The sequence below is a fragment of the Cynocephalus volans genome, chromosome 6 (genome assembly GCF_027409185.1).
Source record: "Cynocephalus volans isolate mCynVol1 chromosome 6, mCynVol1.pri, whole genome shotgun sequence".
Classification (NCBI taxonomy): Eukaryota; Metazoa; Chordata; class Mammalia; order Dermoptera; family Cynocephalidae; genus Cynocephalus; species Cynocephalus volans.
In genome coordinates, this window is record NC_084465.1 from 26,518,581 (window position 1) to 26,767,954 (window position 249,374).

At 41.9% G+C, this 249,374-nt stretch overlaps 2 protein-coding genes and 2 pseudogenes across 3 annotated transcripts; all 4 read right to left on the reverse strand.

Annotated features, from left to right (window-relative positions):
* Positions 1–23,617: 23,617 nt before the first annotated feature.
* Positions 23,618–168,963, reverse strand: NRF1 (nuclear respiratory factor 1). 2 transcript variants are annotated; one of them, XM_063099337.1, is made up of 12 exons: positions 168,873–168,963; positions 115,231–115,459; positions 107,973–108,087; positions 105,179–105,305; positions 92,531–92,671; positions 78,821–78,979; positions 77,807–78,004; positions 77,089–77,190; positions 60,510–60,667; positions 52,246–52,370; positions 37,334–37,393; positions 23,618–24,716 (listed from the first exon to the last, which is right to left on the reverse strand). In XM_063099337.1, the coding sequence occupies exons 2-12, from the start codon at positions 115,451–115,453 to the stop codon at positions 24,553–24,555; spliced, it is 1,572 nt and encodes a 523-aa protein (XP_062955407.1). In that variant the 5' UTR covers positions 115,454–115,459; positions 168,873–168,963; the 3' UTR covers positions 23,618–24,552. The 2 variants fall into 2 exon arrangements, with proteins under 2 accessions (XP_062955407.1, XP_062955408.1); XM_063099338.1 differs by lacking the exon at positions 37,334–37,393.
* On the reverse strand, positions 109,637–110,034 carry LOC134380052 (protein yippee-like 5; annotated as a pseudogene).
* Positions 168,964–229,828: 60,865 nt separating the features above from the next.
* On the reverse strand, positions 229,829–237,090 carry SMKR1 (small lysine rich protein 1). The gene is made up of 3 exons (XM_063101018.1): positions 236,954–237,090; positions 234,901–235,079; positions 229,829–230,494 (listed from the first exon to the last, which is right to left on the reverse strand). The coding sequence occupies exons 1-3, from the start codon at positions 237,088–237,090 to the stop codon at positions 230,301–230,303; spliced, it is 510 nt and encodes a 169-aa protein (XP_062957088.1). The 3' UTR covers positions 229,829–230,300.
* Positions 237,091–244,497: 7,407 nt separating this feature from the next.
* Positions 244,498–245,052, reverse strand: LOC134381283 (chromobox protein homolog 5-like; annotated as a pseudogene).
* Between the last annotated feature and the right edge of the window lie 4,322 nt (positions 245,053–249,374).

Sequence of the window (249,374 nt, forward strand, 5' to 3'; positions counted from 1 at the left end):
GGTTGGGCGAGCAGGCGGGGCTCCCAGCGACTCTGCAGTCCGGATCGGGCGTGCCCTGCGCAGCGCACCAACCGGAGCCACATTCAAGGTGAATCATCCCGGGCCCGCCCCCTGCCCCTCCCCCGCCTCACGGCACCTGAGCCAATGGCGCGGCGCGGAGGGCGGGCGGGGCGCGGGGGGCGGTAAAACCCTCCGCGAGTCATTATCCCCGCAATCCGTCGAACCACTGCGCCTCCGAGCCGCAGCTCGCGGGCCTCCCGCCTGCCGCCCGCTCCGGGGCAGCTCGCGCACCCAGTTCTTCGGGCTCTTCGGCTCCGGAGCCCCGGGGCCCCTCCAGCCCTACCCCGCCCGCCGCGCGGAGGCGGCTCCTCCTCAGGTGGCCGGGCCGGGCCTTCCCCAGCAGACCTGTCACCCGACACCCAGGAAGCGCGCGGCCCCATCCCGGCTCCTCTTTGTTCCCCCGCGGGGCTCCGCGCTCGGGGGCCGCCTCCTCCCGCGCCGGGCAGCGGAGGTTCGGGGCCCCGCCCTCGGCCCGGCCCAGGCGGGCCTCAAGTTCCGTCCATCCTGCCCGCTCCAAACGAGGGTCCTTTTTGCCTCGTTTCTCCCGTGTGGACTCCGCGCGGAGCAGGGAGGCGGCGGTGCGCCCGGCCCAGAGCCGGCGCAGGTGAGTGCCTGGGGCGGGGCCGGGCGGAGCCGGCGCCGGGCGAGGAAGACGCCCCGGGGCCAGCCGCGCTAGAACCCGGGTGGCGGGCGGGCGGACGGCGGGCGGCGGCTGGTCGGCGTCGCCGGCCTTCTGGGATGACGCGGCAGTGCGGGCTCCTGGTCTCCCGGGCCTTCCGGCGGAGGCGTCCACGGGCTGTCGGGGTCCCCAGGCCCCCCGCGGAGTCCCCCCGCGCCCTGCGCTGTGTCCCGGGCGGGGCGGCCGCGCCGTCTGAGTGCGGATTGTGCTTGGCAAGGTGCGTGCCGGCGCGGGCGCCAGAGCCTCCCCCTGCGGGCTCCGGCTGGGGTCGCGCGGCTGTTCCGCCGCCCTGGTGGGCCCGGCTGGAAGCGCAGGGCTGGGAGGCGGGAGCGACCCGGCCCCGAGAGCTAGTTTCTCCAGCCCCTTCTCAGCGCTTCGGGGCAGGTTCGTTACCGCTTCCGTGGCCCCGGGCGGGCGCCGCCCAGTCCCTGGGGAAAAGCAGGTCTCAGCCTCTTGCTCCATTTCGCGGCCACCCATCCTAAGAGTCTCGGAGCACGCGGCCGCGACACACCTCCCCCGTCCCCGCGCCTGCCCCCGTTCCTGTTAGCGACCACCCGGGGCCCCTGAGCCTTGGTCGAGGATCGGTGGCTGCAGGGCGCGCCCCGGGCGCGTCACCGGTCGGGACATCCTAGCGGCACGAGCAGTGAGAGTGGCGCCCCGGAGTCGGGAATGGCCCGGTTCCTGGAGCCCTCCAGGCTGAGCCATTCGCTTTCCCTTCCTCCAGCCCTGGCCTCCCCACACTGTGACCGCCCGGGGCTGGGGGCGCTAATGCCGGCTCAGAGAGATTAGGGGCCGAGAGCGGGCGATGCCCTAATTAGGCGCGTCGGTCGCGTGCGGACGGAGCCCCCCAGCGTTCCGCTCGGCTTCGCGAAGCTCCTGAGGATCGAAAGCCCGATCTCCCTCCTGCGGGCCAGGTGGCGGATGTTTCTGCTGTGCCCCTGCTCCTCCGGCCGAGTCACTCAGCGCCACCGGGTGTGGGCATCGCCCTCTGCCTGTGCCGCAGTAAGCCAGACGGGCACGGAGTCGGCCGGTCTCTGATCTGAGGCTGAGCCTCGGATCACGAAACCTGTCTGGTGGTCTCACCGTGGACCGAGTACACCCAGTGGAACGTGGCCCTGCGGCCAGCTCTCAGCCTCGACCGCCGGCGCGTTCCCCGCGAGGCTCTTGGTTTAGACCTGGGTCGCCGTCTTTTCTTCGCCAGTCGTTTCTTTACCGCTCACAGCCGTCCTTTCATGCTGGGGGACTGGGGGGGACGCGGGGGAGGAACCTCTGGAGTAGGCCTTATGCAAAGAAGAAAAAGTTCCGGGTGCGAGCCTCTCTTGGGAGGATTTCGTTTATTCCTTAATTACGACGTTAGTTAACGGGACCCAGTGGCTCCTGGAGTGTGGCCGCGCAGCTCTGGACACCAGGTTACTCGTGGGTGCGCTGGCGGCCTGGGCTGCACAGAAAGTGGCTTCGGACCCCTCCCCTGGGACCTCATGGGGAGATAGGGCAGCAGGCGCTGCACCCTGGGCATGTCCGAGGGCCCCTGCCGCCCCCAGCCCCTGGGGCCTCAGGGGCATTCAATGGAGACACAAGGGACTAGGACTGGGCCGGTCGCGCATGGCGAGACTCCGACCTGGGACTTCAGATTCGTTGTGTATAGAGATCGAACGGAGCACTGGGCAGCGTGATGGCAAAAGACCCCGCGACACTCACCTCTGGGGAGCCGCTAGCACTGAATGGGAATATGGAGCCTTGACAGGGAGAGGAACTCCTAGGGGAAGGGTGGGGCTAAGCCCAGACAAAGGTGGGGGGCAGGTAGCGGAGCCCTTGTAGGGTGCACACACCGCTGGCGAGACCCCCACCTCCCCACCTGACCTACAGGTCAGGTCTCCTTTAGACGCACACCAGCTCCCACGCTCTTTGCATTGCCAAGAGCTCACGCCCAGCAGTGGTGAGAGACTATCAGTATCTTCTTCTTCCTCCCAGGAGTGAATTTCTGTGCCTTTGATCTCAAAGTCAGGGCTGTGGCCCACGGGGAGGGCAGAAGAGGCTGCTCTGAGGACTCGCCCCAAACCATAGGCCTGAGCTTCTGAGTTTTTCCTTTTGAGATTTCTTTCTTCTCCTTTTTTTCATTTTGAGATTTCGAGTGGGGCTTTTGCAGTTTACGTCCTCAGAGCTTGGCCCCCCCAACCCCCCATTTCAGGAGAACCGAGATACCCTGCTTCCCTAGGGCCCGGGCTGAGCTTGCACCGTTCTGAGTCGACCCTGGCCTGGGTGGTGGGTGTGGCGCAGCCAGGGCACTGCGGCACTGCGCCTCTTGCGGCATTTGGGTTAGGAGGGGCGAGGCAGGCGCAGGGGCGGAGCCTTGCCCAGCTGACTAGAACTGGAGGCTGGCAAGGGTTTGGCTTTGTAAGATATTCTCTGTACTCCATCCCATGTCAGTTGCAAAGGTGAGGAAAACAGAGACCAAGGGGCTCCACAGAGATGCCACCATTAGAAGGAGCATGCACCGGCCGGACCACTTTCCGTCACAGGGCCCTCTTCTCCACCTATGGCCCTTCCCTAACTCCAGTCCTGGGTTCTCAGGCTTCCACCTGCTTCTTCGTTGCAAGGCCAAGCAGGTTCCCTCTTCCCTAACACCTGCCTTCCCCATCCCTGGCTTTTGTCAGAAAAAAAAAAAAAGAGAGAGAAACCTGGAATTCAGGATTCTTTTTCTTTAAGTACCCTGGAGTGAAGCTTCTTGGGAAAGACTTCCCAGCCTTTTCTCAAAGTGGATCCTCATCCCCCACATCAGAATTGTCTGGGTACCTATTAAAATGCAGATTTCTGGGTGGGCCCATGAAACTCCATTTCAGTGGGCTTCTTGGGTGACTGATGGTTACACCCTAACCAATATTGACACCTACTAACCTCCCAGGCTGATAGGTCCTTTGCCTTCTTCCCTAGAGTGGATTCAGAGAATTATAGTGGGGGACACAGAGGCAGAAGGCCAGGGAGTGACTTCCCTAGATCACCACCTTATCAAGCTGGATTGGCCTCTGGGGAGATGAACCAGCTGGAGGACTGGAGCCCAGCAGGGAGCATGTGTTGAAGTAGGGCGAGGAGTCCCTGGGGGTGGGAAGGGTGGAGTATTGAGCAGTGATATGGGGGCAGAGAGTGAAGATGTGGCCCAGGTGCCCAGGGGCAGCAAGGTTCCTAGCAGTCCTGAGGTCACTGGGAGAGTGCACCTGCGGATAGCATCACCAAGAGGTTTACATAGTCTCTGGACCCAGGAATTTACTGTTTGACCCTTCCAGGGTGTTTTTCTAGCCATCCTGCCCCTGGGCTCCAGGCTGGCCTGCAGTAGGCTGAGGCTGTAGTGGGGTGCCAGTTCCCCAGAGACTATCCCTCTCTCTCTCCCCGTCTCTCACTCCCTCCCCCTCCCTCCCTCCCTCTCCCTCTCTCTCCCTCTCCCTCTCCCTCTCTCTCCCTCTCCCTCTCTCTCCCTCTCCCTCTCTCTCTCTCTCTCTCTCTCTCTCTCCCCCCCTCCCTCTCCCCCTCTCCCCCTTCCCCCTCTTCCTCCTCCTCCTCCACCCTCTCTCCCTCCCTCTCTCCCTCCCTCTCTCCCTCTCTCCCTCTCTCCCTCTCTCCCTCTCTCCCTCTCTCCCTTCCTCCTCTCTCTTCCCCAGAGATCCTGGCACCAGAGGCAGGAGCCTCCGCAGCAACTTCTCTCCAGGCAGCTACTCTGGCAACCACTGATGCAACTTTTCCCTCCCTCAGCTCCCTGGCCTCTGCTTTCCTCTGCTGTCCCCTTGGAACCAGCCAGAAGTCTCTCCCCTTGCTAGAGGGCAGCGGTGCCTCCAGCTCCCTTCAATCTGCCTCCTGGGTGGAAAGGACTTTCTGCCATCATGTCCTGGCCTCTTCTGGCCTTGGTCCTGGCCCCGTGCTGGCAGCAGAGATGTCCAGCCTGGGCATTTCACGGTCTGGTCTGGTTTGGGGTGGGAGTTGTGGTGAGCAGGCTTGGTTCATCCCCTGGGGCTCTGTTTCTGCCATGGGGCAGGCTGGGGTATGGAGGACGATGGAGACCAAGGTGACTGGGAGCCGGGTCTCTCCTGGGCTCAGAGGCCAGGAGAGGCATCCTGGATGTCCTACTGGTCACTGCCCCTTTCGGGCCAGGCAGAGCCCAGCATGATATACCAGAGAGGAGGATCTGGCCAGCTGCTTGTTCCTCTGAGCTGGATTTACTCTAGCAAGAGATGGACTGTCCTGTTCCACCTCTGTCCCCACCCCTAGCCTGGGTAGGGGTGGTCTAGTTGAGGGTAGGGGGATGTGGTCCTTCAGGGTGAGACAGGAAATACACCTTCTTGTGGCCTTCTCTCCCCACCCTCTGCAAAGCCAGAGATGAGCCTTCTCCGCATTGTCTCTGTCTCCTTGAAGGTCATCTCGAGCTGATGAGGCATGTGGGGCTGGTGAGGAAGTGGGTGGGGTGAAGAGGGCCGCTGAGTGGTGGGCAGCGGTGGGTGGGAGGCGGCAGCAGCCTCTGAGAGCCTGCTGGGGACCCTGAGTGGGTGGGCTGCAGGGAGCTGTGGGCAGCTGATCTCTCTGCAGGGTCGGCAGGCTGGAGAGCGTGACTCCTGTTCTGTGTATGGCACTGGTAGAATTCACTGTGAACAGTCTCGGTCAGTGAATTACCGAAGGGCCATAAACAGAGCAGAGACAGATCCACGAGTGCCTCAGGAGTGCTTCACCCCTTCTGTCCCCAAGTGGGCCTGGACGTCGGAAATGAGCTGCTTGCAGGGGTGCAGGGATGCCAAGCCCCCGTCCAGTGTGTCCACAGAGGGCGAGCGCCGGTACTGTCTGCTTGGCCGATTTTGGCACTAGCACATTTTTGCTTGTGTCTCTCCGCTCTGAGCAATCATGTGCAGTGCCAATATGGGAAAAGCGGGCTGCTGCAGCCACGTTCACCTCCCCCTGCATCATTTGTCCCATGTCCGGGCCCCAGCCTGCTCCTCCTGCTGCCTCCTGGCCCATCTGGCTTGGCTGCTGTGAGGGCCCAGCATCGGTGGGCAGCCGGATCGCCTTACACTGCCTGGGGCCACCATGGAGCTGGGAGCCTGGCAATCTGAGCTGGGCCAGCAGATGGGGCCGCCCAGGGCGGGGGTGGGGAAGCCACCATCTGTAGGCTGGCCTGAGTGATGCCACAGGTCGGCAAGGCCCAGCTTAGCTCCCAGCACACCCTTGGGGTGAGACCTTGGCTGGCAGCATGGGGCCTGGCCTTCTGCCACAGCCTCTGAGAGAGGCAGCTGCAGGCAGTGGGGTGGCCCTGAGGTCAGCTCGGTGCTTCTTGGGGACCACTGTACGTGGAGCTCAAGCCTGCCATGGAGTGAGTTGGTCATCTCAAGACACAATGAGAGGAAGAGGGCTTGGAGTTGGAGTGTGTGGTTCAGGCCCTATCCCCCAGGCTCTGGACAGGAATCAGTGTTTCCCTTCACATACCATACACTGGTATGCAGTTTCTTGGATTCCTGGATCCAGGCTATGACTTATTGAACCTGGGCTGCCCATTGGTGTATCAGGTGGTGTTATATAGGTAATCTCATTAATCCCTGCTACAGCCCTGTGGGATGGGCAATTAAAAAAAAATTATAGATGGGGAAACTGAGGCTCTGAGAGGAGAGGCCTGGCTGAAGAGGTCAGTGAGATCTGGGCCAATGTGGCTCTTTGGTCACCAGCCACAACTCGTGTGGCCTCACTGATGGATTTTGTGCTGTGGGTGCCTCCCACAACCGTAGGGCCTGGAGGCATCTGATCTCTGAACCTACAGGCCTGGGCTCCCAAGGGTGCCCCAGACAGCAGAGACATGGGAGGCCTGGACTGGTCCATCAAAGCTGGGGAGGTCCCAGTCAGCCGGGCTGTCCACATGTGAAGCCCTGGTGACTGGCAGTCAGCCAGAGGCCCCCTGGATGACCTGGGACACCAACCAGCTGGGAGCTGTCATGCTTCAAGTGACTGGGCCTGCCCCTGATAGAGCTGCTTCTCCCTAGGGAGCCTCAGGCGAGGGTGGTGACTTAGTCCAGATCAGTAAGAGTCATTTTAGGTTTGGGGGAGGGGGGAATGGAGGTGGTTCAGGCTGTCAGTTGGAGGATGACAGGATCCAATTGGCTGCTCAGCAGGAACATGGCTGGGCTACCAACACTGCCTGTCTGGGTGCCCTAGGGACTGCTTTGGACGGGTCAGGACATTTCTTCCTGCCAGTTTGCTGTTGCCAGAGAGGAAGAAGCCCCCCATCAATTCTCTTTTGGGTGTGGCACTGGTGTCCCTGTGCAGAAGTCCTTCCAAGCCCCTTACAAGAAAAAAGGAGCTGTTTGCTTATTTCAGGATAGGAAAGAAAGGGGACTCTGCCCTTGTGGCTGCCCCATCTGTCTTCTGATGGCCCCAGTCCCCCTACCCCCTGAGGCCTGGCTGGCCTGCCTAGGAACTTCCTCAGGGCTCCCTGCTATAGGTCTGGGGCAGAGAAGGAGGGAGTCCACGGCCTGCAGTAGAATGCCCTTGGGGTGGGGTTGGTGCAGAGACCCAGCAAGGGGGCTTGGAAGGCCCTGGCAGCAGCAGTTTCTAGAGCATCTCTGGAACTGTCCAGCCACATTTCTGCCCTTTCCTGCCTAGCATAGCCCAGGGACAGCAACTGCCCTCAGCCCGGGGGTCTGCAGTTGGACCCCAGTTCTTCCTGTGGCTTGCTTCTGCCCCTAACACCTGCCCAGGTGAGTGCCTCTGTTGAGCCCTGAGTGGCAGGTGTTGGCGTACAGGAGCCAGTTCTGTGCCTCCTGCCTGCCTCCAGACCCCGCTGTCTTGGGGGCCCTCTCCAGCACTCCTGGGGGACGACCTCCTCCTAGGCCAGGTCTGGGTGATGAGCTCACCCACAGGAGTGACTGTCCCAGTGAGGCCGTGCAGCTGGCTCTCCTCCCAGGGAGGCAATTTCCCTGAAGAGGGCCCTTTCACCACCCTACCCTGTAAGACAGGGCCTGAATCCTCCCTTGCATGGGTCCCAGGGGCTCTGTGCTGTGGGCAAACGGTTTTACCCAGTCAACGGGCACAGCTCCCACCAAGTTAGGTTTAATCTGTCCCAGACCCAGTGCCACACGGGAATTCTTACAGCCTGATGTCTCTTTCCTAGCCAGAGTGGGACTGTCTCTGGGAAGCACTTTGTGGTCTGTTTTGGGGTGTTTTCAACAGCAGCCACTCCCAGTTGTTGTGGCCTCCCCTAAGCAGGGTTTCTTGCTTGTGGAGGGTGTTTGGAGCTTCTGGGGACAGCAGACTCCCGCCCCTCCCCCACCACTCCATTTGCTTATTCAATCCAGGCCATTATCCCAGTCCCTGGGTCCCTGCCCCACCTTGGCTGGCCTCAGGCTTGTTGAAATGAGATCCGGCTCCATTGATTGCTGGAGGGCAGGGGCCGCTGGTGCTGCCAGTGAAGTCCGACTGGGGTGGGCCAAGATGGAGTGGCCACAGCCGGGTGGGGACTAGGGCAGGACCACCCCCTCCCACACACACTTGCACACTCTGAGGGGGTGGGGTTAGCTTCCTGACCAAATCCCAGGGCTTTAGGGATACTGTGGGACCAACAAAAGTGTCCCCAAACAGGCCTACCCACCTTCAGGAGAGCCTTCAGGGGTCTTGCCCTTGCTGAGTCCTATAACCTTCCCCATCAAGCAGATTTCTTTCTGGGCAGAGGAGCCTCCCCCAACACCCAAGCCCATGCCGCTGGTCCTGCCTGGGGACTATGGCCTCCCAGCTCCTGAAATCAGCTGAGGATGCCTGGATCTGATGTGCCTCTGCTCTTCCCGAGATGTCTTCCCATCAGTCTTGCTCCTCCCCAAAGGGCAGGGAGGACGGCGGGGTGGCACCGCTGTCCCAGGGGCCATGCAGAGTCAGCTGCTCCCCAGCTTGGGCTTCTGTTTTGGAAATGAGCCCACTTAGGGTTTGGTCATATTGCCCAAGAGGGTCTGGGACAAGCAGTCCCTTCCAGGCCTGGAGGGGTGGGGGGCAGAACCTGCACCTTTGCTGAAGACTTAAGATGACCTCAAGGGGCTTCAGCATCCCTTGGGAAAGGACCTGACCTCATCTGTGAATTGTGGGAACACAGAAGTGTGCTGTCCTTGGGGTAAGTTACTGCAGGCCTGGGAGGCACCACGCTGGGGAATCGGACTGCAGCCGCCCTCCCTAGGGTGCACGTTTGCATGGTGCTAGTGGGCATGTGCGGTGGGCAATGTGGTGTGGATGGGATTCGGCTGGTTTTAGCTTGGCCCGTTCCTGCCATTGATGGATGGGCCCCAGAGGCTGCCTGCACCCCTTCCTGGTATAAGGCCAGGCGTTGGCCCGTTGTCCTTGGGAAGAGGCCACAGCAGGTGCGGTGGGCATCTCTTTGGGGCTTGATAGGGAAGAGGATGCTGTGTGCAGAGGCTCCCATCTCCTCCCATGGGGTGGGGCAGCTGGTGAGCTGTAGGCTCTGGGGAATGACATGGTAGGGGTGTCCCTGGATTAAATGGGATAGTGACATGGGCTACTAGTTAAATAACAATGTGTGGCCCAAGTTAGATGTCTCTTCCTAGCACATGGGCAGAGGACTCCCTGGCCTGGGGTGTGTGCATTCCAGAACCCCTGCTGTCAGGTGCCCTGTAGGGTTCCTCTGGGAGCAGTGGCCATGGCCTGGGGCGGGTCCTGGTAGTGCCCCCTGTGTATCTTCTCCATCTCTGCCCAGTGGGACAGCACAGGGACAGTGGGTTATGGATATGAGGGGGAGGGAGGAGAGGAAGAGGCTCGGAGGGGCCAGTGGGGGAAGGATTGTGGGGAGGAACTTCTATACCAGGGCAACCTGGCAGGAAGGACCATATGCAGGACCTCATCCCAGCTGTGGGATGGCACCTCCTCCCTGGTCCTGCCTGTCCTAACTGTCCCTGTCTCTTCCTCAGCACAGGCTGCGGCCTCCCCAGCTCCCAGGTCCAGCTGCCGCTTGCCTCCCACCGTTTTTGGCAATGGTAGAACTCACACTGGTGAGGTAATGGGATCCGGTGGTTCTAGACTTGCCAACTATGGTGTGACTATGGCAACTCCGCAAACAGACGCCGAGGGAGGGTCCACGTCACGCTGGGTCCTGCTGCTCCACCAGGAAGGAGAAGACTCTGGTCCCCAGACCACCAGGCAGTGGCAGAGGGTGGTGCAGCTGGAAGTGACACTCAGTGTTTCCCTGCATCCCCCTGAGGTCACAGGTCTCTGAGTCAGCTGGGGAGCCAACCTCTGGCCCTTAGGGGCTGCTACCAAGAGGGGTTGGGGTCCAGTCCCACTCCAGGATATGGCCCTTGAATCTGAAGGCCGGGCGGGGTGAAGGGAGCCTGGCTGGGGAGGAGGGAACGTTTGGAGTTCAAGTGCCCTTGCCCAGCTCTTCTGGGTGGCGAGCCTTCTCACTGCCTGCCCCTGAAGGCCCTGTTCAGGGTGGGCTTTGAGGCCCAGAGGGAGAGTCTCCTTCCCCTCCACATGTCACTGAGAGCGGGCCCTCCTCTGGGCTGTTGAGAGGATGAGGGCAGAAAGGGGGCACACTACACATCCACAGACATCCAGTCATCTTGCTGAGGCCGACGAGGCTCTAGAGATGTCATGGGTATGTGTTAAAGTCACCTGCATAAACACAGGACTAGCCCCAGGGTGTTCCAGCTCTGCTGTGTGCATAGACCGCTGACGCCTCAGAGCCTGGTGATGAAGCCTCTTCCCTGCGTCCCAGAGCCCGGGCGGCAGCGGGAGCTGCGGGAGACAGTCCAGAGCACCACGGGACTCGGCCTTGGGTTGGGATAGGTTGGCAATTCCCAGGGAGTGGTGGGCAGACCTGCTGGTCTCTTTCCTGGGCCTACAGATGGCTCAGGGCAGCACAACTGGGAGCTACAGGCATGGGTGAGCATGTGCCATCTGACCCACGTGGAATGGTACAGGCTCAAGGGCAAAGCTGTTTCCCTGCTCCCCAGCCCCAGGTCTGACCAGCCCCAGGTCTGTCTCTGGGAAGACCCCCATCCCCCTAACTCCAGCTTTCTGCCCCCACCACCTCTTCTTCCCCCACCTGCCCTCAGAGGGTCACTAGTGGACCCAGCCCCGGGGCCGGTGGGTGGGCAGGCGGGCAGGCCCCCCTCAGCCGGCTCCAGGCTGGCCTGGCTCCACACAGCTCAGCAACCTTTCAGGAGGGGGTAGGCTGAGTGGGGGCAGGCAGATGAGGGGGCATCCTCAGAAGAGGGCATCTGAGCCTGTAGCTCTTGAGACAGAAAGAGAAGGGGACTGTCCTCCCTCCTCTAGGCTGCACTGGGTGCTGGGGGAGGTAGCCGGGCACACGCAGTGAAGAAGCCCCCAAGGGCTGAGCCAAGGGCACGCAGGCACCTGCTGGACACGGGAGGGGTGAGGAGCCCTGGAGGGTGGCTGATCCTTAGGAAGAGGAGGAGGACAGGAGCCTGGTGGGGAAAGCACAGGTTTGCCTGGAGACCATGCCAGGCCAAAAGGCCATTTTTTAGGCCATATTTGTTCTTGAACTTGAGGGCTGGGGGAACCACCCAGGCAGAGGGGAGTGTGATCAGATGTGTGTTTTGGCAAGATCACTCTTGAAGTTATAGGGGCCAGACCAGGAGCATTAGGTCCACAGTGGGGGCATGCCTGTCAATCCGAGAGGGAGGGGCGGAGGCAGTAGGGATGGGCAGGGATGGGGCTGGAGAAGGTCCTCAGACACTGCTCTGCGAGGTGAGCGCGTCCCCACTGGAGTCCAGTGCTCTATTCTTAAGCTTGCCAGCGTGAAACCAGGAGGCGAGGGCGGCAATGAACAGCAGCAGACTTGACTGAGGGGCTGTTAATATCTGCACAGTCACAGTGCCCAAGTACTTCTGCTAAATGGTACGCTTTGGAGTAAACAACAATAATCAGAAAGCACTTTACAGTCCAAGCTGGAGGCATGGAGGCGGCCAGCGGTGCCCCCTTCAGTGTCTCCGCTACCCCCATCACTTGCTGGGACTGTTACTGGTGCTGCAGGCTGGCCAGTTTGGGGCTTGGAGGGGCAGACAGGAATGGGATTATCCTGGGGCCTTGGCAGGGTGGGCGATAAGAAATCAGGGGGCTTTGGACAGATTTAGTCATAGTAAAAGCTACTGATCTTGAGAGTACTTGCTGTGTGCTGTATTTTCATGGCTTCAGTTAATCTTCACCAGCACGGGCAGGGTGCAGATGAGCAAACAGGGTCAAGAGCCTTGGCCAAGGTGAGTGTTGCAGCAAGGAGCCTGAGCTTGGCAGCTGGCGCCAGCCCCCTTCCCCCCAGCCTGCGAGCCCTGTCCTGCAGAGCCAGAAGGGCGCTGGCTGGGGGATGGGGGACACTGTGGCCAGTAGACACTGGCTTTCTCCTTGGTGGCCCCTTTAGCCCCAACAGGGACTTCTGCCCTCCCCTGGGAGCAATGTTTGCTGGGGGTCGCAGAGCCAGAAGCAGGGCAGTGGGAAGACAGGATGGACAGGTGGCCCTCACAGGGAGAAATGCCCCAGGCACTGTCACCCCTGCCACCTCCCCGCTGGGCTCCCTGTCCTGCCCCACTGACTGTCCTCCAGACTAATCTAACCATGGCACCCCCCTCACTCCCCCACGATAAGCCCAAGCGCCTTACCTGGTTTACGAGGCCCAGCATGACCTGGTCCCGCCATGCGGTCGCTGCCCCCCTCCGATACACACACACCTGTCTTCCCTTCATGCTGGCTGTGAGGAACTTACACGTGGCGTTTTGCTCCTCACCTTTCTTCTGTGGCCTGCCCTCCCTGCCTCTGCCCACTTGCTCTACTCATCCTTCGAATCTATAATCAGACAGCATCTCAAATGCCCTGTGTGCACCTTCTCTGACCACCTCTGCTGAAATCACCAGTTAGTGGGTCTGCTTTAGCTCCCGACTTCAGGCTCTTTGGGGCCAGGCCATGTCTTATACTTCCATGCCCAGGGCCAGCCTGGTACTGTGTCTGGAAAACCCTTCAGTCCCTGGGTATTGTGTTCCAGCTTCCCATAGTCTGCATGACCTTGGACTTCAGGCATCTCCAGATCCTGGTGACCCCTGGTGCCTCAGTTCCCAAAATGGAAGGAACCCTCATGCATGAGTCAGCCCATAGGCCCCTTGAGGTCACAGGAAGGTCTGCCTGGCTGGCTCTGACCTCCAAAAGGGTGGTGTTGGCCCAGGGTCAGGGCGCAGGGTAGGCAGATGGCCCTAGCCTGAGGGCTGAGGAAGCAGGGCCCCTCAAAGCAGCTCTTCCAAGGCAAGACAGCTGGAGCTGGGCACATTTTGGAGCACAGAGTATCCTCAGGCAAAGGGCCATTGAAGCCACCTGTGAGAGACTCCTCGCAAAGCCAAGCCTCCATGCAGAAAGATGTTACCCACAGTGAGTCCACAGATATTGTTGAAGACAGCAAAGGGCCGGCTTGCTGAAGGAGGCATGGCGCCTGATAGAGATGGGGCCTGTCCTCCTGGAGAGGTGGGCTGGGCACGGTGACACCCTCTGGGCAGTGTGGACGGAGGGCAGGTGAGCGTGATACAGACAGAGGTGCTGGGGCCAGAGAAAGGAATGGGCCCCAGGGCTGGGCTGGTCCAGCGGGCACTGAGTGATGGTAGCACTGAATAGAGCCTTACAGGAGAGAGAGAAGCGGAAGCAGCAGCCTCCAGGAGGAGGAACGAGGGCGGCAAAGGGTTGCACTTCTAAGAAACAAGATGTAGCCAGGTAATGGCAGCAGATTCATGGAAGAGAATAATGAGAGATGAAGGTTGTGAGGCCCTGGACGCTGCCCCTTGGAGTCTGGGCTCAGTGTGGAGGGTGTCTGTGCCATGGTGTGATCTTGTTTTTGCCTCAGCCATTTGTGGTTGACAGCAACATGACAGTATGGAACAGTGGACATTTGTCCATGTCTGAAGATGTTTTTGATGGGCACAACCAGGGGGGGGAGGTGCAACTGGCATCTAGTGGGTAGAGGCCGGGGATGCTGCTCAATTCCCTACAGTCTGCGGGACAGCCCTTCACAACAGAACATTATCTGGTCCAAAGTGTCATCAGAGCTGAGGTTGAGAAACCTGGGCATAGAATGATTGATTAGGATCGGCAAGTTGACACCTGAGTAGAGCAAGTGAAAAGTCCTATGTTTAGGTTAGAAAAAAATCAGTCGTGCAAAGGGCGAGAACAGAAGAGGCCTGACTGTACTAAAATGAAGGTGGAAGGAAAGATCTGGTGGCTTTGGCTGACCACATATTCACCTGGGTGGCACTGAAGGATGAGAGCACACCTGTGCCTGGTCAGCTTCTGGTGCCATCTTCAGAGGCTCTGCCAGTGACAGGCTGGCACTCAGGGACCCTTTGACATTTAGAGATATTTAAAAATACATATTTTGATCCAGCTTTTTTGGTTTTCATTGGGAGGGTCTTTCAGGAAACCTTGTCCACTCCACCACTGGAAATAACTCACCTAGAGATTGTCTAGGAAAATATGAAACTGGAGATTTTAGATAGAAAAGATTTGGGTGGGAATGTAAAGGCTATTTTCAAGTTCGGTCTTGCGCCATGTAATGATGTTTTGGTCAACGATTGACTGCATATATGACTGTGGTCAATGGAGCTGAAAAATTCCTATCTCTGAGTGATGTCATGACCATGGTAATCACAGTGCAACGCATCCCTCACTAGGAGCAACAGGCGATCCCAGGTGGCTCCAGCACGAAGTGGGCTGTACCATCTAGGTTTGTGTAAGTGCACTCTATGATCTTCACCCAAGGACATAATCACCTAAGGCGGCATTTCTCAGAACGGATCCCTGTTCTTAAGTGGTGAGTGACTGTATTTGAAGGAACTGAGACCTGTACAGTGCTCTGCGACTCTAGACAGTGGAAGCAGAAGCAATGTGCAGATTTTACAGAGAGGCCCATTCTGCATCGCACAGAACTTCCTAACTGGGGGATGGAGGCTTATTTAGTAACTTAGGAAGGGTAAGCTCTCCATCTCTAAGATGGTCAAGTAAAGGTGCTGGGATGTCCACTATGGTGGGGTGTCAGCCTTAGGTGGGGCTAGATCAGATGTCTTGTCATTGTGACAGTTGTAAGTTTATATGTAGGCAAATTCCTCATCCAAGTGTGTCCCTAACAACTTCCTAAACTCCCCAGCCATGAACTAAGCATTATTCAGCTGACACTTACATAAATATGTAAATGCCATGATGAAAAAACTACCGATGAAGAGTTTTGCATTCATAGTGGATGTCTTTTCTCAAACAGCAGATGCTGAAAAGCCTATCCCTGTGGTAGAAGGGAAAGTCCAGTGTAAGGGTTCTCGAAGCTCTGCTGCAGGTGTTGGCCCAGGCATGAACCTGGAATGCACGTCTTCACCTGCACTGGCTCCACTGGGGTTTCTTGGGGTGAGAGGCCGGCTGGAAAAGAAGGCAGCAGGCCTTGGGGATGGCGGTAGAGCCTGCAAGGAAGGCTTTCTCTTTCCAGCCAGGGTTCCTCGCTCAGCTTCATCAACAGATACTTCTGGAGAGTCTCCTGTGTGTGCTGTCCCACCCCCAATGACATCCTCCCTGACTGTCCTGGAGGTCCCTTCCTCCGGGAGCCAGCCTTCTGCCTCAGCTCTCCTGGGAAGGTGGCACGGGGTCGGGATGGTGGCGGGGCTGGATGCCTTTAGGACCAGAAGAGGAAGCACAACTTCCAGTGAGGTCGTCAGGAGAGGCAAGCTGCAGGCAGAGGTTCACATCTCCGCATACTCTCAGGGTACTGAGGGGTGGGGCACTTACCCTTTTATAAGAACAGATTTGTGTCTCTTAGAGTTGTGTGCAAGTGGAACCCTTCCTTGCCACCGACTAACCCGCAAGACTGAGGTGTCTTCTGTTTAAGGAACCAAAGGCATCTCAACTTGGTAAGTTTGGACACAAAATGGTTTTATTTTCTACTGTCACTGCCTTTACCATGTTCCATGTTCCCTTCTAGTTTGTTAATGACATTTTGGGTGAATTCCCTAACTTTGTAAACACGTTCCATCATTAAGTCCATCCACGTTGAAGCTTCAGTCTCAAACTTGAGTTCAACTTCTTCATTCGCTTCTCGACAGGGAAGGCAGGACCCTGGGTGTTGGGGGCGGGGGTGTGGTCTACAAAGACATTTCCCTTCTGTCCTTGAGGTCTCAATCCTCCAGGATTGTGGAGTAGAGGGTGGTGCCAGCAGGGAGGATGGGAAACCAAGATTAATGACTCAGTAGCCCCTCCCATTTCCCTGCAGGTCTTCTCAGATGGACTGGGAAGGAGCCAGCTGAAGTGGTGGCCAAGGACAGCAAGGCTGGTTTTGCAGCCTCACGCTCCTATGGTTGGCAGTTTGCTTGAGAATGTAGGGGTTAGAATGTGGGGGAGACCTTTTTGTCTTCAGTTGTACCTCTCATTGTTAATCCCAGGGAATGGGAAAAATCCTGTGCAATTTCTTGCTAGAGCCATTTCAAGCGGCCCAGTTGGCTTGCTCAATGTACTTGCCTCTCCTCTGCCCTTTCCTAGATTAATGATCTGTAAATACACCTAAATGCCACATTAGTTTAGCCCCTCCCTCCCAGAATGCCTTTGAAATTGAGGGCTTTTTAATAATTTATTATGAAAGATGACCGGTAAGGGGATCTTAACCCTTGACTTGGTGTTGTCAGCATCACGCTCCTCCAAGTGAGCCACGGGCCGGCCCAGAAACTGAGGTGTTTTAAAGTAATGTCCAAGCTTTAAAAGCCTAAGGGAATAATCAGTTATTTCTTTGGCTATAAAAATGTTGTGGCAGATGCTGAATATAAAATAACCTGGAGTTCCCTTAAACTTTCTAAAAAAAAAAAAAAATTCAGTGCTTTGTTTCTTTGAGTAACTGGTGTCTTGTTCCCTTTCTAGTAACACGAACCACTTTGCCAGGACCAGAGCTAAACGGGAACATTCATCTTACCACCAGTGTTGACCCCAAGTTGGTAAATGTGTGACCTTTGGGTCTTTCTCATCCCCTCCCCCTGTCTTTTTTAACTTCATTGTATGCATCTTTTATGTGACCTGCTTCAAGTTTTTCTTTTTGATTTTTTTGAAAAAGTGTTAAAAACAACTTCTTTGGGGGATAATAAAAATGTTCTAAAATTAGATTATGGTGATGGTTGTACAGCTTTGTAAATACACTAAAGACCATTGAATGGTACACTTTAAACTGATGAACCTAATGGTATGTAAATTATATCCTAATAAATCTGTTTTTAAAAATCCTTGAGGTTACTGGCGAGTGTGGGGACAGGGGCACAGTGTTAGTTACCCTAAGGACCCACAGTTTACCAGTTCAGACCTTCACAGACCCAGGAGGGACATGCGGGCCGGGGGGGAAGCCGCTGGGCTCCTGCTCCGCCGTTCCCTGGCTGCAGCTCCTTGGGCGGTAACGGCGGCACCACCCGGTGGCCACACGCCCCGGCCTCTTCTCCGGGAGTGGCCCCACCGGTGCTCGGACCCGCCGGCTCGGATCCCCCGGCCGTCGCTGATTGGGCCGTGGGCGGGCACGTGGCCTCAGCGGGCCAATCGGACGCGCTGCCCCGAGACATGGGCTCTGGGAGCCGCGCTGCGGCTTCGGGACTCCCGCTTGGGCACCGAGGGTCCCCGGTTCCCGGCTCGCCGCGTCCCTGGCCCCCGGAGAGGGGGCCCATCTTTGCCAGCCTATCTCCAGGTTCCTGTTGTTCATGACCGGGAGTGTTTTGAGCCCTATCGGGTTCCAGGCGCTTCCCTGCACCGTCTGGGCAGGCGGACAGAGGCAGAGTCCCAGTGGCACACACAGGCCGGGCCCTGCGGGAGGTGTCGGGCCCGCTGTGGGCAGGAGGAAACTGAGGCCAGGGACCACCCCAGCTCGGCCTGGCCCAGCTGTCCCCGCGCTCACAGGCTCTTGCACCCAGAAGCACAATGCGAGAGCAAAGGACCTAACCGGGGCCACCGCACTTTGTTGGTGATAGAGGCCCCAATTGTTCATTGTCCTTGCAGGTTAACAGCTGTTCTGTTAAGTACCCCGAGGCCCAGAGTACAGAGTCCTACCGTGTGGTTAGTTTCCTTTTCGCCTGTGAATTTTAAAAATATTTTCTTTACCAAAAAAAAAAAAAAAAAAAAAAAGGTCTCCCTTAATACCTGTTTTCTGCAAGGATTTTGGTAAATTCCAGAAGTACAGATTAATTTCTTTGGCTTAAACATTGATCTCTATAAAAATAGCTCTGGTAGGGGGAAGACGTAATGTGTAAATTAAAATTTTCAGGTTTTGAGAATCTGGACAGTAAAGCCATGGCAGGAGCAGCTCAGTAGGAGAGAGATCAGAGGGGTTGGCAGAGTCACCAGCCATGTGGTCCTGGGCCTCTCTATTCCTCTAGACTTCATAGCCTAAATGAGAGATGGTGGCTAACCTCCCTCTCAAGAGAACTGAAAGACTGGGGCTTAAGCCCAAGTGACGATTCAACAATTCAAGTACTTTGCCAAGATTTGGCTTGACCTCCTTGCCCAGTGGTTCTTGAGTTTTATCACTAACTGATCTCTTGTATTTGGGCTCTGGGGCTTTTAAAGACAACATAATGTAATTGTTCATGCCCCCGAATGTAGTCGGGCATCAACGTTTTCACTACCCTTCATCCCTGGCAGGATATCACATGGCCAGATTTTTCTTAGGAATAAAATCAACACTTTTACATCAAATTATTTAACAATGTTAACATTGGATTTTGCAGAAAATATTTGAGTAATGAAAATGTATGGAAATAGATGATTTGGGGTTCTTGAACTTTCTAAGGAACCACTGGAAAACTAGGTTCACTCATCTGATGAGATGTATTGAGCCCCTGTTGCAAATTCCGTGGTGGTGGTGGTGGTGGTGGTGGTGGTGGTGGTGGTGGGTGGGTGGTGGTGGGTGGGTGGTGGTGGTGGGTGGGTGGTGGTGGGTGTGTGTGTGTGTGTGTGTGTGTGCGTGTGTGTGATGAAAAGCCCCTTGGGAGACTGCTCCGGGTGTGGCAAGCCCTGAGCAAGGGCCATGGCACAATTCTGGTTCAGAAAACACAGACCATATGAGGGGCTGTGCCTGGGCTGGGCTCAAGATACATCTGGAGGTTACTTCAAAAGTAGAACCCTGAGGTGGTTTGTTTCCTGTCGCTTGTCTAAGGGCTTGGCACAAAGAGCAGAGGTGCTGGAGACATACACATCAGGGTGGACCCCAGCCCTCCATTTACTAGTTCCACATCTCCCTTGGGAAAGATGAGTGTCTCAGTTCCCACACCTGCAAAATGGAATCCCTCCCTCCTTACGGGATGCAGGGGATTAGATATACGGGTGTAAAGTGCTTTGCATGGTAAGACACAGAGCAATTTAATAATTGGTAGCTATTACTATTAGGTTTTTTTTCTTTATTCTTTTCTTTTTTGGCAGTTGGCTAGTACAGGGATCAAACCCTGGAGCTTGGTCTTACCAGCACCATGCTCTAACCAACTGAGTTAACTAGCCAGCCCCTACTATTAGTTTCCTAAAGGGTAGAAAAATTCAGAAGAAATTTGAGTTTAAGACCCAGTTAAACAATTTTCACTAACAATTTTACTTGTAAGTGCATTAAATTTGGGGAGACAGTTTCTAGCTTTAGCTCCCAAATATTTTTTAAGTAGTTAAGCTACTTTAAAAAAATAACAGTGCTCTCATCCATTTCAAGCCACAAGAAAACATGTCAAGTAGTGTTTCTGGGTACAGATTCTGGGGCCAACCTGCCCAAGTTTGAATCTTGGCTCTGCCTCTTACTAGCAGTGTGAACTTGGCCAAGTTATTTAACTTAATCTGTTTGTACCTGAGTTTGCTTATCTGTGAAATGGGGATAATAACAGTACTTTGTAAAGATTAAATAAGTTAATATGCAGGTAAATCTCTTAGTATAATACAAGGCATATTGAAAAGGCTGTGTAAGTGTTAACTATTATTACTACCATATAAGTACAGTTGGCCCTCCATATCTGAGGGTTCGGCATCTGCAGATTCTACCAACTGTAGATCAAAAATATTAAAAAAAAAAAAAAAGAAAAAAAAAGAAAAGAAACAAAGAGACTGCCTGGGAAGACCAGGTGTTGCAGGCTTTAAAAAACCAAACAAAAAATATTAACAATACAACAATACAAAATAATACAAATAAAAAAGCAATACAGTATAACCATTTACATAGCGTTTATATTGTATTTGGTATTATAAGTAATGCAGGGATTATTTAAAGTTTAGGGGAGGATGTGCATAGGTTATATGCAAATACTACATACACCATTTTACATCAGGGACTTAAATATCAATGGATTTTGGTATCTGTAGTGGGTCCTGGAACCAATTCCTCTCAAATATGAGGGGGAATAATACCAAGTAATGCAACTGTAGACAAGCCATAGCTCTCATCAACAAAAGCCAGCAAAGCCTCTGGACAGGGCTCAGGGGCAAGGCATGTCCCCACCTCCCAAGGTGGCTGGCTTTAGGTAAATCCCAGGTACTTAGGGGACCTTGGTTACCCCTCTGCAGATGATTGTTACCCCTGCTCCTTCCTTTCCCCACTCTGCAGGACACCAGTACTCAATAAATGTTTGCTAACAGTCCAGCGGTGCTTAGGAGGGAGAAACAAATTCAGAGTGGGATGGCAACTCATCCAGGGGCTCAGCAGCACTGGGAGTGGGATGGCAGGTGGAGAAAACCTTCACTCTCCAGCTATTTCAGTCCAAGCTCCGTCCTGAAGTCCCATCTCCCCTCTCAATTGTACCTCCTTCCTCTGCTCTGCCTCCACCGTACTACATGGGTCTTCTCCAAGAACAGCCCTCCTGGAGTAAACAGCAGAGGCCAGGTGGGAACACAATGACAGGGACCTTGGACTTTGGCACCTGAGCATCAGCTGTACTGAGGCCACAGGCTGGCTTGGGTTGATGATCTGGGTGGCCAACAGCCCACTGAGATGGAGGTGAGGGGAAACACGGGCTCTACTCCCACACCCCACATAGCTTCTGCTTCAAATAATTAAGCTCCAGTTTCCTCTCTGATGAGGTTTGGTGCTGACACCAAAGGAGTCTTCAGGGGCATTACTGAGGGAGGGAGAGTCTTGCTGGAGTCTGAGGGAGTGCTGGCAGCCTGAGCTCTTCTTAGTGGGTGTGGAGTCCCTCCTCTCCCCTGCTCTTTGGTGCTCCTCAGCTCATTCATTTCACTTTGGGTAACTCCAGTAATCACCAGCATCGCCAATGGATCTCAGACATAGGACTTAAAGCCAAGAATTCTTTGACCAGTGTCTTGGTTTCTGTGGTCCCCAGAAACCTTGTCTGTGCCTGGATTATAAACTACTGAACACAGAGGATCCTTATGGAGATGAAATGAGGTAACAGAACTTGTTCTGCTGTAGTACTCCGTCCAGATGGCACCTCATCATGCTGGGCAGCAGCACTCTTGCTTACGTGAATGCCACGCCACCTCCTCTCTTCTTGCTTCTCAGGGGCATCTGCTAGGCTTATTCACCTGACACATGGTAGGCACCCACGAAGTTAAAACCAACTCCCAGGCCAGATCTGGTCTACAGACTGGTTTTATTTTTGCCTATAGAATATGTAAAAATATCTTTGATTTGTTGTTGAAATCAGGAGATTTCATACAAAAATCTGGATTTCTCCAGATTCTCTGGAAAATGTTAAAGATGGGACACCAGGGCCCATATTCCTGCACAGTAACAATCTACTAGCATCTAGGAGAGGCTGCTACTTTGAGATAAATGCTCTCCCCTCCACCTGTTTCCATCACTCCCTCTCTCGCACCTGAATCGCTCCCACTTCACTCACTGATATGACCTACCTGGTTCCTGGAGGCAGCTGAATTAATAGCTCCTGTCAGTGACTTTGGTGTAAAAGAAGCAAAGGTCTTCATCAGCCCCAACAAAGACTGCTGACAATACATGTCTGTGGCAAAGGCAGCATGCTTGTGGCAAAGGTCTTGCCCCGCAAACAGCATGAACTAGATAGTAGGCACCTCTGGAGAGATTCACATGGGGGGCCAACGGCAGAGAGGTTAGGTTGATTTGGCTGCAATCAGTCCTTTTTCCGGACCACCCTCTCTGGTGAGAATAGGTGACAGTATGCCACTGTGCAAGAAGAAAGGATAGAGGCGGGCACTTGGCTTTACTGAACCACTGTCAGGCATCAAGGAAAACACTTCTTGGCCTCCCCCATTCAATTATTCTAAGCCTCACCAGGAAACTAACCAAAACACCCAACAAAAAAAAAAGGAAAGGGGAGGTGGAGGTGGCAAGGAGAGCACGTCATTCCAGGCTGAAGCGCAGAGTGTGCACAAGCATGAAGGTGCAAAGCCACTGGGGGTTTAGGAAGGGCCTGAGCTGGGGGTGTGGCAGGAGATACAGCTGGAAAGATGGCAGTTGCCATGTTAAGACAGGGAGCTGTGTCTGAAACCAAGGGGTGAGGATGTAAGGAAACAATTCATGGCTTGGGGCTTCTGCTTTGAGAAGGATAATTAACTCCAATATTAAACAACATTTGTGTTGGGAGAACTTCCCAAGATGGCGAGGCACCATTACCCACCCTGATTTTTAATGTGGATATGAAACTAACCCCTAAAAAAAAAACCCTCCAGAGTAGAGGCTTTCAAACCATCTTTAGGATTTTTCAAACTAGATTTTTCTCCCAGAACATCATCACATAGAAAGCTGGTCACATTTGCAATGGAGCTGATCTGGTGATGCGGGCTCAGGAGGCCCCGATGCCGTCCTCGGGGTCCTCCCTATGGAGCGCTACAGCGCCACAGGGTAGAGTTCAAACACCACTGCTGTTGAGGACAAATTCCTTTTAAAAAGCAGCACAAACCCCCTAACAGAGAGTTCCTTTTGCCTTAGAAGCCAAGTGCTCCTATAGAGATGAACAGTTCCACTTCCTGTTGCCACATTTTTAACTATTTATTGAATGAGGCTATAATAGACAGAATGGAAAACAACACAGATCCATGCTCTGCTACTGGGGTTTTGCTTTTTTTCTTCTTCTTGGCAACTTCTCAAATTATTAGGAGGTTATTTCACCACAAAGGAACACGGACTTTAAAGCCCCTGGACAGCTTCACAATGATGATAAAAAATAATAATTAAAAAAATAACAAACTGTAGAACTAGGACTGTTTATATGGAAATATCCCTTCCCTACCCCCATTATGTACAGAAAAGAACATACAAAGAACATTGGATAGTTTTATATAAAACAAGCAAATACAAGAATCTGAAACTTTTCTCAAAGGCTGAGCAAGACATGAAGAATTTTTTAATGTCGCATTAAAAAAACATTAAATACACTATCACACACGTCGGGGGACCTGGGAGGAGGGAGGAAGAGCTGTCCCTGTACTCAAGGAGCAGAGATTTGGCCTGTTGAAACGTCAGGTGAATTTAGCCACTGGATACTCAGGGCTTGCAGCTGAGAAAGCACAGAACTTAATGGTTACAAAGAATACCAAGACCAATCAACACCTGTGAGTTGCAAAGCTGTTCAGGGCTTGGGCCACCAGAATGCACCCAGGAAATTGGGCCTCACAGTGTCCCTTCTGAAGCAGGCCCGATCCAGGAAGGCAGGAAGCATCCTCAGCCCTTTTCTCTTCTAAAACACGCCTTTTGTGATGGCCAGTCTTCCATGGACCAGGTGTCCCTTTCAGTTCCAGAGTCTCCTCTGTTAAGCTACAGAAAGTTACAGCTATAGACAGCTAGAGAAAATTGCTCCCATTGGTGTACCTTGGTCTATGAAGATTTTTCTCTCCCTTCTTCCTTTCCTTTCCAACCCCTCCCACCCCTTCCCATTCTCTGCCCCACCCCCCTCCACACACTCACAAGCACACTTAACACACACACACTCCTCAGACCCTTAATACTTCTGTTACCTTTAGTTCATATACATGACCAATTCAGGACTGACCTTAAAACCAAAGCAACATTTTAATAGTCATGAGATCAAGAGGATTCCAGGGGAGGGAAGGAGATGGGAAGCTGAGAAAAACCTTCTTGTCCCTGTCTGGGAGCTTTTAGGACATTCATCTGCATGTGGCAAGGTCAGCACCTGGGCCAGCCCAAGGAGCATCTCAGCTGGCAGAACACGCGGCCCCTGGACCTTGCAAGCACGTTTTCTGGACCCCACTCTGTACTGGAACCTCCCTTCGCAGGTGAGTCCAGCAGGGAGAGTTCCAGGCGGCCACTGGGAGGCAGCTTTGGTGAAGGGCATGGTCACCTCCGCCTGAGTTTGTCAGTAGCTCAACGCATGACCCTGGTATGAACAAATACCGGGTGACTGTGTCTGGCCACGTACCCTACCACCCACTAAACTGGGTGAATTATTGTTTCCACAGCTCACCTTGACTTCATACAGATAATTCCATGCGGGTTTCATACATATATATGTATATATATACTTTATATATATGTAAATGTGTATGTCCATATGTACACATATACATATATTCACACACACATACACACACATAGTATACACACACGTTTCTGCAGAAAGAAGTCCTGCCACAATTTGGCCTTTTTGGGACAGTGAAATTGACAGCAGTTTCTTACTCCACCAATCCCAGAAAACCAAGAGTGGTGCTTTAAAAAATGCAATTCCAAAATCCTCTGCTTTTCTTCCTTTAAAAAAAAAAAAGGTTAACAAGACTTTTCTTCCAAAGTCGAGAGACTTATTAATTCCTTTTGATTGCACCTCTGCGAACGTGTAAAAAATCTTGAAGTAGACTAGAAAACGATGCCACAATACAGCTGCATGTCACTGTTCCAATGTCACCACCTCCACAGCCTGGCCATCCACGGTGACCGTGCTGTCCGATATCCTGGTGGTCACGGGGGCCATGGCCACCTGCACTGGCCCATTGCCCTGGGCGAGGCTGGTTACCACAGTCTGGTACATGCTCACAGGGATCTGGACCAGGCCTGGGGAGACAAAGGGAAGACCATTGGTGGGGCTCATGCTCAGTTCCCAGATGCTGGCTAGACAGGGGAATCCAGCTGTTGCCCTGCAGGGTATCACTGTCTGCCAGCCCCAGGTAACACTATACCCACTGTCCAGGCACAAATACATCTCTTTTCTCACCCCATTTTAATTTTTTAAAAACAGACTGTCAGAAAATAACAGTTTGGAGAAATTGTGAAAACATGCCTCAGGGCAAGGCCTCCCCAACTTGCCAAAAGAAGACCCTGTCTGCCTCCACCTTTAGGAAGCACAGGCCCATCAGGTATGTGTTCCTGCCTCCGCCCCTCCTTCCCCAGCCATCCCCTCTGACTGCCTTCTTCCTCTAGAACAGTCCACCATTACTTTCCCTTAACATTCTACTACTCTGCTTTCATCCACCCTCTTTCTGGCTATGCTCAAGTTTCCCTCAGCTTGAAAAGTAAAAACTTCTCCCTCTCCTATTCTATCTTCTGGCCACTGCCCCATCTATGTCACTACCTTCAGAGTCGAGCTCATTTAAAAAAAAAAAAGCCTAGGTCGTTGGTTTCCTGCATTTAAGATTTTATAGAGCAGTAAAATTTAAAAACATATTTTGGGGTCAACTGAAAAAAAACAAAAACTCAACTTTCTCCTAATATCACTATTATTTCAAAGTAGAAAAGATGGTTTAACATAAAGATATAATCTCAGAAAAGGGTAGTCCTTTCTAAAAAAGGAAAGTTGATAACTTTATATGATATATTTAAAAAAGGATTTCCAGTTAAATTAAAGCAGAATAAATGTACATATCAATCTTCTCTTCGTTCTGGAACTGGAATTACAGGGAGTAAGGAAAAAGGATATAAAATGAGGGATGTCAACATATTTTTGGAAGATGGAAAGCAAAGGTAAAGTGCTTCCAATTTACCAGAAGTGGAAGCCGCAACTGCTATGCCCGCAGAGAGCTCAGGTCAGGAGGGCTGGCTACTGCAGAAGGGGATGAGGCTGGAAACAGGATTAGTGGAAAGTACATATTTAACTGCTTAGACCAGTAGGTCCCCCTAACCCCAACACCCTGACACACAAACCTGTGCCAACAGGATGTCTGAGGTTTAGCCAGTGTACTGAGAAACTGACCTGGACAGGCCCAAAGAAAAGATCTATAGTGATATTTGGTGGGTGGGGAGGTGGGGAGACAATGAAAAATCTGGACTGCTGTCCTAATACTAATCCCGAGAACTACAGGTCACCTTGCTCTGCCCCTGCACACCCTGACAATCAGTGTTTCAATGTCCCACTCTTAAGGAACACAGAGGTACACAGGAGCAGCAGAGACAATGTGGGGAGCAGAAGGAACAAAAACAAATGTGCCCAAACTCTTCCATCCTCAGAGAGAGATTTGTACCGTAAAAATGGGATGCTATAAAAATGGAATATGAGAAAAAATTTTTAATGAAAATTCCAATAGATGAAATACATTCAAAAGAAGATAAGAAGTCAAGGAAATCTTCTAGAGAGTAGAAAAGATTAAAAGATGGAGAGTAGGAGAAAAAATATGACACTTAAGAGGTCCATCCTCTGATAATAGAAAAAATCAGCTACATAAGTAAATATCTAGAACTAAAAAAAAATATGAGTTTCAGATTGAAAAGGTCCACTTGATGCCCAGTAGAATAGATGATAGAAAGACCCAGACACCAAGACACACATCTTTGCGCATTTTTAGAACACCAGGGATAAAGCAAAGATCCTAAAAGTTTCCAGAAAGAAAAAAAAAGTCACATATAAAGACTAGGAATGAGAACAGTGTTGGACTTCTCAAGAGCAAAATTAATAGCTAGAAGATGATGGAGCAGTGCCTTCAAGTGTCTGGGAGAAAATGCTTTCAGCCTAGAACTCTATACTCAGCCCATGAAATGATACCATATCAATTAAGCATGAGGGCAGGATAAAGACATCTTCAGATGTGTAAGGGCTCAAAAAACTGGCCACCCACGCACGCTTTCTCAGGAAGCGCTGAAGGATGTGCTCCACAGGAGCGAGAGAGAAAACTGAGAAAGAGGCAGCCGTGGCTCTAGGGGACAGAGAGCCCATTGTGGAGTATGGGGAAGGGTACTCTGGGGGAAGAGGAGGCGCCCAGGACAAGGGCTATGCGGCAGGTCTGAGAGCAGGACGGAGCCCTCGGGGGGGAAATGGCATGACTGTGTGGGAAAGAGTACAGAGAGAGGTTTTCCAGAGAAGAATTGGATAGAACTGGTGATTACTAGTTAAAAAGTAGAAGCCCCCCTCCACCCCACCCCACCCCCAAAAAGCAAGTATTAACTTGAAAATAAAAGTTGTACAAAAAGGGAAATGGAATCATAATAACTATAATACAATCATCTTGGCAGTGAACAACTTTTATGTGTTTATAATAATATAAACACAGATACTAAGTTATCCAAAATTTATGATAATGTCTCAACTCAAAAAATAATAAGTCTATTATGTAGAGCAATAAGGATATGTACCAGAAAAAAGAGCATAAATATTGCCTGTGGGGTACAGACTTTTAAAAAAAAATCTTTTATTTCTCCTTTGGAGGGTCTGTGTGCTAATTTTAACAATAGTTTTAAGACACTGCCTTTTCCACTTACAATCCAGTGCTCATAAAGTACAATGTTGGACCTGGCCAGTTAGCACAATTGGTTAGAGCACAACCTTATAACACCAAGGTCATGGGTTCAGATCGCTGTGCCGGCCAGCCACCAAAAAAAAAAAAACAAAAAATAAGAAATAAATGAAAAACACTATTATTTCCTTTCCCTGCGCACACATTCCATAGTCAAGTACCAAGGATGCCCTGTAATCTAGCATAGCAGCTCCACTTTAAAACTGCCACAGAATTTGCTACAAATCTGAGTTCTTCGGTCTCGCTGTGTGGAACCAGCACTATTACATCCATCCTCCTGCTGGCTTCATCAGGGCTGGGCCCAGAGATGGAATCACCAGACGGAGATGCTCCATCACCAGGGAAGCCCACTTTTAGTCTTTTTGACATTTAAACCATATGCTACTTTCACAAAAATAAAAATTAATTTTAATAAGGAGTATCAAAATATTTTCCAATGAAAAAAATAAAACATAAAATGTTATTTTACAAAGTTAAATTGGATGTAGCTGTTTTCTAGGAGTAAGTTTTGCCAGTTTAGGAATAAGTATTTGGTGATGCAACATGAAATGGGACTTGATGCTTTGTTTTGATGATAGTCACTTTTAAGAAATGCTGGCTCACCCCAGGGTGTAACAGAAACGGATGGCACGGCCAGCCCCTGCACGCTTGAGATGCTGGGGCCTGAAAAGAGGAAGAGAGGGGCCAGCGCACACTCGCACGTGGGGCTGGGAGGAGAGCAGCCTGAGGGGCCAGGCACTGGCTTCAATTTCTTTCATCTAACCCATTGCAAATGGCTCTTAAATGTTTCTTTTTTTTTTTTTTAAAGGTGACTGGTAAGGAGATCTTAACCCTTGACTTGATGTTGTCAGTACCATGCTCTCCAAGTGAGCTAACCAGCCATCCCTATATAGGGATCTGAACCCATGGCCTTGGTGTTATCAGCACCACACTCTCCCGCGTGAGCCATGGGCCGGCCCCTAAATGTTTCTAATCAATCCCTCTTTCAGTTCATCCCTCCCAGCCACCCAAATTATCTTTCCATACCATGTTACTCCCCTAATTTCAGACTTCTCAAAGCCTACAATAAAGTTCAAATGCTTTAACATGGTATTCAAGGCCTTGTATGATTTTACCTGGTCTGTCTTTCCAGTCTCATTTCTCCTACTGTCTCACAGCTACCCGTGCTCTGGGCGCACACCTGGACTACTCTCAGTTCCTCAGTACGCTGGTCGCACTCCTTTGTCTGGGCCTTTGCTCAAGTTGTTCACTACACAGAATTCTCTTACTCTTCACTCCTTCCCCTTTAAAATTTGGTTCAGTTGTCCCTCCTCTTGGAAGCTGCCCAGCCCAGCCCCAGCCAATGCTCAGAGCAGCCTCCTCTGGATTCTCAGTAGGCACTGGGACAGTAGTGTATAATCTGGCTTGGGTCAATTAATGTATGTATATAGGCCTTCCCAGTTGATTGAGGATTCCTTCAAGGCCAAGCCTGGCTCTGGTTTATTTCATACTCCCCACAGTGTGAAGTACATGGTGTGCCACAGGCTAGCATCAACATAGCCTGAAGGGCAACAGGACAAAGGAGTCTACTGCTGGTCTTAACCAGTGTGCAGCTGATTCCTAGTCCCTATGGGGCCTATAGACTAATCATGGTCCTAGAGTATATGCAAAGACCGTATGACCCCGTTAGTCCCCCACCTCATCCAGTGTATCATGATCATCATCACTTCTATATTCTACTATGGTCAAAACAGTCAAAGTTAATGAAGTAACCTAAAATGTGCAGTGGCAAAGCCAGAACACCTGTGTGATATTCCAAAGAACCCACATGCTGGCAAAGAGCAACCAAAACCAGAAGCAAAGACCAGTCTCATTTCATTGCTCTTGCATCTGGGCTTGATTCAGTTACAAAAGCTTCAAACTTGGGAACAAGTCAAATATTTTACAAATGTAGTGACTACTGTGAGCAGGGAGAGCCTTTCTAACTGTGAGCAACCATCAGGTTAGGGCTGGGGTGGATAGAAACTTAAAGAATTGTCAGAATTAAATCTCTCTCACCCTGGCTTATGATGTGTTTGGGTTCCTTGTGATGTGGGTCCATGCTCAGTACTGTTGTTAAAACAGTTTTTAGTATCATGGAGGATTTGCCCCAAAATAAAATGAAAAAGTTTCAAATTCAAAAATATATTGGCTGAAACTCCTATAACCAGAAAGATTTTTGGAACATACAAACTGATCTTGTTGCTCTCCTTTATTATTCTTCAGGGGTTTCCAATGGCCAATGGGATGTTAAGTCCAAATCCCTTTGCAGGTGTTCAAACCATTTACATTAACCCCTCTTGTTCAGTTTACACAACAGTCGGGTGAACTATCTGACTGAGGTTCTCCAAACGTATGCCTACATGCCTGCATCACACACCATTACTTCTGTCTGGAATGACTGTCCTCGGCTTGTTCCTTGAATGGGCTTCCTATTCCTTCTGTAACAGTCAGCTCCAGTCTCTCCCTTCCTCAGTCTTAGGTCTTCTTCTCCTGTGGTCCCACAGCACTTTGTACATGTCTCTATGGAGGCAATGGTCTTATTCATCATCACTATTTACATGTCTTGTCTCCAAGGAGACTGTACATTCCTTAAAGGAGAGACTGAGTTTCCATCTTTCAATCTCCAGCAGTCAGCAGGTCCTCAATATATGTTTTCTCATGAATGAAACCTGCCTCCTAGGATTTAACATGTGTCCCTTCTAGGGACTGGGTGATTATGGTGGGCGAGTCTTAGGATGATGAAGCTGTTTTAGAATGGCAGCTCCCAGCTCAGAAAAAAGCCATGTAAAATATACTACATTCAGGATTCATACAAATAAAAGCATCTTTTTTTTTTTTTTTAAAGATTCCATATTAGTCAGGAAGGGGCAAATTTGGCCTTTACAAATGGGTGATGAAATGACCCCCACACAAAGCTGTCTTGGGGTGAATTACTAGTGACAGCGACTATGCATCTTAAAGCTTTTCAGAGGGAGAAATTCCATAAACAGGGGTCATTCCATAACCTCAAATCCCAATTCCACTGTTTTCTACATGCAGTTTCAGTCTACCTTCACCTTAAATAAATGCACTACCATCCCACTGTGGGGATTTTAAGATCTCTCTCTCTCTCTCATAAACACACACAGAGGCATTCTGACATGGGATTAGATTAAATCGCCTCAGTGTCTCTGACCTAGCAGCCTTTATGTCCATGGGAAGGGAAAGGGGGAGGGGACTGGAAGTCCCAGCAGGCACTAAGTCGGGCCGGCTGCCCTTGGAAGAGAGATGATTAAATGCTGAGGTACAGTAATCAGGCTGGGATTGTCCCTGCATCTGCTCAGCCTGCCCCTGATTAGCCTCAATCTAGAGGCACATGTTAATCCAAGCCTGTATTCTGGGTCATTTCAATTGATTAAGCAACAGAAGCCCTTCATGTTCTAGTTTAAGGGCTTGGAGTTCTCCTTTTCCCTTTTTAGAGAGACCCTGTACAATCCTAGCAATAAGACTCCCGTAACATTTGTATAGCACTTTTCAAAGCCCTCTCAGTCCCACTGCATATCACTGGATTTCTGCTAACTCCCTGGAGAATTAAGCAGGGCAGGTGCTCTTCCCTTTCACAAATGAGAGGCAAGCTCCTTTGGCAGAACCATGGGCTCATCATAAAGGCAAAAACTTATAACATCCTGAAGATTTTATACCCCAATGTTTCAAAGCTACAAGAAACCTTAGAGTTTACTCAGTTTAGAAAATCCAATCCTGTTTTTTTCTTTTTGCGGCTAGCCAGTATTGGGATCTGAACCCTTGACCTTTTGTTACAATACCATGCTCTAACCAACTGAGCTAACTGGCCGACCCCCACCTCCCACCTCTGTCTTTTTCTTTAAACTTAAAAGTAAACATTAAAAGTTTATCTTAAAAATATAAAAAGCAAAGCACAGACTGAAAGAGACTGAGTGATTTTTTCCCTCAAAATGACCGAGTTTATGGCCAAGCCAGGTGCCTGGGCTTTCGAGCTGGCATTCTTTTCATGCCCAGAATGCCCTTAACACCTAACAGTAGGGCCAGCAGGGACCCAGAAGGGAGAGGATTATCTTCTTCGGGCTCACTGCTGCCTCTCTTCTGGGGCTTCATGGTAAGATTTACAAAACTGGCTAAAATGGAAAAAGAGGTCAAACGTGACTCAGAAACTTCATATCCCAGCACAAGGATTTCCATGTCAAACAGCAGTCAGACCAAAATCACTGCTGGTTCCAGGACCACATTTCTCTGTAAAGGACCGGTAAGACCTGACCCTGCTCTCTCTCTCTCTCTCTGTTCATTTATTTATAACAGTTGGGTAACATTCTTGAGCCCAAATGGTGAAACATACTCCTCGCAGTCTTCCCCTGCCTCAATAAATGGCAATTACATCCTTCCAGTTGCTCAGGCCAAAAACTCTGAAGTCATCCTTGACTTCATCAGCAAATCCTAACAACTCTCCCTTCAAATATAAACCCAGAATTCAGCACTTCTGCTGCTCCCTCCCTGGACAAACACTCTTGCCTGAACTAAATTTTAGCTTCCTTTGTGATTATGCTGCTTCAGCGCTTGCCAGAGGAATCTTTTAAAACTTCCATACAAAGCAATGGATATGGGGGACATGCTCTGAAAATTCAGATTCCCAGGCTGGGCCAGTTCTGCACACAACTCACATGCTCCGCACCCAACATCCTACTTCCCTTCAAGTTCAATGTCCTTCTGCGGGGTCCACAGGGAGACTGACAGCAAGGCAGATAGGCTTCTGTTTTGTCTGTTTGAAGGAGATGTCTATGCAGAATCTATTCTTAGAGGAGCTTGCTCCTCTCTTTAGGAAAACCATTCCTCACAAGGTGTTAATCAGTCTCTTTAAGGTTTAACCTCTTTTAGGAAAATCTATATTTTAACAGGTATTTAATTTTTAAAAACTGGTAACACACAGAGGGCAAAGTAAAAAAAATACAAAAGGGTATATAGAGTGGAAAAAAGTAAATCCCCCTCCCTCCTAGTCACTCAGTAATCCTTCCTAAAGGTAACTACTCTGGCCAGCTTCTAGGGTGGGCCTGTAGTCTACCCAAGACATTCTATGCATGCGTGCGTGCGTGCGTGCGTGCGTGCGTGTGTGTGTGTGTGTACACCTTCCCCCCTCAAACAATGCATACTATTCATATTCTTTTGCACCTTGTCTTTTGGAGATCTTTCCTTAAAAGTACAAAGAGAGCTGCCCTATCATTATTATGATTATGTTGGTGGCTGCATAGTATTCCACTGTATGGAGGTAACGTGAATTTGATTAACCAGTGCTCTGAATACTTATACCTTGGGTTTCTAATCTTTTGCTATTATGCCAAAAGTATTTGTAATTTCTCACATATGCAAGTACACTGCATATCTGCAGGATAAATACTTGAGAGCACGATTTCCTGGTCAGAGGATATTTATATTTTAAAATTTGATAGGTACAGTAGTGAGGACTCTTAACTGTCCCCCAACTCCAATTCCTTTCAAGATTCAAAATAATCTATTTCTAGTAGTGGGATTTAAGATTTAAAGCATTATAAGTGATGGGGATATACATGTAGATAGGGGGTCATCTTTGAGCCTCTCAAATCATATTACATGGGTGGCAGATTATGATACCTACTCATAAGCTTGGCCTTGCCTTCTAAGATAAGTAACCATTTATTCACGTTAAGGGGTTTGGCTCTGTGCTCTGCAAAATAGGCAGCCATGAGGTCTTACAGTGGTCTCTCTCAGATGGTCATCTACAGATGGTAGCACCAAGGGAGCATTGTGGTAGACCACGGGCATCAGTGAGAGTAACTGTAAGGATTAGGGTCACAGCTTTGCACACTCTGGATTTATCACTCATGAGTTGATCTACTCTATTTCCTGACCTCTCCTGGAGTTTCATCACTTGACTGCTATATAATGAAGTTTACACACACACACACACACACACACACACACTTACACACACACACGTGTGTATGTATATATATAAATAAAATTTATTTATTTGCAGGTATCTATTTTTCCCAAGACTAACTTCTTTCAGTATTCTGAGATTTGATAAATAAGTCTATATATCACAGATAGCTAAATCTTGAAATACTGTTTGACAAAAGCCATCCCATCCCATCAAAAAAATTACTTTTGATGGCTATCAGGAAGCTAAAGCCCAAATAGCTAATAGTTGGGGAAGTTTACATCAGCTTTTCCCACAAATACCCTACATTATCCCTTCATTACAACCATATCCATCTCCTCAATGTACCCTGGACAACACACGTCACTTGGTCAGGCAGATCTCTCTGCCTAGAATTGTTCCCTGCCAATCTAAGTCCTGTTCTTTCAACGGTTTCCATGTCTTTCGTGGGGTTACCTCAGATGCAGCGGCCCATCAGATTCGCTCCCTCCTGTGATTTTATTGCCTCCACCATTCACTTGGCACCAGGTCTGTGATGACTTGTTTCCAAGTAGTTATTGCTTTTCTCTCTATAACTCTGCTTACTTAAATTGGTGGCAGGACCATGTCTTTGAATACTGAGCAACTTGAACACAGTAGGTGCTCAGTAATTAAATATAACATGATAATATAATCATATTCCTCATGATTTTCAGAAACTTGATTACAGTCCGTTTAAGCCTTTCCCTCTGCAGACTGAAGAGCTCTGAAGCCTTTTACTCTGCTTCAGAATAAAGTTGGATTTTCTAAAGAACAACATTCTTAAGGTGCTATAGCCAAATGCTGTATAGTAGTTCATTTTATATGAGGGTAAAATAGGCTGTTCCATTTCCTTTAAAGGTTTCCTAGTCAGAAAGAACTAGATGTGAATCCTGGTTCTGTGATTTAATGGCTTGTGAGCTTTAGTTTCCTCATATGTAAATGGTCATCATTAATCTCACAGGGCTGTTGGATTAGATGTGCTGACATGAGTTAAAGTCTGGTACAGCGCCTTGCACATAGCAGGTATACAATAAATGTCTGCTGCTTTTCAAAGATGACTTTGAATAAGAGGTTTGACGAAGTCTGGTTGGGGTCACAGATGTTAGACTAAAGCTCTCAGGAAACAGAAAGGAAAGCGGAGACAGCAAAGATCTCCTTTCAGCAGCGATTTGCTCCTGCCAGGAAGCACGTCATTTGCTAAAGGCCTTCAAAGATGTAAAGATTAGAGATAAAAGCCATGAAATCAGGGCAGATGGACTGGCAGGCAACTTCCCTTCTGAAACACAGTGATGGTCAGAAGTGGCAGTAGACCTGCACTGTGATGTAGACAAAATAGCTGCCAACCTTGTGTATTGATAAATAAACCAATCCAGGCCAACCCAATGATCAATATTAAGAATGTTAAAAATATGATCAGGGACAGTACAATATGATGTCATCACTCTGATAAATTTTTAAAGTCCTCCCAAAACGAAGAGAAGAGGCTTGAACCAAGCAGAGCACAGGGTTGCAGCTCTGGTCAATTACTCAGCACCACAGCCTGCCTGCCCTCCCCCACCCACGACATGATAGAGCAGGACAGACAGCCTGACGAAGAATGGGCCTTTCATTTGCCCTCACAATCTGGGAAGCCTTTGGGAATTGTTGTTTGCTGTAACTGAATCTTTCAGCCTACAGGCCTTCCAAGTTGGTCATGGAAATATCTTTAGTTGGGAGAAAAATATTTATAGTTGTGGGAGAAATAGAGAGAGCTAAACAAATAATAAACACAACTGTTGGTGGAAGAGAAATAATTCTTAACACCCAAAGGAAAATTTACAATGTAATGCCTTCTGTAATTTATGGACATGAAAGCTAACTATATATATCAAGAAAATATTGGCTTAAATTGGGAACCAGAAGACCATGACTGGAAAGGACAGGAATAAATAAGTAGGAAACAAAACCATGTATTACATCAGTTAAGAAATTTCTGAAGTTTTTAAAGAGCCATCAAGGGTTCCTACAGGTGTTTCTAGGGGTGACAGGCAAGATGGTCCTTTAAAAATCTTTTGTTTGCAGGCCTGGAAAAAAGTTTATACCAGTGGCTGACATCCAAGGAAAGCCATTATTACATGAAGAAAAATAGGCATGGTATGCACTGGTATAGAAGTAGAAGATAAAAGGAAATCAGGTAAAGAAGCTAGTCCAGTAGGCAGGCAGTAGATAGAGAGGCTGAGAATAAGAAAAAGGATCAGACGGAAAGAGTACAGATCCAAGGCAAGCAAAGGAAGGTCTTGAAAAGAACGTCAACATAACATCAAACAAAAAAGGACAGCCAGGTAACCCTCGTGATAGGAAGGCAAGGGGGAAAGAGAGAGAAATCTGTGGTTTCTCTCCCAGTGGTTCTGTTATATTAGCTGTTTCTGGGACATTTAATCACCCTTTTCCATGTTTTCTAAGGCCAAGGCTTTTGGGTGTATTTGGGGGATTTATGGATTAAAATATGCCTTACATCTGGCAAGTACTGCATATTCTCATGAGGCCAAGAGCAGCCTCACAGGTGCCTTGGTACACTGGGTGCTTCTCAGCATCCAATGTTTTCTCCCCTCTTGCTAGACAATCTCAAGACTCACTTAGAAAAATTGCTTTCTGGAATAACGTTTATAGCAGTGACAGTGACTCTGTCTGGTTGAGACAGTGTCACTCTGTCCTTTGCCTGATTTTGCAGGACACCAGGAAACTCCTCATGCTCCTCACCCCACAAGCCAAATGTTAAAGTTGAATTCATTTTTATTAATAAATGTATCTCAAAATATTTTGGAGATATCATTTCACAATTTCCTCTTGATATTATTGGAGATATCCAGGAACGTTATGAAATCAGGGTTTTGGCATGAGTATTCAGAATCACTATGATTTATTATCTTGGAGATTGAGCTCCCAATGTGGGATGAATAAGCTTATTCCAAGGCCTGCTGACCTGACTAATAAGGCTTTAAACTGAAAATGGCAGGAGAGAAAAGTGTTCCTCTAATGTTTATGCAATATGCATGTGCTCGGGACTACATCTGATGCAACTGTACAGAGAAGGGCAGGGGGTGCCCAATAAATTCCCAGAAGAAATCACTGGGAAGAAGGGTGGGAACACTCAAGGTCTCCAAGGTCTACATACCAGCAGATAACACATGGGCAATGTGTAAAGTGACCCAATATTTTAAAACAGAAAATAGAGCCAAGATGACAGCAACCTCAGAAGAAAGTCACCAAGCTGTCTAAGAGTTCACAATAGTCAGGTGAGAAATGAATAGTAGGCCCAATCAGGAGTTACCCAGAGTTAGGAATGGAGATTTACTTAGTTTTCTCTTATAATTATTTTCAAACTTTTTATTATGGACCATTTCAAATCAGCACAAAAGGAGAGAGAACAGTATGATGGACTCCCATGTGCCCATCATGCAGCCCCTGCCTCTTCTGTCTGAACAGGAATAGACCAAGATAAGGAAGCTTCCACATATGTGCTCTTGACTTTTCAACCCCTCACTCAAGCATAATCATTTAGAAAAAAACAAAACTAAACTAAAACTTCTTAAGACTACATCAAGGGCAGAATTAAATTTGCTTTAGGCAGTGAGATACCTGAAGACAGCAGATTGGAAAGAGGAAATAAACTGACAGGTATGGGATTTGATAATCAAATAGAAAGAAATCTATCCCAATAGATTGAAATAGAAAGAAATCTATCCCATCTTGATCAAGTATCTGTCCTGACTTTCCTATCTGAACTGTACTTAGCATAGCTAAATTGTTAATGGGGACAAGTGCTTTATAAAAGAATCCCAGAAAATACATGGAAAAGGAATGATAACACTAGAAAAATCAGATCATCAATGGTTACTAAAACTATTAGGTGACCGGATGAGGGGGCTGTACAGTAGAGGAATCACACCATCCACATAGAAAGCAGCACCTGGAATGGCAGGCTCTCAGAGATACTCTACCCTCAAGCTGCTTCCTTCTTTTCCCACCTGCGGCCTTCTCAGTCAGGATCCACTTGCAACCTGACAATAACAGAGAATTGTTAAAAAGCAACAGGCAAGATGGGCCACCAGAACTGCTGCAGCTCTTCAGCTTCCCACGCACACCCCAGTCCCAGCGGACACAGTATCTCTGATGTCCACCTGTGGAGGGTTTTACAAATCCTTTGATAAGCATGCCAGCACACTGAGTGCTAATGGTACTCATGTTTATAAAAGCATATCTTATAGTCAGTTCTTAGTTGAGCTGAAGGTCATTTCCCCCATACTTCCCCGTCTAAAATGGAATTTATGATGTGGTTTTTTTGTAGCAGACTTACCTTCCTAATTATGTCTTCCTTAAGCTAATATGAAAACTAATTTGTATTCCCTAAGTACCCAGCAGCTGGGTGGGGGGTGGAGGATATGGTCCAGGCTTACACTGGCTTGCTCAGAGAAACTGTGCAAGCATTTAAAATGTGTGATGAGAGGGGCCGGCCCGTGGCTCACTCGGGAAAGCGCAGTGCTGATAACACCAAGGCCGCGGGTTTGGATCCTATATAGGGATGGCCGGTTAGCTCACTGGCTGAGCGTGGTGCTGACAACACCAAGCCAAGGGTTAAGATCCCCTTACTGGTCATCTTTTGAAAAAAAAAAAATGTGTGATGAGTAATCTGCATGACAGATAATCTGTATGTGACATCTAAGAGTTGACTATATTTACCATTTATAAAACCAACAGGCCTCCTCTGTCTCTTAGGGTTGTTATGAGGATAAATAACATTACGTTTACATGATTTAAATTCTTGAGAAAAAATACACTGTCTAAATTTGAGGTAGAATTGTTATTTCACATGGGCTTTCTCCCAGGATTCAAATCACCATGAAGTAACTACTAGAGGCAGACAAAGGAAGCAAGATTAAGGGCCCTCTCCTTGGTCCTAAGAGTTGCTGAGAACAGAAGGTGCGAGCAGCCCAGTGTTCCACTCCCAGGAGTGTTGCCCACACAATGAACAACTTATATACACACTCTTGGCCACTGAGTGTTCACATGCCCTTTTGTTAGTCAGAGGCTCTGTTTAATGAGAAAAGAACTTTCCAGTCTAACAGCAGGGCCATGAAAGATTAAGGAAGAAAAAGGCCAGGGAGAAGGTCAACTGAACGTCATTCCTAAAATTAAATTCTTTTCTCACTGGCTATAATTCAATACTTTTTGTGAGGGACAGGGGTGGGGAAAGGACATGAGATTCTTGGAGGAAAAAATTTAAAAAGGTGAAAAGATAAAGAAAACAATCTAGGTAACATGGCTAGAAGAAGTTGTTCCAGAAACATTCAGGTAAATTTCTTTTTCCTCTTCCAATAAGACTGAAATAGAAGCTCCAAGGCTTCCTTAAGCAGTCAAGACATTTCAAAAGGTTCAAACCAATCTTTAAAACAGTGATGTCCATGAGAACTTCCTGTGACAATGGACATGTTCTATTTGTGTGCTGTTCAACATGGTGGCTATAGAGCACTTGAAATGTGGCCAGTGTGACTGAGGAACTGAATTTTTAATTTAATTTTAATTAATTTAAATTTAAATAGAGCACAGCTCTAAAACCTTTCCAGAGTTTCCAGTGTGCCAACTCCATATCATAAACGTTCATTGGTCAGAAACACACACACACACACACACCCACGCACACACATGCACACACTGTACAACACTATAAGAGGTGCCTTTGTTTAGACAGAAACTCAATATGAAATTGGATGCTTTGTATTCACCTAAAATATATTTTCCTGGCATCTCCCTTACTTATATCACAGGTGCTTTCCTTTACTGCCCTACACCATCAACTTATTTTAACACCCTCCAGCCCCCTAGGCCCCTAGTGAGAAACTCTATCAGCATTTGAAAACAATGCAGTGTAGATATATATTATAGTGCTCCAAGCAATAAGGAGAGGCCAGTCAGAAGAATTGCTGGACGCCTCTTTAGTGAGCCAATCTGATAGCATGGTGTCTGTAGTCTCAGAGCAGTGTCTCAGTTTCCATATTTAGACACTTGCAAAGATTCTCATATCCAATTGTTGGCTGTACAACAGGAAAGATTTTTTTTTTATCTATTTCATTTCAAAAACCCTATTTAGGCTCTGAAAATCTCTAAATTGAGGTCTTTCTAATAATGAAGATTTGGGGTAATTATAACGTCACAGGCAATTGTGCTGACAAAGCAAAACCTGTATGTCTCCTTGCTGGGCCTTTGCTCAGTCTGACCAACAGGAGGAGAAAAGAGGCTTTGTCAGGAGCAGATGTGCAGTGGGAGGCCCCAGGAAAGCAGATCTGTTGAATAAAGCAGGTGCCACTTAGACATTCACTTTATTGACTCCAACTGCAACCTCCCCTTCATTTGATATCCTGCTCTTGGCAGGAGGATGGAGAGAGAGCATCACACAAAAAGGAAGCATGTTTGTCCTGTTCAGATTACTGTTTCGGCAAGGCTTCTGCTGCTGGGTTCTGCACATTTGCTCTTTATTAAGCAAATATCAGAACTAGGCACTGGGAAGTGATTCCCTGTATTTACACAGGTAACCTGAGAGCCAGAGAGGGCCCCAAACCATCCTGGCTGCGATATGCAAGCTATTAGAGTTAATAACAGTGTGCTGACATTCCTTCAAAATCCTAATGAAAGCATAAATAAAAAGAGGAAAGTACCCTTTACCCAAGAACCTTAAAAACTTTATTCTGTAAGAATTTTTCTTGTTATGATAGTCCAGTTCCTGTGTGAACAGTGATTAATGCCTTGCTTACATGTTCAATTAAAACCGACTTTTCATCCATGTATTGAATAGAAATAATTCCAATTAAATTTGTCCAATTATGCTTCTGGATTTGGTATGCCCCACCCTGCAAAAAAAAAAAAAAAAAAAAAAAAAAAATCCCTTTGCAGAATATTGCCTGCAATGACAAGCACCAAGATTCTGTCTTGGTTACAAGGAGGTGTAAAACCAGAATCTGTCTTTTGCACACAAATCCTCAGAAAGATCTGGGGACCTAAAGGGAAGAAGAATGAGATAAAGAAAGATGTAACTTGGCCCTGAGGATACTGGGAATGGAGAAGAGACCATGGTTAGTGCTGTCCATCTGCCAAATGGCAGGAACCTTCTTAGGAATCTCTGCCCTGCAACCCTGCCATGAGTCCTCTGCCCAGAATGTCCCTGGCTCAGATTGGTGTCCTGTTCATAGAATGATGTGCCAGGCTCATCAAGCTTCCCTGCACTGAAAATACCTGACACAGTCAGACCAAAGAGCAGATGAAGGTAAGCCAGCCTGGCTTGACAACATGTGCTGATTCCCTTTGGGGCCATGAGGAGCCAACTCTGGAGGCATCCAGCCTTTAACATGGAAAGAACCTAAAAGCTCCATGTGAGGGATATGGCCACAGCTTGGAACGGACACCAACATCTAGTGGCTGAACATTTCACTGTAAAGGCCCTCTATGCCCACTTTTGTACCACTATCTTTAAGCCATCAAGTAGCAGAACCTAGATTAGCAATTCCTGGTATATAAATGCTGAATGCCTGAGGACACACCAGTTTATAACGGTAGAGGGAAATTGACACAGCCCCTCTGGACCTGCAGACTCTGCAAAGAGAAAGATGGGCCTACACCCACAATGAGGGACAGGAGACACTTTCACAAGGCAGTGCTGCTCCTTCTGAAAGTGTCGAAAGCTCAGCATTTTTGTAGGAGGCAAAGAAAAGCACCAAAGAACCCTGCCAACTAGAAACCCCTCTAGCTTTAGGGGCTATGTCTACAGACCAACAGGAAAGGCCTCATAATTCAGCGGAACTGAATCTCAGTATGCCTGAGGGATACAATGTACTTCCATCAGTAATAGAGGCTTCCTGAAGCAAGGGATTCTCAAAGGGATCCTCCTGTGAGACTCGCTACTTCCTCCCCACAAATGGAGGCTTACTGGCCCAGGTCCTAAGAAAATGTCCTGGAAGTACTAAGAATGAACCTCCTAAAGATTAAGTCCCTTCCAAGTCAGTGTGAGTGTTTAATAATGACAATGGTAAAAATAATAATAATTAACAATAATAGCAATAGTAGTAGTAGTCAACAGTTATTGCATGCTCATGATGCCCCAGACACTAAAGAAAGTAGACTAAATAGTCTCTGCTGCCTCTAAAATTAGTGCCATTAACACATCTCCCTGGATGGGGGAGATTGGGGAGTCAGGAAAACTGCCACCTCCTTCCAAGAGCTATTCTGGAAGGCATTTTAAACTTCAGGAGGTCATTATGAAGGGAGTAAGGAAGGAGAACAAGCTTCAGGAGTGAAGAATCACTACCATGCTGTCCCTTTCCTCCTTCAATGATATGAAAAGGGATGGATGGGTAGGTAACACACACACAGGGCAGAGAACTGTACACCTCTTTGTGTACTCTAAAATCAAAAGCCCCATTATACATCTCCATATTCCCATTTCTCAGCAGCGGCCATGTTTCACTGTGAAATCTAGAATTCATCCAATAGTAATGGCTCCTTTCAGCCTTGTGGCCCACCAGGCTTTGGATATATTTGATCCTTTTGGGGGCCACTATAAATCAATTAGACTACCTGGATGCAGATACCAGTAGTCAAGAAGAGAAACTTGCATGAGTTAGGAATCTAAGTGGAAATATGCAAGTGGCCTGGGTCACAATAAATAGACTAGGAAGTGAGTCTAGGTGTTGCCACTGCCTCCTGCCGCAGGTTTTCCTGCTCAGGACTCTGCAGTACATAAAAACAGGCCAGTCCTAGCAACCCTTCTGCCTTGCTGTTTACTGCAGGTAAATCTGCAGCCACATGGTTTTTTTTTGTTTTTTGTTTTTGTTGTTGTTGTTTTTAAAGCAAAGCCATGTTGTCTATGAGCTGAGAAGATTATTGGGAGAGAAGGCTCATGAAGTATTCCTGTTGTCCTCCCTTGTGCAGAGGGGGCACAACTGCCAGAAGATGGCCACAGTATTTCTGCTATAGCCTTTAGATCAGCACCATCCAATACAATTTTCTGCAATGATGGAAATGGTCTGTATCTGCACAATCTATTATAGTGGCCACTAGGTACATGTGCCTATTTAAATTTAAATGTGAATACGTTATAATTAAATTAAAAATTCAGTACCTCAAGCCACATGTGGCTACTCAGCACTTGGAATATGATTAATGTGACTGGATAACTGCCTTTTAAGTTTAATTTTAATTAACTTGTATTTAAATCCACATGGTCATATGTAGCTAATAACTACCATATTGGACAGTGAAGCTTTAGATCTTAGGTTTTGATACCACGTATTTATTTGCCTCTGGTAAAACTTATCATGACTCTTTGACTTCTAAAGTAAGTAAAATATGGCTATCATCATTCCTTAAAACACTCCTGCAAAACATTCACCAGATCAAGTACCAGTTTAATAAGACGAATAATAAAGACCATGATTTCCATTTGTTTTATACCTTCTTTTCTTCCTAGATGGGTAGGTTAGCAAGAGGCAGTGAAGAGAGAGAAGGGAGCTCACATTGGGCAGTAGAAAGAGATCTGGGTTTGATTTCTATTTGATAAAAATAGTTTCACCACTTATTAGCTGACTGACCCTGGCAAGTTCCAGCTTTAGCTGCCTCTTCAAAACAGAGCTTGTAAGATCTGTTCTACACACCTTATACCCAGTGAAGGCAGAATAATGCAGAGAATGCTTAGTCATTTGCAAAGAGATGATGGCAGTGGCGGCAGCAGTAGCAGTAAAAAAAAGAAAAGAATGGAGAAAGAAAGAAAAAAGATAAAGATCCTAAATAATTATGCTCAAAGCTTAATCAAAAGGCAAAAATAAAGCAAAACCGAAATGGTTAGTTTCCTGGTATGACATCTACCAACATGTTTCCCAGAATGAAAACTGTTCATATTAAGAGAAAAGTTAGCTGGCTTAAGTGGCAAAAACCCTGTCTGCATAGAACGCCTGTTTCCCAGAGGGGCACATGGAGGACGCTGAGAAGTATGGCTGTGCCCAGGAGCTGTACGCATCGCTGCAGCTCCCCAGCAAAGCAGCCAGTGCCCCTCTCAGCTCACACTGTTGGCCCTGCTCTTTACCCCCTCACTCCTCTTCTGAGCCACAGCTCACAGCTCTCCTCACCTTACTTACTACAGGAAGTAGCCTTTTCAGGTCTGTGAGTATGCCCTCCCCTCCCCATTTAAGAAAAAAGATCTACGATTCCAAAGGGGAAACAGTTGTGTTACAAATGAATCTTCATTTGCTTTTTCTTGCAGACAGGCAATACCTCACTAAGTCTGACAAAGACCATACTACCAGTGCCTTCTTTCGTTTCCTTTCAAATCACCCTATCAACAAAGGGGTCAGTGGGAAAGAGGGCCATTTACCTTATGGGAACGTAGCCTAAAAACCCACAGGTTCCATATGTGCTGCTCTTTGGGAACTGTCAGCATGGGAGGCTCCTATCCTGGGACTCACAACTCACAGGAAACAGTCGCTCAGTGGCTGACTGCTTCAAGTCCTGGAGGCACTAAACTTACCATCTTTGGATTAAAGGTATGAACAGTATTATAGTATCATAGAATACAACAGTGCTTTTTAAGTGATTATGCTTTACGGTGACTGTAAATGCACTCTTATAAGAAAACTTTATTACGTTTATTTTTATAAAATCTAATTAAAATGCTGAAGCAAAAGAGTGATTTAATGCACACTGGAATAGCACGTCAGCAATCTTTTTGATTAGCAACATTAACATATTTCCTAAATTAATTTAACATTTATATCTCAGCTTATTCTTTTGAGAACAAATACATATGCTGATGTGTCCAGAGAATGAGGAACTCGGAAAAAGGCAGGATGAGAGATGTATTTCATAACATATAAAGAGGAGGACTGGCATTTTACCTGTTATTTTAATAGAAGAGCTGGGACAAAAGGACATGTAATGAGTAATAACAGATGATGGTGGTTGTGACAACACGGAAAAAGTGAAAAAAGTTACCCTTCACGATGGAAGCTGAAATACAATGCGGTTGTTGAGACTGAAGAGACTGTGCCACTTTAGGAGTAAAAAAGGCCACACTAACTACTACAGACCATGTACTGGAAGAGAAGAGCACCCCTAGACCAAGGACAGTGACAGAACCAAAAGTAGAAGCCTGTTTAAAAAACACAACATGTGACTTCGTATTTTCTTTGATCAAGTTTACAGAAAGGGCAATATCTACCTCTGGAGCATAAATCCTTCAACTGCCTAAGGCAAGCATTTCGATCCGTCTTAAAGACAGGAAAGCAGGGTCTAAAAACAGTACTGTTCACTCTGTACAATTTAATGTATTTGTGAGAAATGATGGAGAAGAAATTCACACTGACAGCTAATAATTTCGTGTTGATGGTGTATCTTTGTGCCAGGCACTATGCTAAGCCCTTGACAGGACTATCTTGTTTAATGCTCACAACTACCTTATGAGTATAGAACTATCATTATGCTAATTTTAGCTAAGGCTTAGAGAGGTTAATTGGCTTGTCCAAGATCACAGAACTTGTTAGTGGTACAGCTTTTAGAGTATCCAGCTTCTGCAGGTCTTCCCATCTTTCCTGCCCCTCTTTTTCATTTATTTATTTATTTTTAAAAATTGTACATTTTTATGGGGTACAGTTTGTTGTTTCAATACATGCAAATATTGAATAATGATCCAACAGGATAGTTAGCATATCTATCACCTAATCATCTAAACATTTATCATTTCTTTGTGTTTATCACATTCAAGATCCTCTTTTCTGGCTATCTTGAAATATACAATACAATATTATTAGCTATAGTCACCCTAGAGCTCCAGAACTTATTCTTCTTATCTACCCATAACTTTGTAACTTTGTACCCTTTTCCATCCTCTCCCTATTCCCTTGTCCCTCCTTTAACTCTCAGCACTACACCAGATGCCTACAAAGTTAAATAACCCTCACCACCACTTTCTATGACAGAGGTTTTTAACTTTTTGTGTGGGGTGGAGGCGGTGAAGGGTTGGTGCTTCTGATCTAGTTATACAACTGATGAAAGCTATGGATCCCAGAAAAATGCAAATAATTTCATGTAGAATTTCTCAGTGTCCACAGACCCCAGGGTAAGGATGCCCTACGTTCTTTACACACAAATAAAGTAGCTTTTCACAGAAAATTAAAACACACACATTGCCTCCTTTCGATCCAGCTGAGCTTACTCCTTTGTAGTCAATACCGAACAGGCCTTACAGCTATCCTGTCTCACTTGGGAGGCCTTGCCAAACAGAAATGTGTGTTCCAATCTCTCATGCAAGGGTCCCATCCCAGAGTCCTGTGCTCCCTTATCTGAATCTCATCTTCTCTGTTACCCCTCTTGTTAAAAAGATCAATGTTTAAGAAGATATTCTAATGAGCATAGTGAGATTAAATTCAACTGCGGAAACACATATTTTTTCAAGTTTTTAATAAGGGCAAAGAAAAACAGGGATGTGAAAACGTGAAGATATTTAGTGTGAAGATGATAGGAGAATTTTTTTTCCTAAAGATACTTCTGAATTGACTTAATTTGGCAGCTGGAATGGGTAGTAAAACATACTTTTGTTTTACAGTATAGCAATACTGTGTGAGGTCATTCAGTTTTAGGAAATTTTATGTTTAAACGGGAGAACCTTAGAAACAAGACTTGCCAGAGCCAGGCCAGAACAAAGAGGGACATATTGCACTGAAGATAAATGAGAAGGGCTGCTTCTTCTTTAAATGTAATGTTAATGCCCTGTAATCAGCTTTAATTTTTAAACAGCCCTCCAGTCCATTTCCCTCCACTCAGGGCATGAGGAAGGAGGGTTGAAACTCCAGGTCTTAACCAGGACAACACAGGCAAGTGGGTGGTTTCTGAATGTTCACTGTCAGATGACAGAAAGATGTACTCTCCAAACTCTCCAGGGGACACTGATCAAGGACTCTAGGCAGAGCCAAGGGGAAGGCCCAATGAGGAACTGGAGAAACAAACTGGCCAGTTAACTTGCTTCTGACAGAAATTTCCCATACTCTTCAGCCCTATCACCTCAGCCTCTATTTCCCTAGGGACAGGTGAGAAGGCTGAAAGAGCTCTGGCATAAATTGAAGGGCAGCAGGGGGGCTTGGGCAGAGGCCTCTGGGAGGGGAGGAAATAACTCTTCAGCTGAGTTGACTTACACGCAGACCTGTGGCCTCCTCTAGGCTAGCAAAGGCAAGCGTGTGCGTGTGTGCACACGCACCTGCATGCAATGATGAAGGCTGCTAATGAGCCTGGGAGTACTCAGCATCAGGAACCACCAGAGCATCCCTACAGCCATCAGGAATAGCCAGGCAGGGGAGTGCAGTAGCTAAACTAGCTAAACTACAGCAAGTGGTCTCTGGAAGGGGTCACGGAAAGGCTTGAAGTTCCCAAACTTGTTTAACTTCGGGAGACAGTCATCACTCTGCATTTACGGAGTCCAGACAGGAACCCAGAGCTCACATCAACGGGAGGCAGCATAGCAGAGTGGTTTGGAAACAAATTGCCTGAATTCAAATTCCACCTCTGCCACTCTCCGGGTAAACCTGGTTATTAAACCTTTCTGTGTCTCAGTTTCCCTATATCTTAAATGGGGATAACAGTGTTTACCTCATAGGATTATTGAGTTTTAAGTAAGTTAATGCATATATAACACTTAGCAGAATGCTTGCACATAGCAAGCATTATATAAGTGTTAAATAAATAAAATTAATGGAACAATGGGATTGAGAGAGCAAATGCAAGGTCAATAGCCAAAAAAAATGTTGACTATATTAGCTCCATAAGTGGGGAGTGCCCTACTATCATCTTTAGTACAAAAAATGAAATCAAAGAAGTCAAAAAGAAAAAAGAGAGATTAAAATTTCGAAGTGCAAGAACTGAGCCTCCATAGAATTCTGCATAAACAGAATCGATAGCCATAATTTCTTAGTCTAGAAAGACATATCTGGTTTGGTCTTAGGAAAATGAGCACCATACCAGAGACAATGTCTCCTCCAGCAATAAAGTGTTTTATCATTCAGTTCATTGGCACAGTATTCAGAACACTTGCTTCCCATCCGTAGTCTGTCTATGATGATGAGCACTCCCTGTACCCGTCCCCCCACCCCCCAGCCCAGGGAAAAGCTGGGGTAGGAGAAGAAAAAACCTAAATGAGTCAGTTTTGTAACTTGTTACTGGTTTTTCTAAAAGGATAAAAAATGGCTAAAATATTGCTATATTCTTCCAAGCAAACTTTAAAATTAGTGTAAAGTTCATTCTGCCAAAATACTCAGAATTTTGAGTGAATTTTTTTTCAAATTTAAAGATCGGCCTTTCACTAACTGCTAATAATAATACCACAATGGTAAAATATTATAGTACAAAGAACAGACCAAATAGATAAATGGAAATAGAAGTGCCCCCACAGAAGACCCTAGATAGTCTACCTAAGAATTCTGCATATAATAACAATGACATTTCAAATCAGTGTAGAAAGAATGAATTTCATCCTTTTTAAAGGAATAAATGGTGCTGGAACAACTGGACTATGCAGGGGAAAAAAATAGTTTCAACTCCTACCTAATGCCTTACACCAAAATTAATTTGAGATATTTATGGCACTCAAAAATTTAGACCATATTAAAACTAGAAGAAAAATGGTTAGATATTTATCTAATTTTGAGGGTGGAAAAGACCTATTCAACATAAAAGCAAAACAGAAGTAATTAGGAAAATAAAAATAAAAGTAATAGAAGTAAAATTAAAATAAACTGGGAAAAACTATTTGCAATATGCACAATAAAGGAGTTATATCCTTAATACATGAAGAACTTCCAAATTAATAAGAAAAAAAAAATTTGGACAGAAAAATGGGCAAAATACATTAGCAAACAAATACTAAAACATACAAGTGTAGATAAACATTAAAAAAGCAAAAACTATCACTAACAAAAAATGCAAATTAAACAAGATATAATTTACTGTCTACCAAATAGGCAAAAATATTTTAATTATGCTAATATCAAGTGCTGGTGAGGAGTAAAAAACAGGATCCCAGCATCCCTGCTGGAGGTATAAGCAAGTATGAGCTAGATAGAGAGCAAATAGTCAAAGGTATGGTTAAGATTTTGTACAAACAGTATTATTTTTATTGTAAAAAATTAATAACCTAAATTATCGACAACAGGGGATTGGTTAATCATGGACAATGATGAAATATTACCAAGCTTTAAAACAATCTTTTCAAAAAGTATTTAATGACATGAAAATGATTAAGAAACTTCAAAATAAGTTACAGAATAGCATTGACATGATCCTATGTAGGTTAAAAAAAATTTTTTTTGTGACTGGGGAGAAAAAGGCCATATTAAAAAAACCCAAGACATTATTAACATTATCTTGGGTGGGATTATAGATTATTTGTATATTCACTACAAAAAAAAGCCCCCAACAAATGCTATTTATTTATGTCCCCTTTTTTCTTTTGGCAACATGAGAAAGAGTGTCAGCTATTTTAGAAAATGTTGATACTTTCTTAGCAGCTCTGGTAAGAGGTTTGATTACTAATGCACTTCAGTTATCTGTTTCCTCTTCTCCCATCTAGATTTCAGGAATGAAAGATAGATGTATGAATCTGTGATAAGATCTCAGACATAAGAGTATTTTTGAGGTGGCTAGGTGTCAACAAAATTCTTATCTTTCATTATTTTGTTGCAATAGGAAGGAAGAGACAGTCTGTTGACCTGGCTGTCAGTGGGTGTGAGGCTAAAGGCACTCAACTCCACAGAGCTTCTCAAGCCCAGTGTCAGCACCTGTATTCATTGGTCCTGGAGGCCATGAGTCCTGGAGCACAGGAGTTTCTGGGGCCCAGCAGAGAGGATGGTAGAGAAAGGGAAACAAATAGGCTAAAAATTTTTCAGATCTAAATAGGAGCACGTTGTCAGTACTATTTTGTAACTCATTCTACAGTATATTAAGTTTTGTTTTGTTTTGTTTTTTGCCTTTCCTAGCCTTGGCAATTCTACCTATGTCTCAGTGAAAAGGCACCTGTAAAAATCTTTAAATTGAACCAAACCATGAAACTCCATCCTAAGAGACCAAACAGTTGTAACTTAAAAAGACAGAGAACATGAACGAAATAATGATGGTAGTAGTTCCTTTACTGTTGGGTGGGGTAGGTATCCAGAAAAAAGGGAAGTCTTCAGGGTGCACAGGTGCAGGATGCAATGTCTTTGTCAGGTCTGCCTAGGTGACCCGGAATTTAAACTTCTGCCGTGGTCATTATCTTTAACTAGAAAACACCACCTTACAGGATATGTTGTCATATCCTTGCCCTGCCCCAGCCACCTCCCTCTGGTTACTGTACTCTGTCAAGCTCCACACGCAGTGGTCCTCCATCCTCTGCTAGTTCCATCCCACAAACTGTCTGCTTCAGGCCTGAAAAATATCCAATATCTGCTCTTAGAAGAGCCATCTGCTGGTTGGGTTTTTATTTAAACCATATACTGGAACCTGGGATGCATTTTTTCCCAGTAGCATCCATTTCCAAGTTAGTTCTACGCCAACAAATAGCACCTTGTTCTGCTATCATCTGGTTCTTCCTGATAATAAAGTCTTCTGGATTAAAAACAAGCAAATAAAAAAAAAAAAAACTTCATCTACTGGCATATCCCATAAGCCTGTCATTACAAAAGTTACAAACACTGACAATAGGGCACAATCTGAAAGAATAATACAAAGAAAACCCCTAAAAGTCTAGCCAGATACCACATTAACTAGTTAAGTGGGAAAAATCTTGTTCCAGTCCCAGAGTAAATACTATAGCATTCTGGGTAAAAACATTAGAAGAAAGAAGGAATATCAGAATTATTTGGATCATATCCAATACTAGATTGATTTTTCTGCATTCTCAAGGGTCAATAAAACGATTGACCTTTGCCTAAAATTGCTGGAATAAGGCACAATTTAATGATCAGATTTGATATAGAAAAGCTGCACTGAGAAAGGGATCGCTCCAACTCCAAAGCCTAAGTTCAGCAAGTGTTGGCAGTCACAAACTGGAGATGGCCTGCAAAGGGGAACTACTGATTTTCAGGATGAAGACCAGAATTTTCTTTTATTGCAAATGCAGCCAACAACATGAAATCAACACCAACTGATTCACACAACCCAAGGCTACTCAAAAGGCAGTTTCCAATAATCAATAGTAGTGGGTGTGGTTCAACTTTGTTATATGGCTGAACAGGTCTACTTGGCTGGAGACCTGAGGGTCTAAGACTTACTCATAAATTCATCCATCTGAAAAAGTGAGGCTGGTGTGGGGAGTCAGAACTATATAAAGCAGTCTGTTCTCTCCCAGACAAGTCAAGTTGACTAGAATGGATAATCCTACCAAACCCATATAGAGCAGTATTTTTAGCAGTTCCATAGTGAATAACAGTATCCACACCTCAGAAGAATGCCACATAGCCAGATATCCTACCTTCTGTTCAGGGTAGATTAGGACTCAGATGAGGAATAGAAAAAAGTAAGCGAATAGGGGTAGGATTCTAGCTATAGAGGGCAGTTTTCCTTAATTCCATCTATGTCTATTTTATGCTGAACATATATGGCTATAAAATGCCCTTAATCCTGCAGCATTCTGGCTAAGATCAACTCTATCTCTACGTAGGTTAGTTCATGAAAGCCCCTAGCCCTACAGAAAAAGCAGCCTGTAGTTTCAGTATTGGTGTGTTTTTTTGGCTTTTTATAGAAAATGATTCTCAGAAGCCACGATGGCTCTTTGCATTTCCTGTGTTATTCTTCTCTGGGGGGACAGAGTACTTCTTTCCTTCCACTTCCAAAACGGGACACAGCATCGTGTCTTTCTTCAAAGACTTCTCGAACTAACAGTACATTCAGTTCTTAGGGACCTACCATTAAAAAAATGCCAGGAACTTTTCTTTTAGACACTAATGTCATTAAGGAACTTTCTATGTTATTTATCTGTCCTCTTTCCAGGACTTTAAAGCAATAATTTCCCAAAACCACAGAGTACTTAATTTGTCTTGCTTACTTATGTATATATTTTAAACGTAAACAACAATCACAGGGAGTCTCACAGGACAGGGTGGGTCCTCCTCTTGCCCCAGACTTCTGAGGCACTTCCCTGGGCAGCCCAAGTCTTGGCAACTGACTTCCAGAGCCTGCTGAAGGCGATCCAAAGAGCTGGGCTGGGGTTGTAAACTTTTGCCACCATACTTCTATGAACTTTAATCCCTTTTGTTTATTTGAGATTTCACTAATATTCAGGAAGTCAAAGAGCTGAGAAAGAAGGGCAGGGTGGTAACATGTTATTGGCTAAATCCAGAGGTCCTTGGTGAGACCACAATTAACAGGAAGCAGAACATAGTACCAGCCAGAAAAGCACCTTCATCACAGTGTGCTGCTGACCCTGTGGACAGGTGAGATGGTGGTGCCTTTCTTGAGATAGTCACAACATTCCACCCTATCATGATACACCCACCCATTGGAGAGTTTCTGTTGTAGTAAAAGACACTGACCTACCCTACCCAATGGGAGAGTAAAAGACAAAATGTACACCAAAGCAAATTTTAAAATACCTCTCAAAATGTCTTGCCACAGCAAAATAATCATTTTTTGAATAAACAATTCAACTAGGTAGCCATTATCATTACTCAAGTCTCCTACAAGTGAAAGGAACCAGAGGCTCCTAGAATTTTCCTAGGCATCAGATGCTTACCAGTGAAGAAAAACTCAAACCAAGGCTCATTCTCTTTCTAAAGGGTTTGTTGCCAATCATATCAGGAAAGTTTAAGTGGAAACAGGGAAGAAATTCAATAAAATATTTATACTCTCTTACCATTAGCATCTTGGACTCCAGTAAGTGCTCCGACGGCTGCTGCGGTTTCCCCAGACAAGACAATCTGTCCCCCACCTTGTAAGGTGGCCTCAGCCAGGGTGGCAACAGCATGGGCAGCCGCTTCACTGCAGATACAGGAACAGGAGAGAGGGGGATGTGTAAGATGAATAAAGATATAGCACTGCAGCAAGACAAACCATCCTTTCAACTCCTTCCTTGCATCTCTTTACTGACTCCATGGTTGTAGGCCTACCAGCAAATATGTGATGCCAGTGCTAATGGACAGAGCCAGGAGTAATTTTAAAATGGTAATAATAAACAACTAAAGAAATTCCAAGTCTTACATATTTGTAAAGCTAATGCGAGAGTTCCTTTAAACCTAAGTAATGAGTGTTTGAGGGCAGAAGGCACTCATTATCAATCTCTTCCTTATCAATATCAATTGAGTGCTTGCAGGCCATAGTGGAAGGTCTGATCCATATTCACAATGCAAAAGCCATTTTTGGTTGTCAATCACAGGTTTTCTTTTTCTCTTTTTTCTTTACAGTAACACAAGGCAGACCATGTGAGACTGTTTTTTACTAGCCAGGGACAGATGATAATGAGGAGTCAGCAACCTGTACTTGCTATTCAATTAATGTTAAAAAATAACAATTTGGTTTATATCTGTGCTTTTCAAATACAAAGTAATTGACAGAAAAGTCTAACTCTTCCCTCACTGTATATGCAGGCAGGGCTAAAATGAAGACTTAAAATTTTAAATTATCACTATAAGCCCGAACTTCTTTGCCTCTATAAATACAATGAAATAATAAACCTTTCACTACAAAGTAAACACTCCATAGAACAGAAAGACGTTAACCATCTGTGAGCACTATTTTAGCAGTTTGTATCCTATTTTTCTTTCTTTTCCTTGCTATATACTTTTACTATGTGCATAAGTATCCATTTTTCTTAATTGTATATGCTACAAACTATAAGATGTACTATTATTTTATGTGCCAGTAAGGAAGAAACAAAATTCCTGACATTTACAATTGTAAGTTTATAATTTGCCATCCAAATTTCAGAGATGTTAAAATGTCAAAAAACAGATAAATTCAGTATTTCTCCTGGGAAAGTAACAGGTGCCAATCTGCAGTTACTGAGGGAATATCAAAAGTGGGCATGGAGTAGAGCAGGTGGTGTCATTTAGTCTAGCAGAGGTGGGCAAAGCGCTGGGTTTGATCCCCAAATAAGCCAGTTGATTCATCTTTGGTCTGAAACGGCAACTATGCCAGCCATCTTGCAATCACAAGCTGTAAGTGTGGAAGGGTGAGGGACGGAGACCAGTCAGGGTAAACACATCATGACTGGGCAAAGCAACATGTACCAAACTCAGTAGTGTCTCTTTCACCTAAGAAAGTCAGCAGACAAGGCAACAGACATAGTAATTCCCCCAGAGAAGACTTCTTGGTCATTATAAGGATTCTAGGAAGCAGTAAAAGAAACTCAATGGACAGAAAAGTCTCATCAAATAGAAAAACTCTCCTCTTCTTATTAATCTTGCCTTGCTTAAGTATAAAAGAATTTAAAATCTCATACAGAAATAAGTTATTTCCTTCTAATCTTCAACACAAGTTTAAACAGATAATCAAGATCATACTGTACATACAATTAAAAAAATTTTTTTTTTTAATTTTTAATTTTTTTATTTTTTGGTGGCTGGCCAGTACAGAGATCCAAACCATGACCCTGGCATTATAAGGCTGCACTGTAACCAACTGAGCTAACCAGCCAGCTAAAAAATTTTTATTGTGGTAAAACACACAACATAAAAATGGTTAAGATGGTAAATTTTAAGTACATAGTTCAGTGATATTAAATACATTCACAATGTCATGCAAACTTTACCAATCAACTCTGTAACTTTTTTTACCTTGTAAAACTGAAACTCTGCACCCATTAAACAATAACTTTCTATTCCCCCCCTCTCCCTGGTCCCTGGCAACCACCATTTTACTTTTTGTCTCCATGATTTTGACTACTTTAACTGCCTCAAATAAGTGGAATCATACAGTATTTGTCTTTTTATTTTTATTTAATTAGAATGTTCTCAAGGTTCATCTATGTTGAAGCATCTGTCAGAATTTCCTTCCTTTTTTAATGCTGAATAATATTCCATTGTATGTATATACCACCTTTTGCTTATCCACTCATCCAGGTGTTGATGGTCACTTGGGTTGCTTCCATGTTTTAGCTGCTGTGAATAATGCTCTATTGATACGGTTGTATAAATATTTCTTCAAGATCCTGATTTCAGTTGTTTCGGGTATGTACTCAGAAGTGGATTGGTATATCATATGGTAATTCTATTTTTAATTTTCTGAGGAACCATTATAGTGTTTTCCACAGTGGCTGTACCATTTTACATTTCCACCAACGGTGCACAAAGGTTCTAATTTCTCCACATTCTTGTCAACACTTTTTATTTTCTGGGTTTTGTTTGTTTGTTTGGGGGTTTTTTTTGCAGCTGGCCAGTATAGGAATTGAAGCCTGGATATTTTCTGTTTTTTGGATAGAAGCCATCCTAATGGGTATGAGGTGGTATCTCACTGTACTTTTTGATTTTCATTTGTCTAATGATTAGTGACATTGAGCATCCCTTCATGGGCTTATGGCCATTTGTATATCTTTGGAGAAAAATCTATTCAAGTCTTTTGCTCAATTTTTTTCTTTGCCCATTTTTGTAGGGAGTTGTTTTTTTGTTGTAGAGTTTTAGGAGTTCTCTATATATTCTGGTTATCCATATATGTTTTGCAAGTATTTTCTCCCTTTCTGTAGGTTGCTTTTTTATGCACAGATTTTCTGTTGATAGTGTCTTTTATCGCACAAATTTTCATGAAGTCCAATTTGTGTATTTTTTTGTTGTTGCTCTGCCTTTGGTGTCATATCCAAGAAATCATTACCAAATCCAATGTTGTGAAGTTTTGTCCTACATTTTCTTCTACGAGTTTTATAGTTTTAGGTCTTACATTTAGGTCTTTGCTTCATTTGAGTTAATTTTTGTATGTGGTGCTAGGTAAAGGTCTGACTTCATTATTTTGCATAAGGATATCCAGTTTTCCCAGCACCATTTGTGAAAAGACTGTCCTTTTCCAATTGAATGCTCTTGGTATCCTTGACCAAAATCATCTGACCATATATGTGAAGGTTTATTTCTGGGCTCTCAATTTTACTCTATATGTCTGTCTTTAAGCCATACTGTTTTGATTACTTGTGCCTTTACAGTAAGCTTTGAAATCAGAAGTGTGAGTCCTCCACCTTTATTCTTTTTCAAGATTGTTTCAGCTATTCAGGGATCCTTGAGATTTAATTTAAGTTTTAGGATGGACTTTTCTACTTCTGGAAAAGATGTCACTGGGATTTTAATAGGTATTGCACTGAATCTGTAGATTGCTTTGGGTAGTACTGACATCTTAATAATATTAACTATGGCGGACAAATTCAAACCATAGCAGCATCTGTAATGTGAAGTCAGAGGCAAAGGGGACCCCTGATGTGGAATTACTACTAAGACTATTCTTTACATTTTTCTAATAGATTTTAACGATGTTTCAGTCAACAATGAACTGCATATAAGATGGTGGCTGGAGTAATAGTCTATACCATACAGCCTAGGTGTGTAGGAGGCTGTACCATCTAGATTGCTGTAAATACACTCTATAATGTTTCCACAGTGATACAATCACCCAATGATGCATTTCTCAGAAAATATCCCCATCATTAAACAACATATAACTGTTATTTATTAGAGATAGTATAATGAATGATTATTTGCTGCATAGGTCCATAATTTTTAATACTTTCTAAGAAACTTGTGTCAATAAATAATACTCCAGTCAGTTTTACAGATATCACTGATTAATGATAAAAATATTTACACTCTGACATGAGACTTTATGTAAAGTGGAAAAGTATATTCTTTGGGAAAAACTGCAGCTGTGTGGTATTCTGAAGAAGGAAGCTGATATATCAGATATTTGTAGCTTACCTCAGTGACTACTCATTCCTTACAATTTTGTCACAATTTACAATAACCTTATCTCAATGACTATATCAAAGGTAACGTCCTGCCACTCTTGTACACACAGGACACATGCTTGTAGTGTGAGTTTCCTAGGCAAGAAATGACAGCTCCCTAAGCCTTGACATAGGATGTACCTGCATGATCACACCATTTTATTTTATCTGAAGTTCTAAATATCTGATGTTATTTTCTTTAATACCTTGCTAAAACATGGTATGGTAGAAGAAAAGCAGAGAATGAGCACAACCTAAAACAATCGGGGATGCCAGAGATGAGGGATCCAAAAGGGGTGACAGGCTGATAGGTCAGTGAGGTTAGTTATTCCACTCCTTGTCAGGGGCCAGAGACAAAGCAACAATGGGTAGGTCTTTTACATGGGGCATAGAGACAATGCTTATTCTCTGTGGTCAGGAGGCCTAACATTTCCAGAGCAATTCTAACCATTTACACTAGGCTTCATAGGAAATGACCAAACTAAACTACTAGAAAAGGATTACCTTTACTTAATAGGTGTACAAGAATTAAAATGTCCCTGAGCTACCACCTTACAATTTTTAGACAAAAGTCATTTCCAAATGACAGCTGTTTTCATCTTTTTATCTATGTGTCCCACCTCAATCTACAGGAAAGAAACACAGCTGCATGTTCCAGAGAGGACTTCTGATCTAAGCGGTCCACCCCATTTCATTGGGCAAATAGCAGTCTATATATTAAAGTCAAATTTTAATAACATCTCTAATTTTAAGTCAATAATATTTTCATCTTAAAAAAAGTAAATTTTTCTTTAAAAATATGGTTTTCTTTTTTAAAGCAAAGTCTTCACAGCAAAAGAATGGCAAATTCTCAATTCCTTGAGAAGAAGAACTAATCTAAGGATCCATTTTCCCCATAGCACTGAGTTACGCACACAGTAGACACAAAATAAAAACTGTCTCAGTGTTATACAGTATCAAGTAAGTTTCTATTAGGGCAAATGTAGACTCAGTCTACAAATCCATATATCATGTATCTCTATATGCAAGGACTGTACTGGACATATTCAAGAATTGACTTAGTGGAAGGATGTGTTAAAGAGGGACTATAAGTCTAGAACAGGTTAACCAAAGAAATGAAACTTCAAATAAATCACAGTACCATAACAAGTAAATGATGATATCACTTCCTTTCCTCTTGGGTTGCTCAGGCTGAATAGTTCAATTTTTATTTTTTAAGCTGTGATGCTGTTCTTCATTTGTTCACTTTGATTCCCTCCCTATATCCTTCCTAAAAGTGCTGATTTATTCCTTATTTTGAAAATTAAAATTAAATTTCTTTTTTGTTTTTTTGTTTTGGTGGCTGGCTGGTAAGGGCATCCAAACCCTTGACCTGTTGTTATCAGAACCACGTTCTAACCAAGTGAGCAAAATGGCCAGCCTAAGTTTTGTTTTCAATGACAATTTCTCCATATCCGCCCCCCCCTTGGGTTGTTATGAAGCCAGGGTATGCTAAAAGCTATGGAGCCTGAAGCCCTTGTTCTGACTTGCTGTACAAAACTCTTTTAACAGCATGGTTGAAAAACAGGTCTGTCTTGCATCTGTCCTGATCCCCTTTCCCCCTCTAACAGATGAAGGAGCCCCCTGCCTTCTTATTCCTCCACCTGCCAATACAGGCAGCTTGACTCTTTTCACCCTGCACCCACATCTGCTGTTTACAGTGCAGCATAGGTGCAAATCGTTACTAGAGAGCCATGCTCGTTCCATCTGCACCTGAAACAGGCTGAAAGGGGGCAGATTATGAAACTGCCTTGTTACCATAGAAACAAAGACAGCTTTCTCCATGTATATTTCACTAAGATGATTTCTGACAACTAATTCTGTGGAGAGGCTGAGAGTGCAGGGAATAAAGGATTTCACTTTGTCTCATCCACAGAGAAGCAAACACCAAGGGCTCATGTCTTAAATCTAACCCTCCTAAAACATGAGACTGTGGGTTACCTCTCTTAGATTCAGAAAGCCCCTGATGTCCTGATGTTCCCCTAAGAGCCAGCTTCTCTTCGCTGCCAGGCTCAGTTTCTTCACCCCCAGCAGAAGCTACAACCTCCTGCCCTGCCTCCCCGCCTCTCCGGGCAACACTCATTAGGGCATTGAATGATCTGATTGCAAACAGATTTCAACATCTCTTTACTCCTACATGCACAGTGAACCACATTCTCCTTCCTTTGAAGTAAACACTGTAGCCACCTCAGCTGCATCTGAGTTTGTTAACAAGCCCTCAGGGGATACCATTACCCTGGTTGCCTTTTAGAAATAAACACTGGTCCTTACAGCAAAGGGAGCTAGCGTGTGCCTCATATTTTCCACTATACACAGGGTTCCCAGGACACTCACACTTCGCTGGAATATCCAAGGTACTCACTGGAAGTCTCAATGTCCAATGATCTTTTTTATTTGTTTTTTTTGGCAGCTGGCTGGCATGGGGATCTGAACCCTTGACCCTGGTGTTACAAGGTAGTGCTCTAACCAGCTGAGCTAACCGGCCAGCACTGGACATCTCAATGAAATCAAGTTTTGCTGGTCTTTAATGATGGCCTGTTAGGTCTCAAGCTACAGCAAGGAGTTACTGGATTAAAGGGAGGGAGGTTTTCACTTTGGCCATGCCTTTCAGGAAGTTTATCTGGGTGTCCTCTCTCAAAGGAAGAAGTGAGATTAAAACAAAGTATATGGAAACAAATAAGACTTTCACCTTACTGAAAAGCAATATGGTCCATTTGGCTGAGAAAAATGTTTCAATCCCAGGTCACTCAGGGACTTGCTGGGTAACTCTGAGAGGATGTGTATGTGTGTATGAGTGTGTGTTTCAGTTTTCTACTCCTAATCAACCACCAAGTCATGGCCATACTTTCTTCAAAATCAGTCACTGGATTCTTACTACTCTAGTTTCAAAGCCTTTAACAAGTCACACCTGAATTGTTCTAATTTCTTCTCATTATAATCAATTCTGAATAGACAAATCTTAAAATATAATTTAAATGATAATAACTATAATTCCTGAAGTGCTTACCATGGGCTGGACACATGAGAGTTTCATATGCATCGTCTCACTGAATCTTCTTGAGTATGTATGATGAGTATTACCCTCATTATAACAATGAGGAAACCAAGGCTCAGGGGTTCAGTTTCTCAAGATCAAATGGCTAGGAAGTGGTGGAGCTAAGATTCAAACCTGAATCTATATGACCTCAGAATCCTCTTCTTAATTACCATACTATACAGCCTCATAGAATAAACTGTACACAACCCATTATGGCTCTCCAGGATCTATCACAAGCAATCTAAACTTTAGCTGATTTTATATCTGGGAGGAGGTGATCTTTCTGCTCTAGATTTCTACAATGTTCATAGTCTGTACTACACAATTCAATAGTGAATTATAATCTAAGTAATACTGTTCACTAGTATTTTATTTAAATCAGTCTCCCCAATAAGAGTATGATTTCATCGAGGGCAGAGATTATACATTAGAGCACTCTTTTCTATATTTACAACCTTACCTAGTAGAGTGCTGATGTAAGAGTTCAAAGACTATCTGAGGCTAATAGTTGCTTTGAATAATGATAACAGCAGCCCTTGCTATATACCATACACTGATCTAAGAATTGCACATGCAGTAACTTATTCAGGTCTCATAACAGCCCTACAAAGCAGGTACTGTTATCACCCCCGTTTTATAGAAGAGGAAAGCCTGAGCATTGAGAGTTCAAATAAATTATCCAAAGTCAAACAGCTAGTAAGTGACAAAACTGGGCTTCAAACCCAGGCAGTCTGGCTTCAAGGCCCACACTCTTAACTATTAATTAAAATGCCTGGGTCCACTGAAAATAAAATTGTGTCAGGAATGAAGAAGAAGAATGACATGGGGATGCTCTTTCCTGTCCACAGCCAGTAGAACATTACAATTTAGTTTTGGAAACTATGTCTTAGTGGAGTATCCCATTCTGCAGCACCCTTCCTAAACACACCTGAAGAAAAAAAAGTTCAAATTTTCTTGATGAGGGGCGATTACAAGCCAACCTACAATATCTTATAGGCTGAGAGTCTTAAGTTCCAACTGCCAAATGTCACAAACTGAGGTATAACATTTCTCTTTAAGGGGCCTCCACCCATACCTGCAGGGACAGATTTGTGATCCTCATTTATTCTCCCACCCCTGCCACCACCTGTTAAGTGCCATGGTGACTGTAGCTCCCTGTTGCATCTCCTGAGACGCTGCCACTGCAGCCTCTGCCAATGATGCTACTGCCTGGGTGGCCTCTGATGCTTGCGTTGTCTGGATGGTCATCTCACCTCCCTGTAACGTGGCCCAATTTTGTTCCACCTAAGGCAGAAAGGACAAGAGAGTAAAAGATCAAAGCCACAAAATGGTTATGATTTTAGAAAGTCATTTTTCCAATAAATTCTTATTTTTTAGCCAAATAACCATACTTTTAAATGAACATGATCTACAACATACAGAACAGGGTTTTTAGTATGCTATCTTTTGTATAAAAATGGGTTATTAGAATATATATTTGAATTTGCTTACATCTGCATAAAGAAATTCTGGAAAAAACATAAAAGAAACCACTGAAAATATTTTCCTCGTTGTGTATGGGGGTAGGGAGTTGAGAACAGGTTGGATAGGAGACAGAAAGCAAGATTTTCCGTTGTGTACTTTTAAATACTTTTTAAAAAATTTGAGCCATACCAATATATTACCTCCAAAATTAATGCAAAATTTCTGGATAGACAATAAACATAATTATAAAAAAATTCATTATTCTTGATAATTGCTGAGAGTAGATTTTAAGTGTTCTCACTACAAAAAATAAGTATGTGAAAGAATCCATGTGTTACTTATCTTAATTTAGCTATTTCACAATGTATACATATTTCAAAACAATATGTTGTACATGATAAATATACACAATTTTTATTTGTATTTATTTGTTGAAAGGAAGGGAAGAAGGAAGGGAGGGAAGAAGGAAGGGAGGGAAGGAGGGAAGGAGGGAGGGAGGGAGGGAAGGAGGGAAGGAGGGAAGGAGAGAGAAAGGGAGAGAGGGAGGGAGGGAAAAAATATGGGCTGGGTCATCAGAAACAGCCCATGGGGAAAAAAAAATTCAAACTGTACCACAGGGAATATTACCAGTACTCTAGACCCTTTGTCCAAAAGGGTCCACATCCTTTTACTCTATCCTTTTCTCCCTCTTTCTACTCCCTCCTTTTAAAAAATGAAAATGGCAGCATACTCTATATAACTTTTTCACCTTGCTTTTTTCACAAACAAGCATCTCTGAAATGATTCCATTTTGGAACACATAAAACTTCATTCATTCGTGATTTATAGTAATGGCTGCACAGCATTGTATTATACAGAAACACCATGATTTATTTAACCAGCCATCTTACAATGGGCATTTAGGTAGTCTCCAATCTTTTGCTATCACAAACAGTGCTGTGATAAATATCCTTATATATTACTTAGTATATCATATGTGAGTCTGTTTATTTATAGGGTAAACTCCAAGGGCTAGAATTACAGATGAAAGTTATTTTGCATTTTCATTTTTGATGGAAACTGCCAAACTCAGCAAATATATATATTTTTTAATGCAGCAAAAGTTGCTTTCTTTTTAGTGGAGGAGGATTTTTTTTTTTTTTTTTTGATAGAAAAGGAATTTATTGTGTCCTGTCCCTTATCCCCTTGGGCCACCTTTCAGATCACCATAAGCAGACAGCTTCATGCCTCTGGGTCTAGTTTGAGTGCAGGGCATCCCAGAAATGCCAGAGATTAACATCCTCAGGCTACCTTCATCCAGTGAGGGATAGGAGTCAGTTAACAAATACCCACACCCTGATCCCTGAGAGGGACACTTTGAATGAATGATGGCTCTTCTGAGACACCTCTGCAGGAATGAGCTCTAGTTGTCCACCAAGTTAACGTTCTCATTAAAGTACCCTTTACTGGCACGTCTCCCTTCCCCAGTACTTCCTGGGATCACTTCCTACGGAAGATGTGTCTTCCAAAACTGGTCACAACAATATTTCCCACCCCACAAGCTTTTTTAGAACCTTGCTACTCCTTCCATCAAGAGATGGCATCTATGTCCCCTTCCCTTGAGCCTGGGAGGGCTTGTGACAACTCCTGAAAATAGAATGCTGCAGAAATGATGCTGTGTGACTTCCAAAGGTAGACTAGAAAAGGCCATGAAGCTTCTGCCAGGTTCTCTTGGGACACTTGCTCTTGGAAACCAGCCGCCATGCTATGATTAAGCCCAAGCCATATGAAAAGGCCATGTGTAGTTTTTCCTAGCTGACAGCCTGAGTTGAGATTCCAGCTGACAGATATCATCCACAAGGTGTGTAAGTGAAGACACCTCTGATTCTGGCCCCTGCCATTGAGTCAATCGCCTCCCAGCAGATGGCCCAGACATTGTAGAGAAGAGACAAGCAGTCTCTGCTGTGCCCTGTCTGATTCACAGAATCCTGAGTCAGCCTGCCTGGGCGCTTCTGCTCTGCAGATGACAAGTGGCGGAGGGGAGGTGGCAAGGCACCCCCCCCCCCACAGACAGCCAGAGCCCCGCGCCAGGTGGGCCATGCCCAGGGAGCAGAGCAGGTGTCTCACTGGGGATCACAAGCCCTAGTGGAAGAGGAATTATGAAGAAAAAAACAAAACAAAACACTATCCAGTGACGGAGTAGACGAGAACCCAGCTTTGCTAGTTCTAGCACAGTGTTTCTCAACCTTGGCACTATTAATATTTTGGGCCAGACAATTCTTTGTTGTGGAGGACTGTCCTCTGCCCTCCCCACTCATGACAATCAAAAATGTCTCCAGATATTGCCAAATGTCTCCTCTGGCCCAGGGTTGAGAACCCCTGATTTTAGTACAATGCTCTTAGAGACTTCTCAGTTCTGGGTACCTGTATCTAGCTACTTTAATCCATTCTGCTGAATAAATAATTATCACCCCTCAAAAACAAAAAGCAGGAGGGGCACTGAAAGCAATTTCTATGTGGAAATATGGTAGGTGATAAATCAGCTCAGGTATAATACTTCTTTGGACTCCTGGGTCTCAGGATGTTAGCTGTGCTTTTCTGGAGCTCTTGCTGTTCATACTTCACATTGCTTGGGCCTGGTGAGTGGTTATCTTGTGCCCGCCTGTTACTGTGTCCTAAAGAAAGTGCCACAGGCTCTAGGAGAGGTAGATATTTAAAATGCCTCCAGCTGTGGTTCTATTACCATATTCAGATTATGAAAGTGCTTCTCAGAATGTTTGTCATAATCCTCACAGAGAACAAGACGCTCCTTTGAGCTACCTCAGTATGAACCTTGAGTTCTCATGGACAGTGGATTGTGCTAGCAAGCCTTCAGGCCCATCTCTACAGAGACAGACATATCCCAGAGCTGCAGGGCTGACAACTCAGGAACTCACACTGACTTCCTGAGTGGCCAACTTTGAGCAAGTTATGATCACTTTGATCTCAGCATTCCAATGAGCATCACTGCCAACAATGCCACTTTAGATGGCCAGCTACACTGTCAATTCTTAGATGACTGATGATGCCACTCAAAACATCTGCTGATGCTGGGCAGCACTGTCACCTATTGCCACGGGATAGTCTTCCTCTTCCCTGATCTGCTCCTATAATTTAGCCCATCCCACTGCTGCTGCTCTCACCTAAGGTTGGCCCAGTGTAGCTCTCCCATGTCCTCATACTCCAATGGCAGCAATTTAATACAGACACATTTAGTTACAATCATATTTGTAGTGAAAATAGTACAACAGTGAATGTTGCCATATAAAGTAAAATTTAAGGAAGTCAAATTATATGGCATGAAAGATTAATGGGGATGACAGTAAAGGGCAAAGAGAAAATAGGAAGAACAGAGGAAGAGATTTCTAATCAGAAATGTGGCAGGTGAAATAAATCAGCTTAGGTGCTAACATTTCTGGAATTTGCTATTCTTGAGTCTGAGTGCTTTAGCTGAGTTTGCCTGAGCCCTTGTTGCTCTCCCTTTCCATCTGTTGGGAGCCAGTGTGTGGTTATCTATGCCTGAATGTCACCACGTCCCAAAGAAAGGACCAAAAAGCCCTTGGAGAGGAAGATATTCAGAAGATGTCCCATCATCTTCTATGCATTTCTGAGAAAGACCTACTACAATGAGGCCCTTCAAACTGTGGTTCCTCTTATCTCTCAAGTGATAACTGCAGCTGTTGTGCGCTTTCACAACTCAATGCACTGAATGTGCCGCTCCCATCCCACCATCCTTTGCTGTACTAGTTAACTTTTTAGTCTGAGCTCAGGTGCTACTCCTCCTCTAGGAAGTGTTTCCTGAGACAACTCCACTCCCCTAAAGTCTAAGGTTTAGGGCCTATCCTCTGCATTCCCTAGAACACTGGCTTTGCTTGCTACTACATCTTTCTTGTCTCACTGTGGTTGTTCTTTATGTGCTTTTCTCTACCACATACCTGTGTGCTCCTTAAGGGCAAGGGCAGTCTTTACTATCATGTATCTATAGTATTTATAGTGCCTGGCACAGGGCTCAAAAAGTGTTTACTGAATGGATGGATGGAGAACATCTATCTACATTTTCCTACTGGTTTTTTTTTTTTTTTTTTTTTTTTTTACATTTTCCTACTTGTTATTCAAGCTACCCACATTTCAGGTAAATTGATATTCATAAAAACCCAACCTACATAAGTTATGCAGTTTCAAAACTGTTACACGTGTTTAAAATTCATGTCTTGGGCTGGTCGGTTAGCTCAGTTGGTTAAAGTGCAGCCTTATAGCACCAAGATCACGGTTCAGATACCCACACTGGCCAGCAGCCAAAAAAATAAAATGAAATAAAACTCATGTATCTAATGTCTTTGTACTTAGGAATTTTTTTGCTTCTCTAACAGAGTCAAATACACCATTATCATCAGATACCATTCTATTTCAAATTTTGACTTTTCTGACACTTAATGCAATTAATATCACCAATACCAACTGGTGGTCTTATCACACAACAGAATAAACTCTCAAACCCATTTGTATTTTTAAATATGCCATAAAAATCAAAATTGTATGTTTTAAAATCAATACAAATAGTTTATTCCATATTATTTTAAATACTTCCCTTGTTCAATTATATATATATATGTAACTTGTTCTGTGTCCCTAATTAATTTTAAACTGCTTAAGGCTAGAGAGGTTTTTTTGTTTCTTTGTAACTACTCAGATTATTGAGTATTCTCACCACACCAGGCCCCCAAATGGTCCTTCTCATAAATGTAACTAGAGGTAACTGGATGTTGAAGGCAGTGTGGTCTGATGGTAAGAGCTCTCATTGGTTAAGGCTGGGATAACAAAACAACCTTACAACTTCTAAAAGCATAGGTACTATTTGTTTTTATAAAGCACTTTCTGTTCCTTGGGAGAAAAGATGCTAAGTGTAAGGAAGTAGAATGTTTCTACTGAGTCATCTGAAGCAATGTCTTCATTGGCACTGATATGGTTTTATCTACCCCAAGTCTGTGAGATATCTGACTAATTATAGTTCCCATGGTTCAAAACTAAGATGCTAACAACCATGTTTACATCTAAAATCAGAAGACAGAAAAAAGATGAACATGGATTCTTGGGGACTGTACAAGATGGCAGTGGCTGCGGCGGTTGGCGCGGAGTAGCTGAGGTGGAAAAGGCGGCCACTCGGCCTTAGGCAGCCGGGAAACTTGCGGACCTTCCCCTTCCTCTTGCCATCTCTTAAGGGAAGACCGCTGCTGATGGCCGGTCGTGGGGGTGACCGCCACTTTGCCCTCGGCAGGAGAGGCTGCCTCATTTACAGGCAACAGCTTTGAAGTATGGAGCAGGAAAAGAACTGTTTCTTAGCTGCAAAAGCGAGTATCTAAACAGGGAACACGGCGCCAGGGCTGCTGTGGATGCAGACAGGATCCCGGAGGCCGGGGCCGCACTGAAGGCAGCCAGCGGCCCTATTCATGATTCGAGGTTTCAGGCCAGCATAAAAGAAGATTCCTGGGAGCGCCCGAGCCGCGCCGCGGGACAGAGCAAGCAGCCCGAGGCAGCGGGAACCGAGAACGGGGAAGGCGACAAACCAGAGGCAGAGAGTGAGCGCCCGACCTGGCACAGCCCTGTGAGTGACCCCCGACCCGGCCCTGCTCGGGGGGCTGACGCCCACCCAGCTTCCGCCTGCATCACCAGGCCACTCACTGCCCCGGGGCTGCCTCCATTTTCTCAGGTGCTGGCAGCTCCAGCCCAGCTCGACCAAGCCTGTCGTCCTCGCCCGGCTCAGCTCCTCACTGAGCCTTCCCACTTGCTTGCCCTGGCGCAGGGCTTCCCGGGGCCTGCGGGCTGGCCTCCCCTCCGACTCCCTCCGCGGTTCTCTGGCGGGGCTGGTGGCGTGGGGCGTCCCCGGCCAGCGTCGGGAGGGCAAGGAAGTACGGGCGGGCCGACTGTCACTCCACCACACCCTGGACTCCAGGCCCCCGGTAAACTTCCTGTTACTGGGAGGCAGATACCATTTCTGCGGCCACCAGTTTGGAAAAATGCCTAACCTATTTCTGGTTAGGAATACTGTGGTAGGAGAGTTCCCAAATTCGCTTGAACCTGCCGGAGAGCTGACTGCAGGCGGGCACCAGATTCGGTCCGTGCCGGGGAGATACAAAGGTGAACCATGTGCTGCGGGCTCCTCCCCCGAGGAGCTCACGCTCTGGTGTGGGAGATAAGACAAGTACACAAATAACCACGATGCCAGGAAGAAGATGATAAGTCCCGAGAAAGATCTATACAGTGCTACAAAGGCACCCAGAGCGACCGGTCGTCTGTGCCTAGCAGAAACCTGGTAGACTTTCTGGGCGAGGCGGTGCCGAGCAGGGTCTTGAAGGCCCAGCTGATAGACGAGGGTTGCAGAAGACACGTCCCAGCCCAGCCCAGTGCACACAGAGCGGGGAGATGTCCGGCCAGGGAGGTGGAGACTCGACAGAAACCACACACCCTGTGGGGTCGCCACTGCACGATCCAACAACCCGGGCCAGAGCACACGGAACAGGGAGAAGTCCTGCACGGGAAGTGAAAGCTCAGCAGAGATCACACACCCTGTGGTATGTGATCCAGCAGCCAAGCAGAGTCCAAGCTGACCAGAGAGGTGGCTCCCCGGAGAGGCCCAAGACCTGAGGCAACCATACACACAAGGCACTAGAGGCCAACGGAGCAGTCACAGAGGTAGCCATACAAAATTGGCAACCACAGCAACATCTTAGTTAGTCAATAGTCTCAAACCGTTGGACTGTGAAACCCCCTGCCACAATGAATAAACACCAAAAAAAAAGATACCAGAAATACAAAAAAATCAAGAAAGTACACCACCAAAAGTTAATAAATCTCAAACTCTAGATCCTATAGAACAAGAAGCCCTTGAAAAGACTGACAAGGAATTTCAAGTGATAATTCTAAGGAAACTGAATGAGATACAAGAAAACTCAGCTAGACATCATGATGAAAGGAGGAAAAGTATACAGGACCTGAAAGAGGAAATGTACAAGGAAATCAATGTCCTGAAAAAAAATGTAGCAGAACTTGCTGAACTGAAGAAGTTATTAGGCGAAATAAAAAACACAACGGAGAATTTAACCAGCAGGCTTGTTGAAGTTGAAGAGAGAACCTCTGAACTTGAAGATGGGCTGTTTGAAATAACACAAGCAGACAAAAAGAAAGAAAAAAGAATCAAAGACATTGAAGAAAATCTGAGAGAGATATCAGACAACCTTAAGCGCTCAAATATCCGAGTCATGGGTATTCCAGAAGGGGAGGAAAACGGAGATTGCATTGAAAACATATTCAACAAAATAGTGACAGAAAACGTCCCAGGTATAGGAAAAATCACAGATCTTCAGATCCAGGAAGCTCAATGATCTCCAAACGTATTCAACCCAAAAAGGCCTTCTCCAAGATATGTTATAGTCAAATTGGCAAAACTCAGAGACAAAGAGAGAATCTTAAAAGCTGCAAGAGAGAAGAGTCAAATCACCTATAAGGGAGCCCCAATCAGGCTAACATCAGACTTTTCATCACAAACCCTAAAAGCTAGAAAGGAATGGGATGATATATTCAAAATACTAAAAGACAAAGATTGCCAGCCAAGAATACTCTACCCTGCAAGGCTATCCTTCTGAAATGAAAGGCAAATAGTATATTTCTCAGACAAACAAAAACTGCGGGAGTTCACTACCACACGACCACCCTTACAAGAAATCCTCAAGGCAGTACTGGGTTTGGTTCCTGAAAAATAGCTACCACTGCCATAAAAACCCAAGAAAAATCAAAACCAACTAGTATAATAAAAATGGCATTCATGAAGAGAAAACAAACAAACAAAAACGCTATCTACAACCTAAGGAACCAACAAACACAGAAACCAAACAGTAAATCAGAAAGCAAGGAACAAAAGACACCTAAGACAACCAAACAACCAATAAAATGCTAGGAATAAATCAACACCTTTCAATAACAACTCTTAATGTAAAAGGCTTAAATTCCTCAATCAAAAGATACAGACTGGCTGACTGGATCAAAAAGGAGGACCCAACTATATGCTGCCTACAAGAGACCCACCTCACCCATAAAGATTCACATAGACTAAGAGTGAAAGGATGGAAAACGATTTACCATGCAAACAGAAAAGAAAAACGAGCTGGAGTAGCTATTCTTATATCGGACAAAATAGACTTTAAACTAAAAACCATAAAAAGAGACAATCAGGGACACTACTTAATGATAAAAGGACTGATCCATCAAGAAGACATAACAATCATAAATATGTACGCACCCAATGTTGGAGCAGCCATATTTATAAAACAAGCTCTATTAGATCTAAAGAAGGAAATAGACACTAATACCATAATAGCAGGGGACCTGAACACCCCACTGTCAATATTAGACAGATCATCTAGGCAAAGAATCAGTAGAGAAACACAAGATCTAAACAATACTCTAGACCAATTGGAATTCGCAGATATCTACAGAACATTCCATCCAACAACCTCAGCACATGGATCATTCTCCAGGATAGATCACATATTAGGTCACAAATCAAGTCTCAATAAACTCAAAAACATTGGAATTATCCCATGTATTTTCTCAGACCACAGTGGATTAAAACTAGAAATTAATAACAAACGAAACTCTGGAAACTATACAAACACATGGAAATTAAACAGCATTCTACTTAATGGCATATGGGCCCAAGAAGAAATCAAGCAGGAAATCAAAAAATTTATTGAAACTAATGAAAATAATGATACATCATACCAAAACCTGTGGGATACTGCAAAAGCAGTATTAAGAGGGATATTTATTGCATTAAATGCTCACCTCAGAAGAATGGAAAGATGGCAAGTGAACAACCTAACACTTCACCTTAAAGAACTAGAAAAACAAGAACAATCCAAACGTAAAGTTAGCAGACGGAAAGAAATCATTAAGATCAGAGCAGAACTGAATGAAATTGAAACCCAAAAAACAAAACAAAAGATCAATGAATCAAAACGTTGGTTTTTTGAAAAGATAAATAAAATAGACAAACCATTAGCATGGCTAACAAAAAAAAGAAGAGGGAAGACTCAAATAACAAAAATTAGAAATGAAAAAGGCGATATTACAACTGATTCTTCTGAAATACAAGGAATCATTCGAGACTACTATAAACAACTATACGCCAACAAATTTGAAAATCTGGAGGAAATGGATAAATTTCTGGACACACACAAGCTCCCAAAACTGAACCATGAAGATGTAGAAAATTTGAACAGACCAATAACAATAAAGGAGATTGAAGCTGTTATCAGAAGGCTCCCAACAAAGAAAAGCCCAGGACCAGATGGATTCACAGCAGAATTTTACCAAACATTCAAAGAGGAATTGACACCGATTCTTTACAAACTATTCCAAAAGACTGAAACAGACGCAAATCTCCCAAACTCATTCTATGAAGCAAACATCATCCTGATACCAAAACCAGGTAAAGATATAACCAAAAAAGAAAACTACAGGCCGATATCCTTGATGAATATAGATGCAAAAATCCTCACTAAAATACTAGCAAACAGAATACAGCAACATATACGTAAAATTATTCATCACGATCAAGTGGGATTCATCCCAGGGATGCAAGGTTGGTTCAACATACGCAAATCAATAAATGTGATACACCATATTAATAAAGTCAAACACAAGGACCATATGATCATCTCTATAGATGCTGAAAAAGCATTTGATGAAGTTCAGCACTCATTCATGACAAAGACCCTCTACAAGTTAGGTATAGAGGGAAAGTATCTCAACATAATTAAAGCCATATATGACAAACCCACTGCCAATATCATCCTGAATGGGGAAAAGCTGCAAGCTTTTCCTTTAAGAACAGGAACTAGACAAGGATGCCCACTCTCACCACTCCTATTCAACATAGTGTTGGAAGTACTAGCCAGAGCAATCAGAGAAGAGAAGGAAATAAAGGGCATCCAGATTGGAAAAGATGAAGTCAAACTATCCCTGTTTGCAGATGACGTGATCCTATATATCGAACAGCCTAAAACCTCTATAAAAAAAACTCTTGGAATTGATAAATGATTTCAGCACAGCAGCGGGATACAAAATCAACACACAAAAATCAGTAGCATTTCTTTTCTCCAATAGTGAACATGCAGAACGAGAAATCAAGAAAGCCTGCCCATTTACAATAGCCACCAAAAAAATAAAATACTTAGGAATTGAGTTAACCAAGGAGGTGAAAAATCTCTATAATGAGAACTACAAACCACTGCTGAGAGAAATTAGAGAGGATACAAGAAGATGGAAAGATATCCCATGCTCTTGGATTGGAAGAATCAACATAGTGAAAATGTCCATACTACCCAAAGTGATATACAAATTCAATGCAATCCCCATCAAAATTCCAATGACATTTTTCTCAGAAATGGAAAGAACTATCCAGACATTTATATGGAATAATAAAAGACCATGCATAGCCAAAGCAAGGCTGAGCAAAAAAAATAAAGCTGGAGGCATAACACTACCTGACCTTAAGCTATATTACAAAGCTATAATAACCAAAACAGTATGGTACTGGCACAAAAACAGACACCCTGATCAATGGAATAGAATAGAGAATCCAGAAATCAACCCACACACTTACTGCCATCTGATCTTTGACAAAGGCACCAAGCCTATTCACTGGGGAAGGGACTGCCTCTTCAGCAAATGGTGCTGGAATAACTGGATGTCCATATGCAGGAGAATGAAACTAGATCCATATCTCTCACCATATACTAAAATCAACTCAAAATGGATTAAGGATTTAAATATACACCCTGAAACAATAAAACTTCTTAAAGAAAACATAGGAGAAACACTTCAGGAAATAGGACTGGGCACAGACTTCATGAATACGACCCCAAAAGCACGGACAACCAAAGGAAAAATAAACAAATGGGATTATATCAAACTAAAAAGCTTCTGCACCGCAAAAGAAACAATTAACAGAGTTAAAAGACAACCAGCAGGGGGGGGGAAATATTTGCAAAATATACATCTGACAAAGGATTAATATCCAGAATATATAAGGAACTCAAACAACCTTACAAGAAAAAAACAAGCAACCCAATTAAAAAATGGGCAAAAGAGCTAAGTAGGCATTTCTCTAAGGAAGATATACAAATGGCCAACAGACATATGAAAAAATGCTCAACATCACTCAGCATCCGGGAAATGCAAATCAAAACCACATTGAGATACCATCTAACCCCAGTTAGGATGGCTAAAATCCAAAAGACTATGAACGATAAATGCTGGCAAGGTTGCGGAGAAAAAGGAACTCTCATACATTGTTGGTGGGACTGCAAAATGGTGCAGCCGCTATGGAAAATGGTATGGAGGTTCCTTAAACAATTGCAAATAGATCTACCATACGACCCAGCCATCCCACTGTTGGGAATATATCCAGAGGAATGGAAATCATCAAGTCGAAGGTATACCTTGTTCCCCAATGTTCATCGCAGCACTCTTTACAATAGCCAAGAGTTGGAACCAGCCCAAATGCCCATCATCAGATGAGTGGATACGGAAAATGTGGTACATCTACACAATGGAATACTACTCAGCTATAAAAATGAATGAAATACTGCCATTTGCAACAACATGGATGGACCTTGAGAGAATTATATTAAGTGAAACAAGTCAGGCACAGAAAGAGAAATACCGCATGTTCTCACTTATTGGAGGGAGCTAAAAATTAATATATAAATTCACACACACACATACACACACACACACACAAACGGGGGGGGGAAGAAGATATAACAACCACAATTATTTGAAGTTGATACAACAAGCAAACAGAAAGGACATTGTTGGGGGGGAGGGGGGGAGGGAGAAGGGAGGGAGGTTTTGGTGATGGGGAGCAATAATCAGCTACAATGTATATCGACATAATAAAATTAAAAAAAAAAAAAAAAAGACAACCAGCAGAGGGGGGGAAATATTTGCAAAATATACATCTGACAAAGGATTAATATCCAGAATATATAAGGAACTGAAACAACCTTACAAGAAAAAAACAAGCAACCCAATTAAAAAATGGGCAAAAGAGCTAAGTAGGCATTTCTCTAAGGAAGATATACAAATGGCCAACAGACATATGAAAAAATGCTCAACATCACTCAGCATCTGGGAAATGCAAATCAAAACCACACAGATACCATCTAACCCCAGTTAGGATGGCTAAAATCCAAAAGACTCTGAACGATAAATGCTGGCGAGGTTGCGGAGAAAAAGGAACTCTCATACATTGTTGTTGGGACTGCAAAATGGTGCAGCCTCTATGGAAAATGGTATGGAGGTTCCTCAAACAATTGCAGATAGATCTACCATACGACCCAGCTATCCCACTGTTGGGAATATACCCAGAGGAATGGAAATCATCAAGTCGAAGGTATACCTGTTCCCCAATGTTCATCGCAGCACTCTTTCCAATAGCCAAGAGTTGGAACCAGCCCAAATGTCCATCATCAGATGAGTGGATAAGGAAAATGTGGTACATCTACACAATGGAATACTACTCAGCTATAAAAACGAATGAAATACTGCCATTTGCAACAACATGGATGGACCTCGAGAGAATTATATTAAGTGAAACAAGTCAGGCACAGAAAGAGAAATACCACATGTTCTCACTTATTGGTGGGAGCTAAAAATTAATATATAATTCACACACACACACACACACACACACACAAAAATAAATCCGGGGGTGGGGAAGAAGATATAACAACCACAATTACTTGAAGTTGATATGACAAGCAAACAGAAAGGACATTGTTGCGGGGGAGGGGGGGAAGGGGGGAGGGAGGGAGGTTTTGGTGATGGGGAACAATAATCAGCCACAATATATATCGACAAAATAAAATTTAAAAAATAAATAAATAAATAAATAAAATAAAATCAGAAGACAAATGGAAATACACTATATAATCTAAAACATGTTATCACGTTCTGAGATAACCTTTGTTTCCTCTCTTTACATCATTTTTACTTCACTGGATGTGTGAGAATATTTTTTTAATCTGACTGAATCTGGGTCTTTACCAAAAGGCTATTACAACTTTGTATATGTCACTCACCCATCTCCACAACAGATGACTTAACAATGTTAGTGTGCTGGAAAAGCCATACATATATGACTGAGATTTTTTTTATCCTTCATATTTTCTATGAATTTTCTTTTTATACGTGAAGTTAATCAGCAAATGTGTTTCAAAGAAGTAGTCTCCAGAAAAGTGTTTAAAAAACTAAAAGTTACATTCTTTAAATAGTACCAGGAAACATTCAGTAGAGAGATATGGTTGATAACTCTGGCTAAGCCAAAATTAACAAGTCTCATAAATGTACCCACCACTGTCTTCTCTACCCCTTTTATATTTCAAGGAATGTCCTCTAGTTTTAGTGTTCTGAGAACTGACAAATTTTTTGCTCTGCTAACCTATACCCTTTTATGATGTTTATATACTTTGAAAAATTAAGTGTCCTGTTGACCTTCACCTTCCTACACTGAAAAATCAGGTGCTAGCTCCTGCCCCAAACATTCCCAGACTGCTTAGCTGGAAATATTCTCTCCTTCAGGAGGCACAGACCCCTTCGCAGCATCACTTACATGTCTCTCTTCCTGATTAGTCCGGAGTGCCATGAAAGCAGGATTGCTGTGTAAATGATCTCCGTCCCGCTAACTAATTGTCTGTACCACAGCAGGGGTTCAATACCTGCTGGCTGAGCAAGGAGCTTGGCAGTGAACTCTCCCTTCATCTCACTAGCCGTGGGACTTTTGTCACTTCTCCCCGTTTCCTGAGGTGCATGAATGAAAGTGACTTTGTAGTGTTCTAAGTAGAAATGTTCCATGGTTTTGAACAAGGATGAGATAGTAGTCTTAGCTTTATTTCCGATACTGCTCTTTGACATTTGTTGGCTATTTTTCAAACTTTAGGAGTATACCATACCAAAATTGTTAAGAGAAAAGCCCACAGTGACTTAATTATCCCTTTTGCTCACTTTTTTCTTTTTGGTGGCTGGCTACTTTGGGGATCCAAACCCTTGACCTTGGTGTTATCACACCATACTCCAACCAACTGAGCTAACCGGCCAGGCTTCATTCACTTCTTGAATCTCAGCAACTGCTCGGAGCTCAGAGCCTAGATAATGTTTTTCAAAATGCACTACTCTGTGACTTTGGGCAAATCACCTAAACTGTATATGGCAGTCCCCACTGCCCCCCACCTTATCCACAGTTTTGCTTTCCACAGTTTCAGTTACCTGCAGTCAACCAAGGTCTGAAAATATTACATGGAAAATTCCAGAAATAAACAATTCACACACACACACACACACACACACACACACACACACACACACACACACAAATGAACAAACAAAAAAAACAACTCGTACATTTTAAATTATGTGCCAGTATGGAGCCAGGGACTGGACCCCCGTCCCACAACCAGGCACACTGTGCCAGTACCTCAGGTCCTGCCCGGGAACCCGAAGTATGGAGCCAGGGACCAGACTCCACTCCCACAACCAGGCATGCTGTGCCAGCACCACAGGGCCCATCCGGGGTCCCGAGGCATGGAGAAGGGGACCGGACCCCCCCACACACACACACAACCAGGCACACAGCACCAGCACCTTGGGACCCACCCGGGGTCCTGAGGCATGGAGTCAGGGACTGGACACTCCCCACAACCAGGCACACTGACAGCACCAAGGAGCATGCCAAAACATCACCTCCATGTGGGTGGCCCACCACAGCCACCACAATAAGCATGGCTGCTGCAAAAGCGGCTAGACATTACAACCACTATACAGATGGTCCGCCAACCACTGGAGTGCACTCACACAAGGAGAGTGACCAGTAGAGATAAAGAAAAGAAGAGGATGTCTCTCTCCATAAAGCCCATTTCAGAGTGACAGAAGAAGCATCAGCTCTATAATAATATTGGGGGACCTGATCACACCTCTCAGCATTGGACAGATCATCTAGGCAGCAAATCAACAGAGTAACCATTATTCTTTCAGGAGAGAAGAAATCTAGGGCAATTAGAGGGAGGAGGGTGGAGGGAAAGGAGGGTGAGGGGAGATTGGACAAGGGGCATAAAGAATAATTATTATTTGTAACAATTTATATGCTAGTAATATTGATTTAAGATATCTCAATATTGAACCCCCAAAATATGTATAATCAATTTTGATTCAATAAAAATAATAATAATAATAATAAATAATAAATCATGTGTCATTCTGAGTAGTGTGATGAAATCTCACTCCATCTCACCTGGGACATGAATCAACCCCTTGTCCACAGACTTTGCAGTGTATATACTACCCACCCATTAGTCACCTAGTGGCCATCTTGGTTACCGGATTGGAAAAAACATAGTATATAGTGTTCAGTACTATCCACAGTTTTAGGCATCCACTGGGAGTGTTGGAACATAACCCCCTGCGAATAAGGAGGGACTACTGTATGTCTCAGTTTTCTCACCTATACAGTGAAGCTAACAGAACCTATACTTCATAGGGTTAGCCCACCAAGTGCTCAATAAAGGTTATTCGCTACCTTTAGGTTACCATCCCATAATTACCTTCATTTTGGAAGGGAAGGAGTCTCCTGTGAAATCTTTTCAAAGGCATGTTTAAAATGTAATAAATCATGTCATTGATTTATGAATATATTTATCCCTTCAAAGAATGCTTCTCTTAGCCAGCTTGTTTTAATAAACCATTTTATTTTTCATAAAGCCCAAAGATGAAATTCTTTGGGATTCACAGCATAAAAGTATTAATGGGATTATCCCTTTTTATTGCATATTATACAAAATGTTGTACTGCAAATATAAAATAGTAAATATCAGTATTATATCACCAAAGTCAAGGGGTTGGATATCTGTACTGGCCAGTTGCAAAAAAAAAAAAAAAGTTAAGTATCTGATAGTTGGGTTTTAGTCATAATGATTCATGAATTTCAATTGTTACAATTAATATACACAGCATAAAATACTTTCCAAAACTAACATGGTTTGAAGTTTGAAAAGGTTTAACTAAAAAAATGCTATAGATGTGTTGGCTACTTCTTTGTCTCATGGACCTTCACTTCTCCCTTACCTATACATTCAAGTATCTGAGAAGATGCAGACAGAATCCCTTCTTACCTCTCCATCAGCCACAGCAGAATAATTCACTTGGGCAACAGTGACTGTGGTTGGCAATTCTGAAGCATCAGCCAATGTGGCTACTGTTGCCCCTGTACCAACCTGGAGAAAAATATAGAAAGTGATAAATGTCAGTGGACAGATCCTTCTGTCTCTCCTTTACTCAGAAGCTAAGATTCATTTAATCCCAAATTTAGCACAGATAACGATTAATATGATGCCTTGTGATGTAAAATGAGTTACTAAAATCATATCTCAGAGACTAACACGAATTTCAGAATTTTCTTTCAACCAAAAATAATATTATAAGAGCTTTCATATTTCACTATCAGTGCTCAATGTCAGTCAACCAACTTTCTACTCTCACTCCAGTCTGAACTTTAGAGGTTCCCTGTCTATCAACAAATTGTGTTTTATCTCAGAAGAAGTAATTCAGAAAAAATATTCTCAGGCCACTGACAGTGAAATGGTAAAAAGTAAGCCATGTTAAAGTGCTTTGTTATGGAAATGTCCAGGAAAGCTATTCACAGCTCCGCATTTAGCAAAATGCAAACAATTTAAAATATTCTTCAGAAATAAATTTCAGGTAGGAAGATCTTAGGGAGCTATATAAAGTTCATATGAGAGTTTGCACAAAGACAACTTTCTCCAGTCTGAGGTGAGGTGCCCACTGATTCATCTCAGAACCCATAATCTGGTGACCATTAGGTTTACTCACCTGGATAAGCGAGACAGTGCCATCAGGGTTACTAAAGGTCTGGACTACAGTCTGTGATGGTACAAGATGGGCTATACTGTGTGTGGTTGTGGCCTGTGTTTGTGTTTGCTGATCTTCAAAAGCATATAAAAGATCTTCCCGCCCATGCTGTTTATAACAGTTTTTAACTATGGTCCGTAGTGCCTGGGTCCATGAAACCTGTCACAGAAAGATCAGAAAAGTACATTAAGCCACAAAGAACTTTAGTTATTTAGTCCCATTATGGAATGAGCATCTGATTATTTATCAAGCCAAACCAAATCTGTATAAAGTAAATTCTCTTATAATTATTTCCCACAGACTGATTCTGGCATTAAGAAACTAAGTATCAAGTACCAAAAGAGGCTTCCCACTGATTTCCTTATTGAACAAAGTCTGGTTTAGCTTTTGGGTTTTATACCCTATTCTAATCTGAGGTCAAACACTTAACTTCTCATAAAACAACATTACTCTGGCCAAGAATGGTATATTATGATTCTCAGTAAACTTCAAAGCTAAATGAAAAACAAACATGCAGAAAAAGTAAGGGGTGGTATCCAGTGTAGTCTTTGTTTTAAAAGTTTCATTATTGGCAGAATCACTTGGCAGACTTCATACCTCTCTAACCCCATATTTATATTTTTCAACAGTGATTCTTGCTAATCAGAAATAAGAACATTTCTAAGTCTTCAAAGTGATTAATATGTTTACTTCAAGCTTATTTGGTTTTCCCCAAGCACCTCATAAAATTAGAACTGCTACAAAAGGCAACTATAAAAAGACAGTATAAATTCACGAACCCATGCCAGTCTTAACTGCAATGGAGCAACAAATGGGAAAGGCTATAGAGAACATCAATCTTCTTTGGAGGAATAAGTTTGATTATTACACAAAAGTGTTTAGACTTTTTAGCAGAAGATGTAGAAATGACAAGAATTGAAGTGGTTGATTCAGAATAGAAAAGCAATAGGCAACTCAGACCAGAGGAACCCTTACCCTCTGCTTTTGCTCTTCTGTGCGGACATCGCTCCGAACATTTGCCCATGGGATATCTTCTGGCCACCAGATGGGCTTGCAGCTTTCTTTCCCCCAACCTGGTTTTCCCCGACCTGTGGAATACTTGAGCATCTCTGGGATAAATGCCCGGAGCTGGGCCTGGAAGAGAAAAGTGTGGCCATTAGTAGTGATGAAAGACATTTCGGATGTGTTTATGTACCCTACCAAATTCTAAGATTATAAAACAGACAGCCTTCCTGGAGGGTTCCAGAGAATTCCAAAATGTGACTGATGAGAACCTATTGTTCTCCACAGGTTACTATAGCTACATAGATGACTGAGAATTATATTGGTAAAGTGCATCTTAACTGCATTTTGTAGACCTGTTCCTATAAGAGCAAGAATATCTACCTCCAAGTTTGAGTTCTGCCTCCTAAGATACTACTGGTATTAGCTTATTCCCCTTCTATAGTTTCCATTCATTTAAGGTGTCAAAGTCAAGGTGTATTCAACATTATTCTGGAAGTAGTAATCAATGTAAGCAGATAAGAGAGACATAAGAGGTGAGGAGCAGGGAAAAGCATCATTATTTGTAGATGAAATGACTGTGTATCTGGAAAACCCCAGAGAACTAAATGAAAAACTACAAAATATATGAAAATATATGATTACAAAATGCAGGAATATAAAATATATGATTATAAAATACATGAAAATAAATAGGCTTTCAACTTAAAAAGGGGAAAATAACCCTAAAACTCTTCTAGAAAGTTTCTAGTAAGCTAGGTCACTGTCCATGAGTCTGACATATAAGTGAAGCTTGTGTTATTTTAAATATATTATGGACTTCATTCAGATTTATTTGACAAATCAAATCCAGACCAAACTGGTTTTAAACCAGAGATAACTGCCATTCTTATTTCCTGGCACAGTAACCACACTCTATGTGTGTTGGGGCGAGACGGAGGTCTACTTTGTGAATACTCTTAATTGCTAATAATGATTTCTGAAAGAAAAGCAGTTTATGAAGTTATAATCTTATAATTCTTCCTCAGACCTACTGCTTTCCTTTTAACCTGGTGCTCTATAATACTCCAGAGACAAGCAGCATCCTCCAGCTAAGGACACATCTATACATCTGCAGCTTAAAACCAAAAAGAGAGGACATTTTTAGCAATGAGTCAGATTCAAGGACATGGATTTGCAGACATAAAGTAAAAATACAAAAAAACAGAAATGAGAATACTTACATATTAATGAGAGAACGAGCATGCAACACCATAATATTGAAGATCTCTTATGGATATCAGGTATTCTTATAATTCTTATTATAGTAAATATTAAATATTTTACCAGGAGATGATATAAATTGTTACGTAATAGGGAACAATGAACTCAAATCAGTGATGTTTACGTAATAAAGAAAGCTTTGGTTGACAGTATTTACACCATAAATTCTTATGCTGAGCCTGTTTCTAAATCCTCCCCTCCCAGACAGTCTCCTGCCTACAGGATATGATATAACATATTCCATATATATTTGGCTCTGTGGCATCAAGCAGCAGGTTAATAGGAATGTATCCATTTGCAAACCCATGCTATCAACTGGCTCATGAGCTCATTCCTTCAGTTATTTTAAGAAAGTGCATCTCAAAGTCATTTTTCCCTTTATCCTGATTTCTTGGGAGTGTGTCTTTTTCTAGACTCAGACACACTGAGCAAGAAAGGGCTTAATCCTCACCTACAACATTTTACATTTCATCATATAAAAAAACCAATGGTTTTCTCAGATGCACAAACTAAATAAACTGATACAGCAGACTTTTATAAATTCCTCTTTATTTTAATCCCAGTAACAGTCTCCCGAAAGGAGAGTTCTTTATATCCCTACGTAGGAGTTTGGAGAAAATAAAACAAGAAGGTTAAGTATCTCTAAATTAACAAAATACTAAAGCGTTCAGAAGAACTCATTGTGGAGAACACTGGGCTTACAGAGTCTGCTCAAATCCAACTGGAACTCCGTACAGTCTCTATTTCTGGTGACTGCTCCTCTTCTGCTCACCCACCCTATCTGCACCAATAGTTCTCTATGCTCCTCAGTTCTGGGTCACTCTGGCACCTGGCTATGGACACCTTTCACCTCAGTCTTGCTTTGGCTCTCCCACACCTTGCTCAGGCTTTCCACTGAGTTTCAGGAACTCACTGGTTACCTGAAATGGGGCACAGACTCAGCCTTCTCACTGAAACCCCTAACCCTAGCCTTTCTCCAACTACTTGTCTTCTAACTTCTTCATTTTTGCAAGTAGAAACTCACCCCTTTTCCCCAGCCACCCAAGCTCAAAACCTGAAAGTTATCTTTACCTCTCCCCTTCAACACCTATCTGGCCACTCATCACAAGTCCAGTTCTTCTTTGAAATGCCTGTGGTGTCCATCCCTTCTTCTCCAGTCCCACCTTCACCCCCACTTCCTAGCCCAAGGATAGTACATTCTTCTAGTAGGCTTTCTTGTGGAACTCAGAGATCTCCCTCCTCTCCTTATCCCACATATCTTTGTCAGACAGGTTTTCCTAAATGCTTCATAGTTCTGATGCTCAAAAAACCTTCAAGTGGCCTTTAACTACTAGCAGCTAGACTAGACTCCATTGTCCAATTTTTCAGGCCCAACACAATCTGGCCTCACACTACATTCAGTTCCTGCTAATTCCCACCCAGCAGCCTTCATCCTCATTAGGCAAGTCTCTGCACTGTCCTTCTCTGCCTCTTGGTTTGTTACCCTTAATGGACTACTTTCTCATGCTACTATTCCAATGTTACCACTCATCTTTTAATGCCCAGAAAGTCCTACATTCTTTGTGAAATATATATTGACTACTTCTCTTGAGTCAGCTCTTTCTATCAACAGGATCACGAGCTCTAGACTCAGAGTGGCTCTGAATCCCAACTCTATCTGAATCTTAATTTTGTTTGCAAAATAGTAATGATAATGGCAAATATACAGGGTCAGTTGAGAGGATTAGAGAAAACAGGTATATACATAGTTGCACTGAATTAATAGTGGTTTTATTATTATTACTTCAGTCATCAGCTATTTTTTCTCAGCAATTCCTACAGCATTCCTAGCTGTCATAAAATTATAGCTTAATGTATACAAACGTTTATAGAAATCATTTATTTCCCATATAGGTGCATCACAGCTATCTGGCAACTGATTGATAATTCTGTCCTTGTAACGGGGAAAAAAACTGTCCTTTTTTTAAAAAGATGCTTTAACTACCTACTGTCCAAATCCTTTAATAAAATATAACTACTTCAAATGCAAAACAAATAAGGATTCAGAAACATTATAGCTTTAATCCAACACAGTTTTAATACTAAATCTGCTATTAAGTTTTTCTCAAAGGCCAAATGTGACCATTTGCTGAAAAGAAATATTTCAAATATAATGACATTTTATTTTCAAATCAGGAAAATTAAGGACTCTATTCTCCCAATTCAAAGCAATAGCTAACTTTCTGAAATGATTTCTCAATACTGAACACACTATAATATACACAAAGACATTCTCAGTTTTTCAAAATGCATAAAGTAGAACAAAGCAAAAGGTGGTAAAAGAATGAGTTTATATGTATCTGTGTAAATAGGGCTGTGGATGAGAATTAACAGATGCTAGAACCAAGAAGGAACCAAATTGATCATCTAGGCCAATTCCTTGCATTGAGGAAGCAAGCTGTTACAAACCTGGCCCCAATGTATAGCTAGTTGAGGTGACTTATTCTGCTGAATCCTTGAGCACTACAAAAAATGTACAAGCAGATTAACTAATGAAAATTGTCAGAAAGTGTGACTCAAGAGTAACCATAACTAGAGGAAGGGCAGAACTAGGAAATGTCTCAAAGACGTTTTATGTGTTAGAAATCTCTAGATGAGAAATGTTTCCAACTCTTAGGAAGAAGATCCTAGAGGCTAATATGAGAGGCAGGAGAAACAGCACAAAGGGAAGGCCACTTCCACAGGCAGAAAACCCCATCAAGTTAAAAAATGGAACCAGAGTTAAATTAGCTACTGGTATGCAAGTTCTAATTCACCGGCAGATCCAGCTTTTTAAAAGTGCTAATTATCAAGTATATGAAAATTTCCCCTATATTAAAAGAAGAGGTAAAAAGCATTTTCTACTGTAAAATTTCATTTTTCAGATCTGTATATTTTGGGGATGAAAGATATTTTTTACTTTTAAATGCACAGAGATAATCTGATTTCAATGAAAAAGGCAATTTTCCACCAGACTATTTTTATACTGTCCCAAATAAGTAGTGCTAAGGCTACAGAGGCTGTTAATGATGGAAAATTAGGGCTGGCCTCTTAACTCAGTTGGTTAGAGCGCAGTGTTGGTAACACCAAGGTCGAGGGTTCAGAAAATTAGCTGTCAGTACAGAAAGTGTTAAAGATTCCTTTCCAGAATTCAGCATTGTGCTCTCATTACCAGTTGGATTAATTACTGGTTCTGGAGAGTTTTGGAAACCAAAGGTTCTCAATGTGCTTGTTAAGGAAGGCTTGTCTTTAATCCACAGGGAGACAATCAACAGGATCAGCAAAGGTAAAGGCTAACCTCTCAGACTATCCTTTAATTGGGTTGGAGTAAGATTTCCTGGCCTCTGTCATTCTGACTTAGGGCTCTATATGAGCCAAAGTGCCCCAGCTTGATCAGTATACCCACCCCAACAAACAAAGAGCAAAAAGTACACTTCCGGGGTATAATCAGCAAAGAAAAATTTATCAAATTCATGCAAGTGGTAAAGAGTATGTGGAAACAATAGATGGTTTCAAAATAAAAGATTTTCTACAACTCTAAAAAGTCTAATCCCACCAAAATGAAACAATAATTCTTACTATGCTAGACATTTGCCACTTCTGAATTCAGTTAATCCTTCACTGTCCAACAATGCATTGTCCTTACATATTCCCAAATACCCTTTTTCTCTATCTTTGCTCTGCATGTACCTGAATGTAGGGGTTTGTTTTCAAGCTTCTAATGTATATTTTGGCTCAATTACCAAGAAAAGGTTTTTCAGACCAAAATGTCTGCCAACTCCACCTCTACTGAAGACGTCAGAGAATATATAATAAATCTAATGAGAAGGAGGCTGAAATCAAACCATGTTAAGGTTATGTTTTTCACAGCCTACAGGAAGACAGGGATGTGGCAGGGAAGGAAAACTGGAGGATTTTCAGACTGTGGTGTCATTATTTTAACTTAAAATTATAAACTCCTAGGTTGACATGCCCAATTATATTCTAATGGATATTTAAAGAGCATTAGAGAGCTGAAGCAAAATGATTTCCTTACTACTTGGAATTATTTGTACTACTGATCTCTGTTCATAGAGATGATGGTGGCTATCCTTATCAGAAACATCGCTTCCTAGTAGTACCAGTTGAAACACTGGCTTCTCAATCTCATTGTTCCAAAAAACACATTCCCACAGAAAATGTGGGAAAAGCAAGTTGGCAATGAAAGGCAGGTGTAACTTCAAAATTAGTGAATTCAAGGTCCCAACTAATAAAGACACCCATTTGATGTCTTTATACTCTTCAAGACAAAACTGCACCTCCGCACCCCATCAACCTGTCAAACTTTCTCCCTCTCATTAATCAAAACACTCTTAAAGTCCTACCTTCTCTTTCAAGGAGTCTCAGATTGATGAGTTTCTGTTAGGTTATGCTAGTTGTACTCTTTTGTACAGAAACATAACTAACAGATGAAGTCAAAGTCCTCTTTTCTGTCTACTCTCCCCTAATCCAGTCTCCTATCCAGAGGCATTAGTTTGATGAATATCTTTCTATAGGCCAAAATTCTATGCATTTACATAAATATATGCTGGAAACGGACAGTTTTGTATGATAGAAGAAAAACACAAATGATACTATATTGCACATATTTTACAATTTTCTTTTTCTGTATTTTTGGGAGCTGGATGGTATGGGGATCTGAACCATTGACCTTGGTGTTGTCAGCATCATGCCTTCCCAAGGGAGCTAACCAGCCAGCGCTCACAATTAGCCTTTTCCACTCAACATTTTGTCATAGAGATCTTCTAATGGTAGTACAACTGGAATAATCTCATTTTATTTAACAGTTGCCTAGTACCCATGGTATAGATTTTCCATTTTATTTAACCGTTCCCCTCTGTTCATAAATATTTAGGTTGTTTACACATTTTTACTCTTAAAAATAGTACTTGCACATGGTTCTTTGTACACATGTGTATTTCTTTAGGAGAATTCAGAAAAGTGGAATTGCTAGTTCAAGGGTATATGCATTTAACATTTTAATGGATACTGCCAAATTGTTCTCCAGAAAGACTTTGCCAATCCCACTTCCACCAAGACAGCAAGACAATACCCATTTTTTCACTCTTTTTGACATTTTTTTTTTTTATTATCAAGCTTTCTTATTTCGGCACATCTAAAGTGGGAGAAATGGTTTTATTTTAATTACCATTACCAGTGAGTTGAGAATCTTTTTATATGATTATGGATTATATCCTTTCTGTGAACTGTTTTATAATGCTTTGCTTATTTTGCTAATTATCTTTTCTTATTAATCTGAAGGAAATATTAATCTGTTCTGGATATTAATTGTCATATAATTGCAAATATTCAGGATATGTAATTTATATGGCTATTCCCTTCTCCTAGTATTCCTGAATATATCCTTATTCTTTTACTCTACTTATTCTTTTACTCTACTCAAAATAAGCTATGTTCTCTTTAAGACCACATCCAGTGTTTTTGTTTGTTATCTATATATTCTCTTAATCTCATCCTGCCTACCTAATGTTTTAGAAAATGTAGCATGGTGTCATATACACAAACACTTTCTGATAATTTCAGACAGTAAGAAAAGCCTATTTTGTATATACATTCTGACACTACGGCAAAGAGTAGTTTGGAATTGTTATCCACCGCAGTAGTTCTCAAAGTCAGCTGCACACTGGAATTACCTGGAGAGTTTAAATACTACAGATTCCTGGATCCCACCCCCAAAGATTCTGATTTAATTGTTCTGGAGTGTGGCCTGGGCACTAGGATTTTAAGTTTCTGTGCAGCCAACTTTCAGAACCACTAAACTAAAATACTTTTTATCCAGCCCTCCTTCTTCAAAAAAATTTTTTTGAAAAATTTTGGTAAAGTATATGTAACATACAATGTACCGTTTTAGCATCTACAATTCAGTGGCATGAAGTGCATTCCCAGTGTTGTATAAATATTACCACTATCTAGTTCCTGAACTTTTTCATTATCATCCCAAACAGAAACTCTATATCTATTAAAACAATGACTCCCATTTCTACCTGCCCCCCCAGCCCCTGGTAACTTCTATTCTACTTTCTGTCTCTATGATTTTGTCCATTCTAGGGACCTCATATAAGTGGAATCACACAATATTTTCCTCTTGTGCCTGGTTTACTTTACTTAACATAACATTTTCTACTCTTGGGGTGGAAGAGGCTAGACCTATGTTTTTTCAAAATGAAACCCTCAAAAATCTAAATTGATAACTGACTAAATGTTTTCTAAGTAAAACATTTAAAGTTTTGTGAATAACTTCTTCCTAATGAAGCAATCACTGTGCTGAATGTTTCTGAAGGTTTTCCTTAAACTGGTGAAGAATTACTATTCTGTTGCATCCTCACTCAAAAGGAATATTAAAGCAACAAAGACTGCCCCAGAGAGAGTAAGAGGAGGACAGTTAAGTTCAAGGGGGGAGAGGGAAAGAAAAAGGTAAAGACGAGTGGATTTTAACCAGTAGTACTGAGCAGGTCTTTCCAGAGATGTTTCTTCCATAATTATAATCTTCGCCTGGATCTCTTCCAGTATAGACTCCAAAAAGATTTACCATCTCCCAAGAACAAGAGAATCTTACAGGACTCAAGTGTGGTAAAGAGCAGAACTGATTTCCCACTAGCAAAATCATAATTATTGCTTAAAGACTCCTCAAGAAATGATACCATTCCTTGAATTCAAAGTGTAGTCTGAGAATCAGCAGCATTGGCATCATTTGGGAGTCACTAGAAAGGCAGACTCTCAGGTCCTCCTCCAGACCTACTGATTCACAGTCTGCAATCGAATAAGATGCTCAGGTGACTCTTATGTACACTGAAGTTTGAGGAGCATTGATTTAGCCCACCCTTTGGTCCCTGGTCTGTAGTTTCTAAAAAATTTGGTAACTTGACTTTCAAAATTTCTGAAAAAAAGGCAACTTCATTATTTAATTATAAATGAATTCTGGGGTTGCAGAACCTCCACCAACTAAAGATTTCTTCTGCTAAGCTTTATCTCAACCTCCTCCAATTCTTATAGAAGATGGGCAGACAAATATGGGATAAATTTTAGCCACTACTCTTAATGGTGCCAGAAATTCAAGTTTTCATTTTATCACTAAAAATACTACAGAGTTATGTGATGTGTTTCCCACCCCCCCCACACAAAAGAGACTATTTATCAGGATCAAGATATAATAATAATACCAGAAACTTTTCAGGTAAAATATCCTGTTTACTAATAAAGAATTATACTGTAACTTTTTTTAACCAAAAAAAAAAAAAAAAAAAAAAAAAAAAATCCCAAACAAAAGCAAAACAAAAAAGACAAAAAACAAAAACCCAATTGACCCTACAGAGCATTTAATTCACACAGAACTTCAGATACTATAATGTTTAATTTCTGTGTAGGAGACAATTTTGATAGTCTTTAGAGCAAGTCAAGAAATTAATTTAAAACAGGAAATGTTTAGTTTAGATTAGCTGAAAGACTCAACCTGAGTGATGATGACAATATACAGGGAAAAAAGAGAGAAAAAATGCACTGGCTATATGGATTCAACCCTAATTTCTATTCCTATTTGTCACTAGCTTCCTTCATAAAAATGTTTTTTCTATTTAAGCCTCAATTTTTCAACCTGCAAAATGTATTGCACCTGTATTGTTCCACTTTATTGCTGAGAAAAATGAGTAGTTCATTAACTTTCTCTCATAAAGCATGGGTGAGAGGTTATTCAAAAGTCAATACAGGCAGGCTGGCCCGTGGCTCACTTGGGAGAGTCTGGTGCTGATGACACCAAGGCCATGGGTTCGGATCCCTATATAGAGATGGCTGGTTGGCTCACTTGGGAGAGCGTGGTGCTGACAACACCAGGTCAGGGGTTAGGATCCCCTTATGGGTCATCTTTAAAAAAAAAAAAAAAAAGTTAATACAGACAACACATATTTAGTATTAATAATTAGTAATAATACCTTTGAGTGATGCCTTAGTTTTCAAAGCACTTTCCCACACAATACTCATTTTTTGTTTGTTTTTTTGGTAGCTGGCCAGTAAGGGGACCCAAATCCATGACCTTTATGTTATCAGCATAGCTCTCCCGAGTGAGATAATTGGCCAGCCCAATACTCATTTTTTCTTCCTCTGACTCCATAACATAGGAGGGTGTGTATTATTCTCACTTTCAGAAGATGAAAGTGAGAGCCAGGGCTAATATATAGTACAACTGGGACTAGGGCCTAGATCTTCTTACTCCAAGTTAGTATTCTTTCCAGTTAACTGTGTTAACTTTCTAATCTGTAAAGAATTAAAATAATAGACCACATATATTAAAACAATTTAAATGAAATTTACTCTCTTTGGATGATTCAGAACATATTGTAGGTTTGTATATAGAATTATATTTGTAAGTTAGGGTCATCAGTATAAATATCAGTCATCTCCATAGCATTAAGTGCAGATAAGATGATTAATAAAGCTGTCCAGTTAACCCAAGTCTACCTCTATTGCAGTCCAGTTTGACGATTACGGAATTTTTTCACTTCAAGGAAGTCATAAATTACCCATATGGTCTGAAAACTAGAATTAATGTCCAGTTAAAATTACTTTGTTCTTCATGGCTATAGACCATACCTGAGCTCTGCTGCCTTTAATAAAAAATAGGAATTTAATACAAACACACACATACCACATACACTGGAGGGCAGATTAAATGAAATGCCCCTGTAAAGAACTTAGTAGTGTGCCTTCCAGTACATGGTAGCTATATAACAGAAAAATAATGGGGGAAAAAAAAGAGGAGTTGACATCTTCACCATAGCAAAAAGAAAAGGAATCTTTGACAAAACAAAGCAGAAACATTATCAACTTGCACTTTAAAAAATATGTTTAATATAAAATATGAAAATGCTTTTTTGTTTCTATGATTATAAAAGCAATTCATGCTTATTAAAGAAAATAAAAATCATCCATAATGCCACCACACATACATTATCACTGTTAATATTTTGGTGTACATCCCTCCAAAGTTTTACACACACATACACAAACACACCCACACACACACACACACACACACGGGCACGTTTTGTGTACAGGTTTTAGAAAATGAGATCAATCAGCTCAATTAAAAAAAATGATAATAATGAGTAGCTCACTCAATAGTAAACTAGTTTCTTTTGGGATGTGTTGCTCCTCTTTCCATGTAAATTCTAAACACCACTATCATAATTTAACCAATTACATTATTCCCAAATTTTCCTATTGCAAACAATGCTATGGTAAACACTGAAACATCTTTGCTTAATTGGAGGACAAGACATACACATTTAAAACTTTGATATGCATTGGCACCCTGCTTTCTAGAAAAAGTGGACCAATTTACAGTCTTACTAATAGTGTATTAAAGTGCTTGTAGTCTCATACCCTTGCCTATGCAGGTTTGGTTTGAAATAAAATCCTCCTTTTACTACCATTAATAGTGAAAAGCTTTAGGATCAATTAAAAAACAACAGATATTTCACTCAGGTTAAGAAGAAAGTACGTGAGGAAAACAAAACAAACAACAACAAATGGCTGAGGGGGAAAACGCTGGGATCCAAGTCCTTAGAAATTCCCATTCAGTTGGGAGCTGGGTTTTTCATCATTCCGTTCACTCCTCCTCACCATTTGTTTGTTTTTGTTTTATTTCTCAGTCATCATCTGTGGTGAAAAGGCAAGGCAGGGAACGTATGACAACAAGGAAAACACACGCCTCCAACCAAACACCTCTGTGTCTGACAATTGAGTGCCAGCTCCCATGGATCCACCACCGCACCGTGCACTACTGAGTGAGTGTTTCACAAAAATAAAAAACAAGAGTTTCAAATGTTTCACCTCCAAAATGATGACTGAACTGTTTGCTCTGACTTCTGCAGCCATTGGCCCATTTTCATTTAAATCAGTATCAATGATGATTTAATATAATCGAAACCTCAAATTATTTCAACCAAACACACCAAATGTGGCAAAGCAGGAAAAAATACCCATCACAGAAGAAGAGTGTACCTAACATAGTATTCTAAACCAGAGGCTTAGTCAGCTTCAGATGTATTTTATATCTGAGATAGAGTAGATTCTTTACAGCAATTAGATGAAAAAAATCCACCTACGTTTACTTTAGCCTATGAAAATGGCCTTAGGGACAGAATGACAGCAACTATAAAAGGACAGTAAAAAAAAATTTCGATAACGCTTTCCTTTTTGAACCATTATTTAGAGATCCTTCAAGTTTCCACAGAAAGATCTATGACTCCAATGATCAAAAGATCACAATTTAGCTTTATATTTATAAAACGGAGTATTACTTCAGACTAAGTTGCTGATTCAGACTGAATAAGAAAGAAAAGTGCCACCTCATGAGCATCAACATCCATCCTGAGTGAACACCTGCCCATCGGACTTGCAATCCAGTTATCCACGACCATACTGAATTCATTTTCTGTAACCCTTAGGTCATTTACCAAACAGATACTGTTATTCAGATGACATGTTATTTTAGGTGCTGGGCAGCTATACTGAACAGCAGTTAAGAACAGAAACTAAGTTCCTGTTCTCAAATTGTAGCTGGAGAAACAGACCACAAACAAGTAGAAGAGTTAATAAATAAGATAATCTCAGGTAGTGATAGGTGCTACAGAGACAATCAACGCAGGGAATGTATTAGTCAGTGATTTGGTGAGGAGGAGAAAGCTGTATTAGATGGGATAATTAAAAAAGGCTTGTCTCAGGAGGTAATATTCAAGCTAGACGTTGAATAAGATAAAGTCAATCATTCAGTGATCTGGGAGAACAAGTTTCCAGCAAAGGTTTTGCAAAAGCGAAAGAATGGGCTTGGGGTGTTTGACCAAAAGAGAATCAGTGTGGCTGGAGTAGAGTCACTGATGGGGAGAACACATCTCTTGTTGAGGTTGGAAAAGGCAAGATTATATAGGGCCTCCACAGCCATGGGAGAGTCTAAATTTGATTCTAGGAATAGCGGAAAGCCTTTAAAGGGCTTAAGTAAGAAAGTGATATGACCTAATTTAAATTTTTTTAAAAATTTCTATGATAGCTGAAGGCTTGGGCTATGGTGGTGACAGTAATTGAGAAGAATGGTCACACTCAAAATACATTTTGGAGGTGAACTGACATAAGTCACAGCTGATGAATTAGATGGCAGGGGTGGGGGAGAAAGACAGGGAAATAAGGATTACTCCTATGCTGGGACTTGAGCAACCAGACGGACAGTGGTGCCATTAACTGATACGGCCAACACTAGGTGAGGAACAGATTTGGAGTAGAGAGTGGGGATAACCCCAAGGTTCTGTTTTGGGCATGTTAGGTACTGGACATCTAATAGTGATTATAAGCTACGGTATAAACGGCATATAGATGGGATGTAAAACCCACAGGACAGGATAAAATGACTTAGAGAGAAACAGGATAAGATTTCTTGGAGAGAAAGTTAGAGTGGAGGGCTAAAGCCTGAGTGTTGGGACACACCAATATAAATCAGGTGAGAAGAGGAGCCAGAAGGGCTGAGAGAGAGCACGCAGTGAGGTAGGAGGATATGCAGGTGAATGTGGGGTCACAGACACCAAGAGAAGAAAATGTTTTAAGCAGGAGTAATCAACTGTTAAATGCTGCTGGAAGACTGAATAAGATAAAAAAAGAAAAACTGACAGTTAGATTTAGCAAGATAGAAGTACTCATACATTAATAAAGAAATAAGGTGGGAAAACGCTATTTAAAAAAAAAGTTGTTAGATCTTTTAAGCTATCACTTTTTAAAGCTAAAGAAAAAAAGGAACAATCTCAGCAAAATTACTGAATTATGCTGATTTATCAGACTAAGTACATTTTGATTTCCCTTCTCAAAGGAAGAGAGAGGGAATCAATGACTCAGGAGGGAGTCATTCTGAATTTTACGTTCTTATGCCTTGGGGAGGGGAGATTTACTTGGCAATAATGTGGTGGTATTCAGAATTCACATGGAAAGAGGAGCAGCTCAGCCCAAAAGACACCAAAAGTTTACTTGCCCTGCTTGGTTATGATTCATCAAACTCCTAACATTCTCCTGTTCAAACCAACCCCAAGCTAAAAGTTCTTTATCCAACCTCAAGGCCCAAGTGGAAGGAAGAAAATGGCAAAAGGAGGAGGAGACCATATCAATGCCCTTGGTTGGGAGCCTTCTTCTGGCACTACAATGTCTTTTTCTGTTTCTGTTAGGCTGCTACTGTTTCACTACCAGACTCCAGTCTGCATCTCACTCTCTGGTCCTATCACTGAGGACAAAACTAGGAAAAGTGATCAGAGGCCCGCCCATATCAGTGCCACTTGTCTTTGCATCTCCTCCTCACTTCCCGCCCCTTACCTGGGTCATTTTGTCCACAGAGACTGGAATTCCATCGATGGTGAGAGGTGGCAGTTCTGAGTTAACCTCCTGCGGCGCAGGGGCGTGTTCTGCCAGAGCAGACTCCAGGTCTTCCAAAATCATACTCTTGTACTTACGCACCTGCAGGGAATTAAGAGCAGAAGTAAACAAGATGCCCAACAACCAGGGAGGATTGGTACCCAGCAACAAGAGAGTGGGTGGGGCTGGTCTCCCTGAGCCATTGCAGACAGAGCCCTAAAAACAAACACTTCTACAACTAGAAGGTAAAAATACCCACTGGCCCCAAAGACATCACACTGAACAGAATTAAATGAGAAGATGATGAAATTACAGGTAATAAGAGTAGAAAGGAGCCAGTGGAAAAAGCGTTACAGAAATACTGCTTCTCAGTTAAAATCAGGTTCTCTCAGTCAACACAGACACCATCACCTGTTCCAGATCTATCAGGAATGACATTCATTATTCCATATTTCCCAAGCATTTCATAAACACTTAGCTCTGGCAACTAGTTGCCAAAGTCATTTTCAAAATCCTCAATCTCAAGGACTTATATCTCTAAAACTTTAAGTAACCTATTTGAAACTGCTGCTACTTTCCTGCAAAACCAGACTACCAAACAGACAGGAGATTCAAGTGCACAAGAGGCTGGACTGAAAAGAATCAGAGAAAAAAATGAGGTATAAATTGTAGCTGAGTGTCAAAGGTGCCACTACCAGTAAGGCCCGGAACCAGAGAGAGCCTCATGGGTCAAATACTCCTCCCATCTGGTACTCCATGGTGAAAGAGGTGAACTTCAAATGCATGATGCCTCTGTAGCTCTAGCCCAGGTGTGAACCAGACATTGTTGTTCTTCGACTCCATTCCTCGCTACTGCCAATGAAACATCTCTCAAAAGACAGAGAACTTAACATGCATACATTCTTCTATCATGAGCAGAAAGAGTAGACAGACATTGGATCCTACAACCATCAATAACGGGCTCATTCATTTAGAAGAGTACACAAGGGGGATGAGTACACAAGGGGGATAACAAAGAAGCCATGGAATTATAGAAATGTGACAAGATGGGATAGGAAACTAACTTGTTTTCAGGGCTTGAGGTATCATCATAGGGAAAAAAAGGGAAGAGAAAATTAGATTTTCCCAGAGGTTCCCACAATGTTTGAGTCCTGGGTTTTGTGCTAAGTGGGCTAGACTCTCAGAAAGATTTCCATACACCACCCCAGGCATCTAGAAAAGCAAATTCTGTTGGCTATGCAGTGCAACTTGTGCAGTTAAAGAATCTTCCAAATATGCGAATAACTAAGGAGATTAAAGAAAAATAGCACAAACTCATAGACTCATTCTCACTCTAGAGATTCAGTTTTATCCTGGTTTTTAATAAAAAAAAAAAGTTTCAAAAATTACTGCCATTATATTTATTGTAACATAAGCAACTGGTGTTGCCATGGCAACTTTACAGGATTATATTTTCTGCTTTCCATGTTTATGTATTATATGGAGAGTTTTTATGCTACCAACCCAAAGGAAAAACTGAATCTTAGAGAAGCCTATTAATATATCAGGTTAAATCCTTATATTAGGTGCAGGCTTATAGTAAAAATGACATTTTTTTTTTTTTAAAGATGACCGTTAAGGGGATCTTAACCCTTGATTTGGTGTTGTTAGCACCACGCTCACCCAGTGAGCTAACCGGCCATCCCTATATGGGATCCGAACCCGGGGTCTTGGTGTTATCAGCACCACACTCTCCCGAGTGAGCCACGGGCTGGCCCGTAAAAATGACATTTTAAAACAAGTTCTGTTGTGCTGGTAACGCCTGGCATTCGAAAATGGGAAATCATTAGGTTAGTACTACAGCCAGTTTCAGACAATTTCAGCCATTTTTATTTGTCAGTAAAATTCTAGGAATTCATATCTAGGTAGTTTGCTAAACTTATCAGTGCCATTCCTTAAAAATATCTTGAATTTTTTTTTTTTAAATGCTGGTAAAGCATCCCCCCTCAGGGTAACTTGTAACAAAATAACTTCAGATGTGACCACAGCAATTCTAACTAAGCTTGCTTAGTAAAGTTACTTTCCCCAAATTTTAAAGCTAGTGTTTCAATTCTATCTGATCTATCAATTCTGAGATATTTTTTATTCCCCGCATTTATCAGTCCTTTGAAATTGGGATACATCCCCAAATTGCTGTAGACCAGGCAGCAAAGGGGCATAGCTGTCACTGCACATATGTGAACATATTTGTTATCCCTGGGGTCATGACTGCAACCCCTTGCCTTTTCAGTCAACAAATCATTTTGCACCATTTGAGAAAGGAATAGGAGTCTTGACAATTTTGGGTAAGATCAAGAAGCACCTGTATCAAATTTGTTGCAGCTTAGGGGAAAAAAATCTCAGACACAACGGCAGAGCACTTTTTAAAGAAATGCAGCAGTGTTCATGCTCTTGATGGCACACAGGTCAATATTACATGAAAAAACACAGAAAACAAAGACTGAAACAAGAATTGAAAAGAGTTGGGCTCTGAATGTGAAGAAGTTTTAAGAATATCTTAATTTATTTCATTTATATTTTCCTTTTTATGTACATACAAGTGATACATGATTAAAAGCTACATCTAAGTAAGCCTGAAAGAGCACTTTCAACAAGTATAATATAAAAAGCCTTAGTGATAAGCATTGTGTCAGAGTTTGTCAATGTTTTTTCTTTCTCTTTATTACACATATAACAGTGTGTCTTATAAATAATGGTGTCATAGATATAATAAAATAGAGGTTTGTGTTCCAACTTCTGCCTTCTAGCCCAAAAACCACAGCTCAAGCCTTTGTCACTTCACACCAATATATCAACTAACTGGTTTCACAATTAAGTCAAGAACCAATTAAAATCAAAATCAGCTACCAATTTATTTTCCTCCAATTCATTCTGTATGCCACTGCTATTTAAAATTTCTGAAGCACTTGTTAGCATCAAATATCATTTACTGAGCACTTACCATGTACCTAGCACTATATACATTGTCTCAATTAATCCTTATAATAATTCTATAAGGAAAATACTATTATACCCATTTTGCTGATAAGAAAACTGAGGCTTAATAAACTTAAGTAACTTTTCCCAAATCATATAGCTAGTAAGCAGAAAAGCTGGAAATCAAACTAATTTTTATCTAGCTCCAAAGCCCATATGTTCAGACACTTCACTGTCATTTTTCCCCCTCAAATAACTCCTCTACTTCCCCATATCTTATAGGATGAAGTCCGAGCTTCTTAGTCCAGCATTTCAATCTTTCCAATCATTCTCTACTTTTCCAATACTACTCTGCCAGGGCTACCAGATACAGTTGTGCCTGTTCAACCCTGTAGATAATGTGAATGGTACTCTCTTGAGTTCCCAGTATACAACCCATGGAGTCCTAATGGGCAAGTGAATGACTTAGAACAAGAAATCAAGACCAACTCCAGAGTCCACTTATCTAGGGGAAGGCAGAAGGACAACTTCTAAGAAGCTGGTGATAATCCCAGACCTGCTTCTTGCCTCTGTGACTGTGAATGATTTCTGTACCTGTAAAACTGGTTAATCATATCCAGTGTATCCCCATCTAAATGCTATGGATGACTGACTCTGAGGAAAGAGTTTCTTCAGAAACTCTCATGGTTCTATAAAAAAAATAGAAATTTTCTCTCTGTTCCTCAACAAAATATTTCTAGGCCAATTCCTACATAGTTCGTTAAAGTATATGGTATGGCAGTAAGCCACCAAGAGGATGCCCTCAAGACATAGCAACTTTAAAATCTACCATTTGCCAATACTTTTCATGCCAGCTCTCCCTAAATGTTATAAAGAGGGGGATGATAACCAACTTTAATTAATTTCTACTGCTCCCCAGTAAGGTAGGTATTATCATCCTTATTTTACACTTGAGGACTTTGAGTCACAGATAGGAAAAATCAATGTGGAAAACCATTTTTTAAAAAAATCAAAGCTTAAAAACAATTTCACAAAACTGATATTTTTAGTTACATATGCCCATTCTAGTTAATACCAACCCATGGGCAAGACTGAATTAGCCTGTCTAAATGTTGATAACTGTTTTACTATGGGAGCCAACCCTTCACTAAGAATGATATTCAAAAGGACTGAAACACTCAGTGGAGTTGTTCTGGAGGTCTTTTAACTTTTAAAGAACAGAGGCTTAAAAAGACAAAAGATTTAAAATGCAGAAGACATTAGACCTGAAGGTAGTGGATCCCAAGAAACTTAGAAAAACCTTGAGTTTCTGGGTAAGGGATCTTCGTTCTCCATCATATTAAAAGACTCTTTCTGAGAGTTCAGCTAATTTTGACTTATTTTCTCACTACCCATGTTACAAATATAAACATGACATGGATAGTCCATGAATCTGATAGCTCTTCCATCTAGCCATCCATTCAACAACTATTATTTACCTACTGTATTCTAGGCACTGTGCTAAGGAAGGACTGAGGACAAAATGGTGAGCAAATTTATCAGTCACAGTACCCTATTATTGTTCACATTCCAATCTTGTAGGGAAGACAAACAAAAAAATAATTACAAAGATAAATATATAATTATAAGTTGGGACAAGTAACTACAAAGGATGAAACATCCCAACTTCATAGAACTTTACTTTTCATGGTCTCAGTTTAGATCCAATGTAGGATTAGGATTTGGAAACCAACTCTGCATTTTTAAATTTCTGAGTGCTGCCAAATGTTTAAGATGCTTTATTCATTCAACAAATATTACTGAGCAACTATTCACAGCAAGCATACTGTTTGGCACTGATAGCATAATGGAGAGCAAAGCAGATACAGTTCCCACCATCTTGGAGTTTACCATCTAGCTGAGGACAGAAATCATCACACAAATAAATAACAGTGCATCTGTAATAAGTGCTCAGTGGTGCTGTGAGCCTTGGATGGAATAGGGCTTTGACCTGCTTCTGGAGGTCAGAGAAAGCTTCAAGTAGGAAGTGCTGACTGAAATGAGTTCTTAAATAGGAATAAAAGTCAATGAGGTGAAGAAGGAGATAAGAGAGAGCATACACACAAAAGCACTTGGAGGGAAGAAGCAGAGTTTGTGCAAGGGATTGAACACAGACTCTTGTGGCTTGAGAGGAGAGAGAGCAGGGGAGTACGGCAAGATGAGGCTGGAGACAGTTGAAGTAAAGGACTCTTACCTGTGAAAAGGGAACTGGATGGACACTAGACTTGTTAGCTAGGGTCGTGGCAATGGAAATGGAGAAAAGGGGCCTGACTGGAGAGATATTTAGGAAATGAACAGAGAACAAAATAATGGGTGGGTTGTAGGGGGAAGGAGAGGAGAGAGAGATGCCAAAAATGGTTCCAAGTTTCTGCCTTGCAAGACATACTGGAAACAGACCTTAACTGAGAGGTGGGAGGAGGGATTTAAGTTTAATTTTGGACATGCTGAGTTTGAGGTGCTATTAAGATATCAAAGAGAAGATTTTGCTCTTTCTTGTTCTCTTTCAGTCACAAACTTTTGAAAGTAATTTTTAAAATTTACGTTTTAATTGAAACATAATGATTGTACATATTCATAGGGTATAGAGTTATATTTTAATACATATATACAATGTGCAATGATTAAATCATGGTAGTTAGCAAATTTATCATTGTAAAAATTTGTCATTTCTTTGTGGTAAGAACATTTGAGCTCCCCTCTCCTAGCCATTTGAGAACATATGATAAATTATTGTTAGTTATAGATGCCTAGCACTACTGCACACAACTAGAACTTATTTTTCCAATCTAGCTGTAATTTTGTGTCTATTAACCAACCTCCCACTATCCCACCTCCCCCTCACCTTCCCAGCCTCTAGTTACCACAATTCTACTGTCTACTTCTAAAAGTTCAACTTTTTTAGCTCCCACATATGAGTAAATATGCAGTATTTATCTTTCTGTGTCCAACTTATTTCACTTAATATAATGTTAACATAATGTTTTCCGGGTTTATATATGTTGCTGCAAATGACAGGATTTCATTCTTTTTCATGGTTGCATAATATTCCATTGTATACCACACTTTCTTTATCCATTCATCTGTCAACAGATACCTACCTAGGTTGATTCCATATCTTAGCTATTGTGAATAGTGCTGCAATAAACATGGGGGTGCAGATATCTCTTCAGTATGGTAATTTCCTTTTCTTTGGATAAATACCCAGCAGTGGAGTTGCTAGATCATGTGGTAGTTCTATTTTTAGTTTTTTGAGGAACTGCCATACAATTTTCCATAATGGTTGTACTAGTTTACATTCTCACCAACAGTGTATAAGAGTGCCCCTTTCAGGGGCTGGCTGGTTAGCTCAGTTGGTTAAAGTGTGGTGTTTTAACACCAAGGTCAAAGGTTTGGATCACTGTACCAGTCAGCCACCAAAAAAAAAAAAAAGCATTTCCCTTTCTCCGCATCCTTGTCAGCATTTATTTTTGTCTTTCTATAACAGCCATTCTAACATTTTTTATGTCTATTTTATGTTATTCGTATCTTCAATATAGAGATACAAATTTTCTTATCCTGGCTCTTCTATTGAGAAGTTGGGGAAATCTTGGGCAAATCACTTAACCTCTCTGAGCTAGTATTCTCATTTGCAAAATGAAAATAATAATAATATACCTATCTCTCAGGGTTGTTAGAATTATTAAGAATATGTATAGTTCAAAGTTTTCAAAATCTACTATACAAAAAGATTAGTTACAACAATCCTCTGCACTCAATTCCATGTACATGTAGACCATGCAGATTTACTTTTAAAGTAGTATCAAACTCTATGTATGCTTCTATAATCTGTTTTTTTCACTTAACGATATATCACCAATGTCTGAATATGTCAATAGAAAGATTTATGTCATCATGTTTAATTGCAGTACAGTATTTCTATCTATGAATGAGGTATAAATTTATCTAACCAAGTCCTTATCTTTGAACTTTTAGGTTATTCTCAATTTTCAAAAAACACTATAAACAGCACTATGACCCATATTCCTACATATACATCTTTGCTCATTTAATGAATTATTTCTTAGGATAAAATTTCAAAAGGAAGTTGGATTAAAAAGTATACATTTTGGCAGTTTTTATGCCAATTGCCAACCTGCCCTCCAGAAAATTATACCAATTTAAACTCCTTGACATGCCAGTGCTACAGGTTATGCATCTTTTCATGTTTCCCAACATGAGCCATGCAAAATGGCTTTAGTTTTAATTCATATTTCTTTAAAATTCTTTATGGTTGTTAGTCATTTGTATTTCCTCCTGTTGTTTATGTCTTTTTCCCTTTTGACTTTGGGTTTAAAAAAATACTTTTTAAATGAAAAAATTTAAATATACAGAAAGGTGGAAAGAACAGTAAAAATAAGCGCTTCTACATCCACTACCTAAATTCAATAATTGTCAATATTTGGCATGATTATTTAATCTGCCATCTATATACACACAATTACTTTTGGCATACAATGTTCCTTTGGTTGACCACTTAAAGTATATTTTACAGATATTGCAACCCTTCTAAATACCTTAGCATGCATCTTAGAAAAACAATGACATTCTCGAACATAACTACAATGATTACATTCTACAAAAATAATAATTCCTTAATATCATCTAATATCTAATCCATATTCAAATCTGTACCTTTGGGTCTTTGTTATTCACCTGTTCATATTTTTATTGAGTTTTGAGACCTCTTTATATATTAAGAATATTAACCACTAGTTCACTAGTTATTAACTATGTGATCTTGGCCAAAATACTTAAGGTCTACCCTCAATTTCCAAATCTGTAAAGCACAGATAATAACTGATATATATACATCATGGGGTTACTCTGATAATAAACATAAACTACCTAGCAGAAAACAGGCAATAAATTATAGTTGCTATTATTATTTTGAATAAGAAAATTCCATTTTGTTGTGAGCCATTTGACTTTGTTTACAATGCCTTGCTATGTGTCCCAATTGTTGGGCAGGGAGGTAGTATAGGCAGAACACAGCATGGAGAAATTTCAACAACTATTATAAAGCCCAGTGTATTTTTCAATCCTCTTTCAACAAACTCTTAAAACAACAGACAATCTTGAATCTGAAATCCATATTCCAAAGATGAACGGGCCTAGTGCATTTTTAATTTTTCCAGACCTCTGATTAGCCTCCAGCTAGAAGAATAAAAGGAGAATTAATAATGGATTCAGGCAGGGGACAAAATGCAAATTCCAGTTTTTAAATTATCAAATGAGATAAAACTAAGTGCTTATAACTATACCTAGAATATAGTAGGCACTCAGTAATTGTTAGACATTCGTATTATAAAATTTAAATCATTTCTCTAATTTATTAATGTGAGATTATGTGCAATATGCTGCATAACTGATTATAGTAAACAGTGGGCTCTAGTCCTTCAATACCACCTCTGTATATATACCAGGGTATAAGATTAGGGGGTTAAGAGAAGTCAACCAAAATAATTAGGGCCTATTGTTCCTTTGAGGGATATAGTTCTTTAAGCATTTTTTCAATTTTATATATGTTTATTGTTCTAGTGAGGTTTGGACATGTTTTAGTCGTTTTATTTTCTTCCTAAATTATCCACTTAGCTGAGGTTTTTAATTTATAAGAAAAGAATTAATATACAGCCTTTTCTTACAATTTTCAATCTGTTCTTATCTGCAATTATAACTATCTTGTTTCTAAGGCTCTATATTTGTTTCTTCTACCCTTTTCTTCATTAACACATGAGAAGCTTTTCTATTTTATCAGACTTTTTCATAGAATCAATTCTTGAGTTTAACAATTCTACTTTTCCTGTTTGTTAACTCATCCATTTCTTCTACGTGTTTATTTATTCTAACTTTTTCTTAGGCTTATTGTTCTCTTTCTACCTTCTTTAATTAGATGAAGTTTACTTCTTTCCCATCTTTTTGGTATATACATGTGTGTATTTTTAAAAAGTAAGGCAGTGAATATTCCTTTGAGTACCAGTTTAGATCATAACTTTTAAGCTTTTGTTTTTGGTTGTCATTGTTTCTAAATAGCCTATAAATTAAGTTTTTCTTTTAAGGAGTATTTTAAAATTTCCACATGAATGAAATTTTTTTCTTTCCATTCTTTTTATATTAAGTTCTAAATTTTCTGAACTATGATCAGAAAATATGGCCCCCAAATATTCTCTGGGGCCTAATAATAATGTATGGTCAGTTCTTATAATCCATTTATGTAATTTTTCAAATACGGTATATTATCCCCTTGTAAGGTATCATTGCTATATATCTATCTTTTATATCAACTTTATTAATTGTATTATTCAGATCTCTATATTCTTATTTATATTTTGCTTCCTTGATCTGGCAAAGATATTAAAGCTTCCTACTACTATTGTGGGTTTAAACTTTTTTTTCTTACATTTCTAACTTTTTGATGTTTTGCTTTAATGTTACTTGAGGTATAAAATGTTCATTATAAATTTATACTGCTTATTAATATATCAATATTAAATGATCATTGGTTCTCAGTTAATACTTTTTTTGCCTTGAGAATTTGTCTTTGTCTGATATTAATGCTATGATCCATGATTTATTTTTGTAGGCACTTTTTTTGTCTGACATATTTTTGCCTGTTATTTTACTTTTAACATTGGTAACAGTTTTATGGAGATATAATTCACATATCATATGTATTTATTTCCTAAGGATGCCACAAATTACCACAAACTTGGTGGCTTAAAACCATACCAGTTTATTTTCTTGGGCTAAAGTCAGGGTGGTTTGCAGGTCTAGATCCTTCTGGAGGCTCCAGGGGAGAATACAATTTCTTTGCTTTGTCTAGCTTCTGTCTAGCCTGTACTTGGCTCCTGACCCCCTCCTTGCATCCATCCCTTTGCTTCCGCCAACACATCTACTTCTATGTCAATCTCCCTTTGTCCCCCTCTTATAAAGATATTTGTGACCACATTTAGGGCCTACCTGGAAAATCCAAAATAATCTCCCCAACTTGAGATCTTTAATCACATCTGCAAAGACTCTTCTGCCATATTAGGTAACATTAAGATTACAGGGATTAGGACCTGGATATCTTTGGGGGCCATTATTCAGCTTACCACATCATACAACTCACCCATTTAAAGTGTACAATTCAATATATCTGTAGGGTACTACAACCTTCATCACAATCTAATTTAGAACATTTTCATCACCCCTAAAAGAAACTCCATACCCATTGGCTATCACTCCCTATTCCTCCCTTCACGTTCCCCATCTCCTGGCAACTACTAATCCACGTTCTCTACAGATTTGCTTATTCTGGACATTGCATATAAATGGAATCATACAGGCCGAGCCCGTGGCGCACTCGGGAGAGTGCGGCGCTGGGAGCGCAGCAACGCTCCCGTCGCGGGTTTGGATCCTATATAGGAATGGCCTGTGCACTCACTGGCTGTGTGCCGGTCACGAAAACGACAAAAATAAATAAATAAATAAATAAATAAATAAATGGAATCATACAATATGTGGTCTTTTGCAACTGGGTTCTCTTGCTTAGCACAGTGTTTTCTAGGTTCATCCATGCTATAGTACATATTAGTACTTTATTCCTTTTTCTTACTCGATAATATTCCATTGTATGAATATACCACATTTTATTTATCCACTCATCAATTGATGGACATTTGGGTTGTTTTCACTTTTTGGCTATTATGAATAATGCTGGCTTGAACACTGTACGCAAGTCTGCGTGTGAACATATGTTTTCTGTTCTCTTGGGCATAACTTAGGAGTAGAATTGCTAGGTCACATGGTAACTCTATTTTTAATATTTTGAGAAATTGCCAAACTGTTTTCCACAGCACCATTTTACATTCACATCAGCAATGTATGAGTGTAGAAATTTCTCCATATCCTCACCAACACTTACTATTGTTTTGTTTTTTCTAATTATAGTCATCCTAGTGTGTGTGTGACGTGATAACTCATAGTGGTTTTGATTTTCACCTCCCTAATGACTAATAATTATTTATCATTATCTATTTACCATTAGTCATTAAGAAAATTAAAAATCATGACTTGATTATTAATGATAAATGACTATTAATAATGATTAATGATAAATAACTATCTGTCATTAATGCTCATGTGCTTTTTGGCCATTTATATCTTCTCTGGAGAAATATCTATTTAGATCCTTTGCCCATATTTAAATTAGGCTATTTGTCATTTTATTGTTGAGTTGTAAGAGTTCTTTACATATTCTAGATACAAATGTTTTTGATCAGATACAATCAACAGTAAAATATATATTTGCTTTTTATCTCACTCTAGTCTATTCTATTTAATAGAGTCTATCTCTTTTTGTATTTTATGGAGAATTCCAACAGTTTTCTAAAACTTTCTTATGGATTTTTCACTTTGTTTTTTTCTTTTTGTTTTTGGCAGCTTGCTGGAACAGGTATCAAACCTTGGACCTTGGTGTTACCAGCACCATGTTCTAACCAACTAAGCTAACCGGCTAGCCCATTTTGGATTTCAGTGAGTAATTTTCAGCAGTATTTTTCTGAGTCTTCTAGATGAGTCTTTTTCACAGATCACATTTACCATTATTATTACTAGTAGTAATATTTTAGGTTATCAATGCTGCAGAAAGGAAGACATGCCCAGATTTCGTATTTGTCAACGGTGTGACAGTAAGGGCTGCTTGTCAGGCCATTTTGAACTAGAAGCCTTCTACCATATTCTTCTAAGGAAAGCTTCTAATATGTATCCTAATTCTTGGGCCTTAGGAAACTCAAGAAAGTTAAGAGATAATAGGAACATTTAATAGGAATAGGATAAGAAGATGGTGTGAATAAAACAATACTACAAACAAAATTTCTATCAACTGATTACTAATTCTGAACTCTTGGAATGTCTACATTAATAAATGTCATTTTAAGCTAATAAATTTTATCCTAATAAAAACAAAATGCAATTTAAATCTTGATAGGTCATTATTTTATTAATGATTCAACGTCATTTTGGCCAGAGGAAGAGCAGTTCATATTAAGTATGCAAGGGCAAAATACTTTTATAAAATGAATTATGGATTACTGACAAGAAGGGCAGATTTTAAAAAGTTAACTATGAATAGTTATGCAATCAAAATATTCAAATATATCTCTAATTTGAAGGAGTGTTAAATCAATCTTTGAAGAAATGCAAATGAGACTTTAAATACGCAACTCAAATATCTGAGCAACAAAATGCTTCCAGGTTTGCCTCATAAAGCTGACATCTTAGAACTAGCTACAATTTTGTTTCTAACATAAATCAGTAACTTTCTTATAAAATATTGCATTGGTTTCTTAACAAGCAAAACTGGTGTTCTCCATTGCATCTGATGAGGTAAAATACCTTGTTATAAGGAAGTTGAAACAGTGCGATCCTTTTTGTTTTGAGCTACATAAAGTGATTAGAAAACCAATCTCTCACTCCCACCCCTGGATGAGGGGAGGATAGAAGTGCTAACTATTGTGATAGACAGAGGATCAGAAGAATGGCGACAACCCACAGAAAGCAAAGGGCATCTGAGAACACAGCTTAGTTCTGACTTACCACATTCTCCAAAGGTGCTGCGCCAAATACTTTAAAGACAGGGTTGGGTTTGGAGGGTGAGATACAGAGGACAATAGCTTGCTGTCCCACTCGAGTAGTATATTCATCTAATGTGGCTCGAAGTTTTCTGAGTCAAAGAGTGAAAAGAAAATAAAAACAGTTAAAGAAGATAGAAATTATAGTGATCAGACACAAATAAAATTTACTTTGACTTGAGACAATTTATTCTAATCAGATATGCTTTCTTTTTCCCAAAATGTAAAAAAGGGAGGGTGAGGTTAGATATCCTGTACAGCAGAAATATGTACATACCTTACTCTTTTTTTTTTTTTTTTTTTAAAGATGACCGGTAAGGGGATCTTAACCCTTGACTTGGTGTGGTCAGCACCACTCTCAGCCAGTGAGCGAACCGGCCATCCCTATATGGGATCCGAACCCGGGGCCTTGGTGTTATCAGCACCGCACTCTCCCGAGTGAGCCACGGGCCGGCCCTACATACCTTACTCTTAAAGAACAATGACCAGCCCATTTACGTAAGGGTATACTGAGAGTTCTGCCTTGAGACACAGCCATGACATAATTTTGAACACAGCAAGTACCATCCTTCCTGATCTTAGCAACACCTATTACTACTACTTACAATTACAGGTCACTGGTGAAATGTCCTCTTACAGACTTTATTATATCATCTCCATGCTTAATAAAAGGGGCTCAAATGACTTGCTGCTAATTTCTTTTATTGATGTACTCATTGTTTATATCTCACTGACATAATTTTATCCAAAAATACTACTTTAAAAATGTTGTAGCTTCAGATTTTCATTGTGATATAAACAATAATTCTCAGTCCTGCAGTATTTTACAAACGAGGATGGAATGAGAAGAGCTTTTTCAAATATAGCAACAATGGATGAAACAGAAACACTGTCCTTTTCCTCTGAAATCATGGGAGATTATTTTGACGTTCTACATTTTATAATTCTTCTGGGAATAGTCTATTCTTTCAAGGGACTGGTGAGCAAAGTATCACATGCAAGCAAGAAATTTGGCAGCACTTCTTGAAGGAATGGTTTATTTTCACTGTCTCCAATTCCTCTCTCTCCATTCTCTCTTGAAGACATTCCAATTCTTTCACCCTTACCACTCCTTTGAAAACACTCTTGTCAAGTTCAATCATGACCTTCATGGTGCTAAATCTAAAGGTTAATTCACATCTTATTCACCTGTCAGCAGCATTTGACAGAGCTGATAGCATGTCCTCCTTTTTTAAATACTTTTTGTGTTTGGTTTCCAGGATGCCACTCTCTTAGTTTTTCTCCTGACTCACTGGTTGCTTCTTAGACTCTTTTGCAGATTCCTTTCATCTCCCCAACATCTAAAGGGTGGAGTGCTTTACCATATTCACTCCGTAAGTGATCACATCCAGTCTCAAAGACTTAAATACTACCTATATGTTTATAATATCTTCAGCCACGACCTCTCCTTTGAATTCCAGACTCACATATCCAACTGCTTATTTTGTATCTCCACTTAATGGTTAAGAGGCATCACAAACTTAAAACGTCCAAAACCAAATTCCTGATTCTGTGCTACCCTTACTCCCATACCTTCTCCTCCTCCAGTAAATGTCATCTCAATCCTCCCAGCAAGCAGACCAAAAATCTTGAGGTCACCCTTCATTCCTTTTTTTCTCTCACTCCCCACACATTGAATCCATCAACAAATCAAGCTGAGTTGACTTGAAATACATCTAGAACCTGACCACTTCTTACTACCTCTGCTGCTGCCAGATTGGTTTTGGGACACTATCATTTCTGGCCTGGATTACTACAATAACCCTCTGACTGGTTTGCCTACTTCTGTTCTTGTCTATTTGCAACACAGTAGCCTGAGTGATTCTTTAAAAACCTAAGTTAAATGTAAGACATTAATAATAGTAGAAACTGTGTGTGCAGGGGTGGGAGGAGGTAATGTGAATTTTCTATACTTTCTGCTCAATTTTTCTGTAAACCAAAAACTGCTATAAAGTCTATTACTTAAAAAAAAAAAAAGTCAGATTATATTACTGCTCTAGTCAAATGCCTTCACTGATTTCCACCTCACTCAGAACAAGAGTCAAAGCCCTGGTATTGGACTATAAGACCTCTTGACATGGCTCTCTACTACTATGATCACAGCTCCTCTCACTCTCTCCCTGGCTGTCCTTCAAATGTGTTAACATGTTCCCACCTCACAGCCTTTGCTCTTGATATTCTCTCTGCCTGAAATGCACTTCCCTTAGACATCAACATCATTTCTCTTTTGGTTCCTTAAGGTCTCTGTTCAAAGGTTATCTCATCAGAAAGGATTTTTCAGACCCTCCCTATACAAGAGAGAAACTGCTATGTCTCCCCACCTCCTGACCTTTCTATTTTCATTCTTCCACTTTCTTTTTTTTCACAGCACTTATTATTATCTGATATATTACATATTTGTTTATTTTCTTTTCTTTCTACCAGAATATAAATTCTTTAAGGCAATTTGTTTTGTTCACTGTTATATTCCCAGTGCCTGGCACATAGCAGGCATACAAATTTTCTCTGAATGAATTAATATGATAGTATGCATCTGTTAAATCAAATTTCTAGGTCTTCATTTATTTAATTTTGTAAGAGTACTTTAAAGTCTGAATCTGTCAGCAAGTACTCTAACCTGGTGTCCTTGATGAACCAACCTAATAACATATGTTCTAACTCTATCATCCACACATGAAGTATCTGAAGAAAAGTAATGATATAGATAAGGGGCCCCTCACCGAAGCAAACGTGTTTGCTGTCTTTTCCGGATAGATGGATTAGACTCAAACACATGAGGCCGTTTTCGTTTCTTTCCTGTTGCCACAGCAGCAGCAGCAGCCATTCCCACAGGACCTGAAATAGTAATGTATGTGCTGAGATTAGGCAGAAGCCTTCTAACTGTACTGTACAAGACAGAAAACGAAGGTACAGAAAAGGTAGCATTTCCTTCCTGATAAGCTGTCAGTAAATACAGAATGTTCTTAACATTGTCAATATACTTCACTATGTTTAACATGAATCATATCGTGATTGACCAATAAAACTTACAATGAATCTTTTTAAAAAGTAAATAACTTATACCTCCCCACCACACACCAGCTTGAATTTTGTATAACATTGTTTTTGTTTTGCTTTGCTTTTGCCAGCATGCCCATACTGTTAAGGCAATATTCTCAGAGGTGCTAGGAAAAATTACAGCATTGAGAGGAAAAGCTGGCTAAAACTGAAAAAAAATTACAGATTTCAAATTTCATTTCCTTCTCTGTGCCCCTGTTTTCATTAATTCAAGACACTGACAAGTTAAGGAAGGTGGAGATAATCACCCACACTTGAAAGTCCAACAACACCACCATCTATAAGAGGAGTATCTGGAAAATACCACCTTAACTGGAAAACTTTTCTTGCATATCTGGCAATTGTGCCAAAATGGAGATGTTGACCACAAGGTCAAGTTAATGAAAGCATCTTGGTAGAAAAGACATGAAAACTTTCCCATTCTAAGAAGAAAATGTTAATAAAAGTTGGTCTGGCTTGCCCTGAAACTAAAGTATACTGTTTTTGTTCTTTTGTTTTTTTAAGGGTAGATGAAGGGTAGATCGTAAGGAAGTACTGAAGTTTCTGATTCCCAGGATCTCAACATGTCAAAGAGATGTTTAAAAAGGCATTCTACCTTCACCTTTGTGAATCCTGTAAAAGGCTTAAATGAAAATTGAGTTTACTTATTTTTTCCAACTATTAGTTTATTTATATTACTATGCTTAAGTTACATGGAAAAAGACAACCAAACAGTTCTGCCCCATTTCAGAAAGTTTCCAATCAATACCAATTATGTGGTGACAAATAATGAGGAATGTTGACATCTTTGGGTCAAGACTGACAAGGAAGAATGGGATCTGGTGCTATAGCTAATCTCCAACAAGAACCCAGCACACTGGCCAAGCACAAGCCATGCAAACACAGAGCCTTTAGCACTGGGCAGATTCAGATCTCTTCTCTAAAAAGTTTTAAAATGAAGCCCAAATAAGTTTAAAAACCATGCTCTTGACATATTTTCCTTTCAAAATTTACATAAAACACAATTTTTCACTAATAGCCCAGATTTTTTTCTCACATAGCCCATCATGTAGCTGCAGATAAGACTTTTCTGCCTCAAGATGTAAACATAAGGGAAAAAAATTAAGGGCATGTGCATAATATTCTCTCTACACTCTGCTGTTGGATGGAAAATTCAAAAAAGAAAGGAAGGAGGGAAGGAAGGAAGGTTAGGTCCATCTCAGATTCTCACAACCTTTTGTCCCACAGGTCATGAATCCAACTCGGATGCTAAGGTGATGGTGCATATAAATAGATTTTTGTTTTCGGTGAATAAGACCTGGGAAAAGATGGACTTATCTCTTTTTCTTCAAGAGTTATCAGTTGGTACATGCTTCTCAAAGCCCTTGCTCTCTCAAAATACAGCACGCTCTGGGATCACACGGCCTTCCTTATAATAACACTGGCTGTCTTCAGTGGCAAATCCATGGATCCATCCCAGTTTTGCTATTGCAGTTTTTGTAGCTCACATCTTGAGCTATGTGACAACCAATAAGCATGACCCGATCTTGAACTTCATTGTATTGCAGGTTAACTATCTTGTTATAAAGAAACACTCTGCCACAGGCACCTATGAACCAAGCAGATGAGTTCCGAGCGGTTCATCAGGATTGTTCCACAGTTTGCACAAGAAAACAGACAAGTACTACCAATATGATCAAGGAAAATTCTGCCTATTTTTATAGCTGAAGTTCTAAAAACTTGCATAGGAGTGTACCATACAGGGGTTGCAAGAGTGCACCCACCCTCCACCAGCAAGTGGACACTTAGGCTAGTCCCAGTTTTAGGCTATTATGAATAAAGCCACATAATTTGATTGATTTATAAATTCAGTGCAATTCTAATAAAAAATTCCAATATGGGTTTTTATGGAACTTGATAAAGTGATATTAATATTTAAACAGAAGTGCAAATGGCCAAGAATCGCCAGAATAATTTAGAAGATTTTAACAAATCAGAGAATACTCATCCTACCACATATTAATAATTACTACAAAGCTATAGTCATTAAGACAGTGTGGAACTTGCTCAGGGATAGGCAAATAAACCAACACAACTGAATTGCAGATTTCATAACCACCCTCTTGTGTCAGAAGACAGAGGTGAGAAGAGGATGGACTATTAAAAATATGGTGCTGATTGTCCATATGGAAAAATAATAAAACTAGATCCCTACATCATGTCATATACAAAAATAAATTCCAGGTGGATTAAAGACCTAAATGTAAAACAATAAGAATAAAACAACAAAACTAAAAAAAATTTATAACTTCTATAATAAACTATCGGAGACTACGTCATTAACTCAGGGTTAAAAAGAATTCCTTAAACAAGATCTCAAAGGATAAAATGTAAGGTAAAATGATAAATTTCACAATAATATAAATCAAAACCTTTATGGACAAAACAAACAAAAAAACCCATAAATGGGGGTGTGGACAACACACTGGGAAAAGACAATTGCAATGCATATTATTGAGAAAGAAATAGTAAAAAAAATACATATCAATAACTCTTACAAATCAATATTTAAAAAGACAAACAACATGGTTAGAAAATGGGCAAAGGTATAAACAGGAAATATGCAAAGGAAGAAAACTGAAGAGCCAAGAAAGATCTGAAATGATGTTATACCTTGTCTTACTGCACTGGCTGAAAACTCCCGCTCAGGAAAATGCAAAATAAACCAACATTGAGATACTATTTCATACTCACCAGATTGGAAAAAATGAAAAAAGACTGATAATACCAAATGTGAGAATGAGAAGCAACAGGCATTACAGTGACCATGGAAATGTAAATTAATATAACGATCTGAAAAGACATTTGGCAATATCTAGTAAAGTTGAAAATGTACATATCTTCTAGCTCTCCAATTTTCCTCCTGGGTATACCCTCAAGGAGTGTTTTTCAAACTGCAGGTTGTGACCTTTTGGTGGTTCACGAGTAGTATTTTTTTCTAATAAAAAGAATGAAATAGAATAGACTAGAATATATCACCGAGTATGTAGCTTATAATAGGGGTATTATTCATGAAAGTATTATTATTTATGAAAGTTATCTGGGTTATATGTACATTTGTTCATTCTTGGTCATAATGTAAAATGTATTACTGTGGGACATTGTCAAAAGAGTTTGAAAGACATTGCTCAGAGAAACTATTACATGTGCACAAGAATACATGTAAAATAATTTTCAGTTGCATCAACTATAATAGAAAAAATATAAACAACCTAAGTATCTACCAATATATGAGATATTCCCATTATGAACAGAATACCAAATAACAGTTAAAATGAAAACATATAGCAACATTATCAACATGGATAAATCTCATAAAAATAATGCTAAATGAAATAAACATAATGTTACAGAAATATAGGATCAGAGTGATATCATGAACATAAAATTTAAAACATGCAAAATAATGCTAAATATTGTTTAATGGTACATACACATACAGCAAAAATATAAAAAAATACAATACAATGATAAAGACCAAATACAGAATACTGGTTACCTCAGTGGAGAGAAGGAGGGAAAGAGAATTACAAATCTGTAATTTTTATTTCTTAAAAAAAATCTGAAGCAAACATATCAAAATGGTAATAACTGACAAAGCTAGGTAGTGGGTACATGTGTTTGTTATGTCAATCTTGACACTTTTCTGAATGATTCAAATATTCAAGTATTTTATACTAGTTGGACAACTTACCAAAACCATCACTCTCAAGGTACTAATTATGTCTATAGACAATGTGAATCTCTCCTCACTTCTTTTATTTGTTACCCTACCCCTTATCACTTCAAAGAAAATAAAAGGATAAATTTAATTTTGCTTAAAACGAAATCATCTAATATTCATATTGGTGACTGATACCAAAAAAGGTTAACTATCTTGAGATATTATTGTTCTTATTACCTTCATTTAGTTGTACTACTTCTAAACATTTTTGCCTTGAAAATCAACACTAATCAGGGGATGTCTGGGCTGCAGAAAATTAGAAGTGTTTTTGAGGGAAAACATGGCATAGTAAAGGGTCATTTACCTTTTCTGGATTATCTTACGGGTATGATGATGTTATAGATACAATCAGAAAAGTCCTCAAGCTAGTAAGTAGAGTTGGGATTCAAACACAGGAGGCCTGTCTCCAGAGTTTGGGTAGTTAACGACTGTATATACACAGTCCCTATAACCTGTGTGGTCTCACTCATGCCTGCCTCTTATATCATTTTTCTCTCCTGCTCACAAGGCTCTAATCACAGTGTCCTCCTTCCCAAATCCTACCTGCAAGTCCTTGCTTTCGATATTTTCTCAGTCTGAAATGCACTTCCCTTGGCTGACACCTAACTGGCTGTCAGTCACAACCCACCTCAGAAGCCTTCCCAGACCACTCCATCTAAAGCAGCAACCTGCTATCCTTCCCTCTCTATTACCCTACCTCATTATTTTCTTCAGAGGATTCAATGCTTTATAAAATTATTTTACTTTGCTATTTGTACCACTCCCCTACCACTGGACTGTAAGCTCTTTCAGGAGCAAGCTCTTACCTGTCTTGTTTATAGTATCTATATATAGTAATATATACAGTATAATTCTTCAATGACTGTTGAATGGTGAAATGGTAAATCATTTCTACCAGCTGGCCTCAGTTTCCACATCTGCCACATGAAAGGGTTAGACTAAAGTTCTTTTCCTGATCTTAACACTATGACAATGCAGTTTAGTAATACAGCAAAGCCATGTCTCAAAAGCATCTTCCTTCATAGGAAAAAGGTGGACCTGGATTCATTATGTTAGGATGCCCTCTTCTGGGGAAAATAAGAAGTTCACAAAATGTATTTTATAAACATTTCATGTGTTTTGCCACTTAGCCTTATTTTTAAATTCACCATTCCAGAAACACACAGTGGATAACAACTTACAGTAGCAAGGTTTTTCTTCATTGCAGCTGTCTTCCTTTGCTTAAATACAGCATATTCTTTAGCAATGTAGTATTTGGCCATTCTTGATCATTGATTTCCTGTGTAGCTTTTCCTAAATATCTTCTAAGATCAATACTAGACCCATCTAGCCATGGTTTATACACAAGATGTCTTCTCACAATGGTGATAAGTATACAGTGTAAACAGTACAGAGAATGATACAAAATATAGCCCAGCTTTAAGTCATTTAATAGCCCAGAAAATCTCAAAACCTTAAATTGGATTAAGATGATCCAGGATTGCTAGTACCTGTAGGCATCTGCCAGAAGCAAACAAAAATCCTCTCTAGAGGAAGATAACATTATCCTAGACCCCAAATTATTTTGAAAAATAATTTCCAAACACACCATCCAGCATCCATTCAAATATAACCAGTACATGATGAAAATAGCCATCATGAACAAAAAATAGCACTAACAACATGTAACAGAAACAGACCACAGGCACTTCAGAGAGTAGAATTACCAGATGGATTGTAAAATCATGTTTATTTTACTCATGGAGATTTAAAAAAAAAAATTTTTTTTTCACCACAAGTGGAAACTGTTATAGTACATGTTTGAGAAGAAAGAAAGCCACACTAGAAATTTGAAAACTGGGGTGGGGTGGGGAACCCACCAACCCAAACTATTAACAATTACCAAAATTCGTTAACTCAATGGACAGATTTAAAAGCTCCTCAGACACAGCTGAAGAGAAAAATTAATAAAATGGAAAGACAGAAGAAACTACATAAAATGAAACAAAGACAAAAGGAAGGTACATACAGAACAGAGGGTAAAAGACTTAAAGGATTCGGTGAGGAAAACTAACATATTTCATTGGAGTTTAGAAGAAAATGAGATGGACTGGAGCTGAAGCAAAATCTAGTGGCTAAGATTTCCCAGAATTGATGAAAGACATCAAACCACAGATTCTACATATCCAAAGAAACCAAACAGAATAAATGAGAAGAAATCAAAGCTAGATATACCACAAAAACTAATCATAAAAGGGGAGAGGTGGAAGAGGGGGTGCCTGTGTGGAAGATAACCTTCAAAGGAGTCACTGTTAGAATGATACAGTTAAATTCACAATAGCAGCAATGGAATCTGAAGACAGTGAAACAGTGTCTTCAAAATAAGGAAAGAAAGTAACTACCAACCTAGAATTCCATACCTGGTGAAAACATCCTTCAAGGTTGTATGTTAAATTAAAACATTCTCAGACAAGCAAAAACAGAATTTGCTACTAACAGATCCATGCTAAAGGAAATACTAAATGGTGTATTCAGGAAGAAGTAAAATTACCTCAGAAGGCAAGTTGGAGATGCAGAAAAAAGTGAACATTAATTATCAAAAACAAAAATAATGTCTTGTGGGGTTTAAAATACACAAAGAATGAATACAAAGGATGACAACAGCATACAGGTCAGGAGCAGGGGAATAAAATTCAAGTGTTCTAAGAAATTTGCATTATCCCTGTGGAGGATAAAAGTACCAAGTACATAAAACTTTGATAAGTGAAAAAAATGAAAAAATAAAAACTCTTCAGTCAGTCCAAAAGAATACATGAAGAAAGAGGAAAGTAAACACAGAACAGGTGGTACACAGAGAAAGCATAAAGGAAAGATGGTAAATTTCAATCTAAATATATCAGTCATTACATAATGTAAATGGAATAAATACTTCAGTTAAAAGTCAAAAGACTGTCATATAAATGAAAAAAACAAAACCAACACCATAATACTAATAATGATTCTAGAATGCAAGTCTCAGTATAACACAAGCTCAAGATGTAAATGAAGGGCTTGTAAAAATTGTAATGAAGTAATAAATGTAATAAATGCTAGAGTGCCTGAATCCTAAGCTTCTTCAGATATGCATGGTACCATAAGTTAAGCAAAAAAAGAAGAGCTTCCAATCCAAACAACATTACCTGCAGCAGCCAGATGAGCTGTTACCTCATCAGCTGCTGTGGAGTTGAGTATATCTGAATCATCATAAGAGGTGTCCTCAGGGGAAGAAGGCGAGTCTTCATCAGCACTCAGCATACTGTGCTCAGTGTAAGTGGCCACATGGACCTGCTGTACTTGTTGGGCCACTGCATGCGCTTCTATGGTAGCCATGTGTTCAGTTTGGGTCACTCCGTGTTCCTCCATGAAGATCTACCATCAGAAAAAAGGGAAAGGTACTGGATTCAGTGTATAACATAACACAATACTTAAAATAAAAAATATTTTCTTCAAGAGTAGAGGAAATTTGACAAGCCTCCGATTTCACTACTTACCTCACCACACAGTCATAGGAAATGGGAAGCACCATTCCAATGACATTCTTCACAGAAACAGAAAAAACAACCCTAAAATTCATACAGAATAACAAAAGACCCTGAATAGCCAAAGCAATTCTGAGCAAAAGAAATAAAACAGGAGGCATTACACTACCTGACTTCAAATTATACTACAAAAGCTATAGTAACCAAAACAGCAAGGTACTGGCATAAAAACAGACACTTGAACAGAATAGAGAATCCAAAAATCAACCCAGGTATTTATAGCCAATTGATCTTTGACAAAGGCACCAAGAACATACACTTGAGAAAAGACAGCTTCTTCAGTAAATGGTGCTGGGAAAACTGGATATCCATGTGTAGAAGGATGAAACTAGACCCATACCTCACACCATATACAAAATCAACTAAAAATGGATTATAAAGACTTAAGTATAAGACCTGAAACTATAAAACTCCTAGAAGAAAACATAGGGGAAACACTTCAGGGCAGAGGACTGGGCAAAGACTTTATGAATAAGACCCCAAAAGCACAACAACAACAAAAAATAAACAAATGGGATTATATCAAACTAAAAAGCTTCTGCACAGCAAAGGAAACAATCAACAGAGTAAAAAGACAACCTACTGAACAGGAGAAAATATCTGCAAATCATATATCTGACAAGGGATTAATATCCAGAATATACAAGGAACTCAAACAACTTCATAGTAAAAAACTAAATAATCCAATTTAAAAAATGGGCAAAGGAGCTGAATAGACGTTTTTCAAAGGAAGACACACAAATGGCCAATAGGTACACACAAAAAAATGCTCAACATCACTAATCATCAGGGAAATGCAAATCAAAACCACACTGAGATATCATTTCACCCCAGCTAGACTGGCTATTATCAAAAAGACGGAGAATAACAAATGCTGGTGAGGATGTGGAGAAAAGGGAACTCTTCTACGCTGGTGATGAGACTAAATTAGTTCAACCATTATGAAAAACAGTATGGAGGTTTCTCAAACAACTACAGATAGAACTAGTATACAATCCAGCAATCCCACTTTTGGGTATATAGCCAAAAGAATGGAAATCACATGTCGAAGGGATATCTGTACTCTCATGTTCATCACAACTCTATTTTACAATAGCCAAGATATGGAACCAATCTAAATGTCCATCAACAGATGACTAGATAAGGAAAATGTGGTATAGATAAAAAATGGAGTACTATTCAGCCGTAAAAAAGAATGAAATTCTGTCATTTGCAGCAACATGGATGAGCTTAGAGAAAATTATGTTAAGCAAAATAAGCCAGGCATAGAAAGGGAAATACTGCATGTCCCCACTCATAAGTGGGAGCTAAGAAACAAAGAAAGAAAGACCAAAATAAAACACTGAACTTTCAGAAGGAGAGAAAAGACCTGTAGTTACTAGAGGTGGGAAAGGTGGAGGGAGAGGGAGAGTAGGGAGTAACTGAGTAAGGGACACAAGAAGTACTTATGACTTGTAATGATGAATGTTCTAATAATATTGATTTGATCATCACATACTGTATACAAATCCTAATAGTCACTCTGTCCTCCATAAATGTATAAATAAAAATTAAAATTAAAAAAAATAAGATACCAAAATGGTGGAATATTTTCTTTATGTGAAACTGTTTTGATGAAAATTCATCGTGCTTATTTTATACCTCAGGTCACAAAACAATACGTACATCAATAAAAAGATGTTTAAACACAACAATAAAAAGATACTTAAAATATCCCAATGATTAGCATTTAATGTTGTATACATAAAAACATTTAGTAAATAAGTGAAATACTTAACATTTTCTTTGTATTTCAAAGACAACTGGGAGTTAACCACCCCCAACAAAAAACACAATTATTCACATTGGTTTTTCTGCTTATAAAACTGTAGTTCTTGTAAACTGTGGAATGATGCAATGATTTATAAAGCAGTAAATTAAAAGTATTCTCTCTTATCATACTTATAATCCCTCTCCCTGAAGTTCATTATTCTTAAAAAAAATTGGGGTGCATACATATACATAGATTTAAAATAAAAACAGGTTTCTATTACACATAGTTTGCCCTTTTCATATTACAATATATCTGGACATTTTGACATGTCAATACATACAGATCTACCATTATCATTTTTATGTAGCTGTAGAATACTTTCCATTGTGTGGGTGTGTCATAATTTATGTAACCAATCACCTACTGATGAAGCAAGACTGCTTCCAAATCTTTGCTTATATAAACATCAGTGTAGTAAATACCATTGCATGTAAAATTTTGCATACTGGTTCCTCAAAAAAATTAAAATAGAACTACCATATGATCCAGCAATTCCAATTCTGGGTATATATTCAGAAGTGAAAGCATTGGTCTCGAACAGGTATGTGTATACTCATGTTCATAGCAGCATTATTCACAATAGCCAAAAGGTGGAAGCAACCCAAGTGTCCATCAATGGATAAATAGGTAAACAAAATGTGGTCTATACAAGGATATTTCAAAAAATTCATGGAAAAATATTATTAAAAGATAATACTGATCTTTCCATGAACTTTTTGAAGTATCCTCACACATACCACATATTATTCAGTTTTAAAAAGAAAGGAAATGCAAATTAGGAATAGAGGAGAACTTCCACAACTTGATAAAGAAAATCTACAAAAAACCCACAGCTAACATCATACTTAATGGTGAGAAACTAGCAGCTTTCCCACTAAGATCAGGAACAAAAGCAAGGATGTCTCCTCTCACCACTTCATTTCAACATTATACAATAAGACAAAAAAAGAAATAAAGGCAACCCTGACTGGGTAGGAAGAAATAGAACTGTCTTTGTTCACAGATGGCATGATTATCTATACAGAAAATCCAAAACAACCAACAAAAAAACTGTTGGAACTAATAGAAAGGTTGTAGGATACAAGGTTAATATACAAAAGTCAACTGCTTTGCTAAATACTAGCAAGGAATTTGAAATTTTAAAAAAAGTGGAATTTGAAATTCAAAACAAAGTACCATGTATATTAGTACCCAAAAAAATGAAGTACTAAGGTACAAATCTAACAAAATATGTACAAGATCAATATGAGGAAAACTACAAAACTCTGATGAATGAAATCAAAGAACTAAATAGATATTTCATGTTCACAGATAGGAAGACTCAATAGCGTCAAAATGTCAGTTGTTCCAATTTTATCTCTAGATTCAACATAATCCCAATGAAAATCCAGCAAGTTATTTTATGGATATCAACAAACTCATGCTAAAGTTTATATGGAGGTACACAAGACCCAGAATAAACAACAGAATATTGAAGAACAATAACGTCAGAAGCCTGACACTACTTGACTTCAAGACTTAATATAAAGCTACACTAATCACGACACTGTGGTATTAATGGAATAACAAACAAATAGATCAATAGAAATAAACAGCGAGCCCAGAAATAGACTCACATAAATATAGTCAGACTATAGCAAAGATAGTCTCTTCAATGAATGGTGCTGGAACAAGTGGACCTCCACATATCAAAAAATAATCTAAACACAGACCTTATACCCTTCACAAAAATTAATTCAAAATGGCTCATAGACCTAAATATAAAATACAAAATATAAAACTCCTAGAAGATAACATAGGAGAACATCTAAATGATCTCAGTTATGGCAATGACTTTTTAGATACAATGGCAAAGGCATGATCCATAAGAGAATTATAAGCTGATCTTCATTAAAATAAAAAACTTCTACTCTGTGAAAGACAATGCCAAGAGAATGAGAAAACAAGTCACAGACTGTAAGAAAATATTTGCACTTTTGTATATCTGATAAAAGACTGTTACCCAAAATAAACAAAGAATTCTTAAAACTCAACAATAAGAAAATGAACAACCCAAGTAAAAAATGAGTGAATGACCTGAAGAGATATCCTACCAAAGATATGCAGATGGTAAATGAGCATATGAAAAGATGCTCAACATCATGTGTCATTAGGGAATTACATATTAAAATAAGTGAGATATCCCTACACACCTATGAAATTGGGTAAAATTTAAAACACTGACACCACCCTGCTGATAAGGATATGGAACAACAGGAACTCTAGTCATTGCTGGTGGGAATGCAAAATAGTGCAGCCACTTTGGAAGATAACTTGGCAATTTCTTACAAAACTAAACATACTCTTCCACAAGATCCAGCAATTGTGCTCCTTGATTTATCCAAAGGAGTTGAAAACTTACATCCACACAAAAACCTGCACATGGATGTTTACTGCACTTTGTAATTCACAATTGCAAAAACCTGGAATCAAACAAGTAGATGAGTGGATAAACAAACTACAGTTCATCCAGACAATGAAATATCATTCAGCACTAAAAAGAAATGAGCTACCAAGCCATGAAAAGCATGGAAAAAGCTTAAATGCATGTTGCTAAGTGAAAGAAGCCAATCTGAAAAGGCTACATACTGTATATTCCAACTATATGACCTTCTGGAAAACTGCGGCGACAGTAAAGGAATCAGTGGTTGCCAGGGATTAGGGGTAAGAGAGGGATGAATAAGCAGTACACAGAAGATTTTCAGGGCAGTGAAACTACTCTGTATTATACCATTATGGTGGATATGTGTCGTTACACATTTGTTCAAACCTATAGAATATACAACACCAAGAGAGAACCCTGATGTAAGCTATAACTGTGGTGATAATGAGTTAATGTAGGCTCATCAATTAGAACAAATGTACCACTCCAGTTCAGAATGTTGATGGTGGGGGAGGTTGTACATGTGTAAGGACAGGGGATATACGGGAAATCTGTGTATCTTCCACTCAACTTTGCTGTGAACCTAAAACTGCTCTAAAAAACAAAGTCTATTTAGACCCACTTAAAAAAAAAAAGGGAAATTCTGACACATGCTGCAACATAAATAAACCTGGAAGATATTCTGCTCAGTGAAATAAGCCAGTTACAAAAAGACAAATATTGCATGATTCCACCTATATGAACTATCTAGAATAGTCAAATTCACAGAGACAGAAAGGAGAATAGAAGTTGCCAGTGGCTAGGGGAGGTGGATTGGGGAGTTGTTTTCATGGGTACAGAGTTTCAGTTTTCCAAGATGAAAACAGTCTGGAGATTGGTTGCACAATGTGAATGTACTTAACACTACTGAACTGTACACCTAAAAATGGTTAAGTTGGTGAATTTTTTGTTATATATTTTTAAACACGATTAAAAAAAAATTAAATCCTCCCTTATACCTGGTAACTTCTGCGCAAATGTGATTAATCTTAGAGCAGAATAAAACTAGCCCTTATTACCTTTATTTTAAAAACTCTTAATTCTTAAAGGTGAAATTGACGAGCCAAAGGCATATGTATTTAAATTTTTGATGCACATTGAAAAGCTAAAGTGTTTAACTTGTATACTAACATTATGTCTACTTATATAAACCCACACAAACACATACACAAATTTGAAATTTGACTATTGTATAACAGTATACAGCACTGCCCATCTAGAGTTTATAAAAAGAAATGTCAACCATATAGACATAGAAACATGACCTTTACGGCTACATGTAAAAAGAACGTAATTATCTATTTATGCAAAAGTTTTCTCTGATTTTTATTCTGCTCTATTATAAATGTTTCATTTTCCACTTTTAAGGACTCTAACTAAAATCCTTTGCTCCTCTGAGTAACTGCTTTCTCAGCAAGTCTCATCCTGTCTTTCTCAGGTCAACTGTTTCTATGTTTATAACAAAATTTTTACTTTTTTGAGGTTCTTGATCCCGTTTTATATTCTTGTGCTATTTCTGGGCTTTCTTTCGCTCTAACTTTTGATTGTCTCTTTTCACTCTCACACCATTAGACATATTACAACTCATCCTTCTAATCTATTGATTTTTTACTTTGATTCAATTATCTCAAGGAATATTCTGTAGTTCAAAATAAAATTCACTTTAATTATAAAATAAAACCACCACAGGGTGCCATAAATCCAAAAAGATTAGGAACCACTCAGCTTTCCCTTGAATCCCTTTCCCACACTTGCCTTTCTGCCTGGGGCCATCCCTTCAGCCTCATATCTGTGTGTGGCATACTACCTTCTCAAACAAACTCACACCCTCATTTTTTCAAATGGAGCTTTTTAAGAGGTAGTTGGTAAAATAATGTGTGTTTAATATATAGAGAAAAGGATACAGAAAACCAGGATAATGGTAACATTTGTAAAATCTGGGTAAAGGATATATGAGAATTCTTTGTACTATTCCCGCAACTTTTCTAAAGTCCAAAATTGTGGTAAAATTTAAAAAATTGTTTTAAAGAAAGGTACTTGACAAGATGCACTAAAGTTTCTTCCATATCCTATGTTTGGTGTGAGTTTCAGAATATCCAAGGGAATATATCCTAGTCCCCAGATTTGTACTTACCTAAAATGTAATTTAACACACTAAGTCATACAATTGAACATAACATATGAGAGGAAGATACCATTAAAATGCTATCTTTCCATTTATTTCACTGTTCTTCTAGTCTAAGAGACAACCTGCTTAGGGCATTTTAGAATTCTGGGTACTTCAAAATTGTTTTTAAATGATTTGGGATTAGATGGCATCTAACTGCTTTTCAAAGGGATTTGTACGCTATGCACTTGGCATAATGGATTTCAATTCTTTGCTCCAGAATGCAGTTCACAGCATAAATCAATAGGGCTGTCTGCTTCACAGGCTTGTCACTTCTGCCCAGGGCCTCTTCTCTTTCTACCTCCCTCCCCCATCCCATCCTTCAGCCTCTCTAACCATTTTTATTCAGCACACTCTGTAAAAAGCAAAAGCAAAGGTATTTCTGACTTCTTTGAACTAGAGTGGGATACTTGTAAATGATGCTTTCAATGTTTTCATAAAATCATAATAGGAAGCAGGTTGTCTAAAGCCAGATATAACTGACATACACATATTGCTGGAGATCCCCATTTCCCCAAAGTCAATTTTAGTGAAACATTTTAGCTTTCATCCATGAGGAGTCAGAGTCTCTGGAGAGCAAAACTGATGGGAACTCCTAATAGCTGAAAACATATTAAATAATCTGCATTAAAAAAAAAAAGACTATACCCAGATATCCAGAACCCCTGAGCAAGTTACTTAACCTCTAAGCTGCAATTCTGTCCTTTTTTTTAATGAAAAAAAATTATAGTACCTACCCTCAAAAGATGATATGAGGATTAAATGAGATGATCCAGATAAAGTGAGGAACACAGTGCTCAGCACAGAGGTAGTCAACATTGATTATGATAATGATGCCAGAATTCCTTTGTCTTTATGATTCTATCCTTCCTGACTCATTACCTGACTAGTTTCATAAGCACTGGGCCTCAATTTCTTCATCTTTAAATTAGAATTCATCTCTGAAAATATGGTTTTCTTAATTGTGCAAGAGATTTTAAGTCAGGCATCTGAAAAGCCCTGTATTAACTCCAGTGACTGAAATGCTGTTGTCCTAGCCATAAAATAAGGAAACGAAAGGAAATCAACGTCCCTAGCATAATTTTGTATAGTGCATAAAAGGGAGAGGCAGCAGATGGACCTGACGGTGATTCTTCTGAACTGATGTGAAAAGGCACTGGCAACATAAAATGACCTATAACTCTAAACGCCACATCCAAATAAAAGGGTACATCTATTGAGCCAACAGTGTTCAGCAGATTAGCCAACACTCCATTTTTAAAGAAATCATTCCCCAAAACAATAACTTAAACATGGTAACAATTTTACTAAAACCTTTCTCTTAGCCTGGATCATCACCTAGGGTGCCAGTATGTGCTTCATCTAAAGGTCTTTCTTTATTATATTAACTATAAGGGTTGGGAAGGAAGCAATTTGGTACAGAGGAGTTCCTGCTTTTGCCCTTCCAGGCCAGTAAGAGTGGGACTGAAATACAGTGGAAGAGAATACAGAAAAACATTATCTTGCCCAGAGCACCCTGGTACTTGTGGTCAATAATATCTATGGAGCTACTGGAATTTGAAAGAAATGTCCAAGGGAGTTAAATTTAGTCCAATCCACACATAATGGATGTGATTCAATGTAAAGTATTTTAAAAATCAAAGTAGGAAGAAGAGCAGGCCAGAAAACATAATCGAACCATAAATGAATGTAAAGGAAAGCATTAGTCTAATCAATATCATTATCATATCAAAAGAAAAACTGTAAGAACTGCCTAAAGGAAAATCTTAGGCCGAGACTGGGTCTACAGTCCAAACCAGGGACAGGAAAACTGAGAGAGGTACAACTTACATTCTTGGGCATATCCAGAATATAAACTGCATAACCAGGATAGAAATTTCATTCAACAGAAAGCCCTTTCTCAAAAAAAGCTAAACTCAATGATAGGATTTGCTTCTTGGGGGACACTAGGGTAATGGATCAAAATCTCACTACAGCAGGAAAAATTAAAAAACAACAGCACAAAAAACGTCAGAGTGAAAACAGAAGCAAGGTAAATGTGGCTTTATTCTGAGTATAAATGGAGCTTAAGACAAGAAGAATCTATTTGACCTAGGAACATTCTCTTTCAAATAGCCTATGAGTGATGATATCAAATTTGTAGAGAAAAAAAAAAAAAAAAATATATATATATATATATATATATGTCCTCCCACACCACTGGGCTCTACAATGAAAAAAGAAGTCACAGTCATGTAATCACTTATTGTTTTCCATTTTTCGACTCCAACTATAGACCAAAATACAGAAAATTAAATATAATACAAAACAGAATGTAAAAGTTATGAACCACGACAATGTAAAAGCAAAGATAAGGCTGACAGAAATTAGGAGGTAGAAGAGGGGCAGAAGGGTGAAGGAATGGCTAGGAGTATTAATATTTTACAGTGAGAGAGTCAGGAGACACTATCAAGACTAGACAGAAGAATTTAATATTATAACGTATCTATCACAAATAAAGAGGAAAAGAATACTGTAAAGTAATCCTTATTTTTCATGAAAAGAAGTCAATAATGCCCAAGTCCAGAAATAGTGGTATAAGTCTGGCTGGGTTAGCTCGGTTGGTTAGAATGTGGTGCTGATAATACCAAGGTCCAGGGATCAATCTCTGTTCAGGACAGCTGCCAAAAGTTAATTAATTAATTAATTTAAAAAAGAAATAGTGGTATAGACATATTACTTAGAGTTCAGGAGGTTTTATTCTTTGATAATACTATAAACAAAACAGTTAAACTATAAGCAGAAACAATTAAAGTACTTGCCTCTGAAAAGTGGGACCTGGGGTAGGGGAAGATTGTGGCAAAGGGCCACTGATTTTTATAAGTCCTTCTATTTGATCTTTTAATCATATGGATGTATTGCTTTGACTTTTGACAAAATGAGCTTTAAAAACAAATAACTATAATATAGCCTCCCAAATTGATCCTTTTGAAAATTAAAATTAAATAACATGCTAGGGCAAACTGTCACTAGAAAAATCAAGCCTCCTTCTTATGCTAAGAACCAGGAGAATTGCACTATTCAAGCTCAGAAATAGCCTTGCTTTACACCACGCCAGCACCTCGGGGCCCACCCAGGGTCCCGAAGCATGGACAAGGGGACCGGACTTCTCTCCCACAACCAGGCACACTGTGCCAGTGCCTTGGGGCCCACCCAAGGACCCAGGGCATGGAGAAGGGGACCGGAATGCCCTCCCACAATCAGGTGCATCATGCCAGTGCCTCAGGGCCCACCTGGGGCATGGAGACAGGGACTGGACCCTTCTCCCACAACCAGGCATGCCACACCAGTGCCTCAGGGCCCACCCAAAGACCTGGGGCATGGAGAAGGGGACCAGACCTCCCTCCCTCAACCAGGCACACTGTGCCAGCACCTCAGGGCCTGCCCAGGGACCTGGGGCATGGAGAAAGGGACTGGACCCCCCTCTCCCAACCAGGCACACCAAGCCAGCTCCTTGGGTCTTACCTGGTGACCCAATGCATGGAGAAGGGGACTGGACACACCTCCCACAACGTGGCACATGGCACCAGCGACATGGGGCCTGCCCAGGGACCAGAGACATGGAGAAGGGGACCAGACACACCCCACAACCAGGCATACTGCCAGTGCCAAGGAGCATAGCAGAAACAGCATCTCCATGTACGTGGCTCACTGCAGCTTCCACAATAACCATGGCTGCCGTGAAAGTGACTAGACATCACAAGCACCATGCAAATGGTTCACCAACCACTGGAGTGCATTCACACAAGGAGAGTCACCAGCAGAGTCAAAGAAAAGAAGAGGATGTCTCTTTCCACAAAGCCCATTTCAGAGTGACAGAAAAAGCATCTGCTCTATGATAATATTGGGAGACCTGATCACATCTCTCAGCACTGGACAGATCATCTAGGCAACAAATCAACAGAGTAACCATTATTCTTTCAGAAGGAGAGAAGAAATCTAGGGTTATCAGAGGGGGGAGGGGGTGGGAATGGGGGAAGGGGAGAGATTGGACAAGGGGCATAAAGAATAATTACAATTTGTGGGCTGGCCCGTGGCTCACTCGGGAGAGTGTGGTGCTGATAACACCAAGGCCACGGGTTCGGATCCTATATAGGGATGGCCGGTTGGCTCACTGGCTGAGCATGGTGCTGACAACACCAAGCCAAGGGTTAAGATCCCCTTACCGGTCATCTTTAAAAAAAAAAAAAAAAAAAAAAAAAGAATAATTACAATTTGTAACAATTCATATGCTAGTAATATTGATTTGATCAACATATCTCAATGTTCAACCCCCAAAATATGTATAATCAATTTTGATTCAATAAATAAATTTAAAAATAAAAATAAATAAATAAACGAATAAATAAATAAAAATAAATAGCCTTGCCTTGAATAAAATTAACTTCCTCATCTGGAGTATCTGAAATTAACAAAATTTTATATGACTGTAATCACATAATATTTTTCATTACAATATATTGGCTAAATTTGTAAGTATTCATTAATATTGATAATAACCCAAGAATCCAGTTAATAATGATGCTTTTGTGCAATATATAAGAAAAACAAGCTTTAACACACAACTTCATAATGACTTAAGGATGACGAATGGTTTTATGAAAACAATATTGTAAGCTCACTGAAGGCAGGGCTTGGGTCCATAAAGTCTCTATAAATAATGTCTATCATAATTTGCTCTTTAGTAAATGCTTGGGGTAATTGGTTGTACATTTTAATTACTAAAGCTAAACCCAGGCAATTACAGTATCTGTAATTCCCTTATAAGGCTGTACTGGCTCTATCTTTCACTTCCAAGCCCTCTCTTCTATACTTGTTCTGTGCTGCTCTATACCGAGCTCCGGGCTGGGTCAGCCAACCATGTTTTCCAGAATTGCCTGCCAGTTTCCTGTTAGGTTTTGCCTAGGAAGACAGGAAGAAGAGAGAAGGGATTTCCTTGCTGTTTTCATTCCTATCAGTGTTGTTCTATCAACAGAGGACAGCTGCATCTCCCAACTCCAGCTGTGACCCTTCTTTCTGGTGGTTGAACACCAGCTGCGTGGCATCCCTCTCAGAGGTCAGATTACCAGCCGGGGGGTGGGGGGCCTCTGAGCCCTGAGATTGTTCTCTTCTGTTCCCCCAGCCCTAGGGGTGGTAGCTGTTTCCTGTCTGAATTATTTCAGTGTCTGCTTTCTGCACTTTCAGTCTTCCAACACCTGTGTGAGCGATTCCCAGAATTAAATTACTGATATATGTCACATGGTTTTCTAGCCTCTGACTGACATGAAGAAAACATGTACCCTCATCAGAAATTATTCATAGACTGCTGGTAAGCAGCATTCTGGACTTCTTATATCCTTAATAAAGAAGTGATTCTAAAGCCACTTTTATAAGACCACCATTAGGGTTTCTGTTTCCATACACTGATGAAGTTCAGTACAAAATCTTGACTTTAACAAATCATTAGAAGAGGCTAAGTTAGAAAGTATAAAATGTCTCACAAAGAGAGAAGTGGGACACTTAGAAGTGAGAAAGAGGTACACACAGAAAAGGAAGAAGGAGATATAAACAAACTTTCATCTGTTTGTGAGTCTATCTTACCTACTCTTTAAGTAAGTAAGGTACTCAATAAGCTTAACATCCTGCAAAACACAAAATCAACATCACAGTAACACAGTAAGTGTCTCTATATGGAAATAATAGTGACAAACAGCCACAAAATGATTTGTCATATTATTCAAAGAATAGGCTAATTTAGGTGTTTGGACAACCTAAAGAAAATGTAGCAATGGCAGCTTTGACCTTCATCTACCATTCTAACTTCTTCACAGACTATGTAGATCTATGTAAGTCTACTGAAAATCAATAGTGAGTATAGGCTATAATTTCTAGCGATTTAGAGTTGCCATTTGTTCTTATTATACAACTGGACCCAAGGTGTACAAAAGTCTGGAGAATCTCCTCTCCATACCACCTCACACCAGGCTTATGCGCCTATCCTCACTTCTATAGCAGGGTGGTTAAAAGTACAGACTATGGAGACAGAATATTGGATTCAAATCCTTGCTCTGCCACTTACTAGCACCTTAGTCAAGTTTCATTTGACTTTTATGCCCTAGTTTCATCATCTGCCAAATAGGGGGGAATGACAGTATTTACTTCATAGAATTATTGTAAGGACCAATTATGAGTTACTATTTGTAAAAGAATTTAAAATAGGACATGGTATATATATATATACAGTTAGTGCTATACAAGTGTTAACATTATTATTATTCCACATAAAAAGACAGGTAAAGCATAGACATGCCAAAGGGAAAGTTACATGATTTTTTTTATATTGAGAAAAATAATGCTTATAGATCACATTAGGGGTTTTGACCATACAAGGACCACTATCAGACAGTAGTAGTTCTTGATCTGTTTTGAATCATGGGCCCCTTTGAGGATGAGTATAAGCTATAGACTTTCTTCCTAGAAAAAATGCATGAACACCAGAATTTTCCAAAATATTTCAATTTTCTTGGACTCAAATCACAAATAGACTATTTCATGATGATACAGCTATAACAAAGCTGAAACACTAGAGGGTGCCACAACCAAAGGGGAAAAAGGGTAAAGAAAGTAAAGGGAATTTCAGGTTGCTTTAAGCTCCTCAACTGGGAAAAAATCTCCTTCTACGGAAAAGAATAGTTAGGTGAATCTACTTCACCAAATACTTTAAAATAGGTCAACTCCTGGATAGGTTCAAGATTAGTGTTGTCCAATAGAACTTTCTGCAATGATAGAAATGCTCTAAATGTTCTAATGCACTGTCCAAAACATTAGCTACTAACCAGATGTAGCTACTGACCACATGAAATGTGATGACTGTAAAAAGGAAATAAATTTTTAATTTTATTTAGTTTTAATTAATTTTAATTTAAATAGCCACATGTGGCTTGTGGCTACCATAATGAACAGTACAGTTCTACGTTCTTTTAAAGTTTAGAAATGACTTGCTTCTAACCACAGGCCATCATATATCATCATTAAAGGAATTTCTAATAGAGTGGGTTCATACAGTAATGCAGGCCAGTCTGTCCTTCATGATAATTCAACATTGAAGAGACAGAAAAAAGATTGTCAGTGTCTTTTCCCTACCCTATGGGCATTCACAATCAGAAGTAAAGCATTCTTTTACTCATTATAGAAGACGCTACCTACCCAATTTCCTGTGTTACTTTATTCGAACATATTTTTATAAGTGCATATTGAGAGACTGAATTAATGAAGTTAAATAAGTAGGCTTTTACCATTTTAAAAAAGAAAAGAATCCTATTCTAGTAATAATTGCCAAGGGCTAAGGAAGCACTGCAAAGACAAGACTGCAAGGACATGGGGGAAATATCATGAAGAGTAGACAGTTTTCAGCCAGGAGTTTATCAGACTCTGGAATGGAAGGACAGTAGTGGCAGGCAGAGGCAACACCTTGTGAAAGCACATGGCATATAGCAAGGGGCATCAATGAACACCCAGACAGCAGATTCACCAGGAGTCTGAGGACCAAAGGAACACAGCTCTCAGCTACTTCCACACCAGATTCTTTCTTTAAGCTGCAATTTAGTCACTAAAAATAAAGCTAATGCTGAACCACTTGTCAAAGAGGAAAGCAGTCTATCCACATTGGACACCACCTTACAGTTTACAATCCAGTGTCTGGCACAGTGCCCTGAATGGAGTAGATGCCTAACAAATGTTGGTGACAATGATAAAAAGGACTAGAAAATGCATTCTCAAATATTTAGATGCTTATTAGCAGCTACAAATATCAATAAAAAGCAGGTGAGTTGCTGACACTATCTCTGGTTTAGAAACATGGAGGATAGGAAGTTTGGTATGCCCAAACATTTGCAACTGGGTCAGAATACAGATGGCATGGTTCTTTGCAGAATAATCGTTTGTCCACAGCTGCTCCCAAATTACCAAAAATTAAATAAGTAGTTGTCATGTGATAGCAGGATTAAAGGTTGCCTCAATTTCCATTAAGAAGAAATAACACAAATTGCCACAAGTCCTGCCCCTTGGTCTCAGACAAGCACAAAGGACACTTTTATTCAGATCCTGCATACTGTGAGACATAGCATTGTTGTCTGACTGCTTCTGTGGCAGGCCTCAATTTTGCTGGATCTGTCATTACACAGTCAACATTCAGTTAAAGCTGTTTCCTAGCTTCTGCAGGACAGTTGAATGCATTTTTCTTTTGAGATAACTGAAGTAAGGACTTACCTCTGGATAAAATTATGAAAGTGTGTCAATAACACTGATCTAGGAATCTCTGCAATTCAATCATTCTTTCATTCATTCAACAAATATTTACTGAATTCTTATCAGGTACTCCTAGATTATTTTGGCATGAGTATTCTAGAGAAAGTAGGACTGGCAATTCTTATTTTGTGTCTTAAGTCTAAAAAATGTATTCTTATAGAAGTGACAAATGTTCTTTTTGGGTAACTGAGAAAGTATAGGTCAGAAAAAACAAAAAAGAAACACAAATCACCACCACGTAAGATAGCCACATTACCAAGTTATCAATTTCGTATATATGCTTCTAGCATTTTCTCCCCTAGTTTCTTATATGATTTTTTTTAAAACAAAAGTGAGTCTACACTGTATATACTGTTTTAAAAATACTTTTTCACTTAATATAGAACAAATTTTGCCATGTTAACATTTTTTGCATTTTTTAAAATGTTTACAGAGCACTGTTAAAATCTCCAGTAGTTATTTTACTAATCACCGAAAGTCGGTCAATCAGGTTGTTTCCAATTTTTCGCTTTTATAAAATAGCACTCCTATAATTCTGGTATTCAATAAGTTTAAGGAAGCTTGTGGGGCAATAGCAACACTGATTAATCAGCTATGATAAAAGCAGGCTGAGCAATGAGCCTACCGCTCAAAACTTCTTGGTTTACTTCCTGTGTTTTACCCTCTCTGATCCACTGTGAACCTAGGGGCTAAGAACACATATAGTTTAGTGGTGGCAGTACCAGCTGAGGCTTTTTTAAAAGTCAAATAATGGGTGAACACACCCTATAATGGCAACATGCTACAGAAACATAAGGCACTGCATTATCCTATTGTGGAGCAAGCAAGCGAGGCAGAGCAGGAAATGACTGCTGCGTCCAGTCATGAAACCATCCATGCAGCATTTGAGTGCCAGGATCTTAAGAGTAGAACCAGAAGAAACTCCTGAGGGAGGAGGGAAAGGTAGGAATTGGTAAAGGGCCATGAAAATAAACTCTGATTTTTTAAAAACTAATAATAAATAAATGAATAAATAACACTCCTGGCCTGGTCAGGGAAGTCCATGCAAAGCAAAGCAGCAAGATGGCAGCCTTCAGCCTGCATGGGCCCTCATAACTGTTTTGTTTAGTTAGCAGTGATTTTTGTTTAGTTGGTTTCTAAATTTGAATGAACTGTCAACATTTCCAAATTAGAAGATAGCATAAAAGTCCAGATTTCTGACTTCTCTTGAAAAATCAGGAAGATCTGGGAATACGAGGAAGCAGTACTATTATAAAAGCTAGTCCACTAGAGTCAGACTCCCTGGATTAGACACAAACAGTTCTGCCATTTGCACTATTTAACTCCTCTGTGTGACTCAGTTTCCCTATTTATGATAATGTATTAGTACCTTCTTCACAGTGTTGATATGAATATTAAATAAAATGAAATAATTAAGTAAAGCACTCAGCAGAGTGTCCCCACCCAATAAAGGCTAATTATTATTATCATTTCAGCTTGTCAACAACTGACTGGCTGGAGGGAACGCAATGTGCTCCCTATCAACTGGCAAGTCTTCTTCAGGATGTCCACTCCTGGGCTGGCTCACTCATTTATGATGCCCACCTACTTGGCCCAGCATCAGGTTACAAACCCTAAAAGCAACACAGACTTGGCAATGCAATATATAAATGCTGAGAGAGATAACTATGGGGATAGTGGGGCTCAAATCAAAATAGGCAACAAATATTTATTAAGGACCAGGTTCTAGGCCTCGAGACACAGTGATGTACAAGAAGGCAGAGTCTCTAGCCTCAAGGAACTGATGTTCTGATAGAGGGAGACATAACAACAAAGACATAAAGGAATTAATAAGAATTTCAGGAAGTGACATCTTTGCAGAAGATAAAATAAGGCAATGTGATAAGAAAATGGCTGGAGAGGGGAGAGTGGTCTTTAATGAGGTACATTTGATTTGCAACATGAACGGTGAGAAGAAGGCAGCCATGGAAAGAACCTGGGAGAAATGTGTTCCATGCAGAAGGAACTGCAAGAATGTGGCTGAGCAGAGTGAAAAGGAGGAAGGAAAGGAAGGAGGGAGACAAAATTGGAAAATGATATAAGGCCTTTGTAGGCCTTGGAAAGGAGTCTGGATTTTATTCTGGCCAGGAAACATCTCCCAGAGTAGCTATTTGAGAGGTGTTAGGAGATAGGAGGGGATGCAACAGAAGAATTCTGAGCAGAGAAAGCGGAGTGGCATACACAGCACGGCCAAGCATGAGCGCACCAGAAGTTCCACTGCAGGGAGGTTGGATGGTGTGGGCCTTATATGCTGTGCAAAGTGAAGTGTGCTTCATCTTATAGCTTAGTGGAACCCAGTATTATGAAGATCTCTTCATAACAACAAAAAAAGAATGAAAGAAACCTCTACCACAGGACAACTGTATTTACTCAAAAAAGGATGAAAAGAGGATACTATAAATTACTTATTTAAAAACTAGTAAACAGTACTTCTGAAAGACAGCATTATCTATTCTGCCTATAGATAACCATAGGTTACAAAAGCCCTCTGCAGTACCTCCTGGCCACCCTTACAGTTCTAGACTACAGGATAGAAGCATTGCTAAAGATGATAAGTAGCATTTTGCAAACATTCCTCTAGGAACTGTGTGAAGTGAAACTAGTCAGGTAACTTACTTGGTCATCCATAAGTAAGCCTAATGAAGGGCTGAACCAAGACAATGAGGATGGAAAGCAAGTGTGAAATTTTTAGGTAGTGAAAACTGAAAGGACTTAGTTAATAACTGAATGTAAACAGTGAGGAAAAGGAAGTCCAGGATGACTCCCACGCTTCTGGCTTGGGTTAGTGAGTGGTTCATTAACCAAGGTCAAGAAGATGGAAAGAGCAGATTTGCAGAGGAAGACTACCTAACATGAGCAGTCTGTGATGCAGGTGTAAGTTTGGGACTCATCAACACGGAGTTGGTAATGAAAGCAGAGAACATGAATAAAATTGAGTGGGAATAATATGTAAAATGAGACAATAAGAGAAGCAAGGAAACTTGGGGATATTCAAAAGGGCATAAAGAGGACGGGTGGGAGTGTGAAGACTTAGAAGTCAGAAGGGAAAATGAGAATCAGGACAGAGTAGTGCCATGGAAGCCAAATGACAGGAGAGGTCAACAATATCAAATGTACTGAAAGAAGAAAAGTTGAAATAAGGATTCACCAAGAGATTCAATACATTCATTCATTCAACACATATGATAGTCAAGCACTGATGCAGACACAGAGGAGACAGCAGGGAACAAAACGTCCCTAACTTCTTGGATTTTATATCTTCCCGGAGGGGGATAAACAATAGACAAATAAATACATAATATTTCTAGGGGCAAAAAGTGCCAAGGAGAAAATAATGAAACGGGATTAGGGAAATAGGAAGGTGGGGGCAGGGAAGGGTCCTAGTCAGAGAATGCCTTTCTGACAAGCTATCTGAACCCAGATCTGCAGGAAGTGAGAGAGATACCATGGAATTTTTGGTGGGGAAGAGTGTCACAGGCAGCAAGAACATCAAATGCCAAGATGCTGAGGCAGGTGTGTGCGTGGTGTGATTGATGAACAGCAAAATGGCCCTCGTGCCCGAAGCCATCAAGCTAGGAGAGAAGTGGCAAATGAAATCAGAGAGGTCAGTTAGCCAAGGTCAGGCTTGTAGGGCCATGAGGGCTACTTAAGTTCATTGGATTTTACTCTGAATGAGATGGGAAGTCTGAAAGGTTTTGAGCAGGAAAAAGATGTGATCTGATTCTGATTTACATTTTTAAAGGGTCACATGGCTGCTAAGTGAGAGCAGACTGGGCGGGGCGGGGTGTGTGTGTGTGCAAGAGTGGAAGCACAGAGACCAATTATAAGGTTATTGAAAGATGAGTGCAGCTTGAACTAGGCAGTGAGTAGTAGTTAGATTTTGCATATGTTTTGAAGGAAGGGCTGCCAGGATTTCCTGATGATTTGGATGCAGGGTAGAGTTGAAGAAAGGAGTCAAGAATGATTCCAAGGTTTTTTACTTGAGCAACGGAAGACCATTTACTGAGATGGTAATGGATGTCAGAGTAACAGCTGAGATGCCTTTTAGATTGCCTATTGGAAGCCTATTCCTAAAGGGAAATACAGAGCAAGATAGGAATTGGTGGTTTAAGTTTTCTTTTTGTTTACTGCTTTTAGGGATTATTTATTTTTGCTCCTCTTTTGAAGAACATAATTTAGAACTGCACTTATATTTTTAGAAATGTTCAGGTCAACATTTATTACTTAGGATCATTAAATTCTTGACAAATGAGTTACAGAAGTGCCACTGTTACCTAATTTCTAAGGTAACAATATAATACTAGGTCACAATTATCTACTGTATCTGTTTACAGATTTTTGTCAAACATTTGTTTTATGGATGTCAAGACAGTCTATGAAAACAAGGTAACTACACAAGTAAGTTAAATCTGCTCTCCAACTCTGCTGAAGAGATTCAAGAATGTGATCTGTGCATTACTATACAAATATCTTCTTTTTTTCCTTTTCCTTTCTTTCCTGCTTTTTCTTTTTAAGAGATCGCTGTACTGCAAGCAGAAAAAAGTTAGAATTTGGAGTGAGAAATACCTGGTTTTGATTTCTGGTTTCAAAAGCTCAGGAAAACTCATAAAATCTCTACGAGCTTCTGTTTCATCATCTGCAAAACAGAATGATAATGTCTGCCCCATAGGGTAGTAATAGTAACAATAACATTTATTGAGCCTTTACTATGTGCTGGGCACATTTCTAAGCACTTTCACATATATAATTTCATGTAATCCTCATAATTCCATGAGGCATTATTATTATTTCCTCACTGACATACGATGAAATGAGGCACAATGAGGTTAAGTAATTGTTCTAGGGAAAGCAGGAAGTGAGTGGCAGAAATAGAATTTAAATCTTGGCAATGTGCATTACACTTTACAGTTTATGAGACATTTTCACACTTATTTTTAAAAGTTGGTATAGCACTGTATTAGACTGAACAATATGAAATTGCTTTTTGTAGGTCCAAAACAGTCAAACATCAGCAATTCCATATGATTCAACCTTAAGTATTATGCTATAACCACTTTAAAAAATGAAATGTGAAAATGTTTTTGAACTATAAAGCACTATGGAAGGTATTATTTTATGCAACAAAAAATGGAACCACACTAAGAATTATAAACACAATTGTGCAAATGGAGGTAGTATGAAAGGGAACAGACAATAAATATGGGAATCCATTCAAATTACACATCAATCAATAACCAATAATCAATGAAAAAGTCTATTACACATGCAGCCCAGTATTTTTGAGGGTTAATCTTCTGAACAGAATGGAGACAATCTCAAGCCAACAGCATTTTGTCCATGGTACTCATCACCACCTAATGTAATATTTGTGTTTATCTTCTTTCTCCACTCCACTAGAGTTAATCAGTGCTTTAACCCCAGCACCTAGAAGTGTTCAAGACTCACAATAATCACTCAAGTTCATTTGTTGAATGAATGAGAAATTAGAACTTCCTAAATTACTTGGACAAGAAAACATAAATACATGATATACATTTTAAGACAAAAATTACTACTACCCAGATATTTTGTAATACAAACAATAACAATACGAACCTTTCTAAGTAACATAAGATAAAAATGGTTCCTACCCATAAATACTCCAAAAAGTGTCAGACATCTAAATTTGAATTGTACCCATTCAAATATTAAAATCACCATATTTATTTTGTAATTCATTCAAATAAACTGTATCTTGAACTACTTACAAAATTAAATTTAGGAGAGCATATAATCAAAGTTACAGGCACAGTAGTAAGAAGGAAAAATCGTATTAGAATCATTAGAATCCTAAATAAGGAAAGAAAGAGAAAAATAAAAAGCACACATTTCAAGATTAAAACAAATGAAATTTAGAAAACAAGGTCAAGAGATAAGATTCTCATAGTGGCCAGCCACCAAAAAAAACCCCCAACAAGCCCCACCAGAAAGTGGTTGAATATTAAACTAAAATGACTTCACCTAAAACTAGGAATAACATCTCTATTTTAGAATTGTTTTTAAAAATCCCTAAACTTAAAAGGGAGAAGGGAAAACATGTATATAAATAACATATACACTATAATTGTTTAAAAAAAAAAAAATCACCAAAAATTTTCCATGACTACCAAACATTGCATCTGTTTAGAGTAACTATTTTAAAAAGTGTAGAGCACCGTATGAGAGAGAACATAATTATTATCCTATAAGAATAAAAAATATTTTTCTCACTACCATTTTCTTAATGTGATCTTTGATAAAATTCTCAAAAACTGAGGAGGAAAAGAGGCCATCAAATGTAATTTACCATATACATTTATCAGCAGCTGCTTGGTCCTGGCCACAATGGACATCCTGCAGCTGGCTGTCAAACCACCAAAAGCTGCTCGGCACCCACCTTCCGAGTCTCTTAGAACTAAGCTCACTTGGATCAAAACAAGTTAACTGCCTTTCTCACCAACAGTAACATGCTGTAATAAAAGTTTCAAGTATAATTCTGGCTGCCAAGATTTAGTTCTTAAGAACAGACTTGTAACTATTGAAGAGAACATTAAATTAGAGCTACTGCCTAAAAGAAGAGGGCTATCTGCATCTGTAGCTTGATAGGGATAACAGTTTAGGTCTTGATCTCTAGTCAAACCAGAGGAAAGGGAAACAAACCAGAAAATGCCACATACCTCACAACTCCTCAAAAGAGTGAACTATGAAAAATAACGAATGTGCCAATAGCAATGGATGAATAAAACTAGGATTATACTTCAGAACAGTTTCCATGTGTTGTGCAACTCTGACTTAGTACAGTTACAAATCATTAGTACACAGGAATACTGCAGAAATCTTGAAGGATGAAGTAGACTTATGTGTAGACACAGAAAAATATCTACAATATATTGTTGGATTTTGGAAAAAACAGGTTATAAAACATGTTAGAATGAGTGTGGTCTCATTTAAAAAAAACTATAGGTATAGTTATGGGAAAATGAAATAATCTAGGAAGATATACCGAAACTGTTAAGAATACTTCTTTGTCTATGCAGAATGGAATTATGAAGACTTTATTTCTGTTTTATAGATTTCTTTCTCCCTTTAAAATAAGTATGTAATTGCTTATAATAGTGGTTATTTCCAGGTTTGGGAAAGAAAAGACAAACAGCATAGCCCCTTATCCCCTTCACCAAATGAAAAAGGCCTCCAAGGCCGAGCCCGTGGCGCACTCGGGAGAGTGCTGCGCTGGGAGCGCAGCGACGCTCCCGCCGCGGGTTCGGATCCCATATAGGAATGGCTGGTGCACTCACTGGCTGAGTGCCGGTCACAAAAAAGACAAAAAAAAAAAAAAGAAAAGAAAAAGGCCTCCAAACTCACAGAATAGGAGACACATATACAGACCTTCAAAGCTTCCCAGTGTCCTCTGGGAGCCACTTTCTCTTTCTTTTCTTTTCCTTTTTTTTTTTTTTTTTTAAAGCAGAGCCCTTTCTTTAAACAGAATCCTATGAGGAACCTCAAAATATAAAATCAAAGTGGAACTTCTCCTATTGAGGGAAATGGGGAATGTAGAAGCTATAACCATTCATTCATCCTCTGACCTTCTGCAGTACACTGAGAGGCTCATTAGAACTCCACAGAGCACAGATGGAAGCTCCCTGATCAATGCAAGTATTTAATTGTGCAGTTAGGAACCAGAGGCCCAAGGATTAGCCTCCTGTTAAGGCCTCTGCCTTACTCACTGGCCCCAAGGTCATTTTACCTACTAAGCATTATAGACACAGTACTTGGGGCCTGCAAGCTTTTCATATGCATACAAAAAATTTAGAGAAAACTGAAAATACACATGAATTGGCTCCAAAATACCGAAAGAAAACTGTATAATTAAAATTAGTAAATGTATAATTAAATGTCAAAAAGAAGAAAAAGAATGATTCTTGAAGTTCAACATGATTCAAGCACACCACACTCCCTCGTGGCTTTGCAAATGTATGTTTTTCTATTGTCTGAGGTTCATGTTTAGACATACATATCCTTCAAAGTACCACAGCTGGAATCAGGCTCTGAAAAACACATGTAGAAGAAAAGCAATAACAGAGGAACAGCTTTTGAAACTAAAAAGAGACAGAAAAGATATGTTGATCAAGTACTTAGATAACTAGAGATGCCAAGGATAATGAAGTCAGCCCTTATGACCTTTGGTCTAAAAAACTCATTACAGAAAGACAGGATGATGAAGACTTGTGTTATCACCACAGGGAAAAAAAAGATTCAGGGATACTGGTTCACAGTAAGCTTATGGAAATAAGCATCACATGACAAGCAATATATGCAAAATGTAGACAATGACCACTCCTGTATTTAGTGCTGGGCACTTTACATTTTAAAGGTATAGAAGAACCCCATTATATTTCATTGGGACTATGAAAAGGCCCAATATTATAAGGAATAGTTGGAAAAATAGAAATATTTACATCTACAGAAGAAAGGATATTAGGAAAGGTATCTCTCTCGTGAAATATTAAAGGACTATTATGAGGAAGAGCAATCAGACATAGTACGTTGCCCTAATAAGAAAAAATAGGTAAGTAGATCATTTTTCTAACAGGGGTGTGAAGACAGAGTGGGTCGTCAGGAAGCAGGGAGTCCTCGCATCACTAGATGTCTACATACAAAGCCTAGAGAAGCACTTCGGGTCACTGGAAAAGTGGGCCTTACATGTATCCTGGCTCAAGCTAGCATGCAGAAAGTAAGGTAGCTGATGGAGTTTGGATGTGTTGTCCCCTCCAAAACTCATGTGGAATTTTGATCCCCAATGTGGCAGTGTTGGAAAGTGATTGAGTCATGGGGGCAGATCCCTCATGAATGGATTAATGCTCTCCCTGGGGGAAGGGGGATAAATGAGTGAGTTCTCGCTCTATTAGTTCCCACGAGAGCTTGTTGTTTAAAAGACCCTGGCACCTCCTCTCTCTCTCCCTTGCTTCCTCTCTCTTGCTTCCTCTCGCCATGTGATCTGCTTGTACCCGCTGGCTGCCTGCCACTTTCCACCATGAGTAGAAGCAGCCTGAGGCCCATACCAGATGTAGCTGTACCAGAATCATAAGCCAAATAAAGCTCTTTTCCTTATAAATTACCCAGTCTCAGGTATTTCTGTTATAGCAACACAAGACATACTAAAACAAACAATTGGTACCGAGGAGTGGGGTGTTGCTATAAAGATACCTGAAAATGTGGATGCAGCTTTGGAACTGGGTAATGGGCAAAGGTTGGAGGAGTTTGGAGGACTTAGAATAAGAGAAAAAGATGAGGGAAGTTTGGAAGATTTTAGAGATTGGTTAAATGGCTGTGACCAGAATGTTGATAGAAACGTGGACAGTAAAGACCATGTGGATGATGAGGTCTCAAATAGAAATGAGGAACTTATCAAGAATTGGGGCAAAGATCACCCTTCCTACACCATACCAAGGAATCTGGCTGCATTGTGTCCATGCACTTGGACTTTGTGGAAGGTGGGACTTAAGAGCTGTGAACCAGAGTATCTGGTGGAAGAAATTTCCAAGCAGCAAAGCATTAAAGACGCTGCATGGTTATTTCTAACAGCCTATGCTGAGTTATGGCAGAAAAGGCATGATGTAAAGCCAGAATTTAAAACGGAAGCACAGCGTAAAGATTTGGAAAATTTGCAGCATGGCCATGTAGTAGAAAAGCAGAGAGCATGCAATGGTGTAGCCCAGCAACCATTAGCTAAGATTAGTACAAAGGAAAGGGATTATCAAGAGGAGAAAAAGACCCTGAAGGCATTGCAGAAGCCTCTAGGGCCAACCCTTCCATTTCAGGCCCAAAGGCCTAGGGAGACAGAATGGTCTTGGGGGACAGGCCCAAGGCAGCCTCCATGGGCTCGCTGCCCAGGGCCACCTTGGGAAGCTGCTTCCAGCACCAGCACCCCAGCTGCTTTGGCTGCTCCAGCCATGGCTAAATTGGCCCCAGGTGTGGCTGGACCCGCAGCTTTGGAAAATACAAGCCGGAAATCTTGGCGGCGTCCATGTGGTGTTAGGTCTGCAGGCTCACAAAATGCCAGAGCTGGGAAGGCTTGGGAGCATCCAGAGTGGAACACCAGCCTGGGAGAGGTGAAGAGTGGCCCGAGACCAGGAAAGCCATAGCAGCGGACCTGCCCAAGGACTTGGGGACCCAACCCCCACACCAGTGTACAGAGGCAGTCGAACATGGAATCAAGGTACCTGATTCACCAGCCTTGAGATTTAATGCCTGCCCTGCTGGGTTTTGGACTTGTTTGGGACCTGTTTTTCCTTTGCCTTCAGTGAGCACCTCAGCAGGTTGTGGTTCTTTACCCGGTGGAGTGACCCAAACCTTCATCCCTGAAGAGTCTGGGCCATTTGTAGTCTTGCCTGGATTTGATTGTTGTAATTTTCCATTGACCTTATGTAGCAAGAAAACATTCCACCCCAGGAGATTCTGGACCATGGGGTCCACAGGGGTGTATTAGGAAGACTGTCTCAGGTCACTTGGCTACATACCTCAGATAAGATTTGATACAGTCCTTGCCCTTCACCTATTGGGAAAATATAATCTATTGATACATGATTCTGCTGCAGGTAGTGGTACATACGAATGTACACACAAACATAATTACACAAATAGTATAAAACTAGCCCTAAGCAAAGGCTCGGTCTTCTTTGAGAACTGTAACAGTAGAAGCTGAAGAGCTTTCCTAGAGACATGGAGGAAGAAAACATAACTCTTGTGCTATTACAATCTTAAAACATTTTTTACTGTTTCCCTATTATTAACAAATTACAAAGGAAAGTAGGTTTTATTAATGTACTGCTCCCCTATTCTCATCTCTGAAGATAATATATAGTGAAATTGATAATTCAACAACACCTTACTTAATGTTGCAATCTCAACCATATCCATAACAGCCAAAAGACCCTAAGAAAGGACTTTAGTTTTAGCTCACTTTGCCTTTTAAATTTGTACACTGTTATAACAAGTGCAGCCCTCTGATTTCCCAGGCCAAATCAGGAGAAGACGTAAAGCACGGTAAAGAGTGTAAGAGCAATAAGGAAAAAAGGAAAAAAATAGATAAATAAAAGAGAAAGCAGACAAGAACAAGCAAAGTACAGACCTCAATTACTTGTAAGGGTGTTTGGGCCATAATTCCAAATGTTGAAATCCTGAAAGATCAAAATCTCTAAAGCCTAAAATCCTGAAAATCACAATCCTGAAAGAACAAAATCCCAAAAATTCTGGAAAAAATAATTACAAATAAGTTCTTTAAAAGACATTTATTTATGACTAGCTTTTATAAAAGACAGTTATTTACATTTTTGTAGGGGGATTTATTTGAAAAACAGAACACTTCATAGGCCACTTTACAAAATAAAATAGGCAATAACAACATACATACTTTTGCAATCATAAACACTCAGGTACACTAACGACAGTAGCACAGTTATAACAATTATGAGCAGTTCATAAAGAAATAGATAAAAAGCAAAACATATAAATGTATAACATATGGTTGGTAATTGTTTGCACCCAGCTTTATAACTAAGTTTGTTTGGGGCTTTTGATGAGATCAATCAACAACCACAAAGGGTCAGCACCACATATGTGGTCACCCAAAGAGCCAAGATCGCAGGAAATTTTCTTTCACAAGTGCAGATATACAAAAAGGACAGCTCTTCATTTATGGAGGAAGTTGCAACATTTTTATGCACACACACAATGTTTACACACAAAGTCAACATTGTGATTATGCACCTTCCTGGAGTCAAATTTGCAAGAAATGCACAAAACAAATTAGAACTTTCTAAAACTCTTTACACGATTTATACCTGCAGTATTAGAAATGATGCAAAATGAAATACATAGAATAGCAAATTATTTTTTTTTAATGGTGACAATAAAAAAAATGGTGACAATTTAAAATAATGGGAGGAAATTTTTTTAAAACAAAAAGAAAAACTGAAAAGAACATTTGACATATGCAAAAGCATATTACAGGGGTAGATTATGGTCAATTGCATGGAGGTAGTCCATAAGAGCTGTTAAACTTTCATGATTAACTATATTTTGAAGTCTTGCATTGTGATGAATAGCTGCTTTTTTCTTTTAGGGCATGGCTCTCCTCAGAGAAGACACTGACATTCATTTTCTACATGGTGCTGTTCTTTTTAAAATTCTATAATTCAATACACACCAACATGAGCATTCCCTATTAAATTTTCCCATCTTCTGTACCATATTTCTATGTTGTTTTGCGTACACAGAAATCCATTCCACATGCACTCATATACACTCATACACACTCATACACATCCCCTTAAACCATATTTACTTTCCAAATAAAGACAATAACAAGGTAATAGTTCCACATAACAAGATGCAACTAACCTGATGCAACTATCCAGCATACAACTGAAAATGCACTAATCCCTTCCCCAGAATTTGGCTTTCTGGATTTCAATATTTGGGATTTTAACCTTTTGCGATTGCAATTTTCAAAGCTTTACCCATCAAGGATTTTGCTCTTTCAGGATTTCAACATTTGGATTGTGTCTTTCAGGATTATGATCGGCATCTCTTGTAAGGACATTATCCCATCACAGGGCAAGCATTCCTTTACATATCTGAGTAATGTGTTTTTGAAATCGCATGTGGGCAGGCCAGTTCGCTCAGTTGGATAGAGTGCAGCCTTATAATCCCAAGGTCACAAGTTCAGATCCCCTTACCCACCGGCCACAAAAAAAAAAAGAAAAGAAAAAGCATAAGCAACCTAAAAATACCTATCAGCCACTTTGAAAGGCAGTTTGGTGGTTTTTTACAAAACTAAACATACAAGAAAGCTCATTCAGAAAGCTCAGGGAGCATAGAATTAAAAGATAATACAAATCTTTCCATGAACTTTTAAAAATACTCTCATACGCTTACCATATGATCCAACAATTGTACTTCTTGGTGTTTACCTAAATGAGTTGAAAACTTATTTCTAGACAAAAACCAGCACACAAATATTCACAAATTATTCATAATTGCCAAAACTTGGATGCAACCCAGATGTCCTTCAGCAGGTGAATGGATAAACTGTGGTACATTCAGACATGGGATATATTCAGCACTAAAAAGAAATGAGCTATCAAGCCATAAAAAGACATGGAGGAATCTTAAATGCATATTACTACATGAAAAAAGCCAATCTGAAAAGGGTACATATGGTATGATTCCAACTATATGACATCCTGAAAAAGGCAAAACTGGAGACAATAAAAAGATCAGTGGGTGCCAGGGGTTTGGGACAAGAAAGGCAAAGAGGCAGCACAGGAGATATTTTTAGGGCAATGAAATCATTCTGTATGATACTGTAATGGAGGATGCATCATTATACATTTGTCAAAATCCACAGACTACACAACACAAAGAGTCATCTGTAATGTAAACTATTGACTTTAGTTAATATTGGTTCATCAACTGTAAAAAATCTGCCACACTAAAGCAAGATGCTAATAAGGGAAACTGGGGGTGGGGGAGTACATGGGAACCCTCTGTACTTTCCACTCCATTTTTCTATAAACGTAACTGCTCTAAAGAATAAAGCATATTAATTTTTTAAAAATACATATGCAAAAAACCAGTGTTCCCATAAGAAATTATGGTAAAAGTGGGATACGGGATTTTTTTTAGGCACAGTCAGGAGCTCCTTCAACCTACGTCACCATAGCCTGTAGTTATATAATTCTGAATATGTTGATATTTATCTAGTGTTACAGTTTATATGTTATAGTTTACATATATTTATTCTTAAAAAACAGTTTATATATAATATATACATAGTACATAGTTAATAATTATATAGTTATAAAATGCTGAATACATTTGAATATAAAGGATGAGTGATGGTGAAAAAAGACTGAAGAAATCAGGAGGGTGTGTCAGCTTCATCCAATGACGAGACTGTGATGCTGGTGGAGCTGTCCCACTACTGCCACTGGGGAGAGAAATGCCTTAGACTTTTTCTTCTTCACTTTAAATCGCTTGGTGGAGATAGTGCTTGCCAGCAGCAGCCTATGGTGCCACTTGTCTCAAATTGTGTATCATGCTCTTCCTGTCCTCTCTCTGTAGTGGCATGCTATACTAATAAAGATCTAACTAAGCGTACAAGAGTTCAAAGGCACTTAGGCCAAAAGAAGTCCCAGTACAATTCAGTAATCAGTGCTTTCCACAGAGACATAGAGTTGCCAAGAAAAGACAAAATTATAAGCAGTACATAGTATTCTGGTTTAAACAGCACAAAAATACTTGTTGAAGGCTTCTTTTTCACCTTGTTTCCATAAAAAGTGATTAAAGCCAAAATAATACTTAATGTTTAAAGAGATAAGTATCACTTATCCAGTAAATCTGTTTACTAGGAAAATCTCTCATATGTTTAAAAATATGCCAAACAATACAACCTAGCTCTTTCCAGATGTCACTTATACAGTGTTTCCATATAAAGAAATATACCATCAGTATTTACTATAGATACTAAATTTACCAGGTATATCTGACGTATATTCTTTCTTTCCTCTTTCAAGTAAGAATTAACTAAAATGGAATTACAGCCTTTATGTGACTGTGTTGGCAATATTATGTAATCCATAAAGCTGGATTCCTTTTATAGTAAAAGGTACCAAAAAATACATAACAAAAGTGGGAAGGGGGAAGCAAAGGAAAAAACAAAATATTAACTGTAGTATCTCTGGATGGCTGCGTTACAAATTTTTATGTTGTACTTTATTTTTAAAATTCCCTACATAAAATATATATTACTTTCACAGTCCATAATATCAAATATTACACAGCATTTAAAATGAGTAAACTATAATTACATGTATCAGTAAAGTTTAACCTCTTATACAAAGTTTAAAAACATACAAAACAATATTATGGTTTTTCTACAGATATATACACATATAGGGAACATTTGTAAAAATGCAGGGGAATGATAAATACCAAATTCAGAATAATGGTCACAGCTGGGAAGGGAGGGAATAGGATGGGGAAGGGGTGCCTGGAATGTTCAATAATATCTGATTTATTTCTGAAGCTGGGTAGTAGGTGTATGGTATTTATTATATTGTTCTATGTCCTTTTTTATGACTGAAGAATTTAAAAAATGTTTAAAAGCAGCAACTATTGAAGCCATACCAAAAATAATAGGACTTAACCCTAATCTCTTTAAACTATTTAAATGGGATATGGTACTGGACAGATCCAAGATAAATGTATCTTTTAGAATGAAAAAGTTCTTTGGAAAATTTAAAGTAGAAGATCTAAAGGTAGGTATTCATGTGTATAGTTATAAGCAAACCGCAATCTGAAATCTGTATTCCACAAAATATCTGCAGCAAACACTCAAATCTGTGCCTCACACACAGAGCTCAAAATTAAATATCCAGTAAATTTTAAACATAAATTATTGTGAATGTGAACTTATTTTACATTTTTACTTACAACTCTTTTTAAAGCAGACTTTTTATTTTGGTCAGTTTTAAATGGTCTTTTAAGGATGTCATAAAAATCAGATTAATTTTTGACTGGTATTTTCCAGCCTGGTGATTTTAAATGGTTTCTAACCATTACATGGCCCCTATGACAAGAGGCACACAGAAGTGGCTCACATAGCAAAAACAACCCTGGTACTAGCTGCATCTTCTCACACTTACAAAGGTATGATAATGACTAAAGTTTAGGTAATGTCTACCCAACCCAACTTTATTCTAACACCCTTTGTAATCCAAAGAAATGGGCTGCAAGGACAAAAGTAAATTCACCAAACATTTGAAGAAACTCCTAAAAGTGGATCCAGTGATTTTCACCATGAAACAAACAAAATAAAATGTGTGTGGTTTCAATTCTTAGAAATGCCTTAACGTCTCTTACAACCTTTCTTGAGATAGGAGTAAAGTTTTTAAAAAGTAGGAATGTGGAAGGATCCTAAGATGGCGGTGGCTGCGGCGGTTGGCGCGGAGTAGCTGAGGTGGAAAAGGCGGCCACTGGGCCTTAGGCAGCCGGGAAACTTGTGGACCTTCCTCTTGCCGTCTCTTAAGGGAGGACCGCTGCTGGTGGCTGGTTGTGGGGGCTGACCGCCACTTTGCCCTGGGCAGGAGAGGCTGCCTCGTTTACAGGCAACAGCTTTGAAGTATGGAGCAGGAAAAGAACTGTTTCTTAGCTGCAAAAGCGAGTCTCTAAACAGGGAACATGGCGCTGGGGCTGCTGTTGATGCAGCCAGGATCCCGGAGGCCACGCTGAAGGCGGCCAGCTGCCCTATTCAGGATTCGAGGTTTCAGGCCAGCATAAAAGAAGATTCCTGGGAGCGCCCGAGCCGCACCGTGGGACCTAGTGAGCAGCCCGAGGCGGCGGGAGCCGAGAACGGGGACGGTGACAAAGCAGAGGCAGAGAGGGAGCCGCCCGACCCGGCACAGCCCTGTGAGTGACCCCCAGCCCGGCCCTTCTTCAGGGGGCAGATGCCCGCCCGGCTTCCGCCTGCCCCACCGGGCCACTCACCGCCCCCAGGGCTGCCTCCATTTTCTCAGGTGGTGGCAGCTCCGGCCCGGCTCGGCCAAGCCTGTCCTCCTCGCCCGGCTCGGCTCCTCACTGAGCCTTCCCACTTGCTTGCCCCGGCGTGGGGCTTCCTGGGGCCTGAGGGCCGACCTCCCCTCCCACTCCCTCCACGGTTCTCTAGCGGGGCTGGTGGCATGGGACGTCCCCGGCCAGCATCGGGAGGACAAGGAAGTACGGGCTTGGCCAACTGTCACTCCACCGCACCCTGGGCTCTGGCTGCCGGTAAACTTCCTGTTACTGGGAGGCAGATACCATCTCTGCGGCCACCAGTTCAGAAAAACGCCTAACCGATTTCTGGTTAGGAATAGTGTAGTTGGAGAGTTCCCAAGTTCACTTGGACCTGCCGGAGAGCTGACTGCAGGCGGGCACCAGACTCGGTCCGCGCCAGGGGGATTCAAAAGTGAACCGTGTGCTGTGGGCTCCTCCCCCGAGGAGCTCACATTCTGGTGTGGGAGATAGAAAAGTACACAAATAACTGTGATACCAGGAGGAAGGTGATAAGTCCCTAGAAAGATCTACACAGTGCTACAAAGGCACCCAGAGCGACCGGTCGTCTGCGCCTAGCAGAAACCTGGTAGACTTCCTGGGCGAGGCGGTGCCAAGCAGGGTCTTGAAGGCTCAGCTGATAGACGAGGGTTGCAGAAGACACGTCCCAGCCCAGCCCTGTGTGCATAGAGCGGGGAGACGTCCGGCTAGGGAGGCGGAGACTCGACAGAAACCACACACCCTGTGGTGTTGCCACTGCACAATCCAACAGCCCGGGCCAGAGCGCACGGAACAGGGAGAAGTCCTGCACAGGAGGTGGAAGCTCAGCAGAGACCACACACCCTGCGGTACCGCCCCGTGATCCAGCAGCCCAGCAGAGTCCAAGCTGACCAGAGAGGTGGCTCCCCAGAGAAGCCCAAGACCCGAGGCCACCATACACACAAGGCACTAGAGGCCAACTGAGCAGTCACGGAGGTAGCCATACCAAATTGGCAACCACAGCAACATCTCAGTTAGTCAATAGTCTCAAACCGGTGGACTGTGAAACCCCCTGCCACAATGAATAAACATAAAAAAAAAGATACCAGAAATACAAAAAATCAAGAAAGTAAACCACCAAAAATTAATAAATCTCAAACTCTAGATCCTATAGAACAAGAAGCCCTTGAAATGACTGACAAGGAATTTCGAGTGATAATTCTAGGAAACTGAATGAGATACAAGAAAACTCAGCTAGACATCATGATGAAATGAGGAAAAGTATACAGGACCTGAAAGAGGAAATGTACAAGGAAATCAATGTCCTGAAAAAAAATGTAGCAGAACTTGCTGAACTGAAGAAGTCATTCAGCGAAATAAAAAACACAACGGAGAGTTTAACCAGCAGGCTTGTCGAAGTTGAAGAGAGAACCTCTGAACTTGAAGATGGGCTGTTTGAAATAACACAAGCAGACAAAAAGAAAGAAAAAAGAATCAAAGACATTGAAGAAAATCTGAGAGAGATATCAGACAACCTTAAGCGCTCAAATATTCGAGTCATGGGTATTCCAGAAGGGGAAGAAAACGGAGATTGCATTGAAAACATATTCAACAAAATAGTGGCAGAAAACTTCCCAAGTATAGGAAAAATCACAGATCTTCAGATCCAGGAAGCTCAACGATCTCCAAACATATTCAACCCAAAAAGGCCTTCTCCAAGACATGTTATAGTCAAATTGGCAAAACTCAGAGACAAAGAGAGAATCTTAAAAGCTGCAAGAGAGAAGCATCAAATCACCTATAAGGGAGACCCAATCAGGCTAACATCAGACTTTTCATCACAAACCCTAAAAGCTAGAAAGGAATGGGATGATATATTCAAAATACTAAAAGGCAAAGATTGCCAGCCAAGAATACTCTACCCTGCAAGGCTATCCTTCCGAAATGAAAGGCAAATAGTATATTTCTCAGACAAACAAAAACTGCGGGAGTTCACTACCACACAACCACCCTTACAAGAAATCCTTAAGGCAGTACTGGGTTTGGTTCCTGAAAAATAGCTACCACTGCCATAAAAACCCAAGAAAAATCAAAACCAACTAGTATAATAAAAATGGCATTCATGAAGCGAAAACAAACAAACAAAAACGCTATCTACAACCTAAGGAACCAACAAACACAGAAAACAAACACTAAATCAGAAGGCAAGAAAAAAAAGACACCTAAGACAACCAAACAACCAATAAAATGCTAGGAATACATCAACACCTTTCAATAACAACTCTTAATGTAAAAGGCTTAAATTCCCCAATCAAAAGACACAGACTGGCTGACTGGATCAAAAAGGAGGACCCAACTATATGCTGCCTACAAGAGACCCACCTCACCCATAAAGATTCACACAGACTAAGAGTGAAAGGATGGAAAAAGATTTACCATGCAAACAGAAAAGAAAAACGAGCTGGAGTAGCTATTCTTATATCGGACAAAATAGACTTTAAACTAAAAACCATAAAAAGAGACAATGAGGGACACTACTTAATGATAAAAGGACTGATCCATCAAGAAGACATAACAATCATAAATATGAACGCACCCAATGTTGGAGCAGCCAGATTTATAAAACAAACTCTATTAGACCTAAAGAAGGAAATAGACACTAATACCATAATAGCAAGGGACCTGAACACCCCACTGTCAATATTAGACAGATCATCTAGGCAAAGAATCAGCAGAGAAACACAAGATCTAAACAACACTCTAGACCAATTGGAATTGGCAGATATCTACAGAACATTCCAGCCAACAACCTCAGAATATTCATTCTTCTCATCAGCGCATGGATCATTCTCCAGGATAGATCACATATTAGGTCACAAATCAAGTCTCAACAAATTCAAAAAAATTGGAATTATCCCATGTATTTTCTCAGACCACAGTGGATTAAAACTAGAAATTAATAAACGAAACTCTGGAAACTATACAAACACATGGAAATTAAACAGCATTCTATTTAATGACATATGGGTCCAAGAAGAAATCAAGCAGGAAATCAAAAAATTTATTGAAACTAATGAAAATAATGATACATCATACCAAAACCTGTGGGATACTGCAAAAGCAGTATTAAGGGGGAAATTTATTGCATTAAATGCTCACCTCAGAAGAATGGAAAGATGGCAAGTGAACAACCTAACACTTCACCTTAAAGAACTAGAAAAACAAGAACAATCCAAACGTAAAGTTAGCAGACGGAAAGAAATCATTAAGATCAGAGCAGAACTGAATGAAATTGAAACCCAAAAAACAAAACAAAAGATCAATGAATCAAAAAGTTGGTTTTTTGAAAAGATAAATAAAACTGACAAACCATTAGCATGGCTAACAAAAAAACAAGAGAGAAGACTCAAATAACAAAAATTAGAAATGAAAAAGGCGATATTACAACTGATTCTTCTGAAATACGAGGAATCATTCGAGACTACTATAAACAACTATACGCCAACAAATTTGAAAATCTGGAGGAAATGGATAAATTTCTGGACACACACAAGCTCCCAAAACTGAACCATGAAGATGTAGAAAATTTGAACAGACCAATAACAATAAAGGAGATTGAAGCTGTTATCAGAAGGCTCCCAACAAAGAAAAGCCCAGGACCAGATGGATTCACAGCAGAATTTTACCAAACATTCAAAGAGGAATTGACACCGATTCTTTACAAACTATTCCAAAAGACTGAAACAGACGCAAATCTCCCAAACTCATTCTATGAAGCAAACATCATCCTGATACCAAAACCAGGTAAAGATATAACCAAAAAAGAAAACTACAGGCCGATATCCTTGATGAATATAGATGCAAAAATCCTCACTAAAATACTAGCAAACAGAATACAGCAACACATACGTAAAATTATTCACCACGATCAAGTGGGATTCATCCCAGGGATGCAAGGTTGGTTCAACATACGAAATCAATAAATGTGATACACCATATTAATAAACTCAAACACAAGGACCATATGATCATCTCTATAGATGCTGAAAAAGCATTTGATAAAATTCAGCACTCATTCATGACAAAGACCCTCTATAAGTTAGGTATAGAGGGAAAGTATCTCAACATAATTAAAGCCATATATGACAAACCCACTGCCAATATCATCCTGAATGGGGAAAAGCTGAAAGCTTTTCCTTTAAGAACAGGAACTAGACAAGGATGCCCACTCTCACCACTCCTATTCAACATAGTGTTGGAAGTACTAGCCAGAGCAATCAGAGAAGAGAAGGAAATAAAGGGCATCCAGATTGGAAAAGATGAAGTCTAACTGTCCCTGTTTGCAGATGACATGATACTATATATCGAACAGCCTAAAACCTCTATAAAAAAAATCTTGGGGCCGGCCCGTGGCTCACTCGGTAGAGTGCGGTGCTGATAACACCAAGGCCCCGGGTTCGGATCCCATATACGGATGGCCGGTTCGCTCACTGGCTGAGTGTGGTGCTGACAACACCAAGTCAAGGGTTAAGATCCCCTTACCGGTCATCTTTTAAAAAAAAAAAAGAAAAAAAAATCTTGGAATTCATAAATGATTTCAGCACAGTAGCAGGATAAAAAATCAACACACAAAAATCAGTAGCATTTCTTTTCTCCAATAGTGAACATGCAGAACGAGAAATCAAGAAAGCTTGCCCATTTACAATAGCCACCAAAAAAATAAAATACTTAGGAATTGAGTTAACCAAGGATGTGAAAAATCTCTATAATGAGAACTACAAACCACTGCTGAGAGAAATTAGAGAGGATACAAGAAGATGGAAAGATATCCCATGCTCTTGGATTGGAAGAATCAACATAGTGAAAATGTCCATACTACCCAAAGTGATATACAAATTCAATGCAATCCCCATCAAAATTCCAAAGACAGTTTTCTCAGAAATGGAAAGTACTATCCAGACATTTATATGGAATAATAAAAGACCACGCATAGCCAAAGCAATGCTGAGCAAAAAAAATAAAGCTGGAGGCATAACACTACCTGACTTTAAGCTATACTACAAAGCTATAATAACCAAAACAGTATGGTACTGGCACAAAAACAGACACCCTGATCAATGGAATAGGATAGAGAATCCAGAAATCAACCCACACACTTACTGCCATCTGATCTTTGACAAAGGCACCAAGCCTATTCACTGGGGAAGGGACTGCCTCTTCAGCAAATGGTGCTGGGATAACTGGATATCCATATGCAGGAGAATGAAACTAGACCCATACCTCTCACCATATACTAAAATCAACTCAAAATGGATTAAGGATTTAAATATACACCCTGAAACAATAAAACTTCTTAAAGAAAACATAGGAGAAACACTTCAGGAAATAGGACTGGACACAGACTTCACGAATACGACCCCAAAAGCACGGGCAACCAAAGGAAAAATAAACAAATGGGATTATATCAAACTAAAAAGCTTCTGCACAGCAAAAGAAACAATTAACAGAGTTAAAAGACAACCAGCAGAGTGGGAGAAAATATTTGCAAAATATACATCTGACAAAGGATTAATATCCAGAATATAGAAGGAACTCAAACAACCTTACAAGAAAAAAACAAGCAACCCAATTAAAAAATGGGCAAAAGAGCTAAGTAGGCATTTCTCTAAGGAAGATATACAAATGGCCAACAGACATATGAAAAAATGCTCAACATCACTCAGCATCTGGGAAATGCAAATCAAAACCACACTGAGATACCATCTAACCCCAGTTAGGATGGCTAAAATCCAAAAGACTCTGAACGATAAATGCTGGCAAGGTTGCGGAGAAAAAGGAACTCTCATACATTGTTGTGGGACTGCAAAATGGTGTAGCCTCTATGGAAAATGGTATGGAGGTTCCTCAAACAATTGCAGATAGATCATACCATACGACCCAGCTATCCCACGGCTGGGAATATACCCAGAGGAATGGAAATCATCAAGTCGAAGGTATACCTGTTCCCCAATGTTCATCGCAGCACTCTTTCCAATAGCCAAGAGTTGGAACCAGCCCAAATGTCCATCATCAGATGAGTGGATATGGAAAATGTGGTACATCTACACAATGGAATACTACTCAGCTATAAAAACGAATGAAATACTGCCATTTGCAACAACATGGATGGACCTTGAGAGAATTATATTAAGTGAAACAAGTCAGGCACAGAAAGAGAAATACCATATGTTCTCACTTATTGGTGGGAGCTAAAAATTAATATATAAATTCACACACACACACACACACACACAATTAATATATAAATTCACACACACACACACACACACACAAAACAGGTGGGGGGAGAAGATACAACAACCACAATTACTTGAAGTTGATATGACAAGCAAACAGAGGGGACATTGGTGGGGGGGAGGGGGGGAGGGAGGAGGGAGGGAGGTTTTGGTGATGGGCAACAATAATCAGCCACAATGTATATCGACAAAATAAAAATTTAAAATAAATAAATAAATAAACAAAAGAAGCTTTTAAATTAAAAAAAAAAAAAGGTAGGAATGTGGGTGGGTAGACCTAGATGGTTTAGAACTAGTACTGTTCCTTCCCATTTCCACCTTCAATTCTGCTGTCCATCCCTACACCCTATCCCTAACCAGAAATATACCGTAACAAACAAATCGTCTGAAAACAAAAGGAAGAGGAGTACTATTCAGCAAACACTGAGATTACCAAAACATAATTAGGTGAATGGAGGTTCCCACCCTAAAAGAAGAGATCATTCTGCCATCTTAACACTCTGTTCCTTGCCCCCCCCAAAAAAGATAAGACAAGAACAGAAAAGAGGAAAAATATTCCATAACCACACTAGAGTATTCATAGGGCAGGCTTCCTTGAGAGGGAAAATTACTCAGTTAAAACTATCTAAGGATCTGCAGTTTATATGCATGTAGGACTGTTACTATTCTTTAAGTGCCTATACAGACAAATGACTACACTGGGGATGTGTCACAGGATTTAATTCTGCTTAGTAAGTAAGCTAATTCTACAAAATAATGCCACTCTTATTTCCCTGTCTATCAGAAGGTTTTAGCTTATTGGCTTATGGTATGCTTTGCAACAGCGATATGGAAGTCAATCCAAGGAAACATTGAAAAGGCTCCTGAGGAAGACATAGAAATACTCAAGTATGTTCCTGGGTCTCCTGCTATACAGTCCCACTCAACTTTATGAAAAACAATTAAGCAAATTAATATAAGAAAAGTCACAAAAATGTCCGACATTAAGGCAGAAACTTCAGCTCAAATACCGTATCAAGTTCACAAGTTATAACTGTATTTTTATAATATAAAAATTTTGCTCAAAATATGGGTCTTTATTGGTCCTCAGCATTTGATAATGATTTAAAATCAATTCAGGATAAAAATGACGTCAAAGTTCAATATTCCTACAAAATAATTTTTTAAAGTTGACATAAAACTGGTTTAAGAGTATTCCAAGTATTTGAAATGATCGATCTCTTCATTAATTTACTTCCTTTAAAGTAACAGACAACCAGTATTCCCTATTTTAAAGCTATGTCCTCACCCAATTTTAATTTCTGTGAGAATGAAATAATATGACAATTTACCCTGTATAGTCAGATTCTTTCTTATTCAGGAAACGGCCTCATCAAGTCCAAAGAATATCAAGATTTTATGAAAACAAAGGTTTCCTTGGACCAACTCCCCCCAACAACAAAACAAAACAAGAAGCCCAACATATTGTTTAGAAATCAGGAGAGGAACAACAAAATGTATTCCTAGCTCACTAAGGAAAATGAAAATGATTTGTTCCTAACATTCACCTCCTGTAATCCCTTTTGAAAAGACTTACTAGATCGAGCACAAGCAGTGACCTATTGAAATTTAAATTGGATGTTTGCTTCTCAGATCAGATCCACCCTGAGGATCCTCTCTCTTAGACCACTACAAATTTAAAGACACAAAAAGTAGAGGACTCTTGAATAAGAAGCCTAAAAAGGCTCAAATTGTTAGCTCTACAGGTACTATCACCTTACATTTAGTTCTTTATTTCATTATTTGCATTTACCAAGTGTATCATCTACATTCCATTTATTCACCCTTATTCTCGTCACCTAAGTCTATAGAAAAGTTGCCTGATCAAGACTGCCTAAATGGATGTGAGACTGCCTACATAATTTTACTAACTTTTTTGCCCAGTTTAAATGTCAGCGTATCACATTCATTAAACAAATATTCTTTGAGTACCTTTTCTGTGTAAAGTTGTTACCCAGGAACAGAAGGGGGACAGGATGATTATTTAAACCCTCAAACATCTTACAGCAGCAGTTCTCAAAGAACCATGGACTCTGGGGGTCCCTGAGATTTTTTCAAGGGATCAGCGAGGTCAAAACTATTTTCATAATAACTAAGATGCTATTTGCCTTTTTTCACTGTGTTTATATTTACACTTATGATGCAAAAGCAATGGTGGGATAAAACTACTGACACTTAGCTCAATTTACGGTTAGGGTGCTCAGAGCCACTAAACTGTACTCAGAGCCACTTATATTCTTTAACTTCATGTGCTCACAGTAAAAAAAAAAGGGTGGGAAAGTACATTTTATTTAAGAATGTGCTTGATGAGAGTAAAAATTATTAATTGTATAAATCTTCACCCTTGAGTTCATGTCTTTTTACTATTCTGTATAACAAATGGAAAATATGCATAAAGTACTTCTGTTGCATTTAGAAGCTGTGATGGCCATCCCAAACAGCTTTGAGTACCGTGCTTTGAGTTGCAAGCTGAATTAGTTGTTTTCACAACCAATACCATTTTTACTTGAAAGAGTGGCTGACAAACTACATGGTTACTCAGACCTTTTCTTGAAAATTAAAAGTGAGCCTGTCACTTCCAGCAAAATAACTGACAAGACTTGTTGCCAATGATGAAATCTGGTATTTCAAGTGATAATTAGAATTCTGGGAAACTTGTGACTGCCACAGTGAGCTTAATGGCTTAAAAGCCTTTTCTGATGACATCAGTGGTGATGTAAATGATTGTGATTTCTGTGTTAATATCTGGAAGATCTGCATAACGCAGGGAACTAATTTTCCATTTTCCAAATGACCGATGTATGATGTTACAAAATCATGCAAGGGTTAAAAATACACTCGAAGTGTGTGATAAACCAATAGATTTTAACATAACAGAGTACAGTTATGGTTTCAGAGTACAGTTAAGATTCCACATTGCAACTCACCTTTAAGAAACTACTGAAGCTGAATTTTGGTATAATATAAAAAACGAATATCCACAATTATCTGAAAAGGCTCTTAAATACTCTTCCCTCTTCCAACCACACATCTGGTATGAGACCAGATCTTACACTTTAACCAAAGCAATGTGCTGCAGCAGACTGAGTGCAAAAGCATATATGCAAATCCAGCTGTCTTCTCTCAAGCCAGACATTAAAGAGATTTGCAAAAAACTGTAAAACAATACCACTCTTCTCACCAAATTGTTTTTTGTTTTGGAAAATAGTTATTTTTCATAAAATATATCTTTTTAACATACTTTATTATTTTAAAATTAATAAACATTTTCAACATTTTTGTTTTAATTTCTAATAATATGGCAAATACTAAATATTATAACCCACATAAACAAAAGCTCTTTAGAGTCCTCATAATTTTTAAGAAAGTAGAAGGGTCCTGAGATCAAAGATTAAAAACCACTGGCTTAGGGGCCGGCCTGTGGCTCACTTGGGAGAGTGTGGTGCTGATAACACCAAGGCCACGGGTTCGGATCCCATATAGGGATGGCCGGTTAGCTCACTGGGTGAGCGTGGTGCTGACGACACCAAGTCAAGGGTTAAGATCCCCTTACCAGTCATCTTTCAAAAAAAAACCCCACTGGATTATAGCATAACAAGAGAGAAAAAAGACACAAGTAATAACCCAAGGTAGAATGGTGATGAGTGCCACAGGCCTTCTATTGCTGGACACTCCAGCTCTTCCTAAACTAGACATATGCTACCTACCAGGATCTTGAAATAATTTAGTTAGCCCTGCTGTCAATATAATCAAAAGGGGTAATTCATTTAGCAAGCATGAAAAGGCCCCAAACAATACCAAGATAATGTGTTAAACCAATTTGAATTGAAGGTTTTTATTATTCATTTTCTAAATAAATGAACTGGATTAAAATTGGTTTTATTTTCCTGGTATAAACTGAGTCAGCCTATAATGAGAATTCTTTCACAAAGGACAATACAGTATAATACATTATTGGAAATACATCTCATACAATCAAATTAGTAATGGAAAGCAATGGCATTTGGTTCCCTGTCTCTCAACTATATGGCAAAAAACTTGAAACCCCGTATTTGTCTTGAGGATTAGGATGTAAAGGGGATCAGGATACAAAATACGTCCTTTTTATTTTTATTTTTTTATTTATTTTTGACCAGTAAGGGGATCGCAACCCTCCGCATGGTGTTGTCTGCACCACGCTCAGCCAGTGAGCGCACCAGCCATCCCTATATAGGATCCAAACCTGCAGCCTTGGCGCTACCAGCGCCGCACTCTCCCAAGTGAGCCACGGGGCCGGCCCCAAAATATGTCATTTTTAAAAAAGCACTTTCGGGCCGGCCTGTGGCTCACTTGGGAGAGTGGCGTACTGATAACACCAAAGCCACAGGTTCAGATCCCTATATAGGGATGGCCGGTTAGCTCATTTGGGAGAGCGTGGTGCTGACAACACCAAGTCAAGGGTTAAGACCCCCTTACCGTTCATCTTTTTAAAAATAAATAAGTAAAATAAAATAAAATAAAGCACTTTCTAGAGGACCATATGCATATATGCTATTATTTTGTGTTTTTAAAAAGGAAGGGACACATGCACTTTTTGCTTAGCCTACCTGAAAAGATACACAAGAAACTGGTAGTGGTGGTAGTTTCCAGAAACAGAAACTGAGGGAGAGAAACTAAAATTTCACTGTATTCCTTTTTATATTAATTGACCTTTTAACCATGGCATGAAATACTTATTCAAAACCACACAGTTTAAAAACACAATTTCTACATCACCCATCTCTCTAGTATTTCATCTCAAACGCAAATACCAAAAAATACTAGCAGATACGAAAATCATTAGATGCATATTTATTATATCAGCAATGGACACACACCTCACACCTAACAGACGCATCAAAAGCAAGCTGTCCATCAACCTGGTAGTGATCAGCCATTGATTACCTGAGGAGTACCTGATTATCTTATTACAGAAAGAGAATCTAGAGATGCCATCTATCTGCCTAACATAATTGATATAGTTGCTACTTCAATGATAACTCTTTCCCTTTTTATATTCACTACAGCATTTATGACTTGATAATGTATCCCTTGTAACACACAATGTAATACGTGACAATGTGCACTTGAATCTAAACACCTAACTACACAACGTAGGTTTACTCACCAATAAAAAAGATTTGGGGGTTTTAGTCAATTCTAAATTTAATGAGCCAACATTATGATGTTGCTATAGATAAACCTAATTCAAACCTGGGCTACATCATCGTTAGCTAACTGGTGTCCAGAACACAGACAAAAATATCACAGCCACTGTAGTCTGTACTTATCAGACCAGTCCTACAACTCTGCTGGGTTCTAGGCCACACATTATATCCACGGACACTGACAAACTGCAGTGGGGTTAGGGTAGTTTGGTAGGTGGAAGGCAACATTTAACAAGTTAGCTACCATGTGCTAAGTACTTCACATGAATTTTCCTTATATCTTCACAAATCAATGATAAAGCCATTATTATTCCTGTCTTAAAATTAAGGAGATTCCGACTCAGAAAATTTAAGGATGTAACATGCTGAAGGTTTGCAAAGCTAGTAAGTGGCATCAGGATTTAAGCCCAGAGCCCTGTGAAGGGTTGAATGGCAGCTCCCCAAAAAATATGTCCACCTCCTAATCACTGAAACCTATGAATGTTACCATATTTGGAAAAAGGGCCTTTTGCAGATTTAAGTAAATTAAGGATCTTGAGATGAAATAGATCATTCTGAATTATCTAAGTATGTCCTAAATTCAATAACAAACGTCTTTGTAAGAGTGACACAAGAGTAGGAGACAATGCAACAATGGAGGCAGAAACTGGAGTGATATAGCCACAAGTCAAGGAATGCTACCAAAAGCTGGAAGAGTCAAAGAACATATTCTCCTGTAGAGCCTCCAAAGGAAGCACAACCCTGCAGACACGCTGATTCTGGACTTCTGGCCTCCAGAACTGTGAGAAAATAAATGTCTGTTGTTTCAAACCACTACACTTGTGGTAATTTGTTATGGCAGACCTAAGAAACTAATACAGCCCTTAAATTCTATCTTTCTGGCATTCCCTATAACCTTCCCAAGAAGGCTGAAGGATCAAGTGATATTTAAACTAAAATAGAGACAACACAGAAGACCTTATAAAGAAAAGGAAAACTATACTTGGTTGTGGAAGCCCTAGAGAACAGAAGACCAGAAAGTAAAAGTTTCAGAGAGAAATTTCAGCTGAAATTAAACTTTCTAACCTCCTAAATGTCTTAAAGATTAACCAGACTTTTGGTGGGTAGTTAAGTTTCCTATCATTGAAAGTATTCAAAGAGAGGGTGATGACTCTAATTTTGCGGAGCAGACAGAGCAGGCTTAGATGACTTAGAATCTTTTTCCACCCTGCGTTCCTAAAATTTTCTAATGTTAGATAGCACCACAAAAGCCTACTAATGAGGTAAAGTATTACAAACGGGTGTTGCAAGGCTTCTACATTCAATCAAATAAATAGACTGCTTGTTATGTGTCAGGCACTGCGCTTTGTGATGAACACAAACACAGTATCTACTGAAGCTTACAATCTGGTGGGAAAAACACATATATCAAGTAATATGCAAACAAATGTAAAATTGCATATAAGGACACATATGATGAAAGGAAAGTGCAAAAATGAGAGAAATCATGTAAAACTTCCCTGAGGAAATGAAGCTTGAGCAGAGAGAGACCTGAAGATTTGTAAGGTTTTACTTTACAAAGAGGGAGGAAAAAGCTTTCCAGGCAGAATGAACAGCAATAGGAAAAGTGTATTTTTAACTATTATACTATTGCTGCTACCTCAATGGGAATAACAATTCAGAAGTTCCCGGAGTAAAATAAAAGACCAATAATATAATGAAACAAGATTATTCCCTCTAGAAACTATCCTGCAAACAGGAATCTTAGGTCAGGAAGCATGAAGGCAGACTGGAGAAAAAGCAAGTTTTGAAAATGAGGTTAACCCAGGATTTAGCTTTCATTCTTCACTAAGTAAGCTTTCACGGGCAAGCTCTTACACCCTTACTCCAAGTTACCCTTACCTCAGCAAAACCACAGAGCATGAAATGGCCAGCATTTCCTGGACACACAGGTATTTGGAGAGAAATTTTTAAATATCTTTTCTTTATTTTGTTAAATGTATTTAGAACTGCCTCCTTAAGAATGTTCCAGGGCAAAAGTAAATTGATAATATCAAATATCCTGAGATATTTTTGATTCATGACAGTATGCACACTTTCTACATTACCATATACAGTATGCATATGTACTATGTGTATGTACATATACGCTTAGGATAACATCTAAAACCATATATATTAAAATATTAATTATCCTTGTATGATAAAATTATGATTATTTTAAATTTTCTTCTTTTGCTTTTCTACATATTACATGCCTTTTTACATTAAGAAGAAAATGTATTTATTGTTTAACATGTTGTCAGATTCAGAATTAATTTTAGAAAGACTTTTTATTTAGAAGGAACTTTAAATATCATTCCTGTCCTCCTCATTTTTCAAATGGGGAAAAAGGCCCAGTGAGATAAGTAACTTGCCTCCCCAAAATCTGACAATAAAGTCATTAGGGACATAATTATATTATCTACATTTATGTTTATTTTTTTCTGATTATAAAAGCTAATGCATTTTCATTAAAGATAATTTGAAAAATAACAGAAGGTACAAGAAAGGAAAATGAAAATCACCTATAAGCTTATAAAACAAAGATAACTTGGGGAGGTTGTTTTGTTTTGTTTCCTTTGTAGAACTTTTCACTACAAAATAATACATTTCAATGTAGAAAAACTTTTAAAATATAGAGCCAAAAATTAAAGAAGACAAAAATTTTAACAGTCACATAATTGGTGATATAACAGAATTACTTTTTTAGACTTAGAGGAAGTAAAAATTACCAATTATCTAAATTTCAGACTGAAATATTTTGGAAATCTAAGTTCTACTTTGGAACATTTAAACAGTGTTTAAATTTCTAAATTGTATTCATGCCTTTAGAAATGTGAACACTAGCAATTTTGTTAGAATTAAATCATCTTAGATCTTAAAGTATTCCATAATTGTCATATTTCAGAAAGCCCCTATAAAATAGGTCAAGAGTACGGTCATTTTATGGTCGAAAAATTAAGCAAGGAGATAATAAACGTCTTGGCCCTTATCACTATACTGAAACATTTACGCACTTCAGAAATTTTCCAAAGTATAAGCAACACCTAACTTAAAAATGATGTATTTTTAATGAGTGCAATTTATGAATCAATATTTCTTTCAAAACAAACTTTCCCTTTAAAACAATAGTAATTCGATCCCCCCACAAAGCCTGTTGTATCTACAGTGCACAAATAGTCATATACTAGTGTGAGTCCTGGAGTACAAAAACCAAAGCATCCAGAAGACTTGACAAAATTCTGAAACTGGTTAAGCTTTGCTTTGGCATTCATTCTTCCTATCTTCCTTCCTAGTGCTCAGTCCCATCTCTAGGAGATGTCTCGTATCTTCCCAAAGTTCCTCACCTGAGAAACCCACTCAAATTTTTTTCCCCTTGATTTATCCCAATAGTCAAGATAACTGATATCAGCCAACTAACACAACGCTTTATTTAATCATTGAGGTTACTGAAAAGGTCCTTGACTCTTCTGTGTGTCAACAGACCCTTGAGAATCTCATAAAAGTTATGTACCCTTTCCCCAGAAAAATCACATAGGAACTCACACAAAATTTTTCATACAATTTCAAGAGATTCAGGGTTACACACTCAAAATACAGCCATGAACACCAAAATTATAAACCCGAGGTTAAAAACCCCTGTATATAACATATTAATATCATAAAACCTCAAAACTCTTCAAGAGGAATTTGTACTTTGAATTCTCTAATTTTTAGAATTTAAGATTTTTACGAGTATAAAAAAATTAAAAAAAAAAAAAAACCATATGAAGAAGAGATTTTCAGCTAGCCCTGTCATTGGGGTCATTTTCCTAAGCTTTTGAACTACAATTCCTTAGTATGTAAAAATAACAAGAAGAATAAATTAATTAATTTTAAAAACATTTGCAGAATAAATAAAATAAACTGCAATTCCTATGAGAGAAGGGGAGGAACAGAATCTATTTCTAAGCATGGGTCATCTATTAAATTGGGTTTTTATAGGCACTATCCCTATACTTAATAATCCCCTAGGAATCTATTATGTCTAAACTATCATGATTCCTGAGAAAACAATACAGACACACAAACATACATACATACACATACATTCAGAAAATTTCTTTTAAGGGCCGGACCGTGGCTCACTTGGGAGAGTGTGGTGCTGACAATACCAAGTTAAGGGTTAAGATCCCCTTACCGGGCTGGCCCGTGGCTCACTCGGAAGAGTGCAGTGCTAATAACACCAAGGCCCCGGGTTCGGATCCCATATATGGATGGCCGGTTCGCTCACTGGGTGAGCGTGGTGCTGACCACACCAAGTCAAGGGTTAAGATCCTCTTACCGGTCATCTTTAAAAAAATAAAATAAAATAAAATAAATAAAAATAAAAATAAATAAGATCCCCTTACTGGTCATCTTTTAAAAAAAGAAAATTTCTTTTATATCATAAATGCCAAATCTAGTTTCTATCCCAAAGAGCTCTCTAGTATTTCACATTGCTAACTTCCCTGTTAAGATTCTCTTAATCCTTCTCAGCTTCTTCAATCCTACACCACTTATCTTAACTGTTTAGCCATTCTTTTTCAACTTCTCTCATAGGCCCCTCTTCCACTTGACCCTCAGATACATATCCTCCTCAAGGCTGCCCTGTTTTTTCCTCACTCCTAATATTATACTATTTTCACAGTTTCTAGATGGCATTATGCTGATGAATGCAAATCTCTTAACTGGTCCCCTCTTCCCCGTGAGCTCCAGCCCAAATATCCAAGTACTATACTTACTTGACATTTCTTGATTCCCACAGATGTCTAAACACATCTGGGGACCGGCCTGTGGCTCACTCGGGGGAGTGTGGTGCTGATAACACCAAGGCCACAGGTTCGGATCCCATATAGGGATGGCCGGTTAGCTCACTGGGTGAGCGTGGTGCTGACAACACTAAGTCAAGGGTTAAGATCCCCTTGCCAGTCATTTTGAAAAAAAAACAAAAAAAACAAAAAAAAACCACATCTGGAATCATACCCTATTACCTTCTTCCTCAAATTCTGTTCTCACTATACCATCTTACTTAAAGGGATTAACCAAACTATTATCTTTAACTCCAAGTACTCAATTGTTGCCCAAATCTGACAATTATAAAGTAAAAATAATCTCCAAAAGTTTCTCTGCTTACATCACAATTCAATAGTCTCACAGGCCTCCAATCCAATCTTCACATTTCATCTTTTTAAAAACCAGAGTAGATTTGCTGCTCAAACCTCTTATGGACCCCAAACGCCTACAGAATAAAGTTCATACTCACAAGCATGGGATTACAAACTCTTCCCAATCGAGCCACAACCTCATCAGCTTCATTTTACGCTACTATCCAAGTAGAGCAAAATCTACCTTGCTGATTCTCAAATCAAAGTATTGATGCCCTTCCTCTAGCATTCACTGCTTCATCAGTAAAACAGCTACTCACCCTTCAAAGTCCTATTCAAACCTTCCCTTCCCGAAGTCTTCCCTAACCTCACTTATTCTCCCCATGTCACTTTTCCCTCCCCAGAATGAATTTCTCCCTTCTTCTATAATCCCACATCACTCTTTTTTTAAATCCAATTTTGGTTCTTAACAAGTTGTATTATAGTTAGTTGAGCCCATATCTTCCCTACCTGCCCATGGCTTATTCGTTACTCTAGCACCTAGCACATGCCCAGAGTAATGTCTTTAAACAATGTCTGGTGAATGAATGGCAAAACTCCAAAGTGAGGACACACTTAAGGAGGTTATTTTTCAATGAAGGGTATGCCTCACCCTCTTTTGAACATAAAACAAGAATTAGGTCCTCTAGTCCTTAGCTCTCCATTTCTAGTCCCTACTTAGTTTTAAGCAATGTTTCATGGGAACATTTCCTCACTTCCTCTTGTTCTTTATAGGTTTAGTTGCCAGACTAACCACATTAGCATTCAGTAGCAGCAACAAAACAGACTCTCAAAGTTCTAAAAAGCAGACTTTACAATTACTAACAGTAAAGTACAGGCTCTTTTTAAAAATGGTCTTAATGTATATGCATACAAAGCTCATTCTTCACATAAAAAGGGCTTGGCATAGTTTATCCAACAAACAAGAGTTCTTAAACTATCAGCCAAACTTGACATTTGTAACCACAGAAATCAGCATGCATGAATTAATCTAAATACTATGCTTATATATTAAACAAGACAATTACTATACATAGTAGATAGTCTAAATCACCAAACTGATGACCCACACAAAAGTAGCTCTTGTAGCTTCTTTTAAAAATATTCCCCCCACCCCACCTGGAACCGGCCACCCTCCAAAAAATCAAAACAAACAAACAAACAAAAAATATATATATATATCCCCCAAATCCCAGTGATCATCCCAACCTATAAAAGTAGATTATTTTATCAATATCCTCCTCTTTCCTTCTTCTCCCTACCAACTCTCCCTCAATACACACACACTCCTCCCTTATTAGACATGGCTTCCTCAAGAAATTATCTGATGGTTCAGTAGCAGTTGGGAGTTTTAAACAATATTGTAGCTGGGCAAAGCAGACTACCATGTCTAGAAGATCCCTTATGGTCAGATTATTTTATAAGTGACTGCTATTAGTGTTTCAATACAGATTTGCTTCACAGGATCACAAATGTGGCAGATGTGCCCTTACTGCAATTAGTTTGTTTTGCTTTTAATATACTAGAACACTTCTACAAAGCTGTATTTCTGGCTTTTCTTCAGTTCATAGAAAGTTCCCTTGATATCATATAAATGTTCACATTTTAGGATATTTTAGGCATAAAGACCACAAAGATGAAGACTTTTTGATGTTTTGGTAACTAAATTGCATTGAGTGGTGTTGAAAACACATTAGCCTAATTCTTAACTGCACTTTAGAAAAAACATATATTGCAAGGTATTATAATCCACTTATTTTCCTTATGCAGTCAAAAATTCATTTTCCAAGTTTTGTCCATATTACATTGAGAACTACAAACAAAGCATTCTTGTTGCTCTAGGATTAAAAGTTTCCAATAACTCGATGTGGTTGTAATCTTCTAGAAACACCTGAAATTGATTTGTTTCACCTCCTTTTACTATTTCTCTTCCAGCCTATTCACCTTAGTAAAATACTGATGGATAGAAGTACTAACTGAAAACCCAAGAAAATGGATAACCCACCCCTTAGTTAATAAGGAACCATGAGATACATAACACAAAAATTAACATGTATCTGGAGGCCCAAAAAACACTGGACTTGGTCTAAATAAAATGTTCCTAAAATAAAGTTCACAAGTGGGTTTCTTTTTCATTGCTGTTTTACTAAGCATTCATGGAAAATTATATTTAGGTAAGTTCAAGCTGAAAATACCAGCTTTAGTTCTCAAGGAAAACATGAAACAACAGAAAGAAAATGTTTTTTAGTATAGAATATCTTCTGAAATGGTTTTTACAAAACCGAAGACTGGAATTTATTTGTAAGACTTATTTTTCCAAACACTATTCACATATATTAATAAGCATCACACATAATCTAATTCAAATGTCCCATTTCCTGGACTGATTACAAGGCCAGAAAGGGTGCATCTAAACTCTGGAGGTTAGAGTAGACATTTGTGAACCTCAACAGCCCAGGGTTCCCTCTCACTCTTCAACTTTTCACAGTGGCACTGAGTGGATGAATAAGCCTGCTTCAGCGTGAAGCACAGGGCTTGTCTAAAGACATCTGACAGAAGCTGAACATATACATTAACTTCCTGTTCTCTGAGAACAGGGAGAGTGTGCTTCTAAAGGCTGACAGTTCCCTGTCCCTCCAGAAACCAAAAAATCAGCACACCTTTTCAAATACTCATGAAAAAATTTTAATTTCAATAATTACTGTTCATCAATATTCCCAACAAACATGTCCTGAATGCCTTATCACAAATTTAATCCCAGACCACAAGGAGATTAAATGTCCCTTGAAATGGTCACATATTTGTGGTTATTTCACGTAAAATTTTTCTTAAAGACAACGCAGAGGTCTGATTGAACCTACAGCTTACAGGCAATGCACACTCGGGTATTTAAATTATGGGAAGTTGGCCTTCAGTACCCTAACAAAATTAGCAATGGACACATAATTATGATCTAATAAAACAACCTACAATTTTGGGTTCCATTGAAATATACATGAATTGGGAGGGAAACCTGAAATCCATTCTCCTTTAATCCCTTCTATATCTGGACAAGGACCCTCATTATCTCCCACTTCTACAGTCCCTCCTCTAAATCCAGGAGCTAAATTTCCTTAAAACATGAGTAAAAAAAAAAACCACCAAAAAACAAAAACAAAACCTTTTTTCCACGAAAATTCTTGGCTTGAAGAAGGCTATTTTTTTTTTTTTTTTTTTTTGCTAAATGAGAATATGACTGACTTCGTAGCAAAAAGTCATTTTCCCTCCTACATACTGAACTCTAGATTGTGATGAAATCAAAGGATTTCAGATAAATATGAAACAAAAGATTAAGTAAACAGTTATTCTTAATCTGATTACTGTTTTGTTTTTGAATTGGTCATGGGCCCTGCTGAAAGCCATCGTACTCCTATCAAAGGAGGAAAAAATAAAATAACGCCTCTGACACAAAAAATTCTGTACACAATTTAGGACCCAAGTTGAGAGTAAATACGCTACATTACATGTGAGAACTGCACGTTCGCTTTTGTACTCATAAAATAAGGAAATAAGGAAATTACATTCAGATACAACGATACAACAATATTAATTTCACTATCTTACGGGGCAACTTGTCAAGAACTATCAAAACACAATTCTAGGGAGTCAGAAGACTACCAAAACCGGGGGAAAAAAAAAAAAAAGCAACTCCAAGGCTCCCCTCCCCCTTCCCTTGAGTGAGGAACAACCCAATAACTTACTGTTCAAGGACTAAAGAAAAAGAATTTTTTTAAAAGGCAGGACTGAGATGGAATGGGAAAAGATCACTGTGAGCACGAATGATGCCCTGGGACAAAAGCTGTACCCATTCTGGCGAGCACTATCCGAGGTGACAGGCTCACTCATACTACCTTTCTTATGCGTTTCCCAATACATGGTCTCTAAACGCTTAAGAAAATGCGTATGTCGCTCTGACCGCAGAAAGAACTTAGCACAATTGACACCAACTCTAAAGTAAGCAACTAATATATTCTAAACTAACGTTGAAGAAGGGATGGAGAACAGAGAACAGCTCCTCCAACTGGTTGGAGCAGATATCATTTGAAGCCCTAAAAATGTTAACATTTTTAAACAACTTCTGGTGGGCAGTCAGAAGCACTGTAGAAACTTGGGACCAGCAGCGACAACACAACAGGTGGAGGCAGCGGACATCACTGCACACTGAAGTGCCTAACATGCAATGGTAAACCCGTGAGTTCCCCGAAAGGCTGGGGATATGGGATAATACCATACCCAAGCCATCCCAGACCCCCTGCCTTCCCAGTGGCAAAGGTTCGGCTCCTTCGGAGGGGCGCGCCACTCCCCCTTCTCCCTCACCCAGGGGACCACCACCCCAGGCGCAGTTAGAAACGAGGCCACTCCGTGGGCACATCTCAGCTAGGGAAGAAAACACAATGTCGCTCCTTATTTCTGCGTACAAAAGGACTTTGCGCCCTCCTCCTTCAACTGCTGCCCAGGCCGTCTCCTAACTTGCAAGAAGGTGGGCAACGCGCCATATTCCAGCGTCCCCCAGTCTACCTGGGTAACAAGCCCACGCCACCCCGGCAGGAGAGAAGCTTCGGAGGTGGCCCAAAGAGCCAGCCTCCTCTCCCGTAGGAGACAGCGGCTCCCGCGCCCCGGCCCGACCGCCCGCGGACTAGACCCGGGAAGGGCCGAAGGGGCGAGCGGGGAGCCGCGGTTCCAGTCCCGCGCAGCCCGCCCACCTCCCGCTCCCGGGCCCGGCGCGCTCTCCTGGGCCTCCCGTTCCCGAGCCCGCGGGAAGGCCGGGCCCTTGGTTCCACGGTGGGGAGGAGGCCGCGGCCCCGAGAGCCTCAGGCGGCGGGGGAGGCCAGAACCCTGGGGCTCTCGGGAGGGCAGCGCCTCCCTCCCGAGCCCGCCAGGACGCCTGGGGCCTAGTGCGGCCTGCGCATCCTCGGGGTGGCGGTTTGACTGGGCCGAGCCGGGGCCCCCCGCCCGAGGCGGGCCGAATCCGGCGGGGGCCCAGGCCCGGAGCCGGGGGCGGCAGGGTGCCGGCTGCGGGGCGGGCCGGCCGGCCGGCGGGCGGGCGGCGTGTTGCGGCTGCGCCGGGGCTGAAATAGCTGGAGATTGCGCGGTAGGGCACTCACCTCAGAGCGGCTGCGCTACCGTGGGCCTGCGCCGTGGAGACTGCGACCGCGCCGGCTCCTCGCAGCCTCCTGCCACCAGCGGCAATGGCGAGCGCTGCCGCCTCTGCCGCCGCCGCCGCCGCCGAGGAGGGGGAGGGGAGGGAGGAGGCACGCACGCGACGCACGGGCTCGGCTTCCCCGCCCGGCCGCCGCCATGATGGGGAGGTCGGCGCGGCTGTGGCGGGCCGGTCCGGGCGAGGGCTGGCGGCCGGGGTTCCTGTCGCCCCTCGCCGTCCCCCGCCGCCTCCTCGCGTTCACGAAGCGCTGCAAAGGTTCGGCTGGAGTCGGAACCATGAAAGCAACTGGATTAGCAAGCCGTGGACGCCCCGGAGAAGTGGCGCAGGCGGCCCAAAATGGTTGCTAGTCTGGAAGGAGTGACATTTCTCGGCACCCAGCCGCAGGAATTAGGACCTCCCGAATGTGCCTGGACCGTCGGCAAGGGGCTACGCGCACTTTCCTCGGCGCTGCCTGGCCACTCGCATGCTCACCCTCTCAGTATTTCAAACCCTGCCCAGATATTTAAAAGCAAGAGTTTTTGTACAAAGCATTGTATTTAATTTATTCACTCGTTCGGCGAACATTTCTAGAGGGCCCTTTCTATGCCAAATATTGTTCTGGGCGCGCTGAATACCCATGCACCTGTTGGCAAGACCAAGTCCTTACTCTCATGGATATTACACGATGCAATAGGGAACTTCGAGCACAGGCGCCTGAGAAGTAGGGAGGTGGGGAACGGTGGAAAGACACTAATGTTGGAGACACGAAGGGTAGTTTTGGTTGGTTGTTTTTTAAGTGTGATCGGGAGACCTTCCATCGGAATCACTCAGGTCGATGGCTTAAATTCTGGGCACCGATTGGTATCTCCAGAATCTTGGCTTGTTATCCCAGGAATCTGAATTTTTAACGCGCACCCTTCCCCCCAGCCCTCCGCAGTCTCCTGGTGATTCTTAAGCACACTATAGTGTAAGAACCCCTTGCATGAGAGAATCACTAAATATCCCAAAGGTGTCAGAAAACAGCTTTTAAAAAAATCAGGGGGATGGAGGGAGGGGGTTTGGGAAGTAATAGGTCTGGTAAAGGGCATAAAGAATTATCACGGTTTGTAAGAATGAATATGTTAATAATAATTTTTTTTTTTAAATCAGCAAGTTTTAATTGTCAAGAAGATTCCAAAAAGTTACCTAAAAGTTCAAAAATTGAATGCCATTTTCTCCGGCGTTTTCTAAGACAGCGTCACCACCAACCACCTAGGTGCTCAAGCCAGAAACTTGGGAGTGATCCATTATTCCTTCCTCTCTCCATCAAGTCCCCATGTCCAATTAGATCTTTAAAGCTCTGTTCACTGTCATTTCTTACCCTGGTTCAGGCTGCTATCGTCTCTCACGCAGGTACTGCAACAGACTATGTGGTCTCCCTGCCACTGGAATTGCTCTCTCTAATCCGTTCTCCACCCTGCAGCTTGAATGGTCTTTCAAACAAGTAAATCATGTTATTTCCCTGTTTAAGATGCTGAATTAGCTCCCATTACACTTAAAGTCTCAAATTCTTTCAGGTGGCTTTGGAGCCCTTGGTGACCTTATCCATGCTGGTATCCCCGACCTCGTCTGCACAGACTTCTCTGTCAGGCTACAGCCAAACTGGGAAGCTCTCAGGTCATATCAGGTCAGGAAGTTTTGCTACCTCACAGTTTTTGCTAGGGCTGCTCCCTCTCTCTAGAACTTTCTTCACCTCTCTCTACTGTCCCTATTCACCTGCTAGAAACTTCATCCAAATAATTCATACTGCTCTTTCAGGTCTCAACATTAACAGCATTTCCCTCACCCCCAGGACTGGATGCTTTAGCCCTTTTGTCATCACACCCAGTACTTACCACCAAGGTTTATCACACCCGCCTGATGTGTCAGGCCCTATTCTAAGCCCTTTGTACACATTGTCTCCTTTCTCATTTAGTTCTCAAGTGCAGCGCATGAAGTAGGTACTACTATTATCCCATTTTACAGACAGAGAAACAAGGACATGTAGAGGCTGCTTGCCCAAACCCAGACTGTAAGAGATGGAGCCAGGTCTAAACACCATCAGCCTGACCTCAAAGTTGTACTCCTAACCATTACCAGTGCTTTTCAGACTGCAGGTAAGTACCCACTGATGAAGCATAAATGTAACTTGGTGGGTCATGACCAACACTTCATGAAAGAAATAGAAAATATCAGAGAACATCAAACTTGCTAAGGCTCTTATTTTGTGAAACTTTTGTCAGATTCTCTAATAGGATAAATTCTCTAAATCTTACAAACTTTGAAAATACCAAATTACACAGAATATTACCAAGGTTAATGCAAAAGTATGATTACTATGGATTTGATTTATTTCATCGTCCTCATATTTAACTTTGAACTTTTTAAGATTAAATGACATTTACCTTCCCAAGCAAATTGAGGTTACTGTCCCAAGCCTAGTGGACTTACTTTTTCGGGGATTTCTGTCTCACTGGGCCGAGGCTGCCTTTTGGCCAGAGATTTTTGGCTAAGACGCTCATCAGAGATTCTTCTGCCACGACTGTGAACACACCAAGTCCTCTTTATATAGATGCTGTATTAACAAGGTTATCCCAGACTACCTTACAGAGTAGATTCCCAGGAAGCATATCTAGTTCTTTCTGGCACTATTGATTAGGTTATGAGGTAGATGAAATTCTGGTAACCTCCACCCTAATTCTTTCCCTCTTGATTAGATCTAACGGATCTCTTCACTGGATGATTAAATTTGGCATTTTTTCTATATATTTGCCCTGTCTGCCACCACCCTAAAGTCATTCTAATGATGAAAAAGGTAGATTGAGCCATGCTCCTTAGAAATTAACGGCCTCGTTAGGAATTCATTGCTAATGCGGTAGGCAACAAACATAGCTTTTGACAATGTTGAGCAAGACAATAAGCTAAGAAAAGTGTAGATTCACCAGGGAATCCAACTGTAAGTTGAACCATTGATCTCTAGAGGGCACTCAAGGCTCCCCTCTTCTCCACCTCCTTACTCCTCCTAAAGTGGAGGCAGGATGGTGAGCAAGAAATTTCACCCCACCCCCAACACACCCCACACTCACAAAGGAAGGAGATCTTGCTAAAATTGGAGAATATGGAATACGTTGTATTTTCTTGGAGTAGAGCCTTTACAAGATAAAATGTTCAGCAGAAATGGGTGCAGACACCCTCCCATTCTTCAACATATCCTGAGTGGTAACAAGGGTTGCCCACAGGCTCTCTTTCCCTTTCCCAAAGGTAGCCAGGCCCTAGGGCTACAGCCCACAGAGAAAGTCTTGGAACAGCCCCAGCACTGGAGCAAAGAGACTGCAGATTTGTCTTCCTCTTCAATTTCTCTGGTTAGTGTGACTTTGTCTCTCTAGGAAGTAAAGTTCTAAGACTCATTTTTGAGCGTTGATGGGGGGAGAATAAACAGAGACAACCAGAGGCCAGCTTATCTTTCCAGCCTTCTGCATTGTGGTTTGGGGCCAAATACTCAACTAATAATAAAGTGCTCCTTTGCCTGGTTGTGTCATCGTTCCCTAGACACGTATTTTCCCCAGGGGACCTCACAGGGAGTAGATATGGCTGGTCAAGGCAGGATTCAGACACTCCCAGATTCCCAACCAAATATCCTCTCCATACTGTCTTAATATCAGTCCTTGAAAGATACTTTGAACTCCCTAACAGACCAGAATTAGGCTGGAGATGGCTAAAAAAAATGAATAAGACTAACGAAGGAGACAAACAAAGGAAAATTCAACACTGGTAACTGATGAGGTATCGAGGACTAGGAGGGTAAGGATCAGAGGTAATTCCAAGGTTTTAAGGACTAAATGACGGAGAGATGGTAGTGTCGTGGACAGTCGTCTGAAGGGAAGTTAGTTTAGATAGAAAGAGGATGTGTTTCGTTTCAGACGGATTGAGTGATGGATGGCAACAGGGAAGCCCCGTGTTTGGGGAAGATTGCTCTGGGCACTGTCAGCAGCGGGGAATGGAGGTGAGGACAGAAATCAGGTCTGAGTGCAAATGGTGGTGGTGTCAGTGGGACAGGGGGAGGGAAGGGATTGAGAGACATAGGCAAGACAGTTTAATCAGGGATCTGAGACTGATTCAATGTTGACAGTGATAGTGTAAGCATGTTTTCTGATAACTCCCTAATACTTAGCTTTGGACAGTTGCTCTTTTTCAAATGAGATTCTTCTGTCATTTCATTTATTTATTCAACAAATACCTTGTAACAGTCACCTTTGGGTGTGACTCACCAGCTCAACAGAGTCTCCCTTCTCCGGAAACTGCCCCCATTCACAGACATGGCCTCCACCAGTCAGACCTACACTTCTGAGCTTCCTTTCTTCCCCACCCCCACTACCCCCCATTGCTGAGTGATCCAGGGATGGTCACCTGACCCCAGCTGTGCCAAGTGTATTCTCTGTCCTAGGAATTTAGAATGTTTGGTTAAGAGGCACAGAGACGAAGCATGCTTGAGATAAGGCCCATGAACACCACTGAGGTCCTCAAGATTGCCACATCTCTGCGATGCCTTCTGGACACAAGTGATTTGGACCAGAAGCGTACCTGACTCAAGCTGGACCAATTAGATCCTCTTATGGAGATTTTGAAATCAAAATTGAGATCTCTCTCTCTCTCTCTGTGTACTTGAGCTACAACTTACGTAACTTTGGGAGCTGTAGGGAGAGGCCATTTTCCACCAAATGCACTAGGAAACAGAGAAAGTCCATCACTAGTGAGAGAGGAGCAAGGCAGACACACACAGAGAAGCAGATGGCGGGAGAGAAAGAGAGAAGATTTTCCAGGGTCTCCACAGTTCTCTGGCTTCTGCTTTTCTTCCTGAGACTTAAAGGATCTTTGCCTTTGGGTTTCATAAGTTCTGAGAGTAGCCTCCTAATAAATTGTCTTTTTTTTGCTGAAAGCATGTTGAGTAGCATTTCTGATGGGCAGACACTCCCACCTAAAAAGTTAAAATAAATACAGATCTGCTGTGTGTGAGGCTCTGGGCAAGCCACCAGGGATCCAATATGGATCAGGCATGATGCCACACTCAAGGAACTTAGAGTAGTGGGGAGAAGACAAAGTCTGTACTTCAGTAACTACGATGGAGGCTAGTAAGAGAACATCGATGAGAGATGTGCCAAACAAGCTCTTTGAGGGTTTGGAGGAGGTCTGGTCCTGCTAACAGCAAGGCTGTGGGACTAGGGGAAGGCAAGTGAGGCACAGAGAGTGCAAAACTTAAGGAGCCACCCACTCTCAGGGTATGTGAGTGCAGGGTTGGCGTTTGCACAACCCTGAGAGTGAGTGCCTCGTTCAATTTTGCACCTTAGGTGCCTTGCTAGGCTCACTATTAGCTTGGCTAATAGTGGGGGTCAGGAGGACTTCATAGAAATAGTATCTGAGCCAAACCTAGGGACAGGGAGGACTAGGACTTAGTGGAAATGTCATATACCTCAAGTTAAAGTAACATCGTAGAAAATACTCGCATGAGAACTCACAAGATCTGCTCTAGGATCATCAGACTCTTGAGTGTGACTTTAGTATACAGGGCATGAAGAAGGAGGGAACAGTAAGAAAAAAGGAGAGAACATAGAGTCAGATTCTGCAGGCAGAGAAAACAGTGATGACTGGTAAGCAGGGAAATGATGTAATTGCAGCGGTACTTAGGAAGATGAAGTGAACAAAAGAGCATGAACTAAAGGAAGAAACTAAAGTCAGGGCAAACAGGAGGCTGTTGTGGGTATCCAGGCAGAGAGGTGAAAGTCTACATTAGTTGGTACTGGGAACAGAGACACTGTAGGAAAAATAATATGCGATGAGTATAACTTGGCAGTTGATCGGACAAGGGAATAGAGAAATCAGAAGTACTGCTGAACACCATGCAGCTATGAGAAAGAATAAGAAAGCATTCAGTGAAATCATGTCCAAGATAAATATGCGAAAAATGTAAGGGGTAGAACCGTGTATATGGGATGCTATCATTTGTATTTTTATTTATTTATTTTTAATTTTTTTTTTTTTAAAAGATGACAGGTAAGGGGATCTCAACCCTTGTTTTGGTGTTGTCAGCACCACGCTCAGCCAGTGAGCTAACCGGCCATCCCTATATAGGATCCAAACCGTGGCCTTGGTGTTATCAGCACCGCACTCTCGAGTGAGTCATGGGCCAACCCTTCATTTGTATTTTTAAAAGAGAAAAAAGAGTACTGGCTGGTTAGCTCAGTTGGTTAGAACATGGTGTGATAACACTAACATCTAGGGTTCAATGCCCGTACCAGCCAGCCATCAAAAAAAGGGGCGGGGGATATGTAAATAAATGATTTCTTACATATACAAAAATACATATATCCCTAGAGGAATATACACAAAAATGAAGACATTAATGGCCTGCTGAGAGGAGAAATGTGTGTCTAGGGGTCAGTAGTGGGAGAGAGTCTTTTCAGTGTTTATAATTTGAATGCTTTAAATCTTGAACCATTTGGATATATTACCTAATAAAAACAATTACATAAAATTACTGAACAAAAACAATTCCCAAACCCAAAGATGATACTAAAGTATGGAGCCAGGTGACAGTAGTCCCATTAACAAAAATAAGGAGCTCAGGAAGAGAAGTTCCTTGGAGAAAAAGAATGATGTGTTTGGCTTGGGACATACTGAGGCTGAGAAAACTCAGGGTCAAGGTAGAATGTATTCGGGCTGAGGGATATTTGAACATATTTATAGGCTTCTGGAAAGGAGCCAGTAGAAAGAGAGAGGTCGAAGCTAGGGCAGAAAAGAGGAGGAAATTGATGGAGCCAGCATCCAAAGGAGGTGAGACAGCACAGGAGCGGGCTGGGGCTGAAAGGAGATGGGACGCCTCACATTTGAGAGAAGTCGGAGGAGCAGAAGGAAGGATAAGAGAGGGGGTGGATGTGAGTGTTTGTGGGGGATCGGGAAGGAGACAGAATTCAAGTTGGTTCATCTCTGTTTCCTCTGTGAGGCAGGAGACGAAGTCGTCTGCTGCAAGGGGGCTCTAGCAGTCAGCAGGGAGCTCAGGTGCAATGGTGAAGACATGGGACAGGCCTTGCCGAGGGAGACAGCACCACACAAGGCAGACAGGAGGGGGTTGATCACTGTTGTGCAGGGCCCAACTGAGACTGGGAGCCACTCAGATATGTTGGCACCAATGGACATGCTTTGTGCTCTCTGTGACTTTCCACAGCAGCCCACAGACACTCAGGTGGCCAACACACAGTTTTGTTTGCTTGTTTTGGGCTTCCTCTTTTTTTAAGAGTCAACACAGGGTTTTTTTGTTTGTTTGTTGGATAGTTGGTTGGTTTATTTTCTTTAATTGTGGTAAAACACACTGTATTAGTTTGCTAGGGCTGGCGTAACAAAATACTGCAGTCTAGGTGGCTTACACAACAGAAATTTATTTTCCCATGGTTCTAGAGGCTGAAAGTCTGGGATCAAGGTGTCCACAGGTCTGGTTTCTTCTAAGGTCTCTCTCCTTGACTTGCAAACACAACCTTCTCTCTTGTGTGTTCACATAGTCGTCTCTGTGTGCATGCACCTCTCTGGTCTCTCTCTCTGTCCAAATTTTCTCCTCTTATAGGACACCAGTCATACTGGATTAGGACCCATCCTAAAAAACCCATTTTAACTTAATTACCTTTTAAAGGCCCTATCTCCAAATAGTCACCTTCTGAAGTACTGGATTAGGGTTTCAACATATGAATTTGGGAGTGGAGTGAACACAATTCAGCCTGTAACATACACATAACATAAAATTTACCATCTTAACCATTTTTAAGTGTACGGTTCAATGGTTTTTGTTTTTGTTTTGTTTTGTTTTTATGTATTCATTATAGCTCCTATGTCTTAACTTGCTTCTCTTATACCAAAAATATTAGACTGTTACCTATTTGCTTTATCATATAATGTATGTAAAATAGTTTCAAAGTAATAATACCAATGTTACTATTTACAGTAAGACTATTGAATAAGATTTAAATTTTCTTTGCATCTTTTTGTGTCCTTAAAAAATAATCCACAAAGGATGTATAGTCAAAACACTATGATCTAAAGTCACTTGAAATAATTCTTTTTCTCTTTGTTATGAGATGAATGTGGTATACGTTTAGGCTCATTCATTTCTGTTGTGTTCAAATCTGTGTATTGGCCACCTGAGTGGCTGCATATTGCTGTGGAAAGTCACGAGATTTTGTTTAGTTTTATTTTTGAAAATGCAAAACATTTACATGATTGCAAAACTAAAAATATAAAACAAGGTATATTTAGAGAAGTCTTACTCCCAGTCGAGTCCCTTCCCCTTCTCTCTTCCGCTTCTCTCTTGCAAAATATACACAAATACTTGCTACTACGCACATTCACATTTCTTGAACAAAAGATAACATTTTATAGCTCATGTTTGGGTGGAATATTATCTTCCATCCTTTTACTTTCAACCCGTCTGTGTCTTTATATTTAAAGCGTGTTTCTCATAGAAAGCAAATAGTCGAGACTCACTTTTTCATATGGTCTCTGCCTTCTAATTGGAGCATTTACACTATTTTGATTTCATGTGATTATCTGTATCAATATGGTTGGGCCTAAATTTATCATCTTATGAGTTGTTCTCTATTCTTGTGTTTCTGTTCCTTTTCCCTACTTTTCTGTCTTCTTTTGGAGTGAAGATTTATTTTTCATTTATACTTCCATTTTATCTCTACTATTGGCTCGTTAGCTAGACCTCTGTCTTTTGGGGGTTTTTTAGTGGTTGCTCTAAACTTTACAAATATGCATTATTAATTTATCACAGTCTACCTTCCTTTGATATCATATAACTTCATATTTAACAGAGGAACTTACATTAAATATAATTCAATTTTTGCCGACCTGTTCTTTCTGCTATTTTTGTCACAGTTTGTTTTTTTTATATGTATATATGTTATAAACATCACAGTAGATTATCCTATTTACTTTAATAGTGAATATGTTTATAAAGAATTTAAAAATGAGGGGAAGCATGTGAAAAGACATTCAACATCATTTGTTATTAGGGAATTTCAAATTAAAATAACACTGAGATACCACAACATACTTATTAGAATGGCTAAAGTACAGAAAACTAACAATATCAATTGCTGATAAGGATGAGGAGTAACAGGAATTCTTGTTGATTACTGGTGGGAATGTAAAATGGTAAAGCCATTTTGGAAGACAGTTTGGCAGTTTCTTACAAAGCTAAACGTAGCCCTAACATATGATCCAGCAGTCATGCTTCTGGGTGTTTACCCAACTGGTCTGAACATTCAAGTCCACACAAAAACCTGTATACAACTGTTTATAACCACTTTATTCATAATCCCCCACACTAGAAGCAACCAAGATATCCTTTAATAGGTGAATGGATAACAAACTGTGATCCATCCATACAATGAAATATTATTAGTGATAAAAATAAATAAGCTATTAAGCCCCAAGAAGGCATGGATGAATCTTAAATGCATATTGCTAAGTGAAAGAAGCCAATCTGAAAAGGCTACATACTGTATTATTTCAATTATATGACATTCTGGAAAAAGCAAAACTAAGCAACAATAAAAAGATCAATAGTTCAGGGGGAAGGGTAGAGGTTAAAGAAGTAAAGAACAGGAGGTATTTTATGGCGGTGAAGTTGTTCTGTATGATATTGGTATGGTAGATACATGACATTATGCATTTATCAAAATCCATAGAAGTTTATAGCACAAAGAGTGAACCTTAAAGTATGCAAATGTTAAAAAAAAAAATATATCTCTAGAGCTCCTTGGAGAAATAGCTAATTCTAGGACTACGGAGAAAATATACCAGATGAGCCTGGAACATCTTATAGTGCCAGAAATAAGGACGTGCTCAAGAAAACACATACACACACAGAGAGATGGGGTTATGACAAAGGAACACAGGAGCCAACCGAAAGAACTGCCTTTGGCCGAAATTGGAACAACTTGAGCAACAAAATAAATGAAGTAGTATTGGATTATAATCCAAATTATAAAATAAATACTTTGAGTTCATAGCAATATAAAGAAATGAGTCCATAATGATATAAATAAATGAATGAGCCCATAGTTATATAAATGAATGAATGGGAAAGAAGAGAAAAAGTTCCTATACAGAATTCCAAATAATTTATGTAGATATTCTGCCCTCAAGAAGGTGTAGTGTAAAAGTGTGGGCTGAGCATAGTGACTTCCTTCCAAAGAGTACAATTCCGAAAAGCAGAGGGGAAAAAGAGTAATTTTACAGACTGCCTCAGCCAGGTGATTGAGGTCAACATCAACAGTGATCATTCATGTTGATAATAAGTGCTCTTGATATGATACGATGTGAATGGTGCGGTCTTCTGTGGTCTTCCTGTCAAAAAACCCATCAACCCAACCTAATCATAATTTTCTCATGAGACAAATCCCAGTTGAGGAACATTCTACAGATACCTTACCAGGACCCTTCAAAACTGTCAAGGTCATCAAAAACAAGGGAAATCTAAGAAACTGCCACAGACAAAAGGAACCTAAGGAGACATGACAATTAAATGTATTAGATCAGATATCCAGGATACGGGGTCTTACAGTTTCAGAGGTTGGGAAGTCCAAAGTCCAGGGCACATATCTGATGAGGGCCTTGTTCTCAGTGATGACTACAGCAACACAGGATATCACATGGCAAAATGGCAGAAGCAAAAGAGAAAGCTTCTCACTCACTGTCCTTTTTATTTTTTTATTTTTTGAAAAGATGATCAGTAAGGGGATCTTAACCCTTGACTTGGTGTTGTTAGCACCATGCTCTCCCAAGTGAGCCACGGGCCAGCCCATCACCTGCTGTCCTTTTAAACCATCAGAACCATGCCCATGACCAACATTAAACCATCAATGGATTAATCCATTCACGTGGTCCTAACAATCTAATCACCTCTTCAAGGCCCCACCTTTCAATTACCATAATATATTTCCCACCCTCTTAACACTGTCACAGTGGGGATTAGGTTTCTAATACATAAACTTTGGGGGATATAATTCAATCCATAGCATGGGGTATCCTGGATGGAATCCTGGAACACAAAAAGGACATTTGGTAAAAACTAGAGAATTCTAAATAACATGTGTATTTTAGTTAATAATAATGTATCAAGACTTCTGGGTTTTAGTCTGGCATGTGGGGAGCTTGCAAATCATCTCTCCCATCCACACAACAAGAAAAAATCTGAACAAACTGAAAATTAACAACTCTTCTTAGATACATCAGAGAACTGAGGTCACAGGGCAAACCACTGCCCCCAAATTGGAGAGGCAGACTGGAAGATACAGAGAATTGGGAGCTTATGGGAGCAGAAACGAGCAAGCAGAAACCTCTGCAGACACCAGTCAGAAGGAGAAGCTAAACTGTAATTGACGAATTGCTGGAGGCTCAGTGCAGACCAGTTTGAGAGTTAAAATAGAAAGGGGACTAGCTTAGAGGAGCACCCACACTTTTGTGAGTTTAACCTCTACCAGGTTCTCACAGGGAAAACAGGAGAAAAATCCTCTCATCCTTCTGGCAGGGGGAGGGGAAAAGTAGTCATTTTGAAATACTCCCAGAGCATTTTGTTCTTCCTAACAAGGTCTGCCCTCAAGAGAAACTATTTCATTGTAGCCTAATTGACTGGGGTTTTACCACAGCCTAACTGACCTAGTAGAAGGAAACTACCCAACTCTAGCCCCTTCCAACCTTCTTGTCTCACCTAAAAGGGGTAGTGGAGGAGGCTGGTCACAGCCCAGGAGGGCACAGGCTCACTAAAAGACTGAGACTTAATCATAGGACTTTAGAATGCTTCCCCTCATCCCACAACCCAAGCACCAGAACCAGACTCAGATATGGCAGGGATGCTGGAATTATCAGTCAGGAATCTAGAACAACTATGATGAATATGTTAAGGGCTGTAGCAGCAAAAGGAGACAACAAACAGGAACGGATAGGTAATGTAAACAGAGAGATGGAAATTTTAAGAACGAATCAAAAAGAAATGCTAGAAATCAAAAACATCGTAACAAAAATGAAGACTGTCTTAGATGGGCTTAATAGTAGACTGGACACAGCTGAGGAAAGAAATCAGTGAGCTTGAAGATGTGTCTATAGAAACTTCCAAAACTGAAATGCAAAGAGAAAAAAGACTGGGGGAAAAAGGGAACAGAATATCCAAGAACTGTGGGACAATTACAGAAGGTGTAAATATGCATAATGAGAATACCAGAAGGAAAAGAAAGAGAGAATGGAGCAGAAGAAATATTTGAAGCAGTAATGACTGAGAATTTATGAGGATGAATAAGAGTGTATCGGTACTGGCTTTCTCTTAGCCCTGTTCCAGCTAAGGATAGGCCAGAAGTCCTGGGGAGCTGGACCCCCAGGAATAGTCCTCAGTCAACTAACAGACGGGAGTTGGAGGATAACTGCCCCAGCTTCCTTGCTCCTTGTTTGGGACCATGTGAGGCATGTTCTGCACTGTCCCCCAGAGTTCTTCAGCATATCCAGCCTCAGTGTCCACAACAGAACTCTGCTCTATCTCACACCCTATGCTGGCTCCCTTCCCTTCCCTGTCTCACTTTCCTATTCCCAGCAGGGATTCCTGGGACCACTTCCCAAATAAAATATTGCACTAAAATCCTTGCCCACAGGATTGCTTCTAGGGAAATCCAATCCAGTCTAACAAGGTATGTTCATTAAGATTTATTACTTCTATATTAGAGGAAAATAGAAGAAAAAAAAGTCATGACATCTATAAGGTGTTTTCAAGCATGAACCTAAAGACAATATTATAGCCGATTCTAGTGTATTTATAGTATCTAAATAACTAATCATTAATGAATTTGGAGAGCAGGGACTGTTGAGGAAGCATTATTAAGTATTTCTTAGCTGGATGAAGTAGAGTTCTTTAAGTTGGATATTTGATATTCTGGTGACCAGGCCTGCTGTGATGCAGAAGCTGGACAGAAAAACTTGCAATCTAGTTGTAGCCCCATTATCAATCAACTATGTGCCATGTTTTTCTTACCTAAAAAGAAGAGAAAATAAGTGTCCCTTTTATGTAAATAAGACTACCAAAAGCGTAAACTGCTTGGAATTAGGTGGAATTCAAGATATATTATTATGTTATTTTTTGAACAGCAAAGTGAAGTTCACTTTGTATTTTTATTTGACATGTATTCACTGTGCTAAGCATTTCAGAGATGATCTTAAAGGCTAGGTAAATATTAAATGTATTTTTAAATTATAGAGAAAGTGACTAAAATTCTGAATGAGAAAAGAAGTATTTTACTAAATGTAAGACCATCTAAATGTGAAGAAAGATTAGAAGAAAATGTATAGAAATTATAAAGCAATTTATGTTTAAATTGATGGGAGAGGGCTGGCCAGTTAGCTCAGTTGGTTAGAGCACAGTGTTGTAACACCAAGGTCAAGGGTTCAGATCCCAGTATTGGCCAGCTGCAAAAATAAATAGATAGGAGAGGTTAATGGTTTTGTTTGTTTTTTCAAAATTTTTGTTTGTACGATTATATTATTTTCATAAGGAATACAATTTTTTTTTTCTTTTTGGTAGCTGGCTGGTAAAGGGATCCAAACCCTTGACCTTGATGTTTAACACTGGGCTCTAACCAATTGAGCTAACTGGCTGTCTAATATTTTAGAAGAATGATTTGTGAAAACAAATGATATCCAATTTAATTAAAGGAATGCAACACCAATATTCTGCTGTCCTCTTGTTTACATTTGAAATTTTTACAATAGGAAAAGAAGACTCAGGAAACTACTCTGCATAATTTTGTCAGCCACTGTATTATTAAATTGGGTCCCCTTGTTGGTTTTTAAAAATATATTTTAATAAATTTCTTAAATGACACTTAATACATAATGAAAAGTGCACAAACTGGAAGTGTAGAGCTCAATGAAATTTCAAAGTCAACTCACCTGTGTAACCACCACCTAGATGGAGAACTAGAATGTCACCAGCACCCCACAATCCCCCCTCATGTCCCTTCTTCATCATTATCACCAATCCTCCCAAAAGGCAACCATCAGCCTGACTTCTAACACCATAGATGAGTTTTGCCTGTTTTTGAAATTTATATAAACAGAAATATACAGTATGAATTCTTTTTGTGTCCTGCTTCCTTCGTTCAACATAGTTTGTGAGAGTAACCATATCATGATGCAGTTGTTCATTCCTACAACTTACAAATATACCACAATTTACCTATTCTAGTGTTCTGGACATTGGAGATGTTTCCAGTTTGGTATTGTTATGAAGAATCCTTGTATATTCTCGGGCGTGTCTCTGGATGCACGCAAACATGTGCAATTCTGTTGGGTACATACCCAGCAGTAGAAGTGCTTGATCATCAGGCTTGTGTATGTTCAGTTTTAGTACGTATTTCCAGTTTTCTAAGGAGATTGTACCAGTTTCCAATCCCACAAACAGTGTGTGAAAGTTGTAGTTGGTCCACATTCTTTGCCAACACTTGGTATTGCTGGTGTCTCTAATTGTAGCCATTCTGATAGGTGGGTGTGGTTTCTCATGGTGGTTTCAATTTGCATTTCCTTGTTGACTGAAGAGGTTATGCACAGAGGTTATGCACTTTTCCACATCCTTACTGACCATTTGTACAGCTTCTTTTATGAAGTGTCTATCTAAGCTTTTTACCCACTTTTCTGAACTGATTCTTTTTCTTATTGATTTGTAGAGGTGGTTTATGTATTCTGGATGTGAGTCCTTTATGGGCTGTATGCACTGCAAGTATCTTCTACCACTCTGTGGCTTATCATTTCACTCTCTTCATGGTGAATTTTGATGAACAAAATCGATCTTTTTATTAATGGTTAGTGCTGTGCGTCTCCTATTTAAGAGATCTTTGCTTACCCTAAGATGATAAAAATAGTTTCTTATATTATCTTCTCAAAACTATATTATTTAAATTTTCACATTTAGGACTACTACCCACATGGAATATTTGTTTGTGTTATGGTATGAAGTAAAGTTCAAGCTTCTATTTTTTTTAAAACATGAGTATATCCACTGGACCCAGCATCGTTTACTGCTCACTGTCCTTTTCCCAGTGCTCTGCACTGCCAGCACATAAATCAAGTGATGCATATGTGAATCTGTTTCTGGATTTGGGCTCTCTATCCTGTGCCATTAGACTTCACTGATTTTTAACTTATAAAAAAATTTTTGGAGGGAGAAAGGTAAAGGTTAGAGGCATTAAATTATAAGCACATATAAATAGCAAAATTTATTACTATTATTTTATTTGCTTTAATTTCAACATATCTGTCTTTTTAAAAACATTCAAAACTACAACATAAATGGTGGCCACTTAATTTTTTAAAATTCTTTAAGTTTTTTTTTTTTTTAAAGATGACCGGTAAGGGGATCTTAACCCTTGACTTGGTGTTGTCAGCACCACGCTCTCCCAAGTGAGCTAACCGGCCATCCCTATATAGGGATCTGAACCCGTGGCCTTGGTGTTTCAGCACCACACTCTCCCAAGTGAGCCACAGGCCGGCCCAAAATTCTTTAAGTTTTTGAATATGTAATATATATTTGTAGTTCAATCACTAAAATGTACATAAAGCTACACAATGAAAAATCTTTCCTGCTCTATTTCCCTAATAACTACTGTAGTTTCCATCCACCTAAGAAGTAACTACTGCTATTGGTTTACTATTCTTCCAGATATTTTTTAAATGCATATACAAGCTACCATGAAAATATACTTTTTTAAAACTTTTTTATAGTAATTAGTATCTATCTCTATACACTTTTCCGCATCTTGCTTTTTTTAACAACATATCTTGAAGATTTGTACATAATTATACAAGAACAGAGTCCTCAGTTCTCATCGTTCTATACAGCTGCATAGTATTCTGTTATATAAATTCTATTCTACAAATGTATCATAGTACAGTATTCTATTACATAAATGTGTCATAATTTAGTTACCCTAGGGATGGACATTTAGTTTGTTTTTAGTCTTTTGCTATTATAAATAATGCTACAAAGAATAATCTTGTATGGATGGCATTTTACAAGTGAGAGAGTGCAGTTGTAGGTTAAATTCCTAGAAGTGGAGATGCTAAATCAAAGGGTTTCCTTGGCTGGATACTGACAAATCCCCTCAGTGGATGAAGATGCCTCTTTCTCAAGAACTTTGCTAACGTATTATGGCTACTTGTTTGTCTGTAATTATGCAGAGTATTTTTTAAAATCAAATGTATGTAATCACATTATATGTTATTTTTAAAATAAGATTTTTATTTGATCGCTTCTTATTGCAAAAAATAAAATTAAATCTTGCTCCACAAATGGAATAATGCTGCCTACCCCAAATCTTAAGCCCTTTTTAAAAAAATTTCTTTCTTTTTTCTTTACTGGATCAAGCAGTAGTAACAGTTTTTTGTTGTTGTTGTTGTTTTGCAAGTAGTAACAAATCTTAAGCTCTTTGTGTTCCATCTTTCCTCTTCATTCACATTGATTATTTTTCCTTTTTACTTCCCTCTAGCCCCAAATCAGTCTTTGACTACTATTTTGTCTATTTTAAAAATATTTCCCACTTTAGCGGCATCATAGACTTTCTTAAAAAAAAGTTTTACTATTTAATAGTCTATAATAGTCTATGCAAAGCAGAAGGAACAGCATAATGTTCCCATACACTCACCACCCAGCTTCATTAAGCCTTCATTCACAGCCAGTCTTATTTCATCCCATCTTCCTGACTCAGGATTATTTTAAAGCAAATTCCAGACATCATATTATTTCTCTATAAATGTTTCCTGATGTATCTATAAGATATAGGGACGTAACCACGATAGCATCATCATACATTTAAAAAGAAATGATGATTTTTTAATATCATCAAATGTCCTGTCAGTGTTCATTTTTCCTTGATTGTCTCTTTAAAAGTTTTTTTCAAAGTTTTTTTTCATTGTTTGTTTAAATCCTGATTCAAACAAGGTTCATATATTATGATGGTTTAAAATTATTTTTAAGTCTTTAATTTCTTTTAATCTTATTTTTTCTTGCAGTTTTTTGTTAAAGAAACTGGGTAAATTGTCTTGTAGTTTCCCACAATCTAGATTTTGCTGATTTCATTTCCACACACAGCCCTCTGTATTTTCTACAAACTGGTAATTAGATCAACAGTCTTGATTAGATTTTAGTTAAAAAAACTTGGGGGGCAAGTTTATTTCCTGGGTGGTAATGAGTGCTTCTGTCAGTAGGAACATATCATCTAGTTTTCTCTTTTTTGCCTTTTTTCTTCTTTCCTTCCTTTTGCAGCTAGCTGGTAAGGGGATCCAAACCCTTGACCTTGGTGTTATCAGCACCATGTCCTCCCAAGCCAGCTAACTGGCCAGCCCCTGTCTCTTTTTTTTGATGTTATATTAATTGATACCTAGATCCATCAAAGCTTTATGGAGCTTTAATTCTCACTGCTGTGTATTTAGTATTCATTAAATTATGTCATTTTTAATTCCCATAGTGGACATGTCCTTTTTTTTTGTCTGCCCTACATACCTTCCTTTGAAAGTATCACCGATCCCCCATACTTGGTCTTTTGGTTCAGGTGGGGTAGACCCCACCTTTAGACTCATAGTTCCGAGACTGAGTAAGTACATGACCTAAGTCCTTGCCGATCAGAGTCCTCCATCCCGGAGCACACAGATTAACTCAAGGAAGACATCATGGGCCGGCCCATGGCTCACTTGGGAGAGTGCGGTGCTGATAACACCAAGGCCCCGGGTTTGGATCCCATATAGGGATGGCCGGTTAGCTCATTTGGTGAGCATGGTGCTGACAACACCAAGTCAAGGGTTAAGATCCCCTTACCGGTCATCTTTTAAAAAAAAAAAAAAAAAAAGGAAGACATCACAAACTGGGCCAATGGAAGGCATCCATGAGCTTTTTGCTAAATAGAACTGAAAGGAAGTATTACTCTTTTTTCTCTGGGATTACAGGGTATATGAATAAAATAAGCCTAGAGCTGCCACAGTAGCCTTCTCTGCTACCAAGGGGAAGAGCTGCCTGGGAATGGACCAATCCAGGGAAAAGCAGAGGTAAGGGATGGAGCATGGTGCACGGGGTGCCTGGATCCACTTGCCTGCACCCAAGAGGTTATGTGTGTCAAGATCCACCGCATGGTCTTCTCCTTTCTCCTTTTATTTTTTCTTCCCAGCCCCCTCCCTCCCTCTCTTCCTCTTCCTTCTTTTTCATTTATGCTAAATTTAGTTTGGTTTCTACAACTTGCAACCTAAGGAGACTCAACTAATCCAACTCCCCACTTTCAAGTTCTTGAAATAATTTAACTTTTTAGTTTACTGAATAAGATGCTCCACATTCTTCCCTTCCCTTCAACGTCATTCAACTCTCCTTCGAATCTGATTTTCTAGTATCTAACTCTTGTTTAATTAGTGAGTCATCCAACCTTGAAGGTGAAACCTGCAAGGCGCCATTGCTGTGGGTGCTGTGGGGCATACAGCCCTTCCCCTTCTGCCTGGGAAGGGAGCCAGACGCGTACACAGGAACAGGTGAGCAGCAGCACCGGCAGGACCCCTGAGTGCCAAACAGTGACCGGGAGCCCAGAGGCAAGGAAAGTCTCACTCTTCCCTAAAGGAGACAGAAAAGAATTCACCGAGAAGACGAGACCATTTCATGTGTTATGCCTTATTTTGGGAGATAGTACATCGACATGGTCCAACATTCAGAAGGTATGAAAAGGCATACGGTGAAAAATCTCTCTTCCAGCCCAGTCCCCTGAGCCTCTCAGTTTAAGACTGAACTTTGGTGGATCTATAGGATCCAGGTAGGACAAAGGAAGGGACGAGGTATATAATAATAGCACCAGAGGCTGGAATCTTGGGGTGGGGGTAAGGGCTTGGTGGTGAAGGTCACTCAAGCCAGGCTTAGATCCTGATGCCCAGGGGCCAGCATGGTGCCAAGTAGGCTCAGGCCAGGAGGATGTCTGGTGAGACTGGGAGAGCTGTCAGTTTCACATACCTGCAGTCTGAGTGGGCACAGGGTCAATGAACACATGGCACAGACTTCGGGAAAACAGCACCCTCTTTGTCCAGTAAGAGTAATATCATTTTACAGAAATCTTTGTTTTTTTAATTAATTTATTTATTTACTTATTTTTAAAAATAAATATTTTATTTCATTTTAAATGTTTTATTTTTTAAAAATAAATATGAATAAAATATTTTATTTGTAAAGTTTTAGAGTTATAGAAAAATAAGAGATAGTACAGAGTTCCCAGAGCCACACCCATTTTCCTGTTATTTTACAAAAATCATAACCAGTCCACATTAATATCACAATCTCATGTGGACTTCACATTCTGCAATACTGTGGTCACACCGATCCTAGATGTTTATCTTTTTATTTATTTTTTTATTATTATTATTTTTTTGTGACCGGTAAGGGGATCGTAACCCTTGGCTTGGTGTCGTCCGCACTGTGCTCAGCCAGTGAGCGCACTGGCCATCCCTATATAGGATCTGAACTCGTGGCCTCGGCGCTCCCAGCGCCACTGCGCCCCCAGCGCCGCACTCTCCTGAGTGAGCCACAGGGTCGGCCCCAGATGTTTATCTTTTTAGCTTACATTTTCTCTGCCTGGCAAACTCCTACAGTTGTTTCATTACCGGATTGAATGTCACCTCTGCAGTAAAGTTTTTCCTGTCTTAAGTTACCTTTACTGCCCTATGTTGTCATCTTCACAGCTCCCTCTCTGTGTCCATGCAGGCCCTGGCTAACACCACGTCTCTGCCCTCCCAGCATTCGCCCAGGGCTCCAGGTCCACTTCAGTCTGGATTCAGCCAGAAGCCACAGAGGAACACAGCCTCAATTCCCTTACTTGAGAGAGAAATGAGTTGAGTCAGGGCCAGGGGAATCCCATTTCTGATACCTTCTGCTTCTTTTTTATTTTTTGGCATCTGGCCAGTACGGGGATCCGAACCCTTGACCTTGGTGTTATCAACACCATGCTCTAAGAGCTAACTGGCAGCCCTCCTCTGCTTTTTTAAAAAAAATAGAATTATAGAATTTTAGTACTCTATTGATAAGGGCTCATTTCTTTTTTAAAAAAAATCTTTATTATTTTTTTAATTGTAGTAAAATGTACATAAAATTTACCATCTCAACCATTTTTAAGTGTACAGTTCATAGGTTATATTAGTCCATTTCTGTTATTTATAACAAAATACTCAAAACTGGGTGATTTATAAAGAAAATGAAATTTATTGTTTATAGTTTCTGAGGCTGGGAAGTCCAAAGTCCATTTGGTGGTGGTGACAGTGACCCAGGGGTCTCACATTGCAAGATGGTAGAAGCAGAGAGAGAGGAGAGAGAACAAGAGACAGACTCTCCTTTCAAAGCCTCAGAACCATGCCCCGACCACCATTTTTAATCCATTCACTACTGCATGGTCCTACAATCCAATCACCTCTTCAAGGCTCCACCTTTCAACTACCATAATAGGATTTCCCACCCTCTCAACAGTCACAGTGGGGCCAAGTTTCTAATACATAAAACTTGGGGGACACAATTCAAGCTTCAATGAGTTTGGGGGGGACAATTCAATCCACTACAGGGGTATTATTAAGTACATTCACATTGTTATGCCACCATCCCCACCGTCCATCACCAGAACTCTTCTTTCTTATCTTGTAAAACCAAAGCTCTGTGCCCATTAAACAATAACTCCCTGTTCCCCTCCTCCCCCAGGCGCTGGCAACCACCACCCTATCTTCTGTGTCTGTGAATGTGACACCCTAGGTTCTTTATATAAAGTGGAATCATACAGTGTTGTCCTTTTGTGTCTGGCTTATTTTACTTTATCATAACATCTTCTAGGTTCATCCATGTTGTAACATGCATCAGAATTTCCTTCCTTTTTAATTTTCCTTCCTCTTAATGAATAATATTGCATTGTATGTATATACCACATTTTATTTATCCATTCAGTTTTTAGAGAGTTCTTCCAGATCCTGCTGTTCCACTCCTTCATGTGCCCCATCAAGCACTTTGCTAGGAGGTCAAAGGCTTATATGCCTCTTATTTACTGAGCAGAAGGACCAACGGATGTGACTGTCTTTTCCTAGGGACTGCTAGGACCTAACCTCCAGCACCTCTGGAGGCCTCTTCTCTTAGTGAACTTGGTGTCTTGAAAGAAACACTTCCTTTCAAAGCCCTTCAGGATCTCAGTCCTGTGAACTGGAAACAGGTTCCTTTGGGAACTAGACTGTCCTGTGTTGACCAGAAGCCCGTCAGCATCCTGCTAAGCAGCTTCTGTCAAAGGCCCTCTGCACAGCTTTTCTTTGCCACGTGCTGCCTTTTTCCTTTGGGCTCCTGAGGTGTGGCCTTCTCGGTGCCCACCCGCAGCTCCATCCATCAGATGTGGGTCTTCCCTGCATCTGGGGCTTTTGCTGAATCTTCGCGGAGGGTCGGAACTCTCCGTCTCCGTTCCTTTCCTCTTTTCCCGTTGCTCTTTCATCTTCTTGGAAAGACAAATAAGCAACTGTAGTGTTAGAGAGCACCCTTACTAGGAAATACACACTGAATATTTAGGGGTAAAGGAGCACTATGTCTCCAATTTACAAATGGTTCAGAAAAAGATGTATCTATATGAAGTGAATGGGGTAAAATGTAAACAGTTGGTGAATCTGGGTAACAGGTATACAGGAATTGCTTTTCTTAGTGCAACTTTTCTGTGTTTGAGTTATATCAAAATAAAAAATGACAAAAACAATCAAACTTCTCTTTTGGAAACCCCACTATTCCCCAAGAATTAAAAACAAAGTTTTTAAACCTTTTTTGTTTTGTTTTGTTTTTACATAATATCCCAAATTACAAACCAGGCATTTTCACATCTATGCTCACTTTCGATGTTCCAAATATTTGTTGGGCAGTTAAGAGATGGGGTCCTGGCCATCAAGGCCCTGACAACTTAGTGGGGAACATAGGAAAGTAAACCGGTGACCGAAATGGGAGTGCTGAGTGCATGGGCGTCCGTGCAGGGGTTGCCGTGATATTTTAGTGGGATGTAGTGGAGTGGCCCAGAAAGTCCCCTTGATTATGAGTCCAACCTCAGCTGGGTGTAGAAGGGTGAAAACGTTTGGAAGCAAAGAGGCAAGGCGGGAGGACAGAAAACAGGGAGATTTGTCAGTGAGGTGAACGAGGTCTGGGGAGGTGCGTACCATACATCAGCCACTGTACTAGCAGCTGCCTTCTGTGATCTGATTCAGACCTTGGAAGTCAAGTCTGATGAGCTCACTTTACCCGCAAGTCTAGGGGGAGACAGTAACTTTCCCATTCAGTATGTGATTATCTCAGTTCCAACCAGATGTGCTTGACTCCAAGCCATGCTGCTCCGCGTCTACACAGAGGAAACAGACATTATTTGTGCCTCTGTTTTGCAATGTGTTGCTGGACTTCCTCTGTTCCCCCAAGGATCACTCCTGCAGAGTCCATGAACAAAAAGGATATGAAAACATGTGGTGAGCCCAGCGTGGACCGGCCCTCTTTAGGGAGTCAGCCTGCTGGGTGGAAGGGGGGCAGGCGAGGACAGGTCTGCCACGGGTCACACATATCTGTCTCAAGAACAAAATATGATGGTACTTCAAAAAAATTCATGGAAAAATAGAATAGAAAGACAATACGAATCCTTCCATGAACTTTTTGAAGACCCCACATATAAACAAGATGCTTAGATCCGCACCTGGCACATGCTCAGTGCTATATTCATGGTTGCTCATGCTGTTGTTATCTTGGAAGCAGTAGCAACTGTCCCATGGACCCAGCCACCGTGGAATACTTCCTAGGTCAGAATCTGGCTTTTACCCACAGTTTTGGCCTTTAATGCACTCTGCTGTGCTCAGGGGGGTCCTGCCTGCTGAACCCCACCTTAGGAATTAACAGCCCCCCAAGGCGGGCACTAAATCCTATCGAGCTACCTTTGAGGATAAAATGTACAAATGACCTCTTACAAATGTCTAAAGCTAGACAAAGGTGGGTCTAAACATGTGTGGGTCCTTAGAAAGTATAAGAAGCCTTACCTGTGACAAGGTAGGGATAATTGTTTCCTTGAATAGATTAGGCTAAGAAAGACCAAATAACCTACTTGAGCTCACAAGGTAAGTGGTCAGCCTGGGTTCTGAAACTAGTTGTCCTTGGCTGGTGCTCATCCCACTAGATACACCACCTCCATCTGCACCCACCATGTCTCGATCTACTGCAGCAACTTCCCTCTCAATAATGACAAGGACCCACGAACCCAGCTAGGTCTCTGCTGGCAGATTCTCAGGCAAAAGATAAGATTTCTTAGAATTACTTTAGAAGGTTTTTATGCTGATTTACAGCTATTCACACCAATCAACTGGATTTTCTCACTCTCTGAGCAAAATGGAGGATGATTAAATGCAATTTTCATCGCAGCACAAAGTAGGAGGCCCAGAGAATAGTATACCCACATCTCTCTCGGAAATTTCCCCCTAAGAACAGTTACCAGAGCCACCTGGGCCTTCCCAGGACAATCCCACTTTTTTTTTAAAGGATGACCGGTAAGGGGATCCTAATCCTTGACTTGGTGTTGTCAGCACCACGCTCACCCAGTGAGCTAACCGGCCATCCCTATATAGGGATCTGAACCTGTGGCCTTGGTGTTATCAGCACCACTCTCCCGAGTGAGCCACGGGCCAGCCCACAATCCCATTTTTAAATCCTGTCTAGTTACGTTATTTATCTTGCATTTTAATTTTGAAAATGCAGTTACTATGAAGAAATAGAATTCAGGAAATATTTGTCAAGCACCTTGTAAGTACCAGGCATTTTTCTAAGTGCTGTGGGGGCCAAGTTGAAAAATACAGACCAGTGGGGAAAATAAAAATGGAAATTTCCTGGGTGTCAGACTCGAGTTCTGCCTCTCTCCTAAAATCCAACCACTATATCTTCCCCGACATCTCTCTATCCCCACTACCCGCCATTATCTCTCACTTGGGTAACTACAACTTCTGTTTCCTTTCTTGCCCCCTCCAATCCATTTTCCAAGCTACAGCTGCAGTAGCCCCCTTTTAATGCCTCCAAAGGCTCTCCTTTGCTTTATAAGATCAAGTCTCAGCTCCTTAACAAAGCCTTGTTTGCTCAAGCTCCTGTCAACCTCTCCAGCTTCATGTCTCATAACACACCTCCACTCCCTTCTATATTCCAAAGGAATTTTTAGGTCTCCAAAAGCATCCTTCTTTCTCCAGCCTCATAGTCTGCATAGATTGCTGCCTGGAATGCCATCTTGTATACCCTTAATGCCATCTCGTATACCCTTCCCATCCCCAGCCTTCCTTGACTTGTAATGCACCAAATTGTGTTTTGGTGGCTGGCTGGTCCAGGGGTCTGAACCCTTGACCTTGGTGTTACAACACTGTGCTCTAACCACCTGATCTAACTGGCCAGCCCTGTAATGCACCAAATTGTAACTGCTAGATTACTTGTTTCCTTCTCTCAACTCCAGTGTGATAGTGGAGCCCAGGGCCTAGCATGGTGCCTGGAGTACCAGAGGTGCTCAATAAATACTTGTTGGATGAACATTAATGGATGAATGAAGTTTTGCAGTTGGGCTGTTAAGGGAATACAAATACAAAAGAGGGGCCCAGGTTGAAGTCCAGAGAAGAGGAAAAGTATCCCAAAGTAGCTGTTCCTTGAAATGAGTCTTGAAGGAACCTCAGCTTTTAGCCAGGAGGAAGAATGTAGAGAAAGAAGGACATTGCAGCCAAAGGGAGTAGCAGCCACAAGGGAATGTTGGTTTTGGTTGGCATTGCAAATGCTGAGAATGGCTGGTGTACAGGGGGCTGAGAGGGGACAAGGTGGGAGGAGGGAGGCAGGAGAGGAAGGCAGAAGCTAGGTGTGTGGGGTGGGTAGTGGTGAGTAGCTAAAGGATGAGTTTGCAATGTCTGGTGGAACATCACATCAGAAGTACTGAAGGCAGATGATTAAATGAGCCCAGGGCTCATAAAAGAGATCTGGACTCGAGATACAGGTTTGGATATAGGTAGGGATGGATTTCAAGGGAATGGACTGAATTATCTAAGGAGAGTGTGCTCACTGAGAAGGATCAAGGACAGAATTCTGAACAGTACTGACATTTAAGGGACAAGGAGAGGAAGGAGTTAGGTGAGGCTGTGGGTATTGCCTATCCTGAGGCAAAATTCCTCCCATTTGTGGATGTTTGAAACTAGAAAGTAAGTTATCTGTTCCCAAAATACGATGTGGAGACAGGTACAAGATAACAGTTCAAAATGGGAGAAAATGGAGCTGCCTGGTTAGCTTAGTTGGTTAAAGTGCAGTGTTATAATACCAAGGTCAAGGTTCTGATCGCCATACCAGCCAGCTGCCAAAATGGGAGAAAAAGGAAGTAAAAAAGGAATCAGTCTCACTAACTTCAAAATCTACCCAGGCAAACAATATTAGACCTGAAATAATCCTCTCTCATTCAAGGCTTCACCCTCTGGGTTCAAGGTCCCACCCTCTGGGCTTAAGCTCAGCCATCTGAGTCATCCTTCCTTTTTTCATGAAATGTAGCTGGTGTTTGCAGCTGATGAATTTTATCAGCCCATTTCTTGCCAGGAGAATTTTGGGGATCTACTAGCCTTCTTACATTTTATTCTCTCTCTCTCCCTTTCAGCCCAAGCTGGCAGTATTTCTGCTGGAATAAAATTTTCAAGAGCCTAGTGCGTCTCCTGTGCATGTCTTCTCTCCATTGGTTAAAGGCTTGTCCACAGATCCTTCTAAGATAATCTTTTCTCTATGTTTAGCTTTTGCTGAGATGGCTGAGGTGATTTATGAATCACACACTGTTTAAAGAGTCTTCTGTGTGACTAAGGACTCTGACCTTCTGGTCTTTCTGCGGTATTAGCAAAAGGTTGTCCAGCCGCACGTTTGGGTTTTTCTCTAGAGCATGCTTTCCTGACAACGAGTCTCTTAATTTTAGCATCTGTATAGGCTGAGAAATTCCCAAATAACTCAAGTCCTCATTCCTCTTTGTTTCACAGTTCTTCCCTCAATTTTCTTGCATTTTATAAATAGCAAGAAGAAGCCAGACTGCATCTTTAACACTTTGATTGAAAATATCCTCAGCTGGGGCTGGCTGGTTAGATCAGTTGGTTAGATTGCTGCCTTGTAACCCCTAAGGTGAAGGGTTCGGATCCACCTACCAGCAAGCTGCCAAAAAAAAAATCTATCTATCTATCTATATATCTTCAGCTAAATGTCCCCTTATCATTTACAAATTCTTCTCTCCATATGACTTTGGTACATAATTCTGCCCCACTTTCTGCCACTATAGAACAAAGATTCCCTTACTTCCAGTTTCTGTTAACATGCTTCTCGTTTCTTTTCGATCAGCAATGTCTTTACCATCCATATTTCCACAGACAGTTTGCTGCTGACGATTTAGGTGTTCTCTGAGGTGATGTATGTCCCCTGCCGTGCTCATCGCTTCCTGCTGGCTCCTCACTGGCAGAGTCTTTAATACCCATATCTGTATTAACAGTCTATTCAAGGCAATCCAGGTTTTTCCTGTCATGCTCCTCAAAATTCTTCCAGCCTCTTCCCACTGCTCAATTCCACATTTTGGGGCATTTGTTACAGCAGCACCCCACTTTCAGTTATCAAAATTTGTATTAGTTTGCTTTTACTGATGTAACAAATTACCACAAAAATAGTGGCTTAAATCAACACAAAATTATTATCTTATAGTTCTGGAGGTCGGAAGTCTGCAATGGGTCTCATTGGGCTAAAATCAAGGTGTCAGCAGGACTGTTCCTGCTAGAGGCTCTGAGAGAGGAATCATTTTCTTACCTCTTACATCTTCTGGATGCTTCCCACGTTCTTTGGCTCATGGCCCCATTCCTCCCTCTTCAAAGCCAGCAGTATCAGGCTGAGTCCTTCTCACACGGCCATTTCTCTGGTTCTCGCTCTTCTGCTTCCCTCTTCCACTTATAAGGAGAGAAAGTTTCTTTCTCAGCTTCACATACATTACCTCCTTTAGGGCTGGTCAGTTAGCTCAGTATTGAGCGCATCCTTGTAACACCAAGGACAGAGGTTTGGTTCCCCATGCTGGCCAGCTGCCCAAACCAAAACAAAAAAGAATTAGTTCCTTTAATCTTTACAACGACCCTATAAGGGAGATCCTAAAAAGATCCTGTTTTACAGGTTTGGAGACTGAGGCTCAGAAGTTTTAGAAAGTTAGCTAAAAAAAAAAAAAGAAAGAAAGAAAGTTAGCTAGAGTAGATTAGAAATCCAGCCCCATCTAACTTCAGGACCCAAGCTCTTACCTGTTATCCCGCCTCTGAAGACTGGAAGACAAAAGTATTGCACAGAACTGCTGCCGACCAGGGTTGCAATCACATAAAACCTGAGGCCATGAGAAAACACCAGTCGTGACTGTCACACATGCAGCAGGTTAGAGGGTAATCTGAGTGACGTGAGTACAAGTTGTTTTAATACAATTGTCAAAGGAGGCCCAGGATGGCACTCCTTTCCTCAATCTCATGGGTGACTGTTCCCCCTTTAGCTGTCATCACACTCCATGACACTTCGGGCATCTGGGCCTTCCCTTCTATCCTGGGATCTGGAAGCGAGAGAGGCAGCAGAGGGTAGTGCTTTTCCTCCCCCAGCTTCCCCTGGGCGTGCGGACCCGCACTGACATGTTCCTCACTGAAGCCACATCTGCTGGGAGCAGATGACTGTGCCCAGGCTGTCTCTGCCTCCTGAATTTCAGTTGAGTCTCCAGCCTTCTGGGACCCCACCCATGGGGCCCCCTCCCTCTCCAGGCCTCCTGTGTCCTTATATGCACTCTCAGTTGCATGAGGTGTCACAGAGGTGACATGTGGCTCTTTGACTTTCACTCACCTGGAGCTTCCGTTTGCATAGTTAAGTGTATGGGCAATTTCAGAGGGGAGGCGAGAGGTTTCCATTGAAACCACACGACACCATCCCTTTTCTTAAAAGTTCTTTGCCCTTTCTCACCAGCCCTGGCTTCTCTCCACCCCTCTGGCTCGTCTCCATGTCTTCTGCTCCCTTCCCCTCCTCTTTTTGCTTCACTGGTTTCCTCCCTAGTCAGGAGCAAAACCAGTAACTCCTCCCCTTGCTTCCTGCAGAGCCCACAAGTCACACATTTTACCCCAAGAGACTTATCAAGGTTCTTTTCCTCAAAGACAGAACCTTTCCTAAAAGGAATTCTAGTAACAGCTGGTAACAAAAAATATTTTTAAAAAAAACTTTCATATTTGTGATCACTTAGGTCAGATTACCTAGAAAACTCTGAGACTGAGACTTGAGTGGGGAAGCATTGGGAAATGCTCTTGACAATGCCTGGAAGGGGTGAGGGCAGCAAGATAGGACAGGGTGGAAGTGGAGCTGCCATGCAGTGGCAATGACAGTCTTTACCCAATCCCACGGAAAGTTCTGGAGCTGGAAAGGCCCTTTGGAGTTATACCACTGAGGCAATAGGGACAGGCCTTTGTGCTCCCCACTCCACATACACATTAACTAGGTCACTCATTGGATGCCACACAGCCTGCTTGGCTGAGGACAATTCCAGACAGGGACATGAGCAGGCAAACTCCTGGCAGCTGGGGGGGTGAGCGCCTCAGTCCTGAAGGGGGTGCAGATGGCCCACCACAGCGTCCACCACAGTCATCGTAATGTCTACAAAGCATGAGATCACCTAGTGTCTCTCTAATGGGGGTCTGACAAATAAACCATGCCAAAGAATACCACGCAGGTGGTACAAACTCAGTTCATTGACTGGCGTGAAGTGGTTATCAAGAAAAAAAAGCAAGTTGCAGAAGAGTATTACCTCATTATTCATTTTTATGTTTTAAATATATATATACTTAGAAAAATATATATGTACAGTCTAAAAACATCTAGTCTAAACTTTTAATACTGTCTACCTCTGGGGAGAGGATTATGCTAAAAATTAACAATAAACATTGTTGTTATTATAATAATCTTGAGTAAAACTTTTCATAAAAAAAGAGACCAGGTAGCAGTTGATAAAATTTGTCAGGGAAATGACTTTTCTTGCTGCTGACTTGAATTTCTCTCCCCACGAATTTTCTGTAAGAAATGGCACTTCTCTCTACTTCCTGCCTTAAATTGTACTGCAGCCTGTGCAGCTGCTGAGCAGCTGTCACATCGCATTCCAACAGAGGTGGCTGTGAGCACCTCAGGGGCAGCCTGTGGGTTTCGAGGACGGGTGGGAGAAACAGGAAGGGATAGGCAGCCCCGATTCCACTATACGTGACAAACTCCCACGCAGCGGCCACTGCTTGGCAACCCCTGCAGCAGGAATTCCTGGCCACTCCTCTCCACTCATCATCTTTTTGTCATCCTCATCATGGAAAGAAGATTTACCATTGATTGAGGGCTTACCACTGCCAGGCGATGTGCTCATTTCTCTCTCAACCATCATATGAGGTTAGATATAATTATCCCTGTTTGACCCACAAGAAACCGAAGTCTTTGCTCAACCTTGTGAACATACTAAGAACCATTGAACTGTACACCTTAAATGGGTGAATTTTATGACATGTGAATGTGATCTCAATAAAGCTGATTAAAAAGAGAGAAAGAAGGCCGGCCCGTGGCTCACTCGGTAGAGTGCGGTGCTGATAACACCAAGGCCACGGGTTCGGATCCTATATAGGGATGGCCGGTTTGCTCACTGGCTGAGCGTGGTGCTGACAACACCAAGCCAAGGGTTGAGATCCCCTTACCGGTCATCTTTTTTTAAAAAAAAAGAGAGAGAAAGAGAGCAGGCTGGTTAGCTCAGTTGGTTAGAGCGTGGTGCTGATACCGGTCAGTGGCAGGGTTTCGTTAGTAAGGAGTGGGGGATGGATGCTGCGTTGTGTCTTTGGGCCAGAACCTCAGCATGCCACAGACCACCTCACTGACAAACTCAGACCTTGGGGATGATGGAGGCTCTGGGGTGGGCAAGCCTTTCAGGCAGGCATTTCCAGCTGTGTCAGCAGCATCTGGGCTCCCCAGAGAGTGGTCCAATCAGTGTGGGAATGGAGAGGGGGTGGTAGGAGAGGGAGTGAGAAAAATGGGTGACGTCCTTCACTGGAAGCCCCATGACAAAATGCTCCACCACATCAGTCGCTGTTGCAGATTCGCTATGCACGAGGTGGAGAAGAAGGGGCCAGGAGGAACTGCTGGGGTGCGTGTTCCACATGCCCTGGGAGCTTGGCATCCAGCTAAATGTGATGGAGAGTGGAGGCATGGGCACCCACTCTCCATCATGCACCAGGCTGCAGTCCCAAATCTCTGTCCTCACCCATGCTGGAATCTGTCCCTCCGCGGCCCATGTGCCCTTTGAGTGGTATCTGAGCCAGCTGTGGGGTGATCGCTCTAACAGTAGGTGCATGTGCTGTTGACCACAGGGCCAGCATTATCTTGAAATAGTTGGCATCAAAAGTTTGATGGGTTCGAAATCCCTTGCCTTATCACAAGAAATTTCAATAAGAGCCGTTAAATGCTTTAAAGAAAATTTCAACTGCTATAAAATTTTTTTTTTTTTTTTTTTTTTAAAAGATGAGCGGTAAGGGGATCTCAACCCTTGGCTTGGTGTTGTCAGCACCACGCTCAGCCAGTGAGCAAACCGGCCATCCCTATATAGGATCCGAACCCGTGGCCTTGGTGTTATCAGCACCGCACTCTACCGAGTGAGCCACGGGCCGGCCTTAAAATTTTGAAGGGTAGTAAAAATTCTTTAAAATTTTTCTCTCCTACTTGTGCAAAATTTCTCATTGATGGCAATTACTAGAACATGAATAGATCATCATTCAAAAATCTTCACTGGTAATTACTTATAACCATTTCAAGCATATAAAAAAGAATGTTTAAAAAAGTGATGTTCAAGCTATATTTACCGTCCTCGTTGCTGACTGGTGCTGTCCAATCGGGCAGCTGACTGGCCGCATGTGGCCACCGAACACTTGAACTGTGACTGATCCAAATTGAGATGTGCTGTAAGTGTAAAGTACATGCCAGATTTCAAAGACTTAGTAGGAAAACAAGAGTGTAAAATATCTCATTAGTAATTTTTATTTTTTTGGTGGCAGCGGACCACAGGAATCGAACCCTGGATCTTGGTGTAATACCCACTCAACTAACCAGCCAGCCTTTCATTAGTAATTTTTATATTGACGACATGTTGAAATCATAACAGTATGGCTATATTAGGTTAAATAAAATATAAAAAGTGTTTTTAATGTTATGTTCATGGAAGCAAGCTCAGGTTTCTCATTAAAAATTTGAAAATATTTTATTTGGAAAATTCATACAAATTCAGTATTTAATATGTTCCCTAATTGTTTTCATTTTTATAATTCTTTAATATAAAGAAAAGCATAATTACTTTTTCCATCAAGCTCCATGTATTAGTCCGTTTTGTGTTGTTATAACAGAATACCGGAGACCGGCTAAATTGTACAGAAAATGAAATTTATTGCTTACAGTTTCTGAGGCTGGGAAGTCCAAAGTCCATCTGGTGGTGGCGACAGTGACCCAGGGGTCTCACATTGCAAGATGGCAGAAGCAGAGAGAGACAGACAGACAGACTCTCCTCTTCTTTTAAAGCCCTCAGAATCATGCCCCTGACCACCATTTTCAATCCATTCACTACTGCACGGTCCCACAATCCAATCACCTCTTCAAGGCCCAACCTTACAATTACAATAATAGGATTTCCCACCCTCTTTCCAGTCACAGCGGGCGCTAAGTTCCTAATACATAAAACTTGGGGGACACAACTCAAGCTTCAGGGTGTTTTGGGGGAACATAATTCAATGCACTCCACTCCACATAGATGTCCCCAAGTCCCCTCCTGTTTACTTGAGTGTGCCATAAAAACATGGACATTTCCTGTGAGTGCGATGATGTGAAATAGATTCAAAGAAGGTATTTTTGAGCATCTTTAAGGTTGGACAAAAGCATTTTTGAGCATCTGTCCATGCCAGGTACCCTGCTGGATTCTAGGGATACAGAGTTGTATACATTGTATATTGTATTGCATATATACACCAGTAATCATGCAAGGGAAATCTTTGTTGTCCACTCAGGAGCTCCCAGCAACCCGCTCTGTTGGCTGCAGAATTCTTGGCATCTTAGGGAGGCCTGGACCAGCCACAGGGCAGCAGCCCAGAGGGCGTCAGTCTTCACGGAGTAACAAGAAGAGGTAGAGCCATTTGCTTTTTGAGCTTTACATCCAAGCAGAGCCCTGGCCTGGCTCCACTGTCTGAGGCTTTCTCTCTGTCCTCCTGTAAACTCCTGAAGCCCTCGCCCAGCCGCCAAGCATGTGTGTGCAGGTTTCCTATAATCCATATGCCTGAGGCTAGGCGTGTCCGAGGCAGAGGCCAGGCTACCCAGGTGCTTGTAAACTTGGTTATTTTTCACATGTGTGATTCTGGCAACCCTTTCAGTCCTCGTTACGGGCCAGCCTAATGCCAAGGCTGACTTTCTGTTTCCAGCCTCTCACCTCTGGGCTGAATCCTGCACACTCCATAAACGGCCTCTGCAATTCAGGAAGCCACCTGCATGCCTCTCTCGCTCTCGTAATTCAAGAGTTCCTGGCATTTTCTCAGCTCTTCTGAGGTCAAGAACTTAGATCAGTGGGCCCAGGAGACCGTCCATTTGGAAAATCATCAGGGAGACCTGAAGGGGACAGGTGTCAACATTAAGTCCCAGACTATTGGATCACCTTCTGGAAATGCAAAGAAACAATATGAGATCTGGTCAGATTAATATTGCTTTTTCAACTTCTGTGTGGCCTTGAGCCTGCTCTGTGATGTAATCTTGTCATAACTTTATCCGTCTTTGCCCAAAAATTCCTGTGTAATTGTGCCTGAAGCAACTGCTATACAAGGGCAGGTGGTACACATTGCTATGAAAACTACTTCTATGTGTGGAAGTTCAGTGGGAAGGGTGTGCTTAGTCATAAAAAGTGTTGCATTGAGATGACAGGGGTCATGGGTGTTAATTCACTAATAAGTTGTTTAAATATTAAATAAATATTCTGAGATGGCCAGTTAGCTCACATGGGAGAGTGTGGTGCTGATAACACCAAGGTCAAGGGTTTGATCCTCTCTGAAGAAAGCCTGTTAAAAGAATTTCTGCCACTTAAATGTGCAACAATAGGGGGATGATTAAGTAAATTAAGGTAATAAGAAGTTACCATTTATTGTACACTTAGTCTGTACCAGGTACTAGGCTAAGTGTTTTATATGCATTATTTCATTTTTTAAAAATGTTCAAAATAACCTAACAGAATAGGACTATTGTCATTATCATTTTATAAATAAGAAAACCAGGACATACAGACATTAAATAACTCACCGAAGACCTCATAGCTAGGCAGTGTAGAGTTGGGATTTGAACCCAAGACTGTCTGAGTCCTGCATCCAAGTGTTTACCATTATAGGTTAGCTAGCAACAAACTATCACACAACATGGTAGGTTTTTATAGCCAATCACATTGGTGGAGCTATAATGGTTAGAACCTTTAAAAGGAAGGCAATTTTGCAGCATCTATCACAATTTTAAGATGTTCATACCATTTGTCACACAATTCCATTGCTAGGACATTATGATGATTAATTTTATGTGTCAACTTGACTAGGCTGAGGGACGCCCAGATGGCTGGTCAAACATTATCCCTGGGTGTGTCTGTGAGGGTGTTTCTGCAAGAGATTAGCATTTGAATCAGTGGACTGAGTAAAGACTCCACCCTCACCAGTGTGGGTGGGCACCATTGAGGGCTGGCTAGAACAAAGTAGAGGAGGAGGGGCAAAATCTCTCTTCTGAAGGTGGGACATCCATCTTCTCCTGCCCTTGGACATCACAGCACCTTGTTCTTGGGCCTTTGGACTCCAGGACTTCCATCGGCAGGATCCCCGACCATCCTTTCCTCAGGACTCTCTGGCCTTGGACTGGGAGTTACACCATCTGCTTCCCCTGGTTCTCAGGTCTTTTCACTTGGAGTGAATTATATCCTCTGCTTTCCTGGGTCTCCAGCTTGCATGACGCAGATGGTGGGACTTCTTGGCCTCCATTACTGCACGAGCCAATTCTCATGATAAATCTCATATGTATATCTACATTTATATCTATATCCATATTTACATCTACATCTGTATCTCCTATTAGTTCTGTTTCTCTGGAGTACCTTGGCTAATACAGATACCATCCAAGAGAAGTGTTTGTGCATGTTCATGAGACAGATGTACAAGTGATTAGAAATATCCTAAATGTCCATTAACAGTGAAATGGCAAAAATCTATAGATATTTGAGCGTATCTATATTTGATATAGAATATTTGGCAGCTTTCTTAATGTGCATTGGGTCCCTATGTATTAATAAGGAAATGTCTCCAAGATATATTGTGACACATAAAAAACTAGTTGTAGAACCATTTTTTGAAAAGCTGTTTTGTATGGGTATGGAGAAGGGTCTGCAAAGAGAAAAACTAAACTGTTAAAAGTGGTTTCCTTTGAGGCAGGAGAGGGAACAGGAGGAGTAAAGGGAAAATTTTACTTTCTCCTTTATATATTTCTGAGTTGTTTTAATTCTTTATGGTGAGTTTGTATTACTTTTGTAATAAAAAAACTAATATGGAAAGAAATTAATGTTTTCAACCAATTTTAATAATTTGGGAAAATACTGTAACAAGTGAAAAAAAATTAGAGCATGAAATTATGTATATAGTATGATCTCAGCTACAGAAAAATGCATTTAAAATCCAGGAAGGAAATATATCAAAATGTTAATAGGGACTGCCTCTGGGTGGCAGGATTATAGGTGTTTTTTTTTTCCCCCCTGATTTTACTTTCTATACTTTCTAAATGTGTCTTATTATTTTTGTAATTAGAAAAATAACAAAAAACAACAACAAGGTGGTCTCCCAAAGGTGCATGGTGGGTTGTAAAACACAAGCAGTTGAGACTGGCAAAGAACTTCTACTCTAGGTTGTTGCCATCTACACTGGGTGGCATGACAGCCCAATAGTCTTGGAACTGTCTTAGTCCATTTTGTGTTACTATAACAGAACACCACAGACTGAGTAATTTATAAAGAAAAGAACTTTGTTCAGCTCATGGTTCTGGAGGCTGGGAAGTACAAGGACATGGCATTGGCATCGGCTCTGCATCTGGTGAGGGACTTCTTGCCATGTCATCCCATGGAGGAAGGCAGAAGGTCATGAGAACATGTCAGAAAGAGTGAGTGGAAGGGGGCCAAACTCATCCTTTTATCAAGAAAATACTCCCTCAATAAGTAACCCACACCCACGACAACAGCATTAATCCATTCACGAGGGTGGAGCCCTTCTGACCTAATCACCTCTTAAAGTTCCCACTTCTCAACACTGTTGCATTGGGGATTAAGTTTTAAACACATGAATTTGGAGGGACACATTCAAACTGTAGTAGCCACCAAAGGAAATTTTCCTAATTGCAAGGTGACAGATGAGGAGAAAAGGCAGTTTTTCTTCATTTTGCTTTTTTGATTAGATTACAAGATGAAAAAGAGAGAAAACCCAAAGGAAGGGGGTTCTCCTGCAAAGAGAGTGAGCCCCCGAAATGGGGCCAGAATCAGGTTGTGAAGGTGAGAGCAGCCGGCCCCCAAGGGAAAGTCCCCAATCCTGAAGGGTCAGTGATGAGCTTTCAGGGGAATTTAGGTGGCTTTAAAATGTCTGCATTCTATAGCTGAGTGACTGGGCCAGGAGGGTTGCCACAGGGCCTGGGCAGCACAGTTTTGTGTGGGAGGGAAGGTGGGTACCACAGCACGGTGGGGGTGGGCTGCTGTCTGAAGGGTCTTGTGTGGTTCTCCGAGACTGGCTGCAATGCTGCCATGACACAGTGCAGAGGCTGGGGTTACATTGGTGGTGATGTCGGGGAGTAGGGTCATCTCTGCTTTTTCTTGATGTAACAGCCAAAACAGTAGTCTGAGGGATAAATCATCCTGAAGCCCATTTTGCCAACAGTTTTTGAAACTTTGGAAATTTTCCTTTATTTCTTCACTCATCCATCTTTCATTTGGAGGACTCTACTCTCAATCTCCTCCTGAGCTTTCTTTGACAACAGGGCAGTCACTCTTCCCCTAATGAGGCCACTCCTGCCTTCTTTGAAGACCCAGGAATAACATCTTTGAGGAAGTTAGTTGCTGATATGGACTGAATGTTTTTGTTCCTCATAAATTCATATGTTGAAATCCTAATTCCAATGTGATGGCATTTGGAGGTGGGGCCTTTGGGAGATTATTTAGTTATAAGAGTGAATTATTCATGAATGGGATTAATGACTTTCTAAGAAGAGGCCATCAAAACTTATTACCGAGCTACAGTAATCAAAACAGTGTGGTACTGACATAAAGACAGACATATAGACTGATGGAATAGAACTGAGAGCCCAGAAATAAACCCTCACATACTGTGTATGGTCAAATGATTTTTGACAAGGGTACCGAGATCATTCAATGGGAAAAGGACAGTCTTTTCAACAAAGGGTGCTGGGAATTGGATATGCACATGCAAAAGAATTGGACCGTTTGTACTGAATTGAATTATGTCCCTCCAAAACTCATTGAAGTTTGAATTGTATCTCCCATGTTTTATGTATTAAAAACTTAGCCCCCTCTGTGACTGTTAAGAGGGTGGGAAATCCTATTAGGGCAATTGAAAAGTGAAGCTTTGAAGAGGTATTGGATTGTATGACTGTGCAGTAGTGAATGGATTAAAAATGGTGGTCAGGGGTGTGGTTCTGAGTGATTTAAAAGAAGAGGAGAGTCTGTTTTTCTCGCTTTCTGCTCTCTCTGCTTCCACCATCTTGCAATGTGAGACCCCTGGGTCACTGTCACCACCACCAGATGGACTTTGGACTTCCCAGCCTCAGAAACTGTAAGCAATAAATTTCATTTTCTTTATAAATCCCCCAGTTCAGTGTACTTTGGTATAAGCAAAAAAAAAAAAAAAAAAAAAAACAGACTAATACACCCTTACCTAACACCATATACAAAAAAATAGCTCAAAATGAATCAAAGACCCAAATGTAAGACCTAAAACCATAAAACTCTGAGAAGAAAATATAGGGCAAAATCTTCACCATGCTGGATTTGACAATGATTTCTTGGATATGACACCAAAGGCACAGGTAACAAAAGAAAAAAATAGACAAATTGGACTTCATGAAATTAAAAGACAATATCAACAGAGTAAAAAGGCAACCCACAGAATGCCAATTCTAGACCTTTCTTGCTCTTCTCCTGCTCGGCTCTGAAATTCACAAGGGCTAATCCCTGAAGCTGTATTTCTAAGCCTCCTGTGTCAGCTGAATTCTGATTGGGTTTAATCAATGAGAGACAGTGTTGGGAGATTGGAAGACAAGGGGCAAGGAGAAGTGGAAGATTTGTCCTCCCTCTCTGCCTCAGGTGGTGTCTCTGGCAACAAATGATTTTCTTCCATGGCATCAGCTTCCACTGGGTAATCTTAGGTTCCAGTGATCCCACCTCCTCTCTTTGTTTCTCCATCCTAGGGGCAGTAGTAGCTTCCTGTTACTGCTCATCTCTGGCTTGACTTTCCAACTCTTCTACCAAGACCCTGCATTTCTCTCTATCGAAAGTACTTTAAGTGGTTTCTGTTTTCCTGGTTAGATCATGAACGATACCTTCTTGGTCTAGGGTAGTCCCAGTAAATAGAACCTCAAGATGGGGATAGTGAAGGACTTACGTTGTACAATTTGCTTACTCTCTCTCTTACTATGCCCCCAGGAGTGCTCAGTGCTTCCAAGTCTTTAATTTACATACATATAACCTGATCTTATTCAAATGTCGATTTGAAGTCAGTAGGTCAGAGGTAGGGCCTGAGAGTCTGCATTTCCTTTTTCCTTCTTTTCCTTAATATTATTTTTTATTGCAGTAAAATAATATGTAACGTAAGGATTGCCATTTTAAGCTTTTAAATATACAATACTGTGAAATTATATTCACAATGCTTAGTGACTACCACCTCTATTTCCAAATTTTTTTCACCATCCTAAACATAAACTCTGTACCTATTAAGAAATAACTTCTCATTTTTTTCCTTAATATTATTTTTAATTGACAAATCATAATTGGATACATTTAAGAAGGGTACAATACAATGCTTTGACATATGTATACAATTGGAATGATTAAGTCAAGCTAATTAACATATCTATCTCCTCACATACATATTATTTTTTGTAGTGAGACATTTGAAACTTACTATCTGGGGCCGGCCCGTGGCTCACTCGGGAGAGTGCGGTGCTGATAACACCAAGGCCCCGGGTTCGGATCCCATATACGGATGGCCGGTTCGCTCACTGGGTGAGCGTGGTGATGACCACACCAAGTCAAGGGTTAAGATCCCCTTACCGGTCATCTTTAAAAAAAAAAAAAAAAGAAAAGAAACTTACTCTCTTAGTGATTTTGAGATATACAATTCATTATTATTGATAATAGCCACCCTGCTGTGCAATAGATCTCAAAACCTATTCTTCCTAACTGAAACTTTGTACCTTTTGACCAACAACTCCCCATCCCCTCCCAACCCATTCTCCCAGCTTCTGGTAACCACCATTCTACTCTCTACTTCTACGAGTTCAACTTTTTTAGATTCCACATGTAAGTCAGATATCATGTGGTGTCTGGCTTATTTCACTTAGCATAATGCCCCCCAGGTTCACCCATGTTGTTCCAAATTATAGGATTTCCTTCTTTTTTTAAGGCTGAACAGTATTCCCTTGTGTATATTTACCATGTTTCCTTTTACATTCATCCAACTCAGGTTTATTCCATACCTTGGCTACTGTGATCAATGTTGCAATAAACATGGGAGAGCAGGTATTCCTTCAACATATTGATTTCAATCCTTTGGATACATACCAGCTAGTAGGATTGCTGGATCATATTGTAGTTTCTCATAGATAGGCACAACTTGAGCTATGCAATAGAAAACAGTATGGAACCTCCACGATGGCTGTACTAAGAGAGTTTATATCTCTAACAAGCTCCTGCGTGACGGCAATACTGCTGGTGTAGACCTGCTGAGTAGCAAGGCACTAAGGCATTTTGGAAATATATTAGTGAGGGAAACACCAACATCCTTTTATGTTCCGCAGTAAGCCAGCTAGCTCACTTGGTTAGAGTGTGGTGCTGATAATGCCAAAGTCCAGGGTTTGATCTCTGTACTGGCCAGTTGCCAAAAAAAAAAAAAAAAGGTCTGTGGCAGTTCGCTGCAGCATCACCACCAAGAAAGAGGCATAACATTTGGTGAACATCTGTGGTTCTTAGAAGCAACATGATTCTACATTTACATACACCGTTTTGAAATGTTTGAGGATGATGTGGAAGCCAGCTACCTGGAGGCAGGTCAATTGTATTTGTGTAGTTGCAAGCATCTGACTCCTTTGTTATGATGTCTAGAGTTGTCATGCCTGAGAATTTATTTATTTAAGTATATTTTATCTTTATGTTTTATAAATTACTCATTTCCCCTTTATTATACAGTTAGGATATTTTACCTCTGAATTTTATTTTCAGGGTAGTAAAGAGGATGTTACTGAAAGAAAGTGAGCCAAGTAACGTTCGAGCTTTATTAAAGAAAGAAATCTGCCAGGCAGTGCTCAAAGTGGAGGACAGCCCGGGACTGCCCTGAAAATGGGGGACAGCACCAGGTGTGGGGGTGGTAGAGCTTATATAGTGCACCAAGGGCTGGCTGATACCATCAAGGAGGGGCATTATGCTAATGTGGATTGGGGTGGAGAACTGCATCCTTGTGGAAGCAAAAGCAGTTTCTATTTAAGTCAGGAGGCTTCTCATGAAGGGAATGGGAGAGAGGAGGAGGTGGGCGGTGCCATTTTGTACTTGGGTTTGTCTAAAGTGGCGCTGGTTATGTTGCAGATCTATTATTCCTGCTTTTTAAGTATAGGAAAAAGAGAAAAAGGGCAGAGGTCATGAGTGTTTGGGGATGAGAGTGGCTGGATTTTAAGGGACGGCAAGGTTTAAAGGAGAACTGGGAATTTTAAATGAAAGTAAGGTGAATAAGTTGTAGGCAGGAAGGGAGAAAATTAACTTGGCCTTATGGCTGAGAGGGTCTTGACTGTTGTTTAAAAGTTAGTTTAGAGCTTTCTTATGCTAAAAGGGTGGCTGCTTCCAAGGCCCATAAAGAGGGACCCATTCTCGAGCTGTGGCATCTAGTTGTTTAGAGAGATATGCAACTGGGGAGAAAATATCTCCTGTCTTTTGTCCCAAAACCCCAACTGCCAATCTTTGGGTTTTGGTGACATATAGGATAAAAAGATGAGATAGGTTTGAGATAGAGCTGGGGCTGCAAGGAGAGTGGCTTTTAATCACTGGAAGGGAGAATGAATAGGCTTTGTGGGATCTAAGGGAATGGCAAGATCCCCTTTGGCTGCCCCATAAAGTGGTTTTGCTAGCACGCCAAAGTTAGGAATCCATAGGCAAAGGTACCCTGCAAGCCCCAAGAAAGAAAGGATTTCACCCTTTGTGGTAGGAGTAGGGAGTTCAGAAATTAGACTCTTGAACTGAAGGAGAAGAAATTTGGACCTCACTGGGGACACTGAATATCCCCTGGAGGCCAGCAAATTAAGGAGAGCAACAGTGTGGGCCTGTGAATCCTCATAGGAGGGGCTGCAAAGGAGGAGGTCATCCACATATTGTATTAAAGTGCTAGAGGTTGGGGGAAGTTCAGATAAGTCTTGAGCTAAGGCCTGGCTGAAGAAGTGGGAGCTATCCCGAAACCCCTGAGGTAGTACTGTCCAAGTAAGTTGTTGGGAATGGTGCATGTCAGGATAGGTTCTGTACTAAATGGTATGAGCCATTAGACTTCATAACCGGAAGGATGGGTGTATTGAAAGGTGAGGGGGTAAGCCATAAGAGATGAGAAGAAAGGAGTTTGTGTAGAATGGGTTTTAAGCCTATTAGGTGTTTGTTAGCAATGGGGTATTGTGGGACATCTGGGAACAAAGAGGGGTTCTGCAATTTAACAAGGATAGGGGAATGGTGCATAGCAATGGAGGGAGAAGAAGTGTTCCATACTAGGGATTGACCTTGTCTGAGGGGGAGGGGAAGGTGGAAGCCCCAGGAGCCAGGTCTGGGTGCAGCATGTAACAGGAGTATTGTAGCTGGAGTTAAAGTGTTTAGGATAAGAGTAGCTTTGAATTTGAAAAGAAGGTCCCGTCCCAGTAAGGGGGCTGGGCATTGAGGCATTATTAAGAATTTGTGTGTGAATTGGGTGTGATTTAGGGTGCAGGAAAGGGCTTGAATGATCCATGGGCGGTATTCTGATCCTGTGACCCCTACTATTGTGACAGAAGATGGGGTTGTTTCTCCTGCATATTCAGGAAGGGTAGAGTAAATGGCCCCTGCATCAATTACAAAAGAGACCAGCTTACCTGCTAGGAGGTGAGTTACTGTGGGCTCATGCATGGTGATCTCCCTGGGGGGCCTCAGGCCCTGGGCATCATCAGTCCTCCTCCAGGGCAAAGCCGAGAAGCTCCTGAGCAAAGCTGTGAAGCTCTGGTAGGGATGGCTGTGAAGCCAAAGGCTGTAGGTTGGGGACTGGGCCACTCCCTCTCTGGCGAGTGGCACAGTCAATCACCCAGTGACCTGGCAGTTTGTAGTGAGGATGAGTTATGACAGGCCCATGCCGAGTGGCCCAGTTGACCACATTTGAAGCAGTTCTCGGGTGGCTTGCCCCTAGAGGCAGCCAGCCTTGGAGTATGTGAGCCATGGGTGGCATTAGCCAGGATCTGGTATTTGGCCTGATCTCTTTTATAGTTTTTTGAATATCAGGGGCTGATTGGGTAATGAGATGAGAGTTTAAGAGGGCCATGCCTGCAGGGGAGTTTGGGTCTATACATGTGTATTAATGTAAAGCCTGAGAGAGGCAGGTTAGGAACTTGTTGAGATTTTCAGTGGATCTCTGTGTGATTTCTCTAAGCTTGTCATAATTGACTGACTTGTGAGTAGCCTTTTGGAGGCCATGAAGTAGGTGTGTAATCATGTTATCCCAGAGATCTCGATCCCTGTGAACAGCCTGGTAGTTCTAATTTGGGTCTGTGCAAGGAACAGCAATGGCTGCCTACTATTTTGAGCATGTACCTGAGCTGCCATCCAGACCTGCTCCCTGTACATGGACTCAGACAATTCTTTCCATCCCAGCCACTTCAAGGAAGAATTATAAAAAGCTGAAGCTGAGACGGGGTTGTTACCTGACGAAGGGGGAGAAGCGGGGGAGTTGGGCTGAGGATGAGCGTCTGGAGGCCAGGTGTGGGGAAGAGAGAGAAATGTGGAGGGCTGATGGATCAGAAGATTGATCCGAGTCTGGAAGGAGAGGTCGAGCATGAGCTAGGAGAATTTGAGACATAGGACAGTTTTGACAGAGAGAAGAACATGTTCAGAGATAGGAAAAGGCCTGAACAAGGAATCTCTACAGCTTTTGCCATTTTGGTGAGTGTCTAAATCGAGTGCCATCTTGTGGCCACTGGGATTCATTGCAACGAGGCGTTTGAGCTTTAATGTCTCCCTGGAGGTCAAGAAATTGGCCAGGAGACAGTCCAAGGGCATAGAGCGTGGAGGTTTGGATCGTGAGGATCCCGTGCAGAGGGTGAGAAAGGGTAGTCAGTCCTGGTAGAAGAAGAGTGCCAGCCAAGGGCATCCCCTTTGGTGCCCACCTTCTTTTTGAGAGAAAAGCCACCGACTGGCTAGAGGAGTGTTCTCCAATAGCTGGCGGGCACAAGAAGAGTTCCCTTGGCCAGGTGCCTGGGCTTCGTAGAGACCAAAGTTGTAGAGTAGTCAGGGGAACTGTAGAAGTAGGCAGGACAGACCCACTGACTCACTCTGAATTGAGGCCAGTGTTGGATGTATTGGTCTGAAATGGCAAAAGCAGAGAGTCCCGGAGGCATCTGGTTTCTGCAGGTCTGGGAAGGGCGGCCAAGGGCCAATTGCCCCAAGAGAGAGGGGATCGTCCACAAAGTTAGCCAAGACCCTTCCCGGGTTTGGCACCATAATGAAAGAAAGTGAGCCAAGATGCCGGGTACCAGTCAAGCTTTATTAAAGAAAGAAATCTGCTGTCTGTGCTCAAAATGGAGGACAGCCCAGGGCTGCCCTGAAAATGGAGGACAGCACCAGGTGTGGGTGTGGTAGAGCTTATATAGTGCACCAAGGGCTGGCTGATACTATCAAGGAGGGGCATTATGCTAATGTGGATTGGGGTGGAGAACTGTGTCCTTGTGGAAGCAAAAGCAGTTTCTATTTAAGTCAGGAGGCTTCTTGTGAATGGAAGGGGGAGGGGAGGGGAGGAGGTGGGTGGCGCCATTGTGTACTTGGGCGTGTCTAAAATGGCACTGGTTATGTTGCAGCACCACCCAGAAATCCTGGACCAGAAGTGGATGTGAGCACTGATAAGACTCTGGGTTGTTTCTCTTTATGGGAGGATGAGCACAGTCTTGATTACAGAAGAGATGGCATCCTAGCATCAGTGACAGCATTTTCAACTTTGAAGTGTAAGAGTAAAGAGAGTTGTTTACGTTGCTGCCAAGCAGCCTGTGGTGGGCATCTGCCACTCTTCTCAGTTGCCCAGCTCCTTTCCACCCTTTCTCTGGGCTGGGGGTGCTCCTCATCCTGCGGGTCTCAGTGGCAGCCAGGGCCTGCCTTCACTGCAGAAGCTGTAAAGTCCAGATGCCTGCTTTCCCTGCCTCCCCTGCAGCTGGGCTGTGAACTCGTGTCCTAGGCACACACAGAGCAATACACCTGACCGCAACTTTGAATGAACACATGACTGCTTTCCCTGGAAAGGAGGGAAGTCCCTGCGAGGAGGTGATATTTAAGTTGAGTTTTGAAAGGTAAGTAGAATTGCACCAGCTTGGCAGCTTGGAAGAGTGAGCTGCTGGCAGACTGGGGGGTTGGATGAAGGGGTGGGCATTCCAGTGTGGCCACGGCATGTGTGAAGTTACTTTATAATGGTAAAATGCTATTAATTTTATTCATGGACATTGGGATCAAAGGACACTGAAAAGAGGTCAGAAGACCTAGGTTCCAATATGGATCCTGCTTTGTGTGACCTTGGGCAAGTCCCTAAACCTCTGGCCTTAGATTCCTTACCTGTAAAAAGAGACTATGACTAGTGATCTGCAAACCTCACATAGTTTTTGTGGGATCAAATGAAAATGAATGTAAAAATGCTTTTAAATGGAAAAGTTTAAACTTAAATTAATAATTATGAATAATGGGGGCTGGGGGAGGGAGGAACAAAACAGATGAGAGAGCAAAGTCCAGGATGAGAGAGGGTGGAAGAGAATCAAGAGCCTGGGGGATGGGGGGGATTTGTCTGATCAAAGGCCACCTCTTCCTGCAAGCGCTGGGCTCCGGGGTGGGGCAGGGTAGCTCAGGGTGGGGGTGGGCAGGAGGTTGCCAGGCAGCTTTTCACACCTAGACAGCCGGCAGGTGTCAGAAGGAGCACAGGTACCCAGCCGGAAAAGGGGGAAGGCCCCTGTTTGTCCCCTTCTGAGGCGCAGCTCATCTGCATGTCCCTCAGGTTCTTGTGGGGTCACCTCAACCGCTTTGCGGGTGTTCTCAACCTTTCAGTGGTCACACTTGCTACAAATGCCTTGTTATTTGCGTTCTCTAGTTGGTCAAAGTCTTTTATCACATTTTGATTCTTAATTTTCATCTCAGAAAGTCACTCTGACTTCATTTGGCGAGAGCTTTGCTGACTCCCCATGTTTTGTCTGTAGAGTGGAATACGTGGGGGGGAGTGGCCCGTCAGCCTTGTGCAGGGGAGCAGGGGAGCCACCGTGCCCAGGGGCTTCTTCTCAACACTGTTCACGCAATTTCTATCACGTGGGTGGCCCTCAGAACCCTCGAGGTCAACATGTCCAAACAGAATTTGTCACTTTTCTTCGCTAACCTCCTCCTCCTTTTTCTGTCTTGGCCTCCACCTTCCTTACAACAGCAATCATATTTCACACTGCCTTCCTGTTTGCATCCCGAACCATCACTAAATCCCAAAGGCAGTCACGAATTGCAGTTCCAGTTGCGCTTCTCCGTGAGCAGCTCCAGTGTCTGCGAGCTGCCCGGCTGGGAGGTGGGGTCCCCGCTGCCCTGGAGGCTTGTCGTCAGCGGTGCATGGGAAGGCGCTGCAGAGCCCTGGCAGGAGCGTGGGGCGCAGCCTGCCGGGCTGCTCAGTGCAAATGTGTCACTCAGCATGTGAGAGCGACAGCCCGCAGCGCGCCAGCCGCGTGAGCCATGCCCTGAAAGCAGGGGCTCCAGAAAGTCCACAAAAGCACCCCTGGTACACAGCAAGGATCCATCCCGCCCCTCTGCGATGTCTGCGGGGCTCTCTCTTTTTCGCTCTCCAGGCCCCAGCTCAGGTGCTCATCTTCACTTGGACTCTGGCAGTGACCCCCCATCGCGAAGGTCCTGACGGTCCTCAGACACACACGTGGCCACACTCCTCTCGGACCTTTCGGAGTGAGCCGCGCCTGCAGAACGGATCCGAGCCCTCGGCCTGGCTCTGCAGGCCCTCGCGGCCGGGCCGGAGCTCTCTCCAGCCCCTTCCACCGGCCTGCCCGCCCCTCCGCCGCTGGGCACCCCCGGATCCGTGCGCGGCTGCCTCGCCAGGCAAAGCCCAGCCCAGGTCAGCGCGGCCATCACGTTGTCACTCTAATGTCCCACGCTGTGAGTGGTCAGCTGAGAACAGCAAGACCAGAAATGCTGAAAACCGAGCAGATGATCCAAGTTCCATCACATATGCATGTATCAATCATATAGGGGAGAGAAGGACGGAGGCTGGGACGTGGTGCCCGAGTGTCCCTGGGCGGCTCACCGCAGAGGGCCTGGGGAGACGATGGCTGGTGGGGGAGCAGTGCGGCCCCTGCCACGCTCTGTGCCTCGTCCCCAGCGGGGGCCCCGCCGCACCTGCCAAGTCTACAGTGTCAGGAGGTCACACTTCACACCAAGGGGCTTCACACCCTGTGGCTGGAAAAGGTTCTCCCAGAGCTCTGGTGGATTCACGAAGGCACCGACGGGAGAGGAAAAGGGAGCGGAGGAAACGAAACAGAGCATGTCCTTGATCTGGTCCCAGGCCTGGCCTCTCCATGAAACCTGAAGTGGCCTTTGGGCTTTGGGGGGAAAGGGTGGAGGAGGCAGGAGCTAGAGGAGAAGAGGGACCTAGTGCAGGAGGAAGGCAGTGAGAGCAGAAGGCTGAGCTGAGAAGCACCAGAGAAAGTTCTGGAAAGGGGAGAGGAAAAGGAGGGAGGGAGAGAGGGGGAGGAGGAGGGGGGAGGGGAGGGGGAGGGAGAGAGGGGGAAGGGGAGGGGAGGGGGAGGGGAGGGGAAGGGGAGGGGAGGGGGAGGGGAGGGGAGGGGAGGGGGGAGGGGGAGGGGAGGGGGGAGGGGAGGGGAGGGGAGGGAGCCTCCCGCCCTGGCCCCTCCTCTTCCCTCTCCTGTGTTTTTTGTGCATTTGTGTGTTTTGGTTTGCTTTTCTTTGGTGGCTGGCCGGTTCAGGTGTCACAAGGCTCTGACCGATTTCCCGTGTTTTACAATGAACCTGGGATTTTGTTTTTTTTCAGGTACGGTGAGGGCTACAGATCAGGACACAACAGCCTTTGAAAAAGTAGTTTGTTGCTCACAGCCCCAGGAGGAGGGAGTGCCCGAGCCACGGGTGCCAGCGGGGTGGGTCAGGAGGCAGGCGGAGCCGGGGAGACGCGGGAAGAAACGACCAGGCAGGGTGGGCAAGCCGAGCCGGCTTTGGATGGAGTAGTTTAAATAATTTCGGTGGGTCTGGCTATAGGGGTGGTCCCTCGTCGTCTGGTACCTGCCCCTGGGGTGATTAAGAGAAGGCGGATAGTGTCCCAGACTTCTGGAGCCTGATGAAGGGAGGCAGGCGGGAGCTTGGGCTCAGGACGAGCTGGTTTGCATATGAAAGGCGTGCTCACAGCAAGTCGTTCGCTGTCTCTAGGAATTAGCTAACCCTGGTGTAGGGCAGTGTCCTCCCGGGTCTGCAAGGCCCCAAGATGTCAAAACATCCTAAAAGAAAACAAAAAATATACATCTGTCAGAATGACCAGAGCATCAGCAAATCTCTGCAGGGGCTGTGACCTCTCTTTAAGTGCCCCCCTCCCAGTGAGGAGGGGCACAAGAGCCAAGATGGTAAAGTGAGACTAGGGTGCTCCCAGGTTCCCTCGACAACCCCATTCTGATGCGGGCTGGTGAAAACTTACACTGTCGCTCAATCCCAGACTTGAATTTCACTTCATTGGTTACTGCTGTGTGACCTTGGGGAAGTTACTTCTCCCCTCTGGTCCTGAGAGAATTACTGGAAGAATTAAACAAGTGTACAGAAGCTTCTCTGCTGAGGCTTCTCACTTTGAGCTGTACAACTCCTGCCTCTGGGAACCCTCTGAAGCCAGCTAGGAAGGTCCAGGCTCCACCCTGAGACCTTCATATGACCTGTGCCTAGGCCACACTTAGTAAGTTGTAAATAGATAACAAGACCAAGAGAAGTGACCATCTTAAGGAGACATTTCAGGTAACAGCAGGGAGACACTGGGGCAATGTCGCATCACTCCAGACAAGCAGAAGCAAATACCACTGTTACCTGGGAAGGCTGGTGTTTTAGTCCGTTTTGTGTTCCTATAACAGAATACCCAAGACTGGGTAACTTAGAAGGAAAAGAGGTTTATTTGGCTTACAATTCTGCATCTGGCATGGGCCTCAGGCTGCTTCTACTCATGGTGGAAAGTGGCAGGCAGCCGGCGGGTACAAGCAGATCACATGGCGAGAGGAAGCATGAGAGAGAGAGAGAAGGTGCCAGGGTCTTTTTTTTTTTTTAAAGATGACCGGTAAGGGGATCTTAACCCTTGGCTTGGTGTTGTCAGCACCACGCTCACTCAGTGAGCCAACCGGCCATCCCTATATGGGATCCGAACCTGCGGCCTTGGTGTTATCAGCACCGCATTCTCCCGAGTGAGCCACAGGCCGGCCCGCCAGGGTCTTTTTAAGCAACAAGCTCTCCTCCGAACTAATTGATTGAGAACTCACTCACTACACCCCCTCACCAAGGGAGAGCATTAATCCATTCATGAGGGACCCGCCCCCATGACTCAATCAGTCTCCAACACCGCCACATTGGGGATCAAATTGCCACCTGAGTTTTGTCTTTTTTTTTTTTTTTTTTTAAAAGATGACCGGTAAGGGGATCTTAACCCTTGACTTGGTGTTGTCAGCACCACGCTCAGCCAGTGAGCGAACCGGCCATCCGTATATGGGATCCGAACCCGGGGCCTTGGTGTTATCAGCACCGCACTCTCCCCAGTGAGCCACGGGCCGGCCCCTGAGTTTTGGAGGGGACAACACATCCAAACTCCATCAGCTGGCCAGCCTCAGGGGCAGTCATCACTTAATGACTGGAACTGGGTCATGGGGCCCAGGATACAGAGCTCACCCCAGGCTGTGAGAAGTTACATCCGGGGCCACACACAGAAGGCAGGCACCCCGCCCCTGGCCCACAGACCTGCCCTGTTACTGAAGTTAAGGGTGTTCAGTAAACACCCAACCAAGACGTTATTTTCAGCTCTGTTAGGCCCAGGATGAGTGATAAATTCATAACCTCAGAGGAAAAATGGAAATAGCGTATTCTTTTCAAGTTCCTAGTAGTACCTGTACGTTCCAAACTGGAGGATGGACTGTTTATTTAAGAATGGACATTTTTAAAAGCAAGCTTGTTTTTCCCGGTCATCTTGTATCTACAAATTCCATGAAGGCTAAAAATCTAGAGCTCATCTCTAATACTCACTCCCCAGTCCTGCCTACTCCCAACACCAAGATGTCTTGTCTGATGTCTGATGAGAGAGCAACATTTCACTAAGTATTTTCATGGGAGTCTGTAGTCGACACTTTCCTGTCACCCCATCTCTCAGCCAGCGCTAGGAACACAGAGCCTGGACCTCGGACCCCAGGGGGCCCCTGTTTTCTAAAATGCCTGACTCATCCAGCCTTTTTTCCCCCCACCCAGAGCCCAGCTCCAGGCTTTCTTGAAGAAAGTGAAATTCAACCCTCCCACACTTCTTTAAAAATGTATACTCTACATTCCAGTTGTCGTAGTAACATCTTCATGCTGCCTCGGTGCCTTTTATACACTTCGGTGCTGATGGACCATCAGTTACCATGAGAACAGGACTTGGTTTTAAACAAAGCAAATTCAGGGCGCTTCTCTCAGTGTCTTGTGAAAAACAAAACCCACATCCACAGGGACGGCCTCTGCAGAGCTCAGATATTTAACCTCGGAATGACAAAAAGTCCCAGGTTAGTGGCACATGGAAACCACTAGAGTTTCATTTTATTTGTTCTTTGAATTTTATTATGAAGAAAAGGTGTTTTTTTGTGTTTTTTTTTTAAAGATTCAGTTGTTTTATAAATTATCACTCTTATTTGAGTAGATAGTATTTTATGCATATTCCTACCTTCAGCTCTGAGGACAAACTTGTCACTTGTAACACAAAACTGTAATTGTTTCCTGAGTTGTGCTTCATGATGCCACCCACCCAGACCCCACAAGCCATGTGTGACGGGGCAGTGCCAACTGACCTGGCATTCCCAGTCATTTTAGACCCAAGGTCTGTGCATTCATTCTGGCCGTCAAAGCTGAGTGTTTGAAAAATGTAAGCTCTTTGAGTTCAAGGACATAACACAGGCTTCTTCAGAACTCTCTGTGTAGGCCTATTTGTCAGTTGCTTTGACTTCAAGCTTTCCATTCTGATGTACAGAATTCCAATTGAGAATGTAAAATAGTTAACTTCACAGGATTTGTGTGTAGGAACAAACTTGAAGGTAGGAAGAAAGCAAACCCACAGTCTGGATTGCAGCCTGTGTCACCGACACAGTCTAATTAGTCTTATTGATAGAGCTAGCATGTATTGTGTGTTTACCACATGCTAGGCATTGGGCTCATTTAACTCTCACAACTAGGGGGTAAGTTCTGTTTTCAATCTTCCATTTTACCAATGAGAAAACAGAGCCACAAGTAAGGTAAACTTGCCCCAGGCTTACACATGTATCCTCTCAGTAGAGCCTGGATTTAATACAGCATAAGCATCTTGCCCTTCAACCTGTGACTCGACCCCCAAACCAAGCAAATCTACACTTTACAAAGACATCCTAAATCCAAGGCCAATGGGATGGGTTTTTTATATCTGTGCAAGCAGCAGACAGCTGCACAGGGACCCTGTTTGAGCTGGTCACTCCCTGAACTCTGTCTTCCACATGGCCACACCTGCCCAGGCAGAAGCAAAGGTCTAGGCCCAGCTGTAAGTGTAAGAATCAAGTCATGACCAGTGGTCATGTAAATCAATTCCTGGTCCTTTGGAAAACAACATACCTCATTAAAAAAAAAAAAAAAAAAAAAAAAGGTCCCACTAATACCACAGATGGGAATTTATTCTAAGAAAATAATTCAAAAAGAATAAATCTGTACACAAAAGGCATTCATTCAACATTATACATAATAGCAAAAATTGGAAGCAATATGAATTTCCCTCTATAATGGATATTCGGGTAAATTATACATCAACTGAATAGAACACCACACAGCCATGAACAGGCAGCTATGAGGACAATGAGACCACAAGTATAAATGTTTATAATCCCCATGAACACGTTCAGTTCAGTATCTGAAAATTATCCCACCTAAGACCATGACGATACTTTTTTAAAAAAGTTTGTCATATTAAGTAAAAGACAGAACATAAAAATTTTTGTGCTATTACAATACAACTATGTAAAGAATAAATTGACTATGTTTACAAATGGCCTGGAAAGACTGGGAAAAATCTGCAAAAAGAACAGGGGTCCAGTCTGATTCTTCTTGGTATCCCCAATAACTAGCCAGTGCCTAACACAGTGAGGTATTCAATCAATATTTTTGGATGAATTTTTTAAAATAAAAAATAAAATCATTTGCTATATGTTTTAGTCTGTCTTGTGTTGCTATAACAGAAATACCTGAGATTGGGTAATTTATAAGGAAAGAGGTTTCTGGGACAGCTGCATCTGGCACGGGCCTCAGGCTGCTTCTACTCATGGTGAAAAGTGGCAGCAGCCGGCAGGTACAAGCAGATCACATGGTGAGAGGAAGCAAGAGAGAGAAGGTGCCAGGGTCTGTTTAAGCAATGAGCTCTCATGGGAACTAATAGAGCGAGAACTCACTCATTAATCCCTTCTCCCCCAGGGAGAGCATTAATCCATTCATGAGGGATACGCCCCCATGACTCAATCAGTTTCCAACACTGCCACATTGGAGATCAAATTTCCACATGAGTTTTGGAGGGGACAACACGTCCAAACTCCATCACTATATTAGCATGAGAATTATTTTTTTTCCCTTAATTTATTTAATGCTATTACGATAATGATAACACAATTTTTAAAAGGTCTCAAGTGTCTTGTGGATTTGAAGTTTGGGCAGCATATTTGTCTGCTCTGCCTGCCATAACAACATATCATAGACTGGGTGGCTTAAACAACAGAAGTTTTTCAGCTTTCACAGTTCTGGAGGCTGGAGAGTCCAAGATCAAGGTGCTGGCAAGGCAGGTTTCTTTGAGGCCTCTTCTCATGGCTCACGGGTGGCCACCTTCCCACTATGTTCACATGACCTCGTCTTAGTGTGAACATGAGGAGAGAGAGCAAGCTCTTTGGTGTTTCTTCTTTGAGGACACTAGTCCCATCAAACAAAGACCCCACCCTCATGGCCTCATCTAAAGCTAGTCACCTCCCAAAGGTGTACATGATAGCAGCTGGAGACCATTCTGGGCAGGGTTGGCCCCAGCAGTGATAATGACAAGCCCCATGGTGGAGCTGGATAAGGCACTTCTAAGTTCCTTGCTTATCCATGGAGTCCACGAAGGGCTTTGCTCAACTTACAGGCACGGGAGACAGTGGGAGATTCCAGGAAGGCCAGTGAAAGGAGGGGGTCTGGGAAAAAGGCAAAGATCTGGGGCATGGGGACAGATGGACCTTCTACCATGCCCAGTGCTTGTGACTAGGCACTATGGCAAGCCAGACTTGTCATCCGAGGGAAGGAGCAGTCAGCAGGCTGCTTTGTTTAGACCAGAGGCTGGAACCAGAAGGGGAAGTTAAGCAGATCCACCAGACACTGCAAAGCTGGCCAGAAGGATTTTTCTCCTGCACCCTGTGCAGCCTTCCTTTGTTGTCTTTCAAGATCGACATTAGCCTCACCTTCAAACTCTTTCCCTGTCATGACTGGACAGTGGCTTCCATCTGTGAGCATTTGGTGGTGTTACACACACACACACACACACTCACACACTCCGAGCCTGGCTATGCTGCAGTGACAGGCTGCCATTGTCACCGTGCTGTGTACTGGGAGGCTGACTGCAGCAGTGTGCATGGAGCTCGGCCACCTTACAGAAGAAAAGAAATACGATGATGGTCAGCACAACGGTGACTGGTCACCAGAAGCCAAGGGCCAGGAGGCCCAAGAAGACAGTCTGGGGGACACCTGAGCTCAGAGCTCGCAAGCCCACATTGCCCAGCCTCCAGAGTCTACTGCCTCTCCCTGCATGGAGACTCTGCCATGTGCCTGACCTCTCATCACAGCCTCTCTGCTTCGTTTACCATCAGTGCATTTTATATCCCAGTCAGGGAGTGAAAACACACAGTTGCAACAACTGGAGAGGGCTGTGCACAGAGTGACAGGTCCAAGGTGCAAACAAGCAGGTAGGAAATGCAGACTCCAAACCGGGGGTTTCGGGAGCAGTGAGCAAGGCCAGGGGTGAACCGTGTTCTGTGGGAAGTGGGTTTGAGGCCAGCAGAGGGCAAAGGGATAGGTGGTCCTGATGGACGGTGGCACGTGGTGGGGCTCGGAGGCCCATGAGGCGAGCTGCGCAGGGCTGGAGGGAGTCCTGGCTTCTCTGCCTCACGAAGGGAAGAGGAGGAAGAAGGCTGTATGTGGCAGGAGGGGTGCTGGGTGAGCCAGCAGCACAGGCGGGGCCCTGTCCTTCTGAGAGAGTCCCCTGTCTCCCCACCCTCAAAGCCGAGAAGAAGCCTCGTGGGACATCTGGCCGCATCTACTGTCCCTCCCCTCCCTACTCTGCCGGAGACCTAGAATGAAGAGGGAAAAACTTTGATTTTATGTTTTATTTTTTTATTGCAGTAAAATCCACATAACAAAATTTACCATTTGAACTATTTTTAAGTGTGTAATTTAATGACATTAAGTACATTCTCAGTGTTGTGCAACCATCCCCACTATCCATTTAGGATTTTTTCATCATCCCAAACAGAAACTCTGTATGTATTAAACAGTAACTTCCCATTTCACCCTCCCCGCAGTTCCTGGTGACCACTCTTCTACATTCTATCTCTATAAATGTACCTACTCTAGATTATTCATATAAGAAAATCACACAATATCTGTGCTTTTGTGTCTGGCTTATTTCACTTAGCATAATGTTTTTAAGGCCCATCCATGCTGTAGTATGTATCATAATTTCGTTCCTTTTGCAGGCTGACTAGCACTCTATTGTAGGCACACACCACATTTTGTTTACCCATTCATCGGTTGATGGACACTTGGGTTGTTTCCACCTTTTGGCCACTGTGAGTAACAGTGCTCTGAACATTGGTGTTCAAAGATCTGTTTGGCTCCCTGCTTTCAATTCTCTTGGGTATATACTTAGAAGTGGAATTGTTGGATCAGATAGTACCTTAGTCCATTTGTGCTGCTAGAATACCACAGACTGGGTAATTTATAAAGAAGAGAAATTTACTTCTCACAGTCCTGAAGGCTGGGAAGTCTAAGATCAAGGCGCCAGCATCTGGTGTCTGGTGACGGCCTTTGTGCTGCATCCTCACGTGGCAGAAGGGTAAAAAGGGGCCAAACTCCATCCACCAAGCCCTTTTACAATGGCATTAATCCAGGGCTCTGCCCTCATGACATAAACACTTCCCCAAAGGCCCCACCTCCCCACACTGTTGCACTGGAGATTAAGTTTCCAACACATGAATTAGGATGGACACATTCAGACCATAGCATATGGTAATTCTATGTTTAACTTTTTGAAGAACTGCCAAACTGTTTTCCACAGTGGCTGCACCAATCTTTGATCTGTTTTAAATGAAAAATGAACCTATTCTGGAAGCCTCAAGTCAGCTTGGCCTGGAAGGATGGTCTAATGTTCAGATTTCAGGAGGCAAGAGCCTCACGGGGCTGTATGTTAATTTGTGAATCTGGGTCAGTGGTTCTCATCAGTGGGGGCAATTTAGCCTCTGTGGGGACATTTGGCAATGTTTTTGGTTGACACAGCTGAGTGGGTGCTACCAACATCTAGTGAGGAGAGGGATGTTGCCGAACAGACTATAACCCACAAGACAGCCTCACGACGTAGCACTGCCCAGCCCAAAATGTCCAGAGCGCCCACGCTGAGAACCTAGGTCTAGATAAAGGGTCTGGGTGTGCACTGTTCTTTCACCCTTTCTGTGGGTTTAAAATTTTTTTAAATGCAAAATTGGCAAAAAAAAATAGAGAGGAAAAATGTGTGACAGAAAGATGAGGAAATGAAGAAAAAAGAAAAAAAAGTGTAAGCAGATTCAAGGGAAGCATTACAGCCAGAGGGAGACACAGAGCGAGGGACGCGAGCACGCATGTCAGCTACAGTACTGCTCTCCTGCACCAGGGAAGATCCACCCTGCTGCCCGAGTTGAGTAGGATCTCACGGTACCACCCCTTAGCCACCCCTCAGGCACAGCTGGCTGGGCCAGGGGAAGGCCCCTGCCCAGACAGCTCATTCACTGGCTGCTGCAACAGAGCCTGGCCCCAAAAGACAAGGGGGGCTGTCAGACTCTCTCTCCTGTAAAACCCAGAGAACGAGACACTTAGGAGAGGAAGCAGAAGCTCAAAGCAAGTGCACACCATAAGTTAGAGCTGGAGTCACAAGAGATCACGACCAGCTGAAGTTGTGGAAAAGCAGCAACCTAGAGTAAGCAGGACTTACAAGGCAGAGAAAAGGCATGTGAACAGAGAGAGGATTAAGCATCAGCAGCTGGCAGAATCTGGAGTCTCACCACAGGGGCACAAGGGTGAGCAATCACCACCTGCTGCTGAGGTCCCTGGCACCATCTTGGATCCTGGAGCCCCGAGGCCTGGCCCCACTGGGTCCAGGTGGATTCCACAAGGGTCTCATCTCCTGCCTTCTCTTCCTCTCCACTCTGGGTCAGTTCCTTCAATCAGCCATGCTCCTTCCTGCCTTGCACGTGCTCTGCCCCTGCCTAACTTGGTCCTAGTTAATGCCTTCCAGGGGCAGGTCCAACTCTTGTGGGGCCTGAAGCTTGGGGACCCTCTTCAAGAAGAATACAGCAGCATGAATACAGAAGTGCTGGGCTTCACTAGCTTCAGGGCAAATCCGGCTCTGCTGCCCACTCCTCTGCAGGTCTCATCTCCAACATCACTTCCTAGGTAACATCTACTTGCCTCTCTCCTCATCCCCAATGAGGTCGAATCCTTCTGTATGTAGTTCTGTGCTATCCCATACACTAGCTATTTGAATTATGTTGCTTTGCCTCCCAAGAATTTGTCACCCCTTTTCCCCTGGGTGATGGAGCTGCCAAAGATTACTCAAAGCCCATCTCTTCTGAGCAGTGAGAAGCCCCCAAAAGGGGTTAATCTCCCAGAACCCTCAAGATAGAGGCATTCCTTCCATCTGGGAAATTAACCATGAATTGGGGTTTTCTTCCCACATTTATTCTCCAGACCAGGAAGTTACAGGAAGAGAACATAGGTGGGGTTTTTGGTAAGTACAGTTTAACAATAGAAGCTGGTGACCTATAATGCAATTTGCAACAAAAGCCTGATTTTAGCAAAGATTTTCTTCTTACAACAATTTCCCAGTATCGTTACATATCAATCAGTAACCTGTCTGTCACTGAGCCAGCAACCTTGCTGTGTTACAATTCTTTATCTTACAACAGAGACTATATAGCCTGGGGAAAATTTCCTGTCCTTTGCAAGGTCAATATTTGAAATGGCAAGGCTTTGGAAAACCAGGTCCTGTGAAGTACATTTGCTTTATGCATACTCCACAGAATTACAATGAACTCAGATCAGATATTCAGTTCTTTATTTGCTCCAGCCACAGTTCACCTGCTCAATAGCCACATGTGGTTTGTGTCTCTTGTGTTAGTGCAAATACAGACCATTCCCTTCATCGCAGGAGATTCTATTAGATGGTTGCTGGTATAAACAGTCACAGCACTAACTAGTAAGTACTTACCCCTCTCTCCCCCAAGGCCAGAGCTCCTGAGAACAGGATCAGACGTCTGCTGGCCTCAATGCCACCACGCCAGTGCCTGGCATACAACAGGCCCTCAATAAACACTCATTCAATGAGTGACTGATTGAGCGAGCCATGCCTATTCCACACGTCTTTCAGCCACCTCCCACTCCCCAACCTCAGTGAGCACCTGATCCTCGCATTAAAAAGCAGGGATTCCAAAGCCAAGTGGAAGTAAGTTCAAAGCCTGAGAGTCCTCCTCAAAAACTGTGTGAGGGCGGATGGGGGCACAGTGGTGGGGACTATGCAGTGCTGGGCGCCTTGGGCTTCCCTGAGAAGGGAAGGGGGAAGGGGAGGCATGAGGCCATTCCAAGCAGTTTGACCCTTCTAGCCCCGAGCCCAGGGCCAGCTGGATAGGGGTGCTGAAAACACCGTAGTGGAAGGACAGTGAGACAAAGAATAAGAGAGGATGGAGAAGAGGCCACTATACTGGGAATGAGGAAGTCATTGGTGACTTAAGAAAGTTTGGGTGAAGTGAGAAGGAATAGTGCCCCCTTACCTGAGGGGGGTACATTCCGAGACCACCAGTAATGCCTGAAACCACAGATAGGACCAAACCTACCTATACTAGGTTTTTTCCTATACATATACCCATGATAAAGTTTAATTTCTCAGTTAGGCACAGTAAGAGATTGAAAGAAAGTGAGCCGAGATGCCAGCTTTATTAAAGAAAAATAAAGTTCGAGCTTTATTAAAGAAAGAAATTTGCTGGGCTGTGCTCAGAGTGGGGGGCAGCCCAGGGCTGCCCTGAAAATGGTGGACAGCACCAGGGATGGGGGTGGTAGAGCTTACACAGTGCGCCAAGGCTGGCCGGTGTAATTCTGGGGTGGGAATTGAGTTAGGTCATGGGACGGGAGCGTTCTGCGCATGCGGGAATGCCAAAAGTTTCGTTTTCTCCAAAACCAGGAGGCTTCTTGTAAAAGAGAACGGGGGAGGGGAGGGGAGGAGGTGAACAGCACCATTTTGTACTTGGGCTTGTCTACAATGGCGCGGGTTGCATTGCAGATCTGTCAGACTGTACTCCCCTTCCTGTGATGGTGTGAGATGATGCAATGCCTCTGTGATGACATGAAGTGAGGTGAGTGACGTGGGCATGTGACACAGCCTTAGGCTACTACTGACCCTCTGACGATACATCGGGAGGATCATCTGCTTTGGGTGACGCTGGATCACTGAGCCATGATGATGTCAATGAGTAACAGGCCAGGGGGTACACAGCGTGGAGACACTGGACAAAGGGACAATTCAAGTTCTGGGCAGAATGGAGCACGTAGTGGATTGAATTGTGTCCCCCCAAAACTCACTGAACCTTGAACTGTGTCCCCCAAGTTTTATGTATTAGAAACTCAGCCCCCACTGTGACTGTTAAGAGGGTGGGAAATCCTATTAAGGTAACTGAAAGGTGGAGCCTTGCAGAGGTGATTGGATTGTAGGACCATGCAGTAGTGAATGGATTAAAAATGGTGGTTAGGGGCGTGGTTCTGAGGGCTTTAAAAGAAGAGGAGAGTCCGTCTCTCTCTCTGCTCTCTTGCTTCCTCTTGCCCTGTGATCTGCTTGTATCCGCCGCCAGCTGCCTGCTACTTTGCTTTCCGCCATGAGTAGAAGCAGCCTGAGGCCCACAGATGCAGCTGTCCCAGAATTGTAAGCCGAATAAACCTCCGTTCTTTATAAATTACCCAGTCTCAGATATTCTGTTATAGCCACACAAAAACGGACTAATACAGAGCAGGATGGCGAGAGATTTCATCATGCTACTCAGAACGGTGCATGCATTTAAAACTTATTACTTCTGGAATTTCCCATTTAATATTTTGGACCATGGTTGACTAGTTGTATGGTAACTCTACCTATAACATTTTGAGGAACTGCCAAACTTCCACAGCAGCTGCACCATTTTATATTCCCACCAGCACATGTGAGGGTTGTAACTTCTCCACCTCCTTGCAAACACCTGTCGTTGTCTCTGTCTTTATGTCATCAGTTTTCTAAGGGGCATTTCCATCTAAAATATGACCTCCATGCACATGCTATTGCCAAGTCTCCCTTCCTCCTCTGGACACTGTGTCTCTCCCGTAGTCACTTGTAACTCTGTCAGGCCCGCTTTCCTCCTTGCCCTTAAATACAGCCTTCCTTACAGAGCCCCCACAGCCTCGCAGCAAGTGCCTCCTCTTCAGCCCCTGCCTCCTCCAGGAAGCCCTCCTGGCCTGAGTGTGGGCTTTCCTACCACTGCTCCTCTCCCAAGCTCCTCTTTGAATCCTCAACTGCAGGAAGAATCAGGATCCTTGCCGATGTGGGATTAAGGGAAATAAAAAAGAGCAGGGTTCAAGGATTCATTTTATCATCGGATGCCCTCCAGGAGTCCTATAAAGGTCTCAGTCCCAACCTCCTGTTCATCACCTTCATAAACTGTATGATGAATGAGCTTTATCAAAGCTGAGACAGAAACTTAACTGCCCTTGGTCACGATGGAATCCGCATTATCAGCCTCCTTCCCCAGGCTGGAAGCTCCTGAAGGCAGGGACCCTGTCTTGCTCTCCTCAAGCCAGGCATAGTAGATGCTCAATGCACATATTGAAATGAGATCATTTTTGCCAAGAAAAGTTATATAATGTTTCACCAAAAAACAATAATTTCTCAAAAAGATGTATCATAACTTTTGTATAGCTTATGTGTGATAGTGTATGTCATATACTGTAACACTATAGCACAGCTATTTGAATCCAAAATTCCTAACGGCTTCTCTCAGAACACCGGGACTCCAATGAGTACAATGTGAACACAGCCTTTAGACAATCTGCTAAAACCTGGGTGTAAACCCTGAGTACAGTGCCCCATTCAATCAGATCAGTACTTGCTCTGTTCCAATGCTTACAAACCTTTTGGCTCATCATTTAACCATCTCAAAAGAAGAAAGCATGTCCACTCCCAGATGATCTTCTCCGTCTGTAAATGTCTGCCAGCTGGCATGTCTGTGTAGTCCCCTAAACAATGTTATCCGTGCTGCAGACGAGATCAGAAGGAAGCTCGCAAGTGATATCTCTCCAACGTTCTAATAAACATAACTGCTCAAATACAAGCTCCTGAACTGAAGCTAGGCACAAAACGATGTTCTACATCCCAAGTTCAAAGACTCAGCAAGCCTTCTCGCATCTGGTTAGGCAGCATTAACCAGAGCAGCGGTTCTCCTAGTGTGGAGTCCAGCAGCATCAGCATTACTTGGGATTCTACTGGAAATGCACATTCTCAAACCCCACCCTTCCTACTGGGGTAGGGTCCAGCAATCTACACTTTGACAAGTCTTCCAGGTGACTGAGAGGTACACTCAGGTTTGAGAACCACATAACTAGAGACAGTGAGTTCACAAACAGAAACCACTTGAATCCAACCCAGCAGTCTCTGACAGGGTGGGAAGGTGTTCCCTGTTTCTAAAGTCTGCAGAGAACAGAAAAGGCCCCTTCAGGTTCAGCCGTGTGAGGATGACTCTGGCAACTGACCAAGGGCATACAATGAATGTGCACAGATGGTTCAGGCAGACAAATGTCATTCCCAACAAACTCTTGTGTGTTATGAGCACCCCACTACTGTAGTACAGAAAGTCATGTAATTTCCTTTTCTCTGACATTTATAAAATCCTGAGTCCTGGGCTACAGCCTCGCTTAGCAAACTTCATGAATCTTTGAGATCCTCACAAGGCAACCTGTGGCATAATTATAATTCAGACAAACTAGAATATCCTTGGAAAGTGCTGCTGGAGAGACGGCTTTGAGCTCAGAACTGTCAGTGGAGACAACGGTGCAGGTATGTGTGTGTGTGTGTGTTGGGGGAGAGCTAGAAGGCAGAGCAGGAGGCAGGGATGGCGTCTACACTTAAAAATTACCTCTTTCCAAGCTTCACATTTGGGGTGCTCAGGCCTTTGGGACCAAAGAGAAAGAAATGCAGTTTTATCTCTTAAGTGTCTCCTCACAGGGACAGAGACACCCTAGAACATCAGCCGAATGCCCCTGGAAAGTTTCCAGCACCAATTCCATAACTCAGGATCAGCCAAGTTTAAAAGAAAGCCGGCAGAAGGCGGGGAGAAACAGAAGTGTGCAGAAAAAGCAGGAGAGGGGTCAGGTGAAATAGAGAGAAGAGGGCTGGCTGGTTAGCTCAGTTACTTACAACACCAAGGTCAAGGATGAGCGCTAATCTGCCCTCTTCTGCTGCACCCCAACTACTGCAGGCCCTCAGCTACTATTAATCATCTGTTTCCAAGCCTGGCAAGGTCACAGCAGTAGTGACCATCTGAAACTCCACCAGCATATATGGCTAATTCAAACCAGACAGTCAGACTGCTGAGAAAAAAAAATTATAGAAACAAAATATTTATTATTTTCTGTTTAAAAAAAAAAGGAAATAGTGCCCAATTAAGGAATGTTCATAAGGAAATCCTGTGCTTTCTACTGTATCTTCTCCAAATAACAAACCCCTGTTGGCAAAAGAAAACTCATGCAAACTAGAACTCTCTTTTTCAGCACCACACTCTCCCGAGTGAGACACGGGCCGGCCCTAGAACTCTCTTTTTGAGAGCAAGGTTTAATTCTGACCCAGAATTATAATTTTTAAAGTACTATCAATTCCACCATACTGTGTAGGAATTACTCATTCTCCTCCCACCGCCCAACTTCTGAAAAACCCAAGTGGCTAACCCTACCTGGCTTAGCTGAGGAAGTAAAATGCATTCCTTAATCATTAGCTACCACAGAAAAGCACACTGAGCCTGCATATCAAGTTGTCTTCGGTAAAATCTATTTTGCTTGCGATAGTCGTGTTATCCTGATTTCTCTTCCCCAAGTTCTGTTCTCCGTTCCAGAGGTGCGCTGGCGGGTGCTGTCCCCTAAGTCTTGTTCCTCCCCTTCTTCCCCTTGGGCGCACCGGGCCAGGGGAAGCCGCGCAGGTGCAGGCAGTCGGCCACGTTGTGTGCGATGTAGTAGAGGTTCAGCATGGCCGCGGGGCTCAGGATGTCCACCTCTGCTTTCTTCTGCTGCTTCCCGCGAGCCTTGCGCTGGCCTTTTCCTCTTTTCTCTTTACCTGGCTTTCAAAGAGAAGGATAAACAAAGGGAGGAGGGGTTAGTTTTCATAACCTTGACATAATTTTCAACACTTCCTGATTGAACTTAAGAAAAAAAAAATTCCTAAAAGGAAAATATCAAAACAGCAACAAAAAAAGTTTGCATGGGATGGGAGAAATCATGTGTAATCTAATTGGACAAATGTTTATTAAGCACCCCAGATGAAAAGAGACCCAACCTAATGAAATGAGTGGCCCCTGATTGCATTCTGACTTGAAGAAGCTCCAAAAAGACAATTCTGAGGCAATCAGGGAAAGTTGATCCTATCAAAGGATTATTATTAATTCTGTTAGGTATGCTAATGGCACTGGGTCACAGAAGAAAATGTTCACATGTTTCAAAGATGCACACTGATCTCTCTAGGGATGAAATGAAAGACGGCCTGAGATTTGCTTTAAAATACTGCAGTTCCCTCTCCACTCACCCTCAAATATAAAACATAGATGAAGCAAATGTGGCAAAATCCTGATAATTCCCAAATCAGAGAAATGGATATATAGGGATTCATCTTACTATTCTATTTTTGGAAATTTTCATAATGAAAATAAAAATTAAATTAAAAACAAATTAGACAATCGGGATGGAAATATATATTGTGGCACTTGTTAGTGGCAAGTAATCTCCTCATTAAGCACTCATGGGTTTAGCTGAGACAGGAATCTTAGACACTTAGCACAGTGTCTGACACGAAGCAAGCACTCAAAGCATTACTGCCATCCTCCTTATCACCCTGGATCCTCAGAGCTGTATTTCAAGGTATGTAGGCATTAGTCCTGTCTTCAGAGTGGAAAAGCAGAGGCTTAGTCAGGTTACTCAGCACGTACAAACCGACAGCCACCAGCCTCACGCCTGTGCTCATTCCACAACTACATGCAAGGTCAGTGTCCTCTTGGAAAAATGAATGAATAGAATCTAATCTGGAAATGAACCATTTCCAAAGTTTTGCTAGAGCTGCACAAAACTGAGTTGAACTTTTCTATGTCCTCTGACCCACACATAGAAAGCAACAGATAGAAGTGTATTATCAGAAGGTGTCTCTTTTAGGCAAAGGAAAGGGGAGGAATGAATAAATTATCAAGGACACCTACAAGGGCTAAATATTTGTATAAAATAGATGTCCCGTTCAAAGCCTTTCATTAAAAAAAAAAATGTCCTAAGCTAAACAAAGAGAAATACAGTTAATGTTAAAAACACTAAAATGCATTTTTTGCCAGGTAGAGTACAGTACAGTACTAGATACAAAAGCCAGCAATGAAGATGAGGAACATCTCGCCTCACAGTAGCCTGGTGTCTCTGAGAAAATCCAAATGAAAAGAAACAACATGAAGCCCTATGGCATGACTGCATCCTCCTGATGAAGCATCCCTGTGGGGTGTAGGGTCTATACTTTGCCATAAGCTCTTAAAGACTTGGGGTTTTGGCTTTCTTTACGAATTCATATACTTTCTGCGAGTCAGTCACACTTGACTGGAAAAACTGCAACAAAATATGTGTGTGAATTTGTACGTACGTGTTAATCTCTAAAATAATTTGAAAACTAAAATTCACGTAGAAGTTTGACATTTTTATTCTCATAAAAAGTTCTCATCTTTTTGTAGAAATTGGCAAAGTCATTCTAAAATTCATATGGAAGTGCAAAGGACATAAAATAAAGGTTTTACATTTTTATTCAAAGTTCTCATCTTTTTGTACAGATTTTCTACAGATTCTAAAATTCAAATAGAAATGCAAAGAACTTTGAAAAAGAAGAACAAAGCTGGAGGACTAATACTACCTTATTTCAAAAATTATTATAAAGCTATAGTTTCAAGACAGTGTGGTATGGTATCAGGATAGACAGCGAGATCAATGGAACAGAATAAAGAGTCCAGAAACAGATCCACACATATATGAACAACTGGTTTTTAACAAAGGTGTCAAAGCAATTCAGTGGGCCAAGGATGATCTTTTCAACATATAGTGCTAAACAATGAATACCCGTTTGCAAAAACATGAATCTCAAAATTTAAAACATGAATACACAAATATTAACTCCAAATGGATCATAGAACTAAATATAAAACCAAAAACTATAAAACTTCTAGAAGAAAATATAGGAGAATACCTTTGTGACCTTGGGTTAGGCAAAGATTTCTTGGATATACCAAAAGCATAATCCATGAAAAACAAGTTGATAAATTCGCCATCAAAACTGAAAACTTCTGCTCTTCCAAAGATATTGTTAAGAGAATGAAAAGCCAAGCCACAGACTGGGAGAAAATATTGCAAATCATGTATCTGATAAAGGCCTATAATCTAGAATAAATAAAGAACTCTCAAAACACAATAGTAACAAAATAAACCAATAAAAAATGGTCAAAAGATTTGAATAGACATTTCCCCAAAGAAGATATACAGATGGCAAATAAACACATGAAAAATATTCAGCATCAGAGTTATTAGGTAAATGCAATTAATACCACCAGATACCACCACACACCTATTGGAATGGCTCACGTTAAAAGACTGACCAAGTGTGAGTGAGGATGTGAAGAACTGGAATTCTCATATACTGCTGGTGGAAGTCTAAAATGACAGAACCACTTCAGAAAACATTTTGGTAGTTTCTTTAAAAAGTTAAAACACACCCCTACCATCTGACCCAGCCATTCCACTCCTAAGGTATTTACCCAAGAGAAATTGAAGCATATATCCATTTAAAGACTTATACATGTACATGAATGTTCATAGTAGTGTCATTTGTAACAGCCCAAAACGGAAAACAACCCAAAAGTCCATCAGCAGGTGAATAGATAAGCAAACCATGGTATAACCATACAACGGCACACTGCTCAGCATACAAATAACTACTGATACATGCTACAAAGACGCTAGCCATGTAATCACAAACACACTCACCAACGATGGCGTGAAGGAAGGGCCCAGCAGTACATGGCATTAGGATGGCACAGGATGGGCCAAGGGCTCACCTAGTCTGGGACATCAAGAAAGCATTCCTGAAGAGTGGCCCGTGGGTTGGGGTAGGGAATTCCCAGGCAGAGCAAACAGCCTGTGCAAAGGCTCTGAGGTTGGAGAGAATATGCAAAGGAGAAGGGACCAAAAAAATCAAAAAAGGTCAATGTGGCCAGCAAGAGCGATAGAGGTGGGAAAGGCACACGGGGCACAGCTCTGGCCTGCAGGCTCTGTAAACTAAGAGGGTTTGACCTTTATCCAAGGAGTAGGGGAAGCCATTACTGGCTTTGTAAACGATCTGCTTCAATTTCCCTAGGCCCTGAAAGAGAACGGCAGTACCAACTATGTGAGGTCACCCAAGAGACATTTACTTAGTACTTTCACACACAACGAACGGGAAGGAACACAGAAACTTACCAAACACACTTCTACACTACAGCCCAGCGGGAGGTGAGGAGTAAGGCCAGTTTGCAAAGCAGAACAGGCAAAGCACCTAAGTGAGGTGCCAAGGGCTCCGGGCGCTTAAGGAGCACCAGGGAAGCAGGGGGTACTTCTGAGCTGGGTCTCAAGGAGAAGCAGATCCATAGCTCGAGGAGGCGCAGAAGGTTTCCGCAAGAATGTGGTCCTGTGTGGGATGTGGGGCTGTTGTTTTTCTTAAGCAGAGAAGATAATACGGCAGAGAAAGGTTGAGGCCCTTTACCAAGGGCTCTGCGCGCCAAACTCGAGTAGTGAAGTACTTAGTTTAGCAGATAACGGTGCCTCCCTGGGGACTTGGAGCGGGGGCTAGCAGGTCACAGCCCTTCTGGAAAGCACAGTGAGGGCGGGAAGGAGGTCGCAAATAGCTGGATGAGTGCTGGGAACCGGCCGCAACAGGGCTCACTTTCTACTTCAGGAGTCTGCAGAGTCCCTCACGGGGACCCGGGGTTAGCGGCGGCAGTGGCTAAGGGCCTGGACCAGCGACTGCTGGCCTGTACCGGCGCGCTGGGGTTCCACCCCCGTGACCGGCCTCCCTTTATTTCCCACATATGAACCATCTTGTGCGTGTGAAAGTTGCCGAACAGAATCAAGAAACGAAAACAGACCAATTCACAGAAAGAAGACTCAGCCTGACTCGGCCGCTCCTGTCCCCTTCGGCAGGCGCAGGACACCGGGGCACCCCCTCGGCCCCTCACTTTGCACCAAGGGTTCAGAGGGCGGGGCCACCTGCAGTGAGAGGAGAGGATCTGGGCGAAGGCACGCCACCGAAAGGCAGTCCCAGGGAAGGGAGCGGGCGCCCGGCACGTCTCCTACTGAGAATACACGGGCATTACCATGGTCACTGACTTCTCAGCTGAGCGGGCGAGCGTGACATGGGTTCCTAGTCCTGCGATGCACAGGGTGGCTTCAGTCCCCGCGCCCGTTGGGGCCGCGCACCTGGCCTCCTCCGGCCGAACCGCCGCCGGCCCAGGACCTCGCCACGCCTCTCAGGGGCCTCTCCCGCGGCGCCGCGCGGCGGGCACAGGCGCTCCGCGGAGCCGGGCAGACTCGCTGCAGCCAGCCACGGAGATCGTCCCACGCCGGCACCGGTAGGCGCCGCACCGAGGCTGCGAGCGCTGCTGAGCGCAGGGCCGCGCGCACAAGGGCCGGAGGCGCGCGGGCGGGGCGGGGCGGGGCGCGCGGCGGGGCGGGGCGCGGGGCGGGGCGAGGGGCTGGGAGCGGGCGGCACAGGGAGTGGGCCGACTGGGGAGAGAGTGATCGCGAGCCACCCATTCGGCTGCCCTTGGAGAAGTCATCGGAGCTCCGGGACCTCTTTTGGAAAATGACAATGAGGACTTTGAGGGTCCTTATTGTAGCATAACATGGGAAATGATTGTAAAAGAGCCCAGTCCAGGTCCCAGAGAGTAAGGGCGCGATGGGGGTGGGGAGTAGTTCTTACACCCTGGGTTGGATTAGGCAAGAAAAGATGCTGTAGCTACCGTTGCGCTTCCCACCTGGCGAGTTCCTCCCTACCGCAAGGGAAGACTACAGTTTGGGGGTACGACTCTCATTCCTTTTTATAACTCTGTCATTCCTTTCTATTCAACAAACAGTAATTGAGCGCCTGCCATGTGCCACTCTCCTAGTTCTGCGAATTCAGCACCGAATGAGGCAAAGTCCTTGTTCCTAGGGTGTTTTGGGTTTTTTTTGGGGGGGGGGTTCCATGGGGAGGGTTGAGAAATGGAGGGTAAAAGTGATTGACAGGTGCTCTCCGGCGCAATGCACGGATATGTTAAATTGATGTGATGGCCAGGCGCTTTTTTAGATTGGTGATGGGGGAAGGCCTCTCAGAAGCAGTGATGTTTAAATTGAGATCTGGATGACAAGGAGCAGTCGACTATGCCAAGATCAGGAGACAGGACATTGCAGGCCCAGGGCGGGAGGAGGAGAACTGGACCAGGAAGCAAGGGTGGAGTCTCGAAGGCTTTGCCAGCAAGGATAAGTGTTCTGTTTGCTTTCTCCTGATTGATGACCTGGCTTCCAAAGGGGGTATTTATGTTCCAGGTTGTCATACACATGCTTTCTCTAATCCTTCAATGACAAAGCAAACTCAAGTTCCAACTACTTTTAATTTGGCAGTTGCTTCATGACTCCTTATGTCCTTGATATGGCGAATTCACCCACCCTCCTGCACTTTCTCTTCTGTGGTCCACTCTTTCAATCCTGGATGGGGGTGCCCACCCTCCCTGCTTATATTTCTCTGGGTCATTTCAACTCTCCCAGGTTAACCCCTGTTGGGATCACTCCCAAATTTGTTCCAGCCCTGCTTTTCCTGAATTCCAAACCAGAGATCCATATTATAGCACCAAGGTCAAGGGTTCGGATCTTCATACCCAACAGCCACCAAAAAGAAAAAAAAGATATCCAAATCAAGAGTCTGGAGCCCTGCTGCAAGTTTTAAAATTCAGCTGTCTTTAAAGTAGACCGGTGGAGGGCTGACCCATGGCTCACTTGGGAGAGTGTGGTGCTGACAACACCAAGTCAGGGGTTAAGATCCCCTTACCGGTCATCTTTTAAAATAAATAAATAAATAAATAAAGTAGACCAGTGGTGGTGGTGGGGGGGGTCATGGAGGGGAGGATTGACTCTGCAAAGTGTTAAGAGAATTTGGGAGTGATGGAAATATTCTCCATCCTGACTGAGAGTAACACAGGTGCAGGGCTGTCTGCAACATTTGCATGGCTCAGTACAAAATGAAAATAGGGGGAAGAAGGAAAAAATGCCACTAAAGGTAACTAAATAATAAAACTTTCATTTTTTCTGCAGTCTCTATCAACCTATCATGCTGTTTTATTTTCTGTTTAATGTGGGGTTTCCTCAGGTACAGGATTATTCCCCTTCCTAGATATTTTCCCATGGCAGTTGGGAGACTTCCCAAGCGATTGCAACCTCTTTGCCAGGATGTGCTTGGTACCAGGATCATGATGGGCAAAACCCTTGAATGTCTCACTCTGAATGTGCTGGGGTGCTGTCATACCCCGCCCTGAGATGTGGTGGGGGTGGGATAGGAAGAGGGTGGAGGTTGGGGGCAGTTGAAGATATTCTGGAGGAGCTAAGCTCTTGGCCCTTTTCTCCAGCATGCTCCATTGTCCCATGGGATTTCATTTACAAAATACAAATTCAAGGATAAAATTACTTAGAAATTTTCATACCATGAACTCAGAACACTAAGCCCCAAGCATGAGGCTGTTCTGAGAGTAGACCACTGGGGTCACACATGCCCATGAAGCTGGCCCTGTACAAGTATATACACTTGTCAAAATTCATTGTACTATACATTTTAAATGAGTGCAGTTTATTCTACATAAATTATACCTCGATAAAGTTGATTTTAAAACTTCAGCTCTTAAGAACCTCAAACTACCATATCTAAAATCAAACACTTCTCATAACCAGTGTGCATTTCTTTTTGTCTTGGATGAAGGCATCAGCAGCCATCTAACACCCAAGCTGTGAACTGGTCTTCTTTGATCCCTCCTTATCTCCTTGCATCTAGTGGTCTCTCACCTGTACCTACTTGAGCTGCCTCCTGACTTTCTGAGGTCTGTGGATGGTGCCACCTGCTCCCAGTCACCCAGCCTCAAACCCCTCAGTGTGTTTTTCACTCCTTGCCAAGCTGTCCCAGTGGGGGACTGCCTTTTCCCCTCTTCCCCAGAACACCATCCTGTTGACGCCTGTCCTGTCTCTGGTCTGGGCTGCTGCAGAGGTCTCCTGACAGCCCTGCTGCCTCTTAGGCTTCTGTACTCCATCCTAGTATTCTTTCTGAAGCACAGATTTAATCATGTCTCTCCTGTTTCTGAAAACGGTCAATGACTATTTCCTACAAAGAGCTCCTTGGTATGGTATCTGTGGTCTTTCTAAATCGTGCCTTATTCTGCTTTTCTAGCTTTATTTACTCTCGCTGGCCCCGCATACTTTATTTTTGCCACACTCCTCTGTCTCTGGGATATGCTGTACTCTCATGCCCCCCAGCCTCTGCTTAGGTGGTCCCCTTTACCTGGAATGCTTCCTCCTCCTTGCCTAGCCAAAGCCTATTTAGCCTTCAAGTCCCAGCACAAACTATTCAATCTCTGTGAGCTTTTTAATCACTGGCAACGCTTTGTGTCCATGAAACTCAGCCTAGGCCTCTGGCATTGCACTTACCTGTACTACAGTAAGATATATATTTACTTGTCTCCTCCACAGGGAGCAGCCCCTTTTAGGATCATAGCTGTAGGCCCCAACAGTAATGATAGATGTTAATGGAATAATTTTCTTGATTCCATGGAAAGTATTAGCCCCTTCATTTGGCCAAGCCCCCAAGACGTCTTCATTCTCCTTGACTTGTTAATGTTGCTCCCTCCCTTCCATCTTTAAGTCTCCCACTTGCTCCTGAGATGTGCACCCGGACCTCCCCTGGCCATCGCATCCAGGTGGGGGCTGATCTCCAAGTCCAATCCTCAGCCCTATGTCCTCCTCCCTTAGTATCCCCTCACATGATGGCTCATCTTGTAACGTCAGTGACTGCCTCTCCCGGGATGACATAGTCTCTGTGGGGAAGAATGGCCTCCATCTGAGCTCAGGTCCTCAGCCCCCATCATTCCCTTCACTTAAAGCATCTCCCCCTTGTTCTGCCTCTCCCAGCCGTCACTGTCAGTGGCACCACTGACCTTCCAGGCTTGTGCCCTTCGTCTTTTCTCACTGGTTTCCATCCATCTTGAAGGATGCATCCATCACCCAGGGCTGAGCGTCCTCTGGAATTCTCGTATCAATCCTTCCCTTGAAATCCTTATTATTTTAGCTCAGACTTTCGTCCTTTCAGCACTGCAAATAGCAGTGAACATGGAAGCTGCACTGATGTCAGGCAGCTTGCTGAGCGCTGTGCACATACCATGGCATGATCATTTTACCACAACAGCGTGGTAATTCCTTTATGTTCTCCAATTTGCACATGAGATCAGAGAGTGAGTAACTTGCCCAGCTTCCCACAGGAAGAGTTAAATCTTCTGTCCAGTCTGTGCTGTTAATCACTAGAATTATTTAGGAAGGTGCCCTGGACCTGAGGCCAGAAGATGTGCGTCCAAGTCTTGGCCTCATTGCTTATTAGTTGTGCGATTTGGGGCAATTCTCTGAGCTTCACTCTTTTCTCTTGGGATGCCATAAAGTAGATATGATAGAATGGATGTGAAATTGCTCTGTGAATTTAAACTGTCTCCAGTAAGCCTTGCTTTAAAAGATAAAAAGCACAAGAAAGCACGCTTTGCCAGTAGGACACAAAATGAATGGTCTAGTGACAACTGGAACAACTTCAATGGCAGGACTATTTTCCATTGACCAAACGGATCTTCAGCCTTTGCACTGGAGAAAGCCTCCACCTACAGGGAGGTGAGGAGGGCTGCTGAGGTGTGTGGCTGAAAGGCAGACTTTGTTATAAAACACAGCACAGGTTACTGCTGGAATCAAAACATAACATCATTGACCATATATGCATTTTTCTTAAATGCCAATCCACTTAAGAATCACTTGGGGTTTAGGACTTAAGATAGATCTTTTATTTCACAAGAACTGAACAAATCTTCTTGTGTAAACTGGAAGAAGCTGTTAAATGTAGATAACTACTCAACCTCACATTGGAATGCACTAGTAATTTTATCTATTTACGAATATGCAGCCTTATGTCTTCTTTATAAATAGTAATGCTAACTGTGCCGTTCTTAAAAAAAATTACTAGAATTGAAGCATGCATTCGTAGAATATCCAAACTTAGAATATTCTATCACTGTCTTTCTTAGAAGTTAGACTTAAAAATTCCTATTTCTTCCTTTCTACTCTGGTGGTGTCTGCCACATGGCTGGCATGGCATTCACTTCACATACGAGGTCATGGAAAAACTCATATTTCAATTCTACTTTTCCACGAACTTTTGAAGTACCCTCATATAAACACTCTCTCCACCCCCTCTGATAGCCCTAATATTGAAGAAGTTGCAGAAAAAGCAAAACGTTCTTTGTAGGTAACTTCCTTGGTCAGCCTCTAGAGTCCCGGCAGCGAGAACCTTGGAGTGCAGTAAGACCAGCTGGGGCAGATTTAGGAGAGAAGTTATCTGCAGCAGGGGTCGGCAAACTCCGTAAAGGGCCAGATAGTAAATATTTCAGACTTTGCGGGCCTTACGTCCTGTTTTGCAGCTACTAAACTCTGCTGACGTACACGAAAGCAGTTACAGACAGCACGTAAACAAATGAGTGTGGCTGCGTTCTAGTAAAACTATTATGGAAAGTGGAATTTGAATTTCATAGAATTTTCATGTGTCAGAAAATATTTTTCTTCTTTGGATTTTTTCCACCAACGATTGAAAAATGTAAAAACCATTCTTAGCTCATGGGCTGTATAGAAACTGACAGTAGTTCAGAGTTGGCCCCTGGTCTGTAATTTGCCAATCCCTGATCTAAAGAATTGAAATGTTATTTATTACTCTTGCTGGGGGATTCTTTGAGAGGGAAAGGAATAAGGTGGGAAATAATAATAGTCACAATTATTGAGCGCTCATGTTTAGCAAGCATCGTTCTAAGCTCTATATACATATTAACTCATTTAATCTTCACAACTATAGAAGGCAAGTAGTATGTATTATTCCCATTTCACAGATGGGGAATCTGAGGCACAGAGAGATTAAATAATTTGTCACAGAGCACACAGCTAATAAAGGCAGAGCATGATATAACAGTTAACCAAGTGGGGCCTTGCATGCTCTCTCTGAGTGATTATGCTATCTATACTGCCTTTCTGGGTAAAATGAGGTCTTGTGGCAAAGACATCTTTTCACAGGCATCCACATGGAGAATCTTTGTCCTGCCAGCTCCATTAAGCATTTGATCAAAAGTTCAGATGTTCAAAGCAATGTTTCCATCTGGAGGCAAGGAGACAGATGGCACTGTCTTATTTAGTAAGGAAGTCACTGTCACTAAAGGTGTTTGAGCAGAGGTGGGATGTCTTTTGTACTCTTGCATTTCCTTAGAAAGACTTTTGTTATTTTTTATAAAATAAAAGTAGAAATTTGAAATCCTTGCTTTTTGAAATGTAAAGCTGGCTAATTACTAAAGGAGCAAACAGCCTGAACACCTCCCCATAGCACACTCAGGCACAATCTCATTACATTTATTGGATTTGGGAATCTGATAACCAGAACTGCTGGGAGGAAATTATATTTCAGATTGCTTTGACCTGTTGCTGTGGGAACTGAGTGACTCTCTCTTCACCTCATCCCTGCCTTAACATACGGTGCATACACACCACACCTTTCCCATCTTCTTTGCTGAAAAATATTTGAGGAAAATGTTAGAGAAGAATTATTTGGTTTAATTATTAAATAATTATAATCATACTTTATAATCATATTTTATATTATTAAATGATTGTAATAATTTATATCCATAGAAGAGAATATTAATACGGAAAAGTCTCCAAGATAAATGATAAAAGCAAGTGTAGAACAGAGTGTATTTTGTTCCCACTTGGTGTAAAAAAAATGTTGGTAGGGAGGAGATGAATGAGTATTATGGGAATTTTCTTAAAGGATTAAAATATTAATAGTGATTACCTCTGGGAAACAAAATAGGGATTTGGGTGGGAGGAGATTACATTTATAGTTGTTGTACTCTTGCATTATCCGAATCTTTTACATGTATCTTTTTTTTTTTCCAGCATTTGATTTAGGCCTTTGATTCCTTCAGAGAGCAAAGGAATATAGAGATAAAACTCCCACCCACTTGAGGTATGGGTTATGAGCTCTCACCCAACCACATTACCATTCAGAAGGATTTTCCTGGCTGTCTTAAACCAAAGGCTTCATTTTTCCAGTCTGTCATGTCACTGCAGCAACAGCTGTCTTCTCAACCGTGCAGTATAATTTCTGTCATAATTTAAACGAGCACATAGAATTTAATCAGCAGCTAAGCAGAGAAGCAATGCTAACAAATGCTATGAATGGGTATATGATTTGCATATTATTTGGCTCCTCTGTAGACTGGCACAATCCATCCATTCCCCTCATTACTCTGAATAATCTAGAAATGGTTGAATGCTCCTGGCCAGACAGCTATATGGGTTTTTTTGTTTGTTTTTTCTCTTTTTTTAAAAATTTACTTTTTATTGTAACATAGTTGATTGTAAATATCTTTGGGGTACAGAATTAAATATCAATACTTGTGTGCAATATGTGATGCTCAAATCAGGATAATTAGTATATTCAACATTATATAATGTAATCATTTTTCATGTTCCTTTACCAATTTCTCCCTTACCCTGACCACCTTCTCACCTCTGGTAACCTTAGTTCTGTTCTCTCCGTTTGAAAGTTCAATGTATTATTGTGATTGCAGTATCTTTCTTTCTTTCTTTCTTTTATTTGTTTATTATGTAGCTCCCACTTATGAGTGAGGACATGCAGTATTTTTCCTTCTGTGCCTGACTTATTTCACTTACCATGATTTTCTCTAAGATCATCTGTGTTGCTGCAAATGGTAGTATTTCATTCTTTTTTATGGCACAGTATTATTCCATTGTGTAGATATACCACATTTTCCTCATCCAATCATCTGATGATGAACATTTAGGTTGGTTCCAACTCTTTGCTATTGTAAATGGAGCTGTAATAAACATGGGGGAGCAGGTATCCCTTTGACATGATGATATCCATTGCTTTGGGTATATGCCCAGCAGTGGGATTGCTGGATCATATGGCAGTTCTATCTGTAGTTGTTTGATTAAACTCCATTCTGTTTTCCATAATGGCTGCATCAGTTTACAGCTATATGTTTTAAAAATCAAAAGCAACAATAAAAACAGCCTCAGTTTCTGGGAACTCTAGAATTAAGGTTATTTCAAGCATTTATTCTTATTTCCTTGGCTTTGGGGTTGGGACAAAGATGCCCCAAACCCTGCTATTTCCTTACTTTTAGTCTTGATTCTGTAGCCCCCTTCAACTACAAGAAGAAAAGGATAAAGAGAAGTAGGTCATTTCTTGGGGGACAAAGGCAGGATATGATCAGAAAAATCTCTCAATATAATAGCAAAGCAAGAGAAAATCGAAAGGGAAATATTTTGTTAGATAGGGAGAGAAGGTTGTGTCAATATGCTAATGCCAGAGCCTGTCACTTTCTGAGGTGATAGTCTTCCGTCGAAATACATTTTTTAAAATAACATACAACTAAAAGTTTGAGGGTGGAAAAAAGGAAGAGCATTAATACTTTGAGGACTCTTGGTGGCAAACCCAGGAGTCAAGAAAGCAGAAAACTTATGACTGTAACTGCTATGAATATTTAAAATTGATATTGTGGCCAATGGCTCCCCTCCAAGAATTTCCCACTGAAAATAATGGCACGGAAGGGAAACTCGGGACAACTGAGAAATGGGGGTCACGTGTGAATCCTCTTTGGTAACAGGAATGCTTTGGGAGGCCACAAAAGTTGGCAGGGTTGGAGGGTGCCGAGCACCTTGGCACAGGCAAGCACCAGTCAATCACTTACATCTACATAAATATGTAGTCTAAATCTGAGGGATGGAAGGAGATAACACATACATACCAGGCTCGCTGGTTAGCTCAGCTGGTTAGAGCACGGTGTTGTAACTTCAAGGTCAAGGGTTTGGATCCCCATACTGGCCAGCTACCAGAAATCAAAAGCAAAAACAAAAACATACATACCATATGTGATAATAAAGACAATTGTAACCTACCCCTACCCCATCATTCTCAGGTACTATATCTAAAAATATTCACAGTTAAGAAGCATGTCATTTTATGACAAATTGACACCTTGCAGAAGCAGAATCAGGGATTGCTTATAAGAGGAGTTCCTTGACAAATTTCAATGTAAAACTTCAAGTCCTCGAAAGGATGGGGTTATTCTGGGATGGCGGGTGAGGACGAACAACTGAGAGTGGCCCAGAAGACCACACCAGAAACCCTGTATTCAGCAGGGCAAAGCTGAATGAGGTTGGGAAAACCTCAACAGGTAGGCAGTTGCTATTGGCTTTTTAAAAGATGAGCAACATACAACTCATATGTATGAGCAACATACATTCCATCTCAACATGGAAAACAAAGCCCAGCCGATCATCGTCATGTTCTAAGAACCAAAGCAAGAAACTATAATTCGTCACCGTTGTAACCAAATCCCCCAATCTAAAAAGGAACCAACCCTGAAAAGATCAAGACTCTTAAGATGATTAGAAAGTTAAAATTCATCTAGAGGACACAGGTGAGCAGAAGGAAGAGATCAGAGTAAAGGAAAAAATTGTGGGAATTATACCCTGTATGTAAATGCCTGGTCTTCACAGAGAGACACTTATCATGAATCAGCCATCAGTTATGTTACAAGACAACCATACCAATGTTTCTCCTGTGGAGCACGTGATAGGCACGTTTCTTTTTTATGGCGGAGGGTGGGTAGAAGGGAGAAGAGGCAGGGAGGTGAATGTATTACGTACAAAAGGAAACGACAGAGACCTCTCCTTCCTTTAGCTCTTTGCTGTTTTTTTCTCCTTGTTTTCTGCATCCTCGGGATATGCAGACCATGTCAGTCACTCTTCAAAACATGCTATCACAATTTGTGCACATTTCACATTCGCTTCTTTTGCAAGAAGCAGGTCTGCTTCATCTGTGTCTCTGCATTTCATTAGGAACATCAAATCACCACAGGCATCTGTTGCCTGATGATCTTCTCTGGTTCCAGTCCTCTCTCAAAGCCCCGAGCGATATCACTGCTCTGCTCTCTTTTTTTGCACTTGGTATCATCGGCACTGTTCGAGAAATTTGATTTCCTTTGTTACTTCCTGTCTTCTACCTGGGTTTGTTATGTTCACCTCTCTTCATCTTCTTATACTTTCTCACAAACTCAGAAATTAGCTCAGGGCAATCCAAGTTTTTCTCAGATTCCCATGTATTGTGCTGCTCAGAACATCCCTTCCTCTTCAGAATATATTCCACCTGCCTGCCTCGCACCTTCTCCACAGCAAGTCCTCCTCACCCTCTGAAGGAGAACTGTCAGCTGCCCACTCGGCTTTCTTTCCCATGTTGCACACTGCTGCACCTGAAGGACTAAGGTCACTGGGTTCCTGGGATCAAGAGTGATCATCGACACTCCTCTGCCCTGTTCATTAGTAGTGAGGCCTCCACTGCTGCCGCCTTCTGCGCCTTCATATGTATCTTAACAAAAATACCAGTAAATACCTAAATGTATTTTTCAGTTTGACACCTGCTTCCTCTACCTAAGCCTGAAAATTTTTCTTTACTTGAATCTTCTTTGACTACATCTATAGTTGCATTTTTCAAATAAAAATAACTTCTTCTGGGACTTGACTTACACCTCTCATGATAATAGAAAGAAAGTAAATTAATCAGTTTTGTATCCGTGGAAATTGAATATTACTTTATGTGGAAAAAGATGTGAGTAAGTTCAGGGTTTTAGAGGATTTATCCTGGATTTTCTGAGTAGGCCCTACATAAAATCACATGTACCCTTGTAAGAAAGAAGCAGAGGGAGTTTTGAGAGAGAAGAGGAAGCAATGTGACCATGGAGGCAGAGATGAGAGCAACGTACCACAAGCCAAATCTTCCAGATCTTGTGAGTTCCTTCTGTTGATAAACTTTAACCTGAAATTGTGCAGGGTAGGGGATTCTGGGAAATGTAGTCCCAGACTTTTCTTCCACAAAGCAAAGACCCCAGAAGTGAATAGTAGTGATTCAGAATTGCTAATCTAGCATCTATATTTAACCTCTTAACCTGTATTTAGCTTCTGGATAAAGACAATATTAAGTAACTGTGGTAGATGTTATGCTTGTTCCTTAATTATACACTCCTTCCTTGGTAAGTATAATACAGGCTTGCCTTCCTGTAGGTGGAGTAGACATCCCCACACCAGTATGACGTTTGTCCATGTGAGTTGCTTTGGCCAACTAAATGTAAGCTGTCGTGAATTACACTCCATCTGAGCAGAACTGTAAATTTATTGGTATGATTTGGTCTCTTGCTCCTGCTTTTTTTTTTTTTTAATTCTTTTTTACTTTTATTTATTTATTTATTTGCTGATTGAATCATAATTGATTATACATATTTGGGGGATTCATTTTTGACATATGTTGATCAAATCAATATTACTAGTATGTATATTGTTACAAATTGTACTTATTCTTTATGCCCCTTGTTCAATCTCTCCCTATCTCCCTGTCTCTCCCCTCTCCCACCTCTGATAACCCTAGATTTCTTCTCTCCCTCTGAAAGGGTAATGGTTCCTCTGTTGATTTGATGCCTAGATGATCTGTTCAATGCTGACAGGTGTGTTCAGGTCCCCCAATATTATCATAGAGCAGATGCTTCTTCTGTCACTCTGGAATGGGCTTTGTGGAGAGAGACATCCTATTCTTTTCTTTGGTCTCTGCTGGTGACTCTTCTTGTGTCAATGCAGTCCAGTGGCTGGCGGACGATCTGCGTGGTGGTTGTGAAGTCTAGCCACTTTTGTAGCAGCCATGGTTACTAAGGAACAGGTGGCTGTGGTGGGCCACTCACGTGGAGGTGATGTTTTTAGAATGCTCCTTGGTGCTGGCGGTGTGCCTGGTTATGGGTGGGGGTCTGTCCCCGGCTGCAAGCCCCAGGTCCCCTGATGGGCCCCAAGGCACTGATAGTGTGCCTGGGCCAAAACTAAGTTTTTTTCCTTTGCTTCTAAAATGGGGGAACTTCCTGTGAGGACTGGTACTTGAGCTGTGTTGTTGAGCTAAATTGCTGCTGTGCTGCTATTTCCCTAGGGAAGACTTTTTGCAGCTCAAGGTTTAGTGACCTTTTAGGTAGTTCCAGCTCTTCAGAGACCACGTGCACCGGGGTTGTGTAGAAACTCTGATCTGGGTCTGAATCTTTTCATCAAACTGCACTCCATGCAATTCAGCATTCCCAACCAGTCTCCTCTGAGTGGTCCTTTGCTGATTGGGGGGCAGATCAGCTGTCCTTGCTGTGTCCCAGTGTTCTCCTGGTGGGCCCATCTCCCCCACTGCCTGTGACCCAAACACTTCTCATGGGACGGGCCCTGCACCATCCCTTGCGATGACTCACCGGCCTCTGAATGGCTCCCCTTTTTCAGCTATTCTGGTTCCTCGCTCCTGTGTGGGTCTATGGGAACCCTATTAGTGGTCTTGCTGGCCTGGGGGCCACCAAAGCCCTCTTTTCCCCTTCTGCCTCCAAGCAACTCCATCCAAAGAGCACAGCTGCGGCTTCTGCTGGCTCCTGCTCCATGTGTTCAGCAGTTCCAGCCTTAAGGCAGACGCAGCACAAAATGCTCCAAGCAGTTTTTTCTTTCTCTCATCATGGTTTGTCCCAGTTCATGAACTCTGTGGGTTTCCCCTCTTCTTCCCCTGAGCTCCAGTGGCCCCAGCTTGGCTGTTGTTACATTTTTATAGTTGTAAATTGGTTGACTTGTGAGAGAGAGTGATGCTGGGGACGGTCTATTCCACCATCTTGACCAGAACTCTTGCTCCTGCTTTTCACTATAATAGGGTCTATTCCATCAGCCAGCCTAGAGCTTAGAGCCCAGAGTGAGAAGACATGGAGAGTTAAGCAGGTTTATGTTGGGCCCATTTTTAGGAGCAAACATTATCTGTGAGCCACATGGTGCCTATGGGTGGAGGATGAAGATGGCGCCCGCGGGAAGCAGGGGAGGCATAACCCAAGATATTTCCAAAAGGTTTTTATTGGTCCTCCAGTATTTCCGCACTCGTGAACCCTGCGTGATCGCTATGCTCAACACGTTAATACAAAATGCATGCCCGCGTGATCCTTTGATTGGTTAGTTCATGGAAAGCCCCTATTTGCTTGCTTATATAAATTGCAGTGTAACGGCAATAAAGTGGAACTGCCCTGACAGAACTCCTGCCGCGTCTGAGTGTCTCTTTCATGGGGCTGGGTTGGCAGGCAGCGGGCTCACTTTTCCCCGAGATCCCTCGGTCCCAACACCGGGGGTTAATCCTGTCGGCTCCTTCTCCTTCTGGGTCTGCAGGAGGACCCCAGGCTCACCCCCGCGGGTTTATACCCAGTGTACAGATCTATGACTGAGAAAAAAATGTTTGTTGTTATAAGCCACTGAAATTTTAGGGATGTCTGTTGCCAGAGCACAAGTGTTTAATACTAAAGTTGGTACCAACAGTGTGATGTTATCATAAAAAGGCCCTAAAATATGTGGTATTGGCTTAAGGACTAATGCCCTAGTGAGAAAACTTGTAGGAGGCTGGAAAATTGGGTGTGTGCATTTTGTGTATAGGATAGGAACAGACATTCATGACCAATGCCTTCTCTACTACAAGAGTATTATACCGTTTGCACTCGCCACCCTGTACGTAGAGTATGCTGCTCTGGTCCAGTGTTAGGCTTGTCCATGTGTGTTGCTTTTGGCCGATGGAATGTGAACAATTTGACTTACACCACATCCAAGCAGGAGCTTCAAGTGTGCTTGCATGTTATGTTTTGTCTCTTGTACCTGCCCTTTGCTATGAAAACTATATGTCCCAGGTAGGGGTTATTCCATCAGCCCAGTGCCACAATTAATATTTATGGAGCGGAGCCAATCCAGCAAACCAAATGGAGTCAAGCAGAGCTGCAGCTGATCCCCAGACCCATGAATAAGAATAAACATTTGTCATAAGTCACTAAGATTTAGAGTTGTTTGTCCCTGGGGAGTACTCTGGGAGTAGACTAATGCAAGACTTTGTATATTTACCCTCTTTATCATATGTAATATGATTCTCTTATGCTAAGGAATTTAAAGACAAAATTTCTAATTCCACTTTTTCTTTTTATTAAAGTGCTTCAGTAGACTGAACAGTGTTATCAATAATCAACACAAACTTTACTGAAATATTCACAAATAAAAATCCTCTACTTTATAAATCATTCAAATAGCTATGTAGTAATAGTAATCACCATTGGAAGTTGGTTAATCTGAATTTATTCCTAACCACACATATGGGTTGTCAAATTAGGATATTCAACCCAATTACCTTGCATATGGGCTCACTGTCAATACCTGAAAGCTAGTCCCAGCAAGTCAGTGGAAAAAATGATGTGATTTGAAACTAATCATTTATCCTTGATGCTTCCGTTTTTCCATCTGCGCTAAGAATCTTCCCTTAGAGTTATAAATAAAGTATGAAACATTAAAGCTTAGCATACTCTGTGCCTCAGAAAGCATTCATGTGTGTATTTTTAAAGGGGCAACTTATTTGTTCTTGACACAAATTGAATACTACATGGCTTTAAAAGAAACAGATTGATGATTGCTCTTTCCTTGAAAATTGTCTTTTCACTGAAATCACATTAAAATCATACTAGCCTGACACCAGATTAATAAAATTC

Excerpts from the sequence above, each read along its gene's own strand:
- NRF1 (XM_063099337.1), bottom strand. The coding sequence starts at position 115,453 with ATGGAGGAACACGGAGTGACCCAAACTGAACACATGGCTACCATAGAA. Across the intron at positions 105,306-107,972 it reads CAGCAAACACGTTTGCTTCG|AAAACTTCGAGCCACATTAG; the intron begins GTGAGGGGCCCC and ends TCTTTGACTCAG. Across the intron at positions 37,394-52,245 it reads TGGAGTCCAAGATGCTAATG|GTTGCAAGTGGATCCTGACT; the intron begins GTAAGAGAGTAT and ends TGTTATTGTCAG.
- SMKR1 (XM_063101018.1), bottom strand. The coding sequence starts at position 237,090 with ATGGAGCATGCTGGAGAAAAGGGCCAAGAGCTTAGCTCCTCCAGAATA. Across the intron at positions 235,080-236,953 it reads AGCACCCCAGCACATTCAGA|CGCTCGCAGCCTCGGTGCGG; the intron begins GTGAGACATTCA and ends TGCGCTCAGCAG. Across the intron at positions 230,495-234,900 it reads GTTCGGCCGGAGGAGGCCAG|GTAAAGAGAAAAGAGGAAAA; the intron begins GTGCGCGGCCCC and ends TTTGAAAGCCAG.